Consider the following 288,358-nt stretch of genomic DNA (forward strand, 5'->3'; position numbering starts at 1 on the left):
ATGTCTTTGCTAGTATCAGGTATTAGTTAAATGATTTGAAAAATTGCACAACCACTTGCATCTCTCCCTTCCCAAGAATAAGTATATACACAAACCAATCCTTTCCCATCTCCAGGTTGTACATTCTAGTTCTTCATTTTTGACATAGAGTTATTAGCACTTTGCCACTTCTGCAGATTAAATAGATCAGCGGGTATTTCATCTGAGCCTGATGCTTTCCTATTTAGAGATGGTCTGTTGCATCTCATTCTTCACTTTTTAGCAGAGCCAGTTCTTCAGAATACTAGTTCTTTCTGTCATGCTGTGATCCTATTAACACAGGGCTCCTCTACAGCTTTCCATGTTTTTGGAAATGCTTTTGCTTGTATTAGAGCTTTTCCATGGTTACTCTTGAGGGTTCTTGGCTATAAATTTTCCCATGATTTTAAAATTTTACTTTTCTTTTTCTTGTAATTTCCCTTTTTTTAATGACATAGTTGACAGAAGGATCTTTTCCTCTCTTTTCTTGATGTTGAGCATCTATATTCAGTCATCATGTCTCTTTCTTGTTGCCCAAATCATTCATTATCCATCTTTCTTTCACTATCATCATAACTTGTTCTAAAAGCTTCTTGGATTTTACTCCACTTTTCATTTTGGTTAAGTACATTGAATCTGTCTCTTACACTGATCCTGATTGTATGTCCTCTAGGTCACACCTATTCTAGGTGTGTCCTCTAGGTCATACCTATAGATGAACAGATGATGCTGTTAATATGGCTCTGCACTACTTCCTACAACATCTTGAATCTCCAAAGATCTATGCAAGGATCCTCTTTGTAGTTTAGCATTCAATACCATCATTCCAGACACACTTCTAACTAAGCTAAACCAGTTACAGGTACCTGAACACACTTCTAAGCTTCCTAACAAACAGGAAGCAGCAGGTGAAGCTAAGCAGAATCACATCAGATACCTGTACAATTAGCACAGGAGCACCCCCCCAAAGGCTGTGTGCTCTCCCCACTCCTCTTTTCTCTGTATACCAATGATTGTGTCTCTAATGATCCATCTATTAAACTACTGAAGTTCACAGATGACACAACAGTGATTGGTCTCATTCGAGACAATGATGAATCTGCATACAGACGGGAGGTTGAACAACTAGCCTCACACCACAATTTGGAACTGAACACACTCAAAACTTTAGAAATGGTGGTAGACTTTAGGAGAAATCCTTCCATACTTCCACCTCTTACAATACTAGACAACACAGTATCAACAGTAGAGACCTTCAAATTTCTAGTTTCTACCATACCACAAGATCTAAAATGGACAGCTAACAACAAAGAATGTTCTTCGTGCACCAACTCAGAAAGCTCAAACTGCTCAAGGAGCTGCTGATACAGTTCTACAGAGGAATTATTGAGTCTGTCATCTGCACCTCTATAACTGTCTGGTTTGGTTCTGCAACCCAACAAGACAGACACAGACTTCAGAGGATAATTAGAACTGCAGAAAAAACAATTGCTACCAACCTGCCTTCCATTGAGGAGTCAAAAAGAGGGCTGTGAAAATATTTACAGACCCCTCGCATCCTGGACATAAACTGTTTCAACTCTTACCCTCAAAATGACGCTATAGAGCACTGCACTTCAGAACAACTAGACATAAGAACAGTTTTTTCCCGAACGCCATCACTCTGCTAAGCAAATAATTCCCTCAACGCTGTCAAACTATTTACTAGTAAAGTAACTCCAAAAGTATTAATAATACAATGCATTTCTAGATGTTGTATTTAATATCTCTTGAAACTTACGATACTTTTTTTTTCCCTACTACTGAATCATTCACATTCACTGGCTTAATTCTAATATGATCCTCTTATTTTTGGGGTTATGTAAGTATGGCATATATGTAGTGATGGGCATAATTGTCACTCTGTTCCTTTGTAAGGATTCATAAGCTGACAGCCTATCATGTAGTCATCTGACTTCAAGGGCCCCAATAAGCTGATTCTAAGCTTATTAATAGAGTATGGTGTCTTTACACTGTCATTTTTAAGGTTGGATCATGTTTTCCACATTTCATGTTCCATTTGAATGCATCCTTATAAAATGCAGAAATCCTCTTTCAAGATTGGTACTATCTGTGACCAAATTTCTCTGCAGATAGTCAAGCCATCACCTCCAGATATACTCATAAAAGTTCATAGATAAATAGTAAATAGATATGTGCCTGCTGACTTAGCCCTTACATGTGTTTAAAAGTTTTGGTCAAGTTTTTTTTCTTGATTTGATTTTGCAATTCCTTGTCCTAAGTAGATTGGCTTCCTTTAGGCCTGCAGAACCTAATTTATGGCTCCTTAGTGATTATATTTAATCCAAGTTCAAACTGGTGACTTCTAGACCAATCGAGTGTGCCTATAATTCTCTCTCTGGCTGCTTCCCAGGCAACATGTGTCACTTGATTGATTGACTGATTGATTGATTTGTGTTAATGGGTGCCACTAAGACAGCCATTCCCCATCTGGGGGGAAAAAGTTGTTGACGCTCAGGGAAGCTAAATCAGGGAAGTTTGCCATTTGGCCCAATTTCTCTTCCCCACAAAAAAATACGTAGAGTATCCTAAATATTAAATAAAACATCAACCGTTAAAAGAAAGCTCAGTGATGTTGGTAGCAGTCCTATTTGTTTTGCCTAATAGTTTTGCCTACAGAGCAAGAACTTGAGGCTTGAGATGCAGCATGGAAAGCTTTGTTGCCCAGAACATATTTTGTCATTCAGCTTCTCCTAGTAAGTATGAAGAATAAAGAGCCTTTAACCAATAATTATGACTTGCCATGCATAGTGGATAAGCTTGGCCTCCTGCAGCTTTCTGCATCAATCATATCATGCTCCTTTCTGCTATCGGGTCATCATCTTTTTCTAATCATTAATCATGTTGCCCCCCAAAAATCTTGGGCAATTATTTAAACATCTGTGTTATCAGCAGCCCCTTCTGCATCCTGTCACCTTGGCAGAGGTGTTTATGCCCCTTTGATCTCAGCAGCTATTCACTCTGATCAATGAAACAAGAGGCTGGGAAGTGGGGAGGATGGGCTGTGGAAGAAGAGGAAAAAGAGAAAGTTACATCTGGCGTCAAACAAGAGCAAGGCATTACTTTCAGCTTTGGAGCTAAACGTTTATTTCTTTTCCCAAAAAGGAGTTTCTGGTAAAGGACTCAGCCGACTGAAAAGATGCAATGTTGTGTATGTATATGTCATGTGTTTGCAATGAAAGGAATGCAGGCGAGCGGGAGACGAAAAATAACAACTGGGGAAAGAGAGGGAGCCAGCTTCACTTAATTCATAGCTGCCAAGTTGCAGTGATTATGTGGGGTGTTTTATGTAAATGATATAATTAGCTAATTTGCATGTTTGAAAATTATTTGCATATGTAGTAAAAACACACTGTGTTTTTAGAATTCGATAATATCGTTCTGGCAGACAATATTTTTTGGGGAGGGGGGTTGGGGATTTCGGTTTCAAAGTAACAGCAAAGCACAATACATAGATTGTGATTTTGGTCATGGCTCTTGTTTCCCAAACAATGTGAGTGTGCAAACATCCCAGAATCATGTTATTCTTTGGAGCCATTTTTGGCACCATGCTTTAATTATATATTTACTAACAGACGTGTAAACTGGGGATGGCTATTGGATTAGGAAAAGCCCTACCTCTTCCGGTGCGGTTTGTGTTCCCCTTCAATCCCATCTTTTAACAATATTTATTACTGTGGGGTTTTTTGCTTTATTATTTTAATGTGTAGTAGTTTTAAAGTTTGTAAGCTGCCCAGAATTGTCTCTGGACAAGATGGGTGGCCCATATATTTGTTAAATAAATAAATAAAGCCAATAGACAACTACACCAGTAAAACTCTTCTACATTAAATTCTTTTTCTACCTTTTTCTACCGTTATCCATTCTATCTTTCCTTCAGGGAATGTGAGGGCAGATTGTCATCTTCATTTGAATGTATAATAGATTTCCCAAACAAGAGGGATGGATATGCCACCTTACAGATTTGTAGCTAAGCAAGTTTCTTTTGGTTTCTCACCTCCAAAATTAACAGCCTAACTCCGTGATGGTGAATCTATGGCACAGGTGCCAGAGGTGGCACACAGAGCCCTCTCTGTGGGCACGTGTGCCATTGCCAGCTGCTCTTCTGGTTTCTGCCAAGTGCGTGTGCACCAGCCAGCTAGTCTTCGCGGGTGCTGGAGCATCGGAAAATAGTCTGAAAACAGCCCAAAAAACAGCCTGAAAATAGCTTGAAAAATGGCCAAAAACGGCCAAAAAACAGGCAAGTGTGTGCTGGCTACCTGGTCTTCGGGTTTCCAGTGCTCTGGCATGCACACATCCATGTACATGCATGTGCGTTCTGGTTTGGGCATTCGGTTCCAAAAAGGTTCACCATCACTGGCCTAACTCATGGATAGAAAACCTAGAACTAATGTGCTTTCCTTGGTGATTGCCAGTTTCTTTACTCATCCACTCTTTTTTTGTTGTTTAAATGAATCACTGCCACAGCTGTCCTGTGATGGTACTCATAACTTATTATCAAAACCCTGAAAATGCTCCAAGGCAAAAAAAAAAAAGTTACCATACGGTATTTTATTTAGTTATTGGACTGATACAGGAGTATCCACATTCATGGTGCGGTAATTCTCAGGCTCCTTTGATGCCAAATGTTAAATTTGGAACTGTTTTTTTAAAACCTACCAGATCTGGACTGCAATGCTCTGAATGACTAGTAGACTTAAAATTTGTATTACATCAAACTTCTTTTTATTATTCTTATTCTTTTAATCAGTTATAGCAATAGCAATTAGACTTACATACACACACAGTGTACATACACTTCACAGTGCTTTACAGCCCTCACTAACAGTTTACAGAGTCAGGATATTGCCCCCAAATCTGGGTCCTCATTTTACTGACCTCGGAAGGATGGAAGGCTGAGTCAACCTTAAGCCGGTAAGTATCGAACTGCTGGCAGTCAGCAGAATTATCCTGCAATACTGCAATCTAACCACTGTGCCACCATAGCTCCTCTATATATACCCGTGTTTTCCCAAAAATAAGGCCATGTCTTTTTTTTTTGCACTTTTTTTTTTATTTTTGGAGTAGTGGTGTATGTGTTGTCTCACCTAACTTGTACGCGTTGCTCCTGGCCTCCTTTTCGCCATCAGACACCTTCAGGAACTTCTTCTGCGGCTGGCAAGGCTTTCCTGAAGGCCTCTGAAGCCAAACAAAACTCCGGATCGATCCAGAGCTCTGTTATCAGCTGCAGAGACCTTCAGGAAAGCTTTGCTGGCCTTGCTAGCTGCAGAAGAAATGGGCCAGCAAGGCAGGTGTTGGGGTGTCTGAGGCCTCGCTGCAACTGTCTGAAGGTAAGTAGTAGGGCACCTCCACCACCACCCCATCCCCAACCTAGCTTAATTTTTATCCATGCACCCTGGAGTGGATAGGGTCTTAATTAGGGCTTATTTTGGGGGTATGTGTAAAAATCAAGCTTTCGTGGTAGGTCGCATTTTCCGGGAAACACAGTAGTGGTCAGAGGGGGACCTGAAGGACCAGATTAGGGACAGAAAGTCCTGTATAAGGTGTTTTTCAACTGTTGATTTCTTACCGAATTATATTTTAGTGTACTAATATTTTTGTGGTATTTTAATTTTAGCAATTTTACAGTAAATACTCTTGGGCTTCTTTCTTTCTTTCTTTCTTTCTTTCTTTCTTTCTTTCTTTCTTTCTTTCTTTCTTTCTTTCTTTCTCTTTCTCTCTCTCTCTCTTTCTTTTTTACAAAAATAGAGTTTTAATTGCACATTGGGAATTCTCTTTATTCCCTTCTCTTGAATATCCTCTGTGCCAGTGGTGGGTTGCTCCCGGTTCACACCAGTTTGCAAGAACCGGTAGTAACAATTTGTAGTAGTTCAGAGAACCAGTAATAACATTGGCTGGCCATGCCCCAAACTGGTCCCCGGCCCGGTCGTCGCTCGCTTACCACCTCATCAGAGGCTTTTTTTTTTTTTTACTTTTAAAAGCATTTTTTCTACAACCTCTTCGGCTGAAAAAAATGCTTTTAAAAGTAAAAAAAAAAGCCTCTGATGATTGCGCGGCTCAGCTGGAATGTCAGAGGCTTCTAAAAGCATTTTTTTTCTGCAACTTCTTAAGGTTGTAGAAAAAATGCTTTTAAAAGTAAAAAAAAAAAAGTTGGCCACGCCCACCCAGTCACATTAACCCCCACCAAGCCACACCCACAAAATGAGCCACGCCCACAGAACCGGTAGTAAAAAATTTTAGAACCCACCCCTGCTCTGTGCCCCACCAACATTTGTCCCTGAATGTCTACGGAGATTCTCAGAATTATTCTTCAGGATCCCCTGAATTCTCCAGAGCAGATTTGGAGTGCAGTGCAAAGAGAGTCAGAAGCCAGCCAATATGAGAGAAAAGCAGAAGTGCTCTAGCAACAGACAGTCATGTGTTTATATGAATGGCTGCCAAGGGTAGGGTTTGACAAGAGGGACACCTTATAAATGTAAAATTTAAACACATTTTTGTGATTGTTTATTAATCACATTGTATTATTAATATGTCTATTCATCAGGAGGCCAGGAAAGTAATGCAGTGCACCCTTTACTTCTCAAAATCTGATGAATTATCTTGTTAAATCAGAGTTCAGAAGCATAGAATACCTGGTTGAATAAATCCATGGAACTGTAAAGGAACATCACACAGGAAATCAAACTAAACTTGATGCTAATTCACTAGCACATGGCTTGAGATAGCCTGTCACCACTTAATGAGTCAAACACAAAGCAACTTGGATTTTGTCCAAGAATAAAGCAATGTGTTATTGAAAACGCCTTTCCAAAGGTGACTGATAAATGGGCACTGTAATTATTAATTTCTCAGTTACTCTGAAATACCTGCCAACAGCTCAAGGTTCCTTATTTCTGAAGGAAGGCTAAATGCCTAAAGACTTGATTTGACAAATGCAGTTTTGCTTATAACATTTTTTCTTTGTCCAGTTAAGCAGTAGAAAATGCCGATATTAGAAAATAAAACAAGTCTCTATTTCCTGAAGAAAAAAAAATAACAGTAAACATTTATGCTGATTTAAAGCTTCTTTATTATTGCATCTTTCTTAAAATTATAAAGAAAAAAATGTATATTTTGTACCATTATGTATTTTATTTATTTAAATCATTTATATAGCTGCCCAACTATTAACCAGCTCTGGGAGACTCTCAATCAAATTATAGTTAGTACAACTATATAACTACATATTCATATGTTATCATGATTTTACTATGAAGAAATCATTTTTATATCGTGACTTGGTTTTCCATCCAAAGTGATAAGAAGGAAACTCTAAGAAAATTAGTAAAGTGATATGTTTGCACACAAATTTCCTCAATATGCCTGTTGATAAAATCATGAATTTCTTAAGATATTGAAACACTAAATTACATCACTATCTTGAACATTTCTAAAGGTCAGCAAAAACCTTAAACAGATGAAGGTGGATATACGTGTCCCAGGATGTTGCAGGATTCAATCTGGGTCCATCAGAGGTTTTGTCTTCCGGGCTTTTGAACTTCTGCTGGAGCCCATCTTCAGGGATCTTCTTTCTAGCAGAGTATGTACTGTTCTGTGTGTGGTATTTATAGTGCCCATTGTATGTGGCTTTTTAGATGTTGATTGGGGTGTGTGGATGGCTGAACAGAACCACACAGAACAGCACACAGTCTGCTAGAGAAAAGTTCCCTGAAGATTGGCTCTAGCACGAGTCTGAAAGCTCGGAAGATAAAACGAACATTGTCTTACCTGAATGTTCCTTTTCGGAGTACTGCGACTGCAGTCCATAGCTGGGTTTCTTCATCATCAGTTCCTTTTGACTGGGTGATATTTTTAGACATATCTCTCTTCGCCCTGTGGCCACGCCCCCTGCTCCCATAATGCACCAGTCTTTGAACGAAGGCGCGACCACCTAAGACAGTCCAAGGAAAACCAATAGGTCGACAATCACAATAAGTCCAGGATGGCCCGGACACCAGAAGTCCATAAACAAAAGCCATACAAAAAAACAAGGGAGGGAATGGACTGCAGTCGCAGTACTCCGAAAAGGAACATTCAGGTAAGACAATGTTCGTTTTCCAGAGTACTGCTCCTGCAGTCCATAGCTGGGATATACCCAAGCTCAGAAATAAGGGTGGGAAACTAAAGGCCCCCTGAGTCCTGCGTCCCCAGAACGCTCTGCAGGACACGACGGCCAAAGGAAGCCTCAGCCGAGGCAAATGAATCCACCCTATAGTGTCTGATAAAAGGTGTCACCGAGGACCAGGTGGCAGCCCGGCAGATGTCAGCAACAGATGCCTGAGTCGCCCAAGCGGCTGACGTTGCTGCACTACGAGTAGAGTGAGGCAAGATCCCAGCTGGGACCTGCCTAGCCTGATTCTCATAAGCAGTGGAGATGCACGCCTTAATCCACCTGCCCACGGTCGATGGAGATATTTTTTGGCCCAAGGATCTTGGATGGAAAGAAATCAAAAGGGCCTCCGTTTTCCGGAACGACTCAGTCCTGCGAATATAACGCCGGAGAGCCCTGCGCACGTCAAGGGTGTGCCAATCCCTCTCACGTTGGTACTTGGGCGACGGACAGAAGTCAGGAAGGATTAATTCCTGAGCGCGATGAAAATATGAGTTCACCTTCGGCAAAAAAGCCGGGTCCAGTCGAAGAACAACAGTATTAGCGTGGAAAATACACAAGTCGTTCCGGATTGACAAAGCTGAAAGCTCGGATATTCGTCTGGCGGAAGTGATCGCCAAGAGGAAGGCGACCTTATAAGACAAGTACTTAAGAGACACAGAGCCCAGCGGTTCGAAAGGGGGACTCATAAGCGCTTGCAGAACAAGAGAAAGGTCCCAGGTCGGATATCGACGAACTGGAGGCGGACGTAAGTTCATAGCCCCATGCAAGAATTCTCTGAGTTGGGGATGTTGAGATAGAGACGAGTAAGGTGGACAGCGAACGACGGTGGACAAGGCAGCAGTCTGTCGACGAAGGGTAGACGGCGACAGGCCCTTGTCCAGGCCAGATTGTAAAAAACAGAGGATGTCAACGACCTGAGCCGACGTAGGGTCCACCAAGTTGTCAGCACACCAGGCGCAGAAGGCCCGCCACGAGGCCTCGTATATGCGCGATGTCGAGGGTCTGCGAGACGCCTGTATAGTGGTTATGACTGAATCGGGGAGACGGTCCTTACGCAAGATGACCCGCTCAAACGCCAAACGGCCAATTGGAGCCATCCTGGATCTGGGTGGAACACAGCTCCTTGGCGTAGAGACTGACGGCTCGTTGGAATCTCCCACGGGGGAAGTATGGACAGAGCCACCAGGTCGGCATACCACGGCCGACGAGGCCAATTGGGAGCCACCAGCAGAAGTTCCGCACGTTCTTCCAACAACTTTCGAATGACTTGAGGAATCAACGGAAGAGGAGGAAAGGCATACAGAAGGCCGGGTGGCCAGCGGCACCGTAGAGCGTTGTGGTCCTCTGCCATCTGAGTTGGGTAACGCGTCACAAACCTGGGAAGTTGGGCGTTCACCGGACTGGCGAAGAGGTCCATAACCGGCAGACCGAAGATGGTGACAGTCTCCTGGAAGATCTCGGGATCCAGTTGCCATTCTGACTGATCTATCAGCTGCCTGCTGAGCCAATCTGCTCTGACATTGTCCACGCCCGAGATGTGATCGGCCTTCAGAGACAGAACGTGACCCTCGGCCCAAGAGAACAGCTTCTCTGCTTCCAGCATCAGGTCCCTCGACCTCGTGCCCCCTTCCTTGTTTATATGGGCCTTGGCGGAGATATTGTCCGTGAGGACGAGAACGTGCTGGCCCCGCAGCAGAGACTGAAAGTGGCAGAGAGCTAGTCGGATCGCTCTCAACTCCAAGAGATTGATGCTCAGCGTTTGTTCCGAAGATGACCAGTGGCCCTGCACCATCTGATCGTTGAGATGGGCTCCCCAGCCCAGGAGACTGGCATCTGAGGTCAATGTCAGCCGATCCGGGAGCAGGAACTGCGTGCCGAGAAGAAGGTTGGGACCTGACCACCAGTTGAGGGACATGGAAATTTGAGGGGGAAGAGGGACCTTGTGGAGAGAATCGCTGCGACCCGTGCGCTGAAAGGGTAGCAGGAACCACTGCAACGGCCTCGTGTGTCTGCGCGCCCATGGCACTATCGAGAAGCACGAGACCATTTTTCCCAACAACTGGGATAGATGTAGTAGAGGAATAGTCCGCTTGGATTGAATGAGCCGAATCAGGTTGCGAATGCTTTCCGCCCTGTCCGGGGAGAGGGAGACCTGGCCCCGAACGGAGTCGATCACCGCCCCCAAGTGTTGAAGAACAGTGGTTGGGTGCAGATGACTCTTTGGGAAATTGATCGAAAACCCGTGGTCCTGAAAAGAGCCGATGACATGGGCCAGGTCCCGAGATGCTCGGCTTCTGGAGGAGGACAGGACCAGGACGTCGTCCAGATAGCACAAAACCCTCACAGGTAACATCCGGAGAGCAGCCGCCACCACCGCCACCAGTTTTGTGAACGTCCTTGGGGCAGATGACAAGCCGAAGGGCATTGCACAGTATTGATAATGGTCCTCCCCAAGTTGGAAACGCAGATACTGGCGATGGGCCGGGAGGACCGGAACGTGCAGATACGCCTCCCTGAGATCCACAGACTGGAGGAGGTCGCCCCATCGCACTCCCGCGAGGATGGATCCCAGGGAGTGCATCTTGAACCTGCGGTAGCGGACCGACAGATTCAGCTGCTTCAGATTTAAAATGGCTCTCCAACCCCCCGAATGTTTGGGGACCAAAAAGAGAATTGAATAGAAGCCCTTGCCATGTTGATCCAGTGGAACAGGTTCTATTGCACGGATAAGGAGTAGGTGGAGTACCTCCTTCCGCAAGAGAGCGGTCTTGTCGGGGGAAAGGTGGGTTGGACAGCGGACGTAGCGAACCGGAGGGCGTCCCAGAAACTCGATGGCCAGGCCTTGAGATACTGTCCGAAGAATCCAGGCATCCTTGGTTGAGCGTTCCCATTGGTGGCTGAAAAGTTGGAGCCGTCCGCCAATGGGATCCTGCAGACAGTAGTCATTTGCCTCGACGGGATTGGCGGAAACCGGCTCCACGGAAGGGGCGTCTGGAGTTGCCGGCTCTGGACCTGTCCCGAAACCGTTGCCTGTCCGCTGATCGGTCGGACCCAGGAAAAAAGTTTCGCTGTGAGTAGGGGCCCCCCGACCCTGACGAGGCCCGAAAGGGCTGACGTTGGGAATAGGGAGCGTAGCGCCTTTCCGGTCTGCGGTATGAAGACGTGGGCATCACTTTCCTTTTATCTTTGTCCTCGATCAAGACAGGATCGAGGGCAGGGCCAAAGAGGTTCGGGGCCTTAAAAGGGGCCGCCGCCAACTTCCACTTTGCTTTGGCATCAGCTCTCCAATTTCTGAGCCAAAACAGTCTGCGAGATGTGACAGACGAGGCTAAGGCCCTTGAGGCGAACTTCACGGAGTTTAATGAGGCATCCGCCGAGTATTCGGTGGCAGCCACAATTTTATTTATATCTTGGTGAAGACGAGTGTCTTCCGGCGGTAGTCTCTCCTGAAGTTGCCTCAACCAAAGCAACGTGGCTCTATTAAAGAACGACATAGCAGTCGCCGTCCTAATTGTCCAAGCAAGAGATTGGTGCTCCTTACGAAAGGAGAGTTCAGTCTTTCTGTCCTCTGATTTAAGAACGTCCAAAGCGTCCGAAGACAAGAGCGAAGAGGAGGAAAGGCTTGCAATCGGAGGGTCAACCACAGGTAAGGATAATAAAGAGTCCAATTCCGGAGCCCCACAATATAGCTTTTTGTCCAGGCTGGTAGGACCCATCAGAGAACCTGGTTGAGACCAGGGGGACTGTAGGACATCAGCAAAAAGTTGAGGGCATGGAATAAAGTCTTTCCCCGGCTTGGATGACGAAAACAAGGCCTCATGAGGAGCTGAGGAAGTAGAAGGTTCAGCTGATGGGACACCCATATTAGTGATCTGTCTAGCTTTATGCAGCAGAGATTTAAACAGCGAAGGCCGGAATAAGCCTGAAAAGGCCGGGGTGTCCGGAGCAAGGCCTTCATCCTCTGAGAACTCCAATTCCTCAGGCAGCTCCTCCTCCTGCTCAGAGTCCTCAGAAGAGATGTGAGCCATCCGGGATGGGGACTTGGAACGACCAGGAGCTGAGTGCGAAGTAGAGGACAGAGCCGGAAGAGGTTGCTGAAGGACAGATTGTTGAAGACCGGCAGCCAAAATGGAAGAAAGAGCATTGGACAACGCTGCCTGGAGGTCCACCTGTGGAGTCAGCATCTGCCCGTCTGGACCCCGGAGTCCGGCAGCGGTAGGGGTAAACGTCGCTTCAGCCCGACGAGAAGTTTGAGCAAGAGGTTCAGCAAGTCCCACAGCCGAAACATCCGGTAAGGACATAGAGGTCCTTTTCGATAGGCCACAAGACAGTCCAGGTGGGACCTGAGAAGTGGGGATGTTACGTTCCTGGGCGAGCGCCATACCCCGGTCAGGAGCAGCTTCAGGGGCCAAAGGTGAGTGACCTTGAGGAGGCAGCTGCTGGCTGGATGCGAAAACAGAAGCAGAGGTGGCCAGCCTGGCCCTATCATATTGCCTCTCAAGCGCTCTATGCCGGCGCTGGGCATCTTTCTCCGCCGCTGATGAGAGCCTGTGCTGGTGAGGCTCAGTAGAAGCGGCAGCAGGCCGTCCTCGTGACTTTGATTTGTGCTTGGCCGGGGCCCTGGGTGGGCTGGGCTCCCGTTCCGAGTCAGAGGACAAAAAGGAGTCCGCCATAACAGGGGGAAAGTCAATATATATATGCAAAAAACTTGTGTCTTGTTTGTTTGTCTTTTTTTTTTCTTTTTTTAACTATTATTTTTAACTATTATAATAATCAATATTAATGGTTTTTTTTTTTTTTTTTTTTTGTAACAACGGTAAGAACTATATACAAGAGTTAACGCAGTCTCCTATGATGGGGGTGTGTGCAGCAGGTAACAAGGAGATGCGGTGGAAAGGAGACCTCAGAAGGCCCCAGCTGCCCAGGCTCCGAATTAGGGAAGGCTGGCCTCTGATCCCAGCACACAGGGATGGCGATGAGGCAAGTCAGAAATCAAAAGTGCTCGAGGGACCCGCCAAAAAAGGGAGAAAACCATCCGGCACAGGAAGGATCGGAGCGACTAGCCGAGGAAGGAGACAAAATGGCCGACGCAGCGCAGACGGTCTCAAAATGGCGCCCGCAGCGCTCCGACAGGCCCAGGCCAGCAGCGGTTAAATCGGGCGAGCTTGGAGTATTAATCGAGGCCAAAAAGCTCGTCCTTCTGCCCAGCTACACGCCCCAAGGGCGCCGCCCGAAGGTCGGACGCCCAGCACTCACACCACCGGCTGCTCGGGACGGCGAATCTCCGCAATCTCTCTGCCGATCAAGGGGCCGTCAATACAGGCAAGGCAAGCTGGCTGCGTTAATTAGGCCTGGCTTCGGCAGGCACGATCACACACAGACGTCAGAGCCTGCAGGGCAAACCTTGCAAAGCTCCGGAGCCGCCCCTATGAGCCGAAGTCCAAATCAAAGGTGTGGGGGGTGCCCGCGGCGATCCTCAACGCCCGCACTCACACCGGCGGCTGTAATAGAGGGCAGGGGACCGCCCCGAAGGGTCGGAAGCCCCAGCTGCGGTCTGACGGCCGTCAGAGACCTCGGGAGAAAAGCGGACTGGAGCCCCAGCGCCGATTTCAATTCCCTGCAGCTTTCTCCTCTATAGGCTCTTACCGAGGAAAAATACTAGCAAAAAAATAAATAAAAAGGCCTAACGCCAGAATCCTAAGAAAAAGGTTGAATACGAAGAGAGAAACACACACCAGTCTTCAGTGACTGAGTGAAAAGACTGGTGCATTATGGGAGCAGGGGGCGTGGCCACAGGGCGAAGAGAGATATGTCTAAAAATATCACCCAGTCAAAAGGAACTGATGATGAAGAAACCCAGCTATGGACTGCAGGAGCAGTACTCTGGAAAACCTCTGGTTCTGGGAACCAACCCAGTTTGGATCGTGCTAAAACCTTAAAACATAATTATCTTGCACAAGAGAATTTCTAAACAGTGGAATTCTCTGTCTTTGAATGTTATCCATCAGAATAGGCTTCCATATTCTGCAGCTATAGGTGTAGCTGCGAATTGGTCAGCGCGGTAAGATGAGCTTAATTTTACAAAGGCACAAATAACTTTCCCAAAAATAAGTGGGCAACATTTTAATGGGAAGAATTGGTATTCTTACCAATGTAGGAAGTTAGCACCCACCCCTTTCCTGGAAGAGTGAAATATTTTAGGAAATATGAAAAAGGCAGAATATTATATTTCCCTGGGATAAGGATGTTTTGAAGCAGCTCCCATCTTCCTGCCCCCACCCTTTGTCAATGGGCCATTAAGGCCTGGGCCAGTCTATTCTACATAACAAAGATCTACCTCCTTCAGGCAGAGCCATAGTGGGAATTACCAAAGATCCAACAAAGATAGGATTAGCCCTCTACACAATAGCAGCAGAAACTCACCACATGTGACCTGGGAAGCACATGTGACTATCAGCCAGCAAGGCTAGCTAAGACCCCAACCCCCTGAGAATCTGACAACCAATCAGGATACTCTTTCGGGGCCCCAAGAAATGCAGAGCCAGAGAGAGTATAAAAACCCAAAGGATTTACTGTATCTCCCCTTTTCTGTTCAGGAACTCAAGCCATGTGATCCTGTCCACCATTAAACCATCTTTCCAAGCAGCCTCCATGTTTCCAGTGTCTGTTTCCCCACTTGGAGCAGAACCTAGAAGGATGTTTCTTCCAACACCAACAAAAAACTTTATTCAGAGCATAAAGCAACCCTCATATGCAATCCTGAGTGGTGAGTTAGAAATCCTATTATAGCAAAAGGCTGCAACTTTGTCCATCTGAACACTTTGGCTTCAACGCAATCAAGCTGCAACCCATAAGGTCAATAGTAAGAAACTGAAAATGATAAATTCAAACATTTAAAAAGGCAGAAGATATTTATTTCTGCACATTGGGATAGATGAGCTTTCATTTATAAGAACAATAAGGACCAATTATGGCACTGTTGAAGGCCACCCCAAATAGTTTCCTGAAGGAAAGAACAAGATGAAACTACACCCTTCTTTCAATACTTTGTGCAGAAAGAAGAGGTCTGTGCAGCTAAATTTTACTTGAGTACACTGGGAAGAAGGATATCCACTGTCACACAAACAGGCAACAAGAATCTGGAAATGAGGAGGAGGAAAAGGAAGAGGAAGAGGAGGAGGAGGAGGAGGAGGAGGAGTAGGAGGAGTTGTATTTTTCACTGAGTTTAGAAATCTGATACAAATGCTAAGTGGCAGATTTTCCCAACCCTAATATGATGGAATAAGAATAGATTAAGGAAAGAAAAATAATGCATTTGCTTAAATTTAATTTAATTTTTGTATATATACAATGAAATCCCATTTCTAGTTTAATTTTTATTCTTAGCCACTTTGTTCCTTTGTTCCTCAAAGTTCATCTAATTTTTGGTGTATTGATCCCATCTTCCCTAGCATCAGAAATGTAGCCTGTTCTAAATATTATCTACTTATCTCCACTACTTATGCTGTCTTTTAAAATAAAACCTTCATAAGGCAGGACACAAAATGAAATGTTTATCATGAAATAGAATTACAATCAAAACCATTAATACTTGGCCGGTCCCTGTAATATATTACATGGCAGGTATTATTGACTAGATAGAAAGTGAAAAAAAACCCAAAAGCTTATGGTGAAATGTTATGCACTATATCCCCCAAACAATATACAGTATTGTTTTTGACAAGTTTGTATTTGCAAAGAAAACAAATGATCCTGATTTGTTGCAAATGAAGCAGAGTGTAGAGGATGAAAACAGAGTTCTAAATGATTATATATAAGTAAGCAAAGAGAAGATATTAATAACTACCTAAAGGAAAATATTTTAAATGTGACAGAATCAAATATAGCGTACAAAATTGAACAGTTATAACAGCAAATGAAACATTGGAAAGATAAGTCAATATTTCATGGTTCATATGTCTAACACATTAAACACAAAATGAACAGTAACAAAACTTGGCAATGAATTCTGGTTGTATCCTTCAAGAAGGATTAATATTTGCAGCACAGGAACAAGTTCTAGCAAAAAATGCCATGAAAACAAAGATTTAAAAAAAATTGGAACAGCAGAAAACAGAGATTATGCAAAAGGAAAGATGAGAACCATCTAATAAGCAGCTGAATCAAAATTCCCCAGATATGAACAAAAAATGGTGCATTGTAATTCATTTAAAACACATAGGTGTGATGACCCCAAAATATTGCTATGACCATAATGTTGAAAAAATGCTCCAGCATGATGATGTAAATTTTGTAAACCAATAAAGGAGACTATTTGTAGCTCGGGGTTGAAATGAGGGGTCCTTGGTGCTCTCTGAGCTTGCTTGTTTTCTTGCAGATGTTTCATTACCCTAACTAGGTAACCTCATCAGTGCTAGTAAGGAGTGCTTTTTGCTGTCAGTTTATATTCTGGTGACTTACCTGTCTGTGTGGGTGGGTGGGGGCGGTCTTAGAGATTCTTTGGTTGGGCTGTTTACTGATGGCTCTTTGGCTGTTTCTTGATTGGGATATTGCTTAATTGATTGTTGGTCTAAAGTTGACCTTGGATTTAAATCTATGCTGATCTGAGTGCTGAGTGCTGGTGGAGCGGTGCTGGAGTCTTTTTCTCTTTGAGGTTGGTTGATTATCTCTTTTGCATAGTCTATAGATGTTGATAATGTCTATGTGTCTATTGATGGCTGATTTGTCAGAGTGCCAGGCTTCTAGAAATTCCCTGGCATTTTGGGACTTGGCCAGGTCTAGGATTGTCACATTTTTCTAATTGAAACTATGGTTAAATCTGTCTATATGTTGTGAAATCAAAGAATTTTTGCCATGTCTTCTGACTGAACATTCTTCAGAAGAGAATGAATACAATTTATATATATATATATATATATATTCTTCTAGCCAGGAAAACCTGGCTAGAGGAAAAACACACATAAACCCTACGAAGAAGTAAGAATATATATATATATATGTGTGTGTGTGTGTGTGTGTGTGTGTGTGTGTGTGTGTGTGTGTGTGTTTTTCTTCTAGCCAGGTTTTCCCTACGTAACCAAGGTTTTTCTGCAGCATCAGCTCAGTAGAATCACATCCACTCGATTCTGGGCTTTATTCTTTTCTAACAGCCAGCAAGCTCTTCCTGCTAGGTGGGAGACCTAAATAGATCTATTTCTAGCTCATTTGCTTTCATCAGTAGGCCACACCATATCTTATGTATCCTCCCTGTAAAGGTACAGTATCAATTTTCTTACTTCTTCGTAGGGTTTATGTGTGTTTTTCTTCTAGCCAGGTTTTCCTGGCTAGAAGAATGAATATATATATATATATATATATATATATATATATATATATATATATATATATATATATATTATATATATAATATATATATATCAGCCATAAGATATGTATAGCCTGCTTATATACAATATATAGTTGCATAAGTATTCTAAACTGAAAATCCTTGTAATTAGTTTATAGCGCATCCAAGAGCAGGCTTACAACCTAAATGTCTATTTACAAAATATTTTTTGAAAATACATTTTGAATGTTGCAAATCTGGCACATTCCAAAGGGGAAAAAATTATTCAAAAAGAAGGTGACCAAAGTAAAAGACTTGAGTGATGAATAATTTGGAAAGTCTGTGAAAAAAAAAGCTCATGTCTTGATTTGTTGTTTGCATTTTAATAAGCAGAGGCAAGATCTGTTTTTCTGACACCAGCACTTTCATTTTTAGAACGTTAAGCCTGCTTTCATTTCTTCAAAGCTCTGATTTCAGAGGGAGTGCTAATTTTCACATTTCATTGAATGTCTTTGGCATCCCACTGAGTGGTGACTTTTCAGATTTCATCAAGTCCCAATAGTTTGCTCAGGCCCTTTTGATAGAACACACCCTCTGGGTCACTTTTCTATCAACACTCTGGTAATGCTGAATTGTGAGTATTTGGGGACCTGAGAAGTGACTTCTACCCATCCCATATTTGAAATTCAGTAGCAATTATTTCTCTTGTAAAAGTTCAGAAATCTGCAGAGTAATGAAACATCAAGAAAAAAAGCAAAGAAAATTATCTCCCAGTCTGAAAGGTGGCCTTTTTTAAAAAAAAACCATACAGGGAGTTTTATCATGTGGGATGTTAGAAAACTAAGGTGACCAGATGTCCCGCTTTTGGCGGGACAGTCCCGCTTTTGAGCAATTTGTCCCGCGTCCCGCGGCGTTTTAAAAAAGTCCCGATTTTTCATTCTGCCTCCTGGTTCCCGGCTGCCTCCTGAATCCCCGCTGATGGCTAGAGGGAAAAAACCTGTTTAAACTCTTGCCGCGGGGCTTCAAAGGGCCGCCCTACGTTAATTAGCTCGGCTTCCCCCTCTCAGCTGATTTGCACAGGGCTCTGCTCTTGCTAAATTGCTCAGTTTTTTTTTCCTCTTTGTGCAAACCAAGCTCAAAACGAAAGTGAAAGTAAAACAGGCTGTTGGCTTTGCGGTTTGCTTGCAACGTTGGAAAATTAGGCAGCAGATTTATTTTCCTTTTCCTCACCAAAAAAGGTAAGTGCAAACAATGGAAAATTATTTAGGGCAAAAGAGGAGAGTTCAAGATTTTAAAACACAAAAGGAAAAAAAAGCTCTTTTTAACTAGGGAATTGTAATAATTGAGATATTATTAATTGTATACTGTGTTGAAAGCAGAAATGGTTAAGTTGTGGTTTGGAGGAATATATGGGGGAAATTATTTGGTTTATTATTATTGGTAAGTATAATTAATTGATTTGTAAGAAATTGGATTGCATGGAAATAATTGGAATATTCATGTTCATATTGATTAATATACAAAAAAGATAGTTATATAACTAATTGATTTATATTAAAATGTTGAATTTGTATTAAACAACTGTATTACATAATTACATAATTAACCAATGTGAGGATGGATATAAAAATAGATGACAATGGGAAGGGGTATAAAATAGAATAGAAGGGAAAAATTGAATTTGATTAAGATTAGAGATGAGGATGAAGGGTAATATTGTTTTTTTAAAAAAATAGATGAGGAATAAATATGGCAAAAAGGAAATATAGAAATTGTAAATTTAATTGAAATGACTAAACACTGTTTAAATTTGTGAACCAGCCAAATATTCTGTTCAAAGAAAATACATTGTATGTTTGTATGTGTGTTTCTAATTATTGCTATTTATTCATATTCTCTTTTATTCTTTAAAGTTTAACAATTCATTCTTTATCTTAATATCTTTATATTTGCTTGGGGTTGGCTTTCTTCCCTTTCATCTTTTTTATTGTACAGCAATCTTTCTCCTCAAACCTACCACCTCTCTTTTCTTTCCTTCTTACTTTCTCTTCCCCCTCTTCTTCTCCTCCCTACTTCCTCTTCCTTTCTCCTTCTCCTCTCTTCCTCCCTCTCTTAACCTTCACTCCTACTCTAATTTCCCTTCCCTTCCTTCATCCCTCTCTATTACTGTATCCTTTTATGCATATGGACTACTCAGAGGGCTGAAAAAGTTATTTTTGACTGGTCCTCGCACTTTTGACCAGTCCTCGAACTTACGACTGTCCTCACATTTTACGTTTTTTTCCCTATCTTATCACCATGGTGAAGAGAAGCAGTTGTGAAATGAGTGACATGGTTGTTAAGAATGCTGCACGGGCATAAATGTGAGGATGGTCATAAGTGTGAGGACCAGTCAAAAGTGTGAGGACCTGTCAGAAATGACTTTCCAGCCCTCTGAGTAGTCCCTATACACATAGCCATGGCCACCCGGTCACATGACCAGCTAGCCACGCCCACCCAGTCACATGGCCTCCAAGCCACGCCCACACAATAAGCCACGCCCACAATGGTGTCCCTCTTACCAATGTTAAAATCTGTTCACCTTACCCTATACACATAGCCATGGCCACCCGGTCACATGACCAGCTAGCCACGCCCACCCAGTCACATGACCAGCTAGCCACGCCCACAAAATAAGCCACGCCCACAATGTCCCTCTTTACCAATGTTAAAATCTGGTCACCTTATAGAAAACTGAATTCATATAGTCATGCTGAAACAGTTGCAGTGAGGTGAGTGATCACATATCTGGTTCATTGGCCTCTTGCCAATCCTTGTTCCTTAACCTGGCCATGTGCCATGCTAGGGTATTCTCCCAAAACAATACTTTAGTTTGGTTGAAAGTTTTCTCCTGTCTGGGCAAAGCAAGGAAACCTTTGCCTTTTCATTTTCAGGTGAGAATTATTTTTGAAAACAATAACACAATACAATACAATACAATACAATACAATACAATACAATACAATACAATACAATACAATACAATACAATACAATACAATACAATACAATACAATACAATACAATACAATACAATACATTGAAATACCCGGTATTCAACAGACTAGTAGTGGATCAGCCTGCTGCACTAATATCTTAAAATAGCCAGAGGCAAAATTAAAAAATGCCTATCTATACCCTGACTGGTTCTAGAATCAGTATCCCTAATTCACTCACTCCTTTCACCTTTTACTAAAAAGCCCAATTGTCAATTATGTTTGCTCTTCCTCCTTACCTATCATTCATTCTAAGTAATGTTCGTCTTTAATTCCTTCCATTGAGAGTTTACCCACTTCCTTTAAGTCTCTAATTAAGTCAATTTCATACAAACTACAAGTTTTCAAAAAAGTGTTTCCCAAAAAGTGAAATCTTTATAGTCAAATTAATACAGTAAAGAGCTAAAGCTGTATTATTCTACTGTCAGCAACCTTGTTGAGTTCTCATTTGATAGGATGAAGCTTATTTATTTATTCATTAAATTTATATTCCACCTATCTCACCAATAAGGTGACTCTGGCCAGATTAAGGTCATGTTCTCATCTACTTGCTGTCAAAGTTTATTTTGCTTTGCAAAATATGAGGTTCTTCTCATACTTCCCATGTTTACATTCCTATGTTAATACCCCGTCCCTCTTTTCATGGATTGTACTGTTCTTGCCACCTAAAAATTAGCATAAAACAACTTTCTTCAACCTAATGCCCCCTCCCCCGCCCCAATACTTTGATGTGTTACACTGATGACCATGCTGGCTGGGGAAGATGAAGATTATAGCCCAAAATAAAATGATAAGAGGCACTGCCCATCCAAGAAAAGAATGGTGTCCCTTCAAAAAAAAAAAAAAGTTGGAGAAACATCTGGAGGACATCGTAGGAGAAAATTAATATTTAAGACCTTTTTATTTTGCCATTCTCATTTTCTAGCCTACTTGATGGAGTTAATCTAGAACCGTGATGGTGAACCTATGGCACGCGTGCCACAGGTGGCACGCGGAGCCATATTAGTGGGCACGCCAGCTCAGCTCTGGGGCGCATGCGTGCGCTGGCCAGCTGATTTTCGGGCCTTCTGGGCCCACCAGAAGTAGGGAAGCAGGCTGTTTCCTGCCTCTGGAGGGCCTGGGGGGGTGGGGAAGGCCCGTTTTTTTTTCTTACCTGGCTCCAGATCCTCTCTGTGTATTTGGGAACGACGAAAACAGCATTTCCCACTTCCTTGGAGGCCCTATGGAGGCTCAAAGGGCCCATTTCCCCACTCCTGGTGGGACAGGAAGTGACATTTTTTCCTGTCCCCAGCCTCCAGAGACTCCTAGAGAGGCTCCTAGAGACTCCTAGAGAGGCTCCTAGAGACTCCTAGAGAGGTTCTGGAGGCTGGGGACAGCAAAAAATGTCACTTCCTGTCCCACCGGGAGTTGGGAAATGGGCTTTTTCAGCCTCCATAGGGCCTCCAAGGGAGTGGGAAAGGCTGTTTTCGCCGTTCCCAGATACACAGAGAGGATTTGGAACCAGGTAAGAAAGAAAAACGGGCCTACCAGGCCATCATGTGCCAGGAGCGGGGGGGGGGAGGGGGAGGCGCACACATGCACGTGGGCACGTGCGCGCGCGACCCTCCCCTGCCCCCCCCTCTCCTGGCACACGATGGCAAAAAGGTTAGCCATCACTGATCTAGAAAATAAAATTGGGCATAAAAATTTCACTATTATTAACATTTTCAATATTATGAGCAATAGACTGGATCGACTACTTTAGATTTGCATACGTTACTGTCTATATTCTTAAATGCTGGATGTATATAAGAGTGATACATGTGGATAAATAAATAAAGAAGAGACTAATGAAATCCTATTTGAGGATTCCTTAGAATATATGGTCTGGCAAATCTCCTAGTGACGCTTGTTCTACAAGCCAGAGATTAGTCGTCAGAAGACTGAATAAATAGCTTGTTAGCCACAATGCTCCTGGGACAGTGATAACAAGATGGAATGTGATCCACATTCTCCTGCATAGAGATTGACAACTGGCTAGAACAGAACATTCTGTCCTCAAATGAAAAATAGAAAGAACTGATTATATAAAAGGCAGTTCATCTTGGCCTGCATGGTTCTGAGAACAATCAATATGTGATGTATTGAAAGATGACCTAGTCATCTAGTGATTAGGCCAGTGATTAGGCCAGTGGCGGGTTGCTACCCGTTCGCCCTTGATCGGGCGAACTGGTAGCGGCGGCGGGAGGCTCTGCCCACCGGCCCGGATGCTTCTGCGCATGAGCAAACCTGCCCCTGGATTAGGCATGTGAGATAGAAGATGGAAGCTGCAATTGGCAGTTCTGACTATAACAATAAACTCATCTGGTCACTTTAAGAAAGGTTCCTCTCTTCTAACTAGAATAATGCTGTAGCTATGCACATAGTAAGGCTATCATTTCTCATCTACAAAAATCCAGACTGCAACAAGGAGTCAATTTTCATTTTGTCTTTGCTGCCATCTAATGGTGTTCGAAAGCATGGCAATCCTACTACGGTATGTAGGCTACATACATCCCACAGACTTCTAACTGGAGATACACATGAAATGTTCTCCTGATCCTATACAACCCAAACTCATACCGTTCTGGTGGCACAGTGATTAGAATACAGTATTGCAGGTTAACTCTGCCCACTGCCAGGAGTTCGATCCTGACTGGCTCAAGGTTGACTCAGCCTCCCATCCTTCCATGTTTGGTAGAATGAGGACTCCGATTGTTGGGGGCAATATGCTAAAGCTGTAAACCATTTAAAGAGGGCTGTAAAGCACTATGAAGCTGTATATAAATCTAAGTGCTATTGCTATTGCTATGTATGAAAAACTAGTGGTGACCTATTTCAACTAGGCTTTCAGCTGGGATTTGGCACTGAAATTGCTTTGTCATCTTGGCAATCTGACTATACTGGAAGGTAGCTGGGAAGAGCATGCTGTTGTTCTTCTGGATCTTGAAGCAACTTTGATGTCAGCACCAATGGTATCTCTTGGATCTCCTGTTAGGGCTGGGGATTAGGTCTATTTTTGAACTGACTTCAGCTGATATTGCTAGGAGGTCAAGTCTTGGTATACGTCAGTGTTGGCATACTGTATGCTTATATGATCATGAATGAATTGATTTTACCAAGACATCCATTCTCTATCAAATATGCAATCTCTGAAGAATTCACCTATTTCTATATGTGAACAATTTATTTTTATATGTATTTCCTATTTCTTAACCGTCCACCTCCTTCAGATTCCTTTTTGAAGGAATATATAGAAATGTGAAGTCCATAGCCTTGCTTAGGTATTCTTCCCATTTTTAATAAATGGACTTAATTGCCAGGAATCTAATTGTACAACATGTGGAGGGATAGTTTTTTCTTTAGTATTTTTTATTTTATGAGGTTTCTCCCTCTTTTTTTGTTTTTTAGCATAAAATCCTTTTAAAATCATGCCTTATGCAAGAATATGAAATCACAGCATTCTAAGCACAGTACTTCAGGGGTCTCCAATCTTGGCAACTTTAAGAGTTGTGGACTTCAACTTCCAGAGTTCCTCACCTGGCTGAGGAATTCTGGGAGTTGAAGTCCACAAGTCTTAAAGTTGCCAAGGTTGGAGACCCCTGCAGTACAGTATGTTGTTAGGGCAACCTACAGGCTTGATGAATCTTGAGCACCTTTTCTGTTGGAGACCCACCTGACTTCACAGCCCAGAATGATTGGGTGAATTTGGGTCAGCTATTCTTTCTCAGTCCAACCAACCTCACAGAGTTGTGAGGAACATGAGAGGCAGAAGTATTTGTATATTGGCTGCCTTGAATTGTATTAAAAAGGGCAGGGTAAAAATTAAATAATGATACGATTTGTAATTCATGTAACAAGCCAAATTTAATATGGGATTGCTAAACTCTGCCTTTTGTTAGCCATTTAACTGATTCTATTAAAGGAAACCACTGTTTTATTGATGAGATAATTCTGTATATTCTAGAATCAATGTTAAAAAGGTGATTACAGTATTAGCATAGACTTATATAATTACCTGATGTCACAGGCAGGACAATGGTATGGTGTCAAGTTTCCAAAAGATGCCCTAATTAATTCATGAGCCATGATCCAAACTTCAAAGGAAATATATCTATTTATTAGGAGCAACATTCCGGCAATACTCGGATGCAGTTAGGACTGATCCTACGTAGATTTACGTTCCCCTATGACCCTGTCTCTCCCCTCCTCTCTGGCCATGTCATAAATCACATTCTCCAATTAACCACTTTGGCTGGCTGTGAAACCTAACACCCTCCTTCCGATTGCGGTCAGAAAGAATGTATGGAATTCACTTCAGTTCTCCCTCCCTCCTGCTCATGGCAACTTGAAAGCTTTGCAAGTTGACATTCGGCTCCCCTCACTTCCCAAGGGCGACCTGTACAAAGTAAAACAATTTGAGCACAGATGCAGAGTTTAGGGATGTCCAAGTAAGTGGTTACCTGGGCAATTTGATTGTCCAGGCTTGTTCTGAAAAATGTGTACTAGCAACCGCTCTGGCAAAGGGGGTAGCCTCCCAACAACTCTCCTAAATTCGTGGATGTGCTCTTTAATGGGACAGCCCCTCTGCTTTAGATAGCTGAGCTCATCCTCTGCATACAGGTCTTCCTCTGCCTCCTCGAATCTGGCCTCTAGCAGTCATAGGAAGTCATCTACATCTTGCAGTTGGGGGGCTCTCCTCTTGTGGAGGGCTGTTAGCCATTTCCTTGCTTCCCCCTCTAGCCCCTCTGCGATGGTATTCACCATAGCTCTGGGGGATGGGTAGAGGTGTCCATAACATTCTAGGTGGATCTCAGCTGAGTCAAGGAATAGAGCTAGCTGGTCTGAGTCCCCATCAAGCTTTCCTCTGAACTGGGGCAGTTCACTCAGCACTGCTCCTCTCTCCCCGTTGGCCTCTGTATGCTTGCATTTGATGTAACTGGTCCTCTTCCTCAGCTCTAGTTTGGAGGGAGAGAGGGGTTTGTCTGCCCTGGGCAGCCTGCCTGCTGCGTGGGAAAGACACTGGTCGCGGCTTCTTTCTGATGGGTGGAGAAGGGGGGCTGTGCTCCTGTCTGCTTCTCCTCACTTTAAAGGGATCCTGCTCCTCCCCTCTCCTTTGGCCTGCATGATGGCCCCTCATCGGGAAGGGTGGCTTGGTCAAATTTCTTCCTCGGCTGCTCTCTGGAACTCCCCAGGGGCTTTGGAAGCCTGGCTTGTTTACAGTCCAATCTCCACTCCACTCTTCCCAGCTCGCTCAGGGGCTTCCCCTTTTCCCGGGCATTGGGGTGGGAAACACGACTTCAGCTGCCTTAGATATTAACTCCCCCCAGTACTCATCTTTTCTTGCTTCCACCGCTGAAGCAGGCATCTCAGCTTTGATGTCCGAGGGAGGCTGCACACTGGCTGCAATTAGGCTCTCTTCAGATAGCTTGTCTCCGGCCATGGTTGCCTGATTTTCCCTCCCAGCACCCGAGACATTGGGGAGCTGTTGGAGAGTCCAGGATTCAGGAAACCTGGTAATTTTTACAGATTTTTAAAAGCAGTCCTAACTGTCTGTCAAGTTTCCGAAAGATGCCCTAATTAATTCATGAGCCATGATCCAAACTTCAAAGGAAATATAGCCATTTATTAGGAGCAGTTAGGACTGATCCTACGTAGATTTACATTCCCCTATGACCCTGTCTCTCCCCTCCTCTCTGGCCATGTCATAAATCACATTCTCCAATTAACCATTTTGGCTGGCTGTGAAATCTAACACCCTCCTTCTGATTGCGGTCAGAAAGAATGTATGGAATTCTCTTCAGTTCTCCCTCCCTCCTGCTCATGGCAACTTGAAAGCTTTGCAAGTTGATATATGGCTTCACCAGTATTATTATTATTTTTTTAGCATATGGCATATCATACATGGACTAGCAACATATATTAACATTTCACATAGATTAGAAAAGCATTAAAAATATAAATGTTAAAAAGATCTATGTTCAAATACAAATGTCTAGGTCAGCGACCCCCAGGGACTGGTTCCATGGAGAGAGGTTTTTGCGTGGACTGGAGCAGTGGTGGGATTCAATTTTTTCTTACTACCGGTTCTGTGGGCGTGGCTTGGTGGGCATGACATGGCTGGTGGGCGTGGCAGGGGAAGAATACTGTAAAATCTCCATTCCCACCCCACTCCAGGGGAAGGTTACTGCAAAATCCCCATTTCCTCCCAATCAGCTGGGACTTGGGAGGCAGAGAATAGATGGGGGCGGAGCCAGTAAGAGGTGGTATTTACTGGTTCTCTGAACTACTAAAAATTTCCGCTACTGGTTCTCCAGAACTGGTCAGAACCTGCTGAATACCACCTCTGGGCCCGAGGCTTTGCCTATGGTTTCATGTGCTGCCTGCTTCCCATGGATGGGGCTTCTTTTGTTTGTGTGGCCCAGTTTCTGGCATGCCGTGGACCACGGGTGCTGATCCATTTAAGTGCAGCATAATTTATATTAAAAAAAAAATCAAGATACTGGACAGGTATATGCCCTCAACTTATAGCTGATCATGTGATCTACAGCATTAACTGGGAACCATTATAGGCTATATCTGGATGTCTCCTAAGTCTTTCCAATAGCAAAAAGGCATCAAATATTCCACAGGTTCATACCTACTGACAATGACTTCAGTGACTTATTAGACTCAGCACAAATATGTGGGCAGGATTGCAAATGTGCTGAATTTGAGAAAGAAGGTAGATCAGGGGTATAGCATGCTTTTTATATACTTAACATTCCTACTTCTGTCTTTGAAATCTTTAATTAAAAGGTTAATTTGAGAAGAGCCACTGCCCATCAGAATAAAGAATGGTTCCTCCACATCCCAAAAGAGCTGGAGAAAGTCTTACCTGAAAGAAGACAGCTTCTTAAGAAAATGCAATTTTACAATTGGTGTTATTTTTTTTTAACATGCAGGTTATATATATTGTATACAACTAAAATTATTTTAGGACATGGCTTTATCTTTACACGGAGATCTAAGTTTGTATTCCTGACATAGAAAGTGTAGTTTAAGAAAACCTTAGAATATTAGAAAGGCGCTATTAGTAACGTGAAGCAGGAATAGGAAAATTTTACTGGTTGGAGGTCATATTTAGCTTATCAAACAGCCAGCAGATAGCAAGAAATATTCCAGTGATGTGGTGATGTCATTAAAGGAGTAATATCATCAATTCATTTTTCTTATAATTAGAGAGATGCACTATTTCCTTTACTTATTTTTACATTTTAAATCCGAAAACCCCACTTGCCAAAATATGGCTATTTGGATACCCAACATGAGTGGGTGCTTTGGTGCTCACAGATGGACTACTGTTGGTTTCCCACACTTAATATAGACAACACTGAGTTTAATCAATGTTTATATTTTTTTCAGTATTTGGAGATTCTAGATGTGAGAAAAATGTCTGTCTTCCTCTTTTCCACTTCTCCAAATTGCATTCTTCTCTCACATAGAAACCTGATCTCTGAATCCTTTTCTAGTTTTTCTATAGCTAAGGCTGTTGAGAAAAGAAAAAAAAAGACCTCTTGAAGTCCTTCTTGAGAAAAAAGAGAAGTCTGGATCTGATCTTTCCATTCAAGTCATCCATATCTGAGTAAGTTATTTAAAGTAGACTGGGGTAATTTTAATTAAGTAGGATACTTGTAATAGGAGAGAATATCTGTAGCTGGTGGTTCAATTCCATTAATGGAATCCTTGATGCTCTGAGTTTGGAAGTTTGCTTGTAGACATTTCATTACCTGGTTCAGTAACATTATCAATGCTATGGAGGAGAAAACCCCAGTCTCATCAACATTGGAAAGGCAAACTACTGTATATAAACAAGGAGCAAACCCTCACATTCACTAGTACTGACAATGTTACCTGGTCCGGTAATGAAACATCTACAAGTACACAGTCCAGCTCAGAGAGCATACTTGCTTCAGTAGTATTGCATTGTACAGTTTTAAATAAATAACAGCCAACACCGATAACTGCAGTTATTCAACTGATGCAACTCGGTAATTTTTATTGCAACTGGAAGACAATACATCACAGAAACTTTATGGAAGGTTTTGGGAGAGTGTTATTTACAATAATAACTGATGAAAGAGTTTGTCTTTGGCAATATGATTACACATCAAGAAACATAAAATGCAAGTATGCCTCTTAGATCAACATTTTTCCATATTTCTGGCTGATTGCACTTGCCTTTTGACTGCTCATTTAGGTAAACACAAATACAACTTAACATTACTGTTTATGTCCCCCATCACAGTTCTCACTTATATTAAAGAAACTGGCAGTTCCATTCAACTAGTACAGCGTTTTTGGGGAAAAGAGGAATAAAATCAGAAAACAAAAACAAAAAGAACATAATTGGCTTATTGCTGTACTAAATTAACCTATTGGCCAATGAAGGTCTCACGACCCTTCCCTAAAGCATTGATATTGTATATATTGGTCTTTTGATTGCTTCATCACTTTTTTTCTGCAGAACAAAAATATTTCAAAAATATTACAGAAGAGTATAAAAATGTACAAATCCATAATGCTTTTTCATACACACAGAAATCATTCCCTACCCCATCTCTTCCAACATTTGACCCCAAGGCAGACTGAAGTAGTGAGTGTGTATAATACAAAAGTGAAACCAGGCTAAATCAATTGATTTTGAAATTCATTAATGAAAGTATTAAAACAGAACTCCAAGCACCAACATTTTCATCTTAATAGTAGTACTGAAGGGAAAACTTAATCAGTGTCAAGCCAAGTCAGAAATCCAAACCTGTAGAAAAGATCAGATCTTTTCCTCAGAAATAGACATTAGGACAGAGCAACCCAAATCTCCCCTTTCAGCTTCTGCACACAAATCTATTGGGAAAATATGTGTGCAAACCCACAATTCTTACTTTCTAATTTAATCTCTATCAATTGTCTTTTGGGTGAGAGGTTGGATTTAGCTGCTCTTCCATAATCAAAAGATTGTTTGATAGATATGACTTTACTTCTGTTTTTTTTAAAGCTTAAACCTGGGTATTTGGTGTATACTTTGTTGATGCTGGGTATCAGGTGGTTCTCATTCAGAATTGAAAAAATGAGAGGCATTTCCTCATTATCATTGACAAATAGGTTCAAAAATAAATTTTGTTTTAGGTAAGTATAGTTTCAAATGCTAGTCTTGAAAAAATAGCATATGAAGCTCTATGAAAAAAATGGTTTTAAAACATTTATTTTTTAAATTTTGAATATTGATTAGCAAAATACAGCACCAGATAATGAATTCAAAGATAGTTTTTTGGTTAGTGAAGTAGTGCTGGCATGCTGAGTTGTGGAAGAATTGCACAGACACAGTTGACTTTATAAAAATTTCACATCTACAATTTTGCATTTTGATTCAAGGAAGAGTTTGGAAAAAATTATCCCTGGCTTACCAAAGTCTCTCCACCCAATTTTCCAGTTAGAACTACAATCAGAAGGGAAGTTTGTATAAAGAAACACAAAAAAAGTATGAGAATGTTCATATATGTGATAGCATAGAATATTTAGTAAATACTTATAAAATTCAACTTAAAAAAAATTCCTACACCAAGACTATAGATTCATAGGAAAAGTAAAATACATGTGGTTAACTGTGTTTTTAAATTCCTGATAGAAAAACAGACAGTCAGAGGTTGTGCATGGTTCTTTCCATACTGAAGTATTAACATATATTACATATTAAATAATAATAAAGTTATTTAAATTAGATCACAGTGCTGCATTTATGTGCATAACAGTGTTTTATATATTGCAGGCAGTGTCATGAAATTCACTCACAAACTTAACTACAACACAACCAAAAGAATGAATGACTCTGGTCAGTGAATGGAACATTTAACAAGCCTGAAAATAATTTAGTAGCCAGGACACTGAATTCCACCACCATAATTTTCTTACTGGAACCAACTTCAACTCTACATAGTCTGTTTTGCCTTTTTGAAGGTGATAGAGACTAGCAAGAACCTGCTTGTATAAAGAAACAGCACACTGTGAAGAAGTACTTCCATTTGTCATAGAAAAATGGCTTTTAAATCACTTCTGTTCTCCAAAACAGATTATCTGAACTGATTGGCAACAACTGCTGACAAGTTTATACAGTTAAACAGATTCTCTTCTGTGACGTAAGACACTAATGAAAGTTTTCAAGTTGCCATCTATTCAATGCTATACAGAAATGCAGCTAGGAGAACAATCCCTAGAGCAATTCCCAAGAAAGATTTGCAGCTGGCACATTCTGAACAGCTGATCTAAAATTCAGAAGATTTGTTCTAGTAGATTACTAATCCCACTTTATTTCTAAATCATTTGGATGCAAGTCTACTTTTTTTCAGGGAGAGACATGGATATCCTCACATCACGTCTCAATTAAGTTTCATTGTGGATACAGACCTCCATTCCAGCAGAACTATGTTCAACCTCTTTTATGTTAAAAGTTACAACATAGGTACGCAGAAGGCATTTTTAGTCACCAAAGAACTGCATACTTTGGAGTGTTCAGAATTAAAGCACTGCTTGTAAAAGTTTGTCATTAAAATGATTTAATGGCAAACTTAGATTGCTGACAAGAAATTCTGCAACGGTCTGCTATGAAAAAATATTACTGAGAATTAAATCACAATCCAAGCTGATACTGGCTTGAATCCAAATTTTATTCCTACTGATGGGATCCACCTCTGATAACTGTTTAGGGCATGTTCCCAATAGCATGTTAGAGGAACAGAAAAAGCCCTTTCATTTATGGAAGGAGAAATATGGAGTAAACAATTCACTATTTTATAGGAAAAAAATCTTACACATTATTTTGACAATCCAGAGTTCCTACAAAAATTATTTGCAGAACATAAGAGCTGCCTCAATTACCCAAACAAATTAAGAACGATGTAACAAGGTAGATGTATATGTTACTGTAAGTACATATACACATTCTCCTTGCCATTTTGCCACAATGCATACAGCACATGACTTCCTGCATACTGTCTCAGATTGTGTTATTTTAAAGACCTTCATACAAGAAGAATGTAACAGTGAGATCTACAACTCCTAAAAGCTTGAAGAATTATGCCTGAATGACAATGGGAATAAACTTACTGGATTATTTTTAGTACTCTATTTGGGAGCAGACAAAGACCAAACAGATGTTTTATTATTGCTTAAATTTCCCAGTTATGAACATTCCCCTCTCTTGTTATTTCAAAATGCCTGAAGTGTAGGAATAAGGATGGGCTCAACATATAGAGGATGGATTTCACCATGAATAGTAGTAGTATCTGATGTTTTTAACTTGGGTCCACCTATTTCATTTTCAGTTTGGCACTAAAGATAACTTGGCACAACAGAATAGTGTTGTGGAGTTTGTTTAAACTATTGATTGTGGCTGTACAACAGAGAAGGTAAACTCTTAGCAAATCGTCCATAATTTCTAATAAAATCCAGATATTTAATTTGCAATGCATACTGCTTACCCTCAAATGAATGTTGCCTTATTTTGTAAAAATATCAACTGTGATCGCTTTTTGTATAGCAATAGCTAAAATTATTTACAACACATTACTTTTTATTTAAGATGTTCAAATCATCGATGTTCAGTCAGTGGGATACAGTCCTGTTGGAAGCATGTTGTACATTTTTGTGGATTTTAGTAGACAAATTTTACTGAGACAAATTGCTTTACTTTGGATGGAATTGTGTGGAATAATATAACTTCAATATTATAATGTATAACGTCAGTTCTCTTTTTACATTATGGTATTTTCTAAATGTCATAACATTGGCCTAAGTAATAAAAATTTGAGTTCAGAATCCTTCCTGTCTACAACTTAAACAGCTTCACTGTGAAATAATTATTCTATTGCAATAAATAGCAACGACATATTTTACATTTCATCAGGATCCCATGGCAAGATGTATATGGCACTCTTCTATGAAGAGAAAACTCCTAATTCACTAATGTCGTTTCTTTTCATTAACTCTTAAAATTCTTGGTGCTTTTTAGGCAAATATCAATTCTTTCAGAAGGTAGAGGCAGTTTTCATAGGGATTCTAATTTTTGAATACACAAAAAAGTGTCTTGATAGGCAATGCACAGGTTGAACTTGCTCTCAAACCTTTGTTATCTCAAACCTGATTTGGCACACATTATTTTAAAAATCTGTTTGTATCAGTTTTCAATGGATATCATTTTCCTAGAATATAAATTCAATGACAGCTAAACATATTTTGAATTCTTTTTCAGTTTCTTGCTACTGGCTATTCTCAACTCATCTTAACCTTAAAACATCTTCAGTAACATCACTACTCCCATCACTATAAAGCTATATTTATTTAAAGTAAAGCAGCTAAGATCAAAAGAGCTGCCTTCCTGATAATTTCTTGGGAGAGCTTCCTAGAATTTTCGTCTGGCTATAGCTCCCACATTTTTAAGAGGAATTTTATAAGCTGCAGAATCTGGATTCTTGACAAGATCATGTAAAAGTCATGTGGAACCCAATCTACAAGTCTTAAAAATAATCTCAAAATTATGGCTGTCTATACAAGTATTTTTTGGGGTGGTGGTGGTATGGGATATTGGCCTTATTATAAACTCTACAGTCAATTTACAGGACTACCACTGCGAAACAGGTATGGCCATAAGGAAGTTGCTTCTCTATCATGTACTCATGTCAAGTTGTGAACACAAATGAAAGCCCTTTCAAAACTTATCCTTCTTGGCATATCTGTGTATCTCATTGATTACAATCTCTCCAAATCCGAATTGTCTATCGTTTCCTCTCTCCCAACTATACAGCAAATTCAGAGTCTTTTCCTGGAGTCTTAATCATACACACTCACTACTTGCTTTGCCCTCAAAATTATTGCGTAATGTTAATACATGTAAAGACAAAGAAAGGACAAACATCTTCAAAAAACAGAGAAGTAGGGGAAGGGGGCTGAATGTGCAGACAAGGCAATATAATTCAACCATCCAAGCCCTACCCGAGCATGAAGTTTTATTTTTTAATATTGCAGAATAAGTTCCCCAACAGTCAGTATTTGTCCCTGAAAAAGGTTAAACCTTAAAACACCTGCTTCCCAAACAAAATAAAAAACAAACCAAAAAACCAAAAACCAAAACTAAGCCTATTGGCTTAAAAATTAGAGGCATAGCCTTTTCTCTATTTTTCTCTATTTATATGAAAATAATTCATGCTTCATGCTAAATACATTATTTACCTTACAAGAACTTTTGTTATCTTTGAATTAAAAAGGGGGGTTTTTATTTTGTACTCCTGAGCCCCTCCCGGAAATGTATCCATGCAATTTGAATCAGGATCAGTGAATCTGGCTACAGTGGATATAACTGGAAATATATTGTTATTTTTGCACAAATGTATCCTGGCTATTTAACAGGTACAGCATTTTGAGGAGCACTGTACAGAGTTTAGTTAAGATTAGGATTTCTTGTCCAACCAAATATATTTGTTTTTTTTTAAATGTAATATAATACTAATGACAGGTTTTGTAGCATATGTATTTTGCTCTTCTCATGAGATCAATTTTTTTTATCCTATCAAAAAGGTTTCCTCATTTTGATCCTCTTTAAATATCTACTCATATTTTTATTTTAGATTTGATTGCTTTTCACTCAGGCAGTTAAGAACTCATAGCTTGTTTTCCCATAATATTTTTGCAGGCAGTGCCAATCTTCAGGCTTATGGCTTTTTAAAAAACATTCTTTTAATTTAAATATAGAAGACAATTAATTGATTAAAGAATATCACTAATCCCCCCAACCCCCTCCACCCTTTTCTCCTTATATTATTGAAACTCATTGCATACACAGTTCAGTTTCCATAATTTAAAAAGTTAAGTATTAAGTCTTCACATTATGAGCCATATACAGTACATGAAGCTTAAGTAATTCATTACTGTATGAGCAGCTGTTTTAGTGGATATTCCAAGATTTCTATGGCACAAATGCAAGCAAATGCCACTATCTTATTCTTGATTCTGAAGATGGGCCTCTGACTTCCCTCAAATTTATGGAATATACATACATGCACGCATACATACATACATACATTCATACATACATTCTCTCTCATTTAATTATAAGGCTTTTAAATTATTTTTCTAAGAGCCTGGCCTGGATCTACCATATTATTCAATTTCTCATTATATAATGTATTTTCAAGTGCCAATTTTTATTCTTCTCACATTAACTGGTGGTATCACAGCGTATTCAACCATGCATTTCTGACAGAAGTGGAGAAAGCAATGGCAATTTTGGCTTTTACTTATTTTTGTCTTCATGTAATGAAAAGCTTTTGTAAAATTAGATGAGTATCAGTATGAGTTCTATGGCTTCAATCTCCTTTAAAAAAATACAACACAAATATTTTGGGTTCAAAAAAGGGGGGAAAAGAAAAAAAGGAAAAAAATGGGAGAAGAAAAAAACAACTGAAGAAAATATTTTCTGATATTGCCACAAATCATTAGAATTCACCTGACGTGCTGAAACAAAATTGTTTTATAAGTTCAGTCAATGGATTTGTTCTCATTTTTCGTCATGTCCTTTTGTTCTTTCTGTCCCTTTGCCGTCCGATTAGTGATGTTGTTCAAACAAGATCGAATTCCTGCCAAATGCAGGAGTGATCCAGCAGCTTCTTTCATCTCCTCATCATCACTCTCGGGTGGTTTCTCTGTGCGTCTCTTTTTAAGAGGCAGTGTGTCACTCGGTACTTTTTTCGACTTCAATAAATGCTGACGTTTCTTGTGCTGAGAGGGGACCCCGCTATCAGCTACAGAATCCTTGGTCTCTTTTCGGTTTTGCCGTTTGCTCTCATCTTCTGCCTCACTATGGCTCTCGTGGCTATGGAAGTTGACCTCGCTGCCCTCACTACTGTCCCGGTTGCCTTTTGCAACAAATTCATAATGATCATCAGCAGAAGAAGAGGAAACAGAATCACTAGTGGGTGATGTGCTCCTATGGTTGGAAGATTTGGCACTGCTATAGTTATGATCCTCCTTTGGGTCACCACTCACCAATGGAGAACCACACGACTGCTCGCTCTCTGTCCTCATTCGGCAATTTGCTATTCCATTCCTGGAAAAGAGAGAGAGAGAGAAAAAGAAAAGCATAGTCAAACTCTTGTGAAAAGCTGTATTTTTTGTGACAACAAGCAAATAAGCAAGTAAGGCAGACATCAAAATGCTGGAAGGAGATTGGTAAACTAGGCACTTTCCTTAGTATTTGTTGGAATCTTAAAACTTTAAGGAGAGCAGAGTCATTAACTCTGCCACCAGCAGTGAGCTATTAATTCTGGATGGCCTGCTGAGGGCAAAATAGATAATTATTATCATTAGGCACATAAGATTTAATCTGCTTTTCAAAAAATCTGATCATTTGAAGGTTTATAGATTTAACTGAGCAGACTAAGATAGAACAAACTCATATTTAAATTCATTTTGATTTTCATGTATAATGAAGTAATGAATGGAGATAAAGAATAATCTTATGAATTTGTTTGGCTGTTAGGATGTAAAGGAGAAGTTCATTTTTTAATTTATTTATTCAGCTATCTATTTTAGATACATGATCCAAGCATTTAATCATACTTAAAATCAAGATAAACACCATATAATAAAATTATAAATAGCACATATAGCAATTGAGAAAATTCAATCAACAACAATGAACATAAATACTGATGTCAATTTAGCCACACATCCAGAATCTTAGTTTCAATGACAAAACCAGGGTTTCAAGATTTTATGAAAGGCAGTAGAGTTGGGGCAAGTCCTTAAACACCAGGGCAATGTTGTTCCACAGGGCAGATGCCATGATATAAAACTTTCCTTTCATGGGTTCCACCAAATGACAACCCTAACAGATGGGACCCAGAGCATGCCTCTACTACTGAATCTAACAGGATGGGTATCAGATACAAGAGAGAGTTAACCTCGCAAGTAACCGAGTCTCAAGCTTTAAAGGTAACTACAGCACTGTGTACCAAACCTGAAAGAACAATGACAACCAGTGCAGTTCACAAAACAGAGGTGTCAGATATGCTGAATCACTAGCACCCATAAATACCCATGACAATGCATTTGTATCAGCTGAAACTTCCAAATAGCAACCCTGTGTAGAGTGCCAGTGTCAGCCCCATGCAGAGCACATTGAATGGGACTTCTTTTATACATCAGAGAAAGTCAAGTAAGATTAAAGTAATTAATTGGAGCCCAGGCCAAATGACAGAGCCAGGTCTTCAAGCTATTGTGTGGTAGGTCAGGAGGGTGGGAGCCAACCTCACTCCAGAAGGGGCAAGAATGAGTTTTGCATAATTCTGATTTACACTTTAAACCTATACAAAAAGCTGGAAATTCTATGCAAAATTTGTTAAAGCACAACTCCTCAAATTTCATTATTGATGGTTATAGGTATTAGTAATAATAGCATCTCTAGACAAAACTGTTTTTCCACCACTGAATACACTATTATACACAATGATAATTAAAAATGCAGAATAATTCATTTTGAGAATTTCATTTTAATTCAGAAGAATGCAGCTGTAACCCATGGGGGAAAATAAATTCTTGTTATGACATTTTAATAACATGATGCGTGTGATTTACAGGTACCCTTATGTCTGCCACACTTGATTATCAATGCCAGGTAGATTATATACTGTATGTAATGACTGGAGAGCAAAAAATACAAGGTATTTCAATGATACTTCATTGAAAAGGAGTTACTTTAAGCTTCATTATTATGGTGAGTGTTACTTAAGGCTGCAGTTGGGTAATTCACAGCTGCATCTATCCTATATCAGCTATTGCTATAAGATGTAGGGCAAGACTGGATAAACATTAGACCAGCTGTTTCAATCATGTTGTTATTTTCTACCATTCAAAACCTAATACAGTCATACATATAGAATTAACAATCTTGAAATCCAAGCATTTGTTCCAATATACTGTGTTTCCCCAAAAATAAGACCATGTCTTATATTTTTTTTTTGAACCCTGAAATAAGCACTTGGCCTTATTGTCATGTGCTCAAACGCCCGATTGGGCTTATTATCAGGGGATGTCTTATTTTGGGGAAAACAGGGTAGTTGTATTAAGCCCAAGGACCAGGACTGCATATACTGTAGTTTTGCAACACTTTAGACCAGGGGTGTCAAACTGGTGTCATCACATGACGTATTGCGACTTTTCCCCCCTTTGCTAAACTGGGCGTGGGCGTGACCATCTGGCCCATGGGTTTGACACCACTGCTTTAGACAGAGCCTTCAGAGGTAATCTAAAAGTTGCAAGGAACTTCTGATTTTTAATATGACAGAAAGCAAAATTATTAGATGTGTATTTAATTTCAATTACTAAATTCATTACTAGTTAATTTCACTTAAACCCTACTCAATCTTTGAGTCAAGCCTCTGGCATACCACTCAAAATGCCAAATATGACTCTGGAGCCAGAAAATATTGAATAGCAGTCAAAAAAAGTCAATGGGGAAGCCAGCAGAAAGTTAGAAGCCACAGGTTGGTAGGCAAGTAAGTGGGGGAGCAAGGGAAGTGCTGTACAGATCAAACAAGGTGCATAAGAGGCACCACATGGATCAGAGGTAGTGCGAGGGGTGCCTTGATGATTGTGGATGGTGCATGAGAGGCACCGAATGCATTTGATGCAAGGAAGCACACAACAGGAACCGTGCAGTTTGTGGAGGGTATATAAGGAGTAGTGTGCATAAGAGACGTCATGTGGATTGGAAAGGCAATCCACTGAGAGGCATCCCGCAGATTGGGAAGGGTGCAAGATGGTACATAAGGGGCACAACATGGGTCAGGGGGATTGTGCATGAGAACAGCACAACAAGGAACAATATGTGAAGTTTTGCAGGTGTTAGGTATCTCTGAAACAATGACCTAACAGATCATGGATTGTCTAGTATAATAATTGGTCATAGGGGAAAACTGCTTCTTCAAATATTGTTCTATTTAGAGACCTGGTGCAATTTGAGAAAAAGCTCCTGTTCAATTACAAATGGCTAAACTCTAAAATCTTATGAAAAGTTTGTCTAAAACTCCTGGTATATATATATATATATATAGATCTGCATAATTCTTTATATATATATCCTTTATATATATATAAAGGAAACTTAGCATCTATGGATGATAAATTATGCAGATCTCAGCGTGTGAAAAAAGACAAAGGCAAATCTCCTTCAGTTAATAATAGCTAAATGCAATGTCATTCATGATTGTGCAGGAAGTCAGCTGCATTTACCATGAGGCAGTGTCACCAGTGCAAGAACTAAGATTAAATGACGCCAAATGCTTAAAGGAAGTCAATCATGTATACATTGAAAGCAATGTGGCACAGTGGAGAATTTTATTTGCACTTCCTTAAAATGAGTTTTTAAAGAGAAAGCAAATTGAAGAGATTTTTTTAAAAAGTTCTTAAATATTTTAATTTTTTTTTAAAAAATTAAAAAATGTTTTAAGATAAAACATTGACATTTTGAGAAAAATAATAACAGATTACACCAGTTTATGAAAAAAATTGCTTCTTTTTCATTAGTTTGCATAAAGATGGGGTATATGGTTCAATCAAGAGCCTGCATGTTGTAGCAGAGTTGCAGAAGATCATTGTTAGTTTGAGGATTTTAGTGACATTTTGATATCTCCTTCATATTAAGAAAAGTCTAAAGGTTCTGAGCTCATTCTGAGCTAACCTGCTTGTTTTTCACTTTTGCTTGTTGAATAAAGAAAAGGGAGGGAGAATCTTCACATAGTTGTCAATTTGTGAAAGTCTCAGACTTTCCATTCCCATGCCAGAGTCATTTGCCAAGTCAGGGTCAGATCTTGCAGTCTCATGACCACAGCAAGGTCATAAAGGTATGGTGCCAAGTTTTGATAAAAATATTTGGGTTGTTTGTTGTGAGCTTCTGCACAGAACCTGGCACTGGATACCATGAAAACTAGCTGCTCTTGGGGTATCTCTGCTGGCAGCTTATAAGAGATTTGGGTATCGCCATCATTGCTTGGTATGTATCCTTTTCATATTATGCTTTTAAATCTGTTTGCTTGAGTTAATAATGACATTTAACATTTTTTAAAATCCACTGATATGCTGCATATCTCAGGATTCAAAAGAACCAATTGCCTGGGCATTTGATCACTGCCCTAACACTTGGCAAAAGTGAGCCTTTGCATACTATTAGCAATAAAGGTTTTGCTCCAAAAGGCAAAAACTAAAGAGGCAAGGCAGTGGTGGGTTCCTCCCGGTTCGGCTGAGCCGGTAGCGGTGACGATATGATGTCACCGAACCGGTTCTCTTTGTTTGGGAGCTGCCCGCCCCTGCGTTATTCTTACCTTTTATTTGGCCCCACCCCCAATCTATTCGCTGCCTCCCGAGTCCCAGCTGATCGGCTAGAAGGAAAAAACCTGTTTAAACTCTTGCCGCGGGGCTTCAAAGGGCCGCCCTATAGCTGATCAGTGTTAAAAGGCAGTGTGGTGGTAGACCAGTGCGCTGGAAAAACAAGTGGGTAGACTGGTGCGCTCCAAAAACAAATGGGTAGACTGGTGCCTCCAAAAGCTAATGGGTAGACCGGAACGCTCCAAGAACAAATGGGTAGACAGGTACAGCTCTTCAAGCAGTTAAAAGCTTAGTAGACCAGTACCTCTGCTAAATCCTAAAGAATTGTCACATGACCATCAAACCACGCCCACAAAATAAGCCACGCTCACAGAACCGGTAGTAAAAAATTTTAGAACCTACCCCTGAGGCAGGGGATAAGGGGCAAGAAATTATACAGCATGGCAAGTATTTTTATTTTAACAAACTTATTTGAATGGATATGCTTAAAATACTTCCTCAAACACAAATTGTATTTTAATTAGAAAAAAAATGACAGCACATTGAGGAAGACAAATCTTTATGCAAGATTCTGGAAGAATAAATAATAGATCCTGAATCAGAAGCAAACTAGATTTAAAGCACGCAAAGGGACGCACATACCATCTGTTGGGAATATCTTAAAAGTAGCTATGAGCAGCTGCTACTGCATGACCTCGGAAAAAGATACACAGAGGTTAAGATCTTCCCAAATAGGTGCTATACGTGCATCCATCTAGGCACTGAATACCATTTTGTCTTTCGAAACCAGATCTTTGCACATCCACGAAAATCAGCAAGGAGAGTGTCCTTGCCTTTTTGTGAGTGCATAGAAGCCTCCCCCACCCCCAGTGTGTTCAACAGATGAAATGCACTTATAGGAAAAGCTGCCTAAAAGCCTAAAAGCTTTCCCAAATGAGGTCACGCTGAAATGCAAATGCAAATGCTTGTGGGAACTAATGTGCTCAACAGACACCTCCACTAGCGTTTCCCAGGCTTCCTACTCCATGAGTATAGTTTAGAAAAATTATTTAACAAAAAAACAATTTGTTATTTTGTAAAATGCCTTTGAACTCAGTGGTCCCCTTAAGCTTTGGGGGGGGAAAATGGTGGGCTGTTACATCCCAGAGTTATGTTTGGAAACATGCCCACTTGCCATGAACAAGGACAAAAGTGAACTGGTAATGAAAAAAGTATTCCAAGAAGACTTATGTCCAAGTTCCTGACTAGTCATACTCCTCCATGGCAGCCATTTTGCAATGGCACTTTCAATATTTATTTATTACATATATTTTCACATCATCCATATCCAGAGGTGGGCTTCATATAATTTTAACAACTGGTTCGCCTAGTGGAGAACCGAAAATGTGAGTGCACGCCTTCTTCTTAAAGTGAATACAGAAAGAAAACCAGAGACTTTTCTTTTGGATTTAAGGGAACTAGGCTTGGGAAAAAAGTTTGGAACCCTGATGTTATATATGGCAGCAAGACTACTCTACACACAGAAATAGAAGGTCACCTCGAGCCCCACAATGGATGAATGGCTGCAAAAACTGATGGAATTAGCTGAGATGGCTAAATTGACTGTTTTGATTAAAGAAAAAAAAAACACAAAAACCTTTATTTCTACTTGGAAACCACTTCAGTAAAATACGGCATTAACATCTACCTTCAAGCACAATTGTCCACTATCCACTACCCTTTTTCCTTCCCTAATTTCCCTAATATTTACTTTTGTATTCTCTTTGTCATATTATAAATTAATAAAAAATTATATATATAAAAAAGAAACCTTTAAATATATTAAGGATGTAATTAATGTTCTAGAGCAGGGCTGTCAAATTTGTGGCCCGTGGGTCGGATGTGTCACGTGCTGGCCCTCCCCTTAACGAAGGGGGAAAAAGTCCCGATACGTCATGTGATGCTGCTGTGATGATGGGAGTTTGACACCCCTGTTCTAGAGGGTAGTATTATTAATATTAAGCATAAATCAAGAACATGGGGCATAACTTCAAGCTGAGAGGAGGAAAGTTCAAAAGTAATCTTATAAAATATTATTTCATAGAAAGAATAGAAGCTTGGAACCAACTTCCAGGGGAGATAGTGAGTCAATCATCAGTAACTGAGTTTAAACATGCTTTGGATAAACACATGTTCATCACACAACAAAAATTAAAGATAAATTAAAAATAAATATAAAAATAATAATTAAATATAATAAATAAATTAAAAAGAACAAAAAGCAGATAAATTCAAAGGGCATACTTGAACGACCACTAGGACATTTTCTGCCAACAGTTTTCTATATTTCTATGTTTTAAGCTACGATAAGGTTTTTTTTTATATGAAATGCCTTAAACAAATACATTAGTTGCTATACTTAGCTTTTTTCTTATGAGAATATCATCATAGAATGAAAATTATCCTACAATTGTTCTGCACATAGACATTTTTATTGTGCTGTCATATCTGATGTGATTTTTGAGCCTTATATATGGATCAGAAAACCATTGTATGGGCAAAACATGGTGACTGGCTTCATGTTGGCAAAGCAATGGACAAGGCTGTATACTTCCCTCTTATTTGTTCAATCTATTTGCTAAACAAACTGTATATTAGAGGAAGCTGGAAGAAAATGAATGTGGTTTTAAAACTGGAAAAAGAAACATCAAACCTGTGCTTATGCTTATGACGCTTATGATGCTAACTACTTTGATAGACAAAAATGCAAAAGATCTGCAAGTTCTAGTAATAAAAATTAAGCAGTAATGGGAAGAAATAGTACTAAAATTAACTATAAAGCAGATAAACTAATGACAATAGGTTAAGGTGACCAGACGTCCCGCTTTTAGCAATTTGTCCCGCGTCCCGCGGCGTTTTAAAAAAGTCCCAATTTTTCATTCTGCCTCCTGAGTCCCAGCTGATGGCTAGAGGAAAAAAAACTGTTTAAACTCTTGCCGCGGGGCTTCAAAAGGCCGCCCTACAGCTGTTCTGTGTTAAAAGAAAACAAATGAGTAGACCCATGCCTGCAAAAATAGAAAAAACAGCCCCTTACAGCTTCCGTGTAGGTTAATTAGCACGTTGATTAGCTCGGCTTCCCCACTCTCAGCTGATTTGCTCTCAGCTGTTTTGCGCAGGGCTCTTGCTGCTTGCTAAATTGCTCGAGCAGATTTTTTTTTCTCCTTGTGCAAACCAAGCTCAAAACGAAACTGAAAGTGAAACAGGCTGTTGGCTTGTTTGGTGCAACGTTGGAAAATTAGGCAGGCAGATTTCTTTTCTTTTTCCTCACCAAAAAAGGTAGGTGCAAACAATGGGAAATTTAGGGCAAAAGAGGAGAGTTCAAGATTTTAAAACACAAAAGAAAAAAAGCTCTATTTAACTAGGGAATTGTAATAATTGAGATACTATTAATTGTATATTGTGTTGAAAGCAGAAATGGTTAAGTTGTGGTTTGGAGGAATATATGGGGGAAATTATTTGGTTTATTATTATTGGTAAATATAATTAATTGATTTGTAAGAAATTGGATTGCATGGAAATAATTGGAATATTCATGTTCATATTGATTAATATACAAAAAAGATAGTTATATAACTGATTTATATTAAAATGTTGAATTTGTATTAAACAACTGTATTACATAATTACATAATTAACCAATGTGAGGATGGATATAAAAATAGATGACAATGGGAAGGGGTATAATATAGAATAGAAGGGAAAAATTGAATTTGATTAAGATTAGAGATGAGGATGAAGGGTAATATTGTTTTTTTAAAAAAATAGATGAGGAATAAATATGGCAAAAAGGAAATATAGAAATTGTAAATTTAATTGAAATGACTAAACGCTGTTTAAATTTGTGAACCAGCCAAATATTCTGTTCAAAGAAAATGCATTGTATGTTTGTATGTGTGTTTCTAATTATTGCTATTTATTCATATTTGTTCTCTTTTATTCTTTAAAGTTTAACAATTCATTCTTTATCTTAATAACTTTATATTTGTTTGGGGTTGGCTTTCTTCCCTTTCATCTTTTTTATTGTACAGCAATCTTTCTCCTCAAACCTACCACCTCTCTCTTTTCTTTCCTTCTTACTTTCTCTTCCCCCCACCCTCTTCTTCTCCTCCCTACTTCCTCTTCCTTTCTCCTTCTCCTCTCTTCCTCCCTCTCTTACCCTCACTCCTACTCTAATTTCCCTTCCTTCATCCCTCTCTATTGCTGTATCCTTTTATGCATATGGATTACTCAGAGGGCTAAAAAAGTTATTTTTGACTGGTCCTTGCACTTTTGACCAGTCCTCGAACTTACAACTCTCCTCACATTTTATGTTTTTTGCCCTATCTTATCACCATGGTGAAGAGAAGCAGTTGTGAAATGAGTGACATGGTTGTTAAGAATGCTGCACGGGCATAAATGTGAGGATGGTCATAAGTGTGAGGACCAGTCAAAAGTGCGAGGACCTGTCAGAAATGACTTTTTTCAGCCCTCTGGTTAGTCCTTTTGTGCATATGGACTACTCAGATGACTGAAAAAGTTATTTTTGACTGGTCCTCGCACTTTTGACCAGTCCTCAAACTTACAACTATCCTCACATTTTACATTTTTGCCCTATCTTGTCACCATGGTGAAGAGAAGGAGTTGTGAAATGAGTGACATGGTTGTTAAGAATGCTGCACAGGCATAAATGTGAGGATGGTCATAAGTGTGAGGAACAGTCAAAAGTGCGAGGACCTGTCAGAAATGACTTTTTTCAGCCCTCTGAGTAGTCCCTATACACATAGCCACGGCCAACCGGTCACATGACCAGCTAGCCACGCCCACCCAGTCACATGACCTCCAAGCCACGCCCACAAAATAAGCCACGCCCACAATGGTGTCCCTCTTTACCAATGTTAAAATCTAGTCACCTTACAATAGGTAAAACAATCAGCCTTAGAATTGGCAATGAAAATACTGAAGTGATGGATTGTTTCTGTCTTTTAGGTCAACCATCAACAGCAAAGAAACAACAGATAAGACTAGCATTTGAAAGAGCAGCCATGGAGACTTTAGAAAAGATATTCAAATGCTGTGATACACCTATTCCTACAAAGATCAGAATTGGACAAGGCATACTTATGGAAGTGAAAGTTAGATCCTGAAGAAACAGGATAGGAAGATTATTGACACTGTTGAATTTTGGAGCTGGAGAAGACTCCTAAGAATACTGTGGATGGCCAAGAAAAGAAACCAACTCAGAGTTCTCATTCAAGGTCCAAATGACCAGGCTCAAATTATCCTATTTCAGACGCATTATGTGAAGATCTAGTTCTCTGGAGAAGGCTCTATTACTGGGAATGGTGGAAAGAAAGCAGTAAGATCGATTGAGTTAGTTACAGTGGCAATAAGTACACTGTTGGAAGATCTGAAAGACTGGGTTACGGATATATAATTGAGAAAATTATGCAGTCACTAGAAATTGAAACAAGTTGATGGCACTTAATCAATCAAGAATGATTACATGGTCCCACCTAGTAAAGCACATGCAGGGAAATATTCCTATTGAAAAACTGAAAAGAGACTGAATATCAGCAGTATTTTTTCTTTGTCTATTTTGCTTCTGGGCAATATAAATATAATTTATAAACGTTTATCTCATCTATTCTACTTTCTATGCATTCAGTTTTGCTCCTTTATTTTCAATCCTTCCTTATATTTCAGCTTTTATCCTATGAACTCCAATATGCATGAGACTAAGTCTGATATTCTTTTCAGGCAGAAAGACAGTATATACATGAAAACATAAATATTGACAAGTATGGTTTCCAATTAACATGAAATTTTATTTTATTCTAGTTTGGACAGGCCCTATTTCAGGTACTATGTTCAGTTCTGTCCTCGTACTTTAAGAAGCAATTAGAGAAATAGGAAAGGTTCAGAAAATTGCAACAAAGATGATTATGGGACCAGAAACTATCATATTTTACGGACTATAAGACGCACTTCCCCCACCCCAAAAGTGGGTGGAAATGTCGGTACATCTTATAGACCGAATACGGCCCTGTTTTTGGCCTCCCTCAGACCCCCCGTGTCCCATTTTTCGCAAAAATGGGAGGCGCAGAGGGTTTGGGAGGCCTGCAGAGTGCTCCTGGGGGCCGGGGAGGGCAAAAACAGGACGTGGGGGGGGGGGTTTGGGAGGCCAAAAATGGGCCAGTTTTTCACAAAAACGGCCTGTTTTTCGCAAAAATGGGATGGCAGAGGGTTTGGGAGGCCTGCAGAGTGCTCCTGGGGGCTGGGGAGAGCAAAAACTGAATGCGCAGAGGCCAAAAACTATTTTTTTCCCTTGTTTTCCTCTTCAAAATCTAGGTGTGTTTTATACTCCAGTGCATTTTATAATCCAAAAAATATGATATGTCCTTTGAAAAGCATTTGAAGAAGTGTGTGTGTGTGTGTGTGAATTTGAGTGTGAGAAAGAGAGAGAGGGAGGGAAGAAGGGTGGGAGAGAGAGAGAGGGGGGGGTGTTAGATCTAAGGAGGAAGAGTGAGAGGAGATAAAATAGCACTTTTACAGGTTATTGTCAGAGTCAGGAAGGCTCCACAGGTGGTAGCTGCGGGTTAGGGTTAGGGAGCAGAAAGCCTTCCAGCAGGTGCAGCTGATGCCTACAAATGCGGCACTGCCCCTCCGCTTTCCAACCCCAAAATTCCAGAGTGAAGTTGGAGCAACCTTTGAGTGCCCTTGACAAAATCTGCAACAAGAAGTAAATAACCCAGGCTCACTGGGGGAGGGGAGGGTGTCACCCAATGAACCTCAGCTGGAGAGACACGGTGTACCTCATCTGCTGCCCCCTTGCTTAGAGGGTGAAGCTGGAGCACTCAGCCTTTAGTCAGGGCTCCTGGCATTGGGAGAGGGTGCTGGGTGAGCCCCGCTTTGCAGGACGAAGTGGGTGGATGTAATTGCAAGTCCAGCCCCAGCTATGGTGAGGAGAAGCAACTGCTCTGGGCACAGGGGCCGAGAAGGAACTAGAAGGGCACAGTGGTTGGACTACCTTCTGGCCCACTGGGTTCGGTTTTTTTCTTTGGTTGTGGGTTGGGGTGGGCCAGGGCTGAGGCGCAGGGGCTGGCCTCTCGCCATCTCCAGGGTAGCCCTACAGGCCAAAATTAAACACCTTGTGGGTCAATCCTGGCCTACAGGGCTGCGAGTTTGATATATCTGATTTAGGTAGTTAAGCTTAAAAGATAACAAGAAACGTAATGGCATAATCTCCATTACATTTCATGTCAAGTCATAGAATTTCTCTTGGTTTTAGTATTTTTGAATAATGCACATTATCAAAACAATTCTCATTCTATTGTCCCGTGATTTGGGCACCCAAACATAAAATGATTACAAAAGCTGGCTAAATAATTCATTCATTCAAATACTGTGTGCAAAAGGAACAGACTATAAATGGCTTAAGCAGGTTACAATTGCAAAATGCAATGCATTAGAAATATATACAGTATAATCTAGGAGAATTTCAGTATCAGTTATAAATTCTGTATTTTCACATGTTGCAACCGAAGAAGTCATTTGTACATAAATAATGTTGCAGTCACATAGATCATGGGACTGCTATCTTCTTCATTAAAGATGATTTGATTGCTGGTACTGAAATGGTAAAATAGGCAAATAGGAACAAACATAAATTATATTCCAATAACTATAAAGAATTATAATCCAATTCAGCTTTTAAAAATTTAAAATGCAGATTTCCATTTAATATTTTACCAAAGTTGCAATTACTGATGGAAGGATAGAATCTTAGATATGCTATGATAAATATGGACAGATTGAACATATTTGTATGTGAATATTGTATGAATCTGAACATTGATTCTTATGCTTAAAGTCACAGTCTTCTCATGGTCTCACCTGAAAAGAAATTGAAGAGTCTAAGTCACATTTATATGTCTCTAAATTTACTAAAGGATGTGAAAGATGTGTGCTTGTGTTTTATTTTTATAGTTATAATGTACACTGAAGATGGCATTTAATTTCGTTGTACAAGGTGCAATGATAGTGAAGTGAAGTGAAGTGAAGAAGTGAAGTGAAGTGAAGTGAAGTGAAGTGAAGTAAAGTAAAGTAAAGTAAAGTAAAGTAAAGTAAAGTAAAGTAAAGTAAAGTAAAGTAAAGTAAAGTAAAGTAAAGTAAAGTAAAGTAAAGTAAAGTAAATCAATTGAAAATATATTAGAGCCCTTTGAGAGTTTTTATTTGAAGATTCTTGGTTTTCTTGGCTTTCACAGAGAGCATAATCTTGGGGACATGATAGAAATTACAATAGAGATCCAACTGACTCTGTTGCCCAACTAAGTAGAGTGCTATTGATCTTGCACTTGAAAACGCTTACCTTACTGCTGCAGCCATGTTTCCAATAGGGTTAATTGGCAGTGGTCTAACTCCTGGGAAAATTCCTCTACTCAGAATACGAGCTCCATTTTGTATCACTCCAGGTGGAACTGAGGACAAATGGAAAGAGAAAGAAAAGAAAATACAATTAAAATTGAATGTTGCCTATCAATTTTTATATTAGAGTCGCCAGTTTCCTAAATTCACATACAAGGGAAGATGTTATTATATATCATGCACAAAGTATAGCCACAAACGCTATGAAAGGTTGCTGAAAAATGCTTACTAAGAACACAAGTTGAAATATTCTTGGTCCAAACCTCATTTCAGCAACATACTTACCAAGTGATCTAAGATAAGAAGTTTTGGTAGAAGCCATGATACAGTGGAATAGAAAATGCATATTCCAAAGTTGAAGTTCGAGATATAATCTATTTCAAAAAGGATTCTTTGCAGAAAGGGAAAGATCCCTGCCTAGCATTTCAAAAAGAAATCACAACCAGAACTGATACTACTAAACTAGTTAGAAAACAGTAATCTGGTTGAGAAGCTGAATTTTGCAAATTCATTCAACTCAAGTATATACTGTTCATTCTCTTGTCAGCAATATTCGGTGCTCAAATGGGGACTAAAAGTAATGGTCTATCTGATAGGTATGTTTTGAGGAGGCATTGCTCCTCAAATAGGGATAGATTCAAAATTATTCTGCCATGACAGGAAAAATATTACAATATTTAAAATATTAAAAGTTGTAAATTTTTGAAATTCCAAACAATTCTGTAATCTCTACAAACGCCACAAAAGGAAGGAGAAATCAGTATTCACAATCTATAGGAAATGTGCAATTTCTTGACTTCTAAAACTTTAGGGGTGTTTTAATCTGTTCCGGGCCAAATTTATTTAATTAGGTTTTTATACTGTTTTTAAATTTTGTAATCTGTGTGTTTTATCTCTTGGCTGTTCACTGCCCTGAGTCCTTTGGGAGTAGGGCGGTATATAAATCTAATAAAATAAATAAATAAATAAATAAATAAAATGCAAATTGTGCTAACATTTTCAAAATTTTAATCTTTTAAATGTATAATACATTACTGTGGTTTGTTTTTCACTCCAGTTAATACAGTAAATTGTATGTAAAGTGTTTAAGTAATTTGATTAAATCAAAGTGGAAGAAAACCTGTTTAAATACAGTATTACAAAAGTAAAATTGCTTTTTCCCCATTGTTAATTATTTTGAATATTATTATAAATATTATTCTAATATTTATATAACAACATTTAAAAGTGTGGGATGCCCACAGATCCATGCCACGCTGTTCAGCAAGCCATCTACCTCTAATCAGTTGTTGATGTGCAACCGGGAAAGTCCTACTGCCTTCACCCCTGCTTGCAGGCTTCTGATAAGCATGTGAATGGCCACTGGGAAAATATACTGTGAAATGATAGATCTTTGATCTGCTCCAGCAGAATTATTACTGTATTTTGTCTACATATTTAACTACTATATGAAGGATACTGTTAGGAGGAAGAGCTAGCAGATATCTCCTACCTCACAATGGCAATTGCTAATATTCTATTTTCAGCTTGTGGAAGTTTAGCCTGTATCTAATAATGGTATTGCACTAAAAAAAGTACATTTGCATGCTCAAATGCCACACCCAACATATGCGGATCCCTGTTTTGGAGGATCTGACCACCTTAGGAAACATCATCTTTCATTTTACATGTGCACATGAATAATAGGATGGGTTGACAAAAATGTAGCATGTTGGTGGTTAGAAATGCTTCCTGCTACAGTAAGGATATTTTTAATCCAACATCACCATTAAAAAAAAGTGCTAAAGATTTTATAAACTCACTCATCCACAGCAAACCAGGACATAAATATAATTATTTATTTAAATTTAATGTTAAGTTTCATGCCTTTACTAACTATGTCCATAAGCTTAACAATACACTCTATCTTAAACCTGTGTGTGACTTTAGTGTCCATGAACCCATTTTTTTTTCTTGGCCTTTAAGTTTTCTTTATTTACAAGTTGGGAGGACAGTTAAGCCTGCCCCCTATCTTGTTGCATAGCCACATTAATTTGATTTCATACTGCCTAGGAATTTAAAACAAAAGACAATTTTGATGTATTAGAAAATATGCCTATCTAGGGAATTACGCATTATCAACAGCTTTAGAAAGTTTACAGACAATAAAGATCACACAATCACACGCTACATCTTAAATTTGAAATATATCGGGGTGGGCAATTAATTTTCCCAAGGGGTCACTGGGGCTGTCGTGGAGAGTCGCTGACTCCACCTGACCCTATCTGCTGCTCCGCTCGATGAGCCTCACCCCCAACCCTGTGGGCTGGACAGGGACAGCCTCCATGCTGGATGTAGCCCATGGGGCCATAAAATACCTAGGTTATATCACCAGAGCGGGGAGGCAAGGAATGTTGCGGGTCCCATAACCTAGGGCCGTGATGGTGAGCCTATGGCACGCATGCTGGAAGTGGCACGCAGAGCCATCTCTCTGGCCACATGAGCCATCGTCCATTGCTCTTCTGGGTTCTGGTGCGCCGGCCAACTGGTCTTCACATGCACCGGAGCACCAGCCATCTGGTGTTCTGGTACGCATGTGCGTGCGAAGACCAGCAGACCAGTGCACATACATGCGCTGGAAACCGGAAGATCATCTTCCTGGTATGCATATGCTCACTGGGTGGCTGCTCTTCTGGTTTCCGGCATGTGCGTGCATACTCCCGTTTTGGCACTCAGTGCCGAAAAGGTTCACCAACACTGCCCTAGGGGTGGTGGACCCAGAAGAAGGGCCTTCTTCGTGGTGGCCCCCTCTCTCTGGAACATCATTTCCCCACAGATTAGAATGGCCCCCACTCTAACACTCTTCCGGAAGGCACTGAAGATCTGGTTCTGCCAGCGGGCCTGGGGAATGCAGAGTGGGATGGAGCCCATTAAATGCCTCGTGTGATGTATTGTCACTGGGGTGTGGTGTTATTTTATTTTATTATTTTATTACATAATTATTCTCTTTTATTAGTTTTATTGTTTTATATATGACGTTTTTATATTATTGTAAGCCACCTTGAGTCGCCATGTGCGAATAGACGGCAATATAAATTTCCTAAAATAAATAAATATCAACAGCAATTACATATCTATAGAAGTTTCTAAAATGAGTTTTCCCCTTTTCCAAACAGTGTTAATTCCCAGAGCTTTATCAGAGACAAAGGCTCAAGTATTAACTCATTGTACATTACTTCCTTTCTAAAGGGGAGGATAAGTAGTGCATTTGGTCAAGGGTAGGAAACAGCAATTGCCAGGTCTTCGGTTTGGACTCAGTTCCCTTACCATGACTGCTAAAATGGACAACATTGTTTTTATATATTTTGAAATGAAAAAGACTATAGCAGAACTCCTCAAATATCTACCTTACAATTAAAAGACTACCTCAAAAAAAATCCTCCTAATCTAGCCTCACTCAAATGTATAATATGTCTTGTATCACATTTATATATACTGTTTTTAGACTCAATAACTTCTGAAACAGTAAGATATTCTCACCTGGGGCAGAAACCTTTTCATAGATTAGATTAAATTTCATAGATAGATTAGCCTATGAAAAGGCTAATTCACACAGATGGAGTAGTAGCAGCAGCGCACAACTCAGGCATTCATGTGAATTGTCAAGATCACACCTTTATCTATAGTAACAGTGTTGTTACTGAGATTAATACTACTTATCCAATGAATAAAATAATAGTGATTTGAATAGAAATGTGGGATACAAAACATATACAAATTAGAAAGTATTGATAAAATTAAGAAGGACTTCAGTAGTCGCAGGGAATGGAACAGTGAAAGAATGTCTGCAACATAGCAGATGAGAAAAGGAAGTTTTAAGGAATAAAATATAAAAATCAGTTTTCAGGAAATGTAGACATCTATAACTTCTTGTGTATGGCTATTATTTCTGCATAGTAAAATATCAAATAAAATAGATACAATCTTGAAAAAGTCTTTATTGAATCAACATCAGGCGCATACCAACAAATGAAAAGACTAAAAAAAAAAAAAAACCCCATGAAGATCAGTTTAGCTTAACTAAGTATATGTCTTTCATACAACTGTTAGGCAGTAAGAATTTATGTTTTGCCTTCTATGCATCTTATAGGACAGCAGGCCCCCAACCTTTTGGGCACCAGGGACTGTGGAGAAAAGTATTTCTGCGGCCTGAAGGGGATATAGTTTCACATGCTGCCTGGATCCTGCAGATGGGGGTTCGCTCGTTTGCACAGCCTGGTTTCTGGCATGCCATGGACCAGTGCGGTCCATGGACCAAGGGTTGGGGACACCTTTTATGGGGCACATTTCAAAATTAAACTAAACTTAAACTAGTATAATAAAAAATAACAAAATCTTACAACAGAAACAATATCAAAAAACCAGGCATTCTACCAACATATTCACCGAATGTCCTATTTGAAATAATGCTTAATGTGAAGAAGAATGCAAATTGTTACAGGAAAGAAAAAGAAAAAGTACTCTTCTGTTTTCATATGCCAAGGTTTTCATCATAATCTAATCCAGGCATGTTCATCCCATGGTCCATAGGCTACATGAGGCCCTTGACAGCTAGTAATGTGGCCCCACAAGATGATAAAAATATTAAAAAATAAATGCTGTTATTTATATATATTAACTGTATTATTTATTTTATATGCGGCCCAAGACAATTTCTCTTCCCTCAAGGTGGCCCATGGAAGTCAAAAGATTGGACAACCATGGTTTAATTCCTTCAGTCACTTTAAATTACAAGACACATAACAATATATAATGTCCATTAATAAATTCCAGTTTTAGCTAAATGGAGAGCAACATACACATATCCTACCCATTTGTATCCTCAATCCCTGCTTTTTTTCTAATATTTATAACAAAAATAAATAGATATACACATTCACATTAAAAAAAATAAGCCACACAATATTTTCTTTAAAAATTGGCTATAATATCTAATTAGCTATCACAATAATCTTCCAGTTACTATTATGATTATACCCATAATATAGAATGTATACACCATTATACATTGAATAGAATAGAATAGAATAGAATAGAATAGAATAGAATAGAATAGAATAGAATAGAATAGAATAGAATAGAATAATGAGTTGGAGGTATTCTAGTCCAACCGCTGCCCAGGCAGGAAACCCTACACCACTTCAGACAAATGGTTATCCAACATCTTCTTAAAAATTTCCAGTGTTGGAGCATTCACAACTTCTGCAGGCAAGTTGTTCCACTTATTAATTGTTCTAACTGTCAGGAAATTTCTCCTTAGTTCTAAATTGCTTCTTTCCTTAGTTTCTACCCATTGCTTCTTGTTCTACCCTCAGGTGCTTTGAAGAATAGTTTGACTGCCTCTTCTTTGTGGCAGCCCCTGAGATACTGGAACACTGCTATCATGTCTCCCCTAGTCCTTCTCTTCATCAAACTAGACATACCCAGTTCCTGCAACTGTTCTTCATATGTTTTAGCCTTCAGTCCCCTAGTCATCTTTGTTGCTCTTCTCTGCACTCTTTCTAGAGTCTCAACATCTTTTTTACATCATGGCGACCAAAATGCAATACTCCAATGCAATATTTCAAGTGTGGCCTTACCAAGGCATTATAAAGTGGTATTAACACTTCACATGATCTTGATTGACATTGGAAACAAAAAGTTGCAAAAGTACTTCAATTGTACAAATATATCTATGTTTCAGGGCTTTTACTTGTAGGGGACAGAAAAAAAAATAGAAGGAAAGCTTGATCAATCCATTATTCATTTTTTGTTCCATAATGAAAAATAAACTTCTTTTTCCTTAATTTTGCTCTTCAAATTGATACAGAATGGCAGCTGAATTGTATGGAATAAAACTGGATTTTTATTATTTATTTATTTGTTATTTTATTTTATTAGTCATATTTCTATGCCGCCCACTCTCCGAGGACTCTGGGCGGCTTACACCAAAGACAGTATACTAAATAGCATATTGCCCCCTAACTATCTGGGTCCTCATTTTACCCACCTCGGAAAGATGGAAGGCTGAGTCAACCTTGAGCCGGTGAGGTTTGATCCGCTGATCTGCTGAACTAGCAGTCAGCTGAAGTAGCTGCAGTACTGCACCCTAACCACTGTGCCACCTCGGCTCTTCCCCATCCCCCAGGTACAAATATAGCTTTCCATTTCCATGGTTTATGGCCCTTGCTCTATGAAATGGAAACCCATTATTGCCTACTCTTAATTTGTTAATAATATTTGACTAGACTTAAGAAGATTAAACTAATAAGAACATTATATCTTTTTTACAGTTAGCCAAAGATTTGTAGGCCAATGAAATATGGAATAAAATTTAATAGTTAAATTTATGCCCCAGATCTGAACTATCTGAAGTTAGAATTTTCTTTTTAAGACTTAATTATCCCTAATTACCGACTGACTCCTATACCAATATTTTTTTTTTGTTATTAAGGCTCTTCACAAACATACTTCTTCCTCAAATACTGTGTGTTTAACTTGCAATGTGATCTGCAACTCCAAGAAACTTTGCATCAGTAGCATGTCTGGATATTTATACCATCTATCTACAGTATATTTCATATTTGTTTGCAAATGACGTTATGGATCTGAATTTATAAATGCTTTTAATAGCACCTTGCCTTAATTTTGCACAAATAAGGTTAACTTTAAAATAAACAAACAAAAATGTATTTTGTATTTTAAAAGATATTTACATATCATTTAATACTTGGCATATCTCAAACATGAGACAGCAGCTCCCCACAGTGGATAAAAGAGCAAGTAGCATAAACATCCTGTTTCCATGGAAACAATAATTTCACTGAAAATTACTACCACAGTCCATAAATACAAAGCCAGAGAACAGTCTAGCAAACACTTTTAACACTCCCAATAGTAGCGGTTCTCTCACACATTTAAGTTACTTTATTCATTTCATGACAGTTGCTTAAAAGATAAAGCCTGATATATATGTAAAAGCTTACAAATGTTGGGAACAGACTAGATGACTCAATTTAACATAACCATTTCTTGAAATGAGCTAACAGAAGTCTATTTTGTAATTACACTGAAGCAATTCTAGACTGGGGCTAGACAACGTCATGTCTTCTCCCAACTTCCACAGTTTACTTCTATTGGAAAGTTGGTTAAGGTAAGTGGAAACTGAAACCCGAATCTTCTGAAAATCTCCAGGTTGACTAATCCGACTTTAAAAAGAACTTTATTTTGTCTCATTTTGAGTCATTATATTTCCCTGAGAATTGTTATTTTATCATTTTTCATAGGGCAGAAATAAAAGAGAATCTAACCTCAATTGGCACACCACAAAATCAATTAAAAGGGGAGTTGTAGAGCAAAATATCTGGAAAGACATGGGCTTGGAAAAGTCTCTGGCTTAGCTTCATAGTACAATACTTTTCAAAACTGTGGAATTTGGGTCTTACCTATGCTTTTTTTAGGCAGAAGGAATCCCTTTGATGAGTAAACACAGAACAATATTGACAGCTGGGAGGTGCACAGAGGAATATGCCAGAAAACTTTCTAAATCAATTTAAGAAGGAACCCCATCTCTATTTACGCTTGCTACATTCTTTTTATTCCTTGGCAGTCAGTTCCATCTGTGCTATCTCTTATTATCTTTTTTATCAACTCTCCTAGTTGTGGGTCTATTGGACCAGGATTCTATCTCAGTTATTTGTGTTATTCTGTAAGTAGCAAGTCTGTCTTGTCTCTCTGTCTTATCTATCTACCTACCTACCTCGAAACTCTCATTCCCTAACCTTTAATTGAATGAAACAGTGCACCATAGGGCAAAACCTTTTGAACCAAGGTACCTCAAATGGACTAACTTAGGCATTCAGAACGCATCTAAAGTTTTGGATAAGGTTTGCAAACTTAAGTATTCCACACTTTGATTTTGCATTATTCAACTTACTAGGAATCCCACAGCAGAATTAACCATGATTGTTGAAAGAGGTTCTTCTTTTACCTTTACCTTCTGAATCCATTATTTTATAAAAGTGACAGAGATGTAATCTGTACTAAGCAATAATTTAAACTTTACTTTAAAAATAGATCAGAAAACCTTTAAAACCTTTATCTGAATATTATGGCACAACTTTTAGAATATATTTTATTGAACATACATGCATGCTCATATCTATCCTTGCAAACATTATTAATGGGCAAACGAAAAGTTCAATAGAGAATATACTTTATATGTTCACTTTAAAAAATATCAGAGTGAAAACACTGGTATATCCTTTTCCTTACTATCACTGATTTTAGGGACAAAAGTGCCAGGGATCTATACAAATGTTAAGATTTCCATAAGAATCTTTTTTGTCCTGTCATTAGACACAATGAAGAGCTCATTACTTAAAATTAAGGCCTTTTTAATGATGTTACACTTCATATTTTAGTTTTTGTTAACTATTAACCATTATATTAATAACAGAGAATGCCATGTTCATATTAAATAATTCCAGTCGCTAATGTTAAAAAGTGTGGTAAAAGTACACAGTGTTTCCATTTTTAATATGTCCCAATTTTACAGATTTACTGGCCCTACTATCAAATTAAACAAACAAACAAAAAAAAAATAGAAGAGGGAAACTTCAGTAGAACTCTTATGTTGGACTGGTGCTTGGACTATATCACAATAAAGTCTGGCCCAATAAAAATAGCAGAAGATGGCCTGATTTTAGGCCACAGAAATTTAACTCCCCCAGAATTTCACTTGGATACAAGACACTATATTAAACACAGTGGCTTCATATGAACATCAACCAATGTTAAGTAAAAAATAAATAAATATAGAATTGGGTATGTGCCTACCTAAAATGTGGTCTAACTCACATCATATACCTGTATCTTCAGAAATCCCTCTATGAGACTGCATGCATTCGTAATCTGTCTCAACAGTTTATTTAGACGCAGAATATTCTTAAACATGGAAACATCAATAGGTAATATATGGGAAAATATAAGGAAGTAAAAATGTTTCTTCATAGAAACCAATAAATCAATTTACAATCGTATAGAGATTGGAAAAGCCAAATGCAAACTTTGGAAGATGAACCTTATAATACATAGTCCATCCAAACCCAAAATGTCAGTTCCCAAATTGCTCCAACTCAAAGAACATAAAATACCTTATCATATGCAATAAAGGCAACAATTACACAGCAGCATGGAATCCTGATCCCTCAGTACATTAATCCATTTTACTATTTGATTAAATGGAGAGCTTAATGGAGTCAGTCTACAAACTGAGAGAAATCAAGTATATACAGGGAAAGATAAGTTTGATGAAGATAGTGCCTTTTATACTAGTCATTACCAAGAAACTTTAATAAACAACTGATGATTATTTATCAATTTGTATGGAATATCATATTGTGTTTGTTTAAAATGTTGAAAAATATAAATATAGTCTTGATAAACTTAAACAGAGTATTCCAGTGAAATTTAAATCCCTGTTCAAGCAGCTAATGCATATCTGCTGTATAAAGTTCTCTATCAGTTGGATAATTACTTGTTGAGCTATAGAGAAAAATATTCTAAATGAACCAATTACCTTATTGTTAGTTTTGGTTCTGTAATGAAAAACTTTCTGATATTGCAGAAATTTGGTTCATTTTTTATTTATTTTGGATGGCTACACATATAGTGATTATATTCTCTGATACCTTCAAACATAAGAATAGTAAACCCATTTATTATCTTCAGAACAATCTCCCATTTATGCATTTTATGCTAAGGAACATTTTATGGCATTAAGTTGCTTCTGCTATCATACTTTTTTCTTTATGATATTTTAAAAGGTATATTTATTATGGAACATTTTTATTATTGACACTTTTATTCACTGATATGGTCCTTTGTAAGCTGATTAAGGCAATATTCAACTTAATTTCTGTTCTATTAATGATAATTCCTTACCATGCTGGAAAGTTATCTATAGATTCAAGACAAAATCAGTGAAAGATAGTCATGATGGAGTAGGAGAAACAAATATAGCTTATAGGATGACTTTGGACCAGGCTTTATTCTTTGCCCAATCAATTTCACAGGACAATACCATTTTAGGTAAGTGGCTTCTTCTTAAAAACCTTGAATGATGTAGAACCTACAACTTCTGAAGGCAAACCATTCCACTAATTAATTGTTCTCACTGTCAGGAAATTTCTCCTTATTTCTAGGTTGGGTCTCTCCTTGATTAGTTTCCATCCATTGCTTCTTGTGCTGCCTTCGGCTGCTTTCTAGCGTTTTAGAAGAGAAGTTTATTTTAGGGGTTCCAGTAAAAGTTAAGACTCAAAATACATCTTAAAAACCAAAGTGAAGAATATTGTTAGTGAAAATTACTATCTCAGTTGGCCACCTATATTATAAAATGCCTTGCTCCCATGTCAATGGATATACTCTCCAATTTAATATAGCGACAGGAACTAATGATGGACAATTAGTAGTATATTTTTAAAGTGTGCTGGTAACAACGTCATAATTGCCCACAAAATGACTATGAAGCACTGTGGTAGATAATGAACCACAAAGATTCTATACACACACACACACACACACACACACACACACACACACACACACTCAATCAATCTCTCCCTCTCTCTCTCTCTCTCTCTCTCTCTCTCTCTCATATGCATTTTGAAGTTTTGCTTTTTGTATGTTTTGTTTTTAATTTCAAGTTAGACTGTAGGAATAAATTCATTATGTTTTCTAGAGAGCATTTTTGAAAGTGGTTTGCTATTGCCTTCTTCCAAGGTCCAGAGAGGGAAGGAATGGCCTAAGTCAGCCAGCTGATTCTGTGACTAAAATCTTTAATCCTTTACCAAACTGACTCTGTATTTTAAGAATAGGTACCAATTATTAAAAATGGGTAAAAATGAAATTTAATCTGACAAGAAGCCTTCTCTATGTAAAATACATTCCAGTATGAGAGTAAACAACTGGATTAGGAAACTAGAGATTCTCTTGTTTTTTTTAAAAGTCTGTTTAGCTCTCCTTACGATAAATCCACCTTTCTATTTTTTTTAAACTGATTAATTCATATGTAACTCCGGTAGACTACATACATATTTCTTTCTGTTTCAAGTTTTGATTTCTAAAAATGCCTGATGCTTGTACAAATATCCCCGCAAATAAATTCAAATCAAAATCAAAGCATTTTTGTTGGCTCTACAACTCTTAACTGCCCTAAAGAAGAAAAATGCTTATCATGCTATTATTATATGAATTACAGTTGCATATATAGATCATTATTTCTGTGAATGAGATATATACAACTGTGACAGTTCAGTATTCACAAAAACTTATCTGAACTTCTACCCAGATAATACTATGTAAAAGAGTTAGTAAGGGTCTAGCTAAGAAATCTGATTTCTCCATCTAGTTTTATTTTTAAACCTAACAGGCTATGTACTAATGAAAGAGAGTTAGGCTTACATATCTATGGTGCTATAGGCTATAGAAATATCTACTCACAACCTGCTTGTATCTCAGGGGGAGTATTCAAAAGCATCATGGCAGTGGCAGCATCAATGTCAGGATCTGGAAAAATCAACCAATAAATACATTACTTTACAAATGGGCCAATTCCCATCCCCTTGACTTGACAGAAATGAACTAAATCGCTAAAAGATTTAAAAAGTTTAAATCAACCAAAAAAAAAAAATACCCAGAGAAAAGTCCTAATATACAAAACAAACTGGCATACTATCACAATTCTGCTTATCAACGAGTCTATGCTCTTTCAATTTTTACAGAGAGATCTATCTGCCAGGCTTTACTGCTTTCAAATTCACACAGTGTCCTAGGGCACCTTAAAGCTGATTTTTAAAAGACTTTCACTTGCCAGGAGACTCTCTGCAACATGTCTTAATCCTCTCAAATATGCAGGTAAAGTTTTTTTTAACAATTGGGATCCAGTCCGATTCCTTTCTCCAATAACACTGGTCTGCGTCACACACTGTGGTAGGTCATAAAATGATTTCCTTTTGGTATTATATGTGAATATATATATATGTTAAGATTTGTGAGTCATGATATAGACCTTATCATATTAATTAGCTATGTGTCCGAAAGTTTATGTGCATCATTAACCACCTTTCATCTCCATTCATCTCCAACCATTCGTTCATCTCCAACCACCTAGCTTTTGTCTGGATGCAAGTTAAAAGAGCTGCACTATGCTGTACTGCAATTCATTAGTGAACAAAGGCTAAATTGATTGCTGTCTTATCAAGCCACATATATTAGAAATGGGTGATAAAGGTGGAGTACGAGCCAATTATATACACGCTACTATTGTTAAAACCTGCACTAATGTGTTTCTGAATACACCATAGGTTGATCTTCACTTGAAAAGAGGCTTTACCTCTTTGCATATAAATTCTGGGACTTCCAGCCCCACCTCCCATCAGCAAGGGTTAATAAAGGAAAAATCAGTATACAGAGCTCAAAAATATGTATATAAAAAAGCAGAGCCGCCCCTGAAGGCAACAAAGACATTTGCATAAGGCCCAGTTTTACTTCTAATAAATTATCACTGAGGGCTTGCCATTATCCTTAATCAGTTTTTGAATCCATCACATGCAGTTAGTTGACAGATGGTAAGTAAGAGACACAGAGCAAAATATGATTCTTTTATAACTATATTCCTTAGCCTCCGAGAGGAGGCCACATGGCTGCTATGGAAATAGACGTTGTCATGACAACAGTAAACAACCAAGAACAGCCAGTGAATAAGCTGAAAAGAACATCTGCCCCAGCAAAGCGTCCCAGCTGCCCTGGGGCGAAACTCACTAATAGTGTAGTGATGCTGCATGACAGAGAAAGCCGCCTATGCCATGTTCAAATAAATGAAGTGTGCAATTGAAGCGGACACAGAATGCACACCCTTGTTGACTGCTGCCTCAGTGCTGCTAAACTGAATGACTAATGGGTTTCTTTCTTTCCTTTCTTTCTTAAGGTGGGGGGTGGGGGAAGAAAAAGAGAATAATACTTGTCACTACTTAAACTAAATTACATACCACAAATTCAATTTGCGGTTAATAGCTTCTTGGCACTTTATTTTGGATATCATGTTGGAAAATTACACTTTAGTGTTAAAAATACATATTTCACATATGTTATAAATGCAGTTCAATTTCAAGGGCAATAATATAATAAAGTATAAAACCCTGCAATCTGCTCGGAGGTACAATGTAAGAGGCTGTAATGGTTACTTTCCTCCTCTTCTTTCTCAGAGAGACCCCCCCTCCTCCACACATGTTACCTTTTATGGTTGTATTTCTCTGAGGGTCATGTTACCCTCATTTATAGATTATGCCTTTTTAAACAGCAAACTCATGCCCTGTGCTAACAGAAATTGAGTCAAAGCAAGGCTACTGAGAAACAAGGAGGAAAGTATTCATATGCTTGGGAAATTCCCTGAGGCTAACAGAACTTCAAAAATAAATTGTTCTAGATGGAAACATATCACAGAAAACTGAGAGGAAAGGAGGAATAATTTATTTCATTCCAGAATAAGGCATGTTTGGTCTGTTGGCTGCAGCTCTGAATAAGAACATAATTAAGTGAAGATATTTATTTACTTATTTATACTATGTATGTGTGTATGCATATCTTTCTCTGATTCACTCTCTCTTTATATATATATATATCTTTACCTACAGAGCTCTTGACTGCAATGCCACATGCTTCTGAATATATTTATTGATATAAAAGAACAATCCCCAAGTGGTGCCAATCAAAATGTGACTGCTCATTGAAAGATATAATCCCAACGAACAAACCCGAAGCGTACCCATCTGAAGCAGGTTGATATGGAATTGTTCAAGATCTCCCCGGGAGTTGCAGAACTTTCCGCACGGTGATAGTTGAAAATCTTTTGTTTCCAAGATAGAATTGAAATTCAAACTGTTTTTACTGAATCACTGACTGAAATTAGGATGTTTGATACATATAGTAAGCTATGCAAATAAAGTCATGTGTGTAATATTTTTCAAACTTGATACTAATATTTTTCCAATCAAAGTACTTTCCAATTATATGCAGAATTATTAGTGGATATTGTTGCAAAATCAAACCTTTAAAGGTGAAAATCTTAAAATGTACAAGATATCAGGAAACAAGATACCCACTGTAATATAAGGTAGTATTCTTTTTAGTTGTTGTTGCTTCCAAGAGCAAAAAAACTTCTATGACCTGCTGTACAATACCAATTAGATGACAAGATGTATATAAAACAAGTTACTTTGCTGGGAAGACACCAAATTTATAAGCTATCAATCCTTTCTTGAAAAGCAACTCTCAGGTCCAAATGAGACAGTATTAAATGCTTCTAGAATGGCTTTCATAAAAGTTCTTCCTCAACAATACATAGGCCTGGATGTTTTTCTCCCAGGCCCCAGAGCTCTCAAGCAAGCTAGAGATCACTATTTTTTAATTTTTTATTGATATTTAGAAACCACCCATCTCCCTCATTGTTGTGGCCCGTACGCGGCCTGTACGGCTGGTGGCTGATTCGGACAGCAAGGATGCTGGTGTGGTGCTGCGCCAGCAGCCTGTGCAGCTGGCACTTGAGTCGGACAATGAGGCTGGAGAAGATGTGATGCCAGAGGCGGGGATTCAGCCAGGGCCTTCAGAACTTCCAGAAGCTCCCTTAAGTGAAGAGGACGAAGAGGAGGAGCCTCTTCTCGATGCACGGGCGTGGAGAGCTGCCAAAAGGCAGGAGTGGCTCCTCAGGAGGAGGTCTCCTCGAGAGTAAGGCTTGGGGCTAATTGGCCACTCCCTTAGCCTATTTAAGCAATTTGCAGGCAACAACTTCGTTCACTCTCCTTCGTGCCTTGATCTTAGTTCTCTGCAAATTGCTTCTGGGCTTTCTGCCAACCATAGTAAGATTAAGATTATTTATTCTTTGGATTCTTGTAGGTTGTTGAGAAAGTTAATTAACAGCCTTTGTTTGAAAGAAAAAAACGATTTAATTTAGTAAACTAAGGTTTGTACAGACTTTGTGTGTGCTGCATTCTTTGGGGTCCATAGCTGGGGCAGAACACTCATAGAGGCAACTCTGGGCTCTATTTCATGATCTCTTTGTGGGCAGACTTTATATGAAGCAAACTTGTGAGTGATCCTAGTCTTCTTCTTGATCCTGAGATGAGTTCTGAGGAGTTGAACCATTCAGTGGCTCCTCTTATTACTAAGGTTCACTCCAGTTCACTAACGCTTCCACAGAGGACCTTTGGATGACAACAGTTTTCCAAAGGCTGTGCTGTCTTCAGAAAGCTATGCTGTTTTGGGAACAAGGAGTTCCAAAGACAGTGCAGCTTTTCAAAGACACGAGCTACCTTTGGAAATAAGAAAAAAAGGTAAGAAAGTAGGAAACATTCACTAGAGAAGATGGGTCCAAAAAGGTAAAAGGTTGGTGCATGGAGCTAGGAGAGAAGGCAGCTGGGTGAACAAATGTTGGCTGGCTAGCTTGCTGGGCTAGAGAGCCATGTGGGGCTGAGGAGAGAAGACTGATAGGTGAATGTTTGTTGCTGCTACTGGGCTGGGCAAAGAGGACAACTGGGTGAAAGAATGCTTGCTGGAGGGAACAGGCAGGTAGCAGGTGTTGGAGTCAATCCCTTATCAAATTTAGGCATGGGGCTGGGAGGGGCCAAGCTTGGAATATCTTAGATTAGGGTGGGTACTTGTTTAACAATCCACAATTCTCAGTTAATGACCGCTAAGGGAAGAGCTGAGATTGCCATCATAAATTGGTGCAGTCACATGACATCTCAACTCAATAGAAGTCCCTAGTAATGAATGGATGGTTACAACTTGAGATGGCTGCTTGGATTTTGAAGTTAAAAAAGATTAACTGAATACAGGGCAGAATCCTCCAAGACACTTATCTTTTTGAAAAATTCATTTAAGAAAACAAGAAGTGTTCAAATTCAATTGCGGTGCATGATTACAGCAATCATATTCAGAACATCTAGGATATAATTAAAAGGTTCCTGAAAATGATTGAATTAAAAACACTTGCCAAGTATTTTAAAATCAATAATATAATTGCTCAGGGACTGAGCAGGAAGTCCCTAGTTCAAATCTTATCATTACATAAATGCACTCAAGGGTATTAATTAAGTCACCTTTCTCTGTAATCCAGAAGGGATAGTTAGGATGGTTATAAAGATTATAATAAGAATGTGAGTGTAGTTTTTAACATATTAAAAGTGTCACAATGTTTATTTTTATTTAATTTGGTTGCAATAGATGATGAGTATGATATATTAAATTTATATGCTGCCCAACTCCCAGCAATTTGAGAGTTCATAATTCCCTGAACTTTGACATCAAATATAATCCAAATGAAATGCACACATAACTCTCATACACAAAATGTTTTGGTCCCAGCCTGTTACATCACTTCACTGCCATGACTTGTGGCTTTCAAAGGTAATGGTGGTGGCAAACTTTTCTTAAGTTTTAGGCAATATTTTAGACAATAAAAATATTGCTAAATTAAATTTATACAGGTAGTTTTAGTTTAACAATGCTAATTGGAACTAAAAACTCTGTTGTTATGTGACACACTCATTAATTCGAATGGCAATTCAGGCAGTCCTGGCTGTTGTCATTAAAGAAGGATCACCTCTTTTGACTTCCTTTCAGCTTTCCTATTGACTGTGACTGTTGGAAGCTGGCAGGGAAGATTGCAAATTGCAACTATAGGAATCTTCAACAGCTTTTAAGTATGAGAACCAGTCATAACTACCAATCATTCAGTACTGTCATATGTTCAAACAGTCACTAAACAGGTGGTCATTAAATGGAAACCACCTGTACGATATTTCATCAAATGCATAAAGGAAGTTTCTCTGTTTGATCACTCCCTTCTCTAATAATGAGTATCAAATAAAGTAAAAGTAAAGGTTTCTCCTTTCCAGTCATGTCTGACTCTTGGGGGCAGTGCTCATCTCTGTTTCTTAGCCAAGGGAGCCCTGTTGTCAGAAGAAACTTCTGTAGTCATATAGCCAGCATGAGGAGCATGGAATGCTGTTATCTTCCCACAAAGTGGTACCTATTTATCTACTTGCATTTGCATGCTTTCAAATTGCCAGATGGACTGGAGCAAGTAAGGGGAGCTCACCAGGTTTTGAACCTTTCCAGCTGACAAGCTCAGCATCTTTAAGCACTGAGCCATCGCACCTCCATGAATATCAAATGCTGCTGAGCATATTTTTTAAAGCTAAACATTTCCCAATAGCTTTCTGTACAGTCAGGCCAATGAACTCTTCAGTTTTTAATCCTGTGAAAGATAAACTTCTCAATAAATAACAATAGGGTGAAATACAGAGTCTTATAGATACAGATGGAGATTAAAGCCCATTTATAAATGGAGCACTTCAAATTCTTTCTTTTATATGGCTGTTTAGCTACTGAAGCCTGGGGATAATAGATATGGTCTTACACATATGCATATTTTTAGAAGTTTGAATATTCTCCACAAAACAATGTTATTGGGTTGGAATAATTGTTTTTTAATCCTCTGAAGCAGATTAGAAAACAATCATCTCATAAAATTAAGCAAGATACTCCTGCATCTGTAAGATGAAGGTTGATGTTGACTTTTCCAGTATTTCCTTCCTACACATTCTTCGTTTGCTCAAAAAATTATTTGAACCAGGAAAAAAAATTGTCCTGAAACATTAATGGTCATCAAACCAATTCAAACCTTTTATATACAAGAAGGGATTTAAAAAATTTACATGAAAAACTCTTTCAGGCAGTGGTAATCCAATTCATTTTAGAGATACTATAAATTTGTTTGTAATTTGCTTGAACAACATTGGTTTCAGTTCTAGAGGTAGATTATTCACCAGAGCTAGTAAATTTTTCATAAAGATTTTTATAAAGCCAGATGAGAAAGGATTCTTTTTCTGCAATTTTCTAGTGCAACTCTTAATTTTCCACAAACCTATCTCCAGATTACAGTGTTATGTCAATAATTTCTCTGTAGATTTAAGGCAAGATCTAGAACAGAAGAACATGCAGATACACACTGCATGGACATGCTCATTAATTAAAACAATTAAAAAAAATTAATTCTCTCTTATATGAATGCTAATCTTTAACAATCCTTATCTGGCGGCAAATAAAATGCATTAAGGAAGCTTCAGTGCAAAGAAATCACTATTCTGGGTGACTCTTTTAAGGCTCTAAAAAATTGCAAACACTTAAATTACTTTATCTAACAGAAGAGGACAATTGCTATTCTGGAAAATACAACTGTCTGGCTTCTCTATATGTCCAGTAGGGGGTAGAAAAATCTAGTATAAAAAATAACCCAGGATTATTTATTTCAAACAACTTTAATTCTGAATGTGACAATTTAGGGTGTTTTTTTTTTCTCCTTTCAAACAACAGCAACCTAAGCTGTTAGCTGATACTTTAGATCAGAAAGAAGAGATCAGATCATCAGGGATATTTCCCAGGCATTCTAACATATCTGCTTCTTCAGGTAATTTTCTGTTAAATAGTTTTATGTTAAACTACTTCCGGTATTCTGGACAGTTACACCCAAGAAATTTACCAAGTGATTTTTCATGAAGGCAATAACTAAACGCCATATATGGCCTTAGTACTTTTTTGTGGACCACTGTTTTCCTCTGATTGCATAATCAAATTTCAATAGATGGCAAGCATGTGGAAAATATAGCATAACGCTTAAGATCAAAAGATGAAAAAAATAAGAAAAGCTTAGTTAGCCCCCCCCCCCCAATGTTAAATGCAACCAGAAAATTGTCCATCCCAGGAGAATAGGAATGCTCAAAAGTGCAGACAATATGTTCCCCATCCTTGTTCCCCTCAAATCTTTCTGCCCGACAAATCTGAGGTTAGAAAATTAAATTGGAAAAAAAAAAACAATGAAGCAGAAAATGCTGGATTATTCAGTAAGGATATAAGTTTTTCTTGTAGACATCTCTTCCTAATGCCAACAGAATGCCCATGAGTTCAATCTGGTCCTGCCAATTGTGTTTAGAGTAACCAGGTAAAATGTTATGTTCTATAAAACAAGCTTAGAGAAAACAAATACTGTTGCTATGTGATTCAAATATAAGGCATGGCAACACACAGTTGGGCATAGGAAATAATAGGATCTGTAGGCCTTGATTTAATCAACAGGCTGAACAGAATACAGAACATTAAAGCCAAGACATACTTAAAACATTGCACTTGCTTTAGATGTTATCTCATCTTTTAAAATTTCATTAAATGCTTGTGGTTTGGCTTTTTTGGGGAGTTAGTGTACATAATAACAATTGTTTTTAATAAAATAACAATTCTTATTTTAGTATTGTTATCCTGAAAAGACAATCCTCCCTCTCACACCTGCTTGTTGAGAAGCAATTTACAAAACATATTAGGTTATTTGAAATGAATTGGAAGAATGATTTTCCAATCACTTATTAATCAGATTTATTAGCTCATTTAAAGCATTTAGGAGATATGGCAATGCAGTGGTTAGAATGCAGTGTTACAGGCTAATTCTGCCCACTGCAGGACTCAACCTTGAGTCAACCAGCTCAAGATTGACTCAGCCTTCTATACTTCTGACGTTGGTAAAATGAGGACCCAGATTGTTGGGGATAATATGCTGACTATTGCTATTATATCTATTGCTATTATATCCTGCCTTCCCATCTGAAAGGCTTTCAAAGTAGTTTAAACAATAGTAAAATGGACTACATCAACTATTAATAGTAAAGGAACAAGCAGTCGAGAAATATGCTTCAGACTAGCACTTGGTAGAGCAACCATAAAGGCCGTGGAGAAAATATTCAAATGCCATGATGAATCCATACCTACTTTCGACACAGAAAACTGATGGCAGAAAAAAACCCCTAGTGATCCATCAAGTCTTCCCTTTGAGTTTGTTTTTTTTCTTTTTAATTAATTATTTTTATTATCATTTTATATTTTATATTTAATTTTTGTTGGATGATAGACATGAGTTTTCAAGCATATTTAAACTCAATTAAATATATATTTTTGATCCAATATGGTATAATTGGATCAAAATAGGAAAAAAGGAAAATAATAGAATGTAGATTTAGTAAAAAATATATAGAGTATAGGTGAATACTAGTATGATGATATGTAAATGGTCACAGTCATGCACAAGAGTTAAATAATGATTGTTTAATTGTAAAAATTCAATAAAACAATTTTTTTAAAAAATTAAAAAAATAAACTCAATTACTGATTATTGACCCACTACCTCTGCTTGAAGTTGGTTCCAAGCTTTCACTTCTCTTTCGGTGGAGTAATATTTTCTATCATTACTTTTGAATTTTCCTCCTGTCAGTTTGAGGTTATGCCTCTATGTTCTTCATTTCTGCTTAATAAAATATTATGTGAAGACATAGCTCTCTCAAGAAGGCTCTTATGCTGGAAAAGGTGAAAGGAAAGAGAAGAAGATGACCAGCAGCAGGTTGAATGGACTCAGTTACTGTGACAATGAATGCATCATTGGAAACCTGAAAGACTAGGTTAGAGCCAGATCATCATGGGAGAAAATTTATCTATGTGGTCACCAAGACTCAATAACAACTTAATGTCATATAATCAAAATAAATCTGACTCCAAACTTATACTCCAAATAGCTGTGACAGAGAAGACAAAAAGGTTAAGAAGGAAAAACAAAATCAAAGCAACTCTATCACCAATTTTTAAAGTTTCAGCATTCTTATAATAGCTAGTTGCAAAAGCATTGGGTTATTCAGAGAACCTAACGTGACATGGCTGCTTTCAAAATAGATAGCATTGCTATCATCTCTCTCTAGGCATCGAGTCTTGATGGACTTCTGCCAGCCAGACACAGTGACAGTGAGGAACAGTGGCAGTTATTTGGATGTTGTTCTCCCCCCCCGCCATCCCCCCCCCCCATGTCAGGTGCTGAAGCTGGACCAAATTCCCAACTTAACCAGAAACTAAAAGACTCTGCTATGATCCTGTTTCTCACAGACTAGAGCTCTTAGTAGCAAATATCTTTCCTCAAAAGTCTTATTAAAAAAAAACCACTGGGAGATAATATAATGCTTTCAATGACTTGCAAGGTGGTTTCTAGATTAAGGATCCTAGCTTGCACTGTGTAAAATGCTTGGGTACAAGTAGTTTTCATTTGCATTTGTGGGAAATAGACCGAACTATTTTAAAATACAACTGGTGAAAAACAAAAACAAGTAGGTCAGTCTTGTAAGTTGACAGGAAGCTTAATTAAAGAATGTGGATGAATGGCAAACAAAGAAAGAGTGAATGGCTTGAGAAGAAAGAGAAGACAAAGTCATGGTGGATGGGGTTGAGATTCTCAAAAATAGGTGATAAGGTTACAGAAAGCAATGTATCAAGTAGTATATAGATGTGAGCAAGGTTAATTTGCAGACATAAAGATACGCTGAGATACAGTGAGTGATGTTAACTAAATTGGCAACTAAATGTTTATTCCCCCATTTAAATTATTTGATATATTGCTTTTTACTTTCCCACACACTCCCATTTTTCATGTTCTACATGAAATATGTGTGATAAATGTCCCAAATGGAAAATGGCCTCCATTTCAAACAAACGTCTGTCTTAAATTCAACATTTCTAAACCTGGGCTGATTCTAGCATTAAAATCTTCACAACTAGTTAAATCTAAAATTGTGAGCTGATATCAATTAAAGACTGTTCCAGGTTATCCTAATTTACCTGCTGTCTGAGACACTCATAAATTAACTTTCTCCCTTTAGATTTCAGCCTCTGTAGTTTAATTTCATCTATATCACAAATTTCCAGATTAATTTCTTCTATTCTCACATCAAGATGTTCTGCAACTAGTTCATTCACCCCCATTAGGATGCCCCATCTTTTGGTCCCTCTTCACCCATTTATAAAAACACCTATAGCCAAGCGATGCTATTACATTAGTTCCCATCAACCAAGCTCTTGAAGAAAAATCATATAATCTTGTAGAAAATTAAAAAAAAAAATCCTATCTATGTATTTACCTGCCAAACAGTAATGTTCAAGGCCACATATTTAATTGTAGTTGTTTTCATGTTAGGTTTTTGTCAACTCTGTTGATTAACCAGTTTGGATTTGGTTCTGATCACTATTTTGTCTATTTCTCTTGCAAAATGTTGAGGTATAACATATCTCTGCTGGCCTCTGGTCATTTCTTCTTTCCTTTGAAGTATTTGAATCATCCTCTGGGCATTTCACTTCTTCTATTAAATTTAAAATTCCTTGAATATTTTTATAAACACAGTTGTTTTTAACTCAGGGATATTTGGTGTAAACCTGTATTTTCCTGAAGGGTCTCAGGTTTGATTCTAATTCTGTTTTATTCTGTGCACTTCTGCAGTAGTCTTACAATTCCCACAGTATTTATCTTTATTGTCTTATCCATCTCAGTAGGTAATGAATTTTTGGCATTCTGCAAATTACTGGCTCCTCCAGATTTTGTCCATTTATATAACTCCTTTCATGATCATTAACAGCATTTACTGTGTATTGGGGTTTGCCAGAAGTCTTCCTTTTAGTAACAAATGTATTATTGGGAGCTTTTGTTTACTTCTGCACTGATTAGGCCTTTCCCCAGTCCCATTCTTTCCCTATCCCTAACTATGGACTACTACTACTACTATGTTCAGTTTCCTCCACCTGTGTTACATATATGAAACCTCAATTCTTTTTATTTCTGAATTAATTGATTCTGATTGTTTTTATAATCTTCACAAATGTAATTTTGGAAGGATCTTGTAACCCCCAATAAACTCCTTTCACTTAATTCCCAAACCAGTCCTTGCTATAGATTCAAAAGGAAAGATTGCTCTAGCATTTAGATCTAATTTCTGTGCTCTACATAATATTGTTTATTCCAGAAGTGAATAGTATTATGGCTATCTATGCAACATTATCAATAAGAAAAAATTAAGCACAATCTTTATCCTGACATATTGCTTCAGCTCAACTTTAGGGCAACTGAATTTATTATCAACTTTACAAATCTTGTTCGTAAGAACACTGCCCTCCCAATAATTTCCCCAAAGTATGAAAAAGCAAGTACATTTTTATTTGCCACTTATGTTATAAGTGTTTGCTTTCCACCTAGTCCTGACAATATCCATGTGTTAACTTAGCAAAAATTGACAAATGGGTGCTTATAAGCAAGTGTATTTGGTTAGTTCCCCTTGTATACAGAAGATGAAAGAAAAGCTTGGAGAGTCACAGATATCAAGGACAGAGGCTGTAATGGTCCTAGTTCTCATACCATAAATTGGGAAAACATATGGGTTTCTTGTTTTCTTTATCTGCGTAATAATCAAATATTAATCCATGCTGCCTTTTCATTATAAGGCATTTTATAGAGAATAAAACATAGCTAATACAAACACAAATAGTATATTTATTATAATTAATGTTGACAATTTTGCTTCTGGCTGCTATGAAATCATAGCATCTTTTGATGCCAGCTATTTGCTGGCACATTGAAGATAAGCTTTCTAAACATGTCATGTGTGTGGAGTGTCAGAGTTCCTTGTAGAAGAGTCTACAGCTAGGATGTACAAAATGTTGTCTCATTCCCCCCCCCCCCAACAAAATTCTCAACTGCACCCAGAGCCCACATACCCCAATTCTCAACCCAGAGCCCTTTTGAAAGATTTTATCAAACTAAAATTTTCAGTGTGACAGAAAGGAAAAATTAATTAAAACCAAGCTTTTGTAACAGTCCATCGATGTCTTTATTCTGCCTTTTCTGGAATCTGACATTGCCATTTATATGAAAGGAAAGTGGCTTAGGACTTCCAGGGGAGGTATGGCAAACTGCAAATGGCTAGATGAAAACAGCACCGATGAATTCAGCAGAGACCCAGGAACTGGTGAGTGAATTATGAATCATATTAGTTGCCAATGTGTTGTGGGTGCAATTCAAGGTGCCGGTTATCATTTTTAAGACTCACGGGTTGGGACTGTGTTATCTGAGGGACCATCATCTCCTAGTTGTTTCCACCCACTCAATTTGGTCCAGCAGGTTGGAAATACTACGGGTCCCATCAGTGAAGGAATGTCAGCTGGTGGGAATTAGGAGCTGTGTTTTTTCCAGAGTGCTGCGACCACTGTCCATGGCTGGGATCTTCACTCCAGATCTTGACAGTAACTGAGTGAGAGCTGTAAAACTCTCCCTGTTAAGGCACGCCTCCAATCCCATGATCCTCCAGTCTATCACTCAGTTACTGACAAGAACTGTAGTGAATTTTCTGAGCTGTGGTATTTGGCCTTAATTTCTACCAAATTTCCCCTTATTCTCTCCCTGCCTCCTCTCTCGTTTAGGTCTTTTTCTTTATTTTTGATTACCTTCCTTTCGCGAGCTGCTTGATACTTCTGACGGGCTGCTGGACGCGTGTGGTGTGCCGCCGGGCTGCCCTCGCCTGCGGGATCGCAGCCGCCGGATTCCGACTCTTCGGGGCGGATCCGGCTCGTGGACTTTGGCCGCGGGAGTGGGACAGGCGTGCAGGCTTGCAGCCATCCCTGCCTCCCTTCCCTGGTGCCAGCAGGGGCCTTGGGGTTAGCGTCGCTTCGGGCGCGCTCCCCGCTCTTTTACTTTGCTGAGCGCGTTGCCGGAAGAGGCACATTTGGCGCGCAGGCCTGCCACCATTCGGAGCCGCGTCGGTAACGGCTACCACGGAGGTGCGTCGTCCTGAGATGCGCCCTCCGCTTTTGCATATTTACTGAATTGGCGGCTGGACAGAGCACACGAGCGGTGTGAGTGACTCCGGGACCTCTCAGGGCGGCTGGCGGCGGTGGGCGCAGTTTCAGGATTAGTGGAGTGATCAGGCGCCATTTTGTCCCTGCTGGCGCGCCCGCCATTTTCTTTCATCGCTCTGGCGCCCGCCATTTTGAGTGTGGGCTAGACTGCAGGATTTGGGCCTTTTTCTACAAGCTGCCCCTCTCCTCTGATGGGTCCCCATTTTACGACGGGTGGCTGCTACAGGAATCAATACAGCCTCAAAGCCCCTACTTTCAACTGGTGACTGTGCTTTTTTCGTGTACATAGTTGACTTTAAAAAAAAAAAAAGACTGCCAAGCATAGACTTTTGAGCTTTTTGATTTTGACTGTACATATATATATATATACCTTGGCTACGTAGGGAAAACCTGGCTAGAAGAAAAACATATATATATATAAGAGAAAGAACTCCTGCCAAGTATAGCCTTTGGGCTTTTTGATTTCTGTCTGTACATATTAAAAAAAAAAAAAAAAGAAATATTCTCAGGGGATACTGAGGCCTTTCTCCCGCCAGTGCCGCGCCCTCGTTGGTCGGCCTTGGCCTAAATTTCTGATTATGGCGGACCAGGCTCTCTCGTCTGACATGGAGCCAGAACATAGCCCACCACGCATTTCACCCAAGCGGGCCAAAAAGTCCTTTCGGATTGGCGCCCTCCAGCCGCTCCTCTCACAAATCAAAGGCCTCCAAGGCAGTGGACAAGGATGCCCAGCGCCGCCATAGGGCACTGGAGAAGCAGTGGGACAAGGCAAGATTGGCGGCGGTGGCAGAAGTCGGCCTTGGCACAGACGCCGCGCAGCACTCCGCCTCTATTGCGGCTGCTGGGGATTCTTCCTCCTCCGGGTCCCCGCATTCGTCTCCAGAGCGACCTGCTCCTCCTCCTGTCCGCAGAGATGAGCGCTTACGCCTGTCTAAGGGCGTCTCTCAATCCTTGCCGGATGTCTCGGGTGCGGGGCTATCCACCTCGCAGAGACCCCTTCGTCCTACGCCTGAGGCCTCCTTTACCCCAACTGCCGCTGGTCTCCGTAGCCCTGACGGGGAGATTCTACCTATGCATCAGGACCTGCAAGCACTGTTCTCATCTGCATTTTCTTCATTTCTGGCAGCTGGCCTTCATCAGGCGTCACAAAATCCACCTTCTCATCCTGCAAGTCCGCCTCCACAGCGGTCTCATCAGGTCTTTTCACACCAGGCTGCCAAGAAACCGACCTCATCTTCTTCACGCGCTGACTCCGACCACGGTGAAGAATGCCCGGAGGACATAGAATTTTCAGACGATGAGGACTTACCGGCAGAATCCCCATCCTTTACGGGGTTGTTTCGCCCTTCTATGTTCAAATCGTTATTGCACAAGGCTCGCATTACAACCAATTTGACACCCTCAGGCACGGACCAGTCTGGCACTTCGACGTCCACGGGACCCCACAACGCCTTGTTTCTGTCTGCTAAACCTGACAAGGATGTGATCCCATGCCCCCGCCTGTTCCTGGACGTTCTGCAGTCCCCTTGGGGGCAACCCGGTTCTATGACATCGCCCAGCACTCTTGATAGGAAACTGTACTGTGCTGCTCCTGAGCTTGAAGATCTTTTAGCTCTTCCCATGGTGGACCAACCAGTAGCTTCCTTGGCTTCCAACACCTTAGTCTCGACTGACTCCCTGGATGGCCTAAAATCGGAGGACCACAGATCGGAACTGGCCTTTCGCAGGTCACATCAGGCGGTCTCCTGGGCAATCAGAACGGCGACAGCAACATCTTTCTTTAATAGAGCCTCGCTGATATGGCTGAAACAACTCCAACAGAGGCTCCCCCCGGAAGAGACCCGGTTACACCAGGACATAAATAAGATTGTTGCCGCCACCGAATACTCGGCAGATGCGTCCCTGAATTCGGTGAAGTTCGCATCCCGGGCACTGGCGTCCACTGTCTCTTCCAGGCGCCTGTTCTGGCTTCGCCATTGGAAGGCCGACCTCAAGGCCAAGTGGAGGCTGGCATCCGCCTCCTATAAGGCACCGAACCTATTCGGGCCTGCTCTGGATCCGCTCCTGATAGAAGACCGAGACAAACGAAAAATCCTTCCGACTTCGTACCGCCGTACGGAGAGAAGATACACCCCGTACAGCCAGCGACCGCCCTTTCGTTCCTTTCAGGGTTCGGGCGGTCCTTCCTCCCGCAGGTCATACTTCTCCGGTCCGGAGCGGTCTCAAGGAAGGGATTCCTTTCGCGACAGGAGCAGATTCCAGCCTCAATCCAAGCGCCCCTTTCGTGGCTCAAACTTCAGACAGCCTCGCAGAGACAAATGACTCATTTCTTCCGGGCCCCATCGGCGGAAGACTACAACTTTTCTACCCCCAATGGGCCCAGTCCACAAAGGACTCTTGGGTGCTGCGCACCATTTTCTCAGGTCTATCCATCGAATTCGTTGGAACCCCGCCGAGTCGCTTCGTTCCATGCCCGGTCCCGTCATCTTCGGATCGTCACCAACTGATGCTGCAGGAAATTGCCCATCTTCTGAGCATCGAAGCGATAGAACCTGTTCCATCAACCCAATGGGGTTCAGGTTTCTACTCAACCTTTTTTCTTGTCCCCAAAAGCTCCGGGGGATGGCGGGGTATACTGAACTTAAAGATCTTGAACCTGTCCGTGGCGTATCACAAATTCAAGATGCACTCACTTCGCTCCATCCTGGCAGGGGTTCGGAGAGGGGATTTGCTCCAATCGGTGGACCTCAAAGAAGCCTACCTGCATGTTCCGGTGCATCCCGACCATCGATGTTTCCTGAGGTTCGAGTACGATGGGAGGCATTTTCAGTACCGGGCAATGCCATTCGGCCTGTCCTCCGCGCCCCGCACGTTCACGAAGCTGGTAGCGGTGGTGGCCGCCTCTCTCCGTCAACTTCCTGTTCGAGTGATGTGTTATCTCGACGATGTCCTGATATTATCCTCCTCTCCGGCACAGGCATCCCGGGACCGGGGTCTTGTCCTGGACACCTTTCAACGACACGGGTTCTCGGTGAACTTCGAGAAGAGCACCCTTGCTCCAACAACGAGTCTGATTCACCTTGGTGCCCTAATAGACTCTGTCAGGGGGCGAGTTTTTCTCTCTCCGGACAGGACTCGGAGCCTCACAGACCTGCTTCTTCGAATTCAAGCCCTGGAGAAGGTACCTCTCGTGCTCCTTGCTCAGCTGCTCGGGAAAATGGTGTCCTGCTACAACATCGTTCCGTGGGCACGCAGACACTCCCGAGCTCTGCAGTGGTTCCTTCTGCCCTATCAACGGTCGGGCCGCTCAGCTTCGAACCTCCGGGTATACTTACCCCCTCAGACCCGTCTGTCTCTGACCTGGTGGTTGTCACCGGCGATTCTGGAAGGCTGCAACTTTCTGGAGCCGGAGAGGCTGACCTTGACGTCGGATGCCAGTCTACAAGGTTGGGGGGCTCATCTCGGTGAACTTGTGGTGCAGGGCAGATGGTCCCCGTCGGAACAACAATGCAGCATAAATCTGCTCGAGTTGAGGGCGATCAGACTGGCGCTACAACATCTCAAGACGTCGATGGAGGGGCGCCACGTACTCATCCTTACCGACAACACGACAGCAAAGGCGCACATCAACAAAGAAGGGGGCACCAGGTCAAGGTCTCTAATGTTCGAAGCAGAACATCTCTTCGGCTGGGCGGAACACCATCTACGATCAATAAAGGCGGAGCATATCTCGGGGGTGGACAATGTAAGGGCCGACTGGCTCAGTCAGGAAAGGATCGACCCGGCGGAGTGGCAACTCCACCCTCGCCTGTTTCAAGAGATCTGCCGCAGGTTCGGGACACCCGTGATGGACCTGTTTGCCTCCAGGAAGAATTCTCACCTCCCTCGGTTCGTCTCCCGGTACCCAGATCCATCAGCGGAGAATCACGACGCCCTGAGGTGCCAATGGCCGAGGGGCCTTCTCTATGCGTTTCCACCCATCCCTCTGCTGTCGCGTGTAGTGAGGAAATTGCTACGAGAACAGGCGGATCTAATCCTGGTCGCTCCCAATTGGCCTCGCAGGGCTTGGTATGCAGACCTCGTCGCCCTCTCTGTGGCTCCGCCCTGGGTGATTCCACCCCATCAAGTGTCACTTCTTCAAGGGGCCGTGTGTCATCCGGAGCCTCAATGGCTCCAATTGGCCGTCTGGCGCTTGAACGCGTCATCCTAAAGAAATCGCACTTGTCTGACGGTGTTGTGGAAATTATACAGGCTGCCAGACGGCCATCCACGTGCCGGATTTATGAGGCTTCCTGGAGATCCTTCTGTGCCCGGGGGGTGTCGAACCATGTGGATCCTACATCTGCGACAGTTGAAGAAGTCTTGGAATTTCTCCACTCTGGTCTCAAAAAGGGTCTGGCTCCTGCGACGTTGCGGCGTCAAACTGCAGCTCTTTCCACTGTTTTGAAATGTCCACCCTACGACTCTCTCTCTAGACATCCACTCATCAGAGGATTTCTGCATGGCGCAACGAACTTGTCTCCTCCTCCGATACACAGATACCCTACCTGGGACCTACCACTTGTGTTGCAGGCCCTGACGTCTCCTCCCTTCGAGCCTCTGAAGTCGATTTCCTTGAAACATCTGTCGCTTAAAACCGTGTTTTTGTTGGCCATCACTTCGGCACGGAGGGTGTCGGAGCTCTCGGCGCTATCAATTCGGGAAGACCTTTGTATGTTTCGAGAAAGCGTAGTGATTCTCAGGCTTGATCCTACGTTCATTCCGAAAGTAAACACGCCCTTTCACCGAGCGCAGGAACTCTCCTTACCAGACTTCTGCCCGTCCCCGCAGAACTCTACGGAACGACGTTGGCACAAGTTAGATGTTAGAAGGGCACTTCGTATATACATTCACCGGACTTCTCCGTTTCGCCGGACGGAGGCTCTGCTGGTTTCCTTTCACCCGGCATCGATGGGTCAGAAGGTTTCCGCGGCCACAGTGGGAAGGTGGCTCAGGGCGTGTATCTCATTGTCGTATGAGTTGTCAGCGAAACCTGTTCCAGGGCGCATTCTTCCACACTCCACCTGCAGCGCGGCCACATCCGCTGCTTGGGCGACTCAAGCTTCGGTGGAGGACATTTCCAGAGCTGCCACGTGGTCCTCGGTGTCACAGTTTATCCGTCACTATCGGATTGACTCGTACGCTTCTTCAGATGCTGCCTTTGGGCGACGAGTTTTGCAGAGCGTGGTTTTGGACAGGGGGTTGGGGGCATCCAGTCTCCCGCCCTAGTTTTTGAGCTTGGGTATGTCCCAGCCATGGACAGTGGGAGCAGCACTCTGGAAAACGGACGTTGGCTTACCTGAACGTCCCTTTTAGGAGTGCTGCGACCACTGTCCATTCCCTCCCTTGTTGTTCTGTTATGTTCTGCTGTTGTAGTTTCTTTCAGACTGTCTGCAGTGTTTCTTGCCTGTTTTCCTGGATCTGCTGTTGGAACCTTTCCTGGGAGTCTTGCTGTGTCTTCGTGATAGACTGGAGGATCATGGGATTGGAGGCGTGCCTTAACAGGGAGAGTTTTACAGCTCTCACTCAGTTACTGCCAAGATCTGGAGTGAAGATCCCAGCCATGGACAGTGGTCGCAGCACTCCTAAAAGGGACGTTCAGGTAAGCCAACGTCCGTTCTCTGTCATAGCCCAAGCCTTTGGAACTTTTCCCTCCAGAGATTAAGATGGTTTCAACTCTGTGGATCTTTTGTAAAGCCTTGAAGACCTGATTATGTACCTAGGCCTGAGATTAAATTTGGACAGGGAAATACACCTCCATTCAGTACCAGAGATGGACTTTCTCTGGAACTGTTGGCTCCAGAAATCCAAACTCATTCCAGAAATACACAGCTCACACAGTAGTGATGTTACATATGGCAAGACAAGAGGTCACAAGGGCATGGATGACTGCGTGCATCGCCTCTTAGTCCAGGAATGAGCACAACTGATGCACAAACTGAAGCTGTACAAAGGCTTTCCTAGCCACAATTACCACCTTCTCTTCTAGCAGGAGCAGTAAGTCCAAAATGACCTCCAGATTGTACATGGGGTCTGTATGGGGCAGTGCCACCCCATTCAAGATCAAAGGTGGAAAAACCTTGTCACCAGAAGACTCAAATACCCAAAGCCAGTTCAGTCTTGTCTGGGTTGAGTCTAGGCCCATTGTGCCCATCTAGGCCCCAATAATCTCCAGGCACTGGTATAGGATATCAATGAAATCCATCAGGTAACTTGGGGTAGAGATATAAAGTTGGATATTATAGGATATTGATGATACTTCACTCCAAACCATTGTATCACTTCAAAGTAAATAAATAATAAAGTATAAATAAATATATTTTTTAAACTTACATATAAAATACTACAATGGAGTCCATGGAATTTCCACTTAAATGTCTTTTCAGCAAAACTGAGAAGAACCGCTTAAACTGAATTATCTCCTAGGCACTGATGCCTGGGCTTGGTATAAAATATACAAGTTCTTTCTCCCTTATACACATTTGGACTGCCATTCAGGAGGCAGAGAGGACTACTTTAAGAAATTACTTGGGAAACTGACCATTCCCAACATGTTACAGCATTATTTAAAATGTAATAGACTTGCACAGCTATATACTAGTTTCAGCTCATGAACTTCAAATTACAAACACCAGGTAATTTGGGTTTGTTGTTTTACTATGTTGGGAGTTTATTTTGATTAGAATATTCAGAGCTTCGCTGAAAACTTTCAACAAATATGGAAACATGGATAAATATTAAATCCCTTAAGAGGTGCTGAAAATTACAGCTTAGGTTTAAAAATAATGACTCAAACACACATTTGAAGGCTGAGAATGATTCTATTTTGGGTAACTGTATTCATTTTTTTAATTGCCACAGGAGTGCATTGCAGATCTAAATATAGCACAACAGAGAAAAGATGCTACATTCAGACCACTTCGTTTCTACCCAACTGTTAAAATCACCGCAATGTGTAATCTGCCTTGCTATGTGTCATCCAAAATGCAATAACCAATGGCACTGAATATTGGGCAGAGTGACTGATTTTTGTATTACGGTACTGAGTCCTTAAAGTACTTAACTTTGAAATTTAAACAAATCCCAGAGTAAAACAATTCAAAATCTGAAACATTATGATAAAAAGTCTTAGCAAATAATATTGCTAAGCAAATCAATTCTTACAAGGGATTTGGAAATGTTCCAATACTAAGGGCAGTTTGCCAATTTTAGCACAGGGCACAGGGCAAAACACCGGAGGTTTGATACTCACTAAGCATGACAGGCAATCCTGATATCCTCTTCTCCTTCAGATGGAAAACTTCCATATTCCTTTGTCAGGTAGTAGTAGCAACCATGAACTGCAATATAGATCTTTAGGAAAATAAATGAACTTGGTCAGCCTGGTGAATGATTCTGCTTGCACTTTTTTGCACTTATTTTATTTTAGCAAAATTTAGCAAAATTATGTGATTCCATCCAGACTACAATCTAATCTAATCCAATCCAGGCACTCAGGAACTCATCTGAGGCAGGTTGGACTAAACATTGTGACGTGCTCAAAGGCATCTAATTGGCTTCTATACATAGGACTACACTACAACCTATGGCCTTCCTGTTTCTACTCCAGCATCTTAACCGCTTCATCAAAGTGCCAGATCAACAAAAATTTTGGCAACAATGTGAGAGATTGTTGAATCAGTTTCAGTTTGTTGTCTTTGGGGATATGAACAGGATTCATGGATGAATTTGGACCACAATGTGTCCTGCTCCCTTTTGGCTGGTACTGGCTAGGAGGGATCAGATGAGGGAGAGTTTCCATTTAATATTAATAACTTCCTCAGCAGGGGAAAGGCTTATAAAAGAGGCATTTATATATTTCTTCCTGAGGAAGCTAACATTAGATTGCTCACTTTTAAAGTATTTTCAGGCTACTTTTGAATATTCCATTCATGGCCAAAACGACTGAGAATGTTCTGATGGAGCAATGTTAAGTGTTCCTGGATGAAGCTGTATGTCTAAATCTATTTCAGGCCCGTTTCATGGCATGCAGATAGTTTCTGTTCTGTTCTATTCTACTATACTTTATGCTCCATGATGGTGCAGAAGTGTGGGCCTATGTGTCATCTTTTTGAACAGTCCACGTAGGTCCAACTTTTCCAACTACATTGGATGAGTTGAACTCCTGAGTGCCTGGATTAGATTAGATTGTAGTCTGGATGGAATTACATAATTTTGCTAAAATAAGTGCAAAAAAGTGCAAGCAAAACAATGTGTTTATGCATCCAAATATCTCCCCTATGAACTTTCTGGCTTTCAAAGAAGATGAGTAATGACAGATACAACCGAAATACTGGACCAAAAAATCATGAATGGTATATAACAGGTGATCAAAGAAAAGTTTTGATCCTTTTTGGACATTAAGAACAATATCATCCTCTAAAACATAATGTGGGTTCAAGAGTGACAAAAGGAATTATTATTCTATGTAACGGATGGCCACTAATTTAGATGATTTTAAAACTGTACAAATTCAGTGAGAACAGATACATAGTATTAAGATCATCTAGTCTCAATCACTAACGTTATCAATGGCTATCTGCAAAAAACAAAGGCAGCATTCTTAACTAATCAACTGCTAGAGAGAAACAGTAGAAGAGCCTATCATCCTTGTGTCCATGCCTGTGTATTTCCTGAATGCATCTGACTGATTGCTAAGTGGGACAGAATGCTGGAGTAGATAGGACTTTGGTCTTTTGTTTGGCTAAATTCTTTACAGCCTTTGGTCTTGCTTCCACAACAACTAAACGGCAAATAAATGACTAGAGTTCATTTAACAGACTCCAAATAGAAAGGCTGCCTGCTCCTATTCTGGGAAGGAGCAAATAGCTTCTTTGATGGGGAAAGGTTTCTGGCATGCACAGGCCATGCCATGTCTCAGAAAAATAGTCTTTTCAACATTGCTTTTGCATTATAGCTTGTCAAAAGTCAATTTTTACTTTTTAAAGAAACAATATTTTTCTCCTATTTGCTTCACTGCACATAATGTGAACATTGTGAACAGTAAACTCCCTTAATGGCCTGATCCAGCAAGACTCTTCCTATGTTCTTAGAGCATTTAGAGTCAATCGGGCAATTTTTGCCATATTAACTAGGTAAAAACTGGGAGTAGGACCAGGGGTGAAATACAGCAGGTTCTGACAGGTTCTGGAGAACCAGTAGCAGAAATTTTGAGTAGTTCGGAGAACTGGCAAATACCACCTCTGGCTGGTCCCAGAGTGGGGAGGGAATGGGGATTTTGCAGTATCCTTCCCCTGCCACGCCCACCAAGCCACACCATGGCCACCAAGCCACGCCCACAGAACCGGTAGTAAAAAAAATTGGATTTCACCATACCTGAGTAGGACCATACCTCCTTATCATGGCCTGGCCTATACATCATATAGTCTGGTACTAATGACTCCATGTTTAGCATATCAGGACAGTGGTTACATTGGAGCCGGGTAAACTGGGATCCTTCAGATGAGTTGGGCTACAATACCATAAGATTCCATTAACATGGCTATTGATCAGGGATCTATAATCTAAAAATATTAGAGCATACTACCAGTTGTTTTCAGACACTGAGAGGGATATCTTTAGAATATCAGAGAATCTGCCTGCCATGACCTTTCCTTTTCCATAGATTTAATATACTGTATGTTTGGAGCTAAACATCTAAAATACTTCTATTATGTGGCATTTAGCTACATTGTTACCGTAGATACTGCAAACTAATTACTAGGTTTTCTTTTCCAGTCTTTCTAAGCCACAAAATCACCAAGAAAAAAAAAACTGCTTTGCCAGCCAATGCTCTTTGGAAATTATACTTTTCACATAACTGCCAGAGGCCTTTTTTGTCCTTACTTTATGCAGCAGACTAAACCAATAATAGCCGTTAGCATCTTCATTCTACTGCCTTTTCTGTTGCTGGTCTTACTTCATTCATAATATTATTCAGTTCAAATATAAATCTTCTATATAATTCTTATAACTGGTGTTATAAGAATTCAGAGGTAAGCAGGCATTATTACCTTTGAAATTCAAATAATAATTGTGAAGTAAAAATAAGATACCGTTTATCAGATAGGAAAAAAGGAAAACCTAAAGTTTTAAAATATGATTGGCAATTATCTGAATCTAACCAGGATCATGCCAATAATAAAGTGCAGAAGCTCAATATAAAGTAGATATTATATACAACCTAGGGATACCATTATCTCCCTATGGCTTAAAAGCTATTAAAATTTGTGGCTGTGTTCATACTTATATTAAGCATAGTAAGACTTGATTTTGACTTAATGTGAACATGGGGTAGTAAATAAGCTGTAGTTAGTTTTAGAGAAAATAGTAACTGTTTGAAAGAGTAACAAACTAGTTTAACATGCGATTCAACTGGGAATATAAGCTTTGATTGTATTCAATCTAACCAATCCACAATAGTTCAAGAAAGAGCAATGAACTATGGGTAAGACAAAGAATAGTTTAGTATGATGTATAAACACTGCATGGACTATTGTCCTGAGCAGAATCAAAATTGATTAATGCTTGAATGAAAGGCCAGGGCTGTGAGCTATAGGTTAAACTGGGAAATTAAAAAAAAAAAAAATTTGGAAAAGCTAATAGAAAACCACATCCATATTGTTCCCAAGAAAACTACACAGCGAGTCACCATGGAAGTTGAACTTGATTCATGAGCAACTTTACTATTCTTTTTATTGTCATTTAAGTTGAAATAGCTGAAGTAGCAATGAAAGGCTCATTATTTCTACAAACATTGTAAGAAAGAATAGCCACCCAGAAGCACACATGCATACCCCCGCCATTATTTTACAACCTCAAGTGCAAATTTTGAATGAAACAACTGGCACAGGGTTTTGATCTTTCAATTTGGGTAATTTCGTTTTCACATACTTTGCTTTCACTGCCCACAATAACTAAACAGCAAATAAGCAACTGGAGTTCATTTAATAGGCTTCAAATTGTGAGATCATCTTCCTTTTGCAAGAAAGCAAAGGAGGACAAAAAAAAAAGGAGCAAACTGATTTTTGGACAGAGAAGTTTCTGAGATAAGCAAGCCAAGTCTTGGCTGAGAAAAGACACATTTCTATTTAGTTTTTGTAATCAAACTTGTCTCAAATCAACAGCTACATTTAACAAAGGACTGGCTTCTTCTCTCCCCTTTTTTAATCTGTTTTATGGGACATAATGATCTATGTTTTGAAAGTAAATAATACAGTTGTTTTAAGGATCTTTTCTATCTTGGAAGATGACTCAAACATTATACATTAAGGAAGCAGTTGTGAGATGGTATCATCCCATAGCTGCATCAATAAGAAATATTTCAGTTCTCTGAATATGCATCCTGTAAATCTCTCTTCCAAATTGCAGAATTAGTCAGATGTGAATCTTCAAGAATCTCAGGTTAGAGAAGATTATCATCAATGAAAACATTCAAAACAAAGTTCTAACATTTCAGAATGGGATGATAAAGGTAAAGGTAAAGATTCCCCTCGCACATATGTGCTAGTCGTTCCTGACTCTAACGGTGCTCATCTCCGTTTCAAAGCCGAAGAGCCAGCGCTGTCCGAAGACGTCTCCGTGGTCATGTGGCCGGCATGACTCAACACCAAAGGCGCACGGAACGCTGCTACCTTCCCACCAAAGGTGGTCCATATTTTTCTACTTGCATTTTTTACATGCTTTCGAACTGCTAGGTTGGCAGAAGCTGGGACAAGTAACGGGAGCTCACCCCGTTACACAGCACTAGGGATTTGAATCGCTGAACTGCCGACCTTTCGATCGACAAGCTCAGCAACTTAGCCACTTGAGCCACCACATTCCCTAATGGGATGATAAAGGTACATTAAAAAAAAAAACACCCACAGAGAGAAACATATCTTTATCTCCTGCTTTTGTAATATTTCTTGTTTGTCTTAATACGGTATACAATGTTATTGTACTCTTTGTTGAAGCATCTGTCTGTCTGTCTGTCTCTCTAATTAATATAGCATTTCTATGGCATGCTTTCATATCTTACAAAAGTAGCTGCTACTGGGAAAAATATACATTAGTAATTCCTTCTATTCATCTCTGTTTAGTGTAGATTTCATTTATTTCCCTGTGTCTGAGAAAGAATGATCTGCTTATATGCAGATGTTTAAATGGTTAATCAATTATTAATTTCAATAAATATTAATCCATATTTATCCTTTTTTGGGTGTGTGTGACACATACATGAAAGTGTCATAAGCACATATTTGTTGAAAGAAAAAAATATCCAGCATTAATTTCAATGGGAGATGGCAACTTAAGTTGATGACAGGGAAACTGAGAAGGGGCGTTGGTCCTACCTGAGACACTCCTTCTCGTTGGGTGGAGACAGCAGCCAGTGTGGGTAGATCGCCCAATCAGCTGAAGGACTGAGTCAGCCAATAATATTAAAGTCCGCCCCTGTTGCCGGACAGGTCCAGCTTTTGGCGAAGGATTATAAGGCCTACTTGGCGTGTGGGTAAGCAGAAAGGAGGAAACACAAGAGATAAACCAACAAAAAAAAAGACCAGACAGGCAAGGGAGGGTCTGGCTGCTGTCTCCACACAACGAGAAGGAGCGTCTCAGGTAGGACCAATGCCCCTTCTCCATTGTTGGTGGAGACAGCAGCCGGTGTGGGACATACTCCAGTTCACTGTCCCAAAGTCTGGGAGGGGTCAGGCTGGTCCGAAACAACTTCACTGACCACAACCTGCTGTAACTTGTCCAGCTTATAGTGCCGAATGAACGGCGCAGGCGAGGTCCAGGTAGCCGCTCTGCAAATCTCCAACAACGGAGCTTGAGTAGCCCAGGCCGCTGAAGTGGCCGCACTGCGTGTGGAATGAGCCGTCACCCGGGAAGGACGTGGCAGAGAACGGCAGTCATAAGCTGAAGCGATGGTCTACCGGATCCAGCAGCCAATGGTAGAAGACAACACCTTGAGACCCAATGAGACGAGAAGGAAGGAGACAAATAACGCTTCCGACCGACAGATATCTGCAGTCCGCTTGATGTAAATTCGTAACGCCCGTCTGACGTCCAGAGTGTGCCAACGGCACTCACGGGGATGAGATGGATGCAGACAGAAATTTGGTAGAATAAGTTCCTGTGATCGATGGAAGACAAAGTTGACCTTCGGAACGAAGGTAGGATCCAAGCAGTGGACAACACGATCTGGGTGAAACACACAGAGATTGGCTCGGATGGATAAGGCCGCCACCTCCGAAATGCATCGAGCCGAGGTCACAGCCACCAAAAAGGCGACTTTACAAGACAGCAACCGGAGAGAGGTCGTCCTCAGCGGTTCATATGGAGGACCCATGAGGGATTCGAGAACCAACGGAAGGTCCCAGGTAGGGTAACGATGCAGGACAGGAGGCGATAAGTTTGTGGTGCTCCGCAGAAACCGTCTAATGTGAGGATTTTGGGCCAGCGATGACAGCGAACCGCAGGTAAGTACAGAAGAGATGGCGACGCAACGTGTTGGGTGCAAGGCCATCGGAGAGACCTCGCTGGAGAAAGACAAGAATGTCCACAATAGAGGGTTGTAAAACATTCACCCCAGCCCGGTCACACCAGGAGCAGAAAGCCCGCCAAGTCGCAGAATAGATCCGGTCCACGGAGGGACGTCTCAACGCCTGGATTGTCTTAATCACATCCCCCGGAACACGGGCACTTGTCAGGGTGAGCCGCTCAACCTCCAGGCGATCAGGCTGAGCCAAAGAAGGTCCGGATTGCTCAATGCTCCTTGCATCAGCGTGTCCGCGTCGAGAGGAATGCGCCAGGAGGGAGCGACAGAGAGGGAGACCAAGTCCGCAAACCATGCTCTGCGTGGCCAATGAGGAGCCAAGAGAATCATTCTGCCCGTTCGTCCAGAATCCGACGGATGACCCTGGACAGCAAGGATGTCGGGGGAAAAGCGTACAACAGACCGTCTGGCCATGGAGCCCAAAGTGCATCGATGGCTTCTGCCTGAGGTTCCGGAAATCGGGCAAAGAAACGGGGCAGCTGAGTATTTGCATGTGTCGCAAACAGGTCCACGACTGGAGCTCCGAACCGATGAACCAGGGCCTGAAATATCCTGGGATGAAGGCGCCATTCTGCATTGTCCACTGCTTGATGGCTCAGCCAATCTGCTTGAGCATTGGCGACCCCGGATATGTGATCCGATCGGAGCGATTTGAGATGACGTTCCGCCCAGAGACCCAGTTTCATGGCTAGAGACAAAAGGGACTTGGACCTGGTGCCCCTTAACTTGTTCAAATGTGCCTTGGCTGTCACATTGTCTGTTAGCACAAGGACATGAGTCCCGGAGAGCAGATGGTGAAAGGCTCTGAGGGCCAGGAAGACTGCTTGCAACTCCAACCAGTTAATTGGACGACGAGCCTCCAAGTTGTTCCACGTCCCTTGGGCCAGTTGACCTTGACCCCGGAGACTGGCATCGGAGGTCACCACCACCCGTTGGGGTTCTAGGAAGAGACAACCCGCTGATATTGCTGGGGACTGCCACCACCGGAGGGATCTGAGGACTGAGGAGGGAACCGGGACCAGTCTGGTTGAAGTGCCTCTGCCCGAGTTCTGTAAAGGTAAGAGAAACCATTGAAGCTCCCGGGCATGGAGCTGAGCCCAGGGAACAATGGCAATGGCCGAAATCATCTTTCCCAAGAGCTGAGAAAGAACATAAGGTGAACTGGATCAACGTCCCTCAATCTGAGACACCAACTGTCGCAGACTCTCTTGGTGATCAGGGGAGAGAAACACCCTACCCTGAACAGAATCAATTAGAGCCCCTAAATGAACTAGAGAGGTGGAGGGAACAAGGTTGCTCTTTTCCAGATTCACAGAAAACCCATGGGAAGCCAATGTCTCTAGAGTGAGTTTAACATCTAGTATAGCCTGGTGAGTGGAAGAGGACAACACTAGAATGTCGTCCAGGTAACAAAGGAGTCTAATGGATTGAACCCTGAGGGAAGCAGCCAAAGCCAGCAACACTTTAGTAAATGTACGAGGGGCAGACGAAAGCCCAAAGGGCAAGGCCCTGTACTGACAATGAACTCCCCCGTAACAAAACCTCAGGTACCTTCTATGGGAAGGGAGGATGGGGATATGCAAGTAAGCCTCAGTTAGGTCGATAGAAGAAAGGAGATCGCCCCTCCTAACACCGTCAAGGATAGATTTCAACGACTGCATCTTAAATTTATGGTATATGACATACCAACTTAACCATTTTAGGTCCAGAATAGGTCTCCACCCCCCCGAGGACTTAGGGACTAGAAAAACCCGGGAATAGAAACCCAACCCGACTTGATCAGGTGGAACAGGTTGGATAGCCCTGATGGAAAGGAGATGCTGTACCGCAGTGTCCATACGCGCCCTCTTTTCGGGATTACGAGAAAGCGAACAGCAAACAAAGGTGCTCGGGGGAGGGGAAAGAAATTCTAAGGCCAACCCTGATCTTAAGGTAGCCAGGACCCACTTATCGGAAGTAGAATTCTCCCAAGCGGCGATAAAGATGGCTAATCTACTGCCAGTGGGAGGATTCAAGATGCACTCAGCGCCGGCGCCGGTAGGAACGACCTCCTCCCCCTCGAAAGGGCTGCCTAGACACAAAGGGCTTTCCCCAGGAGGGCCTATCTTGAGATCCCCACTGCCTGTTAAAACTACTATAAGGCCTAGGGGAAGAGAAGGGAGCCGATCCCAAGCCATCAGCACCTCAGAAAATAGAGCGAGGGGTATACGGGGCAAAACGAGAGTCACCCCTTCGAAATACTGGTGCCAAAACCTTCTTCTTATCCCTGGTCTCGGTGAGATAAGGTTCTAAGGCATCACCAAATAGATGGGAGCCCCCAAAAGGGACAGAAGCAAGACACCACTTGTGTTGGGTGTCCGCCTGCCAGTGGCGGAGCCAGACGAAGCAGCGAGCCGCAATGGAGGAGGCCAGAGCTTTGGAGGCAAAACGAGCGGCATTCAGGGTGGAGTCCGCCGAAAATTGCAATGCTGCCACGATCTTATTCAGGTCCTGCCTAGCACGCGAATCCCCTGGAGACAGCTTGTCTTGCAATTGACGCAACCACAAGAGGGTAGTGCGATTGAAGAACGAGGCCGTGGTAGCCGCTCTAATCGCCCAGGCTGAACTTTGGTGGACCCTCTGGAGGACCAAGTCCGAGCGGCGCTCTTCAGGTCGTAGACCTTCCTCCGGATCCCCAGGAACACCGGCGTTGAGTAACAAGGTGGCCACCGGCGGGTCCACAGAAGGAATTCGTAAAAGAGAGTCCAAGTCCTCGGCTACCTGGAAATTCTTGCGGTCATTGGAGGACGGGAGTGGCGCAGAACCCGGAGAAGACCACTGACGTCTCACCACATCCAGAAAGAGGGGAGGGGTAGAGATCGAAGTTACCGGCCTTGAAGGCTCCGCAAACATGGGATCCAAGGCCGCAGAGGAAGAAGAAGAAGAGGAGGCAGGCACAGGGTCAGCATTTGAAGACGACAAATGGGCAGTATTGACGGCTTTGAAAAGCAAGGATTTGAACAATGCCTGTGGAAAAAGTCCGGTGAAGGCCGGTTGGTCCGGTGGTAGATTGTCATCATCTGACAGACCAGAGTCACTGAAATCAGCCTCTGTCAGAACCGATGGATGGCTTGAATGTGAGCCAGTAGGGGAGTCAGGAGCCCGATCCGAATGAGCGCTCTCCTGGACTGCTCGTTCCAGAGAAACAGATATGACTGACCGAGACGAATCCGGCCCACCAGCAGCATGGAGCCCTTCAGCCAGAGATCGTTGAACTGCAGCCTCAATAAGCTGCTGAAGTTGCTCCGGACGAAGTTGGAGTTACAGCTGTGGTAGGAGGAATGTCAGGGGTCGTGAAGGCCGTTGACTCCTGGGCAACCGTTAGGCTCAAGGAATCATGCTGAGTTTGAGACTCAGCAAGCTGATGGTCGGGAGGACCTGCAGGTTCCGGGTGGGGCGGGGGAGGAGGAGGACCTGAATCCCATAAGTCGGTTGTTGAAATGACCACTGGGCAATCTTGAAGTGACAGCTGATCTGGGGTGACAGGGCGTGAAGCGCCCACAGGAGCCAAGGCCTCCCCGGTGATTGGAGCAGGAGCAGGTGTTGAAAGAAGATTAGCGCTAGCCCTGGCGCACAATTTAGTCAGGACCTTGTCCCTTCTTTTTTCGGCCTTAGAAGATCCAACGTGATGGCCATGAGACCTATGGCGAGAGTGCGCTGTATGCAAGGCCGGGGATGGCTCCTTGGAGGCCTCCCGGGCAAGCAGAGGGATAACAGATGAGGTGTCTGATTTACCCTGGCACTGGCCCTCCGGCTGTGCTTGGATTTTGCCACTGCTTTAGGCATCCAGGTGGCTAATAGACCTCAGTACAATCAAGTCCAGCAGCAGAGGTCAGGCAGTATGAATGGGAGCGTAAACTAACTCCACAAGTGCTAAGGGGAGCGCTAGACTCCACAAAATGGCCGATGCCAGATGTCAGCTCACAAAATGGCGGCTAATAAATGTCCCAGTCCAATGAGCAGCAACTGCAATAGAGGGGCCAAGGCTGCAGTAACAGAGCAAGGGGCTGTTTAAAGTCTGGAGCAATTTAATCCGAAGCAAGCCCCAGCACTGCCGGCTGGCACTGATGGAAGCATGGAGCTCCGCTAACAAGCGATTAGCAAGTGGCGATAACAAGTGCGCTGGCTCAACAAAAGGACGCTCAAAGGAGAGAAGACCAGTCCAGGCTGATGTAGCAGGAGCGCAGGGGCTAGCAGGCGAACAGTTGACAGCAGGAAAAAAAACCCCAAGCAGGCTCGTCAGGAATCAATTTAAACTGCGGCGCGAAAAGGGTGCTTCAAAATGGCCGCCGCCAACTCCGTGGCACGAAACTCCTCACCAATGAACCTCTCGGAAGCTGGAACAGACTCTGAGGGCACCGGACTAATAAAACGCCAAACGAGCCCTCCGGAATCAAAGAAAAACAATCCTGAAGTCTAAAGCTGCCCTCCACGAAGCAGGCAGGCTAGGGAAAGGTCAGCCCCGATCAGCAGAAGTAGCGAGGCAATCCGAAACACCAAATTCAAACATAACATTCACAGCGAAGTCAGACAGTCCAAAGTCAGCCAAAGGGATAAGGTAGAAGATGCAATCGTAGTCAAGAAATCCGAGTCAAAAAAGCCACAAATTCCAAACAGTAATAAGAAATATAAGCAGAAAGGCACAGAGCTAAGACCCACACGCCTGTCCAACTGAAGGACTAAGTCAAAAGCTGGACCTGCCCAGCAACAGGGGCGGACTTTAATATTATTGGCTGACTCAGTCCTTCAGCTGTTTGGGCGATCTACCCACACCGGCTGCTGTCTCCACCAACAATGGAGAAGAATACAAAATTTGTCTGTTTGCAACATTCATTCTGCCTAGCCTTCCTTGAAAGAGGATTGTTTTAAATGTAAAGTTTTCTTCCTTTCAGGTAAATGCCAGTCTTTCCATGCTTAGTATATCTTGATCATATTTGATGACACTGGGAACATTGAATCCATTCAGATGGGGCGTTGGTCTTACCTGACATGTTCCTTCTCCTTCTCGTTGAGGGGAGCCAGCATCCAGGAACTGTTTAAAAGTGCTTTTAAATAGTTAAATTCTCCATTGTAGTGGAGCCAGCAGGAATGGGTAGTCCTTGTCTGCTAGCCAATAGAACTGAGTCTGTCAAAGCTGTGAGGACACGCCTCCACCAATGGTCCCCAGCTTTTTGAAGGTATAGAGACAGACCCGACGTGCCGCGTTCAGAAGTGTAGGAACCTCCCCCCCCCGGACTGAAGACCAGCCAGTCACTAGGGTAGGGGTGGATGCTGGCTCCACTCAACGAGGCATGTCCTTGCAGCTTTGACAGACTCAGTCCTATTGGCTAGCAGATGAGGACTACCCATTCCTGGATGCTGGCTCCACTACAATGGAGAATTATAACTGTTTAAAAGCACTTTTAAATTGGCTATTTAACAAAGAACTGGCTGTTTTGTTTTTGTATGAAACATTAATTTTACAAGACTTGCATTAATGAAGCTAATCTTCATATTTACACAGGGTCATAACCAGCATTGTCATGCTGAGGCATTAAATTTATTTCAGGCATTATATACCTTCATTCAATCCTTTGCATACAAAAAGCATCTGTCTAGTCTCCAGTGGCTATGCATTAAGCTCTTGAAACTCAAGTTGTCTATTAACCCTTTTTTAAGGAAAAAAATCCTAAAAGCATGCTGTCACATAATTCAACACATTAATTAGCAAAAAGCCTGCATAATATTACATGAAGCACCACCACCTATCCTTTAAAAATGGCAGGTGTTGGTGGAACTTTCACCATTCTATTAATTAAACACTAAAAACAATTTTATACATCACAACCAGAATCTATTTTCCTTTGAAAGGAAAGAAAAACCTTGCAAACCTATATCTTGTCTAGCTAGGTAAAGAAATTGGTGCCAAATGATACCCTGAAAAAAAGACTATTTAGATATCATTTTAATTTAAAAGATGTTTGGCTAGAAGAAACTACTCCCTAACCAACTGTATTTTTTCTACATAGGCAGAAATTAATATAGACAATAATTTCTAAAAAAATAATTTTTACGTAGAATATGTTCTGAGCAACTCTTCCAATTGATCCATTATGACATCTGCACTATTAGTTTGGTTGATTGTAGTCAGCCAGATGTTTAGTCCGAATTTGGTATTTTTGTCCACCTATCATTTTTAGGACCTGGATAGACATGTTATTTAATAATATTAAAGGTATCTGTCCAAAGTTGGTCCAAGTAAAGTTGTTTTTTGCAATTGATTAATGGTATTCAAGAGATGCTCCAGATATTTTTGAATTGCACACAAGTTGCCTATTACTACTGATATTATTTTGCTTTCTTTTGCCACAATCATTTTACTTCTATTTGCAGGTCTTTTTATTTTGTGATTTTCTCCAGTTGCTTCTCTTCTATTCTGTCTCCAGATATTGCAATTTTTACTATCCAGATTTTTTGTCATTCTTATTGTTGTGTAGCAGATGCCTTTCTGCTTGAATTCTAAAGTCCAAGAGCACTTTAACTTCTTCATTTTGCATTATTTTATCTATTTTATGGCTTCACAAGTTCTGTCAGGCAGGCAAGTTGAATTTTTTTGCAGATATTCCAATGCACCATTGTTGCTTACTTTGTTTTGATGTTGTTTGTGGTCAGTCTGTGCAATCTACTTGTAGCAGCTAACTAGATGATCCACTATATCTTTAGCTTCTTTTCAGAGAAAGCATTTATACTCTGTTGTTATCTTTATTATTATCATCATGTTGGTCGCATAGTCAGCCATCTGTTTACATTGGATTCAGCATTTTTATCTATTGATTGAGTTATTTGCAAGGAGAGGCAGATGTTGCTAATTGTTATATGTTCATAACAATGTGAACTGTGTTTCCTAGTTTCTAAGTCAGCACATTAAACACTGCATCAAATATCAGAGCACATGATCCAAAGAAAAGTTATGATATTTCTGATTTTTAATAGCTGCATAGGTAACCACTGAAAAATGGATTAAAAAGGTACGTCAGCACTTCTTCTTTTTTTTGGAGGGAATTTTTTTTTTATTTTTAAACAAAACTTAAAACATAAAACAATTATCATCCATTACAATTACAGAAAGTGTATTGATCAATTACAAATCTTTTGTGCTTAATCCTCTATCCAACATTTTCTTATTTAACAGTTTATTACATTATTATTCTCATTTACCAATTATTTAACAGTAAATTGTTAATTTACTGTGGGGAAAAGGGAAAAAAAAAACCTTTATATGTTTTATTATCTTATCCATTTCATATTTCATATTTCATATTTCATTTCCATTCATTTTTGTCTAACCATTGATAAAATAAATCCCATATCAAATAATATTGTTTATCTTCTTGTTCCCTAATTTCAAATGTCAATTTACTCATTTCAGCACATTCCAAAATTTTCTTGATAACGTCGTCATCCGTGGGTATCTTCTCACCTTTCCAGTTTCTAGCAAATACAATTCTAGCCGCTGTTAAAACATTCACAATTAAATATCTCATTTCTCTATTGTATATTTCTGGTAAAATCCCCAATAAAAATATCTCTGGTTTAAAGTCAATATGTTTCTTTGTCATTTTTTCCAACCATTTGGTCAGTACTTCTTAAAATGTAGGTTAAATATTCTGTACAAATCTTTAAACTTAGACTTTGATATAGAGATCTTACAAATGTTTTTCTGTGGAGTTAAAATGTTCTTGAAATAGCCAGTAAAATAAAAGCATAAACAATGTTACATGTTGTTACCTAGTTTGATAATGAAAAGTCTTCAAACAATCAAGCTCAGAGAGCACCAAGGACTCCACAGTTCAACCCTGAGCTACCTATATTTTTTTTATTAAACAATGCCAAATTTTGGTAACCCTCTGTATCTTGAATGCATTTACTATCTTTACATACAGTATCATTACTGCATTTCTCATTCTGTATCACCTATACTGTGCCTAAACAGCACTTCATTTTTCTAGTACAGACATGTTTAAAATTCTATTAGATGACTATGATTTCATCTTGTACAATCTCTTCCCCAAGGTGTTTATGTGAAGCAGTTGGACATAAGGAACGTAACATCTGTATTTACTGCAAATCAGCAATCATCCTTTCTACATTTCTCCAACTAGGGATTTTCCTGCTTAGAATACTAGAGGCATTTTGTGCTTTTCTTGTTATCCCATAATTAACAACATTCATGAGCTATTGACATTATTGCCGTATTTCACATTATCTTTATTTTAACAAAATATGCATTAACATAAAATCAAACCTACCCTTCATAGGCAAACAGAAACACATACATATTGATAAACTAATTAAAATGTGTTCCTGTAATATAATCCTCTTCAATGGATTTCAAGAGAGAATAATTTCACAGGTCAATTTCCCTTTGTATTTCATGTCTTGTCCAGGAAAACAAGCAGGGCTTTGCAAGTGCTCAATAATCTGTCAGTCTCTTCAGGTTAAGCTTGTTCTATGTCACAGATGTGATAGTTGCTTTTTCCTTAAAAGAAATGTATTTTATTTGATTGAGAAGCAGTCTTGGAGATTTTGAGCAGAGACCACAGATGCTCCTAAAGTGCGCCTCAACAATACATAGATTATACAAATATATGATGTAATGGATTTCATTTTAATTCATCTCTCAATAATTCTGTATCATTTAAAATGCCACTATAAAGCATTTCTGTAAAGGAGGAGGATGAGGTAGAGGAAGGAAAAGAACAAGAAAATTGCTTGAATAAGTCATCATTATCCTCATTGGTTCCTTTCGTGCAAAGCACATAGGACAGCATGATTCATCCAATGAATCCTATCCATGACGATGTCTTTGGCATCTTCACATTTGATGTCCATTGTCGGTAAGTCACGATTTAACATCTGACACCAAGTTTTGCATGGTCTTCCCCGCTTCCACTTTCTTTCTGACAGTTCCCATCATACAGCATTTTGGGGGTATCAAGTGAGTAGCATTGGCCAATTGATAAAATATACTTAACAACTTAGATCCCTTGCGGATGTGCAGGGATTTGTGACTTATGACGTGTTTGACCTCTCCCTCAGGCTCAGCCTGGTCATTTCCTACAAATTCTGATTTTGTAATGGTGAGTTTAATATGTATTTTTTTTAATACTTGAAGGGAAAAAACTAAATCATTATTAATGCCTATTATTGCTTTCTAAACAAAAAGATGATACCTTCCAAAAGCAAACTGCAGACTTCTCAAGAAAGAATTAATTTCCAATGAATGGCATTTTAACCATCCAAACAACTGTTGGAAGACAAACTCTGCCACACGAAGTTCTTCCAAGAAATGCATGATTTGTTTGGCTGATAACATTCTTCTTCAGAAGGCAGAAAATAGAATCAGCTGTCCTTGACTTGATCCTAACCAGTAAAGAATCCTTCGGGTCATCCTTTGTCAATATTTACTTACCTAAAGAGCTAAACAAAATGACAACAGGCAGGCAAAAAAGAAGGGTGAGCAGGAGTGATTTCAGACTTCCTGTTGGCTGCCCCATTGCCTTTGCTTGTGGAAACTAGCTGGGAACATTGGAAACCATGATTATGTGAACAGAACTGATGTATTATACTGCAAAGGCCATATGTTTATGAGTACAACCAGTCTTAAGAAGTTTGAAATTTCAATTCCATGGAAGTAATGACTCCTGGATTTTGTATTCATTCTTCAAATTAATGCATTTGAGATATCTTGAGTCAGAAATTGTTGTTCTGTGATGTTCAATTTCAGCTAACTGAAGATTACAAACAGACAGGAGAGTTTTAGTAGCATGTAAATGAACACTGGGGAAAAGTGATCTGAATTTCTAGTATTCAGATGAAGGTACAGAAGAACTTGGCTGATGGCCTGATTGAACACTTGACTTTAAGAAATCCTGGAGAATTGATAAAGTGTCAGATTATTGTACCAATAATTGACAATTAAATGGATACACAGTTTACTCAAAAATTGTACTGATCAATGGTTATAAAATTTTTACTTATCAATGGTTCCTCATCATACTTGAAAAAGATATTAAGATACTACAAAATACACTGCTCAAAAAAGACATCCTAGATCTGAATGGATGAAATATTCGTAGTAAATACTTTGTTCATTACATAGTTGAATGTGCTGACAACAAAATCACACAACAATTATCAGACTGGGCCAGGAGGGCGGAGCTATTCAAATTTAAGCAGACTCGGTCCATGCTACATAGAGGAAGTCTTCCCCAATCTGACTGGCGTTTCTTTCCTTTGGAGAATTAAATTTATCAATCCATGGAGGTCTGGATTTGGAGTTATACTCAAAATTAAAGGGGAAAAAAACACTACAGGCTGATCCAACTTTGATGTAATGTCCTTAAAACAAGTCAAAATGAGGCTCAGTAGTGTGTGTGGCCTCCATGTGCCTGTATGACCACCCTACAATGCCTGGGCATGCTCCTGATGAGGTGGCAAATGGTCTCCTGAGGGATCTCCTCCCACACCTGGACTAAAGCATCCCCCAACTCCTGGACAGTCTGTGGTGTACCGTGGCATTGGTGGATGGGGCGAAACATGATGTCTCAGATGTGCTCAATTGGATTCAGGTCTGGGGAACGGGCGGGCCAGTCCATAGCATCAATGCCTTCATCTTGCAGGAACTGCTGACACACTCCAGCCACATGAGGTCTAGCACTGTCGTGCATTAGGAGGAACCCAGGGCCAACCGCATCAGCATATGGTCTCACAAGGGGTCTGAGGATCTCATCTCGGTACCTAATGGCAGTCAGGCTACCTCTGGCGAGCACATGGAGGACTGTGCGGCCCCCCCAAAGAAATGCCATCCCACACCATTACTGACCCACTGCCAAACCGGTCATACTGGAGGATGTTGCAGGCAGAACGTTCTCCACGGCATCTCCAGACCCTGTCACGTCTGTCACATGTGCTCAGTGTGAACCTGCTTTCATCTGTGAAGAGCACAGGGTGCCAGTGGTGAAGTTGCCAATCTTGGTGTTCTCTGGCAAATGCCAAATGTCCTGCACGGTGTTGGGCTGTAAGCACCCCCCCACCTGTGGACGTCGGTCCCTCATACCACCCTCATGGAGTCTGTTTCTGACCGTTTGAGCAGCCACATGCATATTTGTGGCCCGCTGGAGGTCATTTTGCAGGGCTCTGGCAGTGCTTCTCCTGTCCCTCCTTGCACAAAGGTGGAGGTAGCGGTCCTGATGCTGGGTTGTTGCCCTCCTATGGCCTCCTCCACGTCTCCTGATGTACTGGCCTGTCTCCTGGTAGCACCTCCATGCTCTGGACACTACGCTGACAGACACAGCAAACCTTCTTGCCACAGCTCGCATTGATGTGCCATCCTGGATGAGCTGCACTACCTGAGCCACTTGTGTGGGTTGTAGACTCCGTCTCATGCTACCACTAGAGTGACAGCACTGCCAGCATTAAAAAGTGACCGAGCCATCAGCCAGAAAGCATAGGAACTGAGAAGTGATCTGTGGTCACCACCTGCAGAACCACTCCTTTATTGGGGATGTCTTGCTAACTGCCTATGCTTTCCACCTGTTGTCTATTCCATTTGCACAATAGCATGTGAAATTGATCATCTATCAGTGTTGCTACCTAAGTGGACAGTTTGATTTCACAGAAGTGTGATTGACTTGGAGTTATATTGTGTTGTTTAAGTGTTCCCTTTATTTTTTTGAGCAGTGTATAAGAAAGACAAGTATTATTCTTTTTCATTTCAAAGTGCAGGAGACAGAGTAATGGATTTAAGTTATGGGTGTCCAACTTTTTGGCTTGCCTGGGGCGCACTGATTGAAGAGGAATTGTTTTGGTCCACATATCAAGAGCCAAGGTGGCACAGTGGTTAGAGTGCAGCACTGCAGGCTACTTCAGTGACTGCTAGCTGCAATTTGACAGTTCAAATCTCACCAGCTCAAGGTTGACTCAGCCTTCCATCTTCCAAGGTTGGTAAAATGAGGACCCAGATTGTTGGGGGCAATATGCTGACTCTGTAAACCGCTTAGAGAGGACTGTAAAAGCACTATGAAGCAGTATATAAGTCTAAGTGCTATTGCTATTGCTATATAAAATACATAATATAGCTAATGTGTATTAATATCGCTAAAATTCACATAATAATGTTAAAAGTTTACAACCTTGTGGGGCCACATAACTAGCTATCCAGGGTTGCATGTGGCCCATGGGCTGGACACATCTGATTATTCTATCTGCATAATAACACAACTACACTGTCTATTGAAAATTGAATTTCATCCCAGTAAAAATGGAGAACTGTAATCTTCAAGCTGCATAGTTTTTCAAAACCTAAAAATAGACCACTACTGTACTAGTTGCCAGACTTACACATTAAAATGGGCTCAGTGTATGTGCTGGGCTGATCCTTCAAAGGACTTTCTACAACCCAGAAACACAATGCCTTGCCGTTTCCCAGTTCAAGATTTTCTGACATATCATTTCCTTCCTCAGTTTAGGTCAGCTATCTATTGCCATGGCAACGAGAAACATTTCACATACCACAAGCACTATATCATATAAAACCCAGGCTGAAAGGAAATGCCACAATATACTTTAGAAAGCCACCTTAACTTAAAGGAGAGAAAAAAGAAGAAGAAAATATCCATATGCATTAGGCACTTAGAGTAAAATACTATTGTTTATGTACAATCTGCTTGCTAATGTATTATCTGCAAAAAAACAAAATGTGCTTTAATCTATCCAATACATGAGCTTTGCAAAACCAAAACTAAACAGTTGTTTTGCTTTACTTCCCACACAGGAGTCGTCTTATAAAGTCTTATTCATAAAACATTTACTTGCATTTCCTAACTACAACTAATCATGGAACAGTAAAAAGGAGAAAACTCATCTTTCTCTGTTGGCAAAACTGCCTAGAGATAGATTGAAATTTTTCACCCAAACTCCAAACGTAATTGATTCTTCACATCAGATCACCACCCAATGTCAACACCATGAGTTAGATCAGATCAGGAAAATGATTCCATAGAAAGACAAGAGCTATACTTTATTGAATTGGTTGTTAACAGAATCTTGTGCAAGTGTGATTGTGCTTTTCTTCCCTTTCCTCTTAATACCCCAGTGAGGTGGTCCAAGTTTCTTCTCAGCCTTCTTTACTTCTTGCACATTTCCCTCAAGATCATCTGTATGATTCTCTACATCAATGGTCACTGCATCTTAATTTTCTTTCGTGATTGGGTACTGATAAACATAAACTTCAGAAGTTGTTCTAACAGGAAAGTTTGGGCTTCTACTTTTTCTTAACATGCATAGTATCCATGTAAAATAAGTGTTCTCTCCCCTCCTCCCCCCCAACAAGGCAGTGTATTTTACATCCATCCATTTAAACAACAACATCATAATTCAATCTGACCACTGTGATACTCTTCATGCTTAATTAGCCATTTATTAGATTTTATCCTACCTTTATTACTTTATAAGTAACTCAAGGCGGCAAACATACATACTACTTCTTCCTGTTTTCCCCAGAACCACATCCCTGTGAGATGGGCTGGGCTGAGAGAGAATGATTAGTTCAAAGTCACTCAGCTAGCTTTCATACTAAAGTGGAACTCACAATCTCCTAGCTTGTAGGCCAGCACTTTAACCACTACACCAAACTGGTTCTCTTATTATTTTATTATATAATTACACACACACACTCACACAGACAGACAGACAGACAGACAGACAGGACTGAAGGAGGAACTAGAGTGGGTATGGAAAGTAAAGGCCAAAGTGGTTCTACTGATGGTAGGGGCATTCAGGTCTTTGACTCCTAAGCTGGGAGAATGTCTCCAACTCATGCCAAGAACACCGTCAAAAGTCCAGAAGAGTGCAATCCCAGGAACAACTAAGATATTACACAAAATCCTCAAACTTCCAGGCCTCTGGTGGAAGACCCAATACTGAAGAAAACACGTACCACTCACAGGGGTGAAAAGGCATTTCCTTTTTAAAACTTTTGTATATATTAATTTATTATATCTGAAAGTGTCACCTTGTTAACAAAGTGCATATATTATTTAGTGTATAACAAATAAACATCACAGTAGTCAGTAAATGAATTTTATCTTTATTTATCCAATTTATTGGCTACATCTTACCACAGGTTTACTCTATACAGGACTACAAACAAATCATTTTTGTTTACTTTGTTGTGATTGTGCTTAATCCTATTTGTCCAAAAATGTGAAATACTATAGTTTTAAACATGAAAAGTCAGGCAAAGGAGTTTACTTTAAATGGGAGAGGGGTGTCTCTGTAGTTTTCAAATGCTCATTAATGGCCAACCTTTACAACTTTAAGAAAGACTGGTCTATCACTACCGATCCATTTGAGAGATAAATTATTTTGAGAAAAACTTCTCCCCCCACAAATAAATACAGTAAGAATTTCATACTTCAACATTTTCCCCAACTATTGAGGCTTTTTATTGAGGCTCAGTTACATGAAATTTAAAAGAGACCAATATGACACCAAAACAGATTAGCAAATAAAATAAACAGAAATGGGAGAAATAGAAACCTATCAAATATAATAAACAAAAGATAACAATAAACAAAAATAATGGAATGAGTATAGCAAAAAGTATGCATAGGAGGAACATTTACATATCTTATATAAGATTATATTCATGATCCCCTTAGTAAAAGTTACAGTAGAAATAAAAATGTATTTTTTTCTGAAATAATAGTACTGTCAATAAGATCTGAACAAGCTGCTGCAGAGTGATTTTACTAGGAATATGAAGATTATATATGCAAGATAATAAAATAAATTATGAAAAAAATTAAGTGATTTCTACAAACATATTGGAAGAGAGATGTTTATAGAGATCATTAATAGATGTCCTTATATGCATGCCCATTGTGCCATTTCTTTTTTCTCTCCAATAAATATTCGGAAACAATAAAAGAAACATCATTATCAAAAACAAACAAAACATATCTAGTGTTCATCCTTGTGAAATATCGCTGTATTTGGTACAATAAGTTTATAAAACTGCATTATCAACTACAGCCATGTCAAAAAAGCAGAATGCTGATGATTTGTGACAGGAGACATTTCTAACTAAGATTTTTTTAAAAGTACAATATGTCTTTGTGCGAGAAAGAGCTGAAAAGTAATAAAAAAGCCAGTTTCTCTTCTGAATGTGCTGCCAAGCAAAATGATCTAGGAAAATACTTTCTATTCTTTTATTGAAGGAAATTACATTAAGAAAAATCCAGCACAAAAGATGTTTGGGCAGCAACCAGACTTCTTTATATTATGATGTGCATACCCAGATATAGTTATAGATATATATTGATTGGTCTACAAATTGACTTCTTGATAATGCTTCATATTTATGCAATTAAAAAAATATAATCTGTATTGCCTAGATGTGACTCTAAAAGGTTTACCATACATATTTGCAGAGATGCACAATTTATTGCAAGAATCATCGTAAGAAATATCCAGCTTGTAATGAAGTAGATTCCTAGCTTAAAATATTATTAGGTGAAACAATAAACTAGGCAACACTTTTGTTTGCCATTTGGAAGAAAAATTGGGATTAAATCAGCTATATGGTCTTCTAGGTGTTGCTGAAACACAATTTCTCCAACCACAACTGGCAAAAGGATTTGAAGGATTGCAATTCAAGACGAAGTGGAATATTATATTGCCCATTTCTAGGCTATAGGAACAAGGGGATCTAACTCAGTACAAAACAGTTGTCTTTTTCTTAACAAAAGACTGAATTCATTATGGCCACTTCAGAGATAGCAATAGCACTTAGACTTATATATTGCTTCATAGTGCTTTACAGCCCTACTTTTTACAAAAGTAGCATATTGCCCCCAGCAATCTGGCTCCTCATTTTACTGACCTCGGAAGGATAGAAGGTTGAGTCAATCTTGAGCCAATCAGGATCGAACTCCTGACAGTGGGCAGAGTAAGTCTGCAATAGTGCATTCTCACCACTCTGCCACCACAGCTCTTCCGTGATACAAGTGAAAATTCATTACAATTACTATTGAGATGCCAATTTTTACCATGAAAAGTAATTATTATTGTCATGTGACACATATGAATGTTGCTGCAAAACCTGTAAATGTTACAGAGTTTTCTTTCAATCAAGATTATTTCCAAGAGGACTGCTATCTCAATCATCTTTCACAGTGGAAAAAAAAGTAACTCATACCTCATGAAAATTTGTATTTTCTGGAATAGGTGAAATGTCTTTTCATTTCTGCTTTATATTTGAGAGCATTCAGACAATCACCACAGACCCTAAAGTTTACCTTGGGACAATTTTGCCATGTTTAGGTAAATCGGCTAAAATATTCTAAGTTGGATTCCTGTATTAGTTCAGTAACCTAAAACTTCATCTCTCAGTTCTGTTGGCCATAAAAAGCTTGTTAGCAAATAGGACAATTATGTAACACAACAGTAATCCATGGTTTAACACAGTAAGTATGCACAGAAAAGAGCTCACTTTGTTCTTTGTGCTATTCCATCATTGCCCTGAAGTGAAAAAGATGGATGTCTATTTAATTTCTGTTAATTTGGATTGTTGTTGCAATGTGTAACAGGGATTGCAGTTTCATTACAAACTTTAGATGATTGTAAACAAGTCAACCATGAAAGACTCCAGTGACTTATTTTTTTAAGCAATCGAGGGTTTTGTTTTTTGTTTTTTTGGGGGGGAGGGGTTGCTTTAATTTATATGCCGCCCTTCTCCGGAGACTCAGGGCGGCTTACAATGCGTTAAGCAATAGCCTTCATACTTCATACTTCATACAAAGTCAGCTTATTGCCCCCACAATCTGGGTCCTCATTTCACCTACCTTTGAAAGGATGGAAGGCTGAGTCAACCTTGAGCCTGGTGAGATTTGAACTTGCAGTAATTGCAAGCAGCAGATATTAATAACAGTGCTTTAGTCCACTGTACTACAGGCTCTTTTATTACAAGTTTATTTTAAACCACAAAGTCCCTGGTTTGCTTGTAACAATCAGCAGGATTTGGGTCAAGTGAAATTCTCAATACTGTACTGTTTTTACTTGGAATGTTCCAAGAAAGAATTGTGCACAGGTATACAACTCTTTATTGGCAAGTAAAGACTTTCACTTTTCCTATAATCTAGGCAGAATTTAAAACAGATGTGCAATCTTCATTACTGTCAATGACAATTAGGAAAAGCTTCCATTTGTAAATAAGCAATCTAATATCCTGCAATCAACAGTCCAGAATAATGCTCTATTAAATGGATATTTTGCTAACAAAGATGATGAATCTGGGGCTTTAAATTTAGTATCTAGCCATTCAATGACCTGAAATGTTAAGAAAAAATTCCTATGCATGAAAAGTGAATTGCAACATTTAGTACACTTAGTACATAGTATGTTAGTGTCATTTCCCAAGATTGCTCTGATCCATAAATAGGAAATAAACATACTCACTGGGTATGGCAGTCTATTGGGCCTATACAATACTTTCAATTGCTGCCTCCCTGAGATCTGTCATTATGCTTAAATCACACAATTTGCCATTCCAGCCCCCTTTGTGTACTGTTCTGCAGAATTTCTTGGAGTGATATACTGAAGGGGTGACTATGGCTTTCGTCTACATGGTCAGCTACTGTTATCCCTTCACAAAGTATCACCCTAATACTATATTAAAATGATGTTTATATGGAGAACCAGAGGACTACCTCCCTTTTCATTGGCAAGTATTTTTGTGCCATCCTGTACCAGTCAAATAAGCACACTTAGGTGATTATGAGTAGCATTAAGTATTTATTCAGTTAACCAGCAGCAGATACAAATGTAGGAAATGAATGCTATACTTTACAGCTAAGTGCAAGGTAAAAGCTATACAAATTCCAAGAAATAATGCAGAGTCGTGATTTTTTCCTCAGACAGCATTTGATCACTGTTTGCTTCGCTGGATAAAACTTATCACAGTATTTACTGTCAGAGATAGACTTTGTACCATTGTGGACAGGGTCATTACTATCCACATTGTTTTTACTACGTAAACTTGGCAATTTCTGTAGTTGAAACACAGCTGGAAGGCACCAATGGGGAAAATTGATCCACAAAGACTGGCATCAGATCACTAACCTATTTTGGCAGTCAGGGTTGATTTTTTTCTAGCAACTGGCTGGTGATTTTAGTCTAATTGTTATTTTCTCTTGGTAGATACAATGCTATTCTTGCCTTTCTATTATGTTTTAATATTTCCACATTCAAGATCATAGCATACCCAGAAAGGCAAAAGGGGACGTTACATAAATATGTTTTATATCGTTTTTATATCACTCATATTTTTAAAAAGGTTTAGCTGACAATCCTTTATAGATTTTCTTTCTACTGGCTTTCCTAAAAATCCTCTTTAGATCAATACTACACAATTTAGAGAATATATTTTTAACTTGTATTTTGCAGCAAAGAAATATCAGGAGGTAATTCCACATGAACACTGAATCTGTTTTTAGCCTTGCTGTAACTTCTCTGCCATTCACTACAAACATACACACATAATCATACTATCATATTATGGCATTGCTCTCCTTTCAGCAGAGAGCAACCCAAGCTCCAAGTATTTTAGTAACGCTGAATAAATGTAATGGTCTATTTCATTTCCCACTGTTGTGCAAGTCTCTTTGACAATGACATAGCTCAATAATGCAGCCAAGTCATTAAAATTTAATTTGGAAAGACGGGTGGAGGGAAAAGAGACAAAAAGTATTTGGGTTGGGGGGGAGACACAAAATTCACTCTAATTAGTAAGTGAAGCTGAACTCAGGGGTAAATACAAACAGGCAAATCATACATTACTAGAATGGGGTTGACTTTTGTGACAGATGTTGTAATTAAATTTAAAAGGTTTCAAAGCTACTCTTCATGTCCAGCTCAAACATTAATTGTTAGGCTGTATTTAATTATTAGATAAGCATCCAGCCTTCGATGCCATAATAATCCTAATGTACTCATCATTACATAAAATGCACAGCAGAATCTATCAGTCTTGCTCTTATTTGAAAGAATTCAGCAAATCCAGTAAATGAAATTCTGCTGCTTTTCTAATAGAAGGGAAACCCTTTTCAGATTGCTGGTATGTTAAGAGAAGGGTTGATATGCCAAACCTAGCCAGGATTCCTTTTCAAATAAACCAAGCTGCAAAAAATCAAAAACTAGAGACACTTGGCTTTACTTTGATAGTTATAGCAGTAATCTAAATGACAGCAACAAATAATTATGGGCAATAAGTTTATTATTACATTTACAGATTTAATGTGTAAGCTACATCTCTTAAATTGGCTCCTACTATAGACTTACAATATATTTGATTTAAAACTTTAATTTCCATAAAAAATCCGTGTTATATTCCTGCAAATTATTTAATTTGATTTATTTAATGTTGGAGTAAAACAACTAAGAAAGCATGCATAAAACCATTTTTCTCCCCACACTCCCATCTAAGAACACATGGAATGAAAGTCTAAACTCCCTCCCTGGCTGAGAATTATTTTTTCTGAATTTGTGACAAACTTGTATGTCTAGAAGATTGTCCAGCTGACTTATTGATGCTGTGAGATGATGACCTGGTAGAGCCTTGATAGTACAAGGGTTTAGTGCACCCTGTTATTAACACAGCTGCCTGCAATTTCTGCTGGTTCGAATCTCTCCAAGGCTCAAGGTTGACTCAGCCTTCCATCCTTTCTAAGGTAGGTGAAATGAGGACCCAGTTTGTGGGGGCAATAAGCTGACTTTGTATAAAATATACAAAAGAATGAAGGCTATTGCTTAAAGCATTGTAAGCCGCCCTGAGTCTCCGGAGAAGGGCGGCATATAAATCAAATTAAAAAAAAAAAAAACAAACAAACCTCATCCCCACTGTAAAACATGGCGGAGGGAGCATCATGGTTTGGGGCTGCTTTGCTGCCTCAGGGCCTGGACGGATTGTTGTCATTGATGGGAAAATGAATTCCAGAGTTTATCAAGACATCTTGCAGGAAAACGTATGACCATCTGTCCGCCAACTGAAGCTCCGCAGAGGATGGGTGATGCAACAGGACAATGACCCAAAGCATACAAGTAATTCAACAAAAAAAATGGCTTCAACAGCACAGAATACGCCTTCTGGAGTGGCCCAGTCAGAGTCCTGACCTCAACCCGATTGAAATGCTGTGGCATGACCTTAAGAGAGCGATTCACACCAGACATCCCAAGAATATTGCTACACTGAAACAGTTTTGTGAAGAGGAGTGGTCCAAAATTACTCGAGATCGTTGTGCAGATCTGATCTGCAACTACAGGAAACGTTTGGTTGAGGTTATTGCTGCCAAAGGAGGGTAAGTCCAAAGGTTCACATACTTTTTCCTCCCTGCACTGTGAATGTTTACATGTTATGTTCAATTAAACCATGGCAACATCTAATGTTTGTGTAGTATTATTTTAACTAGACTGTGTTTTTCTATTGTTGTGACTTAGATGAAATTCAGAGCACATTTTATGACCAATTCATGCAAAACTCCACGTAATCCCAAGGGGTTCACATACTTTTTCTTGCAACTGTAGAAGTGTTTAGGGGTATTATGTGGTTGACTGGGATTGAAATAATGAAATAATGATGTTCTTTTAGATCTCAAGCAGCATTTGGTACTATCAACCAGAGTTTCTTATTGGCTGCCTGCAACAGTGTGGATGGGATGCGTTGTTGTGCAGTAGTTCTACCCCTTCCTAAATTGGCAGATTCAGCTTCTGTACTTTTGAGAGGAGTGACAACAAACTAATAGTTGCTCCAATATGGGGGTCCTCATGGCTCATTCCCCTCTCCTATGCTATTTAATATAAACATGAAACTGCTAGTAGATGTCAACTATCTGTTTGAATGAACTATGATGATGATAACTCAGTTATCATAGCTACAACGCAAGATCGGTATGCTGTGGGAGCTGTGACCTAGTCTCTGGAGATGTGAGGATTTAGAAGGGTTAAAAAAAGATCAGATTAAACCCTTGCAATGTATAGTTACTGTTTGTCCGTGATACATTTGATCAATCACAGCTCCAGTTTTAGCTCTAGATGGAGTTCTATTTCCTTTAAAAGAATAGGTCTAGACTTGGGAGTGGCTTAGAGCTCTTGGCAGAAGGAAGTGAAAGCTATGTATGGAAGCTATTCAGAACCTGGCTTGTTCTGCACTGTACTTGGGTGTCTGTAATTATTTAGGTCATTATCACTCCTTGTCTTTTTAAAAAAATAATTCATATTTTGCTTATAGTCATTTAGTTGTTTGTAAGCCTCCTCAAGTGGTTGAAAATGGAAATAAAAACTTCTGCTATTTCCCTAACTATATTCATTTTTAAAGGGAAAGATAGAAAACAACAAGAAATGATAGATAGTTAGACAGACAGATTTGCATACAATCATCACAAGAATAACAATGCTGTCAAGACTGGTACTCTGATACTGAAAGTGATTGTTTGTTTTGTAATGTTCACACAGACTTCTAGCTCACTATTATATTTTATAAAAATAGCAAGCTTCAACATGTTATACATATTGCATGACGTTTAAATCAAAGGGGTCATAGAAATGAAAAGGGGGTCGTAGAAATGAGAAAGAGAAACAAAGGCTCAACAAGGCAGTGACCTTAAAACAACAAAAGAACAAAATCTACCTCCAAAAGCTTAGATTAAGAATTTTATCACATTGCATCCTTTTTACTTTATGACAACAAATTCAGCATTTGTATACTGCCAATCCATAGCTTGATTCTTTCTAGGAAGATAACTAATCATCTAGCCAGACTATATCAACCTTAATTTGTAAAAAGAAGAGCATAGAGAACAAGCTACCAAGAGGCAAAAATAGCTTATTTTCCAACAGAGCAAGTGCTAAAGCATTCATTAGAAAACTTCTCTCTGTGGGATTTTAGCCACTTCAGTTTCCAAGATTTATCACATTACCAATGTATACCAAGTTACTTCTTCCCCTCAGCATCCCCTGGGCATTTGTAATTTTGAGAGACGGTTGTAGATCTGTTACAAAATTCTTGGCATTCTGATTAGAGCCTAATTCCAGGATTTTGGGGAAGAAGCCAAACAAATAAAACTAATATAAAAACAAATGTAGAATTGTAGTAAAGGTTATGTTTCCAAAGAGAATCATGGGGTAACTGTATTTCATTTAAAATAAAAATTCCAATCACTGACTCTATTTTCATTTTGGAAATCTCATTGTACTACAAGATTTAGCTGTCTAAAGTTCATATGATAGTGTGTAGCCATAAGACCAAGTTTATAAAATACCCACCTCTGTAGAGTTGCTGCAAGGCAATTCTCTATTTGAAGGTGACTTCTATATAAAAGATTGTCAAACTGAAGTTAGTTTAAAGAAAAAAGAGAGAGCAAAATCTTAATATATTCATTTAGAAGTCCAAGAAGGCAAACTATACACTTGGCCATAATCTTCTCCGTTGTGATGAAATGTATAGCATTTCTAATTAAATAACAGTGATAAATTCTGTATGTATATGTAAACATTATGCAAACTTTCACCCTCTTTTTGAATGATTCCTTTCTCTGTTTCAAATGATGCATAACTAGCCAAAGCTTATGTAATATGTCACTGTTGATTAAAGGAGTGTAATTTATTATTTAGTATTATCTAAATTATATATTTTTCCCATCACAGAAATCAAAGTGTTGCACGTTTGCCAGGTAGTCTCCCATCTAAACACCAATCAGTAGTATATCTGTTAATCTTCATCAAACTATATGTACTTTTGTCCTTCGAGTCAAGCACTGTAAGAGAGAGACTGGAAGAGGCAGGGGGAGGAGTTAAACAAGGAATAGGTTTAGAGTCTCTATGCAGTCACAAAAGGACAAATTGCCCTTGAATGCTATTGAAACTTATTTAACTTTATCAAGGTACGAACCGTTAATTGAGAATATTCCTGTGCACAGGCTTGAGCAATAAATCAGTGTTTGGACCTGGTTCTTTTCGCTTGACAGGCATAGGGAATTTAATATCAAAATATAATAATATTTCCCCTCCACCCAAATCTCAGAAGCCTGGATATTGTCTTTCTGACAAAGGGAAAATAGTGAGATATCCCATTAAGAAATTGCGTATTATCACTGTAAAAGAAATCATTTTTATTCTATCCAATTTGTTATAACAGCCATGGCTGGAAGTTGAGTCATGGCAACTGGACTTTTTTTTCTTTTTGTTTGAAATGTTTTGCTGCTTAGCTTTTTCAGTCTACTTGGATAAGTAGCGAAACATTTCACACCAAAAAAGAAAAGAAGTCCAGTTGCCATGGCTCAACATCCAGACAAGTCTACTGGAAAGATTGAGAATCTTCATCAATCTATAACACCTGTATTTCTCCAATACAGGTAGTCCTCGTTTAACAATCACAATTGGGACTGGCAATTCCATCACTAAGTAATACAGTCTCTCCCCTCTTTCCTTTTCTTCCTGGAAACTTTAGTCCTCTCAAGTGTCAAATTTCTAAAATCATAACATCTCAAATCTCTCGTTGAGGTTCCAACTAACGAACCCAAGCAAATCAGAACCCCGAGGCCAGACAGTTCCTCAAAGAACTTCTTTATTGGGTAAATCATATTGGCACACTTGGTTGAAAACCAACTCTGAATCTTTCCCGTGGCTTCAGTATAATTAAAACCAGTAATCACCCCTTCCACCTAGTGTCACTGGTCACGTTGGCTAATTAGATTAATTGGCGGGCTCCTCAGGCATCCTTTTCCTTTTTTCTCCATTCCCTAGGAGATGACCTTGATTCTCATGAGAAAGTTCAATGTTGTGTCTAGTAATGCATTCCAACCTCCTCCCCTCTCCCATATAGTGTGGCAACGATGAATGAGGAAAATGGTCTCTACCAGGTTCAATTCCGTGTTGACATCTCTATTATGACTTAGGATATGCAAAAAAATTTAATTCCCATGAAAGGTTATTTATATAATTATTTCCAAACATTGTTTAGAATTCTTTTATTAAGAAATTACTATTCTAAAATATACAAATGCAAAATAATACTTCATTTAATGAAAAACTATCACAAGTTCAATTTATACTAATTGGTTTGATAGTTCTAGTATGTGAGCAAATGTAGATAAATGAGAAGACAGAAAAGAATCCTTACCCAGGAGGAAATGCTTTGGGGGCTGTTGGGGTTCAGGGCCTCACTAAAAATATTTAACAGATCTGATTCATTATAAAGGAAATAGGACGCTGGTAAATTTCCAACAAATTATCCATCTTACTTGATTGATAGAAGATTGATATCTTACATTCTTGTCCAAGGTTTCAAATATAGGTGTAACATATATGAACTTTAAAAAAAATATCAATGAATATTCAATACAATGCTACATTGTTTCCTTAAATGTAATACAAATAAAATATAGAATATTCTGATACTGTAACTTAGATCAAATGTACCAAATCGTATTATTATATGATGTTACAGTTATTTGTGTCATGCACAGGTTTAGGATGAGGAATGTCAGATTTTTCAACTTGCAACTTGATATATGAAGGGAAGCCTAAATATCCCCAGACCAATGTTTTTATATGTCTAATTTGTCTGGCTCTCCAAGTACAATGGCAAGATTTGCAAGCAATGTTAAACCATAATTAAACATTATGCACATAAATGTTCAACTCTTGAACTTTCCTGTCCCTCCTTTTTTGGAACAGCAACAAAGAATAACCTATAATTTCAACTAACAGCATTTTGATTTTTCAAAAGTGGAAGCCACAGCTGGTGTTAACGATTTACCAAAACAAGAGAAAGTTAACTCAAAAAAGCTTCAACCATAGTGAAGTTAACATAAAAATCAAATTCAATCTGAATTTTGTCTGAAAAATTGGCCCAAACAAGCTCTCATGGCTTAGAAAAATGTGAGAGAGTAGCCTCTTTGGTTCTCAACTCCTTAATGGGTGCAACTGCAGAGAACCACTTTGGTCCAGTGGTTAAGGTGCCAGGATGGAAACAGGGAGACCATGAGTTCTAGTCCTGCCTTAGGCATGAAAGTTAGCTGGGTGACTTTGGGCCAGTTATTCTCAGTTCAACCTACTTCACAGAATTGTTATTGTAGGAAAAGCAGGAGGAGAAAGAATGTAGCGTATGCTACCTTTAGTTATTTACAATATTAATAAAGGTGGGATAGAAGTAAATAAATAAACTGCAGAAGGCAGTACAATCCAAAACATTATGGAAAATTATAGTCACAACACTGCACTTGGAATGCACAGCTAAAGAAAAATGTAGCCACTCCAATGAAAACAAAGACACACATGAGAAATAAAGGGGATCCTCTGATTAGGAGCCTGTGTTTTCTGGACTGCTGACAGCAACAGGCTTCTATGATTTTTAATGTTCTACATTTGTTAATTTTAATTGATTGAGTTAGTTATATATTTTTAGTAGTTTAGTAGTTGGGCCAGTTTACTTACTCTTTTTATGGTAAAATGGTTACATGTTGGGCATTCCACTGTTCCCTTAAAATTAAAGCTGACTAGCTTTTGTGTTTACTTTCTATTTTTGTATATTTTAATTCGACTGATATTCTTTTATTTCTGTTTTGCATTTAGTTTCTAAGTGTATCAACAATAACACCCCCATATTAAAAAGAATTGTTTTGATAAATTAGCTTAACAAAGCATAAACCATTGTATGGGTATGGGCTGGGTAAAAATACCACATTCAGTTTCTACAAAATATATCTTTGTTTTTCCATGATTTAACTATATCATTTTTGTTAGCTGTTTCATGTCTCCTTTAGATTACTACATCCTAGAGGATGGGCATAAGGAGAATGAGGGAACACTGTCATCAGCAAAACTTATTTTTCAAGATACACTTCAGGAAAGCAAGAGGGTGGGTTTTTTTTTTTTTTGCTAAACATTATAAACTCAGTTTACTAAGCCCAAACACACCCAGCCTAACATTCATAGTGTACTCTGACCTACCATGAGGTACTATACCACTCCCATCAGTTGTCAAGGCTAAGTAAACAAATGGTAAACTTTGTCCTGACGAATTTTAACAGGGAATTAGCCTTTCATTTGATACACAAACAAAACTAGCTAAATTTCTGAAACACACTAAAAATATTTCTCCCATATTCAAAGTAACAGTATCAATTTGATAAGTGGATACTAATTTTCAAATGCTGAAAATTCAATAAATGCCAGCAATACAGGCTGCCTTAATACGTTTTCCTGGTTTGCAGCATGAAAAGAGACAGAGTCTCCGTTTTATGGCAGTCTACTCTTTTGTCTTACCTTTCACGCGAGAGCTGTGCTGCTGCTATAAACCACCCTGTCTTATAACACTCGTTTTTCACCTTTGCTCCGTAGGGTTAATATGGATTGAAAAGAGACACTTACAGCATTGCTGGAGGAAGACAGAGTAACCGAGCTATAGACTAGAACCCATATTAGGACTTACCTTGTGGCAATAAGGGTATAAAACTGTACTTATTTTTCTTCCCTTATTGCATCTGCTATAGGATTTGCTTCACTTGGTGAAAATACTGGTCTAAAACCCAGGAGATTGTTTCAGTTCTCTCTTAGGAATGAAACCCCCTGTCAACCCTGAAGCTGACCTGACCTGTTTGCTATGGGTGTATTATTTGGAACCCTGATACCCACTTTGGCTTGGAGTTGGACTCTGACTTGGCAGACCCTTTTAGAAGTGACTGAGACACTTGTGAGCCTTGTTATCTGGAAGGAGTTTGAGCCAATTGATCCTGAGGAAATGAGCTTGGCCTCTGTTTCTGGACCATGCTGCTCTTGGATTGTTTTAAGGTCTCCCAAGAGGTAGCCAGTGGTTGGGTCCAAGCAATGGTTAATGCCTCTTTGAGGGAGGGGATGGTATTGCCTGACTTGAAGTAGGCAGTGATATGTCTTCTTCTTAAGATGCCATCTTTGGATCTAAACTATTAGAGAACTTTTGTCTAGTCTACAACCTCCCCTTTTTGAAGGTTATTGAGATAGTGGTTGGTGCTCAGCTTCAGGGGACCCTGAATGAAGTGGATTATCTGGACCCTTCTCACTTTGGGTTCAGGTGAGGGTAGAGTACTGAGATGGCATAGGTTGCACATGTGGATGACATCTGGAGGGCTCAGGACAAGTGTGATGGAACCATCCTGGCTCTCCCAGATCTCCCAGTGGCTTCTGATACCATCAACTATGATATCCTTCTGGACCATTTACAGAGTTTGGGAGTAACATACATTGTTCTGAATCTCACCTCCTTTCTCTGGATATGGTTCCAATTGGTGTCTGTTGGGGGGCGGAGTTCTAGGATCTACAGTGTGGGGTGCCTCTTGGCTTAGACCTCTCATCTCTCCCTTTGACATATACATGAAACTGATGGTCATTCGACCCACAGATATGTATACTGATGATATGCAGCTATAAATCTCCATGTCCTGCTAGGCAGAAGATGATGTTGTAGTGTTGACTGAGTGCCTGGAGACTGTAAGCAAGGGGAATGAGAAGAACTAATCAGAAAACCCCGATTGGACTTATTATTTGGACATGTCTTATTTTCGGGGAAACACAGTAGGTTTACCCAAGTAATGTGTTGCATGAGCTGCATGCGCAGTTTCTTTCCAGGTGTAATTCAAGGCATTGGTTATCACCTTTAAAGCCTAACATTGTATAGGACCAGGATATCTGCATGACCACCTCTCTCTGAGAGTATCTGCCTGTCCCACCAGATCAGATAGGGGAAGGCATGCTCCAGATCCTTTTCCTAAACTGTTACCATCTAGTGGAATCTCAGAAGTGCACATTTTCTGTGGTTGTCCCTACCTTATGGAACACTATTCCCCCCACAATGATCAGGTAGGCCCCCACACTTTCAGTCTTCTACAAGGTCATAAGGAAGTGCCTTTTTATCCAAATACTGGAGTAAAGTGAGGATATTTTGGGCTGGTTGTTGGAGCATCTCTAGGAGATGATTGAGGTGATGGGGATTGGTGGTGTTTTTATGATTTTTGTAGTTTGGGGTTGCATTGTGAGCTGCCCAGAATTGTGTTTTAAGATGGGCAGCCATATAGATCAATATAAAAACTAGGGGAAGAGCAAAGCTGTGAAATGAGCTATGCTAAAGGCCACCACCATAAATTTACTCGTTCATCAGCCACTTCTAACTTTTCATGACCCAACGGGCAATAATTTAACTAGAACTGCCTTTAGTAATTGCTTCTTTGCATTCTCAAGCTCAAGCTCATGCTTACATTATCAAGGACAGTACCTAGCTACCTTGTTCTCTGTCAGCTTCTTTTTTAAATTTTCTTTGATTTTTCCAACCATCGGAGTCTTTTTCATTTTCCTTTGCATTATCTGTCCAAAATATTAAAACTTTATTATTAGGATCTGCAATGAGCAGTCTTGTTTCACTTTCACCTAGTTTGAGTGACTTGTTCTTATAGGCAAAGGAATTCTCAATTATCTCTAGCACCCCATTTTAGGGGCACCAATTTCACCTTTCATTCAGTTTTTCTGAATATCCAGCTTTCATTTTGATAAATTAGAACTGAAGAAAAACCATGATGGCATCACCAGCTGATGTTTCTCCTAACAATTTCAATTTCAATTTCTATTTTTTATAGTTCAGCATTTCTCCTGAAATAATCTGCATATAAGTCTCATAGTAAAAAAAAAAAAAAAAACTTTCAGACTACAAACAGGCAGATACACACCTCCTCCCAATTACCTTGGTACAATCTTTTTCCAATTTTCAACTAGTTAATTGTTCCAAATTCTATTCTAGCTGTTGCATTTTGACTCCATATAAATTCAGAATGTCCGATATACCTGGATATTCAGGCAATCCATTGTACCTATGTTTTTAAGGAGTCTCCATGGTTTATTGTTTTCTACAGTTAAAAGACTTAATATATTTAATAAAGCAAAAATAGAATTTTTTTTAACACCTTAGTCTTTTCTACAAACTATCAGATTTTAGCAATTTGGTCTTAGGATTCTTTGTCTTGTCTGAATCTAGCTTTTATAACAGGAAGTTCTCATCGCTTGTATTGTTGAAGACACAATTTCAAAATCTTGAGCATTTTGTTAATGTACCATGTTTGATTAAAAAAACCCAGCTTGTGTTCTATTTAGCAAATGACATTATGACAACACTAAAATATTACACTCCAGAAATTAAAAGTATCCAGTTACACAGAAAAGTTAGCATTATTTGGGTTGAAATCATTCAAAGATTACTAGGACTGTACAGTTTTGTGTACAATTTATTTCTCCTTGAGCATGTTTGCACAATTAATAATTCATTATCAACAAATTAAAGCACTCTACATCTGCTATAAAAACAGGAGTGAAAGGTATTTCTATGAGTTGGATGGGAGAGGGAGGGAGTAGCTAAAAGGAACCAATTATACTCCCAAAGAATTTTGTTGAAAAGTTTCAATTAAACATGAGAATTATAGAACCAAAGGTTTTAAGTTACACTGTAACCAAGAACATTTATTATTACTTTCACATATAATAATTGCACAAGGTCATAAAAAGCTAATTGCGTATACAGTGGAGTTTCTACAATTAAAATAGTGAAGCTATAGATTATTTGGAGCAGTCAAAACCAATTTAAAAGGAACCAGTCGAATAAACATTTTGTGATGTTGATGGTTATGATGACAATGTGTTACAACCTGTTTGTTAATTAAAATCCTCATGTTTGATGGCAGCTATGTAATCAACATGGAAACTTCATTACATTATCTTTATATTTTAGCTTTTTCTCTTGTTTTCATCTATGAGTTCTTTCCATGTTGTTCTATATTCACAGAAGCCTATGTTCTAGATGAAAAACATGAATGATAATGCAAGGACACATGAACAATACACACATAAATCATAATCTTATCCAGACCTCCTCTGGGTAAAATTAATATATTCCCAAATAAGCATGTAGAGGATTGCAGTCTTAGTAAATCTGAAAAGTTTGAAGTATAAGATGTCTTTCTCTGCCAGGACCTAGATATTAGAATTATTAATATCTCTTCAAGTAGTAACAGTATGTTTTCATTATATGTTAACAATAATAATTATTGAAATAGTTGGTGTCTTTTATTCCTGTTCTGAGCACAATTTAGGTAAGTGGTAGATTAGATACCAATTTTCAGTTTGATGTCCATTCAGTCATCTAATATGGTTCTTATGATGCATTTTGCGATCTAAAGTTACAAACCTCTAAAAATGACACAGAGACATTTTTAACCAACATGATTAAAGCAGAAATTAAAAATATATTCAAGGATGTAGAAAATTAGTCTTACTCTGTTCTGAACATGAATGAAGCAGTAGTAACTGGATGAGAGATTCGGGATACTTACTACCTCCCCAAGAGTCATCAAAAGATAAATAGATTTCCTCTTAAATAAACATTCAAAATTAGACAAAATATCAATTTCCATCACTGACAATTAAATTCAAATAAGATTATTTCGATCACATTAACTTCAAAGATTCAAAACTGGCATGCAACAATAAAAAAAATTAAAACTCTTTCATATTCTATCCGATGTAATTTCCAAGTTCAGCTCCATAATAACTAGTCAATATCATTCAAATGGAAAAATGAAAACCAACAAATATAAGGAGAACAATTATGCCTTGCAAACATTCATTACACTACTGAACAATTCTTGTCTCCAGTACTGAACTGGAAAAAAATACTCATAATTATACTGTAATAGAAAAAGTGACTGTGTCTTGCATATCAACCACTGAACATCACCCTCTGAGATACAGCTGTCACACGACTACGGCTAGAAGTATTTTTCCACTGATACATGTGGAAGCAAAACTATATTATTCATCAATACAAGTTGAAAGGTATCATGCTGTGTGAACCATGGATGGAGGAAAAGAGATGCATTCATAGCATATTAAAGTATTACATAGTAAAACAAATTGAGCTCATGAGTATACTACATATGAATGTAGATACTGGAAAAGGATAAAAGCCCTATAATAAGCTTTTCTCCTGAAACAATGTGCAAGTTGTGGCAATAATCATAGCAAAGAATCTTTGGCCTACCTTGCAGAAGAGCTCCATTTCTCTTGATAAAGGTGCTTCCTGGCCAAATGGGTGGACTGGATGTGCTAAAGTTTAAAAAGGGAAAATGGTATAAAGAAACATTTATATCTGGTGAATTGCAAATTGTCTAATCTTACTTTTTATACATTTTTATAAATTTGGACATCAGTTTTAAGAAAATAACATTCATCTTTTGAATAGCAGAATTATCTCTTTATAAAAAAATATTTATCAATCATGTTCAGTTGCAAAAAGAAAAAAGAACATATTGTCTACCTACACTCATTTAAGAAAGGGAAATTAGAAACAACATGTTTAACTTATGTATTATTTCTTTAAAAACCATTAACAGTAAAGCATGCATTAAGTTTAATTTTAAAACATCATTTACATTCTCATATGCTTTGAGACAATTTTAAACAGAATTATATAAGCTATTGATCTGGCCCTGAACTAGATACTATTTTATTTTAGTCTAGGACAACTTCTACTCTTAAAAAAAGAGATAAGCTGTTCTAACCTTCATGAAATGTAAACACATGTAGAATATTAATACACTACTAAATGCAAGTGTCCAGTCCAAGCAAACTATAAATAAGCTAATAATTTCGATGTGGATTGTCAGATCAGATATATCATATAAAGACTTATAAGTAGCAGAACAGGAAATGCCCTTGATAGATATATGACATCAGAAACTAGAATAAGGACATTTGGGGGAAGAAATATATTTTTACCATAAATTTAGATTTTTGGAACATTCCTGGTCTGAAAAATATAGATAAGATAGAATAAAGCCACAATAAAAAATAAATAAAACTGCATAGGTAAATCAGATATAATTTAGGAAGTTGCCTACAGTAAAATCTGCATCAGGGCCTCCATATCAAATTAAGGCAACAATTTGCTCACAATCTGATTTGGAATGAGCACAAAGAGCACTCAGGGGGAAAAATAATAGGCTTTTAAACTGTATTAGAGGTCCCATCTATGTGGCACCCTACAGTTATTTTATCACACAACGCTGCTGTCGAGATCCCACACTCGACACGTTGACGACGAGTGCTCCTGCAGATGAGAGATCAACGCGATGAGGCTATGGGGGTGGGGGTTGGGTTAAGTATCCTAAACACGGATTGGTGGAGGGGGTGTTAGGGAGGCAGGCGGACGGTCACCTGGCGGCCGCGGTAGGGTTTGGAACAGCTGTTACGCATTATCACATATGAGAGGGGCGTGCCGGCAAGGAGGAGCCGAGAAGGGCGGTAAGGGGCGCGATTATTTAAACAGCATTAAGTGGCGTTGCCGCCCAACGCCGACTTTGTATTATCCTCACCTGAACTCAGCAACTATTTGCACCACCTTTGGACGCCGAATAAACCGGTTTCTGCTTCGAAAACCCATTGATTTGCAGCGTGGTTTATTTCCGACTACGGGTGACGGCGAGAGAGCTGAGAGAAAGTCGGCGTTTTCTTCTGTTACGGTGAGCGACGCCAGAAACGGAGGGATGGCGGAGGAAGCGGCGGCTGGAGCGGCGAGTCCTATACACCCATTCGTGATACCAGTTGTGCTGGCCCAGACCAAGCCAGCTTCGGGCGGGAGTACCTGTGCAGGGCAGTGGAGCAGGTGACCAACCCCCTCCCCTGGTGTGGCCACCTGGAGCATGGCCACAGCAACCCCAGGTTGTATGGGGTCCTCCCCCTATTCAGGCTTCCTTTGACGGGAACCCTGACCGGGTCTCTGTCTTCCTAAGTCAAGTGCTCAGCCACACTGATCTCTACGGACATCTATATCCATCGCAGTGGGCTGTAGTTATGGCCATAACAGCAGTCCTCCAGGGGGAGGCTGCTAATTGGGTCGCAGACCTACATAGTGAGCATGCTAGGGAGCTAGCCGATGTGGGACTGTTTCTGGAGGCGCTACGAGGACGCTTCGAGGATGGCACAAGAGTCCAAATCACAGAGGGGGAACTGCTGGCATTGAAACAGAGGGGAAGGCCTGCCAAGGACTACGTTAAGGAGTTCAAGATGTTAGCGGGGAGACTTAGGTCGTGGCCAGAGCGGTTATTGGTGCACCAGTTTCGGTCCGGTCTGGATAGAGAACTGAAACAAGCATGTGTGTACCGTGGGTTACCACCAAAATTGTCCGAGTGGTTTAAGGCAGCCGTGGAACTGGAAACTGGATTGCGGGAATTCCGAGGGCGTGTAGGCCAACCTCAACGTTTTGTGCCAACTGGAATGAAACCGACAGCCCCAAAGGAGTATGGAACAAGTCCTGCGCCCAGTAGACCGGCAGCAGGTGGAGGACGAGGAGTATTCCGGTGCTTCCGGTGTAACCAGCTAGGACACCGCGCTGCCGAGTGTCCTATACCACCCTTGCAGCCCACACCGACACGCGCTCCACCGTCCGGGACCAAGGTTCGGGAGAGGGCACGATCTACATCTGAGCAGACAGCCACGTCTACACCGATATCTGCTAGCTGTTCTCGATCCACGCTAACAGGGGTAAAGAGCCCTCCGAGGGAGGGGGGTCTGCCAACCGTGTCGGATGGCAGCGATGAAAGCGGATCGGAGGATCCTATGGTAAGCGATCCTATACACCCATTCGTGATACCAGTTGTGCTGGCCCAGGAACAGGGCCAGACCCTGTTCCTGAGCCTCAACAACAGACCCAGCAGTGTAATGGAGTGGGAACTGCAGGGCCAGAATATCCGGAGGTGTACAAGGATATGGCAGCTGTGTTCGATGAACGTGAATGTGAGTCGTTACCCCCTCATAGAGCGACAGATTGTGCGATAGAGCTGATACCGGGGGCGAGGTTACCAAAGCCACGTATGTACGCCATGACAAAACCTGAGTTAGAGGAGTTGCGACGCTATATTGATAAGAACCTGGCTCGAGGATTTATCCAGCCCAGTCGGGCGCGTATGGCAGCCCCGGTTCTATTTCGTGAGAAGAAGGACGGCGGTCTTCGTCTTTGCGTTGACTTTAGGGGATTAAATGCTGTGTGTGTAGAGCACCTATACCCTTTGCCGTTAATGAAGGATTTACTAGCTACACTAGCGACAGGGAAGGTGTTCACAAAGTTGGATTTAAGGGAAGCGTATTATAGAATAAGGATACGAAAAGGAGACGAGTGGAAAACGACCTTTAATTGCCCGTTAGGGAGCTACAAGTTTAGGGTTATGCCTTTTGGGCTGCAGGGCGCCCCGGCTGTGTTCATGCAGGTTATCAACGAGGTGTTACATGAACATTTATATCGGGGCGTTCTTGTCTACTTAGATGATATTTTGATATATTCGGAAACGATGGAAGAGCATATCCGACTAGTAAGAAATGTTCTGTCTAAGTTGCTAGAGGCCAAGCTTTATGTGAAGCTGTCAAAATGCGAGTTCCATCGCACTAGCCTGGATTATTTGGGGTATCGTATTTCGGCACGAGGAATAGAGATGGATCCGAAAAAAGTCTCGACAGTGTTGGAGTGGCAGGCACCCAAAACCAGAAAGCAATTACAAAGCTTTCTTGGTTTCGCTAATTTTTACCGGCAATTCATCCCATCGTTTGCACAGGTGGCCCTCCCCTTAACAGATCTATTAAAAACAAAGCATCTAGGTGGAGGTAAGATACGACCGGGACAATTGTTATCTTGGACGAAAGAGTGTCAACAGTCGTTCGAGCGGCTAAAGGAATTATTCGCCAGGGAACCCGTGTTAAAACATCCAGATCCCTCATTGGACTTTGTAGTACAGGCAGACGCTAGCGATGTAGCTGTAGGGGCAGTGCTTTTGCAGCGGGCGTCGGATAGGACCTTATATCCTTGTGCGTACACTTCTCGGAAATTGACACCCACAGAACGGGGTTGGGCTGTGTGGGAGAAGGAGGCATTTGCAGTGAGATGGGCTTTAATGACATGGCGACATTTACTAGAAGGCACCGATAAAAAATTCGAGGTCTGGACAGACCATAAGAATTTGGAGGCTTTGCAAACCCCTAGAAAACTGTCGCCAAAACAGGTTCGTTGGGCACAGTATTTCCAGCGATTTAATTTCGACCTGAAGTATGTTCCAAGTGGTAGAAATTTTTTAGCTGATGCATTATCGCGGATGCCCCAGTTTGATAGTAAACGAGAGGATGTAGTACAAGCAATTATTCCAAAGTCTCAACATATGGCCTGGGTAGGAGACAAACCTACCGAACTAGAGTGGAGAATAGGACTGGAAAAAGCAGTACAGGATGACCTCTGGATAGCCAAACATAAAACAATGGTGACCATGCGTGATGGGTTAGCTTGGATGGGGTCGAAATTATACATACCCCAATCTCTGCGGTCAACTGTACTGAACAGGTGTCATGATGCTAAAACCGCTGGACATTTTGGGTTTCTAAAAAGGGAAGCGTATTATAGAATAAGGATACGAAAAGGAGACGAGTGGAAAACGACCTTTAATTGCCCGTTAGGGAGCTACAAGTTTAGGGTTATGCCTTTTGGGCTGCAGGGCGCCCCGGCTGTGTTCATGCAGGTTATCAACGAGGTGTTACATGAACATTTATATCGGGGCGTTCTTGTCTACTTAGATGATATTTTGATATATTCGGAAACGATGGAAGAGCATATCCGACTAGTAAGAAATGTTCTGTCTAAGTTGCTAGAGGCCAAGCTTTATGTGAAGTTGTCAAAATGCGAGTTCCATCGCACTAGCCTGGATTATTTGGGGTATCGTATTTCGGCACGAGGAATAGAGATGGATCCGAAAAAAGTCTCGACAGTGTTGGAGTGGCAGGCACCCAAAACCAGAAAGCAATTACAAAGCTTTCTTGGTTTCGCTAATTTTTACCGGCAATTCATCCCATCGTTTGCACAGGTGGCCCTCCCCTTAACAGATCTATTAAAAACAAAGCATCTAGGTGGAGGTAAGATACGACCGGGACAATTGTTATCTTGGACGAAAGAGTGTCAACAGTCGTTCGAGCGGCTAAAGGAATTATTCGCCAGGGAACCCGTGTTAAAACATCCAGATCCCTCATTGGACTTTGTAGTACAGGCAGACGCTAGCGATGTAGCTGTAGGGGCAGTGCTTTTGCAGCGGGCGTCGGATAGGACCTTATATCCTTGTGCGTACACTTCTCGGAAATTGACACCCACAGAACGGGGTTGGGCTGTGTGGGAGAAGGAGGCATTTGCAGTGAGATGGGCTTTAATGACATGGCGACATTTACTAGAAGGCACCGATAAAAAATTCGAGGTCTGGACAGACCATAAGAATTTGGAGGCTTTGCAAACCCCTAGAAAACTGTCGCCAAAACAGGTTCGTTGGGCACAGTATTTCCAGCGATTTAATTTCGACCTGAAGTATGTTCCAAGTGGTAGAAATTTTTTAGCTGATGCATTATCGCGGATGCCCCAGTTTGATAGTAAACGAGAGGATGTAGTACAAGCAATTATTCCAAAGTCTCAACATATGGCCTGGGTAGGAGACAAACCTACCGAACTAGAGTGGAGAATAGGACTGGAAAAAGCAGTACAGGATGACCTCTGGATAGCCAAACATAAAACAATGGTGACCATGCGTGATGGGTTAGCTTGGATGGGGTCGAAATTATACATACCCCAATCTCTGCGGTCAACTGTACTGAACAGGTGTCATGATGCTAAAACCGCTGGACATTTTGGGTTTCTAAAAACCCTCCATCTCGTGCGACGGCAATTCTGGTGGCCGCGTATGCGTAAGGAAGTGGAGAAGTACGTGAAAGAGTGTCATGTGTGCGCTGTAACAAAGGCAAGACCTGGTAAACCACTTGGTCTTCTACAACCGGTCGCTAAACCCAGTAAACCATGGGAAGAGATAGGGATGGATTTCATCGTAGACCTCCCTGATAGTAAAGGTCACACAGTTATATGGACTGTGGTTGACCTCTTCTCTAAACAGGCTCACTTTATTCCCTGTAAAGGCCTGCCGAGCGCGAGACAATTGGCTCTACTGTTCGTACGGCATATATATCGATTGCATGGTACACCCCGACGGATCATCTCCGACAGGGGTGTACAGTTCACGGCACGGTTTTGGCGTGGCTTTGTTAAGTTAATAGGTTCATCGCAAGGGTTAAGTTCTGCTTATCACCCTAGTACAAATGGAGCTGCAGAAAGAGCTAATGCCATGATAGAGAAATATCTCCGTTGTTACGTATCGTATCAGCAGTCCGATTGGTCGGACCTCATACCACTTGCCGAAGTAGCCTATAATAATGCAGTACACCGGAGTACTGGGGCTACTCCGTTTCAAATTGTGTATGGGCGGGACTTTAATGCAATCCCTGAATTGGAACCAGATGCGCAGGAGGGAGTGTCCCCTAGGGAGTGGGGCATCCGTATTGGTGTTCAGTGGCCAAAGATCAAAGAAGCGTTACAAAAGGCGGCAGGAGAGTATAAAGAGTTCGCTGACAGAAAACGAAAGGATCACAAACCGTTTCGTATAGGAGACCAAGTGTACGTATCCACTAAATACATTAAGTTACAAATACCTAGTAAGAAATTAGGTCCAAAATACCTCGGGCCCTTTACTATTGTAAGAATCATAAATCCGGTAACTGTTGAGCTTAAGTTACCATCGTTACTGGGTAAGGTCCACCCAGTCTTTCATAGTAGTTTATTAAAGCCAGCAGGCAATATGCGCAGCTCTACAGACCGCCCAGGACCGTTGGTGGGTTCCCATTACGAAATCATAGAAATCCTTGATTCAAAACTGAGTAGAGGGAAATTAAAATACCTAGTGAGGTGGAAAGGTTACCCTCTGGAGGATGCCTCATGGGTATCGGCTGACGACCTGCAGGCCGAGAGGTTATTGAAACGATATCACAAAAAATACCCCCACAAACCGGGAAATACTGCGATAGCAATGATATAACCCCGTGTTAATGTCCTTTCTTATGTTTTACAGGTGGACCCCTGGTAGGGGGAGCCGCCTGTCGAGATCCCACACTCGACACGTTGACGACGAGTGCTCCTGCAGATGAGAGATCAACGCGATGAGGCTATGGGGGTGGGGGTTGGGTTAAGTATCCTAAACACGGATTGGTGGAGGGGGTGTTAGGGAGGCAGGCGGACGGTCACCTGGCGGCCGCGGTAGGGTTTGGAACAGCTGTTACGCATTATCACATATGAGAGGGGCGTGCCGGCAAGGAGGAGCCGAGAAGGGCGGTAAGGGGCGCGATTATTTAAACAGCATTAAGTGGCGTTGCCGCCCAACGCCGACTTTGTATTATCCTCACCTGAACTCAGCAACTATTTGCACCACCTTTGGACGCCGAATAAACCGGTTTCTGCTTCGAAAACCCATTGATTTGCAGCGTGGTTTATTTCCGACTACGGGTGACGGCGAGAGAGCTGAGAGCTGCTGTATTTGCAAAAATGCAGTAGCCAGGAAACAACCACTTATACCAAAGTTTTGCAACTGAGTTTCAGATTTTCAAAAGACTGAACGGTTGAAATCAAACAATGAAATATATATGTTTTAATAAATACATGGAATGTATGATCAGCTATTTTCAGAGCTTGACTGATTTGAAGATATTTAAGATTTAAACAAATAAGATGTACCACATTCTTGCTCTGTTTATAAGAATGAATTGACTGTAAGTAAAGTAACAGAAGCTATCATACAAGCATCATTGTCTTATGGAAAAACTGATTTTTCACCAGTTGCCAACTTTAGACCGATGATGCAGTCTGACCTTCACTTACTGTAATGATCATTACTACTATCATGTTTCTCCAAAAACACGACCTACACCAATAATAAGCCCATCCTAATTTTTTTGGGGGGTGGGCCTAATATTACCCCTACCCCAAAAATAAGTCTGGGGGGAATGGGCATGGCCAGCTCGAGTGGCAGCGCGGGCATGGGGGGGGTGTAACTGTCTGTCTGCAGCTGCAGCCCACTGGCCCCTTGGGGAAGCACAAATAGCGCTTTTGCCCTTCTCTTTCTGAGCGCAGCACTTTTGCTTGTTGGGCCACTTGTTGGGATTTTCCTGCCTGTCATCCATTCCTCAAGCTCAGCACAGACTGAGGGAAGGATGGCAGGCAGGAAAATCCCCCTTCCCATTTTCCTCCCATTCACCAAAAGTCCTCCATTCCAAACGCTGAAGGTTCAGAATGGAGGCGACGGTGCATCCACGGCGTGTCCAGCTCACCGAGTCTGGCCTGCTGCATCTCAAGAAAAGTAAGACCGCCTCGAAAATAAGACCAAGTGCTTATTTCAAGTCTAAAAGAAAACAAGACTTGGTCTTATTTTCTGAGAAACATGGTAGTACAGTACAAAGCAGTATTTCTTAAGAATGATCTATGCAAGATTGGGCCGGTATTATTAATCCTTATTAACAGTGATTTTTCAGGGTCTATGGCAGATATGTATCAGACCTTATAAAGAAGACTACCCCAAATATATTATGAAATTACAGACAAATAGAAACAAGCACTCAGTTAGTTTACTTGTAATTTTCACATTGGGCGGATGTTCCTCTCTTACTGATAGTTGTTTTGCCCAGAGCAAAGGTTCCTGTCTCCTGGGGAGCGTTTAGCAAGTCATAATACATTGTCTTTACTGATTACAATTTGTGGTCACTTTGCATTGGCAGGAAACAACAGACAGAGAGTCTCACACCTTGGTATTACATTTAATACAATTTATAAAAGAATAATCTTTATTTCTTTCCTTTAGTTACTTCAACAATGTTCCAATGTTTTTATTGTCATATTTTTATTTAAAGTGCAAAGCAAAAAATATAGCAAGCCTCCTCCTTCTCATTCCACAAATATTTATGCCAATATATAAGTAACACTTATTAAATTACCTGAATTTTTGTTTTTAACACTTTTTAATTTCTTCAAATGACAAGCTGTGAGAAGACAACATTTGAATTCAAATATGTATAAAAGTAAAATTTAGCACAGATCATTTGAAAATATACTTAATGTTAACATGTGAGCCCAATCTATTCTCATGTACTACTTCCAAACATTACGTTCACTAAAATATATACAAAAATAGGTATTGCTTAACTCTACAGATTCCTTCTCACCAATATTTTTTATACAGGGGAGTCATCAACTTATGATTGAGCCCAAAATAACAATTGTTAAGTCATGGACATCATGAGCATTTTTTGCCAGAAACTGGAAGCAAATGACAGCCTCTACTTGATTTGTCAATCAAAGTTTTAGGATACCGTTGTCATACTACCCCAACAGCTTTTTCGGCCAAAGACCCAAAGAGTAAAAAAAACAAACACCTTGAAGTGTTTATTACTATCCTTTGTTTCCCTATTTTATTCCTTGAAAATCTGTCATAGAAACTGGAAGATCTTCTCAAATAAAATCAAGTGACAGAAAAGTCAGAAAGGAGAACTGCCTGTTACAAACATATCTTGTATGTAAAAGTCCTTCCTGTGTATTTACATGGCTGTTATGATTTCTGGAAAGAGCAGTTACTATGTCAAAACCACTCAAATATGTATGGAATTGATTGTCATTATCAAGCTGGCAGATGGCAATCAGAAACTACCTGACTACATTTGATAAATGCTATTATTCCAGTATTTTATATATGTGTATGCATGATTAATCATTATGAGTACCAAAAGATAGTTCTCAACACAATGTAATAAAAGTTGCTAATATTAAACCAAGAGAAAGCACTTTAGCAGATTTTTTTTTAAAAAGGTCTAATAGTAAGCCAAACATCACTTTAGTAATTTTTATTAAGAAGATAAAAGAATTTACTATACCTTTTGACAACTGTTGGCAGTTAATATCACAATTAGGTGTTACCTAGCAACAGCTAGCAGTATTCTTTACAATTCAAGGCATAGAAGAAACAGAAAAATAACTGGACTAATTAAAATTGTATTTTAATATTTTACTGTGCTTATACCACGACATTTAGGCAAGGAACAAAAGGTAGAGCACAAGAATGCTAGGTCTTGGAAAGTGCTCCTAACATCAAGTTAACTTGAAGTACCTTCTATTTTACTTTTAGTTTTTTTCTTAAAGCAACTTAGCAAAAAAGTTGGCAAATAATTTAAATATCATAGTTACCTTTGAGTTGCTAAAACATCTAAAACTGTTTTTTTTTAGAAATCCAACTACATAGATTTTTAAAATCACACATATTGCTGCATTTCTCTCATCAGGGTAAACCTTATTTACTAGGATATTAATGAACTGTAGAAAATATTATACTTATATGCTTCTGCCATTCATTCTTCCCTCACAGCTGAGAAACTTTAGTATTGGTTTTAGTTTACTGTAATTATATGTACCTGGAAAACTGACTACCTAGGATAAGATATTTTTAAAAGATTGTTTCTTTCAGAAGCAAAAGATGACATGCTCCGCATTCCAATTTTTCTCACAAAAATATTGTGAGATACTTTAGGGTAAGGTAGCTCATATATTTTTTTAACATCTGTAATTAAACTTTGGCATTTGCTACCATGAGAAATGGTGTTGGTTACCACCTTGGCTAGCTTCAAAGAAGGGTAAACATATCGATGGAAGTCATGAGGATCATGCCTTGATGGCACTATGACTACCTCTGAAAGCCACTTGGTGAGAGACAAGTGTGCTTCCTTGTGAATTTAGGTGGCACTGTGAGTACAGGCTGCTGTATGTGATAAACCAAAGGTCTGATCCAGGAGAGCAGTGTTTATGTTCTTATAACTGGCCCAGAGTCACCTAATGAGCTATGGCTGAGTTAGATCTTCGAGCTTGAGTCTTAGTCCCAGTCCAACTGCTTAACCAATATGCTGCAATTGAGTGGATTGATTACGACTTATTTGGAACTGAACTTTAACCACAAGATTTATGCTAGGAATGTGAAAAACAGCAGTTAACTAAAATGAAAGTAAAAATTATTTATTTAATTTTAAATATTTCTATGACTGCTCATTTTAATTCAAATTATGGGTGGTTTACCAGCAAAGACTAACTTTGGACATTTTCCAAAGTGAAGCAGAGGAAGCATATGAGTTTCAGGCTTTCTTTACCTCATATATACTACACTAGATCATGCAACTATTTAGTCAGATTTTCTTAGTAACACATTTTTAAAAAAATAATAAGCTTTTTAACTACCCATTTTTGACATCTGGCACCATTCTTAAGGTGACCAGACGTCCCGCTTTTGGCGGGACAGTCCTGATTTTTAGCAATTTGTCCCGCGTTCCGCGGCGTTTCAAAAAAGTCCCGATTTTTCATTCGGCCTCCTGAGTCCCGCTGCCTCTTGAGCCCCAGCTGATGGCTAGAAGAAAAAAAAACTGTTTAAACTCTTGCCCGGGGCTTCAAAGGGCCGCCCTACAGGCAATCAGTGTAAAGAGTTCCTGAAGCAGTTTTTTTTTCCCCTAGCTAAGCTGCAGAAACGAAACCGAAACCAGGATCTTTGGTGCAACGTGACAAAATGAGGCAGAGAGAGATTTATTTTTATTTTTATTTTTCCTCCCCAAAAAAGGTAGGTGAAAAACTGCAAACAATGGGAAATTTAGGAGGAGAGTTCAAGATTTTAAAACACAAAAGAAAAAAAAGCTGTATTTAACTAGGGAATTGTAATAATTGAGATACTATTAATTGTATATTGTGTTGAAAGCAGAAATGGTTAAGTTGTGGTTCAGAGGAATATATGGGGGAAATTATTTGGTTTATTATTATTGGTATATATAATTAATTGATTTGTAAGAAATTGGATTGCATGGAAATAATTGGAATATTCATGTTCATATTGATTAATATACAAAAAAGATAGTTTTATAACTAATTGATTTATATTAAAATGTTGAATTTGTATTAAACAACTGTATTACATAATTACATAATTAAACAATGTGAGGATGGATATAAAAATAGATGACAATGGGAAGGGGTATAATATAGAATAGAAGGGAAAAATTGAATTTGATTAAGATTAGAGATGAGGATGAAGGGTAATATTGGTTTTTTAAAAAAAATAGATGAGGAATAAATATGGCAAAAAGGAAATATAGAAATTGTAAATTTAATTGAAGTGACTAAACACTAAATTTGTGAACCGGCCAAATAGTCTGTTCAAAGAAAATAAATTGTATGTTTGTATGTGTGTTTCTAATTACTGCTATTTATTCATATTTGTTCTCTTTTATTCTTTAAAGTTTAACCATTCATTCTTTATCTTAATATCTTTATATTTGTTTGGGGTTGGCTTTCTTCCCTTTCATCTTTTTTATTGTACAGCAATCTTTCTCCTCAAACCTACCATCTCTCTCTTTTCTTTCCTTCTTACTTTCTCTTCCCACCCTCTTCTTCTCCTCCCTACTTCCTCTTCCTTTCTCCTTCTCCTCCTCTCTTCCTCCCCCTTTTACCCTCACTCCTACTCTAATTTCCCTTCCCTTCCTTCATCCCTCTCTATTGCTGTATCCTTTTATGCATATGGATTACTCAGAGGGCTGAAAAAGTTATTTTTGACTGGTCCTCGCACTTTTGACCAGTCCTCGAACTTATGACTGTCCTCACATTTTACGTTTTTTGCCCTATCTTATCACCATGGTGAAGAGAAGCAGTTGTGAAATGAGTGACATGGTTGTTAAGGATGCTGCATGGGCATAAATGTGAGGATGGTCATAAGTGTGAGGACCAGTCAAAAATGCGAGGACCTGTCAGAAATGACTTTTTTCAGCCCTCTGGTTAGTCCTTTTGTGCATATGGACTACTCAGAGGGCTGAAAAAGTTATTTTTGATTGGTCCTCGCACTTTTGTCCAGTCCTCAAACTTACGACTGTCCTCACATTTTACATTTTTTGCCCAGTCTTATCACCATGGTGAAGAGAAGCAGTTGTGAAATGAGTGACATGGTTGTTAAGAATACTGCACGGGCATAAATGTGAGGATGGTCATAAGTGTGAGGACCAGTCAAAAGTGTGAGGACCTGTCAGAAATGACTTTTCAGCCCTCTGAGTAGTCCCTATACACATAGCCATGGCCACCCGGTCACATGACCAGCTAGCCACGCCCACCCAGTCACATGGCCTCCAAGCCACGCCCACACAATAAGTCACGCCCACAATGGTGTCCTTCTTACCAATGTTAAAATCTGTTCACCTTACCCTATACACATAGCCATGGCCACCCGGTCACATGACCAGCTAGCCACGCCCACCCAGTCACATGACCAGCTAGCCACGCCCACCCAGTCACATGACCAGCTAGCCACGCCCACAAAATAAGCCACGCCCACAATGTCCCTCTTTACCAATGTTAAAATCTGGTCACCTTAACCATTCTACATACACACATTCCATAATCATGACCTAAACGATATTAAACTAACCTTTATTGTTTTTTTAAAAAATAGCTGTCATATATAAAACATCCTGCAGCAGAGTTTAAAGATAGTCTTTTTCTCTTCCATTGTTAATGTTCATTTTTTTCTAGCTTTCCAACTGCTCACTGGACAAACAGATTGTAGTCTGTTTATATTCCACAGACACATACTTTGCATCGTGTTTTATATTCCACAGACACATACTTTGCATCGTGTTACAGGAATGGTATGTAAAAACCATGGTGATGGTAATGTATGGCAAGTGCAACTGATTCATATTTTTTTTCCTGCAGAAGAACATTGGGGGTGGGAGAGAAATACCAGAGCTCTGCTGTCTACAGATTATCAGATGGCTATTCATAAAAATACAAACCCTCCAAAGACTGAAAAAGTAGTATTTTAGAAAACTGGCCAATTAGACAATCTAACTATGGTTGCATTTTAAACAGAACAAGATAATGATTTGCAGGCCAATGTCTCAAATCTAAATAATCAGCTAGGTTTGTGAGGTCTGAACTGCATCTTACTTGAAAAAATGGGGGTGGGGTGTGTGTGGAAAGTGTATCACTGATAGGGTTTGTTGGGGTTTTTTTTTCTCTAAAAGAAATCTAGGGGATGGAGGGCTTTAAGCTTTATTTTGAACTACTTAAGTATTTAAGTCCAAATGGCTATCCTTATGGTTTTGAATGGTGAGATCAAATTAACTTTGAGTAAAGAAAAGAAATAGGTAAATGTGATTTAATATAATGTACTTGTAATTATGCGACAGGATGGCTCAGTGGCTAAGACACTGAGCTTGTCGATCGAAAGGTCGGCAGTTCAGCGGTTCGAATCCCTAGTGCCGTGTAATGGGATGAGCTCCTATTACTTGTCCCAGCTTCTGTCAACCTAGCAGCTCGAAAGCACGTAAAAAATGCAAGTAGAAAAATAGGGACCGCCTTTGGTGGGAAGGTAACAGTGTTTCGTGCGCCTTTGATGTTTAGTCATGCTGGCCACATGACCATGGAGACGTCTTTGGAGAACGCTGGCGCTTTGGCTTTGAAACGGAGATGAACACCGCCCCCTAAAGTTGGAAACGACTAGCACATATGTGCAAGGGGAACCTTTACCTTTACTTGTAATTAATAAGTTAATTTAACCATAGTTGATATGATTACTTTTCACACATGCAACAATTTCCCCCATTTGGAAAACACTAAAAAATGTGTTTTGTAAGCCATACCCCAAAATATTTGGGGGGGGGGTCACACATAATTTCAGAAACAAAATACATTGCCCATGCATTGCTAAGTAGAAGCTCTTTGTTAGCTATGTACATATTCAATATATCTGGAACACATCAGACTAACCAACTATTCTAAAAGAAAACCAGCTGTAATTTCAAAATACTCTTCAAAAACCAAGCCCATGCAGAGCATTTTAATCTAATCTGAATGTCCTAAGGCATAAAATGACCAAATCATCCCTTTTTTGCGATGCAGTTAGCAAACTTTTCTAAATTGATGGGGGCTGGTTATGTGTTATCACAGTCCTATTTCAGCTTACTACCTGGGAATCAAACAGCAATTCTATATAAACACTGTGTGTAGTCAGGCATCGGGTATATCAACTGAAGAGAGATGAGAAGAATGTACCATTTATTTATTTAATGGAAAAATTGCAGAGTTATGTGAATAGGCTTGTGTGCTTTTCACAGAAGAGAATAATATTTCTCTTCAAATACTGTCAATATTTTTGCAGCAATATTTTTACACACAGGTAGTTCTTGATTTGTTATCATTCATTCAACGCCTTTTGAAGTTAACAATGGCACTGAATAAAGGGACTTACGACTGGTGCCTGATGTTACAGCCATTGCAGCACCCCCATGGTCATGTGATTGCAATCTAGGTGCTTGGCAACCCATTTGCACTTATGATGGATTGCCAAGATTGCCCCAAGATCATGTGATCACCCTTTGTAATCCTCCCTGCTGAGTATTCAGAAAGTCAATGAGGAAGCCCCTAGGAAAGCACTACCAATGCCCAGAGGACTCCTTCTCATCTCTTGCCTTCTGCTCTGGGGCTGAAAATCATGCTCCTTACTTGAGATGCTGTCTGTTTAACAACCTGCAAGGTCATTTAACCAAAAACGAGGGTGTCGGGACTACAGTCATTGAGTGAAACAGTCACATTACAACTCATTTAATGATTGCTTTGCTCATTGACCAAGACTCCAATTCCAACTACTGTCGTAGGTTTAGCAGTATATGTATGTGGAATATATCCACTGAAGTCCTCATTTAATTTTACTGTTTCTCTTATTTAATAAATTTACAGATTCTACTATGATGACTTGGTAACTTAGTAAAGCAAACCTCTTGCCAGTTGAAAAGCTTTCTTACCTAGGGATTAAAAGCTGTAAAATGTGGATACAATTATTTTATTCCTTTTTGCTTTACAGATTAGAAAATTGCCATATATACCTTATTTTTGAAACTACATCTATAATTTCACATGATATTATTGTAGCCAATTCACATGTTCCATTATAAAATGAATGAAAAACCTACTGAATATGAAATATGCAGAAACTGAAACTGAAAATAAGAACAGGAAATCTGAATGCATACACTTATTGGAATCCCCTAAACTGTATATTTAACACTGCCCACTGAAAATATTTTCTGCTTAAGCAGAAGTTTATAGACCATTATTATTTAATTTATTATGAATTTTATCCATCTTCTATTTTTAGGAAAATTACAGCTTAGAAATACAGCATATACACTTTTTAAATACAGTATATAAATAAGCACCAGTTTCTATCCAAAACCAAAGTGCTTTCATACTCATATTTTGTCTACTGATCTGTTGTAAATCTGCTTTACAAGTAGTCCTCAATTTACAACCACAAGTGAGTACAACATTTCCATTCCTAAGCAAGGCAGTTGTTATGTGAGTTTTGCCCTGTTTTATGACTTTTTTGCCACAGTTGTAAAGTGAATCACTCCAGTTGTTTAGTGAATTATGTGGTTGTTAAGCAAATCTGGGCTTCCCTGTTGATTTTGCTTATCAGAAGTTACAAACGGTGATTACATGACCTCAGGATAGTGCAACGATTATAAATGGATGCCAGTTGCCAAGTGCCCAAATTTTGATCACATGACCATGGGGATGCTGTAGCAGACATAAGTGCGAAAAATGGTCATAAGACACTAAACGAATGGTTGTAAATTGAGGACTACATGTATAAAATCTGGGGTCCTTTCTCAAAAATGAGAAATTCTGTACTAAAATGAAAATGAATGCTACACATACAGAGACCTGATATAGAGATGGAAATGAAATGAGAAGACTATTTTCCATACTAGTTATTTTTAAAATCACTAATTGCCTTCCAGGTTCTAGAATCCAACTTCCAGAATTCCTAGGCAAGTGTCTGCAATGAAATATAACATGTATCTCACTAGAAGAGAAGAATGACCAGTCTTCATCTACAAAGAGATTTAGATTTATTTATTCTAACACTCATTACTGATGTCAGCCTGCTGAGAATGTTAAAAGTCTATTTCCTTACTAAATTCAAGGCAAGGCACTGTATTAGTGTTTTCCAAGACAAATGACACTAATTACAAAGGTAATGCAGTAATTCATTAAGCAGCAGTGACCTTTCCATAATGAATGCAAAAGAGGTCAACTTTCTCTCTGTTCCTTGAAATTCTTCAGATGACTAGTAAAATACCAAAAAGAAAAAGGGGTCATACTGCACATCATGCAAGCATCTCGACTAATCTACTTCTCCTCCCCTCCCCCAACTACTATTATGCATCATAAGGCTTTGCCTAAGTAAGTTACCGAAAATATCTTCCACATCTATGACACATATTACTTTCCACTACCAGTACTAATTTCCATTACCCTCAATTTAATTTTTTACCCCTTGCAAGGGGGTCGTGCTGAGGATTTTGCGCATTATCTGCACGATAAAGTCGCTCAAATTCGGGAAGGCTTGGACTCCGACTGGGTAGGTACAGGCGGGTTGTCCGAGGTCTGTCTTGAGACGGTTATCTGGGATGAGTTTGACCCTGTGACTCCCGAGGACGTGGACAGGATGCTGGGGAGGTTGAACGCAACCACATGTTTATTGGACCCGTGTCCCTCCTGGTTGGTGCTGGCTACCCGGGAGGTTACACGAGGCTGGCTCCAGAGGATTATAAATGCTTCCTTGAGTGAGGGGTTCTTGCCTTCCGCCTTGAAAGAGGCGGTGGTGAGGCCCCTCCTCAAGAAGCCCTCTCTGGACCCAGCTGTTTTAGCAAACTATCGTCCAGTTTCCAACCTTCGCTTCCTGGCGAAGGTTGTTGAGAGTGTGGTTGCGCGACAGCTCCCGCAGTACCTGGAGGAAACCGTCTATCTAGATCCGTTCCAGTCCGGCTTCAGGCCCGGGTACAGCACGGAAACGGCATTGGTCGCGTTGGTTGATGATCTCTGGAGGGCTCGGGACAGAGGTTGCTCCTCTGTTCTGGTCCTATTAGACCTCTCAGCGGCTTTTGATACCATCGACCATGGTATCATGCTGCGCCGGTTGGAGGGGTTGGGAGTGGGAGGCACTGTTTTACGGTGGTTCTCCTCCTATCTCTCCGACAGGTCGCAGTCTGTGTTGGCTGGAGGGCAGAGGTCGACCTCAAGGCACTTGGTTTGTGGGGTGCCACAAGGGTCGGTCCTCTCGCCTCTCCTGTTCAACATTTATGTGAAGCCGCTGGGCGAGATCATCCGTGGTTTTGGGGTGCAGTGCCATCTGTACGCTGATGATACCCAGCTGTACATCTCCACCCCAGACCACCCCAACGATGCCCTTGAAGTGATGTCCCGGTGCCTGGAGGCGGTGCGGGTCTGGATGGGGCGGAACAGGCTCCGACTCAATCCCTCCAAGACTGAGTGGCTGTGGCTGCCGGCGTCCCGATATAGTCAGCTGGTGCCATCGCTGACTATTGGGGGCGAGACATTGGCCCCCACGGAGAGGGTGCGTAACTTGGGTGTCCTCCTGGACGCACGGCTGTCCTTAGAAGAGCATTTGACGGCCGTGGCCAGGGGGGCTTTCTATCAGGTTCGCCTGATACGCCAGTTGCGCCCCTTTCTGGATCGGGACTCCCTATGCACGGTCACTCATGCCCTCGTTACTTCCCGCCTTGACTACTGTAATGCTCTCTACATGGGGCTCCCCTTGAGGAGCACTCGGAGGCTCCAACTGGTGCAGAATGCAGCCGCGCGGGTACTTATGGGGGCGGCATGGCGCTCCCACGTGACACCTCTCCTGCGCGAGCTGCATTGGCTTCCGGTGGTCTTCCGAGTGCGCTTCAAGGTGTTGGTTCTCATCTTCAAAGCGCTCCATGGCTTAGGACCCAGTTATTTACGAGACCACCTTCTGCCTCCGATAACCTCCCACCGGCCAACACGCTCCCACAGAGAGGGTCTCCTCAGGGTGCCATCTGTCAGGCAATGTCGGCTGGCGACCCCCCGGGGAAGAGCCTTCTCTGTGGGGGCACCCGCCCTCTGGAATGAGCTGCCCCCAGGGATACGACTAATCCCGGATCTCCGGACCTTCCGCCGGGCCCTGAAGACTTTTCTGTTTCAGCAAGCCGGGCTGGGTTAAAATTTTTTTAATTGGTGAATTTTATGGGTAACGGGGTTTTAAAATTGGAGAAGCCTAAGATAATTTAATTCTGTTTTAATGCATTTTAATATTTGTATTGTGTGTTTTTAATCTTGGCTGTTCACCGCCCCGAGTCCTTCAGGAGAGGGGGCGGTATAAAAATTTAATAAATAAATAAATAAATAAATAAATCAATAAATCAATAAATCAATTTAATTACATGACTATAAGTAATTCACTGAGAACGTAACTTTCATTTTCCATGTTTCAACTTCTTTGAAAATACTCTTTTTCAAATTCCTCATCCCAATTTCCAGCATGGTTCTATTTCAGGAAAAAGTCTAAGCCGTTGATAAGATGAATATAACTTCTTCTTTCACATTCTGAAGAGATAATTGGTTTTTGCTCCTCATTTATTAAAGCTAATTGTTTTGAAAACTTTACTCTAAATGTTAACAAAGTTACATATGAAATTAAAAAGAATGAAGGCTATCTGTAAAATTAATATTTTTGTAGAACTCAGACATGGAATATGCATAGGTCATATAGAAAGGTATCACATTTTTTTACATAAATCTATGCATGAAGTGTAAACTTTGTAAAGCAAAAGTGCTATAAACTTCTATGTGCATAAATTACTATGCATGGAGCCTTCTGGACCTTGACCAATTTTTGCAAGATTCCAGGTAGAAAAGAAGCCACACATAGAAAAGCTCTGTCCCCTTCAGATATTTCTCATAAGTCAGCCTTCTTCAATGGATGACCTCCAGAAATTTTTAACGACGGTAGGGAGGGACAACCAGATTTGGCTGAGAGTACTGGTCTCATTCTGCTACTTGACCTGATGGATCAGATGTTGTCAATCAGTAGGATTTGAAGGGTATTATGTGACAAGTTAAGCATTATTCCATAATGTCATTCTTTCCTTCTCAGATGCCTCCCATTGCTCCTTATATTGTCAAGCACTGAGAGAAGAGTAATGTCTGATGGGCATCTTCTCTCAGTGATGTGTTCTGGATGAAGCAGGAACATATACAAGCTCTTAAACATTGTTAATTTTTCTCATGTTCCACTATTCTAAGAGAAGAGGGAATGACATGACAGGATGAAGAGACCCAATACTCCTTGTAGTCCTTCAGGTGTGCTGACTAGATGAACTCCAGCTAGTTTTATCTCTGTCTCACTGTTCGCCTGCATTGGGAAAGGCAGAGACAAAGATGACCTAATTCTGTCAGCACTCCTCTGCTTTATACATCCTATAGTCTCAAATAAAAGGGACAATGTATAGAGCAATTATGGAGGATGGGCCTTGGGCAGTTGTTCCTCACTAAAAGTATCACAGACCAGATGGGTAATTCTTGCACCTAGGATTAGATCTCTGAGACAAAGATTTTCATTCCTAGATTGTACCTTCCATTCACCATCCCTGAATACTGCATTAAAAGATCATGACATCTAGTAGGCAACACTATGCGAGAAATTGTCACATACAAGAGCTGACACACACATATCTGGGGGTCATCATAGTACCACCCAAACTGTATCATCAAGACTGTTTCATAGACGTACAGTACATTTAGCATTTATAAGGATCAGCTGCACCTCCAAATTCACAGGACAATGATCTCACAAGCTTTCCAAACTGAATTGGCTCATTAGTTTGAACAAAACTGTTGAATTATTCTTAACAAAAGAAAAGCTCTTTATAAGATTCATAGCCACTTTTCATGACCTTCTGCTCCACTTCCTACTCCTTTTAGGCCTTCAAATTTCAATCCACTTTAAACAATCTCAAGACTAATTGGTGCCAGGACTACTTTGCTTTGCCATTTGTATTCTTTTCCTTTTCAATGTTGTTGAATGCCCAGAGAAGAGCAGGATCTATAACACCTTGCTTCCCTGTGGGTGTAATTTAATAATCAACAGAAAGTATTTTTTTAATTGATTGAGCACCAAGGTTTTACAGAGACATGTTTCACTGTCAATTAAGAACTTGAAGAAGGGAAAAATGTTTTGGCTATTTGCATTTTCAGCATAGAGGACAACAGAAAAGGACTTACTTGCTGCTATGCACAACTCAATTTTATTAATGGGTCAAATATTTGCTTTTTAACCTCTGCTGCTTTTCCAAAGACGAAACAGTAACAGCATTTATCAAGTGGTTTTGAATCTAAATTAAATGTAGAGGTAGATGTGTGCGGCTGGGACAAAGTAGACGTCTTCTCACTGGTAAGAAGAAGGAGAATAATGAAGTAATGCTCTACTTGGCAAGATTAGAAAAGTAGAAAGTAAAAAAAAAACTTTAGAAATTTGCATATTTTCTTTGGCTTTTAACTTTTTACTATGCTTATAGCAGAATGCCTCTTCAAAAAGTCATCCCTCTCCATTTCTATTCTTGTAAACATCTCAGAAACAGATTAGGTTACACAAATGCAACTGGCACCATACTATTCAGTGAGCTTCATGGCTAAATGGGGATCTTAATTTGGTTAACGCAAAACCCTAAATTGCTAATTTGACACAATCAATAAGGAATGTGAGAACCAAAATAGATCACAAAATCTGGTTAAGTGTAGGATAAAACACCCTGTTTGAAGAAGTTATGAGTGCTTCACTGAAAGAGAGATTAAAATCTATTGAAAAAGTCATTTCCGTTAAATTGAATCTTTGGTATGGAGTTCAATGTGTTTGGGCTATAACTTTATCTACATGAGAGAAGAATCATACGTGTTGCCCTGAACTGCACACATTTAACTGTAATGAACTGCTTACCAACAGAGTGGAGTAACATCTGTCATTATGTAACATGTCCTTTTTTATTCTGCCATGGTGACACAGCTAATAGTATCAGTGTTTTTCAATAAAATTAATGACCTTATTATTCTAGGCCAGGATCTGGAAAGAATTATAGTTGCCCTAACGCAGTGGTTTTCAGTGGCTGTTCTGTGGCACATTGTATAATACAAAAGGTCTACATGCATACCGCATCAGCCAGAAATACATCTCCATGATATCACTGGAGTGGACTGTTTCCATTTTTCCTCCCAAGCTCCATTAAACTGTGATTTCATGGAATTTTGGTTTTGAGACCCAGAAGTCTCTCCTATGGGATTTGTGTCATGAGATGAAAAAGGTTGAAAATCTTTTCCCTAGCGCAAAGATAGACAACCTACAGGCCTGCAGATGCTTTGAATTACAATTACCCTAATCCCTGACTGGCTATGTGAACCAGTTTCCTATATTTTGTTTATGTTGGGAATTACATATATTTTAGAGATTTAATTCGTTTAATGAAACGATTGCTGGGATTCTACTACTAGACTTCATCCAATTTATTCTGGTCTCTAATTTGGTGACACAGTGATTAGAATGCAGTATTGCAAATTAACTCTGCCTACAGCCTGAAGTTTGATCCTGATGGCGGCTAAGGTTGACTCAACCTTCTACCCTTACAAGGTTGGTAAAATGAGGACCCAGATTGTTGGGGGAAATATGCTGACTCTGTAAACCACTCAGACAATGATATAAAGCACTATGGAGTGGTATATAAATCCAAATGCTATTGCTATTTTCATAAAGTTTCACAGAGAATTTATTTCACAATTTGTGGTGAGGGACAATCAGTATGCAGACATCCAATCTGTATATAAATTTTCCATTCGATTCTTTGAATAAGCAGAATTTCTTAAGTGTCCAAGGGCAGTGGTCAACAGGCACATTACATTAGTTTGTCTATCATAAATGTGAACTGGTTGCCAATCACTGAATAATGTGATCATGTAACCCTCAGGGCAATAGTGAAGGTGGCAGTCCTAACTTTGAGGATGTGTTGTAAATAACTTTTGTTGAGTCTGTTATAACTTCTAATGGTAATTAAGTAACCGGTCATAAATCAACATCTACCTTTATTATTAATAAATATTCAAAAGCATATAGAGAAATAGTTTAAGTGAACTGATCATGATACAGAGCATTGTAGTTTAGAAAAGCTTGGAAAAGGTTTTGAAAACACATGCTCTCATATACAAGGATATATAAAAATACATCTACATGAAAAAATAGAGTCCTGATAGATCAGCTTAGCTTCCTAGATACAACTATGGGAAGCTCACTATTACAATGTGGAAGCAATTGCCTTCTTCTTTGCTTTTTAGATGTATACTATTTGTGACTCAAAAGAAGTTATGCTCTCAAAATTAAAAATTAAAAGCATCAAAATGCTTGTTTTCCATATATTAACCTAACACTTCTTGAAAGCTATCGAAGAGCACAGCCATAACCTTATTTTCTGGCTGGAAATTTCATTAGTTTATTACATGTGATATGAAGAGCTACTTTCTTGGTCTTATTCCAATAGTTTCAGAGATAATCTAGCTTTCTCCTGATATTAAAAACTGCAAACTTGGCATGAAAATGAAGTACACACTCCACACTCATCTCTTGATTTGCAACTTTGTCTATACTACTAAAACTCATGTACAGTAAGATAAAAATATAAATATCATTAAATATAAAGTATTTATAAAATTTAAATTTATAAAATTATGATTAAAAATTTAAATTATGATTAAAATTATAATGTGGAAAGCACATATGAGTGAACAAACAATACCAAAATCAGCTCTTATTTCATAAATAAAGTTTTCTAGATCTATATCATACTATACTCAAAAGAAATTCCTGAAAATCTCAGGAGAAAATAATAATGCCCTTTAGTCTGGAAAAGGTTAGAAAACTATTTATAAAGTTTTGAAGCTCCACGAATCCAGTCTAATACCAAGTGTATTTTATATTTTAAGTGACCAAGTGTTTCTTGACTGCAATTAGAAAATCAACAAATAAATTGTCTGAAATGAGGACAACTTGGGACCATAGTATATCTTTTCAAGAATGGCAGTCATAATAAACTCACTACAAAAGCATAGCATTAAATCGTCCAAGCATTCACAAAGAATTCAAGAACAATATCTAAATACCCACAGGTTTTTCTTGTCTTAGCTAAAGTCGGCATTGATGACCCTGCCAAGATGAAATGTACAAGTAGACCTTGTTTAACAGAATAACAGAGGGACTAAGAGGGACCTTGGAGGTCTTCTAGTCCAACCCTATATACCATTTTAGACAATCCTTTCTTAAAAGCCTCTGAGGTTGGAGCACCCACAATTTCTGAAGGCAAACCATTCCACTGGTTGATTGCTTTTATTGTCAGGAAATTTCTCTTTAGTTCTAGATTGCTTCTCTCTTTGTTCAGTTTCCATCCATTGCTTCTTGCTTTCGAATGCTTTGGAAAATAGGTTGACCCTCCTCTTCTTTATGGTAACTTCTCAAATATTGGAACACTGCTATTATGTCACTCCAGTTCTTCTTTTCATTAGACTAGACATACTCAATTCCTGCAAACATTTTTCATATGTTTTAGCCTTCACCCCCCCCCCCAGTCATCTTTAACAATTGCCCTGTTTAGCTACTATTTGAAGTTATGACTGCTTGACAATTTCCCTGTTTAGCTATGATTTGAATTATGATGGCACTGAATCAAGTCCAGTTAAGCCAAAGAAATAACAATAGTAATCCACAAAAAAACAAAAAACAAAAAACCAACAGATATAAACAATAAGAAAACTGACAAAGTCAGAGAAATGCAACTCAAGTCTCTTCAGCTAGACTGAGTGAAAAGACTGAAGAGCAGGAGCAGGGGGCGTGGCTATACCAACAGAAAAAATTGTTACACTCAGTCTCTAGCAAAGCAAGAAGTGAATACCCATGTGTGGATTGTCAGAGCAGCGAGTCTGGAAAAAGTAACTTTACAACTGGTTCTCACACTTACAACCTTGCAGTGTCCCCATAATGACATGATCGAGATTTGGGCACTTCACAACCTGTGGTAGTCTTCTGGCTATGTGACAGGGTGGATAAAAATCAATGATTTTTTTAAAAAAATTAAAAAAAATTGGATTTTTTTGATTTAAATCGGATTTTTTTGATTTAAATCGGATTTTTTTATTTTTATCAAATTTATTTTAATAAAAAACTTTTGGGGTAAAAATCTATCGTAAGATAGTTTTCTATTTAAGATACATAAATAATTTAGTTTATTCAGCATGAAATGGAGCTTAGTTATGTAGCTTGAGGCTGTATATTCTGTAACACTGGGACTATCGGTGAGTCAACAGTGGGTCAAAGGAGTAGCAGAGATGACAGTTGTTCTTTAAAAATTATGATTTAAATCGAGTTGATTTAAATCAAGACTTTTTACTAGTGATTTAAATCATGATTTAATTTGTGATTTAAATCAACTCGATTTAAAACAAATCCACCCTGTTATGTGACTGTCGTTTTTGAACTTGACAGCCAACTTCCTACAAGTAGAGTCAACGGCGAAGTCAGCAGAGAAAGTAACAAGTCACAGTTACATGATAGTTCACTTAACTACTGCATCTAAGTGTGCTAAGTAAAACTGGAATTCATTAAGGCAGAAGCCGTAACTCACTAAGTATAACATTGGTGCTTGTCTGAGATAGCTAAGTCAAACTGTACACCAAAACCTCATCGAAAAATCATGGCAGTTCATTTTAGGAATCCCACAAACAATTTGCTATAGACAAATTAGCCAGTATTCCTACAAAGATATGAGAGAGTGATAAACAATTACAGGAAATATTTTGTTGCATTTATGGCTGCTAAAGATGGTACAATCAATGACTAAATCTACAGGAAAGTTTATTTTTTTAACAGTAGCATACTACATTTGGATTACTCTGTTTAGTCAAATGAAATGGACGTTGGTCTTACCTGATACGTCCGTTCTCGACATGGGGAAAAACGTCAGTCATACTGGGGATATGTCCCATCTAGCCAATGACCGAGACCTTTGAAAGCCAAGGCACCGCCCCTTTGAGGCCGCCCCAGTTCTTCGTTGAGGCGAAGCAAAGGACTCGAAGGACGTGTCCTCCTGAAACGACAGAAAATTAATAACACCCCCCCCTACCACCGCCGGAACGTACCCAGGGTGGGGATGACTGACGTTTTTCCCCATGTCGAGAACGGACGTATCAGGTAAGACCAACGTCCATTCTCCAACGAGAGGGAAAAACGTCAGTCATACTGGGGACATACCAAAGCTCGATGTCGCCCCGGGAGGGAAGGTACGGGTCCGGAAGCCGTCAAGTGAGGTGCACCGACTGGAGAACCCGTCTGCCGAATGCAGCATCCGAGGAGGCGAAGGAATCAACCTTGTAATGCCTTATGAAAGGAGTGATAGTCGTCCATGTGGCCGCTCGACACACTTCCTCAAGAGATGCCTGAGTTGCCCAAGCAGCCGACGTAGAGGCGCTTCGCGTTGAGTGCGCAGTGATGGACGAGGGAAGCGGAGAATCAGATTGACGGTAGGCTAGGGCGATAGATGCCCGTATCCAGCGTCCTAATGTAGTACTTGAGACACGGGCCCCAAGTGAGGAAGGATGGAAGGCCACAAAAAGAGCCTCTGTCTTACGATGAGCAGCAGTCCGTGCTATATAAATCTTCAACGCCCGGCGGACATCCAGCGTGTGCCAAGACCTCTCCAGCCGATGGGAAGGACGAGGGCAGAAATCAGGGAGGACGAGCTCCTGAGCTCTGTGAAAAGGCGAGTTCACTTTGGGCACAAACGAGGGGTCCAACCGGAGTACCACCCTATTGGTATGGAAGACACATAAGTCCGCCCGCACGGAAAGGGCTGCCAGTTCAGAAATCCTACGGGAAGAAGTGATTGCTACTAAAAAGGCAACCTTGAAGGACAAAAAACGTAAGGGCACAGAACGGAGAGGCTCGAATGGAGGGGACATGAGAGCGTTAAGAACTTTATTCAGATTCCATGTAGGAAAACGATGCACTGTAGGGGGCCGTAAATTTGTAGCTCCCCGAAGGAAGGTAGTGATAACTGGGTGACGGGAAATGGAATCCCTCGAGCCGAAAGACAAAACTGAAGCAATGGTAGCAACTTGACGACGTAGAGTATTGGGTCGCAATCCTTTATGAAAACCAGCATGAAGAAATCTCAAAACATGGAGGATTGAGGCCGAAGTGGGCAACACCGGAACGGTTGAACACCACGCCGCAAAGGCCTTCCAAGTGGCCTCATAAATTCGGAGCGTAGAAGGTCGGCGAGCTGCCTGCATAGTAGAAATAATGTCCAACGGAACTTTAGCCCCCGTCAGGAGGAGCCGCTCAACCGCCAGACGGCCAAGCGAAGCCAGCCCGGGTCCGGATGGAAGAGAGGACCCTGGGATAGGACGACCTTGGAGGCAGGGATCTTCCAGGGAGGGGCCACAGAGAGGCTCATCAAGTCTGCAAACCAAGGTCTCATTGGCCAGAACGGAGCCACCAGAAGAAGTTGGGCCCTTTCCTCTAGTAACTTCCTTATAACCTTGGGAATCACAGGAAGAGGAGGAAAGGCATATAGTAGGCCGTCCGGCCACGGACTGCGGAGGGCATCTGTAGCTTCCGCCTGAAGGTCCAGGAACCTGGAAAAATAACGGGGCAGACGATGATTTGCATGAGAAGCGAATAAGTCCAGGACCGGGCAACCAAATTTAGAGACGATGTCCTGGAAAAGGTCCTGGGAGATCGACCACTCGCCCTGATCCACTTGTGACCTGCTGAGAGAATCGGCCTGGGTGTTTGCAGAGCCAGAGATGAAATCAGCTCTGATGGAAGCCAGGTGCTCCTCTGCCCACATACCTAGCCTACGAGCTTCCTCCATTAAGGAGCGAGACCTAGTACCCCCCAATTTGTTAACGTGGGCTTTGGCCGTTGTATTATCCGTAAGAACTAAGATATGGTTACCTTCCACAAGGTCCTGGAAATGCAACAGGGCGAGACGAATGGCCCGCAATTCCAACAAATTGATATTGAGTAGGGACTCCGAAGGAGTCCACCGACCTTGAGCCATACGATGGAGAATGAGAGCTCCCCAGCCAGACAGGCTAGCATCAGTAGTAAGCCGGAGCCTCAGAGGCTCCCTGAAGAGCGAACCCTTGGACAAGGACGGAGAAATCCACCAGCGAAGGGAACGGAGCACCGAATCTGGCAGCCGAATAAGTCGGGAGGATGCCTCCAGGTTGGCCCGCTGATAGGGTAACAAGAGCCATTGAAGCTCTCTACTATGCAGGCGAGACCAGGGAGTGATGCCGAAGGAGGAGACCATCATGCCCAACAGACGGGAAAGAACCAAAACCGTCGCTGTGCCCGTAGATAAACATTTAAGAACCAGAGCACGCAGATTGGATTGACGGTCAGGAGACAAACAAACTGTGGAAGAAACAGTGTTGATAAGAGCCCCTAAATGAAGAATTCTAGAAGAGGGAGACAACTGGCTCTTGGACCAATTTATCGAAAAACCATGGTCTTGAAGAGAAGTGAGAACTAGAGACAAGTCCGCCAAAGCTGCTTGACGGGAAGAGGACATAATTAAAATGTCATCCAAATAAAACTGGAGGCGGACCGGGTGAGAACGAATGTGTCCTATCAAGGAGGCCATAATCTTGGTAAATACCCTAGGGGCCGAAGACAGCCCAAAGGGCAAGGCCCTATATTGGTAGTGAGTTCCCTTAAAGGCAAACCGGAGGAATTGACGATGAGAGGGCAAAATAGGTACATGGAGATAAGCTTCCTGCAAATCAATAGAAGAAAGAAAATCGGAGGGACGGATAGACTCAAGGATAGATGCGAGGGATTGCATTTTGAACCGGCGGTATTTAATGTGCCGGTTCAGGGCCTTCAAATCCAAAATGGGCCGCCATCCTCCTGAAGCCTTCTGGACCAGGAAGAGACGGGAGTAAAAACCATGGCCTTGTTGGGAAGTAGGAACCTGTTCGATGGCAGCAATCTGTAAAAGATGGTTAATAGCCTCTGAAACTAAACCCGATTTCACAGGGTCCCGAGAAACGGGACAAGGAAGAAAACGAGAGGGAGGGGAAGAAGAAAACTCTAAGGCCAAACCGAGGGAAATGGTGTCAAGAACCCAAGTGTCAGAAATGGAAGCCACCCAACGCTCCCGAAACAAGGAGAGACGGCCTCCAATTGGTGATTGAAAAACCTGTTCATCGAGCTCTACGAGCCCAACGACCTCCCCTACCTCCCCGATACGCCCTCCGAGAGGGGGGCCTAGCTCCCTGTCTAACCTGGAAATCCGGAGGGGATCTGGAAGGAAAGGATCGCTGGGTCCGAGGCTGGAAGGAAGAGGAACCAAAGGCACGAAAGGATTGAAACCTGGAGGATGGAAAACGAGAGTCAGGTCGACGAGAGGCAGGAGGGAGAATCTTACGCCGATCCTTGGTCTCAACCAGCAAGGGCTCCAAGGCAGTACCAAAGAGAGGGCCACTAGAATATGGGGCAGAGGCGAGTTGCCATTTACTGCGCATATCGGCCTGCCAATTCCTGAGCCACAAAAGACGGCGGGACGTAACATTGGAACCTAAGGCCCTGGCCGAGAAACGAGTAGAGTTCAGGGTGGCATCAGCCGAATATTCAAGTGCGGCTGCGATCTTATTAAGGTCCTGGTGTGATCTTGCGTCGGACAGAGGAAGTCTGGCCTGTAATTGTTTAAGCCACAGCAAGGCCGCCCTGTTAAAGAAGGATGCTGATGTAGAAGCTCGAATGGACCAAGCCGTAGCTTGGTGCCCTTTCAGGAGAGTCTTTTCTGCTCTCTTGTCTTCGGGTCGAAGAGAATCCTCAGGAGGGCCTGCGGGATGAGAAGAATCTGTTAAGGCCACAATGGGGGGATCCACTGCCGGAGCCTGCAGAATATCTGACAGAGGAGGGGCCGAATTATAGAGGCGTTTATCCAAACCATTAGGGCTAGGACCAGCCCCTGGCAAAGCCCACTGACGCTGGAGCACGTCGAGAAACAATTTAGGAGCCGGGATGGTCTCGGGCTCACTGGTAGGTTCGGCAAACATGGCAGCAGCTGGATCCGTAGAAGATGAAGGAGCAACAGCTGTAGAAGAAGGCCCCAAACGAGTGACCGCAATAGCTTTAAATAGCAGGGAACGAAAAAGATGTGGTTTAAAAAGTCCAATAAAGGTAGGCTGGTCAGGCCCCAAACCTTCATCATCCGACCAGGCCTGGTCTTGAAATTCCTCCCCTTCGGAAACCGAAGCCTGATCCGGAAAAGTCTGTATGTCAGAGCGCTCCTGATCTAGAAAGGTACTCTGGTGCGCCTCTGACAAAGGTTGAGAAGGGGTAGGAACAGTAGGAGCCACTGGGGCCTGGCTAAGGCACTCAGATATAGTCTGGCGGATGGCTCTAGAAATCATCGCCTCCAATGAATCTGCCATAGGAGTGGGAGGCGGGGGAGGAGGTGGAGGAAGAGGAGGGGCCGCTGGAAGGCCCAGGTCAGGTATAGTCTGAAAAAGCCTCTGAGGTTCAGAGGGAGAAACAGTTTGGGGATCTCCTAAAATATCTGGAGATAAATCTCTGACAGAGCGAGGAGAATGTGATCCAGCAGGAGGGAGAGAGGAGGGCCGCTCAGAATGCCCGGCCTGAGATTGGGCCTTCAAAAATGCCTTCTCCATAGCTCTGTGCCTGCGCTGTTCCTCACGAGAAGCCCCGGATGTTGCCACTTGAGAATTATTTCTCTTAGATCGTGCTTTCTTGCTTGGGGGGGGCATTGAGGAAGAAGATCCCTCGAGGGGATCGCTGGGGTGGCGCCTGCGAGATGATGATGAATGCCCCTCCGAACCTCGCATTGCGGCCGCCATCTTGAATTAATTAGGGCGAGCGAATTTGGCGCCAACACAAATGAAGGCCAGGAACTCTTTTAACGGCCAAGGAACTCGCTCCACAGGCGATCTGCTAAGTCGCAAGCCCTCCGGCTAAAAAGCGACAATGGGGAAGCGGCTGGCCTCCGCTCCAGCCGAAACGCCGAAAAATCACCCCCGCTGCGCCGTCTGAGAGAAAAAAGGGGGGAGGCAGAAATCCGTCGCTAACCTTCTGGCTACAAGCGCGACCTAGGCACAGGCAGGAAGCCTCCGACGGCGGGAAAAAAGGCTGCTTGGCAAATGCCGTTTAAACGCAGCCGCAACAGAAGCGAAAGGGAGAGTCCAGCTGACAGGCGCTAAGCCTGCAGCTCAATTTACTTGCCGGTAGAAGGAAATCGCTGGAATCGCTAAATTGAGGGAAAAAACGTTCTTCAGAGGAGGATCACGTCCTGTCAGGCGAAGACCGAGACGAAGAACTGGGGCGGCCTCAAAGGGGCGGTGCCTTGGCTTTCAAAGGTCTCGGTCATTGGCTAGACGGGACATATCCCCAGTATGACTGACGTTTTTCCCTCTCGTTGGAGAACAACTATTTCTTCGTTTCTAAGACTCTGGTCAGATATTAGCAGGATACAATTCTCTTTAGACATCAAGAAACCCCCGTGAAACTCTGTTAACATTAAGTGCCAAAAATTAAGAAAAAATTCAGAAAATTCAAGAAAGATACATATTTTTTCCCTGAATCGTATATATGTACCATCAATAAACAAACATTTTGTTCTTTTGATTTTTTAAAAATAAGTGCTTTTGTGATTCTATGCTTCGAATCACAGTTGCAAGGAAAGCCCCTGCAATTATCTTGGCAACAATATGATTTACCTTTAGTTTTCTTTCAGGATTTTTTTAAACTTTCCAATCTACCCCAAAGATTTAGGATTTCCCATCAAATATTAACCAGTCCAATCCTGCTCTATATTTTTGAAATTCTACTTAAGGAAAAATAAGAAAAGAAAGTCCTACAGGAAATATCTTCTATTTTTTATTGATTTTGTATATGAAAGATGCTTACTCTGATAAAGAAAATTGATGTTGAATCAGCAAAATAATACAAAAAGAAAAGCTGGCCAAAGTTGGCATGTCCTGATAGCACTGGAATCTTATATAAAATACAGGCAACCATTGCAATCAACACATAAGCAGCACTGCATTCAGATTACAACATACATTAAACCAGATGCAGCTTGCAATATTCGAGTCATACTACACCCAGATCCCAGGTAACTGAAAAAGAATATGTGCACCACAGCAACAGCACTGAGTAGAATAAGCTCTAAAACACTGTGTGTCAAACTCGGCAAATGCATTTCTTTCCAAGGTTTGAAAGACATGAACAGTGGGTCACTTTCCCTCTGTGGTTTCCTGCCAGACAAGCTGTATAAATCTTCTAATTCCTTCTCTTAATCCAACCCCCTAGAGGCTTTTTATTACTGGAAGAGTTAAAGCCATTCTGCGTGTAGTTTGAACTATGTAGCAAGATCCAGCGTTTTGGGGAATGCAGTGGAATGCTGACATTTGATTTCTCCTTGAAGATAGCATCTGTTCACGTAAAATCACAGTCTTATTACAAAATGCTGACTTGCAAGAGAGAATCTGCTTTCTCTTTTGGAGATTTCAGTCACTTCTGAAAACTAGTTCTGCAGGTTTCCAACAACAGAGAATCTGAACAGAATGAATGCTTCAGGTACATATATATGCAAAACCATTATTTAAGAAATTGCAGGTAGTATTTCATGAAGTGCTTTCAACTTCAAACAGCGCCTTGTAATGACCTCCCAATAGTTTATATAATAGGAACAGTTTCAGCAATGTGTATTTTGTATTCATGAGCTAATCCAATACTCTACTTCAAATGCTTTATTGGTATTTTAAATAAGAACTGATTAAGCTTCCCAGGTGAGAGGAAAAAAAGACTTTAATTTTTAAAACTTTTCCTCCCAATTTATCTTCCTCAAAATACTTCCAACAAAGTTGAATGCAGAAATATTACAATATTAACCAGGAGGGACTAAGGCCTCCGTGTTTTCAGAGCTGGAAAGATCAGATATTTTTTCCCTTCAACCGCTACTTGTCATCCAAATTTCCCAACCTTCTTGAGACAATGGATACATTTGGAACATTTATGATTATTCTTTCACAAATGATTTAACACAACAGGCACAGCCAATCACATAGCATACATTTACCAGAAGGAAACAGATAAGGATGCTATTCACCAGCAATTTTAGCTCCTACTCTTAACTCCTCAGCTAAACTTTGAATTTTGTTATTGGGAGTTTGGCATATTTTCAAACAAAACACAGTCTTATGACAACTAAACAAATTCTTAGAAATATAGATTTTCTTGTTCTTCCCTATCTCTTGCATTTTGAAATATCTTGCCCAGTGAGGAAAACAGTTGTGCCATTCTGGTTAGTTCTCAGAAAGATATTGACCTATTGTGGCTGTTGGGTTTTTTCTTATAGATCAACATGATTATTGTTGCTTTTAATGAACAAAAAAAGCATACTGTACAGTCCAAAACTAAAAAGGAACTACACAAAGATGCAGAAACTTAAATTATTGCTTTTAATATATTGCATAGGAAGAATCAGATGCAGATTCTTGTCAGCTTCAGAGAATTCCTATGTCTTCAGTTTAAAGGCAGATTTTTTTTTGGACAACTTTACCATACAAGTCAAAGGTCCTATAGTATTGTAAGAAACAAATGAAAGTAATTTCCATCCAGGTAAAAAAACTACATCTCCATTTATTCTCATTTTTCTTATAGAAAAATTCACTTCAGTTGTTTAATAAACTATTATTTCAGCTCTTTAAAGGCTATATTTTTTTATAAATTTAAACATCAAAGTGGAATGTCATCTATTAGTTTAATATATATTCACTGCAACAAGTATCAGCTAGAAGTTAGTAATATTTTCTACACTAGCACTCCAAATTTCACTACAGTCATAAAAGTAAAGTGATTACCGAGACATGGACACTACAGAATTGCTATCATTTATACCAACCTCAAATTTTCAAATACTGTTTGTTAAATATCCAAAATGACACATACCAAGATAGGCTCAACTAATTTGGGGGAGCCTCAAGCTTTGCAAAGGTGGGAGAAAGTATTTAATGGGATACCTAAAACCACGAAATCTATGGTATTTAATTGTGAAGGATTAGGAAAAGGGGTGAAATGTAAAATTTGTTATTACCGGTTCTGTGGGCGTGGCTTGGTGGGGGGGTTAATGTGACTGGGTGGGCGTGGCCAACTTTTTTTTTTTAACTTTTCAAAGCATTTTTTCTAATGCTTTGAAAAGCCTCTGCCGATCAGGCAACTAAGCTGGGATCGTCAGAGAGGCTTTTTAAAAAATGCCTCTCTAACGATCAGGCAACTCAGCTGGGATCATCAGAGAGGCTTTTTAAAAAATGCTTTGAAAAGCCTCTCCAACAATCAGGCAACTTTCAAAGCATTTTTTTCTGCAACCTCTTGGCCGAAGAGGTGGTAAAAAAAATGCTTTGAAAAGTCTCTAACGATCCCAGCTGAGCCGCACAATCATCAGAGGCTTTTTTTTTAACTTTTAAAAGCATTTTTTCGTCGGAAGAGGTTGTAGAAAAAATGCTTTTAAAAGTAAAAAAAAAAAGCCTTTGATGATCGTACGGCTCAGCTGGGCATGGTGGGGGAGGGGGTGCAGGGATTTTTGCTACCGGTTCTCCGAACCACCCGCCGCCACCGCTACTGGATCAGGCGATCCGGTCCGAACTGGGAGCATTTCACTCCTGATTGGGAAGCTACAAAAGAGCCAGGAAATAGAGTATCCTGGAAGAGGGCAAGTTCCAGCCTGGAGTATGACTAGAATGGAGCACAACTTCCTCTCTGTTTTTGGGTGAAAGTTGTCACAGGTGTTTGGCCCTCGAGAAAACTTTGTGGATCCAGACTTGATACATTTCATTTCCTCAGATCTGCCTGGCCAAGAAACTTCAAGCAATAATTTAATGTTTAGGTTAATGTATCAGCAAATATCTCTTAACTGAACTGATTTTAACCACATTGTTTTCTTCTCTAAGAATGTAAATATGCTGATATGTATAGCTTTTAAATAAAGCAATATTTGCTTTGACGTAAAATGCATTATGTTAATTGTCTCAATGACAGTAATTCTGAAACACATTAAAATGCTGTTCTGAAACATATTGTCAAACCTAGACAAATAAACATAGAAAACCTGTGTATGGAGTCAGGGTCACATTGTTTGAATTCCATTCTTTTCCCATACTAAAAAGTAGAATGAAACGACAACATTCAGAACTAGTAGGATGGGGAGGGGGGGATACACTGTTTCTAAACCATTACTGCTACACTATTGCATCTAAGAACTGAGATAACACCAAGTATGGTATCTACAGTACACTGGCAAAGACAAAATGGCCCTTCATTGTAGACTATCTGAAGCTTTCTCTCGCATGTCCAATTGTATTCTGCCGTTAATGGGAAAAAAATCAAAATAAATATTTTAATGGCACATATAACAAGAGCTTTGCGGAAGAGGGTTATTGTTGCTGAAGCATATAATGTCGCCCAGTATGTTTGCGAGCCAAGTTACAAAATATTTAGCTAGCTCAGCCTTCCTCCAATCTGTTTCCAAATGCAGCAGCTCATAATTCCCAAAATTCCAAGCCAGTGAATCTCTGGATTTAGTTGAATTATTGAGTTGTATTCCAGCACATTTGGAGAACGAATCTGCTTCCCAATTCATACATGAATAATACAGAATGAAGCATAAACCAAAGGTTTTTTTCCCTTATAGAATTCACTGATCAGGAAGACAATGTAGATTAGAATTTTAATGTGTTTAAGTTATTATCAATTCTTAAGCTGCTATAGCTATCAAAAACTTTCAACTGCTGTTCTTTATTCTTTCATTTTTTTACTACAACAAAACATTTTGTAACTTCAAATGACCATAGATAAAGAGTTATTAATTAAATTAAAAATAAGGAAAAGAAGATGAAATGTCTCTCCCCCCCCTTTTTTTTTAATCAGGATGATAAAATGTTCAAACCCACTGTAGTTTCTATGTAAGGTTATCTGTTACCAAGGCAACAGTGCATGTCTTAGTACTAATGGCCTGTCCTTTTGCCAGGCAACAAACAGCCTTGTGATGTAACTGCACCTGTCTCAGCTATGCGTTGCTATGGAGGCCTTCTAGTTACTATGGTTACCATCACGCTAATCGCCTAGCAAGGGCAGACATACAGCCGTTGCCTGCAAAAGCCCAGCTGTTCTTCCCAATCTCTGCCCGAAGATTGATTGTTTGGGCCATGTGATGGAACGCACGGCTCAGCAGAGATGCTCAGGCACTTTATTAGAGTTACCAGAATGAAATTACATTGCAAGTTGCCACTTCTTAAAGGAGTATTATAACTAAAGGGTGCAATTGCACTCCCAAATCTCAATCTTAGTAAGCATTTAAAAATTGCTATCAGACAATCATTTGTGTAACTAATGTCTGTACTTAAGGAAAAAATGAAGCCATGGCTCTATTTTATACGGATTTCACAAAATATTTATTATTTATAGCTATCTAACATCATGCTAAGTGCTGCAGCAATTATGGATTCCAAACTTCCTGTAACAAATCATATATTTTCAAGCAGATTTGAAATGTGGCAGGTTTTACATCTGCCGTACCCTTTTTCCACTGCAGTATGACAAAAAGGCAAACTCATCCATGAAGGTTTTTTATTTTCTGCCATTTTAAAGTTACCAGACCCGACTGACCCTTTTACCAAACAGAAAAGCACTATGGCAACTAACATAATTGCTCACATTTGCTTTGCAGAGCAGGTAACCACAACAGCAGCAGTTTAAAAAAAACAAACACATACTTTCATCACCTGGAAGCCAAAGTTTATATGAGGCAATCTTCCAAACACAGCATTAGAAACAAAGATTCAGTAGCAATCTATCCACTCATGAAAGCAAATCATGAAAAGCTGGAATCTTTTCTCATACTTCACAGCTTCTAACACAAGGACAGAGGACAGAGATTTTTGGTAATAATTACAGAAGCAGTGCAACATAGAGTAAGTAATTGCAGCGGACATGTGACTTTCATCAAAACTGGTAAGAAATGCTATAGTACAAACTAGGGCTGTAAGAATGCCTATGGTCTGGCAACAGGTGGGGACCTACCTTTTTTTATAATTAATGTAACTATTCATGACTGGGATTGGCAGGCTTTAGTTTTTGTTGATTATCACATAGTTTTGAGAGGACCACTTAATGTAATCAGGTAGTTGAATACACTCAAAGAAAAATGCTGAATAAGCCTTACTCTGAACATCAATTGGTGGGAACAACATTTGATATGACTGCAAGCCCAAAATTTTTTTTTTTTTTAATTTGTGTCTTGGGGATTGTCATAAGCAGGGCAGTATGTCTATGGAGATTCTCAGTCATCCAGGTCATGGTTGTCCCAAAGGTATTTTTTTTAAAAGGCAACTAGATTTGTTTTTCCTTGAAGACGTTTTACATTTCTTTTTTTTCTTTTTCTTTTGCATTCACATGCAAAATGTCTTCAAGGAAAAACAAAGTCCAGTTGTTTTTTTTGAAAAAGCACCTTTAGGGCAAAAGCAGGGCAGTATTTTTGCCTATGGTTTATATGGAGATATCTTAGAATTGTAAGGCCAATAGCTATTTTATTCTTTTAAATACATTCTAAAGCTTATATGGTAACTGCTAAATCTTTAGAATGCAGTAGCTCAGTGGTTAAGACGCTGAACTTGTCAATCAAAAGGTTGGCAGTTCAGCGGTTCGAATCCCTAGTGCCGCGTAACGGGGTGAACTCCCGTTAGTTGCCCCAGCTTCTGCCAACCTAGCAGTTCGAAAACACGTAAAAAATGCAAGTAGAAAAATAGGGACCACCTTTGGTAGGAAGGTAACAGTGTTCTGTGCTCCTTTGGCATTTAGTCATGCCGGCCACATGACCGTCAAGACGTCTTCGGACAGTGTTGGCTCTTCAGCTTTGTAATGGAGATGAGCAACGCCCCCTAGAATCGGAAACGTCTAGCACATATGTGCGAGGGGAACCTTTACCTTTAACCACTAAATGTTTTTTAAAAATGGATCTGGATCTTGATTTTTGCAGTAGTGAACACTAAAGAAGGAAATAAATTATCAGTCTGAGCATTACATGCCATTCATTGGATGCAGGTTGCTCATTCCTATTTTGGCCACTTATCATACTTTAGTTATATTTTACTTATTTAAAAATTGCATGTATACATTCCTTCTAGATTTAACATATTTGAACAGATGAATTGACTTGCAAACCTGAAGTACACAGCTGATTTACAGACTTTGCCATGTTCATATAAAGATACGTTCAAGTTTTCTTACCTTTGATATGCCTGAGGAGATGCTGGAGGTGTGCTGAACACATGGGAATATGGGTGATAGGGTGTCTTTTTCAAAGCCTGGATAAGATTTTGTCTATATTCTGGGTCTATACACCATAAAGACCCTTTCCCAATACTCTGCAGAGGATGATAAAAAAAATCATAATTTAAAAATAATATATTTTTCACATTTCTCAGAACACCGAGAATATTTCTTCCTGCTATAAAGAAAGCAGATCTCATTCTTTGACATAAATTTTAGAGAAAATTCTGCTGCACTTCATTGCTAATGTTTAGAAGATACTAAGGCTATTTGGTATTAAAAATGGTAATAGCTATTCTTGTTTAGATTTTTATCCTGCCTTTTTAAAAAGATATGCAACTTAAAATAGCAAACATGCCAATACGCCTTCCTCCTCCTATTTTCCCCACAACAACAACCACCCAAAGTGTGTTGGGTTGAGAGACGATAGCTGGCACAGTCAGCCACGCATTTTGCATGCCTAAAGTGGGACTGGAACTCACAATCTCTAGGCTAGCACCTTAATTGCTACACCAAACTGCTTCCCTAATTTGGGGGGAAATTCTCTTTCCCCACAAGTTGTTTAGCTGGGGGATAAATCACAGTCCAGATGGATGATGAATAAGCTTCTCAGATCAAATTCCTATTGTGGATACTCTAAAAGAAAATTGGAGACAATGATTTTGAACACTCAACTATGAAATAAAGTAGTTTTGATTGTACAGTCAGAAGGCATTAATGCCATTCTTTACCATATACCTTATCAACTTTCTGCACTATCTGATTAGTATCATAGCTCCAAAAAGTAATAATCTAAACAAACTTGGGTAGATAAACGTATTTAAGAGTGTTATCAGTCTGGGTGGCCTGCAATATTAATGTTTTTGCAAAGATTAATTACTTTCCAGTTCAGAGAATTTTAGCTGTGTTGTATTGGTATACTGAGGGGTCAAGACCAGAGGTGGGTTTCAGCAGGTACTGACCAGTTCTGGAGAACCGGTAGCGAAAATTTTGAGTAGTTCGGAGAACCGGTAGTAAAAATTCTGACTGGCCCCGCCCCTATCTATTCTCTGCCTCCCAAGTCCCAGCTGATCGGGAGGAAATGGGGATTTTGCAATATCCTTCCCCTGCAGTGGAGAGGGAAATACTTGACTAGTTGCTAAAGCTGACAAATTGCAGCAGACCCTGAGTAAAAAGCACCTTGCTTAGTATTTTTCTTCTTATAAACTGTTCTGTGAAGTTTAGCATGTTATTGCTTCATTAGCAAGGTTATGCAGTCTTTTGAACTCAAGGGTATATATATGCTTTATCCTAGATCTGGTACCCATTGATATGAGAATGGGGACAATATTGCATGAGCACAAACAAACTTGTTACTTATTGATGATCCTTTTAACATGACAACTCTTTCCTTTCCCCTCGTTATGTCAGCTGCTTTTAAAACATCAGCATGCTGGATTCCATCTGGACTACAGCTTACATCACCGCATTGTACAAATAGCACTTACAATATTATATAATAATTCCAAGTACAGAGCGCAGTGGTTGTCAACCTTTTCTTCACCATGGACATCTTTTAAATATCTTTTGTGACCCCAGACCACCAAGACTTAACTCTGCAAACTACAGGTTGAGAACCACTGACGTAAAGCGTACATTCCATCAGGCACCAGGGTGGGAAGTTCATGATAACCATTGCTGTTTAATACTTGTACTGGGACTGGAAACAAAGACCCAGTGTGATTTGAATAAAGCAAATATAATATGTTCATAATGAGATTCAGTTTGGTGCAGTGGTCAAGGCATCAGGCTATAAACTGGGTGATTGCGAGTTCCTAGTCCAACTTTAGGCATGAAGCCTAAAGATCTTGGATGAATTACTTTCTCTGAGCCCTAGGAAGGAGGCAATTGAAAACCAGTTCATAAAATCTTGATAAGAAAACTGCAAGGACTTCTTCAGATGGTCACTAGGAGGCAAAAACTGATTCAAAGACACACACACACAAAAGTTCCTAATAACTAAACCATGATTTGGCAATTACGAATACACTTTCTAATTTTATATTTGCCCCCCACCCCACCCCAGCCATACGTATTCTATTTTCTAGTTTTGAACAAAATCAAAATAGTTTTTTTTTTTCTGTATCATAGAATTAGAAAGCATAGCTTGGAGGAAAACGGCAGCAAAGTAATTTCCAACCATTGTTTTCAATTCTGAAAGCCAGCTAAGGTCTCCTCAAATCCAAAATGAAATTGGAATTTAGAAATAGAGATGACAAGAACTGACTTCTTTATCTTCGAGACAAAGATAAATTAAATTGCGTAAGTTCTAATTATCTAATACATATACAAAGTTATATCATCATATAAATGAGCTAAAAGATACTGTATATTATGCATAAACAAATATCTTCCTATATCATTACTATACAGTTCCTGTATTATGGAAAAATATTATTGAATACCTGTTAGGTAAAAAGTTGAGATATAAATCATCAGTATTATGTAAGTTTCTTGTAAACAAAAAACAATGGCATGGACGCATCATTATTGATAACCCTAACCTAATATTTTGTAGCACATCCTTTTGAGGCAATAACTACAATCAAGTGCTTTCTGCAACTCTGAAGGAGACTTCACTTCCACCTGGCAATTTGACCCATTCTTGAGCAAATTATTCCAGTTTTCAGAGGATTCCTTCTCCCAACAGTGAGTTTCAGCTCTTTTCACAGTTGGTCTATTGAATCCAGATCAGAATTCCTAACAGGCCAGGTTAAAACAATCCAATGTTGGTTTTCATTTTTGGCTTCTCTTAAATGTATGCTTTGGGCCATTATGTTGCTGGAAGGCCCATGACCTGAAACTGAGACAAAGTTTTCTAACACTAGGTATTATATTTCGCTCCAGAATGCTTTGATAATCTTCTGATTTCATTGTGTTTTAGCACAGATTCAAGGCACTCAATGCCAGAGGCAACAAAGCAACCCCGTAACATTATGGAGCTTTCTATATGTTTCACATTAAGGATGGCATTCTTTTCTTTAAAAGCGTTGTTTTCTGGAGTGCTGCTCCCACTGTCCATAGCTGGGATCTACCCTCAGAACTTATCAGTAACTGGGTGATAGCTGTAGAAACTCTCTCTCTTTTAGGCACGCCTCCTATCCCATAATCCTCCAGTCTATCACTCAGTTACTGACAAGAACTGAGGTGAAATTTTAGCTGTGGACAATTGGATCAATTTTTCCTCAAATAAACTCTCTCATCTTTCCGTTTAGGCTTTTTCCTTTATTTTTGATTAGAAAGTTTTTTCCTGTGCTTCTCTTCGTGTCGAAAGCGAGTGCCTGGCTGCGGATTGCGTGTGGCGTGTCCACCCGGGCTGCCTGCGCCCTAGGAGTTGCAGCTGCCGGATTCCAACTCTTCGGGGCGGATCCGGCTTCTTGTGGCAGCGGCGACCGTGGGCTGAGTGAGCTGTCTCGCCGCTCACGCCTCGGCTCGTTCCTTCGTTGCCAGCTGCCCCGGGGCTTGCGTCACCTAGGCGGTGCGCTCCCCGTGCTCTTTCCTCGGCCGGAGGCTTGAACGCTTGGCGTGCAGTATTGCCGCCATTGCAGTTTCGCTGAGAGTCGTCCCATCGGAGGAGCGTCATCTCTGAGGCCATTTAAATTGCCAGTTTGCCGAGGGACTAACGAGCGGCCAGCGACAGGTACTCTGGGCTCACTTTTCAAACGCTTCTTTCTGGCCCCTTGGGAGAAAGCCTCGCCTGTGGAGCTACTGGTTACAGCCGCCATTTTGAGCCGCTTGTTAAGGCCGCCATTTTCTCTTCTGCTACACCAGAGACGCTTGGCAGGCCTCTTGGCTTTGGACCTTTTCCTTGAGGCACTTGTCATCTAGCCGGGTTCCCCCCCCCCCATAGTGTCTGTATATAGTTGATCATTCTAGTTTTTTTAAAAAATAAATAAATAAAAAATAAATATAAATTTTAATAATAATAATTAATGGAATAGTAATCCGTCAGTCAAATATCAGATTTAGCGTGCAAGGAAGGCGGTTGACCAAGGCCTGCCTCTGGCACTCTCCACTATGTCTGATTATTCCTTGTCATCAGATATGGAACCCGAATTGAGCCCGGACCGCAGTGCAACCAAGCAGTCTAAGAAATCTTCTGGGAAGCGGCCTAAGTCATCCGGCCGCAAATCCCATAAATCCAAAGCTCCAAAGGGCTTGGATAAAGATGCACAACATCGCCATAACGCCCTAGAATGACAATGGGACAAGGCTAGATGTGCGGCGGTAGCTGACGTGGACCTGGGCGATGACACTGAATTGCCTGCACCTTCGGCTTCCATGTTTGCGGCCTCACCACCTTCGCGGTCTCCGGCTTCCTCACCCGACTGCTGCAGCCAAGAGCGAGCTCAACCTGTGCAACCGCTGAGCCTTACAAAGGGGGTATCATAGTCGTTGCCGGATGTCTCAGGGGTTGGTTTGATGTCTCACCAGAGACCCTTTCGTCCTCCACCCGAGGCCACTTTTACTCCAATGGCTGCTGGGCTCCGAGGGCCCCCGCCTCCTTCTACTGCGATGCCGATGGAATTCCAGACCTTTCTGTCTTCAGCCTTCTCTTCCTTTCTGGCAGCTGGTCTTCAACAAGTGTCTCATTTCCAGTCCCAGTGCTTCATTCCGCAGCCTGACTCTCGTCTTCAGCAGCCCTCGTCTTCGCTTCCGGCTTGGGCTAATCCTTCTCGTCCTCAATCTGAACCAGACCAAATTGAGGACTGCCCAGAGGAATTGGAGTTTTCAGATGATGAGGATTTGCCCCCGGAGACTCCGGCCTTCACTGGTCTGTTTCACCTGTCCATGTTTAAATCCCTGCTGCACAAGGCTCGTATCACGACCAACCTGGGCACTCAGGGCACCGCCTCAACGGGTACCTCGACATCCACGGGGCCCCACGACTCTCTATTTCTGTCTTCTGAGCCAGACAAGGATGTTATTCCCTGCCCCAAACTGTTCCTGGACGTGTTGCAGGCTCCATGGGGTCAACCTGGATCGCTCACTTCACCCAGTACACTTGTCAAAAAGCTGTTTTGTGCTGCCCCGGAACTTGAGGACCTCTTGGCTCTCCCGACCGTTGATGCCCCCGAAGCGGCCCTGTCTTCCAACTCTGTGGTTTCCTCGGACTTGTTGGACGGTCTCAAGGCCGAGGACTGTTGGGCTGAACTAGCCTTTCGCAAATCACACCAGGCCATTGCCTGGGCGGTCAGAACTGTGACAGCGACCTCGTTCTTTAACAGGGCCTCCATTATTTGGCTGAAACAACTTCAACAGCGCCTTCCGCCGGAGGAGACTAGATTACACCAGGATATAAACAAGATTGTCGCCGCTACAGAGTACTCGGCTGATGTGTCGCTGAACTCAGTGAAATTTGCATCTAGGGCCTTGGCGTCTACAGTCTCCTCCAGGCGCTTATTTTGGCTGTGTAATTGGAAGGCTGACCTTAAGGCCAAGTGGAGGCTGGCATCCGCTTCTTACAAGACACCTAACTTGTTCGGCTCTGCCCTGGAACCCCTGTTGATCGAGGACCGAGATAAGCAGAAGGTCCTTCTGACATCATTCCGCTGCCCTGAGAGGCGCTACATCCCGTACAGTCAGAGGCAGCCATTTCGTTCCTACCCTGGCACCGGTGGTTCCTCCTCACGCAGACCCTCGTTTACGCCTGACCGTCCTCAAGGAAGAGATTCCTTTCGTGACCGTGGCAGGTTTCAGCAACAAGGTAAACGCTCCTTTCGTGGCTCAAGCTACAGACAACCCCGCAGGGGCAAATGATTCGTCCACGTCGGGCCCCATCAGCGGCAGGCTCCGTCTTTTCCATCGCCAGTGTGCCCGCTCCACCAGGGACTCTTGGGTGCGGCGCACCATCTCCTTGGGGCTCTCCATCGAGTTTGTGGGGTCTCCTCCGAGCCGTTTCGTGTCCTGCCCAGTTGCTGCCTCTCCAGATCGCCACCGCTTGATGCTACAGGAAATTGCTCACCTCCTTCACATCGAGGCGATAGAACCTGTTCCCCCCGCTCAATGCAGGTCTGGTTTCTATTCGACTTTCTTCCTGGTGCCCAAGAGTTCGGGGGACTGGAGAGGCATCCTGAATTTAAAGCTGCTGAACCTGTCGGTGAGGTACCGCAGGTTCAAAATGCATTCCCTGCGGTCGATACTGATGGGGGTATGGCGTAACGACTGGCTTCAGTCGGTGGACTTGAAAGAAGCATACCTCCACATTCCGGTGCTTCCGGCTCACAGGAGGTTCCTTCGATTTGAGTACGCCGGGCAACATTTCCAGTATCGGGCAATGCCATTTGGTCTGTCCTCCGCACCGCGGACGTTCACCAAGCTCGTGGCGGTGGTGGCGGCCACTTTGAGGCAACACCCGGTGCGTGTGATGTGTTATCTTGACAACATCCTCATACTTTCCTCTTCTCTTGAACAGGCATCCCACGACAGGACTCTGGTCCTGGAGGAGTTCCAACACCACGGGTTCTCGATAAACTTCGGGAAAAGTCACCTAATTCCGACTTCGCAGCTCGTTCATCTGAGAGCTCTCATCGATTCGGCCAAAGGGCAAGTCTTTCTATCTACGGACAGAATTCGCAGCATCCTTGACCTGATCCCTCAGGTTCTGGCCCTGGAGAAGGTTCCGCTGGTCCTGTTAGCTCAATTACTGGGAGAAATGGTGTCCTGCTACAGTATTGTTCCGTGGGCATGCAGACACTCCCGGGCGCTACAGTGGTTCCTCCTTCCTTTCCAGCGCTCGGGCCAGTCACCGTGTATACTTGCCCCCTCAAGTGCGCCTGTCCTTGAGGTGGTGGATGTCCCCATCTCTCCACCAAGGCTGCGACTTTTTGGAACCGGCAAGACTGACCTTAACGACAGACGCCAGTCTCCAAGGTTGGGGGGCACATCTCGGAAGTCTGGTTGCACAAGGCAAGTGGTCTTGAACGGAACGTCTTTGCAGCATAAACCTGCTCGAACTGCGGGCCATCCAGCTAGCTCTTCGTCACTTCAGGAGTTCAGTGGAGGACCATCACATCCTTGTCCTCACGGACAATACAGCGGCCAAGGCCCACATAAACAAGGAGGGGGGGGCACGACATCCAGGTCGATGATGTTCGAGGCGGAGCACCTCTTCAACTGGGTGGAGCGTCACTTACGGTCCATCAAGGCAGACCACATTTCAGGGGTGGACAACGTACAAGCCGACTGGCTCAGCCGGGAACAGATCGACCCGGTGGAGTGGCAACTCCACCCTCTCCTATTTCAGGAGCTTTGCCAAAGGTTCAGGACCCCGCTAGTAGATTTGTTCACTTCTCGAAAGAATCATCAACTGCCCCGGTTCGTGTCCCATTATCCGGACCCATTGGCAGAGGATCGCGACGCCCTCAGGTGTCACTGGCCGAAGGGACTTCTCTATGCCTTTCCTCCCATCCCTCTGATCTCCCGGGTCGTACGGAAGTTGTTGTGGGAGAAAGGGGAGCTGCTTCTCATCCCACCCAGCTAGCCCCGCAGGATGTGGTATGCAGACCTCATCGCCCTCTCCGTGTCGCCGCCATGGGTGATACCAGACCACCAGGTGTCCCTTCTACAGGGAGCCGTTTGTCATCCGGAGCCCCAATGGCTCCATTTGGCCGTCTGTCATTTGAACGCGTCATCCTAAAAAAGGCTCACCTATCAGACGGCGTGACACAGGTTATACAAGCTGCACGGCGCCCTTCCACATGTCGCATTTATGAGGCATCTTGGAGAGCCTTCTGTGCTTGGGAAGCATTGCACCATGTGGACCCAACATCAGCGAAAGTTGAGGAAGTATTGGAGTTCCTACATTCGGGCCTTAAAAAAGGTCTGGCTCCTGCGACATTGAGGCGTCAGACAGCTGCTTTGTCAACGGTTTTGAAGTATCCCCCCTATGATTCTCTGTCACACCATCCCCTTATAAGGGGATTTCTACATGGCACTACGAACCTGTGCCCACCCCAGGTTCACAGCTACTTTAAGCCAGATGAAAATGTATAGTGTAACTTGTTATATCTTGATCTTGGAGATTAGCCAGAAATTTTTTGATCTTTTTTCTTGCTCAATCATTGAAACTATTCTTCTATTCAATCTGGGGTCAATTTTTTTCTTGGAGCTGTGATCAGGGAGGAAAAAGCAAAGTCTCTGCACTATGGAACAAAGAACAGTGGATGACATTTTCCTGTGTTAGTTTCAACTTATTTTAGAGCAAATTGGGATTTTTGGGGAATAGGTCAAAGGGTCCCAATACTTTTGGCCACATCAATATAAGTCTCAAAAATTCATTTATCATTTTAAAATGTTATATTGTAGCTACACAAATTTTAGTCAACTCTCGTGTTGAACATATGGTCCTTTAGATAGTTTATCTAAATTTCTAAATTTCATGAGCATTGTTAATGTTTAACTCCTTCCTGGCTCTGCTTCAGCAATATCTTCTGGGATAACCTGAAAAACTACAGCTCTAAATCCATTTGGAACACTTAAATTTAGCCCTAATAGTGACAGGTGATTTTAGTGATGTGTACTCTTTTCCTGCTTTGGCTAGTATTTCTTGTGTTAGTACCACTTTATAGTGCCTAGGTAAGACCACATGTGGAATATTGCATCAAGTTTTAGTCACTACAAGCAGATGCATTTTAGAAAGAGTGCAAAGAGCAGCAACAGAGATGATTAGAGCTAAAACATATGAAGAATGACTGCAGGATTGGGTATGTACAGTTTAATGAAAGGAAGACTAGGGACAATATTCCAATATCTAAGGAGATGCCACAAAGCACCTGAAGGCAGAACAAGCAGCAATGGATGAAACTAGACCATCCAGCAATGGATGAAACTAGACCTCTCCTGGGTCTAGGACAGGGGTGTCAAACTTGATTTCATTGAGGGCCGGATCGTGGTTGTGATTGACCTCGGGGGGCTGGGGTGGGCATGGCCAGCTTCACATCACTGTGTCGGGGGCACCTGTGTCGGGGGCACCTGTGCTGCCAGAGAAAATGGGCTTCCAAACTCCATTTCTGGCTGTAATGGCCTCCTGCAACCCTCTGCCAACAAAAATGGAGCTCATGAGGGTTGCCCACGGCCTTCCCGAGCTCTATTTCCGCTGGCAGAGACACTGTGGGCCGGTCCTTTGCTGTTTCCAGGGTTATCCCATGGGCCAGATCTAAGCACTCCACGGGCTGGATTCAGCCCCTGGACCTTGAGTTTGACACCCCCGGTCTAGGAGAGACCCAGTCTAGAAATAAGGAAAATTTCCTGGCAGTTGGAACACTTACCGTATTTTTTGGAGTATAAGACGCACCTTTTTCCCCCCAAAAAAGAGGGTGAAAATCTGGGTGTGTCTTATACTCCAAATGTAGCCGCGCCCACCCACTCTCACCCTTTGGACATTTTTGGCCTCTGTGCATCGCATTTTCGGGCGGTTCCAGGCACCGAAGATCCTCACTTCCACTTGGATTTTGATAACAAGCACCACAGATCTTTTTATCCATTTAAAACAAACCCTATCACCCTATGCGCATTTAACTAGAATGGATGGGGTGGGGGATGATTTTCATGGGGGCAGAAGAGGGACTTGGTACCGAAGGCTCCTTTCCCAAGACGCCCCCATCTTCTTACCTATAGCCGTAGGCGTTGAAAGCCTGGCATTCTTGCAGCAAGGACCAATAGAGACGCAGCACTTCAGTCCTCCTGGACTCTGCCATCTCGTAAAGATGGTGAAGGGCTTCCTGGCAAGCCCCCTGCGCCTTTGCTGCCTTGGTCGGAGCCTGATTCCAGAAGCGGCCCGGGAAACGTGGAGGTTGGGACTTGGTTGGTGAAGTGGGCACTGTGCAGGGGGCGTAAGGCAAGGCGGCTAGCCAGTCTACCTGCCCCTTCTCCAGACAACCCAGCCGGAGAGCGGTTGGCTTCTGCTCCTGGCCCAGGTGGAAAGAGAAGGTGAGTCTACGGAGAAGGAGGAGGAGGGTGTGCAGCTCTGCGATGTGCATAGGGAACCGGGGAGGAATGCATTTTCAGGTAGCAGCACTGGCCACACGCCCTGTTTTGGGATTCGGGGAGAAGATTGCAGCGCTGCCACCCGAAAATGCTTTCCTCCCCAATTCCAAAAATGGGGCAACCTCCGCGCCCCCTGGAACCACCCGAAAAAGTGATGGTCTTTTTTTGTCTCCGCACGCCCTATTTTTGGAATCGGGGAGGCAGCGTAAATCTCCAGACAGCGGAGATCGCGGCAACAGTGTTTTCAGGTGGCAGCGCCTTGCCTATGCCCCCTGCACAGTGTCCACTTCACCAACCAAGTCCCAACCTTCACGCTTCCCCAGGCTGCTTCCAGAATCAGGCTCCGACTGAGGCAGCAAAGAAGCAGGGGGCTTGCCGAGAAGCCCTGCACCATCTTTACAAGATGGCAGCGTCCAGGAAGACTGAAGTGCTGAGTCTCTATTGGGCCTTGCTGCAAGAAAGCCAGGCTTTCAACACTTACAGCTATAGATAGGAAGATGGGGGTGTCTTGGGAATGGAGTCTTCTGTGCCAAGTCCCTCTTCATGAAAATCATCCCCCATCCCACCCACTCCAGTTAAATGTGCATAGAATGATAGGGTTTGTTTTAAACAGATAAAAAGATCTGTGCTACTCATTATCAAAATCTGAGTGGAAGTGAGGACGCCGCTGATCCCGATGCTGGTAGGCAGAGGCAGAATTCTTTTTTTTTCTTCTTTTCCTCCCCAAAAATTAAGGTGCGTCTTATAGTCCAAAAAATATGATAATCAGCGTAACAGCTTGCCATTAGAGGTTGTGGGTGCTCCATCACTGGAAGAGATTCATTTGAAATGGTATAGGGTCTCCTGCTTGAGCAGAGTTGGACTAAAAGACCTCTATGGTCTTCCAACTCTCTTATCCCATTATTCTGTTATTCGTCTTCTCTGAGGGATATATAGGTAATAACAAGCCATAATAATAAGAGCTTCCAGGGACTTGAAAACTCTTGGCACTTGGCACATAGGGGCTTTCAGCTCTGCATGTTAAATGGGTGTCGTGAATGATGTTACAGAGGGAAAATTCACATATTGGGATACCCAGAGGTTATGCATCATCAACTCTATGTTGACATCACAGGATTTACTTAATAAGACACATTTATGGTCAGCCTGGACTTAAGCCAGGCTGACCATCTTCATTTATTGCTTCACCTGGACTGTAACTATCACATTCAGCTAATGTTGGGCGCCAGGAGGGTATCCATGGTTTTCAAATCAGCCACAGGATTAAATGGTCCCCTATGAATTCTCCAAATTCTGGCAGCATCTGCTATCAACCCTAGAGCCAATAGAGGCTCTTGTTGTATATCAAGATCTTATAAGCACCAACTATTCCTAAAATCTCCCACTTGGGCTAGGAGATCTACTGATATCCCTTGATCTTTGACCAAGAATGCATTTCTGTCAGGGGAGAATTACAAAAATAGCCCTTAAGGCTGATACATTAAGCAAGCTTTCACAATAAAAATCCAATTGATTGACCAACAATTGGAGACTAGGATTCCAGCTACCAAATAGGAATTTGTAGCACATTTTAGAGCTTGTTTCCTTATCTCCCAGCCTCTTGAATGGGACTGAGTATAGCAATCCTCCATGGCCCCCTATCCCTCAGTGAGAGATCCTGAAACTACTAAATCAATTGAAGTATGGGAAAGTGACTAAATACTATTCTATATTAAAAATATTGACTGGTGGGCTTCTGCTCTGATCTCCCTTTTTATCTATATCAAAAACACATTCTGAACACCAAGCCACTGGAACTAGTCTACTCCATCTCCAAAGTAGATAATGGTACACATCCCTTACATTACCATCTGAATAATGAGCATACTCAATTAGCTATATATTGCTTTGCTGGTGGACTGGCTGAAACTGGAAAAATTCCTGGCGGATGACCAAGTATGATTTATAGAGGATAGTTCTACAATGGATCAATGCACCATTGATCTTGCAATTTTTAACAGAAAAATATACACAGGAACAGCTCCTCATTCATTGCTTTTAATAAACTGAAATCAGCTTTCAATTCCATCCGAAGAATCTGGTGGAAATTACCCCTACATCTATCGACCAATGGATACTTTCAGTAATCAGGATGTCCCATGAAAACATAGTCACTCAAATAAGGTATAGCAAAGATGAGGGTTTTTTTACTGCAGGTACTATCATCTGCCAAGGAGTGAAACACTTTAGCTCTCCTACTGTTCCATCAACAATAAAAGCATTCAGAGTAGGATATGTTATTTTTTCAGGCAGCCTTTCTCAAACTGGTTCCCTCCAGATGTGTAGCTATTTTGGTTGTCCAAGGAAAGAAATGGCATATTAATATTAATAAAGAGTATAACCCAGTATGTTTAACTCATATACAATCAATTTGGGAAATACAACTTCAGTATGTATTTTTTTTTATAATGGTTTTGTATAAAGTGCATCCATGGGGAAACTATTTATAATATGATTCTTAGTGATACTAAAGAAAGTGTGCACCTTTGTAGGCTGACCAGCCTCAGGTTGGACTTCATTTTCTCTGACTGTATTTCACAAGATTATCAAGTTCTTCTATTAAGACAGCATTCTACACCATCTCTTTGCTTCTTGAAATTTAGAATTGGCAAATGTAATGATCTGGCATCTGATTTAAATTTCACTTGCCAGTTTACATATGCTTGCAGAAATATTACAAATGTGAAATGCCCAGATGGTGCTTCTGAAAGGAAAAAAAATCTGTTTTACATCAATAATGCATCTCTTTTACTACATTCCTCTTCACTGCACTACTTCCAAGCTTTAAAAAATGTTATGCCATTAGGTAGCTGAAATCACTTTCATGACCTAAAAAGCTGTTTCACATACAAGTTGTTAAAAATGAATGCAAATTGTAGAGCTGCGTGCTGTGTATACTGCAGTACCATGCAAAAGGGAGCTAGAACCCGAATGTATCTCCCTATGCTGAGCTTCTAAACAGAGAATTTTACAGGGAGACAGGAAGGTGTTTCAGGACATCCTTTACCTGTTTCAGGCGAAATTATTATTAAAACCTTCTTTTTCCAGCAAGCCGGGCTGGTCTAACACTTTTTAAAATGTTTTTAATTGTTCGTTATTGTTTTTAATCATGGGGCCAAATTTATATATATCTTTTTAATTGTATTTTAATGTTTGTAGTTTATGCTTTTACTTGGCTGTTCACCGCTCTGAGTCCTCAGGGAGAAGGGCGGTATACAAATTTAAAAATAAATAAATAAATAAATAAATAAATAAATAAATAAATAAATAAATCTAATCCCTATCTTTAATATGAGGTGGATCTCATGTTGAAGACTGTCAGGTATTATAGCCAAAAATTCAGCAGTGCAAAACATGTATTATTTAAAAGATCAGAAAGAAAAACAGAAAACAAAAGAATACAAACATAAATAAATTCCCAAACAAAATTAATCGAAACAAAAGAAATGTCTCCCTAAATCCTTGAAAAGGAGCCCCCTCAAGAAACCAACCCCCAAAATAACAGTCAACAGTTTTTTGTTTGCAAAACAAAAAACGAGTAATAATCTCATCTGTGAAAAATCTGCAGCAGTAATCTGCTTTTACCCATCTTTAGTTCATTTATTTGTAGTCTATATTTGTTCTCTTTCCCCATCTGTCTCTTTTCTTCAAGGCCAAAAAAAAAGGGGGGGGGTAGTATTCTGATGATCCCTGACCCAGATTGAGATTTCAGCACAGCCTATGGAAGATCAAAGATTAAAAGTGAGCTAAACGCTTCATCATTACTGCTGTAGAGAGTACGCCTCTCTGTCTCACTAACCTGCAGAATAATAGTGTTTTTCCTGTGGCCGATTACACATAACTACTATTTAACTACTACTAGATTTCCACCCATACCAAAATTTAAAGACCAAGTATACTGGTGAACTGTCAGACTGTCCTGCTAACTAATCTAAACCAATTCCTAATCTAAATTTTCTGGAGAGACAGCTTTAAAAAAACCAACCAAAACTTGTGCAGAAGCACAATCAAGACTGGCAACATAATGCATGGGATACGAAAAGGCTAATCAAAAATATATGCACCAAAAGGGTTTTAAAAACCCATAGCAAATAGCAAAGAAACTGGGTTCCTACATTCTAAATACTTTCTGTATCCCATGTCAATCTTCTGGAGAACAACTGGCAGCTTAAACATAAATTAGTTCAGATCTGAACGGTACTTAAAATAAGCTAATTTAAAACAAGTTATGATTATTGGTTGTAATTAAGGCACTTCTTATGACCTCTGATATAGACTTGGATGCAAGTCAAATAACAATACAATGTAAAGTACTGAAAACTAGAAATCTAACTCTACAAAAAAAAAGAGCACACAGTATTCAAGAGAAATACTGATTTCAACTCATACAATGTGTTAATTTGTAATGAACATGTTACAAAGGCTGAAAGCACACACTGAACCAACTACAGTAACTGGGTTAATACAATAGGGTAAACCAAGCATAGTATGACATATATAATGTGTTACAAAACCTAGTTTTAGTTACAGAATGACACAAATACCTATACGTTGACTCAAGTCTTCCATCCTTCTGAGGTCGGTAAAATGAGGGCCCAGACTGTTGGGGCCAATATGCTGACTCTGTAAACCACTTAAGAGAGTGTTGTAAAGCACTATGAAGTGGTATATAAATCTAAGTGCTATTGCTAGGGCTATATAATACAGAAATAATCCCACATGACATTGTGATAAGCAAAACCATAGTAGGCTTTCTGATTGACATTCTGGAAATTGAGCGTGCAAAATGTTCATGTTGGGTGTCTCCAAAACTGAAATGTTTAATCATCAAAGCAGAGGAGCCAGATGGATTATTCAGAGCTAGTAACCACTTCAACTTTCCCTTGAAACAAATATTCAGCTGTGAAAATGTTGGCCAAGTTTCTGGTGATAGGAACACTTTAAAGACAGAACTTGAATCAATCAGCAAAGCTCATTTTCTCTTCTGGAATTAAGTGTTACAGTTTTTGTGTTTGTGTTTTGGTATTGTCTTGACTGCAGCTATAATAAGAATACATATACACCAAACTTGTTGATACATAAAGTCCCCAAAGTCAAATAGATAAGGGATGGGATGTCTTAAGAAGGCAGATGCCAGCATTAAATTATGACTGTGTGATCACTGCAACATTTACTCTTCCATCTAATAATGTTCATTTGAATTACAGCTGGACATCTCCACTGAACCTCGTATCTTCACAATCTATAAAGGCTTTGCCAATAAGAAGTTCTTGAAAAAGCCTCCCCCCCCCCCGACTATTTCACTTCCACATTTATAAAAATGTTCTTTTTGTATAGTTACTCTTCCTTGATAACGTAACTTGAAAGAGACTCTTTAACACCTAAAGAAATGTTGCACTGATCTTTTCATTGCAGCTTCAGCATGAAATAATCTCTTAGAAATGCACTTTGTGCAAAGAATTTAGGCTTAAAGATTGGGTTTCCTTTAACCAAACCAAACGATACGAAAAAATAAATATAATACATTTACCAACATCGTGGATTTAATCTTCCATAAACAAGATTTACAATTGGTTGACAAATCAGTACTTGTTTTAAATAAATAGTGCCATTAAGGAGGAATTCAAAGCATAAATAAATAAACCTATAAGATCATTGCTGAATCAACAACCTGGTTCCAATGGTCCAGGAGTTTCAGAGAACATAGCCACCTATAACAAACAATGACATCAAATTGACATGTGGATCATGACATATCTGTATTCGCCCTTATTGTGGACACTTGTGAAAAAGACTGCAATATACAATCAGGACCTTATGCAGTGATGAAATTCTCTAATGTTGTTCTATCCTGTGCTGAAGGAGACAGGGAAAACAAGCTACTTCAAGGTATCACTACCTTACTTCAGTCCCATTAGCTCTAGGATACTTTACAACGTCTGAAGGGGAGTTAGGAAATAAACTAGCATACCTTCCATAAAGGATGCAATTATTTACTAGTAGATATCAATATACATCATTGGTTATTCACAATCACTACACAAAAATTGAAAAGAAACTAAAAACTTAATGATCTAGTCACTTGCAACTGATATGAAGATGTTTCTAAGAAGTCATTAGAATATTGTAACAATTCCTTAATTAAAATTCAAAATATTGCTAAGATCAATTTCTAATGTTATAAAATTTTGTTTGGCAAACTTAGCATATAATAAGAAAGCAGAGTTTGGCACCTCACTCTTCTGAAGGCAATGAATCTGCAGCCTTTATAATACTTAGTTCTAAGTAGTCCCTCTATCTATGTAACACTGCATTGTGACAACTCTATCTTACCTCCAATTGCAATTTTGAGAACATTTAATTAGACCTAAGGCATCCAAATTCATTTGAATCTATTTCCCAAGCAACTGATTTTAGTCCTTTGTATTCTATAAATAATAGAATGATTACAGAACAACTGCTATAGTATTTCTTTGATAAAAAATAAGTATTCATTTGAATTAAGTATTCTGACAATTTTCTAATGCTGAATAAATTCAACTGTTGAGGAAACAATAAAGAAAAACAAATGTTATTGACCTACTACTTCAATGCACTGTACCCTAACATTCAGCAGAATATAAACAATTTGTATCCAGTAAAATTTCTGCAGACCTTTAAGCCATTCTTAATAAACAAAAATGTCTCACATATTTTAGGAAAGATTAAATGACTTTTCAGAAAATCTAGATAACTTTTATAATTTAAATCCCACAAAGTTCTTTTAGTGGCCCGGTACATATTGTAATGCAGCATTTCTTAACCTCAGCCTCTCCCCAGTTAGTATGTTAAAGTCCACACATCTTAAAACAGCAGAGGTTATGAAATACTTTTGTAACTTACTAATCCACATTTGTGTAATTACCTCTACTCATGTGATAGCACCCTACATGTTAGCTGTGCTCACCAGCCAACCCCAAAGTACTCAATCTGACAAGAATCAAGCAATAACATTTCTAACATAGGTATAGGAACCCAGCTACACAGCTTCCTCTCTTCATGGAGAATAACCCTACAAACTATAAAAAGATTTGCATTTAGAACAACGGCCCCCAACCTTTTAGGCACCAGAAATCAGTTTCATGGAGAGAGGTATTTCTGCGGACTGGAGGGGGCGTGGCTTCACGTGCTGCCTCCATCCCGTGGATGGGGCTTTGCTTGTTTGTGCGGATGGATATCTGGCATGCTGTGGACTGGTGCCAATCCACAGACTGGGGACCCCTGATTTAGAGATGGGCAGCATATAAACTTAATTAAAAAAATAAAAAGCCATTGAGTTAAGTATAGAGAAGAGTAAATGAACACTTGAACACATAAAATTTAACTTACAAGAGTTGTAGCTCATAAGAATCAGGATGGTTCATAAGAACCTGGAAAAATCAGATGGGCAAAGATAAAACAAACAGATCTCAAAGACAGAAATAAATCTAAGATCAAGCATACCAACTTGTTCAGGGTCTTAGTCTGCAGTGACAAATAACAATTACTGAAGAGAAGACTGTTGAAGCTAGGAAAGGCAAGCACAAAGAAACCCTAAGAGAACATTTTGTGTGTGTGTGTGTGTGTGTGTGTGTGTGTGTGTGTGTGTGTGTGTGTGTCAGTGGTGGGTTCCTCCCGGTTCAGCCAAGCCGGTAGCGGTGATGATGTGATGTCACCGAATCGGTTCTCTTTGTCTGGGAGCTGGGCCCTCCTGCCCGCTCCCGCATTATTCCTACCTTTATTTCTTCTTTTTTAGCCCAGCTGATAGGTGCGGCAGAGTGGATTGCGGCACTTCAGCTGGGCAGATACCTAATGCGCTTGCATGAAGCGCGTGCACGAAGAGAACCGGTAGTAACACTGGTTGGAACCCACCACTGGTGTTTTTGTGTGTGTGTGTGTATTTGTGATTGGTTGCACTAACTAGAATAATTACATTTTGATGGTGTCAAAAATAACTTTCGAAAATATTATGCTCATGGCTTCTGCTGCAGGACTCGAATTTCCTCTACTTCAGAGTTAAGAAATGTCTAAAATGAATATCTTTGACAATACTGGTAACTGTGTGACTGTAGCTAAAACCAGGATTTAACTTCATGGCTTCGGACTAGAGTTATATAAAGTAATACTTCCATTCAACAAATCTTCAGTTCAATCATCCCATCAAAACAGATTTGCAACCAAAGGAGAAATCTGTTTCGAAATAATAAATCAAAACAGGTGGCTTTGAATAGCATTTCAATGCACTTCCCAGATCTAATGGATTGGGGGCTGGGTTGCTAGCTGCAGTTCTCCGGTTGTAACAGAGAATATCACTGCAATGTAACTTTTATATAAAAATAATGAGAAAGATTGAGTGATGTGACAGGCTCTATGATACTAATGTGAACAGCTACAAAATGAGTTATAACACCATTTTTAGAGTGAGAAAGCAAACACTGGTTTGGGATGTAATCCCTTTTACAGCCTCAGCCTTTTTAATGTGGCCTCCAACAAGTTTTAGTATTGTCCACACTAGAGTGATGAGCTGATCTGAATTTTGGTTTAACTCATTCCTCAGCACTGATAATATGGGCTTAAGTTTGAACAGTCTCGTATAGATTCTTCAATCAAAATTTACTTTCAAATTCAGCATGACAGATTTAAATGCTCATCAATGATGAATGGGTGCCAAGTCTTACAAATGTTGGCCTACATATTTACAACTTTTAATAGAAGTGGCAAGGTTATAAATGTGACTTATTCTCTTCCTACATCTTTGACATTACATCTCAATATACCAGCCCTCTTCTGTTGATTAATTACCAGATTATTGCAAATCGCAGCTTCGACATTTTGAGTACTGCCATTGATGAGGGAAGCCTTCACAAGAAGAGACAAACTTCTCAACTAGTTATGCCAATCTTTTTGTTACCAAGACCAAAAGCTATATTACCTCATTAAGTCAAATCAAGTCATTCTTCTGAGTTTTGTCCAAATTAGTTCAAGCTTAATCCATATGTCTATATTAACTTGGCACCCACCAAAGCTAGTGAGGTTCTTCCCAGGAGAAGTTAAACATGCCACATTTCTCACATCATAGAATAAACATCCATTACCTGAGACAGCAAGGGCAATTTGAAAGCTGCTGTGGTGTCTTTTCCTGAAGCTTATTATCTCTGCTTAAAAGAGGTAAATGGGAGATATTTCCTGGAAAATTTAGCCAAAATTAGACAGTGTTTCCATACAAACAGCCTTCCAATCCTACCATTTCCATCCCATTCTGCCAAAAAAAATAATGTTGTTCAAAGTGTTTTGAAGCCTTCCAATCATAGCTTATGAACAAATTTTTGCAATCCTTCCAACCTTAGTAATGTTGAAAAGAAATTATGTAAAGGGCCAGATATCTGTCCATCTTCAGCAGAATAATTCTCTGAAAACAGAACATAACAAGACTGAATTTTGATGAGGCCAAAAAAGCCAGCAAAATAAAACTGAAGGTTCAGGATGGGCCAAATCAAATGAGGGGCTCAAAAATATTCTCAAATATATCCCAAATGCATTCTTGGAGGAGAGCCAGTTGGGGAATAGCTCAAGATATTGACGGCCGCTCCATTCTAAGCCTCCTCCCTTGCCATCAGGTACTTGGCACTGAGTGTATATAATCCTTACATACATACACCAGCATATAGTCATTGCTGGTAAAAGTATCAGAAAAATTCCGGATAGCTTTCCCTATCTTGTTTCCAATCAGACCTTCTACAGTCTGAATTTTGTCATTTTTATGCATAGGTATTTGTTGATTGATCCAGAATACTATAATATCAATCAAAATTCATACACACAATCTATTTCAAATTCACAGAAGCATACAGGTAGTCCTTTACCTACAACAGTTCATTTAGTGACCATTCAAAGTTACAACAGCACTGAAAAAAAGGTAATTATGACCATTTTTCACAGTTACAACCTTTGCAGCAACTCCATGGCCACGTGATCAAAATTCAGACACTTGGCAAGTGGTTCATATTTATGACAGTTGCAGTGTCCCAGGTGGTGTGATCCCCCTTTAAGACTTTCTTACAAGCAAGGTCAATGGGGAAACCAGATTCACTTAATAGCCAGGTTACTAATTTAACAACTGTGACAAGAAACGTTGTAAAATGGGGCAAAACACACTCAACAACAGAAATTTTAGGCTCAATTGTGGTCGTAAGTAGAGGACTACCTGTACAATAAAATATGAATTAGAAACAAGTATAAACCTATCTAGACAAATCTGGAGTTTATTAGCCTAAATTACATTGAGTACACATTGATATTTCTGTTCTACTCATTTGGCAAAAAAAAAATATATTCCATGTAAATAATGGCCCTGATTCCAGACGGAAAATAGGAGGCTCACTTTTACTTCATTGCTGCCAATACTGCAGGGTTATGCAAATTATATTCAGAATGGACGTTATCTTACCTGAACGTCCCTTCTATGCATGCTGCTGGAGAATCCAAAGCGTGGGTTAATCACTGTCCATTAGCCAGAGACTGAGTGTTCTTAAATTCCTTTAAATTTCTTAGTCACACCTCCTGTGCTCATCTGTGGTTCAGTTTGTTCACGAAGGCAGGAATGATGAGCTCACAGAAGACGTTGAAACAAGCTAACCGGGTCTGAAAGACAGAAGCCTGACAGGGTGGGTTGGATTCTCCAGCAGTGTGCATAGAAGGGACGTTCAGGTAAGACAACATCCATTCTCCAGCGCGCTGCTTGGAGAATCCAAAGCGTGGGATATACCCAAGCTAGTCCAAAGATGGGAGGGAGGCTGACTGCTCCTGGTTGGCCACCGTAGGGTAAACCGATTGCAATACACACCTTCCGAAGGATGACTCGGCCGAGGCAAAGGAGTCAACCTTATAATGGCGAATAAAAGGAGTTAGGTAGTCCAGGTAGCTGCCTTGCAAATTTGGCAACAGAGGCTTGGGTGGCCCAAGCAGCAGTAGTTAAAGCACACCTTGTAGAGTGGTCCAAAATCCTGCCCGGTAAGGGTTTTTTCCGAATTGTGTATGCTTTGCAAATGCATGCCTTCAGCCATCGTCCGATAGTAGAAGAAGAAACCTTGCCCAACGATGCCAGGAGGAAAGAAACAAAGAGGGCCTCAGATCTTTGAAAGGACGCAGTTCTTTTAATGTACCAGTGGAGGGCCCTCCTAACATCCAAGGTATGCCATTGTGCCTCTAAGTGATGTCTTGGGTCTGGGCAGAAATCCGGTAAGACCAGCTCCTGGGCGTGATGATATAAGGAATTAACCTTGGGCAGAAAGGAGGGATCCATCCGCAGGACAACTCTGTTCGAGTGGAAGATACAGAGGTCTTCCTTCACAGACAGGGCAGCAAGCTCCAAAACACATCTTGCAGAAGTTATCGCTACTAGGAAGGCAACTTTGAGCGTCAGAAGGCTGAGGGAGATGGAGCCCAATGGTTCAAAGGGAGATGACGTGAGCACTTGTAGAACCAGGGAAAGGTCGCATGTCAGATAGCAATGGACAACGGGGAGCCGAAGTTTGGCTGCCCCTTTAAGAAGCCACCAAATTCTCAAGTTCTGAGTCAGAGGACGATCGTCATCTCCAGACAGGACAGTATGTAAGGCTGAGACCTGCCTGCGAAGCGTGTTGGGCACCAGGCCCTTGTCAAACCCGTCCTGTAGAAATTCAAATACTTCAGACACAGAAGCTGTAGTCGGGTCGGTGTGTGCATGGAAGCACCACGAACAAAACACTCTCCATGTTGCATTGTAGATCCGAGTCATGGAAGTGCGTCTAGAAGCCTGAATAGTGGAAATCACCCTCCCAAGAAATTGTCCTTCCTTAGGAGGATCCTCTCAAGTGCCAGACGGTCAACTGGAGCCACTGTGGCTCTGGGTGTAGTATGACCCCCTGGCTGAGAGAGATCCTGTCTCCTGGAATCCTCCAAGGACGGGTGACAGACAGCCTCACTAGGTCCGCGTACCAGGGCCGGTGAGGCCAGTGTGGGGCGACCAGCAGAACCTCTGCTGTCTCCGTTAATATCTTGTGAATGACCCGTGAGGTGAGCGGAAGGGGTGGGAAAGCGTAGCAGCAGACCTTGAGGCCAGGGACAGCGGACAGCGTCGAAGTCCTCAGCCCCGGGGCACGGGAAACAGGCGATGAATCGAGTCAATTGAGTGTTGTTCAGGTGCGCAAACAGGTCAATGACCGGGCATCCAAAACGGCAGGACAACTCATGGAAGAGCGAAGAATGAAGACGCCACTCCACGTGATCTATCTGTGTCCTGCTCAACCAATCTGCTCCGATATTGGTGGATCCGGAGATGTGTTCCGCCAATAGAGAGATTGTGTGTTTCTCTGCCCAGGTGAGCAGTTTGGTCGACTCCTCCATGAGTGGCATCGACCGAGTGCCACCCTCGCGGTTCACATACGCTTTTGTGGTCACGTTGTCCGTTAGAACCAGCACATGTTGGCCTGCAACAGAGGAGTGGAAATGACGCAGGGCGAGCCGGACTGCCCGTAGTTCCAACCAGTTGATGTCATTGTGCAATTCCGCCGGAGACCAACAACTTTGGGCAACTTGGGACTGAAGATGGGCACCCCACCCCAGCAGGCTCGCATCTGTTGTGATTGTAACATGCTGAGGTTCTTGAAACAGGCATCCTTTGTGCATGGCCCTCGAGGTCCACCAGCGAATTGACAGACATATAGTTGGTGGGGGCTGAACCCGCGCCCTGGAGTTGCGGCAGGTTCTCTGGTACAGTAGAAGGTACCACTGCAACGGATGGGAATGAAACCTTGCCCAAGGAATGATAGTGATGCATGAGATCATTTTCCTGAGCAAGCGCGACAGGAGGATCAGTGGCACAGTCTGGATTGAAAGGACCTGGTGAACCAAGGACTTAATGCTGAGGTGGCGATCCGGAGACAGGAAAACCTTGCCCTGAACAGAGTCTATCACTGCACCCAGATGGAGGATGCAAGTGGTTGGATGAAGCTGGCTCTTCTCTAAGTTCAGGGAAAAGCCGTGTATCTGCAAGGTGTGATGCACCATGGTGAAATCCTGCAAGGCTTGGTCGATGATGACAAAATTAGAATGTCGTCCAAGTAACAGAGCACTCTTATGGGTATATGGGAGGCCGCCACTATCGCCAGTAATTTTGTGGGGGCCAATGGCATGGCCCTGTATTGGAAATGCCGATTGGCATACGTAAAACACAGGAAACTTCGATGTGGGAACCGGCTCTATGGAGCAGATGTCCAGGAGGTGTTGGATTTCTGCGTTCATCAACCTCCTCTTCTCTGGGTTGGCCGGGCATTGAATGAATTGGTTGGAGGGGCTTGAGCAGAATTCTAAAGTGAGACCCAGCCTCACCGTTTGGAGGACCCAGGCGTCTGTCGTGGACGACTCCCATTGGCCTCGGAAGTGACGAAGACGACACCAATGGGAACAACAAGTTGACTGTCACTTGCCTCTTCTGAAGGGCCTATTGCCCGTTCCTCTGAAAGGACGCTTGGCAGGGGGTTGACGCCTACCCCGGTCCCAAAAGGTAGACCTGTCAGAAGATCTGTTGAATCCCTGGGAATATGGATGGCTGGTATAGGACCCACTGGGTCCGGTCTCAGTCCGAAAGGGCTGCCTTTGAGAATAAGGTATATGCCGGTGGTCAGCCTGTCTGTACAAAGAAGGCATGACTTTATGCTTATCTTTGTCTTCCACCAGTATTGGGTCCAACGTTTCGCCGAATAGGTTGGACCTTTTGTATCGAGCTCATGCCAACTTCCACTTGGATTTTTTTAAAAAAAAAATTAAAAAACAAACTTTATTAAACATATAAAAGCAAAATACTACACCATGTGTACACAAAACACATCTATATCAATATAAACAACACTACATAAAAAGAAAAGGTGACTTTAGTCACATATCCGTTATCTTATTGACGGTCGTTCCACTTGGATTTTATATCCACCCTCCAATGGCGTAAGCACAGGAGGCGGCATGAAGTCACTGTTGAAGTTAGAGCTCGGGAAGCGAACTTCACTGTGCCCAATGATGCATCCGCAGAGTACTCTGTGGCCGCCACCAACTTATTTATGTCGTGGTGGAGCCTCGTGTCTTTAGGAGGGAGATGGTCCTGCAGCTGTAGCCAAATCAACGATACACAATTAAAGGAGGACGCCAATGTCGCGGCTTTAATAGCCCAAGCGGCTGCCTAATGTGATTTGCGGAAGGCGAGTTCCGCCTTCCTGTCCTCCGTCCAAAGGCCATCCGTGATGATGTTGGATAACACAGTGGAGGAGGTCAACTGTGCCACAGGGGCATCCACTGAAGGCAGCTGAAGCAACCCTGGAGATTAGGAGCTGAACAGTAAAGTTTCTTTTCCAAGCCGTTCGGTGTGGCTAAGGAACCTGGAGTGCCCACCGGCATTGAACCACTTTGGAGAAGAGTTTTTGACAGGGTATAAACTCCTGTTCCGCTTTTGGAACTGTAAACAGCTCATCATGCAGCCGAGCAGTATCGTGAGCGTCAGATTGGCCATCCGAAGATGCCAGAGTAGTCGTAACTTTCACCTTATGCAATAAGGACTTAAAGAGGGATGGACAGAAAAGCCTTATAAGGGATGGCCTGTCCGGTAAGAGGCTTTTGTCGTCTGAGAACTCCATGTCTCTTTGTTCGTCCTCATCCCCAAAGGAGTCCTCATTATGGAGTGAGTCCTGCTGGGATAAGTAGTCCCGATGATGGTCCACGTGCGGTGGGTCATGCGAATGACAGGCTGCCTGTGCACCAGAGAAGGGAGCGCCATGATGAGCTCCAGCCGCTATAAATCTGGGTATTGTCTCTGGAACCAGGGTCTGGATGTCGATGAGGAGACCCGGCTGAACACCCTCACCTGTGCGCAGGCCTGCGGCAGTGGGTGTAAATGTCGCCTCTGGAGTGGCGCGCCTTGCAGGTGGATGGGCGGAAGAAGCCGCCCCTGAACGAATCGGCATAGGCGCAGGGTCCGTTTGAGAGCCTATCACATCAGCTTGCAGCGGGGCAATCTCTCCTGGATCTAGTCTCCAAGGTTCTCCAGGCAAGGTCTGAGGGTCCATGTTGGAACCCGGGGCCAATGTTTCAGATGTTGCCAACCGCTGATGGCTAGAGGTCTGTGCCTTTTGCTGAGCCAAGGCGAATTGTCTTTCCAAGGCCTTGTGTCTCCACTGTGCATCCTTGTCAGTGGTAGACAGCTGCTTGGAGGCCCGGGAACGAGAAGGCCTATCCACAGTAGAGGCAAGTTTAATGCATTTTTTTGTTCCTTTGGGCACAAGCTTTGTGTGCGAAGGGGACTTGGGGGTGCTATATGACTGTTCAAAGTCCAATGACAGTTCCGAGTCAGCCATGGTATGAATCAGATTGACGCTGGAGAAATATGATTACTCCTAATGAGTTCTGAATCCCTTTTATTATAAATTTTATTTTTATTGGTTTTATTAAGATAGATAGATAGATAGATAGATAGATAGATAGATAGATAGATAGAGTGAGGGGATGGTAGGGCACACAAAAAAAATATTCTCAGTTCTGTCGTCGACTAAAACCCCTCTCGATAAGGCAGGCGATAACACAATGACCATGCCTGATTGACAGCAAATGATCCAGGTGGACAGCGGCCGTGGATTAAATACTGGTTTACAAGGCGCTGAAGAGAGAGATATCTTCAAGCGCTGCTTCGCAAATGCCCCCAAGTAACGACAGGAACAAAGCCCGTTCCTCCATGTCGACGTGGCTCTGGTCTGCTGTAGAAGTTCGGCGCGAATATAAAGTCCTCAGTGCCTCCGCAGCCGTTCTCCTAAATTCCAAAATGCCACAGCGTGCGAGTATTTCAAGTTATTCCAAGTGCAGCGAAGCCAAATTAATAACACAGAGTATGCCCAGAAACCTGGCAGGGACTCTGGAGCCACCCCAGATGAGAGAGGAGCTGTAAAGTGGTGGCGGTTGTGCCGGTAAGCCGGGGAACCAGCACACAGACTGGCGGCAATCGCAAGGGGACAGAGATGGCCCAAAGGGACAAAGCTCCGCAAATGGCTGCCTCAATCAATCCTAGGCAGGGGGAGCTGGCCTGGAGCCCCAGGGGCGACTCACCCATCACCGGCAGCAGAAGAGGAAGCGATCTCTCAGCAGAGATAACGATCATGGTCCACAACAAATACCTCCTCAACTTGAACGAAACAGATGGCTCCTCAGAAATATAGATGAAGAATCCAAAGCGTGTAAACCAATGTCAATTTGCCAGAGCAAATCTAAAAACAGTCTCTTCAGCTCGATTGAATGAATAAACTGAACCACAGACGAGCACAGGAGGCGTGACTAAGAAATTTAAAGGAATACACAGTCAGTCTCTGGCTAATGGACAGTGATTAACCCATGCTTTGGATTCTCCAAGCAACGCGCTGGAGAATTTCAGCTTTCTTATCAATAATCAAGAGTAGCCCTTTGGCAATACTTTAACTAAAGGTAGTGTTCCACTTATGATGACTCATTTATCAGCAGTTTGAAGTTCTGCCAGACTTTTCCAGGGCTACTTATGATGTGTAGTCAAAGCTCCAACAGATGTTCTTCCCTTCCCCCCACATTGTGGCTGCATTTTGGTTGCTCAGCAACCAGCTATGTGATCTTGATTTATATTTTTTTTTGCCATAAACCAGTATTTACTTTCAGTTTCTGGCAAAAAAACCAAACACCCATTGTGGACAATGGATTCACTTAACAACTGCTACGTTTGCTTTACAACTGCTGTGTTTGCTTAAATTGTCCACTGCAAAAACAGTCATAAAATCAGGAGTGGTCCCATGATGGACAGATTCTGGAATTTCCAGTTCTTCACATAAAACCAGTAGTAGAGAAATACCTCATCTGAATATGCCATAGTTTCTATTCAGAAGGCATGTTTCCTATTTAGTGGCAAAGCATATGTTTTGCATGAAACAATCTTATCTTTATGACCCAACATCTTTTGGTTAAGACTGAGAAAGATCCTTGTCTAAAACCTTAGAGATCTATTATCAGTAAACAAATACTGTAGACAATATTTAGCTAGAAAAGCTCAACAGTCTGACTCCATATAAAAACACTTTCTAACGTTTCCAATTTCCTCGAAGAAATTTACTCATTTTTCAATCCATTATTTTAAAAAGAAATATAGAAACAAGCAGATATAACTAGACATTTTCTCTGACAAAATCTGAAGTTACTTAAAATTATTATGATCGTTTTAGACCATATTACTAGACTCATAAGTACCACCTAATTACCGTATAGCAGTATGGTCTGAAGTACCTATAATCCTATGCCTATTTATTCAAAAGTCAAATTTCACTGAGTTCAATGGGACTTACTTACCAAATAGTCATTTATTTTATTATTGCTCAAGTGGAGATTTTTAGTGGATAACAACAGACTCTGTGAATGCAGAGAGACGCAGATCCTTCCTACCTGCCGGTATGTCAGCTTTTACCAGAAACATGTACTGACAATTACTTATTTGGTCAACAACGAAGCCAAGAAGGTTGCTTCATTTTGCCTCTCTAAAGTTTGATTTGGACACAGAAGAAGAAGTGTCAAAGAACCGAGGTAATCAGGAGATTCAGGTAGTTCAAATAAATATAAAGATTTTATTGCAAACTTCAGCTGTCTACAAGAATCTGATCAACCAGTGTTCATTGGAAATGAGTGGGAAAAGCATTCAAGGTGGGCTGTACTTAGATCTCTTGTAGGCGCACAAGGACTTGTCACTTATGATGCGTTTGACCCCTTCCTCAGGCTCAGCCTGGTCATCTTCTACAAGAAGATCATTCAATGTTACTCAAAAGTTTGTGAACCCTTTTGAATTTTCAATATTTCTGCATAAATAAAACCTAAAGTGTGATCTATTCTCCATATAAGTCCATATAAACCTAGATAAAGAGAGGCCAATTAAATAAATGAGTCAGAAACATGTGTTGGAAGGGGCCATTTTATCCTCCCTTCATCCAAAGTTAATATTTTTGTTTTTATGCTATTTATTATTGTGACTTTTGAGATTTTTATTGGTTTTATATTGACTTGTTTTATTTATTATAATGCGCCACCCAGAGTCCCCTTTGGAGGCTATATCAATTTGATAAATAAATTATATGTTCATTTATTTATTGAGAATGATCCAAAATTGCATATGTATTTGTGAGACAAATGTACATATCTTTGCTTTCAGTGAACATCCCCACCTTTGGCAGCAATAACTAATTAAATGTTTCCGATAGCTGTGAATAATCTGGCACATCTCTTAGAGGAATTTGAGCCCATTCCTCCTTACAACACAGCTTCAACTCATGTTGAAGAGCATCTTCATATGAACTACCTGCTTCAAGTCCTTCCATAACATTTCTATAGGATTAAAGTCAGAACCATTGCAAAACATTAACTGTATTCTGCTTTAACTATTCTTTAATCATCCAACTTGTGTATTTTGGGTCACTGCCCTGTTGCATGACCCACTTTCTCTTGAGCTTCAGTTCACAGACAGATATCTTGACATTTCCCTGTAGAATTTGCTGGTACAATTTAGAACACTTAGTTCTATCAATAATGGCAAGCCATCCTGCTCCAGAGGCAGCAAAGCCGCCCAAACCAAGATACAGCCAACACCATATCCTGGAATGCAGTGTCTGCCTTTTGCCAAATGTAATGCTTTTTATTCAAGCCAAAAGTTCTATTTTGGTCTGATTTCTCTACAAAATATTCTTTCAGTAGTTTTCTGGCTTATCCATGTGGTCTTTCACAAACTATAGATGGGTAGCAATGTTCTTTTTGGAGTAGTATTTTTTCCTTGCAGCCCTGCCATGCACACTTTTGTTGTTCAGTGTTCTCCTGATGATGATCTCATGAACATTGGCATTCACCAATGCAAGAGATGTTAGTTCTTTAGAAACTACGCTGAGATTCTTCAAGATCTTGCTCTTAGTGTGATCTTGGTTGGTCAATCATTCCTGGGGAGAATAACATTGGTGCTAAATTACCACCATTTATATATGAACTCTCTGGCAGTGGACTAGTGGAGTCCAACCTCTTTGAAAATGGTTTCCAACAGTTATCAGCAACTGTTTTTTTGGAGATCTTCAGAAATTTCCTTTGTTAGAGCCATGACATACCTTCCAATCCCTGTGTTGTGAAGATTAGACTTTGACAGTGAATACCCAGAAATCTGTTCTTTAAATAAGGCAGGACCTTGCACAGTCAGACCTAATTGTCATCTTACTGAAACACGCTACTCTAATTTTTCCTTCAAATGAACTGATAAACCTAGCAGTTCACATATTTTTGCCACAAATAAATATATAGCTTTGGATAGTTCTTTTTTTCAACAAATAAAGGAATGAATATAATGCTTTTGATTCATTTGTTTAACTTTGTTTCTCTTTATCTCTTATCCACTCTCTTTTAGGACATGTGAAGAACAGATGACATTTTTGATCAGGGATGTCAAACTCGCATCATCACGGCGGCGTCACGTGACGTATTGTGACTTTTTTTCCTTTGCTAAACTGGGCATGGGCATCGCCAGTGTGTGATGCATCCAGCCCACAAATTTGACATCCGTTTTAGATTGTCACTTAAACTTATATATCGCTCCGTGGTGCTTTACAGCCCGCTCTAAGTGGTTTACACAGTCAGCCTATAGGCCCCAACAATCTGGGTTTTCATTTTACCGACCTTGGAAGGATGGAAGGATGAGTCAACCTTGAGCCCCTCAGAACAGAGATACTGATGAGAAAAAGATTTCAAGGAAGTGCTGTGAACTATTTGAATAACATGCCTCTGGCATTGAGCACCAGGTTGCCAGCACAATCATATTGCTTTTGAGGTGTACCAGAGCAAAATAACTTACTTTCTTGCTATCTCTCTCTGGAATCTCTCTACTCTGCAAGGGAGAAAAAAAGAAAAAACACAGGCCAGCACAGTACAATGCCTGCTGACTAAAATGGCAATTACATCACTGAAGAATTCTGTGAAAGTCATAAATGGGTTGTAAAGTTATTTTTTCAGCACTGCTATAACTGAGTAGTCACTGAATAAATGCTATATAAACAAGGACTACCTACACAAAGTTATATTATGTTAGGGAAAACTGTTCTAAAAAAACTAAATACATTTGATACGTTGCCAAAAAAAAAAAAAAAAAACCCAACATCTATACATGCATTTGAAATGTACATGAAAATGCATCAAAAATAGAACTATGTTTCTAAATAATACTCTGAGAAAGCAAAACTGATATATTCAGAAATTGAAAAATTCAGAAAAAAACCCCCCAAACAACATATTTACAAAAATCAATCTGAGAATAACTAGAGTTTACAAATTTGCTTATCTATATCATCCATATGGTTTCTTTGCTGTCTAATGAGGTACAGGTCAGAATTTGGATAAATATAAATTGATAAGATAGAAAATATTACAAACAGCATTAGAAAGAAAGCCATAATTGCAAGTACCCTTGTTATTCAAAGTGTAATAGAGATGCTATATAGATCACAATTAACAAAACCTTCAGTCATTTTGTAACAGTAAATTCCATTACTGTATGTTTCGGACTATAAGACACACTGGAGTATAAGACACACTAAGTTTTCGAAGAGGTAAACATGAAAAAAAAGTTTTTGCCCTTCCCGGCCCCCAGGAGCACTCTGCAGGCCTCCCTAACCCTCTGCACGTCCCGTTTTTGTGAAAAACAGGAACATTTTTCACAAAAATGGGATGTATAAAGGGTTAGGGAGGCCTGCAGAGTGCTCCTGGGGGCCGGGGAGGGCAAAAATGCAACGCGTGGAGGACTAGGGAGGCCAAAAATGGGGCCTGCAAAGGGTTTGGGAGGCCTGCAGAGTGCTTTGGGGGGCTGGGAAGGGCAAAAACGTGACGCGTGGGGAATTTGGGAGGCCAAAAATGGGAGTGTTTTTTTGCAAAAACAGGCCTGATTTTTGCAAAAATGAGTGCTCCTGGCGACTGAGGAGGGCAAAAATGGCCTCTCTTTTGGCCTCCCAAACCCCCCATGTGTCGTGTCCCCAGCCCCCAGGAGGACTCCCCAGCCGCCAGGAGGACTCTGCAGGCCTCCCAAACCATCTGCGCGCCCAATTTTTGCGAAAAATAGGCCCATTTTTGGCAAAAACGGGACATGTGGTTTTCGGAAGGCCAAAAATGGCTGTATTTGGTGTATGAGACGCACCAACATTTCCACCCTCCAAATTCTGGCCTATAAGTTACTCCTATGTTATGAGATCCAGTAGAAGAATTTCATCCTTTGTCATTCTGCAATATTAAAGTACCTAAGCTTATAAACAAGGAACCCAAGTCTATTGTAAATTCCAACACCAGTATCAATCTTCCAAAAATTTCTCAGAAAGTGAATCAGGATTTCTCAGGCAATATAGTATTTCTCAAGATGCATCAAGTAGAGCCTTATACCAAAATTCCAATAGAAAGGCCAATATATACACCAGCTACTTGGTTAAGTTCACTACAAAATGGCTTTCCAGTTGTTACTGAAGTTGAGCTCTCATTTCATCCAGTCAATATAGTCAATACTGAGAGTCAATGGAACTCTAATCCAACATTTATCATTCTTGTTCTATGTTATCAGATATGGTCCCATATTAACCATATCAAAATGGTCCCATATTAAGCTGAAATATGACCATTTTCAGTACACTGATGGTGTTCAGAGATGGTGCTCCAAATATAATTTGTTTATAGTTTTGGAGGAGTTCAACCTGTCTTCTCTGGGGACAAAATCTGAGGTAGCTCGGGAATTCATGGCCATTGTAACAGCCATAGACCCAATCTAGATCACTGAAGACTCAACACACAATTGTGTCATACACTGGATTTTTTTTTTTTAATTTGATTTATATGCCGCCCTTCTCCGGAGACTCAGGGCAGCTTACAATGCGTTAAGCAATAGCTTTCATACTTTTGTATATTTTTACAAAGTCAGCTTATTGCCCCCACAAACTGGGTCCTCAATTTACCTACCTTAGAAAGGATGGAAGGCTAAGTCAACCTTGAGCGTGGCAAGATTCGAACTTACTAATTGCAGACAGCTGGAGTTAAATTACAATACATTAGTCTGCTGAGCTATCCAGGCTATCCAGATGTAGGTTTTTGGGGTTTTTTTGTCAGGATAATTGTAATGTGATCTGAATTACCATCACCTGTCTATCATGGTCAGATCACTTTATGATTGCCTTGGAATGCTCTGGTGCTACTCCCTGTCACAGGAAGGCAGGACTTATTTGATTGGTCCATCACAGGCAACTGATGAACTCTACTGGGTTTCAGAGAGAGCTGAAAGTTTAGTGCATGGTCCAATTTAGGCAACACCTGGAATGAGAGAACACACCTATGCACTCTATCTCCCCTTATGGTTGCCATGGCTCCCTTGGTTTTTTAAGGAATTGAGGGAGGTGAAATGAGAGAAGAATGAAGAACAAAAAGGGATGAACCCAACTGACCAGGAGCTAAAGCCACTATTAAAAGTGTTACCTTAGATTGATAATGGGCAATCGGTAAATGTCAATATTTCTCTACTCTTATTGCTTATAGAGAAAGCTATCAAGCAACACTGTTTAAATTGACATGGTCCCCTGTAGGTAATGTTGAGCTGGAGGTCCAGCTGCAGGCCACTCTGAGGTATATGTTACCTGCTGAATAAAATCACTCAGATTCTCTACAAATTGGACTCTGGCCATAAAGCAGGTCCCATAGAGGCCCACATAAAGTTGATTATCTGGGATGGCTTATCTGTATTATATTACAAATATTTCAAATAATATTTAAGAGACAAGGCTATGAAATCAACATATTACATTTTTTTTCTACTTGATACCATCTATTTAAGATTAACAGAACATTTTTAAAAAATTGACTATCCGAGCCCAGCAAGTACTGTAAAAACATTTAGAAATGAGAAACATTCAAATGACTATAACTTCAGTTCATACATATTTGGGGACCTAGGGCAGGAATTAACATTCAAAATGCTTGCATACTTTTATATCATAAGCTGCCACATGACACAGGAATTCCTAATTTATTTAAAAACAATTTATTTAAAATTGATACTGTCTTATATAGTTCTTTTAAGAAGAGCCAATGAGTTGCTGTGATTATAGTTTAGCTAAACCTAAGCAAGCTCAGATTTAAATTCCCACTCAACCAGGGAGCTCACTTGGATAACCCTTATGCCAGCCAAACTCTAGAACTACTAAGCAGAAGTGACAGAGAGTTTATATGGCTAGCTTTGATCTCCTTGCAGGAAAAATGGGAAATAAGTATCTAATCTTTAAAAATACACTTTGGGATTTCTTATGCCCAGACTGCAATTGGTTCTCCTTATAAATAAAACCTAAAATTAAGTACTCAACTATAGCTTGAAGACAAACATACTGCTTAAATATCAGTAGCTGGAGGCAAAATTTTCTTGGTAGCCAGGAGCAAGGTTTCTAAACTAACAAGCAACAGACCTGTTTTACTGAAGTACGAAAAAATGTAGTTTTACCACTTAAGTTTTAGATGACTGAAAACTAGCATCTAGTGCTAGTGATACACTAGTGAACACTAATTGGCAGCGATACCGAGGCCCTCTACACTATAGGCCTAAGGAGAGAGGGTTGAAACTAAAATTATTGGAGCACAATCAAATCCCTACAGTGCCAGCATTCTGCATCTAACCCCAGAAGAAAAAGATGCAAACCAAAGGAGTGCAGCTAGACTATTGGGGAAAGCTCACAGGCCTTCTGAGTGATAGACTATCCAAATGTTCCTCCATGTCCTCTAAATGACATTCACTAGCATTTTCTCCTCCCCTTCGTGGGGTAAAGCTCTAGCTAAGGGAAGTGTTCTGAAAGACTCAGAAAGGCTCCAGAAGGGAGGGCAAAATGCTGAATGCTCAGAATGCTGGTTCCTCTAGAGGGGAAATCCCTTGACACATTAGAGGAACAGATTTTAAATCTGGCAAAACGATTACCAATTACCAGTATTCTTGTGACCAATCCCCACCCTACCACACCTGGGAGGCCCGGCTGTCTCCCCAGTGGTCCTCTTATAACAACCTGCGATATTGCTTAACAACCACACCTGCGAGAGCTGGGTTTGCAGTTGTTGAGCAGAGTGGTTACATGGTGTCTTGCTTAACCATTCCTTCACTCAGTGACCAAGATTCTGGGCCCAATTGTGATCATATGGGGAGGACTTCCTATACCTATATCATACTACCTGTAGTGATTGAGAACAGTGAAAACTCTATTCGTTTCAATGAAAGCTTTTTCCTCTTTAGCAACCTCTTTATTCTTTTTTTCAAGAGTATAAGCTTTTTCCTCATTTTAGAAGACAGTTTGTAACTCTGTTCTTTAAAAAAGGATTACATATCCAAAATACAAAAGGCAACTGAAATTAATTTTTTTTATCAAGGCCCTTTGAAGACAATCTCTTCTCTTTTTTTTTTTTTTTTTTGTCAGATTGTGCCCACACTCTTTATTTTTGGTTTTTTAATCTTTTGAAATAGAGGCACCATGTGCCAGGGACTCAACCTGCAGCCTTTTACTTGTAAAATACATTCTGTGCCACCTAGCAATGGTTGTTGGTCTTTGCTTCCTGGCTATTTGTTTGCCAAGCATGTGAAATATAGAAGTGGGTTTGTAAAATCTTCCCCTTTGTTCTCTAACCGAAAGGTTAAAAACATGGTTGTCATTGCATTATCCCTGACTAGCAAATGCCAATGTTCTGAAAGGCTCAGAATGCTTGTGTTCACTAATATTTTTGCCAGATTTGAGGTCCGTTCTTCCAGTGTGCAGGAGGATTTCAAACACCTAACATCCAACATCCTCTCCATTTGTAATGTTCTCTGACGGCTTCCCCATTGACTTTTTGGGGAAGTCATAGTGAAGATGGCAAATGGAAATCACATAATCACAGGGCTCTTGGCAGCCAGTTATACGTGAGCAGGTTCTGAAACACCCAAAGTGTGTTTCTGTGATAGCATGACTTTTTATGATGAACAGAAGTTCTTTATGAGCCATAAATCACTCGTTCTAGGGTGTTGTAACTGTGAACAGCTGTTAAACAACTGGTTGAACCAAGGACTACCTGTACAACAATTTCCAATTATCCTGCAACTCAAAGTGGAAACATCCAACTGCAACCTATATTATTCTGTGCAATTGTCTTAAATTATACATCCGTATTTAAAGAACTACTGATATGTTTAAAATCAAATCATCCTGACCAAACTGAATGTACACAATTTGCATCAACTTTTCCAACAGATATAACACTTATTAATAAAAAATAAATTGGTGTATAATTGCAGGGTCAGCATGCATATCTGCATCCAAGCATTCAAATATAGGCAGGGGACCCATCTAGCATCTTTGCGCTAATTTTAATTTGAAAGTCTTTGTGAGGCTAACTGAGGGATAAAATTCTAATGGAGCTCAATATCTCAACCATAAATTAATGGGGGGGGAAATTAAATACTCTGTTATGAAACTCTAAAAAGTATTGCAGATAACTCTAAAACAGATACTCTTTTTAGAGTAGATTGTCCCCTGAAGCAAGGCTGGCCTTCACCCTTATGTCCTTCCAGATCCAGGTACATCTGCCTCTTCTCGAACACCTTCACAGATTATTATAAAGAGTATCACCATGCCAAACAAATTTTAACTCATTAATTGTAGGGGAAATAAATTTTGGATTTTATTTTTAAAATTAATTATAATATTGATTTTTGCACAGTATTCTATTTTGCAAGTTCTGTAAGCTAGTGAGAGTCCCTTAGGATTCAAGCAATGAATAAGGTTCACAAATAAAAAAATATCCATCAATGAATACATTTAAAAACTAATGTGCAGTTTAGTTTACTAAAGTAAACTAAAGTTTACTTTAGTTTACTAAGTATTTTACTTTAAACAAGAAAATATACTGTTGCAACAATATTCTAAGGAAAATAATTCAACAGACATTGAAATATAGGAAGTGATATATACAGAGAATTATGTCCCCCTCTCTAAGAATGTCAGATTACAGACACCTCTAGAAGGCTCAGCAGCCTCACATTGTGATGCAAGGCCCAAGACACTCCCATCAGTGGTCCAAAGCCTCGATGCCCCAGGAAGACCCATCTGATTCCCAACCCCACTCATTCTAAACATCATGCACTCCTAATGGGAGCACATCTTCTGCATCTTCTTGCTCTCATTACTAACGAGGTCTGCCTGTCCTGGCCCTTCTTGAGGCAGATGATGACCATGTGGGCCATTTTCTCCAGGTCCTGCAAAGAAGCCCCATGCAGCCAGCAACTGCCTGTGAAGGATCAGGTGGGCAGGCTGGTCAGCAGTGGGAGCAAGAAGAGAGTGAAAGATACCTAGGATGGCAGGGACTGTGGAATGCAGGGGGTCAAAAGGCATAGATGGAGAGAAGGTAGGAGGATGGGGGAACTGAAGTGCCCCTGCAATAGTTCAGGCAAGCTGCCAAGCATCCAAATTTTGATCACGGGGATATTGAAATGGCCATATTTCAGGAACTAGTTGTTAAATCCCTTCGTTCAGTGATGGTAACAAATGGTCCTAAGTCAAGGACTTTAATGTGTTAGCTGTCATTTTTCTTGCAATGATGTTCAACAAGTAAACAATAATGCAACAATCAAAACTATTAAATCTACACACAACTGCTTCACAAATTACCCAAAAATAAATTTAAAACAAATTTAAGAAATGTATTTACTTAACATTACAAATATCAACCTTTAAACTGTACAATGTAAAATTTCACACCCAAAAAGATTAATATCACAATCGCACCCTTGCAAGACAGATATATATTTGAACTAAAGGAGAATTCAGCTATTTTCAGAACATCCTTTTCTCTGTTTGCAAAAAAGCCGTGATGGCAGTTGAGTGGTAAAAAATAGAATGATAAAACCATTCAGCTTTTGACTTGGGTAATATATTTAAAGATTCGCACTTACTACTTGTAGTTGGAAAAAAGCGTTTATTTTTAGTGAGTGCACGCACATACCTGTGAAAGGGATGAAAATAGCAAAAATGAGTATGGTGTGTAAAAATATTGCCTGGAGTAGAAAGCCAAAATTAATCAGAACAAGACTGCTGAGTTTCTACTTCTTTTGTTTTCATTACAGACACTGAAGCTTCATCCCTCTTTAAGGCTGAGATATAAAATATTCCAAGTATTGTTCCACTTCATAAAATGTTTAGTTTTAATTGAAGTTTAAGTGTGCTTCCCTTCTCACCACATACAAAGGAAGTAACAGACAATAACAGGGATATTATACACTCCTGTGAAGCTTAATTCTCTTATGTACCTTAAATGACCCTTCTGAAGATTAAAAGCCTCAGTTTTGCACACATTCTAGGACTTATTTAATAAACTCAGACAAATTCTGAATAAATTCATTTAGATTGCTTGGCATTTTTTGAAAGGTGTTTCTTGGGTTCGATCATTTAAGAATATTTCATGAAAAACAGCAACCTGAAAGAACCAGAATATATCAAGTATTGATTATCTTAGCTGTACAGTACAGTCATCACTGAGATCATACATTAATTACATTCTATGCCCTGGGAAAGAAAATTTAATTAATTTAAATTGTATAGTGCAATGTAATATTTACTGCTTAGAAGAAGATTTTAGAAAGCTATACATGTTCTGGGTACTTGAAAACAGTCACAAAATAATGACTACTGTTTTTATAGGTATTCTTCAATTTTTTTAGCTACCTGTCCAAAATGAATAAATGGCATCCTTTCCTGCTTTGTTTCTGTGAAATTTAAAATATGTTCTTTCTATTGAAAGCTTTTTTCATTGATTATAGTTTCCATTACCCAGTAACAATCCTCTCTGCTAAGCTTTCCATCAGACTTGGACCTAGAACTGGGAAAAGGAAGAGAAAAATTATTGGAATACAAGCTAAACAAGCTATGGGTTCCTACATAATTAAGACTAAGACCTACTACAGTATACATAAGCCTACCTGATCTGATGCTCTTTGACCTTATTGAAGCTGTAATTCCCATACATTGGAGGACATCAAAGTGGAGAAATCTAACCACTTCCAACCAACAATCATGCAAGTAACCTGCTAGAGCTGCATCAGGTCATACATAGTCCTTGGCAACTTTCCTCAGAAAATTCTAGAAGTCATTTTGCATAAACCAGCTCATTCAGTGCATAGACAGCCCCTAACTATGTTACTATTACCTGTGGTTTTATTTCTGTATCACTACCAAGGACAACACAGATCACCGTGATGAATCTGAATTATAAAGAAAAATTATAGCAATATAGAGTGACAAGTACAGGTTTTCAAATATTACATTAATAGTCAACTCTTCTTGTCAGCTTTGGGACATATCTGCAGTATAAAGTACAAATAGTCCTTAACTTACAACCATTTTCCCCACTTATCAACATGCACTACTCCCATGGTCAAGTGATAAAAATTCGGGCATTTTGGCAACTGGCATATATTTATGATAGTTGCACTTTCCCAGGCTCACATATAACCTTCCCAGCCAGTTTCTGACAAGCAAAATCAATGAGGGAAGCCAGATTCACAGTCACATGATTCATTTAACAACTGCAATCATTTGCTTAACAACTATGGCAGAAAAAGTTGTAAAATGGGGCAAAATTCACTTAACAATTGCCTAGCTTAGCAACAGATATTTTAGGTTCTATTGTGCTCATAAGTCAAGGTCTACCTGTAATCTTAACAATCTTAAAAGTCATGTTGCAGTGAATTTGAAATTATTTCAAGATAAACACCAAGACAAATTCCTTGTGTGTCCAATCACACTCGGCCAATAAAAAATTCTATTCTATTCTATTCTAATTGAACATTACATTAACATCTTTAACATTCAACGATTTCTCCATACATTAGGTAGTATACATTCATGCAGCATCCCAAAATATGCTGAATGATCACATTATCACATCAGATACTTCTCAATTTTTTTATACCTTCAACATAAAAAAGGTGTCCAGACTTTCAGATACATATTCTGAGGTCTAAAACACACTAAATATAATTTTTGATAAATCAACTTTTCATGAAACTCTTGAGGAATTTTTTTTAATACAATCATCATCTTCCATTTGTAACCTGATATTTTACTCTTAATAATAAAATTAAAATTTGTTGATATTTTAATTTTCTGTATAATCTGTCCAGAGAAATATAAATCAGAAATCAGAAATTTATTTACCTGTAATATTTATTAGCCACCTATCTTGCTATATGATAACTGAGCAGATTGCAATATCAAAAGATAAAATTGTATAAATTATAATAACATAGATACAATACTATAAAGCAACCTAGCTAAAAAGATGGGAGGGAGGGAATATGTTTGGGGGGGGGAGAGGATGGGATCTAGGTGTTAATCAATCAACCACCACCCTAAATGAAGCCCCTTCATTGGCATTGCAAGACAACTGTCAGAGCCAGGTCTTTAAGGTCTTATGGAAGGTCGGAAGGGTTGGAGCTGATCTCGGGGGGGGGGGTGGGGGGGGGTGGAGAGGAGATATTCAAAGCACAGATGCAAATTACCATTACCATACAATTACCATATGTGAATACTTTGTGAAATAGAGAAGCTTATCGTAGATGATACTACAGTTATTGTGGAAGAGAGGAAGAATGCTCTATAGCCTTTTCCACTAGTCAGGGAATTATGGCCACTGTATATTTTTGTTTCCCATTAATAAGAGCATCATAGCAAGGGGAAGTTCAGCAAGAAAAAAGTTTCTTCAAAATGCTGGAATTTGTTTTTCTCATCTTGCCTCTAATTGCCATTGTTCTGAGAAAGTTATGCACAAGTTACAGAACTGACTGTGCAGCAGGCCTATGTACATCAATTTAACTTGAATAGTAATAATTTATCATGATCTACCTTAAGAGCTGTTCAATTGAAACATGGATATGTAGAAACATAACTATTTGATGGCCAGAGATTGCAATCAATATTGAAAAGGGCACAAAAATCTTGGTGGCCAGGTTTTTATTAGATTTTAGAGAAAATGAGTGGTTGCTTTTAAAAACCTACTTTATTCAATTTATATTACAATTTTAATAGATTTTATCCTTTGCAATGCCACTAATTTTCAAGACAACTTTAATCAGATGGGGCATTAGAGTACACTAAAATACCATTTGGAGCCATCTGGAACCCTGGAATTTCCACACGTTAAAACTAATACTTCAATAGCTATAAGTAATATCTATGTAATATAATAAGAAACAGCCCTTTTTAGAACATTTAGAATTTGATATTGGGGCAATGGACTTGCTTATTTTTTAAAAAAGAAATATTAAAATTGTATTACTCTATCTTGTCCCTATGAACAAAATAACGACAAACCTAGTTCTCAAAAAGTGCTTATAGAATTGTCTTTTTGTCGAAACCTATCCTTTAACAAAAAAACCCAATCTGAACACTATGCTTCTGTTTTAAAAATGTAATAATTTTAGCTTGAACTAAAATTGTGTTGTATTTAGCAGGGAATTCCCCCACTTCTCAGTTTATACACACTCCAAGATACCATAGAAAAGCAGTTTATTATGTCATTTCAGAGGCAAGGACTCTTCAAAGCTCAAAGAAGCCATAGGAAGAAAAGTTGGGAGGAAGATGGACACAACTAGAAATGGCATTGTAAAATATATAATTGGCGTTAACAGGAGGGCTCCCATCTATAAAGCCATGGGCCGAGAAGAAACATTCTTGGTATAAAAACTTGGCTTAAATTTTATAAAATTTACCACGGCATAAGGTTGGCAGACAAATCCTTTTTCTCTGAAGGCTAGCTAGGGGGGAAAAAAAAACATTTCAGCTGCTGCAACCAAGATGCTTGCAGACGCCTTACCTGCAACAGCACTAGTGGCCATAACCATATTATAGCAGAACTGCATAATGCATTTGAACTAAACACGATCCTTTGCCTGCAAGCAGAGGAACTGCCACATCAGTAACTCTGTTGCTAAGGCAACTGCTTACTTTCCATATCAACCGCATGCTCATTGTTACAGAGTCACATATACAAGAAAAATTCCTCTCTATAGCCAAGGTCCAGATGGCAGTAAAGCTAGGAAAGGCACAGACTAAAGGGATTGCACTTAACGGGTGACATACTAGTGCATTCAAGTGATGGAAACAAAAGCAAATGGATACGGAATTCTACTAGTAAGAAGGAAGAAAGGGGAGAAACCTCCCATGTCAGTTACAACGTCATCATTAAGACTTAAGGCTTGTACATACAAGCTGATTTTACTGACAAAGACCTACTAATGTTTTTCAGCAGCTATCCCATCCATGCTCCACTTCTTTCTAAAACAACTTTAACATCGGTCTTGTTAGTATACAACTGTCAATAGCATGCTTCACCAAACGAAGAAAACTTGAAGGTGCTTTTTGAAGACTTTTTACAATAAAAATCCAGTGCATGCAGCAAAAATCTAACATTATTTAACAATATGAGGGAGAGTTGCTCAGCCATCCAGAGAAATCCCAGTATTTAACAAATCTTTTTTTATAGTGAGTACACAATGTTTGCTGGTTCCTAACCTATTCCATAAAACAGAAGAAAATGTTAGTAGACAATATTGTTCTTAGGATAACACGTGATTTTCCTAGAAGCTCCTTTGTAAACAGTGGGATTTAGGAAAGTAAAGGGCAAACTATATCACACTTCTTGACTCTTTCACTTATCGGGCAAAACATTAATTTGTTTCCTTATTTATTTTCTGTTACATTTATAACAATAGCTATCTCAATTATTCTTTGAGGATATTTTATGATTAGAAACTTGTTAAGGATGTGTTTTCATCTAATATATGACTGAGTTGTTTCACATTTATTTTATGGGGAAAACAAAAAACAAAGGCAAGATAGAAATCCTTATAAAAATTAATGAGACATTTAAATCCTTGTTAAATAGAAATAGCTACTGTTTATTTTAAGTGGCACTTAACTATTGGATTCAGACCTACACTATAATATGCATGCATTTAAAACAGATCACTCTAAAATCTGTAAATAAAAAGTAAGTATAAATGTACTTACTTACCCAAGTCACCCAATAACATGTTCTGGGGCAGTTCATAAGAAATAAAAGAATATATATATATCCGTCTCTACACACGCACACAAACAGTCAGCCAGGGGTTAAATAAAACTTGCAGACAATAAATTCCTTTGATAACAGGATTGGCAGCAACCCAGTAGCTGCTTGCCAAGAACTTTACTCACAGAGGGAGGTGTTCCTCCTCCGTCAGATAAACCAAAACAAATACACAAAGTCAAAGAATTGTCAAGTCCAGTCCGTATTAAATCCAAGGCAGGCAGGTAACGTAGTTTCAGAGATACAATGCGACTCGCTAGTTGTTTAGTTTTGTCCGTCACAGAGCCTAAATGGCCACCACACCCCCTTTTATCCCCTGTGGGGTGTGGTCCAATGACTCAGTTTAATCTCTGGCACGTCTCCTTTTCTGCTGTGTGCGCTTGTCTCTCCGACGCTGGTGTGGATCCAGCCAAGACTTATCTCCATCACTGTCCGACTGCGACTGTTCGGAGATACCTGGCTCCTGGCCAATCTCTTCTCCCTCGGGAGACACCTGAGGCATTGCCAGAGAAGAGGGTCCTGGAGAGGGAGGCCTGGTCAACTCTTCTCCTTCACCTCTGGAGTCTTCCTGTTTCTTCCTTTTAACTGCCAGTGGGGGTGTCAACTGATTGGGTGGGAGCTTGGCTGTGTTCTGATTGGGTGGAGGTGTGTTCTGATTGGTTGGGGGCGTGGCTGTGCTCTAATTGGATGGGGGGTGGCTGTGCTCTGATTGGATGGGGGGCTGTTCTGTTTGGGTGGGGGCTTGTTTGTGCTCGGGTTAGTCTGAGTTGCAGGGGGATTTGAGCTGGTGGCTTCGCGTTCATGGTCGTGCCACCTCTTCATGATGGGTGTCAGTTTGCTTCATGTATGGATTGGAGGGGCTTAAAGTGGCTAATGATGCAGCTGTGATCTGGCTTCTGGTTTGTGGTCATGCCTCATCGGTGTGGGTTTGCTTTTTGTGGGGATGTGTGGTGGTGACATCCTGTGTGGTTTTCGTGAGTATGGGTCTGGTGTCATTCTTTGTGTTAGGGACTCGTTTGTCAATAAGGGCGGGTTTCCAAATGGCTGGTAAGCGGGAGGTATCATCTTGTTTATTCATGCTGTGTGGGCATTTTTCTATCTCGATGGCTTCTCTGATTATTCTGTTGTTAAAGTGTTCAGTTCTGGTGATAGTTCTGGTCTTTTTAAAGTCAATTTCGTAAAAAATTGACTTTAGAAGCTCCTAGAAGCACGAATTCAAAAACACCAGCCTGAAGATGATGATTGAGACTTCATTGAAACGTTGCCAGGACACTTCCAATTTTACGTGGGAGAAAACCCGAATAACCAAAGACACACACACACACACACATATATTTAAAAGTAACATAAAATTTACCTATAAAGAGAATACCAGTCTAGCAACAAAAATAGGCAAGACTTAAAGGAGCAGTCCTATGCACTATCAAAACCTGGCAGTTGCTGGATATGCTGACTGAAAACAGAGTACTTTGAGTAAAATCAAAGATGTATTATATGCAGCAGAAGATTGCTAGCATTCTGAATTTCTGTAATTCTAATCATCCCCAAAGCATAAAGAGAATGTATGCCAGTTCAAGAGCTAGAATACTTAATTCCCTCCCATTGGAGATAAAGAAAAGAGTGCAGACCAACCTCAACAAGCCAAAAAGGCTTAGAAATTAAGGAATACATATTTCTCTCCACAAGCATAGCAGGACTGTTCTGTTAGCCAAAAAAACCCTGCTCAATCTAACATCTCCTATGATTGGGAGTGCAAGAAATACCTCACATTGTGATGGATTCACTCACAGAAAAAAATACATGCATGCAAGACCCAAGTTACAGAACTAAATCATCCATTCAGATTTTAGTCACACTAGTCTTTAAGTTTAAGTTTAAGTTTATTAGATTTCTATTCCGCCCTTCTCCCAAAGGACTCAGGGCGGTGTACAGCCATATTAAAACACATAGATTTATAAAATTTAAAACCAATTAAAATCGAATATAAAAATTTGGCCCTTGAATTAAAACACACATACACCCGTTTTAAAATTAGTACTAGGCCAGTCCGGCTTGCTGGAACAGAAGGGTCTTAAGGGTGTGGTGAAAAGTACTATGTCAAGTTCCTGTAACTTGACATAGCTTTGTAAGAAGTTTAATTAGGGCGAAGATTGTTGAGAGTGTGGTTGCGCAACAGCTCCCCCAGCACCTGGATGAAACGACATATCTGGATCCGTTCCAGTCGGGCTTCAGGCCCGGGTACAGCACGGAAATGGCATTGATTGCGTTGGTAGATGATCTCTGGAGGGATCGGGACAGGGGATGCTCCTCTGTCCTGGTCCTGTTAGATCTCTCAGCGGCTTTTGATACCATCGACCATGGTATCATGCTGCACCGGTTGGAAGAGTTAGGGGTAGGAGGCACTGTGTTGCAGTGGTTCTCCTCCTTTCTCTCTGACCGGTCGCAGTCCATGTTGACAGGGGGGCAGAGGTCGACCCCGAGGCCCCTCATATGCGGGGTGCCGCAAGGGTCGGTCCTCTCGCCCCTCCTGTTCAACATTTATGTGAAACCGCTGGGCGAGATCATCCGTGGTTTTGGGGTGAAGTACCACCAGTACGCTGATGTACATCTCCACCCCAGACCACCCCAACGATGCCCTTGAAGTGATGACCCAGTGCCTGGAGGCCGTGCGGATCTGGATGGGGAGGAACAGGCTCAGGCTCAACCCATCCAAGACCGAGTGGCTGTGGTTTCCAACGTCCCGATATGGTCAGTTGGGGCCATCACTGACTATTGGGGGCGAATCATTGGCCCCCACGGAGAGGGCGCGCAACTTGGGCGTCCTCCTGGATTCACGGCTGTCTTTAGAAGAGCACTTGACGGCCGTGACCGGGAGAATTTTTCATCAGGTTCGCCTGATTCGCCAGTTGCGTCCCTTTCTGGATCAGGACTCCTTACGCACAGTCACTCATGCCCTCGTCACCTCCCGCCTGGACTATTGTAACACTCTCTACATGGGGCTCCCCTTGAGGAGCACCCGGAGACTCCAACTGGCGCAGAGTGCGGCCGCGCGGGTGGTTATGGGAGCGACTTGGCGTTCCCATGTAACACCCCTCCTGCGCGAGCTGCACTGGCTCCCGGTGGTCTTCTGGGTGCACTTCAAGGTTTTGGTTACCACCTTTAAAGCGCTCCATGGCTCAGGACCTGGGTACTTGCGGGACCGCCTACTACCACCAATAGCCTCCCACCGGCCGGTACGCTCCCATAGAGAGGGGCTCCTCCAGGTGCCGTCGGCCAAACAATGCCGACTGGCGGCCCCCAGGGGGAGAGCCTTCTCTGTGGGGGCACCTACTATCTGGAACGAGCTCCCCCCGGAGATACGGAGGATCCCGGATCTGCGTACCTTCCGCCGTGCTCTAAAGACCTTTTTATTTCACCAGGCGGGGCTGGCCTAATTTTCTCCCTCTTTTATAAAAGAATTTTTAATTTTTAATATTTTTTAGTATTTTATATATTCAAATTTTAAAATTGGTTTTAAATTGATTGGGGTTTTAATTTGTCTGGGCCAAAACTATTTAATTTGATTTTAATTCTGCTTTTAAATTTTGTATGTATGGATTTTATTGTTGGCCGTTCACCGCTCTGAGTCCTTCGGGAGTAGGGCGGTATAGAAATCAAATCAAATAAAAAAATAAATAAAATAAATAAAATAAATAAATTTTGTTTTGTTTTTTAGTATTTTATTAGCTTATCAAAATATACAGGAATACAAAGAAAAATAAAAATGAAAATAATGTTAAAATAAGGGAGGAAAGGGGAAGTAAGAGAAGTATAGGGGGAAAGAAAAAAGAAAAAGAAAATCATTGACTTCCAATCCTTTTGGTGCAGTAGATAGTAACATCAAACCCCAATTTTTCACTTTTATATGATAATATATGCTAGCCATTTTTATAACAATAAATCTAATCAACAAAACCCAAATCAAAATTTCATTTTTTCCACCTCAAGCAGAAAGTCCAGAAGCAGTTTCCAAGTAGAAACAAAATTGTGTTCTTTTCTTTAATCAAAGCAGATGGCTAAATTGATTACTTTGAGTAAGAAGTTTAATTTTGGAAGTTACATTCTATCAGCAAGATTTGAAAATTCAGTTACCAACCTAAGCATTTTTGAGAAAACCAAAAAATGTTGCCTCCTATTATCTTTTTTGCCATCTGCATTTGTTAACATATCAAGCCTTCTTCTCTCACCACCATCAAAGCTGCAGACCTGAGACTGCAAAAATTACACACATAAGAAAACATCAATATTTCAATTACATTATCAATTACAATTACATTATCTTCACATTTTGAGAAAGTGGGAGGGAAAAAAGCTGACATAATTTATACAAAAAAAAAAAAGAACTGACATCAAATGTTTATGTAGCCCTTTTATAGTGTGTTCCAATCAAACATGTTTCTTCTCAATTTCAACGCTCAATTTCACTTCCTTGATTTTGATTTTCTTCTTCATGTTTTATATCATGTGTTTTAAGAGTTTTCAATATGGGAACAGTAAATTGTTAATACTAGATTGCACCTTAGTGTAGTTTATACAGTACTCCTAAAAGTTGTATTTCAGAACCTATTTATTCTATTACTTGTATCTTTGCCATGTTTGTTATCCTTCACAGGAATACAGCACCTAACACATTAGATGCTTAAGCAACTTTTGGGATTCAGATCTCTGATCTCAGAGTTGTTGTTAAAAACAACCTCACATCTCTATATCTAGGCTGCAGTTTACAAGTCAGTGAGTATTCCCCATAGCCTTGTATTTAAGTGGACTGGTAGCTACAGGCAACCAGAAATTGCATTTAAGCATACAGCAGGCTAGCCAGGCAAGGAGGAACACCATATCCCTTTTCCGCAGATAGATACCAGATTGGATGGTCCTTTCTTCATGTTTAGCACAAAAATGCATTTGTTTTTGTTTTTCTTCGTTAAGCCTAGGAGACTGGTCAACTTTTGCAAGCTACTAATATATGCAATGCCATAATAAGAGTTTTCATAGCTTGAAAAACATAGTTATTCCCTGCACTATTTTAAGGAAAGTGATTCCACCAGACATCATAAAGTAGTTAAAGAGGAGAGGCTAAGCAATTCCACTGGTAATTAAAGAGAACTTGACCATTCAAGAATTGTTACCTAATGGCTGCCTTTCATAATGCTACCTGAATTCTCTCTATTCCAGCTCATATACTTACATCATGTGGGAAGAGAGTGCTGGAGTGGATAAGCCTTGATCTGATCTGGATGGGCTCTACTTATGCTTTAATATTAGGAATTACTGCTTGAGCTTCAATTTTCTTCATTTTACCATCCCTTTCCAATCTTGCTTTCAAACAGTGTGTTTTTAAGTTTATTTTTGAGGACTAGGTCTATTATTTTACTGCTTTTTGTAATTCATGTATTTTTTTAACTGAGAAGTAAAAATGATTTAAATAAATACATTTTAAAAATGTTTAAAAACAGGGGATCCTTTAAAATTTTATCACTTAAACTTTTCCAAACTATGTCGTCCAAATAAATAATTCTGAGACTTTCATTACAGTGGAAACATCATTCCTCAAGGAAGTTGCAGCTCAGAAAAAGAAGTCTTCCAACAAGTGAATATAGGTTTTAAACCGAGTGAAACATTCTGCATGAGATTTGTTAGATTCTAATAGATCAAGTTATGATACAGTTTAAGTTTTCACCTAGCATGTTGTGTAACCCTCTCTCAGCCCCTCTGGAGCCGCCAGTGCTTCACCGGGCGCAAACGAACCCTATGGCTTATGACTTAATACAGTGTATAACTCTAAACAGAGTGGATAAAAACTGATTTTAAAAAAAATTAAATGGATTTTTTAATTTAAATAAAAAAATATTTAAATCAATTTATTTGATTTTTATCAAATCTCTTTTAATAAAATGCTTTTGGAGTAAAAATCTAAAGATAGTTTTCTATTTAAAATACATTAATAATTAATTTATTCAGCATGAAATGGACGTTGTACTTACCTGATATGCCCCTTCTCTGTTCCACTGTCACGGCAGTCTTGCATAGGGTATGACATCGGTTGTCGTCCTATAGGACCGAGTCTACTGGAAGTTTAAGCACCGCCTCTTCCTGCTTGGCTCCAGTTTTGAGGCGAAGGTATACAGTAGACTGGTGTGTCTATAGAGATAAAATGTTAGAAGTCAAAGGACCTCCCGCCCCGGAAAACTCCCCCGTTATCGACCAGGGTGGGGCTGACTGCCGTGACAGCGGAACAGAGAAGGGGCGTATCAGGTAAGTACAACGCCCATTCTCCTATTGGCTGTCACGGCAGTCATGCATGGGACATACCAAAGCTCTTGTCCTATAGGGTGGGTTCCGGTCGGACCCTTTGCAGTACTCTCCTGCTGAAGGCGGCGTCAGCGGAAGCGTAAGTGTCCAGGCAGTAATGCCGGATAAACGGGGTTACCGAAGTCCACGTAGCGCCCGACAGATCTCCTCCAGCGGAGCCTGGGTAGCCCATGCAGCGGATGTGGCCACACTTCTGGTGGAGTGCGCTGTGATACGACGTGGAACAGGTAAGGACTGTGACACATATGCTGTAGCGATGGTAGCCCATAACCAATGACCTACTGTGGAAGCCGAGATACGAGCACCCATGGTCGACAGCTGGAAAGAGATGAAGAGGGCTTCGGTCCTCCGGAACGATGAAGTACGGGATAAGTATATTTTCAGAGCCCTGCGGACATCTAGAGTGTGCCAGACTTTTTCCAAGTGGTGACTGGGTTGAGGACAAAAATTGGGCAGGATGAGGTCCTGAGACCTATGAAAGGTGGAATTAATCTTCGGGATGAAGGCGGGATCCAAACGGAGCACCACCCTGTCCTTGTGGAAGATGCAGAGGTCAGATCAAACCGAAAGGGATGCCAATTCTGATATACGTCGTGCGGAGGTAATAGCCACCAAAAAGGAAACCTTGAAGGACAGAAATTTCAAATTGACTTCCTGGAGAGGTTCGAAGGGTGGTTTTGTGAGAGCAGTGAGAACCTTGTTAAGGTCCCAGGTGGGGAACCTGTGGATAACCGGAGGACGTAGATTGGTGGCGCCTCGCAAGAATGCTCAGATTAGCGGCTCCTTGGAGAGAGGAACTTCAGGCCCGAAGGACAAAACGGATGACAATGCTGCCACCTGGCGGCGCAGAGTGTTGGGCGAAAGGCCCAAGGCAAACCTTCCTGTAGAAAATCCACCAGTTGGGCCACGGAGACTGATGAGGGGTCCAAATGATGTCTAGAACACCAACGAAGAAAGGATTTCCACGTGGAGTCATAAATACGAGCGGTTGAAGGTCTGCAAGCTGCCAGGATGATAGAGATAGCGGCGGGCGACACATTGGAGTTAATTAAACGCTGCCGCTCAACCTCCAGGCGGTCAGATGATAAGCTTGAGGATCCGGGTGGACGAGGTCGCCCTGTTGCAACACGATCTGATTGTCCGGAATCTGCCATGGCAGAACCACGGAAAGGGACACGAGATCCGCAAACCATGGTCTGCGGGGCCAGTAAGGGGCTAGGAGGATGAGCTCCGCCCGTTCTTGCAACAGCTTGCGAACCACCTTGGCCACCAGAGGAAAGGGAGGGAATGCATAAAGCAGCAGACCCTGAGGCCAAGGGCTGCGAAGAGCATCCACCGCCTCCGCTCCCGCCGAGTGAAAACGGGAGTAGAAACAAGGCAAGAGGTGGTTTCTGCTGGAAGCAAAAAGGTCCACCTGAGGTATGCCAAACCGAAGAGACAGTTGATCGAAGAGGTGATGAGGAATGCTCCATTCTGTGTGATCTATCCGATGCTGACTGGAATGAGCAGAAGCCTCAGAGGGTGTGACATATTTTTGTTGAAGCCCCTGAGAAATACCCTGGCAAATGGCTTCTGAAATTATTGCAGCTAATGCAGGAGGAATATCAGGTAAAGATTGAGAAACCTGATTAGGAATCTGAGCAGGAGGACTCTGTGAAGCCTGAATCTCAGGCCCAGGAGAAGGAGAGGCCTCATGGGCCACAGGAAAAACAGAAGCTGCTTCTGTATCGCAAGCAGTGCCCCCAATAACTGATCTGTCTGGGGATAAGGTTGGAGTAGGCCTCTGCAGAGGTGGATTGGAAGAAGCCTTGTCAGAGGGAGGAGCATTGGTAAGGGCCTCAGCCTGGTTAGGGTTGCCCTGTAGGCCAGAGGCTTCTTGGGTCTTGTGGAAGGCTTTATGGCGCCTCTCCTCTTCCCGCAACGGCTTGAACGAACTAGGCCGGGAAGAGGTCCCTGCGCTAACGGCCCTGGACTTGCTGGGGCGACCCTTAGAAGTCCCCTCTTCAGGATCCTCCACCCGGGGTCTCTTTCCCTTGTTGTGGGCCTGGTGGGAAGGACGTGCTTTAGAGGCATCTGCCATCTTGGATTGCTAGCCACACAGTTCAAAGGGGCCTACTTAGAAGTTTTAGGGATCCCCGGTACTTGCAGTTGAGTGGGTCGATCCTCAAAGCAGAGTCCTTGGAGGAGTCGCTAGCCTGATGGCTAAAAAGTGTGACTTGCGGCTGGAAGAGGGCGAGCGCTGAAAAAGTGCCTGAGATGCGGAGGAAAACTCACACCTAAAGTAGCTGCAGAGCTGAAAGGCTCGGTCGCAGCGCGCCGCTGCCGCTGTCAAATTCAAACTTGCCCGGAACAGACCCCAATGTTATTCTGAAGGGGTCTGCAATTAGGACTTCCGCATTAAATTTACCTTGCGGGAAAGCCGGGAAGCGCGGCAGAGCAAGCTCGTGCTCGCGCCTAAATTAGCTGCCAGACGGCAGCACAGCCAGAATATTAACGATCAAAGCCAGAGGAGCAAACAAAGAGAAACCAGTCCGTTCCGAGTCAAAAAACCAAGTTAAATCTTTAGAAAAGAGAGAACTCTATAGACATGACTTGTCCTGACAGACCGAGTCGAAAAACTGGAGCCAAGCAGGAAGAGGCGGTGCTTAAACCTCCAGTAGACTCGGTCCTATAGGACGACAACCGATGTCATACCCTATGCATGACTGCCGTGACAGCCAATAGAAGAATGGAGCTTAGTTATGTAGCATGACGCTGAATATTCTGCAATATTTACATTTTTGGTAAACTCGTTCAATGAATCCAAGCTCTGCAAGCTAAATAGGAAACCTTCATTTGGTTTGCAATATTTAAGATTCTAACTACCAGTAAGAATGAGTCCTTACATTTAAAGAGCACCTGTCATTTCAGATCCATCATGGCAGCGCCTGTTAACGGCATCCACTCACCTGCTGCCTGCCACGTCCCTCATCTTATTGTGTCACTGCCGCATCACCAGTCATCCCATTAAAGTGAATGGGACTGTCGGTGAGTCAACAGCGGGTCAGAGGAGGAGCCAACTGAGGGACAGAGATGACATTTGCTCTTTAAAAATTATGATTTAAATCAAGTTGATTTAAATCAAGCCTTTTTACTAGTGATTATAATGGTTTAAATTGTGATTTAAATCGATTTATTTAAATCAAATCCACCCTGCTGCTAACCAATATTGCTTTATTCAACAAATATTTAAAAAGTGTGCCTTGCCACTGAATTTATAAAATAACAAATCATTCCAAACCCAAGAAGCATTTCTTTTACTTATTATTGCAAAAATGAAAATAATGTTCATAACTAGAAAAAAGCTGTAAGAATCAACATTAGTTTACAAATGCTCATAAATTCCCAGAGCTAAAAGGATTTTAAAGTATAATTTTGGGAGTACAGGTAGTGCTCAATTTACAATCACAATTGAGACCAAACTTTGTTGCTAAATGAGACATTTGTTAAGTAAATTACTGGAGTTGTTAGGTTAGTAACACAGTTGCTTCCCCATTGACTTTGTTTGTCAGAAGGTTGCAAAAGCTGATCACATGACCCCCAGACAGTCCGGCGGACACTGCAACTGTCATAAATATGAACCAGTTGCCAGTGTTGCCAAATTTTAATCACGTGACTATGGGGATGCTGCAATACTCATAAGTGTGAAAAATGGTCATTAAATCACTTTTTCAGTGCCACTGTAACTTTGAATGGTCCCTAAATGAACTGTTGTAAGTCGAGGACTACCTGTTATTCATTTGCCAGGCAGCCTTCTTTTGGACAGTAATAAAAACTACAGATTAAAAACCAAGTTTCCAATAGAAATACTGAAAGAATTTAAAACCACATTGCTCATTTAATGAAACTGTCCAACATGAAACCCAAAATATTGCTATTATTCTCAATTAAGACAAATCTGTTAATTGGCAAGAGACTATCAATTATGAAATATATGTTTAAAATACATGCTTATATTTATGTTTTCCACTGGGAAACTCCACTAGAGAGGAGTAAGCAACACTCCAAGCATTGATAGCAACTTTCTTTTCTTTAAAGGTAACTATCAGAAAGGCATGAGACTACAGCTGTGTAACAGGCTGTAGCAAAAATATCCTATCTGGCTTAATTCATAGTAGACCAAACTTATTCATATGCTCATCCACTTACTTTTCTTTTGTAACTTTTGCTATTCGCAATTCAATCTATTTTTCCCTTCCAGATCAGTTCTGTAAGATTTTTTTCTTGCTGTTTAAGTAGAGACTGAATCTATATTCAATTTAACAACTCTGGTAGCCTGCTCACTTGAACAACGTTCTGTCTATCCCCGCGTAGCTAAACCTTAAGTTTAATACAACTTGTTGCACTCAAATATATCAAAAAGGCAAACCAATATTCTTAGAGTTCCTTAAAACATTTGGATCAAACATCAGGAATGACAAAAGATAAATAAAAGATGCTTGAACAAGAGAAGGGAGGGGGGTGTTCTTTATTTCTAGAAATTTTTCCTTTCTGCTATAGCTTGCCTCCCACCTATGTTCTACTGGAAATATCCCTAATCTCTTTGGAACAGATCTAACAGGAAAAAGACAAGCAGAAACATCTTATTCTCTGAAAATAAAAGTTAATGCAAACCATTTTCTAGAGTTTGCTTTAAAAAAAAGTTCCTCGTTGCACCAGCTCTTGCAGCATCCCAAATGCTCTATAGCTGTAAAATCAGGGGTGAAATGTAAAATTTGTTACTACCGGTTCTGTGGGCGTGGCTTGGGGGGTAATGTGACTGAGTGGGCATGGCCAACTTTTTTTTTTAACTTTTCAAAGCATTTTTTCTACAACCTCTTCGGCTGAAGAGGTGGCAAAAAAATGCTTTGAAAAGCCCCTGCCGATCAGGCAACTCAGCTGGGATCGTCAGAGACTTTGCAAAGCATTTTTTTACCACCTCTTCAGCCGAAGAGGTTGCAGAAAAAAATGCTTTGAAACGCCTCTGACGATCCCAGCTGAGCCACGTGATCATCAGAGGCTTTTTTTTTCTTTTAAAAGCATTTTTTCGTAGGAAGAGGTTGTAGAAAAAATGTGTTTAAAAGTTAAAAAAAAAAAACCTCTGATGATCGTGCAGCTCAGCTGGGCATGGTGGGGAAGCACAGGAATTTTTGCTACCGGTTCTCCGAACCACCCGCCACCATTGCTACCGGATCAGGCGATCCAGTCTGAACCGGGAGCATTTCACCCTTGTGTCAAACCGCATTCAAATACAGATATTCAGGATAATAAGACAAATTATAAAGAGAAGTCTAAATTAAATGAGCATTTGTTTTCCATTTAATTTTGTGTATTTCAATTTGCTGTCTTTCTGAAACAGAAAGTTGTAATGAATTTCAACAGAACATTAAATTACTGAAAAGTTTCAGCTGAGCAAAACTGAGTCTGAACTGTCAAAAGAATAAAAGCCTTAAGAGAAAAAAAGAAAAGAAAAAACATTAATTCAAATGCTAAAGAGATTTTGGGTGTTATGTATAACTTAATCCTGGCTAAGTTTTGCTTTTTTTATTATTTATAAGCTTCTATTTTAGGAATTACATGGCTCAAATTCTGAATAAAGATAATTGTAATTGTAATTTCAAATTACAATTACATTTTGCAACAAAAATAAAACAAAGCAGTTAGGGAAATAACAACTTTGGATAGCAATAGCACTTAGACTTAGACTTATATACCGCTTTACAGCCCTCTCTAAGCGGTTTACAGAGTCAGCCTATTGCCCCCAACAATTTGGGTCCTCATTTTACCCACCTCGGAAGGATGGAAGGCTGAGTCAACCTTGAGCCTGGTGATTATCTGAACTGCCAAATTGCAGGCAGCCAGCAGATGTAGCCTGCAGTACAGCACTCTGACCACTGTGCCACCGTGGCTCGTCAATATAAATAAAAAGATAAAAAGATTTTTAACCATTTTACCACTACAAATGTTATTTAAGTCAAGAAATATATAAAGAAGTAAAGGAAAATCCAGTGGAAAAATCCAGTGGTATCCTTTGCTTCTATGTAAACTTTATTCATAAGGAAGGCAAAGATTTCCTAAAATTGTTACTCTTTTTTTTATTTTTTCCTCAGCTTACATCCATCATAATATCATGGAAATTAGAGTTCATAAAGGAATTATTCAAATATAGTATAAGTAGTCCTCGACTTACAATCACAGTTGAGCCAAAAATTCAAATTGTTAAGCAAGACATTTGTTAAGTGAGTTTTGCTCCACTTATCTTGAAACATTTGTTAAGTGAATCGCTGCAGCTGTCAACTTAGTAACACAGTTGTTATATGAATTTGGCTTCCCCATGGACTTTGTCAAAAGGTTGCAAAAGGTGATCACATGATCCTGGGACATTGCAAACATCATAAATATTAACCAGTTACCAAGCATCCAAATGTTGATCACATGATCATGGGGGACTCTGCAACGAATGTGTGAAGAACAGTCATAAGTCACTTTCTCCAATGCCACTTTTCAAATGTTCGCTAAACAAACCATGGTAAATCGAGGGATACCCGTATGGTATGCCACATTATACATTTTACAAAACATGGTTCTGAACTCATAAAACCAATTTATTTACAATATTTCTATTCTGCCTATCATTTGAAGAGTTACGAAAACAAGATTAATAGTTCTGGACAAATAAAATAAAGCAATGCCTAATCATCTCTTCAAATGGAGTCTGTGAACCAAGCTCAATAGTATTTTGATATTTTACAGTAAAGTGCAGTTAAAATTATCAGATTTGTAAACTTACATGTTAAGTACAAGAAATAAAAAAATGCTTTTCTTCCAAGTATGGAAAAGTATTTTTCAAGGCTTAGTAAAAAGAAAAACATTGGTAATGCATCAAGTTTCAAGGTTGATCCCAAAAGTATCAATGCATATGTCACTGAGGCCATACATTCTAATTTTATGAATGCTAATTAACTGAGCTCTGCAATTTGTTTGGTCTTCAATTTATGAATTGGGATTACTAGCACCTTAGCACTGTTATAACTAATAGCATTAAAAAAGAATATCTAGATGCTTGGCCTAAAAATGAACACATTCTTTGTTGATGTAACTTGAGTGTGACATAATGTTCCCAAGCCAGCACCTTATATTTGAGTTTAACTAAAAGTCCTCAAACTCATATCCCACCTAATGTAGTCAATGTTGCTGAGAATCATAGAACTTGTATCCCCTGGAAGAACAGAACTGTTTCATGGCCTAGATAACACTATCTATGTGGAATGTGTTGTATAGATAGTTCTCAACTTATAGTTGCATCATGACCATTCGAAGTTAGGCTGGATTTCAAAACATCTACTAATCACTTATCCTTGAAAGCGACTATCACATACACACACATCACATGACTTTGGGCGCTAAGCAACCGGTACACATTTACAACTGACTGCAGCATCCGACAGTCATGCGACACAATTTGAGAGTTTTTGCCACTTTCCAGCAGAAAATAGCAAAAACCACACATTGGATATGCTGGATTCAACTAATGATGTGATTCACTTAACAACCATTTAACAACAACAGTGAATTGCTTTACAAACATCATAAAAACAGTCATAAAATTCAATTCAATCACATGGTGCCTCAACTTACTATTACGACAACTTACAATCATAATCTGGAGCCCAGATTATGGTAATAAATCACAGACTACCTGCATGCTTTTTTTTTTAACATAGAGGATATATTTGTACAATATATTTTTATACTGGTTAACCTAACCAAAGTTTACTTAATTCATTTTCTAAAACATGGTAACACGTGAATTTGTCCTATTTCTGGATATCAGGCTAAAATAGGGTTGATTAGTTTTTGGTTCAGTGTACTTCAGCGTAACGTGAACATAACCAGCACCTTTTTATTTAGATGTAAAAAAAATCAAAACAGCTAGCAACTGCAATGTATCGTTTTTAAAAAAAATTGAAAGTGCAAACTAGAATCTTGATTTAAAGGTATTCTTTATTTTTTCCTAATAGTTCATATCATGACTAAATCACCTTGATTTTGAAGGTAATATATCCACTCCACTTATAACTTAATATCACATTTTAAAAACCTTCATCAGTCTCTCAGTAGGAGACTACAAACAGCTGGAAGAGATGTTAATACAACAGAAATAAGAGTATCTGGTTGCTTGATCCCAAAGGAAAGTGGGACAAGAATACAGAAAGTCAACAGCAAAATGTGTTATACTTGCATTATTCCTTTCTTCAGATATTTACACACACACACACACACACACACACACACACACACACAATCCAACACCAAAGAATGCTCAAAATAATCTACATCATTTGCTTCAGCTTGTTGAATATCAAATGTCTTTTCCTCAAACAGGGATTACCAAATAACTCAATAGGTTATTTACATTTACTAGCATTTTGGAGAAAGAAAAATGTGTGTGTGTGTGTGTGTGTATGTGTATATGTATATGTGTGTGTGTGTGTGTGTGTGTGTGTATACACACACACATATATAAATCAAAAACTGCTTTTGATTTTAAGCAAATGTTACTGATCTTAATACCATGCACTTTAAGACTTTTAAGCAATAAAATTTAAGTCTGTGCTATGTGTCACAGAAGGTTGAAAGTACATTAGATTTGATAGAAAGGAAGCATCAATCATAGTAACACCATATGTACTGCACAAATATCATTCATGTGTTGCTTCTAACGCAGCTGTGCAAGATTCAAACATTCCTCAAATCACTCTTAATCTCAGCTTTCACATTTTACCAACAAGAGATACCATCTAATAGAAATACTGGTTTGTCTCAGAAGCAGCTACAAGAAGATTCAGATCATAACAGATTCAATAAAAGGTTGGATGATATAATTCAATAACTAAAGGAATGGCAAGAGTTCATTCTCCAATCAGAGAGAACAAACTTGGTATAAAGACAGTCCTACATTCAATTTTTGCTTCTTTAATGCGAACAATTAGGCAGCAGGTGCTTAAACCTGCAGATCTGCTGCCAGTGATAAAATACTGACCAGAAAGACTAAGTACATGGAAGCATCTTCTGTAAAATGCAATTCTGGATGGAAAATCTGTATATAAGCTATTTATCTCAACTCAGTGCTTTTTTTTTTTCCCCCAAAACTTAAGACTTTCACTTCTCCTCAGTTCAATACTTTATCCAAATTTAAGCAAGCAAAAACCCAAGCCAAAAACATATTCTTTGATTCCTAGATTTTTTCCCATGGGTCAATCTGTGAATTTTACTGAACTTCAGATACAGATCTCACCAGTTCCTTGCATGGAAGCAACCCAAAATAAACCAACATTACAACAGATAGTTATAAATGAAATATTAATATAAAATCTTAATATAAATACAGTAAATTTACCGTCTAATAATAAACAGAAAACTGCAAGATTGCAAAGATCTGTGCATGCAACACTAGACATAAGAAATCAATTTCTTCACATTCAATTAAAGTGGAAGAGAAGCAAAAATTGCACAGACGTATATAAAGCCAAGCATAGTATTCAACTCCTTCTATGTGATTACATGCACCTGGTATGTCTAAAAATCATCAGTAAAACAAAATAGAGTATATTGGTATCATAGAGATATATATAACATGGAATTTTAAAATGCATACTACATATTTACACAAACAATATCTTACAGCTGTCTATACAAAAAAAATGCAATGTTTTATGAATGAACCACTTGAGATCAAATACTATTTCTTCAAATGCATGGAGCAATACTGAGTGAGAGAGGAAAGAGAAAACATAGAACTGCTTGATCCATTTTAACTAGAACAAAAAACAACAACCCCAAAACCCAAAGTAGTAATAAAAATTAGAAGACTAAATGGATTTTACAGACATTATTCCAGCCTCACCTGACTTCTGTCTTTGTCCACTTTCTTAAAACATTTATTTAATGACAGATTATGCCTCACAGAATTTTTCCATCCAGTAGGAGCATTTGCAAAATAAGGGAAGTGTTCCAAAATCCAGTTGTATATATCCTTCACAGGAAGCCGCTTGTTTGGAGAGTCCTCAATGGCCATAAATATGAGGCAGCTAAATGAATATGGTGGTTTACAGTTAGGGTTCTGCTTGGCATCATAGGGCATGTCAGCATGAGCAGGAGATGGAGGGGTATCATCATCTAGGTCTTGAACTGGGCTAACACTTCTTAAGACTGAGTCCCCAAAACTTTTCAGCAAGTTCTTACTCTCATGTAACCAATTCAAATTGGTAAGTTCTTCATCTTCTATAGGATCTTTTTCCAGTCGAAGAGTAGGCAAAGAAAAGTCTAAGTCCTCCTCATCCTGTAGAGTTTTTGATAGGTCACCATCTGTGTAACACTGGCTCAGTCCACTGGAAATGGTAATTCCCGAGCCTTCTGGCTTCTTACTAGGAGGCATAACTGGACCCATTTAGTCGGAGGCTCCTAATAAAATAAATCCAAATTTTTTTAAAAAAAAGGTTAGGTAGATAAAAAGAAAATAACATTCAAACAACTTTTCCTAGCTTGTATTAGGGCCTTTTACGAAGTCTAGTGGCTATGCACCTTCCCCACACACATATCCAGACTGACATAAGCAATATTCATAGAATAAGACAACAATGAAATTTTAATTTTTGCAATAAACATTATTGTATTTTTTGAAATAAATATTTTTGAAATATATTAATTTTTCTGCCTATAAACAACAAAAATAGGTTGATGTTCTTTTAAATCAAGGCTTTATCCATTAACTTGAGAAATAAGCAAATGCTATCAATTGTACTTTCTCTCAAACTAGCATATCATATGGATTCCAATATCACTGGTCATAATAGCGGTTATTGTTTGTAATAAGCATACAAAATTGAGAGCTTAAGACCAGTTGCTTCATGTTAATTTCAGCTGTTTCACTTCCAGTGTGAGCACAGCCACATTATAATTATAGCCTCTGTTACTTTGGCTAAACACACAAACAGGCAAAACTCCATGTTTACACACACAAACACACACCCAATTTACAACCAAGCATTCACTCAGCTTCCCAAAGAAATTGCAATAAAATTTGTGGTATGCATTCAGAATTAACTTTTAGTGATCTAAATACAAGTTAGAGAAGCAGAGAAAAGATGCATATACAGAAAAAGAATTCAGCTCCACAATGACAAATTTAGCTGAAATTACAGTAAACAATGAATGTGACAAGCGTGACTTAGAAGAAAGCATGAACAGTGATGTCATACACAGATCAGTAGATACTGTTGTTGCTATACTGGGCTCAGAGAATAGTATGCAAAAATAGATCAGACTATATCACATTTTAAAAAGCAAAAGGCACCAAAGCTAGAAAATGTGTACAAACAAATAGCCTGACTATCTGATATGTGTTAGGGAAATATTTGCGAAAGTATTACAAACATTAATTAAACCTGAATTCCGCTATCAAGATTAAGCAATCAAAGCCACATTTTAAGTCGTTTACTCTTTATCTGAAACAAGTTGATTAACAATGATTCATTATTTTATCTCTTCAATCAATATTCCATATGTTACTGTCATCCCCAAGATACTGACCACTCCACTTCAAGGTTTTTACATACTGGTTTATAGCAAGATAGGGAACATGTAGGCTAAGTTGCTTGTATTAGTTGTATTTATGCCACATGCAAAATTCCATGACACTGGTCTCTTTTGGCAGTTTGACACGTATGCCACAAATATAATTAAAGTTCAAGCATGTTCACGCTTCACTATAAAACTAGGATCTCTAAATTAAAATACAGTAGAACCTTTGGTCACGATCATAATTTGTTCCATAACTTTGGTCGCAAACCAATTTGGTTGTGACCCGAACCTAATTTTGGAAATTTGGCGCTTACAAAAAAAATGGCGTGGAAGGGGAAATCGGCCATGAAAAAAAAATGTGAATTTTTTGGTCGGAACCCGATTTGGTCATGGTCAGAAGCGTTCGTGACCAGAGATTCTACTGTAGTGTAATTCTTTATAGAGGCAGTCTATATTTGTTTAATGAGCATTTTTAGCCATTTGACAGAAGTAAAAAAACAGTATGTATCCTGATTAATTCTTGTATAGGAGACCAACTAGAAAACCTAAAGATGCATGTTAGATGTGGACACTGAAGAAATCAATCTAGAGAAGCAATGTCAAAACTTTTCTGTATTATTGACAAAAGAGTTGTCAATTAGTTTCATATCTGAGCTTCATTCAAGGAAGGCTTTACCTTTGTGCAACTTTTCTAGAATATATTTTTCTTTATTTATATCAATTACAATTATGATCAGCATATATTATTAGTGTAGTGTTAGTGCATTAGATAAATTTTTAACCCCTATATAGTGCAACATTTTTATATAAACTCATCAAACATATAACCAGGCTTTCTTCAATGTAATGCCTTCAGCATATACCACTTCTAAAACTTCTTAAGAGATAGTCTTTGGGGAAGATTTTGAGCTTAAACAACACTCAGCAGTTGAATTTATTTAAAAAAAAATATGCAAAATTATTAGAAGCATCTTCAATGTAAAAAAAATCACAATAATTTAATATGACATGTCAAAAACCTACGTAAAAGGCTTGATGTTGTTAAGTAGTTTCAAAACATTAAAAAAATTATAATTACATACGAAGTCATTAAGGTGAGTTGAAGAAAAAACACAAAAAGAAAAAAAGCAAGATTCTTAGAGATAAAGGTTGAATAAAAATGAAGCTGAAGCTGAAGGAAAATATTAAAATAGTTGAAAAAAGTTAAATGAATCTATTTCATACCATTCTAATGAGAAAATGTATTGATAACACTTAAACAAAGTTCAACAATTAAGAACAAAAATGTGATTAAGATGTTCTTTAAAATTACAAAATTGGAAACTATATATTCCTCATTTGAAAGAAGGGGAGGGGAAATAGTGAGAGTACTCGTAAACATTGCTCAATAAGGGTTTTCAATGCTGTTTCAATGTGAAGAAATGCTGCCTAGTAAAGACACTGTTGGTACACTGAAACATGGAAGCACTGAGGAAGGGAGATTACTGCAACGTGTATCCCTAAAACATTAATCTCACCGCCTTTAGTTGAAAGCAATGTAGCCAAATGCATTCAGCACAGAGAACTTATATCCCATGAGCAAGCTTTTAAATAGGAAAATTATATCATGGCTGACAACATAATTTAATTGCTCTGTTGCTATGACAACATGCTGCTCTCTTTCAGTTTAATTTGCTTACTTGCCAGCATTCTCCCAAAGGACTATATAATACCATCAATTTTCACACAAAAACTAGGGACTTCTTTCTAAGAGCTTATGTTAGACTGGCAACTCTTTCCAATTCTATATATACAGGGTCAACTTCATGGTTTTCAACATGCTCTGAGTTAATTAAAATTATAACCCACCAAACAATTTATGTTTGGATTAATAGCCACAACCACTTTACTACATGTTTTAAGCATGTGATTTTATTTATATTTATGTAGAGTAAAAGCCATTGAATACCACATGAGAGACTTTGGATCATGCTGGAAATGTCTCATGGATTCTAATAATAATCATTGAAAAATATAAATAACTTAATGAGAAATGTTGTGCATGGCTGAAGGAGATATTTTTTTTGAAATGTGCATTATACCATGTATATTTCAACATCAACAGCTTGAAAACTATAAGAAGCGCCTCCTTCGTGTGCACAAGGATAAGTTTCCAGAAGCGATGCAAAAGAAATGCTTAAGTATTTCTAGTGTACCTACAGTAGTGTAGACCTAACTGTACAGTTTTGAAAACAAGTTTGCAGCATTTCAGTTGAAACAACAATAATTTCATAACTTAAGATGAATTATGGAAGAAATTCTAGTTTAGATTTACGTGAAGGAAAAAAGTATACAGAAAAGTTAGCTTTAGAAACTCAGCTGAGTTTTCCTCAGCTGAACTCCAGCTCAAAGGAGTAACTTGCCTGCCATTTCTAATTAACAAAATACACCTGGGCTGAAGAATTCTAACCAAACAATTACATACAAATTAGCAACAAATATTTTGTAAAGAGGTAACTCTAGCAGACGCTCTCAGAATTTGACCCTAGTGTGTGTAAAATGAACGTTATTGCTGCTTGAGCACAGCCACTGTTTTTAATATTTAGAGTTGTGAAACTGACACAATACACAAAAAGGAAGAATTACTAGTTACTATTGTTTCTCCAAATAACTTACATCTATGCAGAGGCATATATTTGAAAGCTACATTTGAACGGATATATATTTAAAGAAATAATAAAACAACGGGCCAATATTTTTAAGTGAAGAAGAGAGCAGTCAGGGAGACTGCACTTTGCCTACACTCCCTACTGTACTTGTCAAAAACATTTGAAGGGGAGAAGGAGGCCGCTGATTGGTTGGGATTCAAATCAATCAATAGCGTTGCTAGGCGACTAGAAAACTGCACTTATGTCTATACAGTGCCATTTGCAGCGAACATACCTTACATGCTGGTCAGATATCTTAAACCTTGCATTGGCCTATCTTCTTCTACACCACGCCATCATATACGCGCCCCCCCCAAAAAGCTTAGGATCTATTTCTGTAAAAATCATTTCAAAAACGTGCTGTCTTAATGCTAAAGCTCATTCTACTAGTTAAAAAAAAAAAAAACAACGATGGGATTTTAAAACTTGGGAGAGAAAAAAATGCTTCCCCAAACTACAGGAAGCAACTGGAAGCTATCACTGTCGCAAAAAAATGATGATTACAAATGTTGTAAAGGTTGAGTTCGTCCTCAAACTCCTACCCCCCAACTTTAAAACACAACCCCAACTCTATTCGCCAAAGGTCTCATTTGCTGCTTTAGTTCTGATAACAAAATTACATTCGTGCCTGCAAACTCGGCTCGACTCGCTTCACCTGACAAACACCAAGAGAATTTACATCCCCTTATTTCCAAGACGAACAGGAAGTTGTTTTTAGACATTCCGAACTGATTTTACTGCGTCTTGCGCCCAATTCACCTTTTTTCTTGTCTCTCTTGTGCTTTTTTTTGCCCCCCTTCTTTTGATTCCAATGCAGAGAATCTTACGCAATCTTCCCAGCGAAGGAATTACGGTTGAAATGAAAGAAGAATCCACACAGAAAGCAGAAAAGACAAAACGCCCCGACCATATACTAAGCACACGCGCGCGCGCGCGCATGCACACACACACACACGTATGTTAAAAAAATCTAAACTTACCTGTCCTGGGTGAGTTCTAGATTTTCCCCGCCGCCTTTCCCTTGGTCATTATGCAAACTTTTCATCCGATGGAACAAGGCATTGCTTCCTCCCCCAGCCTGAAGCCAACAATGTGGCCGAAGGGAAAGAGCGAGGGGAGCCCAGAGCCGAAAAGGAAATCCGAGGCGAGCATGGGACCCTGCTGCAGTTTCACCCCCCCGCCGCCCCTCTTTGCTTCGCTTCAACGCTCCAGCCGTCGTCTCCCCTTCCTTTCCTCTCTTTCCCCCCCCTCCCAAACCCCCCCGTCTCAGCGAGTAGCGGTTTGGGTCGGAGGTGCTAGAAGGAGGCGAAATTGTTTCCACTGCAAACAACAAAAAAAAGGCAACACATGACCGCGGGGGGGGGAGGGAAAGAGGGAAACGTGGGCAGGGCCAGCAGAGACTAGCCGCCACGGAGGGAAGGAGAAGGCAGGGCTAGCGGAGTGGGTGGGTTAGAAAAAAAGAGGGGGGGGGCTTTATTGCTCCGCGACCCTAATTGCGAGACAAGCGCGGGGTTAGGTCGGCGTTTCCACCCACGCGCGCGTTCTCCGCCCCGCTCTCGCTTCTCCCCGCTGCCCGGCCAGAGAGGCCTGTGTGAGCTCTTCAGAAATTCTCAGGCTGCCGCCTCCTTCGGCCTCTCCTTCCACCACTTGGAGAGTCCCAAACGCTGCACATGCCCTCCTCCTCCGGTTGTTCTGACTGGCTTCTCCCTTTTTCTTTCCCCTCCCCACCAGCCTACGTGGTATGTGGGTGAGCCTGAAAGTCACTTCAGGATGTGTGTGTGTGAGAGAGAGAGAAAGAGAGAGAGAGAGAGACAGCGCGCCACCCTTCCGTGTTAAAAAAAATATTTAAAAAAAATATAGACAGTTTTGCCTTTCCAAAAGTGCAACTACGAGATAGCACCTGCTCGCCTCTGCTTAACGAAAAGACGCACGCAGGGAGAGAGGTGGGGAGGTGGGGGGGGGGGGGGTTGGCATCTTAAAAGACAACACTTCCTGAAGGGTCAATTCAATTCTGAAGTAAGTCCCCGTGAATTCACTAGACCTCGCTCCTAATTAAGTAAAAACTAATAGGGATGCAGGCAATAATTCTAAGAATTGAACTGGGAACAAGCTGTATCTGAACACAATTGCTCTGCCCATCTGACTGTCTTACCCTTGGTTGGTGTAAAAATGTTTACCCAATGTTGACGTTGGTTGATAACAGAACCGTAAAGTTTGTACAGTCAGATTAAAATGTAGCTGGCTAGTTGGTGGTGTTCCATGTGCCCCGTAAACAAAACCAGTGGGACACTATGACACTTGACTGCTTTTCTTCATTAGGTGTATAAAGTGGCCAGTTGGAAGAACAAAAAGTCAGAGACAGACTCACAATCTCTCCAAACTGTAGTATGGTTTGTTTCGTTTGGGTTCAACACAATTTATGAACTCTTGAATGTTACCATAAACTAGAAATGGTCATGTGGTTCAAGTTGTTTTGGTTTCTGGTTTTCAGAATCCCTGATCACTGAAATGAAAGTGAGGCCTCTCAGGTTGGCTTCATGTAAATGCAAGGGCAAATAGAGATCTTGTGACATCTCAACTAAGATCATTGAAAAACAATTTTTTTTTCAGGTGAATCCAGAGGTCCATTCTAAAGTACCGGTATATGAGCAAAATACAACTTTCTTATTTCAGCCCTCCCACATTTGATGTGATTATTACAGACAATTTCACCTTTACCCCCAAACTAAGAATGCGTTTTCATATTGGAAAAAGAATATTTTATAGGTATGAAAAAGGGTTCAAGAAACTGATATTGACTGAGGTTTGCCAACTACAGAGCAAATAAGAAACACAATATAATTATATTAAAATTTTACAAAATGAGGAAGGCTGCAGTCTTGTTGGAATACTTATTCCAATATGTGTACTTGGTTCAAAAGTTCATATTCTGAATTAAGCAGACATATGTGCTTAATGTGTTTGTGTTCACAAACTGCTGCAAACTATGCATACTTCATCTGATCGTGTTTTATTGACTAAATTACAACTAGCTATTTCTTACACTGTACTACTTTTATAAACCATAATAATCAGTTCACCTAATACATTATGACAAAAGTAGGCACACACAATGTAATGTCTTATCAACTTGTCTATGTTTCTGGGATGACATCTGAAAAAGCTTTCAAGACTCATCTAATGGAGCAAAGATGGCTTATATATCAGTATGTTTTTTGCTTTGACTAAAAAAATGTGAAAAATGGACACTGGAAAAAATAATACAATGGAAAACCAGGAACAACTGAAAAAAAAGGAAATAAAACATGGTCCTATAAATACTTGTCTGTACATATAATCTATACATAGATGTGTACGTATAGGTCCAAGTTTCATTTTCTTTTTTGTGTGTATATTTTGTTTTTACAAAAACAATTTTAATTGTTAAAGTCCCTGCTCAATGAAGCTATAGGCGTAACCCTTTTGATTTAAAGATAAAAAAGTATTTTGGAGTACATGGGATACTCACATGGCACCTGTCCATAATTCCTCAAAGCAGCTGGTATGATATGACTGCTTTTTGCAGCTACAGATTAATCCAAAAGAAAAATTATGGAGTTGCAACCAGATGCTATCTGCATCAGGAATAGGACAACTTGCTGTGGCCAACTCACCATGGCCAACGCATCACTCCACCATTTCTTTGATATTAATATAACTCTTGTCCCGCAGCAAGTGGTCCTGTGGTGAGTTGTCCTGCAGCAAGTTGGCTGCAGTGAGTTGGCTGTGGCAAATTCTTGTAGACTCATCTGCATCATTGAACACTAGAGCACCTCTTTGCCTTTGAATCTGTAGCACTGTATAATCTTAATACTCATCTCAGAGTAAAAAACACTGGATGCAGTAGGACTAATTCCCAAGTAAATTTTATGTTCATTTATTTTAATAGTAGAATTAAGCCTAGCATGAATTGTGTCGTAGGTAATCAAAGAAAAAAAGAAAGACATTCTCAACTTAATTGACTCAAAAAACATTAGAGAACTTTATAAATGATAAGGTTATCATTAGGTACTGTTATGTACTGTTTTGTCCTTCAGATTGGAACAGTGGCAGAAGTTCAACAGCATTCTAAACCATAGTTTATTTAATGATGTTTTATTGAACGAACTATACATCAAAATGAGTTTCACAGCAAAACTATCATAAATTACAGTTACTTAATTCTGATAACACATTGCCAGAATTAAACAAGCCACGATGTAGCTGATGTGCTATAGGAATCAGATGAGTTTATGGATATGATTTGTTTGGGAAACGAAGCAGGACAGTGTTGTTCTTCGGGCCCTATTTAGAGGCTTCCAGAAGGCATCTGGTTGCCCCTATGCAACAGATTGCTGCATTAGCTAGGCTTCCGGTTTGATCCATGCATTTTTGTTTCTTCATAGAAACAAGAAACTTTCATAGAAACATGCTTCTGCAAATCATTATTTTTCAGAGGCTTTTGCATAAATGGATGTAACTAATATATTTCATTGTTAAAATGAATCACCACATTTAAAATCATTGCAGCATTTAAGTTTCTAAATTACCCAAATAAATAGTAACATATGATAACAATCACTGTAATCCAGAGACAAGGCTGAATAGGTCTGAGAATACTGTATATTAAGTATCATTTGCTTTCCTTCTCAGTTTTATGACTAATAACATTAAGATATAACTTCCTATGAATCACATGGTGTATATGTCCAGCACAGTGGCTGAACTGAATTATTGATACTTAATAAGAACTACCCGAAGCCAATTCAATATATCCAGCCAATCCTTGTAACCTACTTGTGAAAGGAATGAGTAATTAAAATTACAGCCCTTATAAAGCAAAATGCCATTGTTCCTTTATCCTTGCTTGCCCTGCAAACATGCCTGTTTATCTAAAACTAAAGCAGACCTTGAATTATTAAGTCAAACAATGCTTATCTCATGGCCATTTTGCTGTTTTTAAAATACAACCCAAGTTACCAAATGCTAACCCAACCCACAGAAACACATATACTCAAAGCATTGTGAGAGGTCTTTCAGAAAGAGATAAGTAGGTAAGTCAACAAGAGAGGAGACATTCTCTCTCTGTTTGCGGCTGATGTCAAAAGTCAAGTGTCTAAAAGACACCCACACCCACATGTAGGTCAATGTAACAACCACTGTTTTCAGTGGCAATAAACAGGAACTCTTCAGGGATGTTTGGGTGTATTTTAAAAAAAAATGTTTAGCTAGAAGAGTTAAAAGTGGCATGTTCCTGTGGTAAATAAGGTTTATGCCATTTGATATTCGAGGCAAAATTGATATTTAATTTTAATGAGATGAGGGAAAAGTTCTAAAGCTAAATAAAGCAACAGCAGAAAGAGTCCTACATGAGTTATGAGTCAGATTAATCTAAGAATGATTACTTGAAAGTTATGTCACACTAAATAATTTTGCATATCATGCAAAGCCCTATTGTTGTTTGTTTGATTTTCTTTCAATTTGTTGATAACCCAGTCAATTCTGGATTATTTAGTAAATGATTAAACACACCATAGCTTAGAATTATGTGTGAACTAGAGTCAATGAGGTTTATGTGGTAAATTATGATTAAGAATGACATCCTCAGTATTCCAATTGCTGACATTAGTCCCATGTTCATAACTGATTATTTAAAGCAGGGGTTCCCAACCTGTGGGCTGTAGCCCACTAATGGGCCATTTCTGTGGCCTACAACTGGGCCACAGAAACGGCTGCTGAGCACACATGTGCATCCTCACTCATGTGAGTGAGTGTGTGCATGTGCACGCATGCTCCATTTAAGTGAATGGCATGCACACATGCATGTCACTTACCTAAATGTAACTGCACACACACGCTTGCTGACCACTCACATGGAACTACACCCTTGCTCCCCCACTCACTGGTCCTCAAAGCCGGAAACATTGGGGAAATCTGATCTAAAGCAATTGTCTTTGGATATCATACTTGATTTCATCCTGTCCTTTCAGCCCATGTCAAGCTTTCTTCATGCATACAAATAAAGATCCCCCTCCTCCCACGGAAGACATAATATGTATTTTTACACAACATAATCCATTAAAGCATTCACTTAAATTATGCTTAACATAACTTTGCCAAGGAATACTTTCTGTCAAAATACTTAGATGTGTATTGATGCCTTTTCATGCCATTTATACCACTTGTTGATACAGGATAAAACCTGAAAGACAATTTGATTGCAAAATTGTATATTCTTTTCTAGAATATACAATTTCTTTTCTAGAACATACAGTTGCATTACTGTAAGCAGCAATATGAAACACATATTAACCTTCACATCAGGGGTGAAATGCTACCAGTTCGCTCCAGTTCGGGCAAACCAGTAGTGATAAAAACTACTGGTTCAGGCGAACCAGTAGTAAAAAAATGCTTTAAAAAGGTAAAAGAAATATGGTCATGCCTACTAGTCACATGACACCTGCCCAAGCCACGCCCACCAAGCCACCCCCACAGAACCGGTAGCAACAAATTTTACATTTCATCATTGCTTCACATTTTTTTTTTCTCATATCAGATTGAAGTTACATCAATATTCTGATTATTAACAAGTTGGAAGGTTATAGGAACTGATGGAATATCCACTGAATAATGGCAAACAATAGAAGAAGAAACAGGAAAGGTTTTAACCAAGCTATGCTAGCAAATCTCATTGTCCTCATGAGAAATTTATATACAGATCAGGAAGACATAGTATATACAGTACATAGCAAAACAAACTGGCTCCAGGTTGGTAAAGGAGTGTAACAAGGCTGCATATACTCCCCTTATTTATTCAACCTATATTCTATATTAAGGGGAGCGAATTGGAAAAAGATGAGCGTTGTTTTAAAACTGGAGAATAACCTGTAAAATACTAATTACACTACCCTGATAGCTAAGAATGCAGAAGATTTATAAGCCCTAGTTCTAAAAGTCAAAGAGCACAATGGAAAAACTGGAACTAAAATTAAATATAAAGAAGACCAAATTAATGATAACATGTTGAACAATCAACCAAATTATAATTGGCAATGAAGATATCAAAATGGTGGACAGCTTCTCCCATTTAGAATCAACCACCAACAGAAAAGAAACAGGCAGTCAATAAATATGCTGCCGTGTTTCCCCGAAAATAAGCCCCTGTCTTATATTTTTTCTGAACCCTGAAATAAGTGCTTGGCCTTATTGCCATGCGCTCAAAAGCCCGATTGGGCTTATTATCAGGGGATGTCTTATTTTGGGGAAAACAGGGTAGCACATGGTAGAGAAGCTACAAGGTCATTGGAAAAGATATTCAAGTGTTGTGATGTATCTATATTTGCAAAGATCAAAATTATGCAAGGCATGATTAGTGACAATCTATGGAAGTAAAAGTTAAAGTTTCAAAAAGCAGGGTGGGAAGAGTATTGACATTTCTGAAGATTGGTGTTGGATAAGATTCTTGAGAGTACTGTGACGAGCCAAGAAAACAAACCAATGGATTGTTGAACAAATCAAGAATTATCATTCAAGGGACAAATGACCAGGCTCCAATTTATCCTACTTCAGACATTTCGTACAAAGATCTAGCTGTCTGGAAAAGCTTCTAATATTGAGGAAAGTGGAAGGAAAGAAAAGAAAAGGATGATCAGCAACAAGGTGGATGGAGGCACTTATAGTGGTGATGAGTGCACCATTGGAAAACCTGAAAAACCAGCTCAGGGACAGATTGTCCTGAAAAAAAAGTCTATGTGATTGCTGACATATGAAATTTACTTGATGGCACATTATCAATCAATCCTGTATCCACACAGGTCTTCCTTTTTTCTTTCTAGTAAGAATTATTTGCAATTACACCTTCAGTATCTGATGTATAGCATATAACCAAAATTATTCAATCACCTTAATGCTTTCTTTGAAGGTTCATTTGATTTATCATTTACACAAGATAATGCAAGCAAAATTTACGAAGACTTAAATTTATGGAAAAAAATATCATAGCAGATCCTTAGCTAGCACACACAAGGTTACCAACTATCATAAAAAACAAATTATATGTCTGCAGTTTGTACATTATAAAATGATTTTCATGCAGTAAAGAAGCTGTGAAGTGTTTTCTATAATGGTCTCCTACAACCTACTTAGATGAATATTGCTAGTCTAGTTACATGTCTTCCCACTTTTCAGAATGAAAAGCTGTACACTTTGCCCTAAAATTACATACTTGTGGCAGACTGTCAGTAAACATTACAGACCTAATCAAGAATATATTGACTCATGAATGATGGGGAAAATACACACAAATAGTAGCAAAATGGAAAAGGCAAAACAGCAACAACAATAACAGCCAAATCACACAGATTTATGACACAACATTTGCCTACACAGATTTTGCCAAGAACTCAATTATGAACAAGTTCTCACTTTGTCATTTCCTCTGTAACATATGGAATATCAGCCACCTGATTCAGGTACACTGGAAAACAAACTAGATTGAATTTTGATAAATTATTTTGTATGGAGAAATGTCTCTTTTCTTAATGAAAACAGGTAGCCATATTATTCCACTCTGGCAAACACACACACATACACACAAACCCCCTTGCATCTTAAAGATAAATAGGACAAACATATCCTCAATGAAACCATAGTTTAATACATTGTTCTGGAATCCACTGTCTTTGCAAAAGTCTTGCTAAAGTGTACTCTGTCCTTTTTTCTGGGTGGCACATTTTCAAGTGATTATTGATTAGTATAATGACCATATCAAATAAAATAAGATAAAATAATAGTGTACTGAAATATTAAAAATATTCAATGAAATAATCTAGTAAAATCATTCCCTTGGCAGTTGATCCCAACCTGATCTAGATAAGAAGCTCTCAGTTGAATAGAAACTTGGCAGTCCTTCTTACTGTCCATATGTAGCTTATTGATGGGGGTCACATTTCCAAATGTAGATGTTGTGCTGCAGCCATTCATCACTTTCACTGTCTAGCGAAATCTATGGACTATAATTAATATCTTGGAATAAGTTATTCTTGGAAATAAGGATGATGGCAATGGAGGCCATTCCTTTGTTTTATAAAATGTCAGTTTTCTTTTTTTTTCTTTTTTTAGTTATGTAGTTTTATTTAACTATAAAAACACAAACAGGCAAGGAACCAGCTGAATATTAAGAAGACATCCAGGAGCATATTAGCATTCTTATGAGCACTATATTGGTGAATCCAGCGCTAGAGTGTAAACTAACTACTCATGTAAAGGATCTCTCCCCTGCAGCTTTCTAGCATTGCTTTGGGAAAAGTGAATAGTAGAGAGGAAAGGAGATAGCCTGTTCTGCCACTCATTAGTCACTAGTGAATGAACACAATTGGAGGCAACCTTGAATATTTTAACGCTCCACAGTGAAAATTCATATTGTTTGGCTGAATAAAGGCACATATATAAGAATGTGCAGCCAGAAACTAGTCTCTTTCCTAAGCTGATTTATGAAATATTTTGTTTATTTTTCATTAACAAAAAATAGAATTTAATCTTTTGTTGACAGAGCCTGTTGAAGCAGAAGTACTGTGACTAGCACTTGAACCTTATATATTTTGTTCCAAATCTGGAATAAGTCTTAGATCAAAAGTATATAGATCTAGGATAGATGTACACATTTTACACAGTACTGTGATATCTATTTCATGTTACACATTCTAATCTGCCATTTCATTCTGGTGATATTTTCCATTAGCTGTATATTTTTATGACAATTATTTAAGATAATCAAGACTTTAAAACATTTCTGGCAAAACCTGCTCTATCTAAATTTCCTTATAAGGGTGGTTTCTGTCACATAGATGACAATAGACAAAGGATGTCTGAAGCTGGCCATAATGGGAAAGGGCACCTTCGCAGAAAACAGCATTGAAACAAATAAACAAACTGGCAGGAAATGCTCATCTTCAAATATACTTCCTGTATCACATGATGATTATCTCAAATCATTGATGTATAGTCTCAGACAAATATTGGATTAAAAAGAAAAAGACAATGCTGTGGCAACAGGAATGTGCAATGGCATGCTGTAAACATTTTTAGTACCTCTTTTTTCAGAATTATGATGCTTTTTGTTTCAGTATGAATACTGCATACTGTAATTTGCTCGTGTCTCTGAGTAACAAATGCATTTGGCAAAAATATCACCTTCGTGATTCCTTATATATGAAAGGTAGCCTAAAGAAAATGTAAGATGCAATAATGAAATGGGAGTGATCCAGTACGATCATAAATGAAGATTAATTAGTCACATTTGTAATTCCTCCAGCTGTGTTATAGGTACATTCATCCCAAGACCGAACAACCTTTTTTCTGTCTAGCACTATTTTCCCTCGGGGATAATCTATTTGGGTTGCTGTATGGATAAGGCTAATGCAAGTGGGGCCAAAGATTATCTTGAAGATCTTTTCCAGACAGGATTTAGTCCCAATCTGAACATATTTAGTCACTCCAAAGGATAATCTGTGTCGGGGGGGAGAGAGAGAGGGAGAGGAGAGAGAGAGAGAGCCTTTTTCATACCACTGAATATCATCAAATTTGTTACAGATAATTACAATATTTTTGGAAGCATTTGAGAGAGCTACAGGAGGACTACAGAAAAAACTAGGTACTAGAGGCTAACTCTATTGGGGATAGGACTAAACCTCTCTTAACACTTTAGGACTTTAGGCAGATTTTGCTTTTGCTGTACTTAAATATTTGCAAACCATCTAGAGATACACATGGGTATTGTTTGCATCATGCCAAAAATGGTAGGACCCCCCTCCCCATCTCTCTCTCCTCAGATAACAACTTTTCCTTTTAAGGAGCAGAGAATAAGGAGAAGACACTTATGAAAGATCTGAATGGATCTTTTGCAGAGAAATTTTGAAATTAGGTTGAAGGATACAAGAAATTGATTCAAGGACTACGTGTGATTCACTCTTGACTTAAGTGCTGGCCTGAAAGAAAAATTATCCTTCTCATCTTTAATTTGTGATATATTAATAGATTTCTAAACCACCGCATTTGTACAACTCGATGATGTACAAGAATGATTGCAAACATGAACATAAAACAGCCACAATATAATAATCACAATGTAATAAAAAATTAGAACAAATAACTTAATTGGAGAAATATAAACATTTCATTTATTTATTACATTTCTATAGCACCCTAGTGATTTTGGGTGTTCAAAATAAATTTAAAAACCCCATCCATTTGGTGTGGTCTCAGATATAATGGTATGCATGGGTGACCTTGAGGAAAGGGGAGAAGATGCTGACTAGAAATAAATCAGATTGGAGGGGAAGAAGCTTTCACTTGAAACAGTGAGAGAAAAACTAAGGAAGGACCCATCCTAATGGAGCAAGTAGTTAAAAGTAAAGGGTAGGAAATTTGTCCTTTCAGACTTGCAAGATTATGTTAATGTGGTTTTACAATAAAATAAATTTAGCTCATCTGATCAGGTTTCCTTGCTGGTGTACCAGGGAAGGCTGACAAAACCCTGTAGTAGAAATTTTTAAAGTTGTTTCTGGAAGGATAACTCTAGGCCTAACCTGACCTCCCAGAGAATAATGACCACTTTCTTCTGGCCTCAGGTGACTGCCTCTGGAGGCCATTCACTGGGAGACTAGTGGGCTTTGTTCTGCAGTTGTTGGACACTGTGAGAACTGATTCCAGACTAGATGTCCTTGGGTCTTATCCAGCAGGACACTTCTTAAGGTTTTATTCCCTTGGAATATTCAATTTTATTTATTTGTTTGTCATATTTAAGAACAACCCATCTCCCTCAACATTACTGAAATTTTTGGAAGCAACTAAAAATTAATTCAAACAAGGCTTTGAAAAAGCAATGATTTAAGACACATTCCTCCTGTATAGGATATACAACTATATGAGCATGATTTCCTGGGATAGGAATGTCTTAGTATGTAATTGTTTATTGTTGGGTATTTTGGTTACCATATCTAATCTTGTTTCCATATGGCAAGACTGTAAACCTCTAAAGATTGATTGACGATTGGACTGACATATAAGCCTAGTCAAATAAATAAATGCATACATGTGTTTCTTAAGTTATTCTCTCCACTGAAGTTGTTTACATTAATTCTTATTAACTAGGAGTACAATTACTAGCAAAAAAAATCTGTCTTCAGTATAGTTGAAACCTGAGGAAGATAGAGAAAAAAAGCAAACTGAATTTAAATTTGAACTTTAGTCCAAATCAAGAATGCTTATAACATCTTTTCTTAATTTTATATTTAATGTACACTCAACCCTAATGGAAGCCTTTGTTCAGTTATACATCATCTTTGTGTTTCTGTCTGTGTGTATGTATTCTCAGTAATAAAAGGAAGATATTATCATTTTATTTTATTTTATTTATTTATTTTATTTTAAATTTATATACCGCCCTTCTCCCTGAGGACTCAGGGCGGTGTACAGCCAGAATTAAAAAACATGAAATACAAATATTAAAAACAATTAAAATATATATAAATTTGGCCCAAAATTAAAAATACAAACCAATTAAAACATTTAAAATTTCTTCTTAAGCCAGCCCGGCTTGCTGGAAAAAGTGGGTTTTAAGGGCACGGCGGAAGGCACTAAGTCTTGGATTCTCCTTATCTCTGGGGGCAACTGATTCCAGAGGGTAAGTGCCCCCACAGAGAAGGCCCTCCCCCTGGGGGTCACCAGCCTGCATTGATTGGCTGATGGCACCCTGAGGAGGCCCTCTCTGTGGGAGCGCACAGGACGATGGGAGGTCGTTGGTAGCAGCAGGCGGTCTCGAAGATAGCTAGGCCCGATGCCATAGAGCGCTTTAAAGGTGATAACCAGCACCTTGAAGTGCACCCGGAAGACCACTGGGAGCCAGTGCAGCTCGCGCAGGAGCGGTGTTACATGGGAGCGCCATGCTGCTTCCATTACTACCCGCGCTGCTGCATTCTGGACCAGTTGGAGCCTCCGGGTGCTCTTCAATGGGAGTCCCATGTAGAGAGCGTTGCAGTAGTCAAGGCGAGAGGTGACGAGGGCATGAGTGACTGTGCACAGGGAATCCCGATCAAGAAAGGGCCGCAACTGGCGAATCAGGTGAACCTGACAAAAGGTCCCCCTGGTTACAGCTGTCAGATGTTCCTCCAAGGACAGCTGCCTATCCAGGAGGACTCCCAGATTGTGAGCCCCTTCTGTGGGGGCCAAAGATTCTCCCCCAATAGTCAGTGATGGAGTCAACTGACTATATCGGGATGCTGGGAGCCACAGCCACTCAGTCTTGGAAGGGTTGAGCTTGAGCCTGTTCCTCCCCATCCAGATCCGCACAGCCTCCAGGCACTGGGACATCACTTCAAGGGCATCATTGAGGTGGCCTGGGGTGGAGATGTACAGCTGGGTGTCATCAGCGTACTGGTGGTATCTCACCCCAAAGCCACGGATGATCTCGCCCAGGGGCTTTACATAAATGTTGAACAGAAGGGGCGAGAGGACCGATCCCTGCGGCACTCCACAGATAAGAGGCCTCGAGGTCAACCTCTGCCCCCCTGCCAACACAAACTGTGACCGGTCGGAGAGAAAGGAGGAGAACCACCGCAACACGGTGCCTCCCACCCCCAACTCTTCCAGCCGGTGCAGCATGATACCATGGTCGATGGTATCAAAAGCCGCTGAGAGATCTAACAGGACCAGAACAGAGGAGCAGCCCCTGTCCCGAGCCCTCCAGAGATCATCAACCAACGCGACCAATGCCGTTTCCGTGCTGTGCCCAGACCTGAAACCTGACTGGAACGGATCTAGATAAGATGTTTCCTCCAGGAATTGTGGGAACTGTCGCGCGACCACACTCTCAACAACCTTCGCCATAAAGCGAAGGTTGGAGACAGGACGATAGTTGGCCAATATTGCCGGATCCAGGGACGGCTTCTTGAGGAGAGGCCTCACCACCGCCTCTTTCAAGGCAGCGGGAAAGTGGCCCTCACTCAGCGAAGCATTGATAACACCCTGGAGCCAGCCTCGTGTAACCTCCCGGGAAGCCAGTACCAACCAGGAGGGACACGGGTCCAGTAAACATGTGGCCGCACTAAGTCTCCCCAAAATCCTGTCCACATCATCGGGAGTCACAGCGTCAAACTCCTCCCAGATAACATTCTCAAGACTGTTCCTCGTCACTCTGCCCTGATCTACCCAGTCAGGTCCCGACGGATCTGAGCGATTTTGTCATACAGGTATTGTCCAAAATTTTCTTATGCTTTCTCTAGTTTCAATTTTTAAGCTGTAACCCTTTGACATAGATGTTCACAGAAGCAGGATAAGACATATAATGTCACCAAAAAAAAAAAAAAAAAACCTACAGAAAGGCAGAGCTTGCATCATGATGTCACATTTCATCATTTTGACATCTCTGTGGTCAGGCACAGAGCTTGAGCAGTGGAATGTTGAATTCATACACAATACACAGCAATGGCTATAAGATGTTACTTGCAGATTCTGGCTCTGATTCAGTGGGGTTATTCTGCTTTTTAATATCCTCCATGCACTCTCAGAATTTGTTCCCGGTTTGGAGAAATCCTCTAGGTAGAACTGTTACACCCATAGCAATCAGGAAAAGTCATTATACAGATTATGTTCACTTAATGGTGGGTGTAGGCTAATATTCTCTTATTTTGTAATGGTCTTCCATGGTCTGTTATAAAATAGGTGATAGTCTAATTGATACCAACTTTTAGCTACCACATAGTATACTTCATTCAGAATTATTAAAGATTCATAGAATATAATGATTGGAAGTGGCTTTGTGCAGGATTCTGATCAGCAAACACTATCCTTTTGTATGAGATTTTATCCATTCTCTCAGATGTTCTGAACCCATTTAAAAGTTAACCCATTTTCCATGCTCCAAAAATACATTAATCTCCAGTACAGTAGCCTATATTGGGGAGAATTAAGGTCAGCACATAAAGTTTTTTTCTAAAGTGTTTCTAAACTACCATAATGTGCTTTACATGGGGCTGGTCTTAAAGAGTATCCAGAAGTTTCAGCTGATGCAGAATACAGCAGTGCAGGTATTAGGTGTGGTCCCAGAATCATACCTATTACACCTTTGCTGTGTGAGCTGCATTGACTGTCAGTTTGTTTTCTGGTCCAGTTCAAGCTGATGGTTTTAATCTTTAAAGAACTTCATAGTTTTGGACCAACTTATCCGAGGGACCCCTCTTCCCAATTACATCTGCCTCTTCCATTAGATCTGGCAGAAAAGACATTTTGCGCAGTTACCATCTGCCAGGGACTCACATTTGTTGGGTTCCAAGAGGCGGGCTTTCTCTTCTATGGCATCTGCCTATGAAACATTCTTCCTGTCGCTCCCAAATTAGGTTAGCTCCATCCCTACTATCATTCCCGAAGTCCCTGAAAACCTTATCTCCAGGAAACTGGAGATATTTTTAGATGGCTCCTTCATAGTAAGTTGATCCTTTTACTCTGTGTGTTTTGTATATTTTAAAATTTTTAGTTTTTTAAAAAAAAATTAATTGATTTTTAAATATTTTTATTTGCTATTTTGTTGCATGTCACCCAGACTCGTTTTTTGTGAGATGGGAGGCTATATAAATGTGATTAATACATATTTTTATATTTTCTGCAGATGTTTGAGTGGATCTGAGCTTTCTGATGCCTCCATCTTGTGCAAAGATTTTTTTTTAACCGACGTTTAAAAACATCATTTGCTCTTCCTATATATCTTGGTTCCTTTTCCTGCTAAATAAATGAAAATGGCAGATAATCTAGAAGGAGAATAGAAGAGTCTTGTGGTAGAAAAGAAGTCTCAGGATCCCTATAATGTCAGCAATAGCTACCAACTCTTCGCCTTAAAAAAAAAAAAAACAACCCAAGAAGCATGAGAATTACTGGACCAGCATTGGATGAGACAAATGGGAGGGAGAGGGGGCTGAAAGCAAAGGCAGCTCTAAAATGAAACAGTTCTACTCTACTACAAACAAGCTAACTGCCAAACTGTCATTTTGCCATGTGGCTGAACAGAAGGCCCGTGTAATGACAAGCACCAAACTCATTTAAACTTTGAAAAGGTGACTAATGAGCTCATTCATCCTGCCTATAAATTATTCACTACAATACTGACCCCACTGAAGACAAACTGCAAAGTAAACTTTAAACTCAGAAATCAGGGTGGAGTAGGGGGCTCCGAGGAACTGAATTTAGGCTTGCAAAACAGTTTTCAATAAAACAGATTCTAAGCCCACTTCTGCTCTTTTATCTGGACTCATTCTTATGTGTACCCTTTCTTTAGTGTCTTTAATTAAGTTAAAGTAGGCCCAGCTGTTGCACATTTATTCCTCTGTTAAAGAAAAGTGGATCTTCTTCCTCCTCCTCTTCCTATTAGGTATTATAGGCAACCATAAAACTGTATAAAATGCATTAAATTATGTTATCCGGAATGGCATGAATGACCTTAAAATGAAACCCTGCTCTACACACAAAAGTATCATATATGCGCACCTGATTAATGAGAAGCACCACAACTAGGAAGAAAAAGACTAAAGCGACAGTTGCTTTCAATTATTTTAACTCTTGATTACCCCATTTTACATTTGCTTCAGCTAAACTGGAAATATCTGGTGGAGAGAAAAAGTTATACAGAAATGTCATCCTACCTGGATTGGTAACAAGTTTTTCATGATAGTTTACACAAATAAAAAAAAGGAAAACTATTAAAAATAAATAAGAATATCCCCATTTTTCCCAGAACCAGCATTTCCAACTTCCTTATTTACAAACAGGTACATTCATCCCTTTGTTAATCTCAAAGGAGCTGTCTATATGCTTTACAATTCATCCAATTGTAGTAAATGATATCAAAGCATTTATTGTAACATAGCTGTTTGGGGCTTTGTGTAACTCCACACCAAATCAGTTCCAAGTTCTTCTTGCTAATTTATATAAACAACTTACATGCCTTTAGAAATTACCATTGAAACCTTGTGTTAGTTAATGCGCAGAATGCAAAATTGAATAATGAACCAGTAGGCCAAAATCCATCCTCAAATGCCATAAAGCTATGGCACATGATGCTCTTGGCATCATGTGACACTTAAAAAATAAGAAGTAACTGGTATATGAGAAGAAATCAGCAGTTTAATCCCGTTGCATACAATTTAATACTGTAGCATTGTGATTTTGCTGTTATAAAAGCAACCATCCTGTAGTGCTCCTCTGAGCAGAAATATAGTACATAAATGAAGCACACTTGAAATTTAAAGACATGGTCACCAAACAGGACCTGAGGGTGCAATATAATTTTATTCGTTCAGTTTTTGAATGGCAGAACAACAGGATTTTGAAATTCTTCACCTCGCAATTGGTAAAAGGGAGAAAGGCTGGGATGAAGGAGGGATGAAGATAATAGCAGCCAATTATTGTGCAACCTGTGAACATATCCACAAGTCTTAACTCATCAAAAGCTTTCCACCTGATGAGTCATATATCTGGGGCTGAAGGGTGTTGGCAAAACTGCCCTGAAACTGTATCACGTTTTCTCTCAGTAACCAGTTTGACTAGCAAATTTAACTTCTCTGTTCCCTGATGAGGAACAGAAGAGCACCCCTCTCTTTCAATAGATCTTCTTCATTTAAAGGTAAAGGTAAAGGTTCCCCTAGCACATATGTGCTAGTCATTCCTGACTCTGGGGGGCGGTGTTCATCTCCGTTTCAAAGCCAAAGAGCCAACGCTGTCCGAAGACGTCTCCGTGGTCATGTGGCCGGCATGCCTAAACACTAAAGGCGCACGGAACGCTGTTACCTTCCCACCAAAGGTGGTCCCTATTTTTCTACTTGTATTTTTTACGTGCTTCCGAACTGCTAGGTTGGCAGAAGCTGGGACAAGTAACGGGAGCTCACCCCGTTACACAGCACTAGGGATTTGAACCGCTGAACTGCCGACTTTTCGATCGACAAGCTCAGTGTCTTAGCCACTGAGCTACCGTTTCACTTGCTTCTTCATTTACCTAATGGCAAATGATGTCACTCCTGCCTTAAGTCATGAGATAGATAAAAAGATGTACGAAACAATGAATAAAGCAGAGGGAGTAGGATGCCCAAACAAAACGTTTGTTGTTGTTGCTCTGCTAAATGTAATATTCTGTTACATTCACCACCCTGTTCATTGCCCTGAGTCCTGTTGGAGAAGGGCGGTATACAAATTAAAACAAACGAACAAACAAACAAATAAATAAATAATATGGGACGGGAAATCATACTACAGAGAAATAGAAGGTGGATAAGAACTGGCAATATGTCATAGCCCCAGGGCCCTGCAAAAGTTTGGGATTTGGGTTCCTTTCAGCCCCAGACAGCCTGGTCAATAACAACAGAATATGGGATTTGTCTACCCTATATAGTAGCAGTCCCCAACCTTTCTGGGTCTGCAGACTGGCAGGAGGAGAGAGGATGGTTTTGTGCAAGTGCCCATTGCTTGTGCAAAGAGAGCCTCATGTGCTCACACAGTCACCTGCTGCTGCTTGCATTGCCTGGTTCCCAATGGGTTGTGGCCTGGGGAACCCCTGCTATTTAGCCATAACATAATAAAGACAAAAATGAAATCAAATCTAAGTTTGTTCTAAGGCTGCAATCCTATGCACACTTACCTGTGAGTAAACACCATATAACATAGTGGGACTTACTTCTGAGCAGACATGCATAAGATTGTGCTGCATACCTTTAAAAGAAAAGAAAAGAAGATTCACTACAAGAAAACATTACTTCCCCACAGCAAGGCACCATAATTTTCTTCTCTTTTATTACTGTGCTGTTAATTTCAACTGATTCTGGTCCTATGCTTCTAACCGCAGCCTGTTTCATTGAAGAGATTATAATATTTTACACTGGTTGTGTTTTGCCTAACATAGCATAAATTAGCCAACTATATTTTAAGCCTAGTGTTGTGCATGACTAAGCTTGTCTGCTTAATTGATGGTTCAGTATGTTGAGTAAATCCAGAAAATTTGGTTAACTAAACATATTCCGTTGATGATGAATATGGGTATCATGTAAACATAGCCATTTAGTTAAAGGTAGCTTGAGGAGGCATCACTGTTTGTATATATAAATCCTTCTACCTTTGCCAAATAGGTTTTGTGGATTTTGCACCAATGTAAAAACAATTAATCCTATTGCCTCTGCCAATGTTTTAATTGTTGATTTATGATTATAAACCACTGGAAGATATAACAATATACAAATGGAATAAATATTTAAAACTTAATGGTATAAAAGAAGGGCATAAGAAAGGTCCTTCAGTGGAACTTTCAACGGGAAGAATGGAAATCAGACTTCAGTTCTACATCTAGAAAAGATTTAGTTCCTTGTTTTCTATATCTGTTTCCTATATCTTATTTCCTCATTCAGTTTTTTATACTCTACCACAATTCTCTCTTTTTCAAAATGTCAATTTTATGAATCTACCATCCATAGAATTTTATACAACCAAGAAGCATAACCAAACACTATTGTAAAACAAATCAAAACATTAAACTGAAATTTACTGCTATCAGATGTGTTAATGGCCACCATTTAAACAGTTTCATGAGTAGCCAGTCTACCAGTGGCTATTCTTCGTAATGACTGCATACTACTTCATGTGTCATAGGCAGTGTTCTGTAATCAGATGCTGAAGAATGACAATATAAGAAGGCTGCAACTTTCTGTCTCTACTGGCTGGCCTGCGCTACATGACGTCTATGTTTATATTCTGACATGGAGCTTTAATATGTTCTTTATCTAGGTTTGCCATTTTTCCCCCCAATCTGTATTTTTAAAACAAGCATGGGTTGTTGAAGTTATGGAGAAAACCTTGCTCCTGGGTTTATGTCTGTTGGGGCAGTTATTGAAGTAAAAATATATGTGCTAAAAATGGCAACATTATATAAATGATGGTCAGAAAAGTATTATAGTACAGATTAATCAAGATTAATAAAATGATTAAGGGGCTGGTAGCTTCTCATTGCAGTTGACACTGGAAGAAGTGGATTATCTTGAAAACATTCAAACTGGATTCAGAACAGTATATGCTAATCCCCATGCCCAGGATCAAATCTTGTTTTAAGTGAAAAATACTGGACAGGTTGGCGCCAATCTAATCTCAGAGGGAACACCTTCTATAAGGTAGTAGAACCAATCAAAAAGGCTCACTTCCTGTGTTTTGCAAAATGACGTTCTGTAACAGAGGGGACTTGCATCATGCATAATGAGATAGGTTAAAAATGACTGGGAAGAGGCAGTCTAGCAAATAATCTGCCCCTGTACCACAAAAACCCTTATAGATGACAACCACCACCTTGAATTGCAACCAGAAGTCCACTGTCAACCAATGCAGTTCTTAGAGCGCAGACATATCTATACACTGAGATACATTTATAAGTTCCTCTGGTGCTATATTCTTCACCAGCTGTTGCTTCTGGATGTTCTTCAAGGGCTGTCCACTGTACAGTGCATTTCAGTAATCCCAGTGGTGGGCTGTTACCGGTTCGCCTCGGTTCGGGTGAACCGGTAGTAGCAGTGGCAGGAGGCTCTGCCCACCCACCCGGATGTCATCAAATATGCTCTGCGCATGCGCAGAAGTGGTGCGCGCGTGAGCAAACTGGTAGCAAAGGTAAGTGAAACCCACCACTGAGTAATCCCTCTCAGGTGGTGACGAAAGCATAAGCAACCATGAGCAGAGCCTCCTGGTGAAAGAAAAGGCACAACTGGTGCAGAAGGTGAAGTTGTTTGAAAGCCTTTTTGAACACAACTGCCAATTGTTCCTTATGTAGGAGTTGTGAGTCCAGTACAACCCAGTCCCTGGGTTGTTTATCCCATCCAGAACAAGAGATGGCAAATCCTTGGATCCAGTCCCCCCCCCCGCAGCCCCCAGATCAATTCAGTTATGATAAAGTTGAGCTGAAGTCTGTTCCTGACTCCCACAGCCTCTAGACACCGAAACAGAACCTCCACATAGTCAGCCAGAGACAGAGATGTAAAATTGGGTATCAACATACTGATGATAGTTCATCCCTTGCCTGCACATGACCTCACCCAGAGTCTTCATATAGATGATAAACAAGAATGGGGAAACATTAGGCTCTGAAGCAAAGCATGGATCATAGATTAGATCTGTTCCCCTTATCAACACTCACTAGAACTGACCCTGGAGGAAATTAGATATCAAAAAGAGTTCATAGGAATGCGAATGTAATCTCTGTCTACAATTCCTTAAACCAACCATGTCTTTTCCCAATATTTTTTTTAAATAAGTTATTTAAAAGAATTGTAAACACTTCCCACTTAGCATATTTTAATGTTTATCTATTTTAATTCATTTTAGCCATTTTGATTTTATTTTTTAATTTATAAACAATTTAGAAGCTTGGTACTCCATAATAAAAAGTCAAATATTAATTAATAATACTGTTATTCATAAGTAATTTAAATTAAAAGTCAAATACATACTAAATGCATATATAAAAGAATATAATTCCAATGCATTTATAATACCAAACTAATTCATGCAGATTCATTCATTCAACATAGAAAGTACCTTTTCCAAAATCTATATTAGTTGGATAATTGGCCTGTCATTATTACTTTCTGTATTCCCCAAAGAATCTGGGAAAAACGGTAGCTCATAAGTAGACCATTATCTGTCTACAGTTCAATCCTGCCTCTATATTTAGGACTAAAACCCATATAACTGTTGCCAGTCATTTAGCAAAGCTAAATGCACCAGCAGCCTAAGTGAAAACTAGATCACTTTTGCTGTTTTTATGTTGATATTCTTCACTTTACTTCAAGCTCTTCTTGCATTGCAAGCTCAGTTGCATTTCAGTTATCTACTCACCAGTGTTAGCATCACACAATCTGGCATCACACAATCCAACTAAGTGAGCAAAAAGACACAACTTTATGAATACAGAATCTTGCCCACTTTCTCCAGCAAGTCTATTGCCCCTATCATAAGCACAAGGAGAGTACTGGCATGACTTCATTACTTTACTAAGTCTATCTTCACTGGCCACTAAATGCAATCATTGTTTGTGAGATTTGTTCTGTGGTGCAAAAATATTGTAATGGAGGAACTTGCTTTTTCAATATTTCTTTCCAGTTGATTTCCCTGGAGGGCAAAGAAATTGACAATTTAACAATATGGCTGATTAGACTGAGTAGGTTTTATCATATGCAGACCTTATGGGTTTGTTTGGCTAAATTGCAAAAACTTCTCCTGCACTGATCCTAGCATGCTTTAAGAACAGAGTCATCTACCACTCAGCCTTCCCCAACTTGGTATCTTTGAGATACGTTGGATTATCCTTCTAATCAATATCAGACATCAGGACTACCTTGTAATGCTTAATTTGGCATAGCACCATGAGAATGACTGATTAAGTACAGAGTGATGCATGCCCTGCCCTTGTTTGGTTAAACCAGGAATTGTAGTTATAATTATAAGTATTGTATCAGTTTAGTCAAATTAAGAAGAACAAGCCAGGTTAATTAGTCACCATTTGGACTTTGGAGGCATCTTGTTTCTCCGTCCAAATCTTGGTTAATAACAACCACATTTCATCCACATTTGGACACAGTGAGAAATCCTGTATGAGAAATAATAGAAACGTGTATTTTCACCATTCTGTCCAGAAGAAGAAGGGAAGATCAAATTAGTTCAAACTTCTATATGTAACCAAATAATTGATAATCTTGGATCTTTAACAGTTGGACCATAATACAGCCTAATTCATCCCTGACCACTGTCCTAACTCTAAATTTGCTGATTGAAAATTGTGGGAGTTGCTGTCTAAAAGATCTGGACATCTAAGTTATACTGACATAGTTTAGAATTATATGAAAAATGTCAGCGCTACAAGAAAAGAGTTCTTATATGACAAAAATGGGAAGTAGTTCCTTAAAAGAAGAGTGAGATTAAACAAAGGGTATTCTCTTTGGAATCTGGTCACATGTACCATTTTGTAGCATAGTCCCTGAATACTCTTTTCTCTGAATACAGTGCCATTATTTCTGGAGTATTAACCAAGAAATAAGTTTTGCATTTTCAATTTTAAAACATTATATAAAACAAACACCAATTCAAATCCTAATTAATTTATGTGATAGTGTTTTATGAATTCTGTATATTATACAAAAATACAATAGATTTGAAATAGATTCAATTTATTTCAAAAGGTTATTTACTAATTTATGGGCTTATTATTTCAACAACCTGACCATCAAGCAGTCAATGACATTACATAGTCAATATGGTACATGTTTAGAGAAAAAGAAATAAGAACACATCCATCAAATTACTTAAGTGCATTTTTTCCCAGAAGTATTATTTGAAGCAGCTTATTATAATGCAAACCAAATCAGCATTCTTTGTAAGATACAAAGAATATAAGAAGATATTATTTGCTTCTCTCTCCACATTTTTAGTACCTGTAGGAAAAACATATAACCTGAAGAATATAAGGACATGAAATATCACTATTACAACCAAATGAACATAAAATGCTGTAGCACCTCAGGAAAGTATGTCAGATATTTAAGTTTTAGGAGGCTGGTGGAATAGGAAGGATCAAGGCAAATGTTCCATGTATAATACCAGAAATAAATGAAATGAACAGTCATGGGTAACGCAATGGAGAAGAAACATGCATACTATCCTAAATCCTATAGTAGGAAAGGGCAATCCATAACTCCAGGGGTGATATTAGTCACACCTTTCTGGCTGGGTCCATGATGCCTCTCTGACTGAACCCTGAGGCAGCGAAACACAGGAAAGTTGAAGTGTAAATTTAAAACAAGTTTAATACAAGTAAATTTGATGCCTGTTGAAATATGGTACCTTCTCATTATTTAACCCCCCCCCCTTAGATATTTTTAATTGTAAATTGATTTTAGTTGGGGTGTTTTAAATTTATTGGGCCAATAAAGAATTGTTTAATTCTTTTTTTAAAAAAAAAATAAATTTTGTATGTGATGTTTTTATTCTTGGCAGTTCACCGCCCTGAGTCCTGTGGGAGAAGGGTGGTATAAAAATCTAATAAAATAAATAAATAAATAAATAATTTTTCAATTTAATATGGGATTATATTCATGCAAAAGAGTTTCTTGATAGTGAGATGGGCAATATATAAATTTAATAAATAAATAAACCTACTCCAGTTCTCGCCACTAATAGCTAAACACTATTTAATACATTTAATATTTTTGCTTGCATTATTACCTGCCAGACACATGATGCAGAAACAACTGATTGGTCATTCTGGGAAGAAATATGAAGTTCTAGATAGATCAACAGCCTTATTTAAAAATTAATAACCTACTAAGTAGATGCTAATTATACAATCACTCAGTGATAGTTGAGAAAAGATCTTTATAAGCCTTGTAAACTATTTTGAACTTTTATACTTAGAAATATCAGTTCAGAACCAATCCTTCCAATGTTACACATCTCTATATATTTCTGACAAACAAGAAGTCTCCTCCCATTTCCACATATTGCTCCTCTAAAGTAGATATGGGGTCATGCAGGGGATCAGTGAGGAGAAGATTGAATCTGTTCCAATGCTTGATGCATTTATAAAAATGTAGATACAATTGGAGTGAGTCTGCACGGTTAGTTTTTGGTTGTACTAACCAAGAGAATTCAATCAAGCAAATCATGCGTAGTTTAACCATGAATAATCATATTATGCAAAACAGCCTGTATATTATATATTCCATGATCAAATATAACAAAAAACCCATTACTGCCAAATGCATATTTTCATTCAATATTTTAATATTGTATCAGAACAATTTCTATACTATGGATATATGTGTGTTTCTGTGTATGCAGATCTCTATACAGTATATGGATTGTATTCTTTTCAGAATAGTCAACACAACATGAGTGAGGAAAAAAATAAACTGATAAAAGGTAGAACCCTTCAATTTTGGTGGTGAAGATGCAACCAGATACACAACTCAACTTGCTCTGCAAAAGCCTAGGAGCTCAGTATAAGAATGAAGTACCTGAGATAGATGAGCGATTGCTAGAATCATTGACTCTGAATTCATTTATTTGCATCAAATATTTTTTTTCCTGAAAAGCCAGAGGACAAAATAAAATGAGAGAAGTCAAATGTGACATGACTTTCTTTCAGATAAAAGTAATAAAATCAAATTTGTGGACTAATGAGTGATAAGCACTCTGGAAAAGGAAATATATATAATTCTCTGTTACATAAAATAAGCAGTATTTTCTGATGAAGGAAGGAGGGAGGGAGGGAGGGAGGGAGGGAGGGAGGGAGGGAGAATCAGTACCTGCCCTCAAGTTACTGCAAGGGCCTGGTGGCTCAGCAGACTGATAGCATTGTGATTAACACCAGCTGTCTGCAATTACTGTAAGTTCGAATCTCACCAGGCTCAAGGTTGACTCAGCCTTCCATCCTTTCTAAGGTAGGTAAATTGAGGACCCAGTTTGTGGGGGCAATAAGCTGACTTTGTATAAATATACAAAAGTATGAAGGCTATTGCTTAATGCATTGTAAGCCGCCCTGAGTCTCCGGAGAAGGGCGGCATATAAATCAAATTAAAAAAAAAAATTCCTGGAGTAAGAAAACTCTCCCACACCAACTGAAAGAAAAAGAAGAAAATATCCAGGCAGCCCGAAGCTTTGCAGGTGACTTGAATCTATTAAACAGAAGAGGAAAACTCGCAGAATTTTTGTTTTACCCTGTTTACTTAATCTGGGCCATTGATGGGGGAAATACAGATCTTTCAAGCTTACAAAACTTACTAGGGCAGTCAAAGTCCAAAAGTTGCGTTAAGGAATGAAGTAATCAGGAAATAGCCTCTGCTCATGCTCTACCAACTTCCAATATTTCTATCTGAAAATGAACTCCATAACTCAGCTCAGCTGGAAGTAAATTCACCCAATTGCCAAGTTAGACTATTATATGAGAGTCCAAGGCTACATAGCTGATCTCTGACCTGTGCAAATCCTTATGAAAGTATCCTTATTCTTGGGTAAGTAGATATAAGGATTGCACTTTCTGAAAAGAATACATTGTATGCTGTTACTAGTTTGAAGGGTGATCATTTTTATTTTGAGCATTTATTAGATGATGATAGGACAGGACTGGACAAGACAAGATACACACACACAAGGTTTCGTGCATTTATTTGTATCTGAATACTTATCATTTTTAAATGGGACAAGTATTTTAAAGGCTTTCTTCTGGTTAATAAATGCCAGATATCATTTACTGAAAATGAATTAACAAACTTTAGGGCTGTAAGGAAATGGAAAGTCTATGTCAAGATAAACTGAATTCCCATTCTGTTCAATATGAAAGTTACTTAATTTTGCCTTCTTTCAGGATTCTTTTGCTTCCTAGGTTGAGCTACACCTCTGGGATTCCCTGATATTCTCACATCAAAATCCCAGCTAGCCCTAACCCTGCTTAGCTTTTCAAGATCCATAATGGTCAGCTAGGTTGCCGCCACCTGTTATAAATTTTAGGCATTGTGAAGTTATCTAAAGAATGTCAATTCCTCCTCCCATTTTGTGGGCCAACCCTAGAAAGAGGCTTTCTAGATGCATTGAGTTAATAAGTTCCAGAATAACTACAAGGCTAGGAATCGTGCAAGTAGTAGCCACAGCACAACTATAGATCTAAGTCATGTACAACTGAATGTTGACATTAAGAGAAAACATAATGACTAATGAAAGGGGCTGCACTTTTTCTGATAATGTCAGTTATAAATGTTTAATGGATTTCAATAGTCAATTGCCATAAATAACAATATTTTCTCACCAGATTTATTAATGTAAATAGGGCTTGTGAGTGTGAAACTGAAGGATATAGCTTAGATTTCCAATGACTACAATCTTTTGGAACTAACTTCTCTCTGAATTTCTATAGGACAGAAAGGTAAAACCTTCTCAAGTTGAGGAACCCATAGTTCTACATCAGGGGCCACATTCCAAAAAGTAATGTGTAAGGTCAGGATAAAAATAAATTTGGTTTGATTTCATTTACATTTAATATAAATTTAATTAGTTAATTATAGTAGCATGATTAAAATTCATATCCTGACAGCAATTAATTTCTCTAGTGTCAGCACTTCAACCTGCATTTACTCTAGTGCTGACATAAGAAGGAGAAGAGGGGGCAGCTGGCAAGAGGACACTTGACTTCTCACCTACTTATTTTCCCTGAAGATAATATCCCCTAGGAGATGAGATGGGAGGGGGGACATTCCTGGGAGCTTAAGTAGTAGATATGGGGAGAGTGATTTGGAAGAAGGCCAATGAGATGCAGAGAATTGGGGAATGGAAAGGGAAGGAAGTCAGAGTTGGCTACGCCATGATCGGGGACAGGTTGTTGTGCTTAATAAAATGAAAGATTTCTTCAAAGACCATCTGTTTGGAAATGCAATTTATTTTATTTGAGACGACATTGAAACCTGACATCTAGTCTAATCTAGAGAGCCTAGTTTGCATACAATACTATAAGCGAAACAACATTTGTTTTTCCAATGTGCTTAATGCACACTACTTAAATTGTGCCTTGTTTTTATATTTAGTTGTGAATGCTGCATATAGTGTGAACATCTCTAAGTCTAGTAACCTAGGCCACACCATCTCTATTTTACTAAAAAGTGTTACATGAAAACCTGATTTGACCAAAACCATGGTGGATAGCAAAATCTATTTCCTGATTACCATAGCATATGGTGGATTGTAATTTGGATTATAGGTGGAGTAACCTATAAAGAATATAAATTAACAAAATAATTAATGAAAAAAAAATTGATATCTTGTGTTTATGTGAAAATGGAGGAAAATGTATAGAAGTTACAATAAATGAGTTGGTCTGATCTTCTGGAGTGGGGATGCAGTTAAATGAAGATATATGGTTTACAGTAATTATGAATCAAAAGGCTAAAGTGTCTTAGAAAATATTAGTGTGCATCATCTAGGTTGTGTATTTGTATAAAATTAAGAATCATAGACTGGTCATAGTTGTATTTTATACTCCAGTGAATAGTGATAATGGAACAACCAGAGATGAGTTTTGTGGGAAAAATACAATATTCTAAATGAATACAGTTCAGAGAGGAAAATTTATCTGTCAGATGGCATGAATGGCTGATGGGAATGAGATGATAGAGTATAGAAATAGCAATTGGTTCATTCAGAAATCCAAGAATAAATGAGAAAGGTGAATGTTGAGTGTAAATAGATGGGTAAAGGCACAAATATATTCATATGCCCCTGTGGTAAAGGAATGAATAGGGATCTGTTATATGATAAAATGATAAAAGATTGACAGAATTAGTAAAGAATATGATGATGTTGAGAGATTTTGAATGTGGGGCAAACCATTCGTTGGTAGAATCAAGAGTAAATCTTGGGGAAAACAGATACGGAAGAAAAGCAAATTGAAATGACAATGACAATGCAACAATTGTAGGAAGCAAAAGAACAAATCTTATATGGAAAAACATGATAAAATAGATTAATCTTCCAAAAGAATGAACAGAACGTGAACATAAGAAAATGTAGAAGCTGTTTGGAACAGAATGAAAAGAATTATGTTACAATGTGACATAGAAGTATATGGAATTACACTAAAGGGAATTATGAAAAAGAATACAAACAAGAGTTGAGAACGGGGATGAAAAAGTTTAAATTGGACCGCTGCTAATAGAAATATAGTGCTTACATGTGGATTGGGAACTGGAAACTGAACATTTGTTAAAGAAATTTGGCCCATTTTACAGTGTTATATGGCAGTAGATTTGGATATATTGGGAACGACATAAAATTGCATAGAATTGATGGGATTCTGAGAAAGAAAGATGAGAAATTTAAAGAAAAAATGCAATATATTAAACAGTATATGGATATAATAAAGCAAGGACAGTTCACAAGGACAGAAATTAATAGAGAAGTATAATGAATGGTATCAGTTTAAATTAGATTTAAATTTGTTTCCTTTTTTCTCTTTTTCCCCTTTCATTTCACTGGCTGCATTTTTATACTTTTCTTCATGTTATTTTTTACCCTGAAAAGAAATAGTATGATAAATGTATATGCACAATGATTACTCTGCAGTCATATATTCTGCCAAATTAAAAATTGCAATTGGTGGCAGTTTTTGAGTCTGGCTTTCTGGGACCACAGCTAATCCCAGAACCTTAGACTTCTCAGGTTGTACCCTTGGGTTAAACAGAGACGTCTGTTTTTGAAATATTATTTGTCTGGGTGCAGTTGTAAGGGAGGTAGTAAGATACCAGGACATGTTTATTCCAAGAATGTTTATATTGTTTCCAATTATAAAAAAAAATCCTGAAGTTGTTTACAATAGGTATGACAACATTAATAATACAGTAGGAAGAACTAAAACCAAAAGCAAAATTAAAAGTATTAGAAATATAATTAGAGAGAGAAGGCCAACACAGGTGAAATTTTTAAAAATGACTAAAACATGTCAGCATTGAGGATTGTTGTTCCCCAGAAAGGAGATCATTCAGCAACATAGATATCATTCCACAGAAGTTCACGTCTGTGTCATCACTATGAAATCTATAAATAACATATTTTGCTTTGGCACTTCAAGTAACATGTCTTGAATGAAAGTGTTTTCTCAAGAATCATTGCTTTATGTATATAGGAAGTTCTCATTCAGTGATCACTCATTCAGCAACAGTTCAAAATTACATTGATGCTGAAATGGAAGACTTGGGACCTCGTAGGTATGGCCATTGCAGTGTCTCCACAGTCACATGATCGTGATTCAGGTGCTACTACCTCACGATTATTGTTGCAGCATCCCATGATCATGTGATCACCATTTGCAACCTCTATTGCCTGCTTATGGCAAGCAAAGTGAATGGAAAAGCCCTTCGGAGATCAAAAATGGTAATCAAATGACATCTAATGACTGTGCGACCTAACAACAGTGACTGCATCTGCCACTGTAAGTCTGCACATTCCTATGACAAACTATACTATGTGGCATATCTATAGGATCCATGCACTTTGGAAGGGCAAGAAAACAATTGAAAATGGAAGATTATTTAAGTCTTCTTTAAAAGGAACTTTACTTTGGTCCTGTTTTATAATTTCTATTCAGATTGTCCTTGACTTACAATCACAATTGAGCCCAAAATTTCTGTTGCTAAACAAAACATTTGTTAAGTGAGTTTTTCCCCATTTTACAACTTTTTTTGCCATAGTTGTTAAGTGAATCACTGCAGTTGTTAAGTTAGTAACATGGTTGTTAAAAGAATTTGACTTCCTCATTGTCTTTGTTTGTTAGAAGGTCACAAAAAGGGACCACATGACACCAGGACTTTGCAGCTATCATAAATATGAGTCAGTTGCTAAATTTCTGAATTTTGATCACATGACCATGGGGATGCTGCAATGGTTGTAAGTATGAAAAATGGTTTTAAGACACTTTTTTCAGTGCTGCTGTAACTTCCAATGGTCACAAAATGAACTGTTGTAAGTGGAGGACTACTTGTATTTCACAAGTACTTGTATTTTTTGTCAGGCCTGGAAGCCATCTTTTACATTGGACCTTCAGGCCTGCCACATTTACTACTGTGGGAAACTGGGAGGGGGGATTGTATGCAGCATAAGTGATATATAGTCATAATAACATTCCTTTCTCAGGGAGTCAAGGACATCTTGCCCTGCACCTGGAGGGCTGGAACTGAGAGACAACTCCAGTTGGGACAGTGCTTTGATTGTACCATGTGATGGACATGTGGGTGCTGGGCAGGGACTTGGACTTTCCTTTGGGTGGGGAAAACCTGGAAGCTTTCAGATTCGGGTTTTCCCAGATGTGCCAATATGACATCTCTAATAAAATGAAACTTTGAGGAACTTCAAGCCTCAGAGTCTTCTTTCGTTGGGGGTATTACTTGGAACCCTGCCACATCTACTCACTGACACAATTCCTCTCCTCTTAGAATTTTTCACTTCTCCTCTGAAGAGAAATGTTCTGTGCAGACACTTCCTATTAAAATATTGCTCAATATTCAATATTAAATAGATTGTGCTTAATCAGTCTAGGCAGCCAAATTTCAGAATAAGACAAGCAATAGCAACTCCTAGGATTGCCTATCTATTTTCCTAAATGCAGTTTATGTACTTTCTGCATTTAAAGTGCAAGAGGTGTCTATGTATAAATAAAGATATGTATGGCATCATCCATCTTGACCATGATCAAATAATTGAATACATCTGTTAATATAGGTATCCTTGATTTAACAACCAAACTTGGGGCCAACACTTCCCTCGCTAAGCAATGTCGTTTAGTGAGTTATGCTGGAATTTATGACTTTTTTGCCACTGTCATTAAGAGAATCATATCATTATTAAGCAAATCAGGCTTTTCCCCTTGACTTTCTTTGTTGAAAACTGCCTTGGAAGGTTGTAAACGGGGACCACATGACTGCTTTGTAAATATATGCTGGTTATCAGGAGCCCCAAATTTGATCACATGACTGTGGGGATGTTGCAAAGGTCCTAGGCACAAGGACAGGTTATAAGTCACTTTTTTTTACCACTGTTATAACTTGGTTATTACATGAATTATCATAAATTGAAGCCTACCTGTTTGTCTAAGTTTCTGCATTTCATTTAGAGCCCTGTTCAATGCAACACTCTTCACAGGGAGTTTATTCAAATCATGCTAATTAGGTCAGAGATTGCAACCTCATGTAGCTACATTTTTCTCTAGTACAGTGGTACTTAAACTATTTGATTCTATTACCATCACAGACAAACACAAAAGGACTCTGTTGTTCTATACAAGTGTCTTGGCAGCCTCAAACTGGATCCTTGTTATTCCGAAGAATTAAAAATTGCTTCATATACCCCTCCATATGCCCAAATTACTGCCATCTTAAGGACCACCATCAATATGAGTTGAAGATCAGGAGCAGCCACATCTCATTATTTAGGATAGAGACAATGAAGGTTGGTTGAAAGGAAGGAAGGAGATACCACAATCATCAGCGTACTATCCACTATAATGATAAAGTTGGTAGTTAATGGTAACTACCTAATAGTAGTTCAGACAAGGGACTTAGTAGCATGAGCACTGATTTTTGCTGGAGCACTAAGATAGTTGTCATTACCAGAAATATATTTTGCTGCCCAAAATATACTGATGTTGGTTATTATAAAAACATGGAAATTCATGGGAGGAACTTCATCCAGTCAGTTTCTCTCTCAGCCAACCTCTTTTCCTTGGCTGGAGGAAAAAACGGTAGATGAAAGTGCTATACAGAATCTAAACGCGCGCACACACTCACACAAATAAATAAAGACTGCAGACGTACTTCACAAGGGAAGACCTAAGCGCACAACTTAACAGCATGGACAATATATCTCTCGATGCACTTGGCTAGTTTATTTAACAAGTGCAAATTAGCTTCAATTATTCATGATGCTCCTTTGTGCCAACCATTTTTTGGTTTAACATATCCTGCAAAAGTGATATGTGTTACTTCTGCAAGTAATCATCATTTTTTTTCTCAATTAGCACATTTGTCTTATTGTCTTTACAATAACGGTGTTCTTATTCTGGATTACAGCCCTCGTATTTTCTATTTCAGTATGTAAACCCCGTCCTAGGGTGCATAGCATTTGATCTCTTAACTGAGTACAAATAGATCATGAGTTTATTGTAATAATGTATAAGTCTTAATTAGTATACCAATGCACAAGATGGTTTATATAAATTGCAACTGTAGAGGTATTTCATGTAAATTTATTTATATATATATATTACTGCAGTATATCTTTAACTTGAGTTAAATCTTCCCCCTGAGTTTAACCCAAGATCACCCAGTAAACATCTGAGATTGTCCACAATGATCAACTGTGGCCTTTTCAGGGGCCCAAGAGATGCCATGCTGTTCCATAAATATACCATGTGTTGAATCTGTAATCCTCCTTATAATGCTACTATAATTCCAAGCAATCTAGCCAGCCAGGCCCATTGTGAGAAATACTGAAAGGCCATATATCTATATACATCTATGAAATAGCACACAGTGTAATTCCAACAGAGGACAAAGGAGCAGCTGTTGCTGCCACTTCAATAGTGATCAAATTATATTTTTAAAAGAGACCTAGAACTGAAGACACATATTTCGGATTAATACCACAGTCTCTGAGTGCTTAGGAAGAATCTGTCTCATCATTCTAATAATCAAAATAAAGTGTTTTTCCCACCATCACTTTAATGGGATCAGAAAATTTAAAAAAAATCACAACTATGATTAATGTTGGGGATAATTGCTGAATTCCATTAAAAGAAAGATTATTATGCCGACCAAAGAAATAAAAAATAGCAAAAAGTATAATTGTGCATCACTTTTACACATCAACTCAACTAATGTGCAGGTGTGAAATTCTTCCAGAATTCTTCATCAGGCACAAGGAAGGTAAATACAGTCACAGAGAGGTGCTGCAGGTGATGGCTGACAATTAAGCCTATATTCAATCACCACTCTAATTAACCATAGGTATTAAATTTAGGCTGAATTAGGAGCTGAGCTGTTTTGTGTTATATCTAGAACTCTGCCAAGGGATCCTGGGATGGTTCACCTTTAAAAAAAAATATATAAATTCCAATTGCTAATGCAGTATTCTCTTTCTATAAATGAAGACATTTTTAAAAATTCCAAAACTCCGATTAATAGTACTGGCAGAGAAGCATTTTCTCCCCTCTGTCTCTCTCTGGTGAATTTTATCAAATGTGGTTTCATTTAGTCATGCAACCCTTTTCCAGAGATTTCTGATGAATAAGCAAGTAGCACATCCAAAGGAAATGAACTCTCACTTGCAATTCTTGTGAACTGTAAAGGTAGAAAAAAGTTTGTTTAACCTCACTGGGCAGCTCCGTGTAAACATGGCAATGTGCTGATATCAACCATATCACAGAATAAGTTGTTTGGGGAACATGAAATAAAGTTTAGCACTTACCGTTATCTTAAATTTTAGTAACCTTAGAAACACAGACACACACATTATATGTGAGCCTTGGTACTACAGTGGTTTAAAGCACCCTGTTATTAACACAGCTGCCTGCAATTTACTGCTGGTTCGAATCTCTCCAAGGCTCAAGGTTGACTCAGCCTTCCATCCTTTCTAAGGTAGGTTAAATGAGGACCCAGTTTGTGGGGGCAATAAGCTGACTTTGTATAAATATACAAAAGTATGAAGGCTATTGCTTAACGCACTGTAAGCCGCCCTGAGTCTCCGGAGAAGGGCGGCATATAAATCAAATTAAAAAAAAAAAAAAAAAAATATGTAAAAGTAAGTGTGCATACACACATGCATATGTACACGCATATACATAAATACATAGGTGGTCTCCCTTTAATGAAAGTAAAGAATAACACTCACTCCTGCTTTGGCTTTTCTACATTGCAAACTTAGATACCACTGGCTATGTTTAATTACGTCATTCCTAGAAAAAGTCAAAACAGAAAGGCAAGATTCAAAGCTGTCCTTGATCCAAAGTGCTCAAAGTCAAGTGCAGTTGCACCAACAACAGATCTGCCCTAAAATGTTTATATTGAGGTACAAAGAGGGAAAAGAGTATTAATTATATCAACTTTACTTTTTCAGTTCACCTGTCCTGGAATGCTCTGTATGTTTGAAGTTAATCAAGGTGAAAGGTATGTATGTATTAGCTGTATGACCAGAAAGCTGTGGTTTTCTGTAGCTTTTGAAAACAGGAACATTTACCAGCAAAAAATGTTTCCACAGAGTTTGTATCACCCTATGAATAATACCAAATGTGAACAAGACATAATTAAACATGTACAGATGACTTGGCTGAACTTTTCAATAATAAACAAGGTATCTTTCTCATAGTTCAAGAAAGTACTGACTTTGCCTACTTGCATGACATAATCTTGACACGCTGATTTTGCACCATTGTCCCTCCCACTCAATTTGCAGTTCTCCAAAACAGTTTAAATACAACTCTTAGCCCAAAATGTTTACTTACCTACAGCATGGGTGTCAAATTCACGGCATCACGTTGCCGTCATGTGACGTTTCATGACATTTTTCCCATTCATGGAGCTGGGATGGGTGTGGCCTGTGCATGACGCATCCAGCCCACGGGCTGCCAGTTTGACACCCCTAGATTCTACAGCAAAGTAGATATGGGGAAACGGCAGCTTTCCCTGATCAGTTTTTATTAAACCTTATACCAGTCATTTGGTTTTTAATTTTATTTCCCTCTCAGCATTGGGGGTATTTGATTTTTTTAAAACCATCTTGTTGATTGTGTTGTATTTCAAGTGAATGGAGTAACAATGAATCAATGCAGCCTTGGACTTAAAGAAAAATATCAGAATTTAATATTTAAAAAAACAGAAATCTGCCAGGGTTCAAACCAGTAAGATTTTTATTTGGCAGGTAAAAGTCATAGCTGTATTTTAACACTTCTGTTAAAAGGAAATTCTGGAAAATATTAGAGACCGTGCCAACTATTTATTCAGTTATGAGGTGTTCTTTCTTCTGTGAAATAGCCAATGAATTGCTGGAGTTAGCCTGTAAGGAAATAAAATGTTCCAACCAAAATTGACAGGCATACTCAATAAATGGGAAATGGTACTTTATAAACACAATAGAAAAGCACACCTAGATGTCACTTCCCTGGTAATTAGAGGGTGAATGCAAGGTGACATAATTTTTTTCTGTTACAGATCATGGTCGCTGGCCTACTTTGGCAATAGTGCAAATGTGTAGTGTGTATAAATTCCAAGTCACTAACTCCATTTTCTGTGATCAGTTATTTATTCATGAAATTTATATGGCTACCCAACTTACAAACAAGCGGCTCTGGGTAGCATACAACAGGACTATGAAACTCCATTAAAAATTTAAAAACTGTGATTAAAAGCTAGGAAAGTGTAGCAAATTTCAACAACAATGGAGTCACCTCAGTATCTCACTCGTCCCCTGGGGCCTCTGGGCTTGATACATAACCAAGTTTTGAGGGACTTCTAGAAAGCCAACAGGAATTTAGTCAGTCTCACTTTGTGTGGGAGGCAGGAAGAGTTTCAATAAGGTTAGCCGAAAAAGCCCACCTCCTGAGTCTCTTCAAGTGTACCCCCCTAGCAGACTGGACTCATTTATTTATTTAACAAAATTTAGATGCTGCCCATCTCACAGATGGCATAGCATTCCTCTTCTGCTGGATCTGATGGGCTGGGCTAATGATCTTTGCATCGCCTGTGGATTAAATGGCAACCATATGCAGGACAGAATTTGCTCGACATGTGTATCTCTATAATTTACTCCCCTAATTTATCACCTATCTATATTAATACAACAATCTTTCTATTGCACTTCTTGTTGTTGTGCCATATCCGTCATCGGACGTTGGCGATCATGTTGGCGATCCTATTTATATCAAAGCTGCATGAGAACTTTTTCCAGTTCTTTTCCAGAATTTTTCCCACTGCGTTTTGTCCAAACCAGTTCCTTACATTTTGAATCCATGATGTTCTTCTTCTGCCTGGACCTCATTTGCCTTCATTTTTTCCCTGGAGGATTAAGTGAAATATGCCGTATTTTTCTGGATATCGCATCATATGTCCTTTCACTTTTTTATGATTTTGTCCTACTGCTCGGACACCAAAATTTTGGGTGGGGCAGTCAGGATGTGGTGCACTTTTATATAATTGTAATTAATAAAGGAAGTTAAAGACCTAATAACACAAGTGATAGTCCAAGTTATGAGATATAGAACTAGCTTTGGTATCTGCACCTGCTTGTTCCATTTTTCCAATATTTAAATTGAGATGACTAGGCACAAGAAAAGGAATCTCTGCACAACAAGTTCAAGTCATACTACACCTATGTTGGTCTTACTTCCTGGAAATTAGATAAATCAAGATCATTTCCTCTCACTTTACAGAGGTGGAGTCCTCAACTGGAGACCCTAATACCCTTTGTTATTAAATTTGTTGGTTTTTTTTTAAAGCCCTTATCTCTACAAGGCTATGAGAAAGACAGAGTGCAAATCTAATGGAACAGGCTAATCTCAAGGAAGGTCTATTAAATTCAAATTTGTCAGGTTTCATTACTTCCAGTACTTATCCTCAATGACAGTAATTTCCAAGATCATTTTATTATTCACTATATTACAATGCTGCACTGCCGATGACCCTGTTTCTTCAACAACAAAGATCACATTTTGCTGAACTCATAATTGGCTTGAAATCCTAACAACTGTCACTCTTTCGGTCTAGTTCCAAATGGAGAAATTAGCAGTGTAAACTAATGCAAGTTTAGAAATCTGAAGTAGGAACTCATTCTCCAACTTCTTTGTGCCATGCTCACCACTATGCTAATCTTCAGAGAGAAGGAGCATTAATGGATTTGTGTACTGCTCCATTGTAGGATCAGCTACAGGGCAATAGACTGACTACTCTGAGCCTCTATTCTTTTGAGCTAGCCCTTTTATGCTCCATGTGGGAATAGCTGAAGAAGACTTGTGTTTGGTCTCAGATTTTGCTCATGCAAGAGTAGTCGCTGAGTTGGTTGGTAGAATTAAACACGATAATAATGAGTCTTGCCAAAAAATCAAAAGAAAAGCATCAAGCCATTTGTAAGAGGACCCAAATTTGTACAATACAGGAATGCATTCATTTGCCAATACTAATTTGCATGTGTTCAATAAAGTAAATTTTGAAAAAGTATTATTAAAAAGTACTGTACTGTAATACATGAAGGGAAGTCACAGGGAAGTTATCACAGGGAGGATAACCGAAGCACCTTAGGGTAAGACAAAACCAATGGAGGAAAGTATATTTTACAGTGAGAGAGCCAAATTTAAAATAAGGAGGAATTTCTTTACTGTGAGAGCTATTAAGCAATGGAACTGCCTGCCTTCTGAAGTCATAGGGACTGAAAGTTTTCAACAAAATGTTGGACAGCCATTTGTCTGGGACAGTATAAAGATTCCTGAGCAGGGAATTGGACTAGAAGACCTCCAGCCTATTTTCCAATGAGCAATTACTTGATTCTTGGAGAAGGCTATGATTTGAGACAATTTGTTCAATCTGTATCTGTCCAGAGGATATGATAACTAAATGAGCGACCTCGAGACTCTTGTTCTCCCTTCCAATAATTCTTTATCTAGTTCACTTGAATTATATACAGCTCTTAAAAGACAGTATCCATTTCAATCAGCATGGCCAAATCACTGGAAACGATTGGCTTTATAGTCCAAACAAAGGGTGAAGGAACGTTTAAATTGAGAATACTTTTCAACAAACAGAGAACTGCTTTTCCAAAAAAAAAGTAGGGCACACAGTCTCCTGCATATTTACTTATATTAATTGCAGATGCAGGGGTTCCCTTTTAAGGGGGATTAAATTCTTTTCTCTCGCGTATTGTATTTTTGCTTAGGCTGGCTTCACTTCAGCAGCAATTTAGTAAAAAAAAAAAAAAGCCCATCATATTCTTAATGTACAGCCTGACATTCTTGATGATTTGTAGCTCTGAGTTTTGGCAAGAGCAAGGTTTAAAATGATATTTTCTTGTGTTCACCACATTAACATTTGGAAATGATTGAAATATCTGCTTGTCACAAATAATGTTTGCACATTAGTTTCTTCGCTCAGGTACTAAACAAAGCACACACATAAACATAAAGTCTGGGTTGTAAAATTAACCTTCACCCTCTTTCTTTAATTGTCTGTGAGAAATTCTTTCAGTCATTCATCGGTGATGCAAAATCTGAGAATATGAGAGTGTTGGACAAAGAAAGAATACCAGAATATGTATTCATGTATGTTCGGTTGTTTTTATTATACCACTTAGACCTAGTAATGTGAAGATGGGTAATGGATATGCTGTCTCAGAAACATTAATAATAGATGAAAATAATAGACCAAGCAGGATATTTTTAATTTGATTACATTTTTGGAATTAGAATTTGGGACTCTCATATCTGCAATGGCTTTATTTATCTATAGGAAATCTTGCAATTTGAAGGTGACAGCAAGTTGCTAGTCATCAAAGGCCTTAATACCCAGGTAAGATTCATCTGTGATGTCATTATCATGGGTTTCCAAGGTAGTCTGGATTATAGAATTTCTCCTAAATAAACTGCAAGGTCTTAATATGGTAGGGTGGTAGAATCAGAATGTACAGCTATTCCTCAACGTACAACCATTCATTTAGTGGCTGTTTGAAGTTACAGCAGCATTGAAAAAAGTGATTTATGATCATTGCAGCATCCTCAAGGTCACGTGATGAAATTTGGACACTTGGCAAGTGATTCAAATTGATGACAGTTGCACTGTCCTGAGGTCATTTGATCACCTTTTGCAAGCTTCCGACAAGCAAAGTCAATGGGCAAGCCAGAGTCACTTAACATCCATGTTACTCACTTAAGCACTACAGTGATTCACTGAACGACCATGGCAAGAAAGATGGCAAAGCGAGACAAAACTCACTTAACACCTGTCTTGCTTAGCGATAGAAGTTTTGGACTCAATTATGGTCATAAGGCGAGGACTCCCTGTATTTGGTGGGACAGTCTAAAAACTGAAGTCAGATTTTTCTCTTTCCTTTCTGCGATCCAAAAATATAAGCACACATTTTTCTTCAGGGGAAATGTTTCTGGAATTACTTCTATAGCTACTTATGTATACAGGTAAAAGTAAAGGTTCCCCTCGCACATATGTGCTAGTCATTCCCGACTCTAGGGGGCGGTGCTCATCTTCGTTTCAAAGCCAAAGAGCCAGCACTGTCCGAAGGTGTCTCTGTGGTCATGTGACCAGCAAGACTAAACGCCAAAGGCGCACAGAACACTGTTACCTTCCCACCAAGATGGTTCCTATTTTTTCTACTTGCATTTTTTACGTGCTTTCGAACTGCTAGATTGGCAGAACCTGGGACAAGTAATGGGAGCTCACCCCGTTACGTGGCACTAGGGATTTGAATTGCTGAACTGCCGACCTTTCGATCGACAAGGTCATCGTCTTAGCCACTGAGCCACCACATCCTGCAGTGTATATATCCCTACTAACATACTATCACCCTTTCCAGGAGACAGGACCAGATACATTAGTTCTACTTTATTGTAAAGTTACATAAATAGAATCTAGCAAGTCTAATAGTATAAATCTCCAGCCGTCTCTTTTATACCCTGATAACTTAGGGTGGATCCTTTCTGGAATGGGACTTTTCATCTCTGACTTTTCATTCTCCTCGGGCATTTCTCCTCAGGTGATTCTCCCCCGACTTATCTCCTCGGCTGGTATGCCTCCAGCCATTTGCCCTGGGGAATGGGCCACCGGTCCCTGCATGCCACACCCTTCGACATGGCCCATTCGCAGAAAGAAGGTTCATCCTGGGTGTTCCTCCTTCTGTGACAGTTAGCCCCCAACCAATCAGCTAGAGGGGGTGTAATAGAAATCCAACAAAAGGAGAGAGGTGTAAAAGAATTTGCCAAAATGCCTTCCTTCCTTCCTTCCTCCCTCTCTCTCTCTCTCTCTCTTCCTACCCAATACAGGGAGGAACAGTTGGTTTACTCAGAAGTAAGTCTCACTAAATTCAATGCTAGGATTGCAGTGTGAAATATTCGCCTAGTACTTCAAATGGAACAGTTGGTTTACTCAGAAATTCTTTAGAGGACAGTTAATTGAAATCCAGCGAAAGGAGAGAGCTGTAAAAGAATTTGCCAAAATGCCTTCCTTCCTCCCTCTCTCTCTCTTCCTTCAACCATTTAGTTAACCAAGTCTGGAAGGGTCCAATAGAAGAGAATTTTTCCTTCCTTCCTTCCTTCCTTCCTTCCTTCCTTCCTTCCTTCCTTCCTTCCTTCCTTCCATCCATCCTTCCATCCATCCACCCACCATAACAGCATAACATGGCAACTAGCCATGTTTGAGACTCCTCTAGAGTCTCAAACATGGGGTTTGAGGGTGGAGCTTAGCGAAGGGTGTGTGTATGTCTGTGTGCCTGTGTGCCTGTGTTTCTGTGAAAAAGGAAAGGAAGGCAGGGTGCAGAGATAAAAGGCCATTTCACTCAATCACACTCCAGAGAGCAGTTAGTTCCTCTTCTGAACTGGAGACCAGGCTTTCTGAGTTTCTTTCTCTGCTCTTTATTTAGCTGCAGGCTACACCTTCTCTTAACTGATCATTTCCTAGGCAGCATGCCTTGCATCTCCCTCCCACATCTCCCAAGGTCATTCACATCCATATACCACTATCCATATTCATAATATACCTTGGATGTTTGCTTTATTTTGACACTTGGTACCCCTGCGCTACTGCCTTCTACAGAAGCAGTGCTAAAGTGACACCTAGTGACAGAAAAGAAGCATTAACATAGCAGCTGGAGCAACCCCAACCTGGAAGGGGGAACCTGCAGGTCTGATTCACAAGAGACTGGCCCACACTAGCAACCCCGCTTCATTTGAGGGAACACAAAGTCAACCTGCTCTACTAGTCATATGAATTATCCCTCAGAAAGTATTTTCTTTCACTTCTCTTTGAATCAGCTCTTGTGTATCACTTTAAGGTGTTTCTGCACAGAAATGGAATCATGTAAATGGCTTTCATGTGGCCTCCATGCCCTGTTTCCCCCAAAATAAGACATCCCCTGATAATAAGCCCAATCGCTTATTTCAGGGTTAAAAAAAAATAAAAAAAATAAGGCAGGGTCTTTTTTTCAGGGAAACACAGTAGAATCCTAGGAAAGGACCTGGAAGGTCTTTAAACAGATTGTACAAGTAACCATAGTAAACCAATTTAAGAGACTAAACCAAAATAAAAGATGCTATAAATATTTTGAAAAGAACCCAAAATTGAGGCTCATTTGTTATCAGATGCTGAGCAATCTGTTAAATTGGCTTTCACGCTCACTATACATAGCACTGAAGTTCATTTTTTTACTCTGGAATGATGCAAGCTTGGGCTGTCTAAGCAATTCTCAAAAATACAAATTATAAATACCTTTTGCACAGTCCAACTTTCTAAAGAAAACTGTAGAGGCACAATAACTCTTAATATATAAACATTCATAGCTTGTTATAATATGGTCAGTAGGAAAGTTTATTTTCCTTCCAGATTATAACTTCAATAAATACTTGGATGCTGGACTAGACTAGACAGGCTAGATAGTGAAACAGTTGTTCTTGGTCAGTTTATTGGATGGGACTGGACATTTCTGATAAAAATGGAAATTATTTTATCTGCTCCATGGTTCCTTTGGGAAAACCCACATATGGTTTTCATCAACATATCCTTTCACTCAAGGCAGGAGAAACAATCAAGTAGTATGCACGAGGTTACCATTCAATGGGCACAAATTTATTTAATTGGCATTGTCTTAAAAAATGCTTAGCCGCTCATTGATGGTCTAATGTATAATCCTGTGGACATCCATTCAGAAGCAAGTCGTATTATGTCTAATAGAAGTTACTCTGATGTAAATGGCTATACACCGCAGCCTGAAAGAAACATTCCAAATAAAACTACAGAGACAAATCTCTTTCTCCCTCCATCCAGTGTGTGTGTGTGTGTGTGTGTGTGTGTGTGTGTGTGTGTGGTAAATGGGATCTTATTGACAAGTAGTAATGTAGTCAAACAATGAGATTAATATGCTTCAGTGGGTGTTTCCCAATTTGACAAACATCTTACTCAGTGAAAACCTTGATATACCACGGAATGGTGACTATATAGCCAGAGTTGTAAGTAGCTTCTGAAGTGTGAGAATACATACTTAAAGTCTCCTTTCATTTTATCCACACAACAGTAACTCCGTGACTTGTCTCATAACAACCAGTCTAAGGTCATCCATCTCAACCCAACATTTTTATTATACTACTACATCAGACCGTATCACCAGCTAATTCAAATAACATCAGTGAAAAAAGGGATTCTAGAGACTTCGATGTATGTGCACATTCAATTAACTTAGGAAATAGACTGATTTTTTTAAAAAAACAGACTGTTTTTTATCAAGTTTCCCATGAGCATAAAACTCCATGCATGAAAGCCTTTCACAGGTTATGATTAATGTATGTGAATGAGGAGATGAGGTAAGGGAAAGACCCATTGATGTGAATCCCATATGTTTGCTCCGTTTATAAACTAAATATATGATGATGTATAGTTGAATAATTACATGACCATATGGAGACTATACAGTTAGAACCCACAGTAAGCAATTGCTCTTAACAGCATACTGGAAAATATGTAAACATGTAACATTTTCTTTCTCAGAAATCAATAATACACTGTACTATAGAATAAAGTAGTAGCTCTGCTATCATTGTGAAGTGTTGGTCTACAACTTCCAGAATTTTCAGCTATCATACTTATCATTTTGTCCTTCCACCTCCCTAAAGCCCTACCATTCTGAGCGGCCCACCTTACTGTCTTCTATGATGCTTCCTGTATTCTAAGTCAAGGAATTGTTCCTTGACTGGATGCTGGGTACATTGACTGGGAAGACATCTGGAGCCCATCAAGTCACTGGAAGGCTGAATGCCTGACTGAAATTGTCTCACAACAAGCTCTCATTGAGCATCATATTTATATGTAGGGCAGAAAATAGAAGCCAAGTTATGTTAGCTTCTCATCAGGATTTGGACCGTATTGTGCCCAATCTTAGCTTTAGTCCTGTACAGGAAAAGTTGATCTATTGAGCATGGGAAAGAGTCCACTGCTTTAACTCTTCATTGGTTTAGTAGGCTGCTTTGCTTGGAATTTGTTTGTGACTCTTCAACTATCTGAATGCAATCTGAATATTCCTGGTATGTTTGTGTGCAGTTGGAGAAGGGACTTGTATCTCTACTTGATGTCAGCTCTTCAATAAAAATAATAGGCAGATCAACCTATTCACATCTCTGCAAGGAATTATTTCCAGTTCGACAGAAATAAAATTGCAGGCCAAAAAATTAAATTCCCACTTCTTGCTCCTAGTTTTGAAAATCCAAACATATTTTTAATTCAATGGCAACTACAAAAACTACTCCAATATGACATTAGATCAGTTCTGAAGATGCTTCTTGCATAAGAAGCAAAATATTTCCAAAGAAAAAAACCAAGAAAGTCCAGTTGCCTTTTGGAGGGCAACCTTTGGGTTAGATCCTGAAAGGCCAACACTAACTCTCTCCCCAATGTGTATGCAATGAACACAAAATCTGAATGTGTGTTGCAATACAATTGTATTGGTACATTATGCCTGCACACAATATAGATAAAATAGATAAAGTGAAGAGGATTTTCAAGCAATTTGCTGAAATTTTCTTTGAGTTTTGTCTGTGATTATGTATTTCTATGTAGCATCAGGAAGCTGACTTGGTTAAAGACCTTCAGGAAATTTTAAAATTGAATATAAAGTACAACTTTTAAAAAATCCATGAAGAAAGCCAAGTCAACCAAGCCATTTCTGAATTGTTTCTGAGAAAAATAAATGTAATTATTTTTATGTATTTATTAAATTTTATGCCATCCATCTTCCCAATAAGGTGATTCCGGGTGGCATAAAATAGATACGCTCATGAGATTTTTCATGAGATTTTTTTTCTGGGTGATAGTTTTTCTTTGATTAAATATATGTTCATGTTATATTTTCAGTCATAATCTTTTTATTTAATATTTGCTTTTTTTTAAAAAAAAAAAACTTAGTTTAAAGCAGAAAAAGCCTATACAAAGCTTATAAAAATAAGGCTCAGAATCTGCTTACACTACTTCAAATGCTGCCTTATTTCCAGTACCATGATGGTTTGCTGTTATCAATCTTTGCAATGAGAACAGAAAAACCACTGAAGCTTCAGTAATATAGCCATGGAAGAGAGCAATAATTTATCATTGCTGTAGTAGTTCAGTCCCAGATGAACCATTTGCTAATTTATTTCCATATGTAGCTAGCAGACAGATTAATCAAGCATTCCACTCTAAAACCTGGATTGTAGTTTACCCTTTTATCAGACAAGAGGAGCATGAGGCTATACAACAAAACAACAATTCCAGTTGAAAGGTATTCTGTCAAGTTTAATGTTTACTTAAAATAAATGATTTTAGAAAAAAAAAACCTGTGGAGCAAAACCAAACCTCAAAATAAACATTTTAACTATAATTGCAGAAGACCAAATTATTTAGAGGATGAGCTACTGTATAACAATTCCTAATTTTAGTGCCTGAGTCCACTTATTTGTTATCCAGTATAGCAGCTAGATTAATTACAGAAATGTCAGCATTTGATCAGTAGCAATATTATTGTGATTATCCTGTCATTGTTTCTGCTAGTGGGTTTTCAGATTATGATTGTATGGCTATTGTTGATTTTAATTCAAAAGCTGCATTACTGATACAGGCAATCGAGTCTCACATAATTAAACATATTTAGTCTATGTAATTTATTCAAAATGTGGTATTTTACAGTGAAGAAAAACCAGGCTGCTATGTGGAAATATCACTGTTTGAAGAAGGAAATATAATTTTAGCACCAATAGTGGTACTAAAGAGACTGTGTCCCAGGGATAACTTTTATTTTGCTTTTATTTGTTTGTATCCTGCCTTTATTATTTTCACAAATAACTCAAGATGGATGATATATATATTATTTATTATATATTACAGTATGTTTTATACTGTACAAAAACTAAGGATTATTAGATGTTTTATGATAAAGCAGACCATTTGTCTAACCAGCTAGAGGTGTTTGTGCAAACTGGAAGAGACTATTTCCCGCTATTCATCTATTCAGCTAATGAAATTGGAAAAAGAACTGGGAACATTTTGCATGCAACATATGTGCTTATTAAATAAACAATAATAACAGTGATAACATAATAATGATGCAAATAAAAATACAAAAATTAAATTGTTAAACTGGCATTATGAATGGATTTCTAATGTTAATTGATAATCTGGATTATATAGACTGCTACTAATTGCATCTGCTCTATAGTGAGCTTTAGTCCTTTATGCAAAAGATTAAAATCAAATGAGGTTAAACAGCTGAAAAGTAATGTATTGAGTGAGTTGGAGTTTTTTTTAAAAAAAGCTGCCTAGCTGAAGTCCAACAGTCTGGGTCTATTAATGTTTTGCATCCATAAATGGCTGCTTGAATTTTCAAATTTCTTGCTGGCTATACTATTCCCATGCAATTTTTCCATAGGTTATTCTGTGGATAGATGGTACACAAGAAATAAACTTCAGATCATAGGATAATTGGCACTTGTTGCACAAGTAAGTCATTCTACTGTCATATATATTTGAAGGGAGAAAAAGTACTGTTAGACAACTTATACGTGGTCCTTCACAATGACACTTCTCAGGAATTCCATCCAGCAGTGGTCAGTGACCTCTGGTCAGACAGGTTGAATATTGAAATTCCAAAGGGCCATTTGTTCTCCTTTCCCCCCTATTCTGTTGGCTGATGTAGAGGAATAGTTAATGAGAACATGTAAGCATGGGTCAAAAATACAGGCAATGAGAAGGACTGAATTCAGGAACAACCCAAGAAAAAAGCTTCAAGAGTTCCCTGAGAGAACATCCTGGTCCTTAATAACTCATGTAAGATCTCCATTCAGATCTCCAAGGAAATGATGTTTCATAGTGAAGGTGCTATAACAGATTAATTGAATAGTCCCCACTGTGCCCTCCAAGTATTCTTCTGCCCCTTCTTATCCAGGATGTCTTGGGTTACCTTAAATAGCTTTCCACAGACACAACATGAACAGAAAAATAATTCTATTTTGTCAGTCTTATTGCCACAAGATAACATCTAAGAAAGGCTCTTAAATGTGCTTGGTCTCCTTGTTCTTTGTTTTCTTTTTGTGGTATCTTAGGTATCTCTTATATTGTTTTATCACCCAGAATTCATCTGAAAACTAGAGGGAGCTCTCCCTGATTCACATGCATAGAGACTCCACTCAGATGCAATCTGATCCAAAGCTTCCATTGCTCTTTCTTTCAAAATAGCAAAATAGCAACTAAGGCCTTGATCAAACTATATACCAGAGCTTCAAAAAACAACCTACTGTACCTACCAATAGAGAACTACTAATACAGCCCATCTATTTTCCATCTATTCCAGAAGTAAATTTTATTTTGATATTCTTCTATAGATACAGCTCTGAAACAGGATTATGCAATGATGATGTGGCAGATGTTCAACAGTTTCTTGACAGATGATGTGGAAGTGGTCCTAGAAGGTCAAAAGTTCAAAACTGATTTAGCAGAATTTAAAGGGCCAGTGAGAGAACAATTCAGAAAGTAAAGAAGATAACCTTGGTAGAGATAGGCCAAATCTGTTACCAAAGTAACAAGGATGAAAATATAGTTTAAACCCAGACAAGCAGAAAGCATGCAGAAATGGCTTAGGTAGACACCTCTGACCTCTCTAATTCACATGGGTATAAGAAGGGGAAGAGGTACAGCATAATACAACTTGTACAATTCAATCATTATAGTCACTCTCAGTAAAAGTAGCTTTAGCTTTCCTTTGGAAGTGATTCTTGATCTGGTGTAGCTGTGGGGGACTGAAATAAATTAACTTTTTATCCCAGGATAGGGAATTTGTTACTGAATTCATTTACTGGTAAAATTTGCTATGGATATTGGAAGTTGTTCCCCATTTCTGCAGTGTAATGCCTCTACGTGAGAAAATATATGTTAAACTTCCCATCTGCAATTGTTAAGCAGAAATTAAGTCTTTAAAAAGAGGAATGCTCATTTTCTAATTAAAACAACATTCTGAAATTGCAATATTTGTTTCAAATATTTTGACTGATGTTTTCTAATGCTATTTCAAGGTTAAATAAAAACAATATTTATGTCATTATGTTTTACTAAATGCTGTCATTATAGGCAGATAACAATTAAAATATTATTATCTGCCTATATATTAAGTTTGTTTTTCAAATTTGCTTGAGTTTAATTAATGAAATGTAATAATCTTTCAACAAAAAGTTTTCATCCTTAGATCCCTTTTTTTTGAAGTTGCCATATTTGGCAATGATTCTGATTTCTACATTCTAAGTTTGTCTCAGCAAGTCCATAAAATTGGGTTGAATCAAAGGCTGGATAAGGATGTCGCCAAGGGACATCCTTATCCAGTGGCAAGATGAATTCTTCCTCTCCAACAACCACCCCTGGAATGTCATAGATAAATTTGTTCTTGAGATTTGGGAGAATTCAAAACAGATTTGATGGATGTCATACTCATACTGAATTGAGTATAACCTACTGAAAAGGACCTAGGCTGAATGGCTGGGCATGGGTAATTCATAGCCTGCACCCATGACCCTTCATACTGAGTACAGTATTAACTCTGTGCTAAAGTAGCCCATGGTGCATGAAATTGTCGTTAAAAGTTTTATCTTGTAAAAGAAAAATAATGGACTTAAAATGTCTGAAATTAATATGGAAAATGGCACTAAATTTGTTTCATCATGGTTTGTCCTCTTATAGATAGGTGAAATATATTCTTACAATTATTACAATAGGAAAAGATAGAAAGAAATGTATGTGTGTGGATCTGCATAAAACACTAAATATTATATATAGTAGTAGTTTGTGATTACAATAATATTTAAAGCCTGAATATAATCAAAGCATAAAATATTTGGATGTGTAGATGGCAAGCAAGTAACAATAAAAGTGGTAAATGAAATTATTCAGGTATCAGTGTGTGTTTTTCTTGTTCACTTCCTTATAAAGGATGCAACTACCCCACAATTCATATTTAAATAATGGACTGCCATCTAATGTAAGGCAAGCTATTAGGCTTGTCACCAGAAAAGCAAGCAATGACTACATCAATTATTTAAATAAATAGTAGAGTTGAACTATTTTTTGTTTGTAGAGTCCACTCCAGGACTGAAAATACACAAAATAAAAAACTGGATTACAATGTTGAAAGGGCAGAAAGCAATTATCTTAGAACAGACCTGAACATTTTATGGCTTCCAGGCCATATCTGGCACTTTTTCTGTCCTTGTCCAGTCTGTGTGAGGTCAATCAGAAATTAAAAATCAAATGCAAGTAAGTGTATGCCATGCATGCAATGAAACTGCATTGGTTTCATTTTGAAGACAACTGCTATTTTTTTTTCAACTTATGTATGTGCGTACATGTATGCCTGCACACTTTGATAGCCCTGTTGCTTCAACCTTCCACAATAGTCTCTGCCAGTGTAATTATGAGCTGGGATAGCCATAACAACAAGTCAGCCAATGAGAACTGTTTGGTGACTAAGAAACAGGATCTGTTGTGAGCCAGAGGAGATGGCTTGGACCCTGGACATGGCTTAGCTTGACTGAACTGTATATATATAAGGATTATTACCCTGTTTCCCCCAAAATAAGACATCCCCTGATAATAAGCCCAATCGGGCTTTTGAGTGCATGGCAATAAGGCCAAGCGCTTATTTCAGTGTTAAAAAAAATACAAGATAGGGTCTTATTTTCGGGGAAACACGGTATTGCTTCTGTGATATATTGATTCTGTACTTCTGGATTCTGAGTTCTGATTCTGGCTTCTGCTGCATGGGGTATTATATACATGCATTATGATTTATATTATTGTATATAAAGAATTTTCTTTTATACATGAATCCTACTGAATTGTTTATTTTGTGTGCTGGTTGGATCGCTGCAAACTCTAATAGCCTCCATTTCTCATGTGGTCCCTTGGAAAAATTAATTGCCTACCCCTGTCTTAGAATATATAACACAAGTCATTTATATAATGAGAATATAATGCAGATAGCTGCAATGAGCACAGAACACAAGTTTTAAATCCAAAGCAAAACAGACAACATGTTAAACTTTTAGGCAATATGTAAAGTTTAGGCATTTCAGGTTCCATATACAATATCAAATTTTCTCATTGGTGGAGTTAACAAAGCAGAGTTTATTCTGGAGTTTTGTTATGGCATCACAGCTTTTAAAGGATCTTTCAAATGCAGTCCAAAATCAGATGTGCGATATACAGTATTCACAATAAAAAATGGATGCATCATCACTGGAGGAGTAGATCAGAATATCACGCTTCTCACAGGGAATGTTTCATATAAAGAAGAGAAAGTTATAAGCAGTGGTTATAGTAAACAATGAGTATGTAAGTAAGTAGGTAAGACAGTAGAGGTCACTGATTCAGACGAAGCAGTTAAACACATCCTCCACAGTGCCTCCAAAGAGAAAAGGTGCTTGAAAGTAAAAATTATTGGAAACTTTTCTTAATAATGCTGAGGGTAGCATTCAACTTGCACCTCAAAGGATAGAGACAGAACATGTTTAAAGTAGTTGCAAATATATATATATATATATATATATATATATATATATATATATATATGTATGTATGTATGTATGTATGTATGTATGTATGTATGTATATATATATGTATGTATGTAAGTTTTCACAGGTATATATGTGTGTATAGTTAATATTTCGGGTTTCTTCCCGTGTAATTGTGGATATATCCCTAAAAGGGTAGAAGCTTCACACACACACACACACACACACACACACACACACACACACACACACACACATATATATATATATATATATATATATATATATATATATATATATATCTTCTTATTGCTATAACTTAACTAGTTTGTACCAGTCCTATGTCTCCTTGATAGTTTTTAATTAGTATTAAGATATCTTAAATGTAGAATTAGTAGTTATCACAGGATAGCACAGGAATCACTGGCATATGGTAGAACCCATGATTATAACATACTATAGACCTGAACAGGTGCAATTTATTCAAAAGGAAGAGAATGAAAAAAGAAGGAGGGGTTGTTGCACCGTATATAAATAAAGTACATACACGCGCAGGAATTCATGAACTGGAGCATAAAAATCCTGTTGAAAGTATTTTCTTTTAAAATAAAAATGATATTGTGGGAGTTTAATATAGATCACTTAGACAGGCAATAAATATTCTGCCTTTCTGAGTCAAATGATCAAACTTTCAAAACTATAATAACAATCTGCAAAAGTCAAAGATCTTACAATTTTTCTTGATGACAAGTAGAAAAAGTAATAAAGGGACCTAATTTTACTGAAAGGAAATGGTTGTAAAAGTGAAGGTGATTGGGACAATATGGGAGAAGATGACCATGTTATCCTTGAGTTCAAGGGGAGGCAGCATATAGAAGAATCAGGCTATGGGATTTCTATGGGATCCCATTTCTATGGGATTTCAGGAGAGTAGTTCTTGATACGCTCAGTACAAGGACAAAGGTATCTTAAGAAGTTCTGCAAAATGAGATGCCAAATATATAATTGCAAATAACATTTCCTAGAAGGACAAATGGGAGACTGTGTAAATACTTGATCAATTGACTGATTGCCATCAATTCATTGTCAATTCTTAGCAACCACATAGATTTTTATCCCCATGACAACCTGTCCCTAATCTGTTTTTTCAGGTTTTCCAATGGTGCACTTATTGTCACTCTTTCCAGCATTAGAGCCTTTTCCAGAGAAGTAATTCTTTGCACAATCTGTCTGAAGTAGAATAAATTGGAGCCTGGTCATTGAGTGAAAACTTTGGGTTGCTTTCTTCAGTGGTCCATTTGTTTGTTTTCTTCTTGGTCCACATACTCTTAGGAGTCTTCAACACTAACATTAAAAAGCGTCAATACTCTTTATCAATCTGCTTCTTCAGAGTCCAACTTCCACTTCCATATAATGTCACAGGGAATACCATGGCTTGCACGATTCTAATCTTTGCAAGTATAGACACATCACAGCATTTGAATATTTCTTCCAAGGCCTTAGTATCTGCAGCATATTTCTTGAATGCTCCCTACCATCTCAGAGGACAGGACCCGAACTAAAGGGTTGAAATTACAGGGAAGTAAGTCTCCCTTCCTTGAGATGTTCAATAGTTGTTGGATTGCTACCTGTTTGAAATGTTTTAGCAAATTTTACATTGAGTGGAGGGTTGGACTAGACAATTTCTGATATCTCTTCTAAATCCATTATTCTACATTAAACATTACTCAGTTTATTATGATTCAATTTTTCTACTAGCTCTTTATGATGGTCTTTCAGATATATTTATATTATCCTCCTAAACCAGGGGTGTCAAATTCGCAGTCCGCAGGCCAGCTGCGTTACGCTCTGGCCACGCTCCTGCCTGGTTTAGTGAAGGGGGAAAAGTCATGATATGTCATGTGATGACACAAGTGACATGAGTTTGACACCCCTGTCCTAAACTGATCACACTTGCTAGCAATTATAAATAATAATTCTGGTAGCATATCTGTCCTTCGCGTTAGCAGAAATATTGCACTATCTTAGTGCTCATAGATAGGCCAATTTAGGAACAAAGAGCATTGCAGAATTTCTGACCAGTGTAGCAAATCCTAAATGTATCAACCCAGTTCTCAATGTACTGTTACAGAATTCTCCAGTATGGAAAATTCACTGAAATAAGATATGCTATTTATTAGGTAGAGTTAAGAAGGTGATTTTAATGTTCATCCCAATAAGGGTGCTACCTAATTATAAGTAGTTCAGAATGTAATTCTGGCAGACAGAGAAATATTCAGGGCATTATAAATCTGGACAGTTTTCTCTCAGTTCTTAGAAAAACGAACAGAAATATTATCTTTCACCATTCCAGTAAAAAATACAAAATCTACACACATAAATTAATTCTGCAACCTACATTCTTCGGGGGGTGGAGTTCTTCTCTATGCAATTTTTTTTTAAATTGAACCCTCTCACATTTTTTCTTACATACTGGACTCTGAATGTTCATTTTCTCATCCTCATCTTCAGTGCAGGATCATTTTTAATGCTAGTTTTCTTTATTTAGTCTAATATTTTCCACTTTAGTGGGAAATAAATGTTCTAAGAAACCAACATGAAAGGCTGTTTTAGTCCCTCCATCATTAGCCAATGATGTTGAGCTAATGTATAACTCCATAAATATAGGAGATGAACATTGAGCTTATTATCTAAATGCCAGTGAAAAAGCATGGAGAGAGAATTAGGATTCTACCAGCTTGAAGACTGGACAGTGCAGCTCTTCAATTATCTATGCAAACTTGGCAGTTGCTAACTTTTCCAGGTTCTGGTACTAACCACAAATGTGGATGACTCACAGATTAACTTTGGTAAATTAATGCAATTCTATTTTTTACCTAGAGTTGATGCTGATAATAAATTATGTAGTTTGAAAAAGTTTCAGTTTTTTTAAAAAAAAGTCTTCGGAAGACGAACACATCACTTTTTCATGCAACAGGCAAATCAGAGAGAGATTTTCCAAATTATTTTTAACACTGATTATTATTGTTAATAGGGATAAGGAATCATGATGAATATCCGTAAATTGGTGAATGTTGGCATCCATATTTGATTGCTTGTAATTACATATTATTTTGGAAATAGACTTTTCTATTTTTTTTCAGTGTTAGTACTGTATGTATGTTGACAATTAAGTGACTGTCACCATCAGTGTACATCCATGTTTCTGAAGACTCACAACATTGGGGTATGTGTGTATCCAACATTCACATGCTAACTCAAAACACAATCTAGCTTCTGGTCTGAGTGAACCAATAAAAGGGAATTCCCATTTGTGGAGAAGCATGTACACAGAATAGGTGAAGAGGGAAGCAAAGGCAGATATCAGACTGTACCCTCTAGACTAGAATAATATCTTCTTAATCAGCAAAATTAAAAGCCCTGTTTTGCTTTTACAATAGTGAAACCACAAAACAATGAAACCAGGCTGAAAGAAATCAGTCCAAATGAGACACCAACACCCTGGGCTTCATAGGCTACACTACTACTAAAATCTATGGAGCTAAAACTTACTCTAACGTTCATTTATATCTGTGCATTCCTCCATGATCCAGAAACAATACCTACAATACCTACTTGGATCATTCATATGTTGAGGTAAATATAATTGTCAGAATATCAGGATATTCTTCTTTTGGTCATAATAACAATGTGGATAAAAAGAAGAAGAGGAGGAATGGGGGAAAGCAAAGAAATAGATTTTTTTAAAAATAAAAAAACAGCAGTACAATGTCAAAGACAAATCAGGGTCACTAAATGTTATGCTTTGGCACAGCTCTGCTATTTACAACAACCCTAAAGAAGAACATAAGAGATTGAAATCTTTCCAAATTAAGCAGCTGGTCAACAAACAGTTCAATCATTCTCATTTGGAATCAGCCTTACAATTCAAGAAATCCCAACATAGCAACTGAGAAATCTAAAATCTTCCCAGATTTCATATTCTATTGCACTACTTTCTACTGCACATTCTACTGCATGTGAATAAAGGAGAAAGAAAAAAGAAAAAGAAAAAAGAAAAGAAAAGAAAAGAAGGAACATCCTTCATCTTGCCACAACTATTTACTCCTCAAAATTTTCATTCAAAATTTACTGCCCACATTTTAAACCAGCTGCGTTCACTCACATTTGATTGTTTTGCTCAAATCAACGCGGACTGCTTGAACAGCTTCTTGCAACTTTCAGTTTTGACCGTGGCATCCCGGGTAGAATGGCACTTAAGGTCCAGCCCTCTTCCTTTAAGTTAACTCATGCCAGATGCATCTTAAATTATCTGAATCCAGAGGCTTAGACTGGTAAAATTCTTCTACACTTACTTAAGACAGTGTATGTGCTGCTAGCCCACTGATGCGATATCAGAAACCTGCAAGCTACTATTTCTGCAACTGTGTCATTGTAGATACTATGAAACATGTACGTAGCTGTTGCCATGGAAACAAACACAGCTAGGTTAGAGTGCCAAGCTGTGTTAATTCCTTCAACCATGAACCCCAGGGGAAAACTAGCATTCATCTTCTGTCTCCTTTTGTCTCTGACTGCTTTCATTTTCTTCCCTGTGTTATCAAATGTACTCTACAGATGGAGATGGACGTGTTCTTAGTGATACCTGAATATATACCCACTGATTGAAAAACATAAACCCCATGTGTTAAACCAACAGCAGAAGTCCTATTTTCCTATACCTTGTCAACACTTAACTTGGGAGACATGAAGAAAAAACTTCACTTTCAAGGATAGAGAAGACATCATTTTAAAAATATACATTACACAAGAGCCATTTCCTGCAAAACAGAGAACATGTATGGAGGATGTAAAAATGGAAAGACACAGCAAGGGTGAACTATATTCTTCACATACCGAATATCTCAGGTTTGGTTCCTGGTATTCCTGCCTAAATCTCCCTATAACATACAAGTATACATTCATACACAATCTTTTCAACATGGGATACACAATTCTTCATTTGGGATAGAGGTAGAAATGATAGAGATGATAGAGATAGAGACTTCGGGTCAGTCTTGACTCCAGGGTCTCCAGGCCTAGACAAGTTCCTGCAGTTTTCTTGACAAGATTTCAGAAACATTTTCCCCTTGCTTCTTTCTATGACTAAGAGAGGGTGACTGACTCAACGATACTCCGCTAGCTTTGTGCTTAAGGCTGGGCTAGAAGTCATGGTCTCCAGGTTTCTAGCCTGGTACCTTAATCACTACATCAAACCCTTAAACCATACTGGAGCAAGATCTTTATCAGGGACTCTGGAGAACTACTGTCCCTTAAAATATCATGTTCTGTGATTTAGTGCCAGTAAATATATATGTTTATTGTAGCATTTTTCTGGAGATGGAAGGTTTCAGAATTATTTCAAGGGGATTTACTCTTTCATTTCCTTTACTTTCCTCATGACTGAAAAATAAAATGAAAATAAAAGTAAAATGGGGCAATTTCAGGGAAACCTCAATTCTAAACTTTTGTGTCTTTTTGTAACGTTCAATTGGGCGAAATGATGCATCATAGGCCAACAATTTTTGAATCAATGTACCTCAAATTGAATAGTTTACAGAATGAGTTCAAAATCCATGACTCATGACCCCATGGGATTGAAATTTGGTAAACCTTTGGCCGCTTCAGCACCACTCCACTTTCCATTTAGACATCTCAGAAACCTGTAGTTTGCATGGCACGAGGGAAGACGGGAAGGTTATATTTCCTGTTTCTTGCCCCCTTTTAGCCCCTTTCTCCCAAACTGCTGGCACCAAGACTAGATGGGTGACAGGCAATTGGCTTCTTTGGAATCAAGGCTGAAATTTGAAATCTCTTAAAGGCAGTGGCTGGTAAGGGAAGGATGAGAAAGCTATCCGGATGCCTAATGGTGCAGTAGAGCTGCCTGGAGGATGTCTGTAGTCAATTGGTGAGCCCTTCTTTCTCTCTCAAAGGAGGGGACCCTTGGAGACACTCTGAGAAAAAGGGGTGCAATTTTCCTCACAATCCATGGCTTCCTTTGTTCCTTTCCTTCCAGTAAAGTGGAAGGCAGTTCTATAAGTTAGCCAAGGAGAAGGAGTGATTTCCAATGCTTCCTGCCAACTTCCCATAAGCAATGTCATGGGTTGGTGGGTGGCAGGAAGTCAGAAGTTGTTCCCATTCCAATGCTTTTTTGCCAGCACATGGTCTCTGTTTCTCTGTTTAGGAAATATTAGATCTCCTAGGTAAACAAGACAGGAAACACAACTAGATGAACTAATTCTATTTTATTGTAAGGCTACATTAACAGACTCTTGCAAGTGTGAAAGTACAAACTTCCTGCCATCACCTTTAACTGCTTAATCCATTAGGCTGGGTCCTTCCCAAGTTTCTTTCCTTGACCCTTGAACCACTCCTGCCTCTCTTGTCAGATTGTTTCCTATGCATCATTTCTTCCCTTGGTTCCCCAAGGTCATCTGCACATTCTATTACAATATCTCTAAAACAATTACCCAATGGGGTCACAGGTTGTCTAATAATATATTTTACTATTGAATTAACTAGAGTTTATACTATTTTATTTTAGTCCTATTGACAGAACAGTCTAAAATTAAAAAATAGGTAAAAACATAGAGGTTCTTCAAACTTCCCACCTGTTGCATCAATGCAACAGAATTCAATTTAAAGCTTGTACCTTGTAAAGCTTGTACAAGCTTACATGAAGATTGGGATAAAAGAATGATAATACCTAGTGGTGAAATATAAAATTTATTACTACCAGTTCTGTGGGCATGGCTTGGTGGTGGTGGGTAATGCGACTGGGTGGGCATGGCCAACTTTTTTTTAAAACTTTTAAAACCATTTTTTCTACAACCTCTTTGAAAGGTTGTAGAAAAAATGCTTTTAAAAGCTTCTGACGATCCTAGCTGAGCTGTGCTATCATCAGAGAGGCTTTTTTTTAAAAAAAACGTTTAAAAGCATTTTGAAGAGGTTGTAGAAAAAATGCTTTTAAAAGTAAAAAAAAAAGCCTCTGATGGTTGCACGGCTCAGCTGGGCATGGGGGGGGCGGGGATGTTTGTTACCAGTTCTATGAACCACCACCCGCCACCATCGCTACTGGATGGCGCAATCCAGTCCGAACCAGGAGCGTTTCACCCCTGATAATACAACTATAAAAGTTCTATCCTTGCATAGAGATGGAGGAAGTTATGAAAGTTGTAAAAATTGTGCTCCACAATACAATTAGAAAAACAAAAGAATGAGTGAGTGAGTGAGTGGCTATGTTCTGTGAATGTGACGTTATTCAAAAACAAAACACAATAGTTATTTGAAATATTTGAAATTGTGTTCTATTATCAGGACACGGTGGCTCAGCGGCTAAGACGCTGAGCTTGTCGATCAAAAGATTGGCAGTTCAGTGGTTTGAATCCCTAGTGACCAAGTAACGGGGTGAGATCCCGTTACTTTCCCCAGCTTCTGCCATCCTAGCAGTTTGAAAGCACGTAAAAAATGCAAGTAGAAAAATAGGGACCACCTTTGCTGGGAAGGTAACAGCATTCTGTGTGCCTTTGGCATTTAGTCATGCTGGCCATATGACCATAGAGATGTCTTCGGACAGCACTGGCTCTTTGGCTTTGAAACGGAGATGAGCAGCACCCCCTAGAGTTGAGAACGACTAGCACATACGTGTGAGGGGAACCTTTACCTTTATTATCAGGACAGGAAGAGTTATGTTATCAGGGTGCAAGCAGGATACACAAACATAAGACAGGAGTTATACTGAAAATGAATGTAATTGCCCTAGGCCTCACACATGAAGTAGCCATATCAACATTGACAAAGAGTATTATGTTTTTATGTTTGAAATAGTCAAATCCTGAGTTAGCAAACTATACTAACACATACCAGAAATATTCAGAAATATTTGTACCTGCTCTCTAGTTCAGATGGGCCCCCAAAATAAAATACAATACCAAAGAAAAGAAAAGAAAAGAAAAACCCAGCAACAAAAACCTGAAGCCAGTGGGGCTGGCTTGAAGCCCCCCACTTTCTTTAAACTTTGAATTTTAACTGCTAATATAACATTTATATATAATTTTTATGATTTTATATGTTCCTTGTACACTGCCGACAATTGTTTTGTGAGAGAGATTGGCAGTTTCTAAATTTAACATATAAATAAAATAAATAAATAAATAAATAAATAAAGTTATTTACAAAGCTGGCAGCAAAGTCTCTTGAATGAAGGATAGTAAAAATCATTTCAATTTTTAGTATTGATGATTAAAAATTAGGGCAGAATGAGGAATTTCAAGAAAACAGTAAGTTCTATTTACAGAATGATTTCCAGTCCCTCGGTAGCAAAATTCCACTAGGTTAGTAGACATCTGCTTGCTTCATACTGTAGTGTATTTTATCCTAAGTGATCTAAGTTGCAAGTATTTGTTTCTCAAAATTGGAAATCACTCTTCCTGTCTTAGATTACTAAAACAGTGTTGACATAATGAACATATTTCATCTCTCTTTTGTCATAAGAAACAGCTCAAACATTTCTATATCTAGTCATAGAACTGAGTGTTTTTGTGGGAACAAAGGTTCATTAGAAGCATCACAGATTTGAATAAAATTGAAAACAACAAAAACTGTAGGTGTCCTCACCATAGTTTGATGTGCTCTTGAATTTTCCCTTATTCACTTTAGTTTGTATAAGTTCTCATCATGATTCGAAAACTTTTCCATCTTTAAGACCTAGACTGAAACAAGACACCTTGGGCAAATTTCAAGATACAGCTATAGAAATCAAGAATCAAAGCTGTATTCATGAGACAACTGAGAAGTCAAGTGTGGTCAGAAAAATAGGATCATAGCATAAAAAATAAATAAATTCATAGCAGTTAAAAATGGACACATTTCTTATAGATTATAATTATTTTAATTATTACATATTAAGATATTTTGGAGAATAGTTAAAGTACCGGGCTAGAAACCAGGAGATAGTGAGTTCTAGTCCCATTTTAGGTACAAAGTCCATTGCTTGATCATAGGCCAGTTCCTTTCTCTAAGTTCTAGGAAGAAGGAAGCAATGGCAAGCCACTTCCCAAAATCTTGCAGGGGAAAATTCAGGCACTCACCAGGCATCAAAAGAGCACAAAAGAGAGGGAGAAAGAGGGAGAGAAAGAGGTATTTGTGCCCAATATTTTATTTTTTTAATGCAGCCTAAGCATTTTTATAATGGTAGGAAACAGCCAATATTTTGTGATAAGAGTACATGATTTCCAAATCTAAGGTTCAATCCAGTGTCTCCAGGTGAAGCTGGCAAAACCTTACCCACACATCAAAATATAGTTGTTGGGTAATCTAGGAACATTGAAACAAAGATCTAGTTAAATATAAGACAGAGTTTTATGTTTCTACTACATCTTTTGGAACATCTATTTCAGAAAAACATTGGACTTGAATCCTGATTTCTTTCCTGCAGAATAAAGTCTGTTGGAAGCCATAAATGGGGGGCCATGACCTATAGTTTTCTGAACCAGTACAATTTGGGATGGGCACAGCTATTTATTTCTAAGGTTATCACCTGCATGTATGTTATCTATAAAATCATTCTATACTTGCTTGGTTGCATGCATGCATGTCTGTTTTAAATAAATACATAAAATGCTCATTCAAATATTTTTTCCACATATGTTCTTCCCAAATATGAAATTCTAAATATAATTCAACCCCAAATAAACTTATTCTCCATCTCTTTCTTTCTTCCCTCTTCATGTATGCATATCTTAATTTGTCCTGGCATATTTCTCTTTGCTAAGAACATTTGGGAAGTGTGAAGGAATGGATACCTAAACTCTAATCTGTCCATTTGTTTAGAAAGTGCAAATCATACCAGAATTCACAAGGTATATCATTTTGCTAACTTCCCTAGGTCTTAACAAGTTTTTCCAAAAGTAGCATTTAACCCTACCAGTACATTTTTCCTGGAAGGCTCCTCCAGTCCATCAGATAATGTGGGCTGCAACAACTACATATTTCCCATTTTCCAGTATTTCCCATTTTATTGCAATAAAAATGGTACTTCATTTGATTCTAATTAACTTCCTAAGATGATTACTGACAGTGGTGGGTTTCAAAATTTTTTACTACCAGTTCTGTGGGTGTGGCTTGGTGTGTGTGACATGGTTTGGTGGGCGTGGCTTGGTGTGTGTGGCAGTGGAAGGATACAGTAAAATCTCCATTCCCACCCCACTCCAGGGGAAGGTTACTGCAAAATCCCCATTTCCTCCCAATCAGCTGGGACTTGGGAGGCAGAGAATAGATGGGGACGGGGCCAGCCAGAGGTGGTATTTACCAGTTCTCCAAACTACTCAAAATTTCTGCTACCGGTTCTCTCAACTACTCAAAGTTTAGGCTATTGGTTCTCCAGAACTGGTCAGAATCTGCTGAAACCTATCTCTGATTACTGTTTAAACTGATTATCACCACACATTCACTACATTCAAGGAACTTATATTGTTGGAAATTCCATTTAGAGACTTCACAATGTTCTTTCACAATGTTCTTCTACTGCAATAAGCAACGTAGAGAGAAAACTCTCCCAGGATTTTTTTTCATCGCATCAGAAAATAAGTCAAAATCTTTCAAAATATTTAGTAACAAGTAGGAAGAGGAAAGTCTGTTCTTAATTTAATAGTCAACTGGCAGATGAAAATTTACCACCAACAAAGGAAAGTATCTGATATTAGATAGGGTTTTTGTTCAGCTAAATGCGAAGCACTCCCCACTATCTCTTACCTTGCTATTTATAGTGCTTAAAATTTCTATGCCCTCTGAGATTTTGTAGATTAAAATAAATAGGAACATTCTTTTTACTTACTACCCTTCAATATTATCATAGCAGTGATAAAAATAATAGAAGCCTCTTTGAGGGCCCCCACCATTTCCTTCTGCAATTTCTCAGTGATCAGCATTCAGAGCCCTGCTGCCTTTAAACTTGGAGGTAGATGCTAGAGAAAAGCCATGGTTGCTTATTGTTCATGGGATTTTCTAATTCCTTCATTACAGCTTTTTAGTACAATAAGAGATTGGATGTGGACTGAGAAGTTTAATCGAGGGAAATCACTGCTACTGGTTAAAAGTCATCCAGTTAACCTAGAGTTGGTGTTACATCCAGTAGTACATTTAGAATAACATCTCAGTGTCTTATATTCCAGGAGAAAATGAGTCTGGTCACAGTGACCCAGACCTTAATCTCTTTTTTATTTGGATTTCTGCAATGTATTCCATGCAAAGGAAAATAAGATATTGCAGGTGTACAAAAGAGTTCAGCCCGGATTGCTTTCTGGTGGTATGTTTTGTACATATAAACTATAACTGACATCAGTTGCATAAGTTTATCATTGATTTTTAAGACGAGCCCAAGATTTTGATTAATTCAACAAGCTAATTTTCATCTATGAAGTAGGGCATGTTCATAGCTAGGGTATCTGAGACAGAATGTCTCTTCACTTATGAACCTGTTTATAAAGGTTACATTTTCTTTGGGAATCCTATTATATGTTTCACAACCAAGAAACTTAGGATAGTAAGAATAAACCCTAATTTTGCTCGGCTTTACATACTAGTGAAGAATGAAGATGTTTTTGTTCCATGGAACTTTCGTGGCAATTTAATATAGGGTTCACCTGCTTTTTCAGGTTTTAATTATAGTATTGTTGTTTTTCTAGTCTTCTCTTTGGCATCTGTTTCCAATTTAATATACAATCTTAGAATAGTGAAATAAAGCAGGTGCAGAGGAAGGAGAGAGGGAAGGAAGGAAGGAAGGAAGGAAGGAAGGAAGGAAGGAAGGAAGGAAGGAAGGAAGGAAGGAAGGAAGGAAGGAAATTAGTTATTTGGACTATTTATCCAAAATTCCAGTGGATAAATAAACAGAAATAGAGTTATGGTCAGGAATTGTGAGTAGCTAAAATGAAAAAGAAATGCATATTTACAATAGCTGCAGGAGAAGAAGTAAGATAAGTTACAGGAATCCCTTTTACATGCAAAATGAATGAGAATAAACTTTAGAAGGAATGAATTTATTAAAAATATATCAATGTATATATTTAAAATAACTTCTGACACATCAACCCTCTTGTTTCGATTTTATTCTCAAAAGATACTGGGATGTCAATGTTTTGTCACTAATCTTTATTACTCTGGGAATTATGCTTTTTAGATCAAAAAATTATTTTGGTCTTACTATTTTGATCTTTTATGTCTTAAGTAAAATAGACGCTCAAGAAAAAAATAGTATTTATTTTATTATTTTATTATACAAAACAGACATTTGTTCACAATTAGTATGTTAAACAGTAAATAACTTGTAAATTAATTAATTAGCCAAGTGGTTAAATTAAACAAGTAGGTAAGTAGGTTAAACTGTACTGGATGACACACGCACATACTGCATGCAAATTAAAAAGGACAATTGTTCCAGGTAATTCAGTCGAGAGAGAAAAATCATTTCCTGTCTTTTAGAGACATTGCCTAGCAAGCTTTCACCTCCCACTCCTATATGCATACAATATCTTGGGTATATTTTAAAAAATGAGCACAGCTTGCAGGGTGAGGCCCTTGAAATTAATATGTATGGTCTATCATTGTATTAAATCAAAATCTGAATTCGTTTCTGACAAGCTCAAAGGCTCAAAATGTTAATGAATGGGAAAATGATATAATTAAACCTGAGATTTCTGGCTCTGAGACAACACACAATTATTACAGAAAAGCCAGATTGTATGATAATGGATTCCTAATGCTCTTGGTGTCTTAAATGCATTTAAAGGATTGCAACTGTTAAAGCCCAATTGCCATTGGGACACAGAGGCAGGTGCATCTATCCACTAAACAGAAGCTTCAGAGCTGGAAAATAGCAGAGATCCATGCACAAGGAACTTTGAATCCCAGGAATATAAAAAAGGCATGTGTATATGTATGTGTATGTGTAAATGCATATGCCTACATACACACACATGCATACATATAAGTTACACAAAAATATATGTGTGTAAGGGACACCTGGATAGAAAATCAAGCTGTTTCTTGTAATTCTTTTTAAACACTAGACATAGGTGGAATTTGATAGAATGGAGTAAAAGATGAATCTATACAACTGAATGAGGCTAGATTTTGTGGGACCCTACCTGACCCATTTAGCTTAAAATGTAATTAGTAGTAGCTTCTCAAAATTCGTGTTTTTTTCCCAGCCCACATAGAATTGCCAGGGATTTAATTTAGGACCTTCTGGATAGAAAATTTGTGCTCTACCATTGAGTACCCTTAAGACCCTCCTGTTCCAGCAAGCCGGACTGGCCTAATATGAATTTTATTCTGCGGGCCAATTTTATATATTGATTTTAATTTGGTTTTAAATTTTATAAATCTATGTGTTTTAATATGGCTGTACACCGCCCTGAGTCCTTCGGGAGAAGGGCGGTATAGAAATCTAATACACTAAACTAGAAACTAGAGTCCCATTTGCCTCGGGACCTTCACTTGCATTCCTACTGACTTACTTTACATTCAGCTGAGCTGTATCAGAACTCGGCTGAAAAGTATCTTATTAAAAAATGTGTGAGAAGTTAACAGCCAGGAGGTTGGGGAAGAGTTCATACCCTCCTTTTACTACTCAAGGCAGAACACCAAGTTCATGCTATTGTGTATTATATGGGAGGTTGCTTATTTTACAGCTCCTTCTGCCATCTGACTAATTATAAATCCTACTTCAGACAGGTCCATGGGAAAATACTGAGTGTTAGGAAGATATATACTTCATATTGAGTAAGGAAGGTAGTAAATTTGCTATTTGTCAGATAAAGAGGTGAATACTCAGCATTCAAGGGCCATGGCTGCTGAAATTTAGACTTGGATGCACATAGGATACATCCTTGTGGCAGAAATCAAGCATCAGTGATGTAACCTGATTCCAGTACTGAAGCAAGGGCTTAGTGTCTTGATGGTTTTGCAGAAAAATCTTTAATCGTTTAACACTGGTGACAAGGCACAGGTTGTCCTCCCTTTGTATATCAGTATGCTGATCTTGTGACTAGACTTCACAACCGGCATGATAATATATCTTGACACTTCAAAAATTTAATCCCATGTTCTATTAGCCTGAGAACCACTAGTTCCCATCTCAATCAATCAGAATAGAGCTAGAAGGGAATTTGGAGGTCTTCTAGTCCAAAGCCCTGCTCAGAGAGGAGGCCCTACCATTTCAGATAAATGGTTGTCCAGTTTTTTCTTAAAAACCTCCAGTGATTAATATGAATATCAATATTCAGTGACAAATATGAAGCATATGATCTCATATGCTTCAGCCAAATTCTTATACATCTGTCTGTGGATCTCACACAAAATTATTGATGAATCGGCTTATGTAAGCAAGAAGCAGGCTCTATAATCAATCTGAGAGGAACTAATCATTGAGTTGAAAGGGGTAATTGGCCATCAAGTCCAATTTCCTATTTGTGGCAAGAATTCAAACTAAAACTTTCCCAGCAGATGGCTATCCAGATTCTGAATATACCCAATGAAGCCCATCTCCTTCCATAAATAATTTTTCTCCTCTCCAAGTGCTCTTTCCATTAAAAAGTTGTTATTAACATTCAATTGGAATATGTCTTCCTGTAACACTTCATGAGATAACACAGGTTTTGACCTTTTTATGACAGATCTCAGGTATCTGAAAAGTGTTAACAGATTCCCCTTCAGTTGTCTTTTTTCACTGCTCAGCATATTCAGGTCTTTCATTGTTTCTTAATTTTCACTCCCCTTACTACTTTAGTTTGTCTGAATACTTCTTCCTGTTGTCTAATTTTTCCAAACCATATTATATGACAATCATATCCCAAAACAGTGAGGAACATCAGAAGTTGCTTTATAGAATTAAAAAAAAAATATTCTATACAGATTATTACCTCAGAGTTTTTTCAGTCATATAAAAATGAGACTTAACTGATTCTTTAAAAAAAATACCAGGTAGGATCAAATCTCAGACATTCAGTCTCAGAGTCTGTATTTTATACTAAAACATGGGCCTCTCCCAGACCAAAAAAAATCTGCAATTGTTTTGTGGAAACATCATCTTGTTTTTACTTGCTTAGCTTCATTGCCCTCAATACCTTGAATCCATTGACAGCCTCCATTTGCTGCGATAAAAATAGATTAAAACATTAGTCAAAATTCCCACCACGTTATCCAGTGGTCTAAATGTAGTCATAGAATTCAGGAAAAAATGGTTTTATTTATTATTAAACTTCTATGCTACTCATCTTGCCCAGATGACTCTAGGCAACTTACACACATTAAAATCTTAAAACAACAAATAGAAAACATACATTTAAAATTCAGCTAAAATCCAATTAACCAAGATGAGAGGAAGGAAGCAAAGTGTGCATAGGGAGGAGGTGGGATCTGTTCTAATCCATTAACAGCCTCCATTGCATTAAGGTCCCAGGCCAGCTGGCAGAGCCAGGTCTTCATGCCCTTTCAGAAGGCCAGACGGGTGGGGGCAGATCATACTTCAGGGGGGTAGTATATTCCACAGGTAGGCACCATGGCAGAAAAGGCTCTTCTCCTAGACACCACCAACCAAACTTCTTTGGCTGATGGGCTTCAGAGCAGAGGTGGGTTTCAGCAGGTTCTGACCAGTTCTGGAGAACCGGTAGCGATAATTTTGAGTAGTTTGGAGAACCGGTAGTAAAAATTCTACTGGCCCCACCCCCATCTATTCTCTGCCTCCCAGGTCCCAGCTGATCGGGAGGAAATGGGGATTTTGCAGTATCCTTCCCCTGCCATGCCCACCAAGCCACGCTCACCAAGCCATGCCATGCCCACCAAGCCATGCCCACAGAACCGGTAGTACATTTTTTTGAAACCCACCATTCCTCTTCTGCTGGCATGGGTGGGGTGGGCAAGTCCCATTGGGATAAGCCAGTTCCTCAGATACCATAGACCCATGCCATGAAGGAATTTAAAGGTTAGGGTTACTTGTTAGGGTAACCCTATCATCTTGAATTGGACTGGAAGCAAACTGGACACTAGTGCAGTTCAGTGTAATATGGACCATGATAGGGGCCCCAAGAACTGCCTGCGCAACTGCTTTCTTCATCAACTGAAGATTCTGGATACTCTTCAAGGGTAGCCCCATATAGAGCATGTAGTAGTAGTCCAAATGTGAAATGACGAGGGCTTGAGTGACTGAAGGATTTGAGGGACTCTCAACTCACGATTCCAAAATGTTTTTATGGCTACATTCATTTGTGATTTTTGAATTTATGGCAGTTCTATGGTATCTTAGAGAAAATAAAAATAATGAAGACACACACACACAAACACACATTATAGAATGATGTATACTTTACACTGCACTCTTACATATGATTTCATGGCTAATCCAAGGCTTGGAAATTCCCACTTTGATTGTCAGCCCAATGGAGTACAGTGCATATTTGTGTCTGCTGTGAAAAGCTGGTATATAGGAATCTGAGCAAGAGCAGGGGGAAAAAAAGTGAACTTTGGTTCCTTTAATTACAAGAAAAATTATGAGTACTCTCTTTCCACACTTTTCTGTTGTGGATCTATAAGATGGTGATGGACTAGGGCTTTCTGAAATGCTTGTTCCAATGAAACTTAAAAGATTGCTCTAAGCATAATTCAGTTGCCTCTTGTGAGGTTCCAGTAAGCTTCAGAAAGATCTCTTACTATTTTTAGAATTCTGATCATATTTTTATGATAAGAACTACTTCCGTATGAACAGTATATTACAAATAGACCAAAATAAATTAGTAAAGTGTTCACCTGAGCAAGTTTCTCAATACAAGTTAAAAAGTATTAAAATTAATCAATGTGTTCCATGAACTGTGGCTCCATTCCAGCAAAAATCTATCAAGTGCTCTCAATTTTTGCTGTAGGCAGGGAAGTTATTGGAAATCCACCTTTCCTCCATAAATGAAGTTGCTTTATGATTGGCTGAATCACTATTCCATAATAGCATTTGCTCCTAAAGTCTGAGCATTTTTAAGGATCATTTCCCAAAGAAACTAGGGCTAGGGAGAGTTCTCAGAGCAGCGACTATGTATCAGTCCTAGCACTGGAATCAAAACAATAAAGGCTGTTGACATGCAAGGAAAGTAGATGTATTTTAACTACATCTAATTACAGTGTTAGTAACATCTGACCAATTATTAGTGCAGCACTAATCAAAGAAGTTACAGAAATATTTTTCACCCAAAATCCACTCTCTTCACTACTTTCCGTTTTTAAACACATTATCACATCTGTCATAATATCATAAATACTATAATGAATATTTGAAATTTTAATTAAAGTCTATCTTATCCTATTTTGGGCACAATACTTTTTCCTGCCATTGACTATTAGATGAAAAATACCCTTTACGGATTGTAGGATACTCGTTTTTATAATTTTTTGCAAGCTCATTTTTTAAAAAAACTAAAGTATTTCCTTGCTACTTGTGTTAATTAAAACATCTAGTGTCTTCATTAATTCTATTTACCATTCCTCGATTAATTTAAAGCATTATATGGAAGGTAGTATGTGTAGCCAGATAAAAGACATGCAATTTCAAAATACATCTGGGTTATATTAAATTTTACACTGATACAGTTTTGAATAATGAAGCCCAAAGTTAGGCAAGGCAGGGAGAAAAGAGACATTCTTTAAGAATTCTATAACAATCTTCATGACAAAAAGTTTTATTTGAATTAATAAAACATTTCTTATTCATTCTGATTCATTGTTTATAGAGTCTTCAGGAGCTCTCTTGAATCTAAATGCCCTCCTGATGTATTTGAATTTAATTTTCAGGAATTATGGAATTGGTCCAGCACATCAATAGGGCATGTTAGGAGAAAACTGATGTGCAAAGTTGCTTGAATAATTTGATTTTTGGGGAATTCCAATAAGAAAAATAGTGGTTTAGATGTCTCTGATGCATTCAGAGACAATGCCAAAGCTCCTTTTGCTCCTTGCACAATAGAAGTTTTCTTTCTTCCTTTAGATCGAAGAAACAATCCAGGAACTGATGTGTTCCCCTTGTAGCTCCCAGACTGTCACTCTTTGCAAGTAATTATGAAAATGGAGATTTTTTTGATCAGCTTGTGAGTTGAGTGACAAGGAGTGAGGAGCTTCATCAAATTCATAGTTGAGACCTAGCCAAAACTATGGATGCTAGAATAGACCTTCATTATTTCTAAATCACCTTTTGGATTTAGCTTTTTCTACAGTTAAAGAGAGACCATTGAATCAGATATGTCCTGTTCTTTGAGGGTCTTGACAACAATTATTTTAAAGCAGGTCCAATTGTCTATTGGCAGAATTATCCAAGACATGTAGTAGATGGAATATAGGCAACTGCAGTGGAAACTGACTGGCCCATTCTTGATCTAATATTTTAAAATTATCTTATTTTCAGCACAAAACTGCTTAATCAAGACTGCTTACACTAGCATGGAAAGTAACATGGCAATTATCAAAAAGGCCTGCTTAATTGCTAGGTTTCTGCATTGCCGATACAACAAGATACCTGACTCCAGAAGAAACAACAATCATATGGCTTTGGTTATGTCCTAATCATGCCTTGCTATCATTAAGGGGGGGGGATGAGAAATAAACTAGAAGATCAAGGATATTTTTCATGCATGACTTAAATCACATTCTGAATAAATTCAGTTTGTAATTCATATAGAAATC

At 39.6% G+C, this 288,358-nt stretch overlaps 1 protein-coding gene across 3 annotated transcripts; it reads right to left on the minus strand.

Annotated features, from left to right (window-relative positions):
- Positions 1-34,522: 34,522 nt before the first annotated feature.
- Positions 34,523-220,353, minus strand: FOXN3 (forkhead box N3). 3 transcript variants are annotated; one of them, XM_070941214.1, is made up of 7 exons: positions 220,196-220,353; positions 214,853-215,409; positions 156,256-156,392; positions 118,104-118,168; positions 59,983-60,045; positions 48,404-48,512; positions 34,523-35,740 (listed from the first exon to the last, which is right to left on the minus strand). In XM_070941214.1, exons 2-7 carry the CDS (start codon positions 215,393-215,395, stop codon positions 35,173-35,175), a joined length of 1,485 nt encoding a protein of 494 aa, XP_070797315.1. In that variant the 5' UTR covers positions 215,396-215,409; positions 220,196-220,353; the 3' UTR covers positions 34,523-35,172. The 3 variants fall into 3 exon arrangements, with proteins under 3 accessions (XP_070797315.1, XP_070797306.1, XP_070797325.1); XM_070941205.1 differs by having other exon boundaries at positions 59,980-60,045; XM_070941224.1 differs by lacking the exon at positions 59,983-60,045.
- Between the last annotated feature and the right edge of the window lie 68,005 nt (positions 220,354-288,358).

This window comes from Pituophis catenifer, unplaced genomic scaffold (assembly GCF_029215685.1).
Source record: "Pituophis catenifer annectens isolate HBS135680 unplaced genomic scaffold, rPitCat1.0.hap2 SCAF_1, whole genome shotgun sequence".
NCBI lineage: Eukaryota > Metazoa > Chordata > Lepidosauria > Squamata > Colubridae > Pituophis > Pituophis catenifer.

Coding starts and splice junctions, on each gene's coding strand:
- FOXN3 (XM_070941205.1), bottom strand. CDS start 215,395: ATGGGTCCAGTTATGCCTCCTAGTAAGAAGCCAGAAGGCTCGGGAATT. Junction 156,393..214,852: donor TGGACAAAGACAGAAGTCAG/GTGAGGCTGGAA, acceptor CATCCTCTGCAG/AGTATTGGGAAAGGGTCTTT. Junction 60,046..118,103: donor AAATGGAGCTCTTCTGCAAG/GTAGGCCAAAGA, acceptor TGATTTTTCCAG/ATCCTGACATTGATGCTGCC.